Raw genomic sequence first — 246,982 nt, 5'->3', positions numbered from 1 at the left:
CAGTGTTTTCTGCCAAGTAGCGGACGCATTTTACTTAGTTGCTAAGTGGTGGGAGATGTTCCTGTCCTGAGCCTTTCTTTGGCTCTCCTAATCATAGCTCAGCTCTGAGTTGAATAAAGTTTTTTCCCGTATGACCAGGAAGTAGATCTCATTATATTGGGAAACAAAATGAAAAAACTTAGCAGCAAAAACCAAAATTAGCCCTTTATTTTTTAAAATTTTTATCGTTTTGAGATGGCATCTCGCTCTGTTGCCCAGGCTGGAGTGCAGTGGTGCAATCTTGGCTCACTGCAACCTCCGCCTCCCAGGTTCAAGTGATTCTCCTGCCTCAGTCTCCCGAGTAACTGGGACTACAGACATGTGCTACCACACCCAGCTAACTTTTTGTATTTTTAGTAGAGATGGGGTTTTGCCATGTTGGCTAGGCTGGTGTTGAACTCCTGACCTCAAGTGATCTGCCTGCCTCAGCCTCCCAAAGTGCTAGGATTACAGGCATGAGCCACCGCACCCAGCCAAAATTAGCCCTTTAATACAATACCTTTGGGCCTGTTCCACATCCACTGAGAAACAACTTCATATCTGCCATGTAATTGTCATGAAGCATAAAAAGTTAGTTTGCTTCCTGAGGTACTTAGGAGGTTTCATCTATTTCTTCTATAAGAAACATTTACATGCCAAGCACTGTTCTAAGCGCTTTACAGATACATCCCTTTGACACTTGGATGAATCCTTTGACTCTATCCCCCACCTTGAAAGAAGTCTGGCTAACGTTGGGTTGCTATTACAGCCATTTTCTCCCACCTCTTCACTGTCCACCCTAGTGAAGGAGACATCCCCCTCAACATAGGTAGTCCACCTGGAGCTTTGTCAGCTGCACTCTAGTCCTGGCCCTTACAACTAACTACCTGCAACCATGGCAAGTCAGTATGCCTGTGGGCTTTTATTTTTTATACTAAAATTTTGTTTTTGAGACAGGGTCTCATTCTGTCACCCAGGCTGGAGTGCAGTGGCACGATCTCAGCTCACTGCAGCCTTGACCTCATGGGCTCAAGTGATCCTCCCACTTAAGCCTCCCAAGGAGGTGGGACCACCATGGCCATACCACCATGCCCAGCTAATTTTTTGTGGTTTTTTTTTGTAGAGATGGGGTTTTGCCATGTCGTACAGGCTGGTCTCAAACTCCTGGAGTCAAGTTATCCTCCCCACTCAGCCTCCAGAATAGCTGGGACCACAGGCACATGCCACCACACCTGGCTAATTTTTGTTCTTGTTTTGTTTTATAGAGATGGGGATTCGCCATGTTGCCCAGGCTGGTCTATTACTTTTTTTTTTTTTTTTTTTTTTTGAGATGGAGTCTTGCTCTGTTGCCCAGGCTGGAGTGCAGTGGCGCGATCTCGGCTCACCGCAAGCTCCGCCTCCCGGGTTCACGCCATTCTCCTGCCTCAGCCTCTCCGAGTAGCTGGGACTACAGGCGCCTGCCACCACGCCCGGCTAATTTTTTGTATTTTTAGTAGAGATGGGGTTTCACCGTGGTCTCAATCTCCTGACCTCGTGATCCGCCCGCCTCAACTTCCCAAAGTGCTGGGATTACAAGCATGAGCCACCGCGCCTGGCCAGGCTGGTCTATTCCTGGGCTCAAGTGATCCTCCTGCATCAGCCTCCTAAAGTGCTGGGATTACAGCCATGAGCCACCATGCCCAACCCACCTATAGGCTTTAAAAGGGTAGTTGGCAATTCCCAGTGTAAAATTGCAAAGTGTCTGTAGTTCTGCAGTAATATCCCCAGGGACAATGAGGGGGCATTGGCTGGTGGAGGAGAGGAGCAGAGAATGAGGGCCAGGATGGGATGAGTGCTTATGGAAGACTCGTCTGGCAACAGTGCCTAGAAGAGGGAAAGGAGCCATTTCACCATCAGGACGCCAATTAGGAAGTTGTTGCAGTAAACACAGATCATGGGTGAAGAGGTTCTGGATTCAGAGATAGGAATAGATATTATAACACTGAGGAGAGAGGAGAGTGAAGAATGACTGCACAGTGTGGGACCTCAAGACTGGAAGAAAGAAGACTGATGAAGGTAGACCAGATAGCCAGTTTGGGGTAGGGGAGGGCTGATTCCATTTGGGCATGATACCTAGCTGCCGTGGGCCATCTATATGGAGATGTCATGGAGGTAATGGAGCTGGGGAGTTGGAGCAAGCACAATAGAGACAGGTGGCATTTATAAGTGACAACACAAGTGCCATGAGAGCAGGGACTTTACTCACTGATGTATCCCAAACACCAGAACAGGGTTGAGCACATAGTAGGTGCTCAGTAAATGTGTTGACTGAAGCATCAACATAAAGGTAATTGAAGCTTTTAAAATATGCATATTTGTTCACCAAGAGAATAGCGGCAAGCCTCAATTTCAGCAAGGGCCGCAGGAGAACTCAGGAGAAAGCCCTCAAGAGGCCCAGAATTCCAAGTGTGTGAGGGACGGGAGACGTATTGGCAGATTCAAATCCTGTAGCAGGCCAAAGAGAAGGAAATTTGAGGCAAGGACCTTGTCACAATAGTTGTTAGGCTGATGCTTTGTGGTGGTAACCAGGTTTCACGAGGTTACTGAGGGACTGGTTTAGAAGCTGAGGTCATTTACCAAGTGGCAAGGAAAAAAATGGGTGTTGAGATTGGGAGCTCAAAGGCTTTAGAGAAGGTCAGGGAAGCTGTGATGAATCCGCAGGAGATTAATAGAGTCACAAGCAGGACTCAAGGGGAAGCTAAACACTGAATTTGTGGTGGGGCTGAGGGAAGCCATGTCCAGGGCAGGGGCGTGGAAGGGCTTGCACTCCCTGGAGGACCCAAGAAATAAAAATGAGCTGGCCGGGCGCGGTGGCTCACGCCTGTAATCCCAGCACTTTGGGAGGCCGAGGCGGGCGGATCACGAGGTCAGGGGATCGAGACCATCCTGGCTAACACAGTGAAACCCCATCTCTACTAAAAATGCAAAAAAAATTGGCCGGGTGTGGTGGCAGGCACCTGTAGTCCCAGCTACTCGGGAGGCTGAGGCAGGAGAATGGTGTGAATCCGGGAGGCGGAGCTTGCAGTGAGCCAAGATCACGCCACTGCACGCCAGCCTGGGCGACAGAGCGAGACTCCATCTCAAAAAAAAAAAAAGAAATAGAAGTGACTGCCTGCTTGAGAGCACCTGAATTGCTACCATCAAATGCTACCATCAGATACAGATTTATACCTTGGGAATCAGCATGTATGAAACCTGCTTGTTGGCCCATTGATAGGAGCTGGGGATTAGAGGATATTTTATGGACTTTGCATTGGCCTGACGTTTATCTGTTCACCATCCTTCCACCCATTCCTTCCATCACCAGCAGTCATACTGAGCATGTACTTGGTGTCTGGCTGTGAGCTAAGTGCTGGGGGAGCATGCCTTCCTTCAAGGAGTGTGCAGTCAGTAGGCCACTCACCGTTTTACTGTGTCTCCCAGCAGTCCTGTGTGACCACGTCCTGGTCCAGCAGGATGGGGGAAAGCAGGGAGGCCATGCTTGGGCAGACTCCGTGGTCAGGAAAAAGCAAGTTTGTTGTTGTAGGGTCTGAACCCTGCTTATTTTGGTAAGCTTTCTTATCTTTTTAATATTCTGGGTTCAGTTCCCTTCTATTTCTCCCCAGGCTTTTGGCTACAGTCCTTTAAAAATTTATAGCCATCGTTGTTGAGCCAAAGCAAACAAAAGAATGGAATCGGAGGTTAAGGCTGTTTGGGTCATGTCCTCTGAGTGAGCTTCTCCAGGTCTGGGCTTCTTCCTGTCTCCAGGATGCTGTAGCCAGAGAGCAGATGAGGGGGTCTGGGGTACCGCACGGGGAATGGCAAGAGCAGAGAGAGGCTAGGACCAGGGCTGAAGGAGGGAGGCACAGGCTCTGGCAACCCAGGCCTTCCTGCCTACCCACTCTCCCCACGTTCTTTCTCTTGCCAGTTAAGGAAACAGGGCCTGCTTTGTGTATGGGATTGCTGGTGATCACAGCTGCATCTGGGGGTGTGGTGGTATACACGTGGAGTCCCAGCTGCTCAGGAAGCCGAGGCAGGAGGATTGCTTGAGCCCAGGAGTTTGAGGCTAGCCTGGGCAGCATAGCAAGACCCCATCTCAAAAAAGGAAAAAGCCCCCACACAGCTGCATCTGGGGCCTCAGGCTTTGCCCTGTTGGGGCCTGGGAACTGCCCCTCCAAGCACCCCTTGGAAGGTACTGACCAGGTACTGACGAGGTGTCCCTGGGACTTAAGCCAGGGACAGGGAGGCCCTGGGAACTGCCAGAGTTGGGGGAAGGGAGGTTGGAGAGTTAAGAGAGAAGAGTACTCCAAAGGAACACCCTGACTACAGTTCTCCACAGTGAGGGTCTCTGCCTGGCGGAGGGGAAAAGGGTCTTCCCGTCCTGACCCCAGTCCTGAGACTCCCTGCAAAGACTTCCGACTGCCTCTGCCGCTGCGGTGGCGCATGCCCCAGTGGGGGGCGCTGCTCCCCAGCCAGCCGGGCTCTAGGAAGCGGGAGGGCCAAATGCCTCCTTTAAGCCGGCCGCACCGGGGCCCTGACCGGGCGGGAGGGCTGCTGGAGGGTGGTGCTTATCACCCGGGCTTCCTCTTGACCCTGCCGGCTGGGCCCTGGGCCTTGGCCTTCGCCTCTTAAACGTGGTGCAGGACTCACCCTGGGCCACCCCCAGGTGGGCAGCCTTGGGAGAAGGGCAGGACCTGCCCATGTGCCCATGCTCCTCCGCCCAGTCACTGCAGCACGAAGCCTCTCAGGTCCGCACCCTGCATTCTGGCCGTTTGATCTCCAGTTTCTCCTTTGAATAGCCCTGCAGCTCTCAGCAGGGAAACCCGGCCTGCCTCTCTCTCCCTCCACTCTCCATTTCACCCCTTTCCTGGCTGTCCCTCTTCTCTGGTTCCTCTCTGACCCGAAAGCCCACCCCTCCCCTAGTTAATCAGCTGTGTAAAGAGCTGGGGCTGGGCTGAGGGATGGGCCCTCCCCCACCTGCATTGCTCTCCCCTGCCTTCCCCTCACCCCTCCCAGGCCCAGTCCCTTCCCCTCGACTCTCCCTCCTCCATCTATCATCAAGGAAGGGCACCCAGGGGAAAGGGACTTCTGGATAAGCGAGTGGAGAAGGGGGATAGGAGGATAATGGGGGAGTGCAGGCAGCTCTGCAGATAAGGATTTCCTGGGCTCCCGGGGATGGTGGCCCAGTGTGAAGGTGGGAGAATGCTCCAGAGACCTGTCTCCTCATCCTCCCGATGCCCGAAGGTGAGTGGAAAGGCATGATGGCATAGAGAAAGGGCTGGGGACGTCCAGGGGCCAGAACTCAGAACCGAGTGGAACCAGCTGCACGACCATGGGCAGGTGAGCCTGCTTCTCCGTCTGTCAGGTGCACAGGATACTGTCTGCACCACAGTGCCTTGCACAAAATAAGCTCAATGACTGCTGCTTCCTGTCCCTGCTGTCAGGGTGCCGGGCCACTCTCTTCTCCTGAAATCTCTCCCCTGCATCCTCGGTTCAACCCAAAAGCTAACTCTTATATACACCTTCTATATACCAGGCACATTCACACCCATGATATCATGTAATCACTATTTTATAATTGAGAAAGCTGAGACGCAGAGAGGTTAACTGTGACTAGAATAATAGTAAAGGCAGAGCAGAACCAGAGGGTCTGACCCCAGAGCCCCAGGACGGGAGTGCCAGCGGCAGCAGGCTGCTGGAGGAGCTGAGGAAAGGTTTGCTGAGAAACTCAACTAGGCAAGAGCTTCAAAGGGGCCTGGAGTGGGAATGAGAGCCTGGGCATGTGCTGGCTGACCCTGGGGAAGTCTTTTTCCCTCCCTGAGTCTCCTTCCCTCCCTGAGTCTCCTCCTTCTATGGGCAGAAGATGGACTGGATGCTTGGTGAGGCATTCACCTGCCCTGAGCATTCCCCTGCAAAGGGACCCGGCATCGCACAGATAGGACAGGCTGTGGCTTAAAGCATTTCATAGGGTGAAAATCAAGTCCTCCTCTTCCCCACCTTCCTTCCCTCTCCTCGATTTCCTCACTCTTCCCCACCCCCATCCTGTCACTTGGGGCCTATAATCAATGAGACGTAAAATGAGAAAGTATCAGGAACCAGCAAAGCATGGCGAGCAGCTGGGGCGGCCTTGCCGCCGGGCGTGATGGACTGCCAGCCCTTCGCTTCGCCAGCCTCCCACGCCCTGACGTGGGCAGTGGCGTCTCACCCAGCCTGGGCTAAGGCTCCCAGCTGGACATCAGGGAGGGGGCTACCTCTGATGAGTCCAAAAGCCTCACCTTTAAAAAGGAATGAAATCTATGGTCTTGACATGGAAAGATGAGTCTAGGCTGCATGGTTGAGTCATAAACACAGGTAACACGATCTCACCTATAAGATGACCCCATTTTTATTATTATGTAGAAATACTGACCCCATACTAGGATTAGCAGTTTTCTCGGAAAGTAAGATTACAGGGGCAACATTCACTTTCTACTTTATATACTTTTCCTTTGTTGTACCCTTAAAACAAGTATATATTGCTTTTATAATAAAAATAATCTGATAATAAAGATATTTCTATTATGAGGAAGGCTCACAGAAATATGCATGGGCTACTGAAAATGCTCAATGTCCTTGCTTTGGGCTGGGATTTTATCAACATGGTGGGAAGGCCTGAAGCACTAGATCTAAAATCAAAGCACAGAGTCTAATTTTTTTTTTTTTTTTTAAGACAGAGTCTCCCTCTGTCGCCCAGGGTGGAGTGCGGTGGCGCAATCTCAGCTCACTGCAACCTCTGCCTCCCGGGTTCAAGCGATTCTCCCTGCCTCAACCTCCCGAGTAGCCAGGATTACAGGTGCCCACCACCATGCCCAGCTAATTTTTTTTTTTTTTTGAGACAGAGTTTCACTCTTGTTGCCCAGGCTGGAGTGCAATGATGCAATCTCGGCTCACCGCAACCTCTGCCTCCTGGGTTCAAGCAATTCTTCTGCCTCAGCCTCCTGAGTAGCTGGGATTACAGGCATGCGCCACCACACCCAGCTAATTTTGTATTTTTAGTAGAGACGGGGTTTCTCCATGTTGGTCAGGCTGGTCTCGAACTCCTGACCTCAGGTGATCCACCCACCTCGGCCTCCTGAAGTGCTGGGATTACAGGCATGAACCACTGTGCCCGGCCAAATTTTTGTATTTTTTAGTAGAGACAGGGTTTGACCATGTTTGAGACACAGTCTCACTGTGTTGCCCAGACTGGAGTGCAGTGGCACAATCATGGCTCACTGCAGCCTTGACAACCTGGGCTCAAGTGATTCTCCCCACTTAGCCTCTCAAGTAACTGGGACTACAGGTACACACTACCATGCCCAGCTAATTTTTGTATTTCTTGTACAGACAGGGTTTCACCATGTTGCCCAGGCTGATCTTGAACTCCTGGGGTCAAGTGATCTGTCTGCCTCAGCCTCCCAAAGTGCTGGAATTACAGGCGTGAGCCATCTTGCTTAGCTGATTTTTCTTTCTTTCTTTTTTTTTTTTTTTTTTGATGGAGTCTCGCTCTGTCACTCATGCTGGAGTGCAGTTGCATGATCATAGTTCATTGCAGCCTCAACCTCCTGGGCTCAAGTGATCCTCCCACCTCAGCCTCCTGAGTAGCTGGAACCACAGACATACACCACCACATGTAGCTAATTTATTTTTATTTTTAATTTTTTTTGTAGAGACAGGGTGTCACTATGTTGACCAGGCTGGTCTTGAACTCCTGGCCTCAAGCGATCCTCCTGCCTCAGCCTCTCAAAGTGCTGGGATGACAGACATGAGCCACCAAACCCAGTGAGTTTGATTTTTTTTTTTTTTTTTTTTGAGACAAGGTCTTGCTCTGTTGCCCAGGCTGAAGTACAGTGGCATGATCATGGCTGACTGCCGCCTTGACCTCCTGGGCTCAGGCAATCCTCCTGCCTCAGCCTCCTGAATAGCTGGGACTACAGGTATGCACCACCACACCCAGCTAATTTTAAAATTATTTGTAGAGACAGGGGTTTCCCTAGGTTGCCCAGGCTGGTCTTGAACTCCTGGGCTCAAACAATCCTCCTGCCTCAGCCTCCAAAGGGCTGAGATTACAGGCACAGGCCACTATGTCCAGCTTGAGTTTGATTTTTTTTAAAGAGAAAATCAACAATCCCTTAATGAGCCTGATTTTAAGACTTAATGTGTCAAAATATGCAGTTCTTAAGACAAAGGGGGAATAGGTGTAAAAGAGGTCCTTGGTGTTCACAGCCTAAACCTGGACTCAGGGTTGGCTGCTATCAGGGTTGAGGGGTCCCTACCGCTGGACACCTTAGATGGCCTGAGAACCAAGCCCACATCAGTGCTATGGTCTAGCCATTTTCCCTCAAAGGGACCCAGCCTCCCTCCAGCCAGCCTGAGGCCCACTGGCATGCAGGGACCTCTGAGAACGACTGACTCCCAGGGATTCCTTGGCTCCTTACCTTCCAGCATTCTGCAACCAAGCCCAGGGCACATGGGACTGTCCCTGAGCCAAGGACCCAGGCATGCTGTGAGCCAGGGGAAGGGGAGTAAAGAGACTGGTGGCTTTTACCCTCCATCTGAGGGTGGAGGGGCTGGGAAGGGACAGGAGGTCTGTGGGAGGTCACTCCAGAGGCTGGGAAGGGACAGGAGGGATTCTGTTGTTCTCAAATGACCTATTTGATTTCCCCCTCCTGAGGAGTCAGCACACAGGCTGAAAGATGCAGTGAGACACAAGTTTATTGGTGGAGCTGCAGCGGAGTCCTCCCTCTTTCAGGGATAGCCAAGGGCACAGCACCAACAGAGGGATGGAGAGATAGACCCCCAAACAGACACATGGATGGAGCAGACTCATAGAAACCATAGCACAGCCACATAGGCACAGAGACACACAGGCCACAGCACCAAGAACACACACACACACACACACACACACACACACACAGAGAGACAAAACCACAGGGCTAAGACACACGGACAAAGTGCGGGCTTTGGGGCCCCTGCATAGACAGAGCGAGGGCCATGTGGGGAGGGGGCCCCTACTGACCTCCCCCAGGCATAGGCACACCAACAGCACATAGACAGGCAGATGCCCCCAGCCAGCCAGCCTGCCACACAGACAAATGGACTGCAGGGAAAGGATGTTCGTGGCTCCACATGAACCATGGGGAGATGGCACCACAGGCCTTCAACACACCCTGCCACACTGAGGCCTGGGAGTCCCCGCCCCTGAACTAGTCACATCTATTCCCCTGACTCCCACCCCACTCCCCGCCACACTTTGGTCTTGCCCACTGGGGCTGGGGCTGGGGCTGAGGCTGGGGAAACTGGCAGGTGGTAGGAGGGAGAGAGGAAGGGGTATGGACCTGGCTCGGTCCCGTCTCTGTGATCAGGGCAGCAGATGCTGAGAGTCCGGGGCTGAGCCTCGGCCTGGCAGTGGGGTGAGGGCAGGGCCATGGCTCAGGCTTGGGGGGGTTCCTGGCAGCGCAGGCACTGGGCCATCTCCGGCTGGTACTGCTCGACCTGCAGGGTGCAGCTGGAGAATCCAAACCGGGAGTAGAGCCGGGATGAGGCTTCAGCCAGGACGGCTTCAGGGTCAGCGGTGGAGTCTGTGGGAGAGTGATAAGAGGCGGCATCCATCCCGGGGGAGAAAGAACAGGCAGGGACTGAGATAAGGACAGGGAAAGGGGCTGCACAGCATTAAAGCCAGGCGTGAATGGGAGCCTGCTTTTCTTTCTGTATTGTATGAACAGCATAAAAGTGTCAAATCAAATGTTGGAGAGACTCACCCCAATCAACCGTGCTAACACACTAAACTCTTTCCAGTCTCCTATTCTCTCCTGTCATTAAGTGTCAACATACAGCTCAACGTTTCAGCAGCCATACCACCCGATTTCCCAGGACAATCCAGTTGTTAAATATCTGTCTCATTGTCCCTCTAGAGTTTCCATCAAATATCCCACAAATTATAATATTTTTGGCATACAAATTGCATGACTCTGATTGCTTCTTGCATCTGGAAGAAACTCAAAAATCCTTTGTCAGCTCATGACTCACCATATATATTTTTAATAGTTGAATCATAATGTAGATGCAATTTTATATTCAGCTTTTTTCTCAGCATTATACCATAAACATTTTTCCTAGTTGCTGTACAGTCTTCATAAGCATCATTTTTAACAGTTATGTGATACCTCAGGGTGGAGGTGCTGTAATTTAACTAACTGTGCCCCATCACTAGACCTGTAGGTACTAATGATCTTTTAAAGGGTTGTTGGTTCCCTGTGCTACTTCAAAGAGGGTGAAACTGCCCCCAGAACACTGCATCCAGTGGATGGAGACTCCTTGTCTCCAACATGCATGAGCGCACGTGCATGTGTGTGTGTGTATGTGTCTATGTGAGAGAGAGACACAGAGAAACAGAGACAGATCAAAAAAGACTGAAACAATTCCAGAAACTCAAGCTATGGTCCCATGTTTGGGGTGGGGTATGTTCCAGGTAGTAACTAGCTGGGGCCAGTGGGACTCACCGATGGCCAGGTGTGCAGAGGCAACATGGTAAGTGAGCGTAAGGGCCCACAGGTGCAGCTCATGGGTTGCCCGGACTCCTGGCACCGACAACAGCGTATCCCGCACAGGTTCGAACCCCACATTGCGGGGGGTACCTGCAACCAGCACCAGTCATGCCTTACTGCTAGGGCTACTCCTGCCCAGAAGCAGCACCCCCACCACTGGATTCCACCTCCCCTATCCTGTATCCACTCTCCTTTTGACCCCTACAATTCACCCTATGCCCAAATCCTTGTTCCAGCAACAGACCCCATGAGCCAAGCCTTCTTCCCGTACTATCTTCAAAGAAAAAAGTGATGGCCCACTGCGAGAGTAAAGTCAGAGAGGGCCACAGGGATGGGGAGCTGTGGTGCCCGACTCACCTTCCATGAGGATTCGAAGAACGTCTCGGAGGGTGGGAGCCGTGGATCCAAGGGCACAGATGGAGAAGAGGAAGGTGCTGATGGGGTCGGCTGCCTTGTATTGAGGCTGCAGAGAAAGAGACCCCTAAGCCCAACAACCAGGGACCTTTCAGAGGAAGATCTAGGGGTATCTTGAACAAACATGACCTGAGAGGCCCCTCAAAACCCTGAAGAGGGGACAGGGAACATGACTCATGTCTGGGAGAGTCCTGGGAGGTGGGAGGGAGGAGCTGGAGGGAGGGGGAAGGAAGCTTTGGGACCTGGGAAGGAGTGGGCTGGGATGCGGTTGTGGGGAGGAAGGCTGGGGCAGGTCTCCAATGATGGTACCTTGAAGTAGATGAGGATGGAGGCAGCCAGTACCCCAAAGCTCTGCAGGAGGTCCCCCAGCACGTGCACAAATGCCGCCCGGACGCTGGTGTTCCCCAGGGGCAGGGGCTCTTCAGGCCCCTCCTCCAGCGGTGCATACTCTGCTCCCCTAGACCCGTGGCTGTGGGGGGGCCCAGCCTGGTGCAGCACAAAGGCCATTCTGAGGGGGAAGCAGAGCACCTCAGCCTAGGGCCCTGCTCCTGGCCTCCTATGCCCCCATCTCCATGTCTCACCTCCCCAGTAGCCCTTTCCCAGCCCCTGGAAGAAAACAGCATTTTGCAAGAGAGATAAACAATGCAGCCTGGGGGAAAGAATACCAGACTTGGTGCCACACATGTGGATTCGGAAGCTGGCCCTGTTACTTAAATAGATATGTGACTTGGGCAAGTCACCTGTTGGGATTGACTGCATTAATGGTAAACTAGGGGTAATGCTACCTACCTCATGGGGTGGCTGTGAGGTTTAAATGCAATCATGTTGATGAAAGCCCTCATCAGAGTGGCTGGCCCATGGCAGGCCCTTGACAGAGATCTGCTGACTGAATTTTAGGTCTCTATCCCAGACCCTTCTCAGGCACACCCAGGGCAGCCCATGGAGAGCTGTGTGTGCATGTCTGTGTGTCTGGTGGGGAGAAGAGAGCCAGCTCTCCCATCCTGGAGGAAGACCCCTCGCCCTGGGCCCCACAAGGTGCCTGCTCCATACTGGGACGTACAACAGGTTGGCACAGACTGCGATGCTGGCGGTCAGCAGCATGGCACCCCCCTCGATGTGGTAGTCGCTGTGCAGCAGGCGGACGAAGGCCAGGTACAGGAGGATGCCAGTGACCATCCAGAGGGAGACCACAGAGGCCAAAGCCCCCAGAGTCTCTGCGGGTGGGGGGGAGACAAGCTGTCAGAGACCTGCTTGGGACCCTGACGGGTGCCCTCTGGCAAGATTGGAGAGTCACTGGGCCATGCAGGGGCCTTACCTGAACGGTGCCAGCCAAAGGTCATGGTGCGGGTGGCTGGACGGGTAGAGAGCCAGAGGGAGAAGAGGCTGCCCATCATGCTGCCCACATCCGCCAGCAAGTGGGCTGCATCGGTCATGATGGCCAGGCTGTGTGCCAGATACCCGCCTGCCAGGGTGAAATGATGGAGTCTGCTTCCATTTAGAAAATATCATGTAGTGTGTATAGGCATGGAAAATAAATTGGGGGATATACACCAAAAATGTGATTTGGGGTTTTCTCAGGTGATGGGACTACAGGTATAATTAACTACTGTTATGTTATTTTTTTCATTCATCTGTATTTTCTTTTCTACAATGATTTATTTTAATAACAAGAAAATAGGGTTTTTAAAAGAAGTCAGCCCTGACCTACTGGCCCCGGACCTCGGCTGGAATTCCCTTTGTTGCTCTGTCCCTTACCCCTCCTACTTCCTGAGTCCTGGGCACCCAGCTCCCCTATCCCAGCCATCCCCATCTCTGCATCTGCACCCAGGAACATTCCTGGGACTCTGGGTGGAGAGTGGCTTGGGCAGGTATTTGGAGGATGGGGTTTAAGGGCTGCTCCCCAACTTACCGACCACCTCCCCAGCCATGAAGACAAAGCACACGGCACAGGCAGCATATAGCTGCCTCCGTGCATGCAGCCTCTCAGGGGTGAGGCCCGGCGGCGGAAGGGGGTCCCTGTGGCAGTGGTGGAAGGGCATCTCCACAGGTTTGGACTCCTCAGGGAGGGGCTCTGAGGGCTCTGTGAAGAGACTGAGGCAAGCAACATGGTTCAACCTGGGCCTGGCCCACAGGCTGGCCTGCTCACTCCACGTCCTTAGTCCCCAGTGCTGGCCTCATCAGACCATCTCCTTCCCCAGGCCTGGTCGTATCTGGGAGCTGCATCGGCAGAGGGCCACATGAGAGACCGGGGCTAAATGAACAGGTCAGAGCCCAGCCTCCCTTTTCCTTCCATACACAGAGCCATAGAATTTCACAGCTGGAAAGCACCTTACAGACGGTCTAGTCTAACTTTTTTAAGAGATGGGGTTGGCCGGGAGCGGTGGCTCACACCTGTAATCCCAGCACTTTGGGAGGCCAAGGCAGGCAGATCACAAGGTCAGGAGATCGAGACCATCCTGGCCAACACGGTGAAACCCCATCTCTACTAAAAATGCAAAAATTAGCTGGGTGTGGTGGCACGTGCCTGTAATCCCAGCTACTTGGGAGGCTGAGGCAGGATAATCGCTTGAACCAGGGAGTTGGAGGTTGCAGTGAGCCAAGATCGTGCCACTGCACTCCAGCCTGGCAACAGAGTGAGAGACTGTCTCAAAAAAAAAAAAAAAGAGATGGGGTCTTGCTCTGTTGCCCAGGCTGGAGTGCAGTGGTGTGATCAGAGCTCACTGCACACTTGAGTTCCTGGCCTCAAGCAATCCTCCCACCTCAGCCCACTGAGTTGCTGGGATTATAGGTGTGAGCCACCGCACCCAGCTCTCGTCTAACATTTTATTAAATAAATTAGAGGCATGAGGCTCACAGAGTTGGGGGACACATGGAGGCCAACCCAGCTAGTTGCTAGAGCTGAGACTAGACCCCAACCAAATCAATTTCTTATGCTAGGCACCCCAAAATGAGCAGGATTCCTACTGATCTCTGAGAGCTTTTGGTGAACAGGGCAAGCATGTACCTACACAATGATATAGAGCGAAGGTGGCCACTGTCATTAGGGCAGTTAGAGTGCTATCAGGGTTCTGAGGATGGAGGGCCAGACTAATTATAACGAGGAAATCAGGGAAACAGCTGTAAGAGGTAACATGAGAAGGGCCTTGAAGAATGGGAAGGATTTTGATAAAGACAGGTGAATGCTATGCCAGGCACGCCAAGGCAGTATGAAGGGAAGGTGGAGTGAAGTGTGGAGTGGGAGTCAGCATGTGTTCCTGGCCTTGGTGTGCCCCCTTTCCAGGCCCACCTCCCAGAACCTCCACTCCTGGATCCTGCCCCCGCCCTCTCTAGACATGCAGCTGAAGTGTGGCCCTTTAAGAGACGAGCGGGACGTTGCGGCCAAAAAGTCTGATTCCTGGCACAGAGAACTGATGGCTAGATTGCAGAGCTGGGGTTGTCATGGGAGGAAGGGGTGCAGCCTGCTATGGCTGAGGATGGCAGTGGGAGGAGCATGTTAATTGGACTTCAGTCCGACTATAAGCACCCAGCAGAGCCCACCTTAACTGCATGGTACCATAAGTCTCCCTTGACAAATGAATGGGGCTTGGGACCTCACCTGGGGATGCCAGAGGCTGAGTGAGGTCAGGCTGAGTGCTAAGTCCATTCTGGTCCAATTCTCACCCCCACCACTACCCAACCTGAACCCAGCAAGGATAGAATTTTCCACAGAATTCAGGACCTAAATAGAAAATACAGTACTAGAAATACTCATGGAGGTGCGACAAGAATACCCACAAGTAAAAACGATGGCTCCAGATAGAAACGTGATCATAGCAGCAAAGTGGGGCGGGATGTCTGGGGCCTTCTGGCTAAAGACAATTCTGCCAAGTGGGTGAACTGAGTTTTGAGGGAGGTAGGGGGAACATTTGGTGCTTGTACAGAGAACTGAAATACTGGTAGATTAATTTCTTGAATTTCCAAAGCCCCATCCAAGACTTAGAATCTGGGCGTGTATGATTCTGGATGTGTTTCCAGAGGAGATGGCGTGGTGAAGGAGGCTGTGAAACCGATCCTCATTCATTCAATGAGGTGCACCAGGCAGAGCACACATAATGAAGCCTGGTCTGGTGGGAAAGACAGATTGTAACAAATGGCTTACTACATAAGGACAGGTTGATGCTAGGAGGGTTATGAACAAAGCACTTTGGGGTGCAGGGAAGAGAGCACTCCCTCACAGCGGGCTCGGAGAACTTCACAGAGAAAGGTATGTTTAAGGAGATGAGACCTAGTTGGAGAAGGGTGTTCCAGACATGTAGAATGACGAAGACGAGGTTTGTGGCTTGGAGTCTAAGCGTGAAGTGTCAGGGGAGGGCTGAGGAGGAAAGTGATGGGCTCAAAGGAACATAAAGGGAGATACACTGACTGCTTGAACAAATATCTCCTGAGCACTGAGATGACCTTGCTGATGGGAGGAAGAGAGGAGAGGAGAGGAAATGGAGGGGTCTAGAACAAACCAGGCCAGAGCTTCCCTGGAGGGGCAGGTAGGTTAGGAAACGCCTTTCAGAAAATGCTGCAGGATTCGGTGACTAATGGTCATATGAGTGAAGATGGACTGGAGTTGGAGATGCGAGTCTGAAGCGCAGAGGCTGGGTGGCTTTGGGGGCAGTGGGCAACATTCATTCCCTGGCCTTGTAAGGCACAGCACAGCCAGTCATCAAGGTGGCCACCCATCAACAGGCTGCTCCCTTTTGTTCTGCATAAATTGGGCACTAAGGAAGCCTGGCTGTTGGTGTGTGGGGGTGTGGGCATGTGGGGTGGCTACATGCTGTTTAGAGACGAGGAAAGGCTGTTTCCTCTCCCTGGCCCTCCGAAACCCCCAACAAACAACCGATATTGAGTGGGGAAGAGGGGTGACGTAGCAGGGGCTGAACCAAAGTCAAAAGGACACCTGAAGAGATGCCAGGCCTACGGCAGAGCCCCCACCGCGTCTCTGCAGGCCCCTGCAGGAAGGGGTCCAGCTCTCTTCTGCTCACCCCCTCCCCCAACCCAGCTTGAAGGCCCCCACCCAAAGAAAGAGCGAGAAGCACACAGAAGCACCACGTCAGAGACAAAGGGAAAGGGACTAGGAGAGAAACAGAAAGATTGAGAGAGGTGGGGGAAGAGAAAAAGCCAGAGACCCTGCCAAATTCCAGAGACAAACGGACGGTCAGCCGACAGACAAGATGGCCCACGGGGGCGGGCAGGAAGGCCGGACGGCCGCTCAGAGGGGCAGGTGGACGGTGGCGGCAGGCGCGGGGGCCGGCGGGGCGCGTTGGCGGTTCTCCTGCCACCCCCGGCCCGCTGTCCCGGCCGCTCCGCGCGCCTCATTTCACACCTCGCCGCCCCCGGCCCCGTCTGTGCGGAGCTGGGAATACCCCCGCTGCCCAGACCGCACCTGCTCCTTCCTCGCCGCCCCCTCGCTTCCCGGCGGCCGCCCGCCCCCCAGGGGCCCGCAAGACCCGCGCGGAGCCCAGCCCATCCTCGGGCCCCGGCGCCCACAGCTGGCCGCGGCTGGAGGGGGCGCGCGGAGGGGAGCCCCCGGGGCCTACAGAGGGAGCTCTGAAGCCTGGGCAGCGAGGCGCTCCCGCCCTGGGCCCGGGGCAATGCGGACCTTGGCGCACCGGGCGAGGGCTCCGGCCCGACGGAGCGGCAGCTGCTCCCAGGGAAGGCAGGCGCCGCGGGGGCGGCGGAGGGGTCCGGCGGCCTGGGACGCCGGCCGGAGGGGAGTGAGAGGCCGCTTCACCCGAGGAAATCAGGCGGCCGGGAGGAGGCGTAGCCGGCTGTGTAGGGCTGGGCGCTCCGTGTGGCCAGAGGGGATGAAGCGGGGTGCAGCGGAGCGAGGGACCCGCGGTGCGCCGGGGCGGCCGCCGGGGCCCGCACCGAGAGAGACAACGAAATGGACGGAGGGTAGTAGGGTGGCGCCCCCGGGCCGAGGGCCAGCCCAGGTCTGTCCTACCTCTTCAAACGCAGGCTGCCGCCGGCGCCACCGCGGTCCCGGGGGCTCACCAGGCGAGTGGTCTCCAAGCCCCCAGCGGCTGGAGAGGGCTCCATGTTCCCGGTGCCCCGACCGTCTAGGCCCCACCGAGGAAGGGAGAGGCCGGGCCGGCCCCGCGCCAAGTCCGAGCAGCCCGCCGACCCCCGGGGTCCCCGCAGGGCGGCGGGGCCACCAGAGTGGAGCGAACTGCAGCGACTGTGGCGCGCGGAGTCCGAACTGCAGATCCCGCTGCCGCCGGAGCCCCGCCCCGCGTGGGACGAGCTCCCCAAGCTCCGCCTCCAGGTTCCCCGGCCTCTCCCCACCCTTAAGCCCCGCCCCCACTGCCAAAGCCCCATTTCCCCGCGCCAGAGCCCGGGAGCGCCCCGCCACCCGAGTTCTGGAGAACTCATCTCCACAGCCCCGTCCCCCAGGCGAGCTAGCCCCACCTCTGCACACAGTCCCGCCCACCGGTTCCAAGCCTCGCTCCTGAAGCCCAAGGACCTCACGACCAACCTTCGCCCAACGACCACCACTCTGTGCATGCCTGCGCGGGGGTGTCGCCCACCACGCTGTCACCCTGTGGCCGCAACCCTCACGCGGAGGCAGAAACAGGAGCGGACCCATTACCTATCTCCAGAGAACCAGAAAGAACATGAGGTGAGCGGTGACACAGGGAGATTCCAGGGACTCCAGAAACCCCTTTAAGGAGAATCTGGGGTCGGAATTCACGAGCCCAGTCTGCTGCCAATCACTGTACCGCGAATGATCATTTATTTTTATACAGAAACATTGGGTGACAAGCTTCCTGCTCTCTTTCAACCCACTGTTATCCCTGCTTTTCAAATTAGTAAACTGAGACCCAGAGGAAGAAGAGTCCAAGGTCATGCAGGCTGTGAATAAAGGGCCCGGCCTGGACCCCCATCCTCTTTCCCTCCCCGGCTCTGGACGCCGCACTGGCAACTGGAGAGCGCTCACAGTTCTCTTACCGGCGGGGGGGCCAGTGGAGTCGAGCCGCCTATCTGGTGTCACGGCCACTGTTTATGGAGAGGGGCTGAGGGGCAGCGGGGCAGCGTGTCAGCTAGTGATTCCCATCCTCCACACCTGCAGCGCCCTCCTGGACATTACCGCATTCTGCCTCATTTGGGGGAAACTAAAACCCAGGGGAGGGAGCGACTTACAGCAAAGTCGGTGGCCGAGCCTCAAGTCGAAGCTTCAAATGCTCAATGTTCTCTCCCCTCGCACCTGCCGCCACTGTAGAATGGGAGGGGGTGGGAAGAGGATTGTGCACTCGAAGCTGTGACAGTCTGTGAAGAGGAGGGTCCGTAGGAGGAGGGGAGCGAGTGAGCAGGGATGGGGAAGCGTGGAGGGTGGGAATGGTTAGTGAGCCCAGGCAAGAAACTCATCAGCCGCATCCTTCAGAACACACTGGGCGTCCTGAACTTAGGCTTCTGGGGACAGACACCTACCCTCGATATTGTTATTCCAACGAGCCCAAGAGTGCACTTGCAAAAAAACAAAACAAAACAAAAACGGGAGCACGTGCCAGATACAGTGGTTGGAAGTGATGGGGTTAACCCGGGAGAGCTTCGCGGAGGAGGTGAGGCTTAAACGGATTAGGAAAGCTGGGCGGCGGGCTGGCTGTTCCGGCGGGGGAGAGTGTGGCTTGGCCCGTGCCAAGGTGTGCGGGCGGCGCGTGCGAAGGGACTGTCCTGCGCCGCGGCTGCAGAGCGGCACGGGAGAGCTACAGGGGCTGCGCGCGCCCTCCGCGCCGTCCCCGCCCCCGGCTGCGCCAGCCTCTCCTCCGCGCCAGCCCCCAGCCTCCCCAGTCCAAAGCCCATGAGGGGTGAGGGGGTAAGGGAGCGAGGGGGTCGTTCTCCCTCTAACCTCCCTTTAAGGCGCGGGACTTGACGGACCTCTGTTTCTCCTCGGGTCACAGGGAAGCAAATTGAGGCGGCGAGAGCAGGAAACCACCGGCCAAGGTCACCTTTTCGGGCTACTTATCAGAGCCAAAGTGGAACCCAAGTCCCTGCTTAGCTATGCCAGGGCTCTGGGTACGTCGGGCCCGGCGCCGTCGGTTTTCTAAGCGTCGCACCCATCCTAGGGCTCTCCCCAGTTCTGAGAACCCTGGAGCTGGGATGCGCAGCGGCCACCGCGCACTCCGCGGCTGGGATGCGGCAGCCTGGCCCGTAGTGACCCTGGCGGGTGAGCTCGAGAATGGGGAGAAACTGCGGGGTCCTATGCGAGGAAAGGGATTCTTGGCACGGCTCAGCCGATGACGACAACAGGGGACATAACAACAATGGCTTCCTCCGGGATTTCCCTTCCCGGGCAGCCCGCGCGGCCAGCAGCACCGAGTGCCAGGAGGGGGCGCAGACGCCCTCACGTGCCCTGCCCGCCCCTGCCGGGAGCCACCAGGCGGGGAAGGCAGAGGCGCCTCGCAGCGCGTGGCCAAACGTGCCGCCTCCAGAAACCGAGGGCGCCGGCGGTGGGAATACCAACCTTCACTTGAAAATTTATGTAAGGAAAGCTTGGCAGCGAAACAGGATGCTTCCACCTGTTCCTCAAAGAGCTATCAAACGGCCCTGTGAACATCTTTGCAAAGGGTCCTCGCGAATGCCAGGCCTCAAGTGCGATTCTCTGCACTGAGGTCAGGATTTAATCTGGGCTGGAGATTTCAGGCAAATTTTAAAATGTAAGCATGTGGACAAGAGTTAACACCTGACAAGTCCAAGCCAAGCTGAAGAGCATGGACAGAGGAGGCAACCTGGAGGTCCAACTTCTACTCCATGCTCCACTCAGATGTCACCTCCAGGAAGCCTTTCCTGACTTCGCCCAGACTGGGTATGTGTCCCTCCCTGCTTCTCTCAAGGTTCACACTGTGCTTATCTGATTCCAGCACTCACCTCATGGTGATGAAGTCCTTTGCTTGTCTGTCTCCCTGCTACAGGGCAAGCTCCCTGAAGGCAGGAATTGTTTCTTTCTCATCTGTGTCCCCAAACCCCACTAATGGCTGCCACACTGTCCTCAATTAAGCCATCCCAGAAAGGAGGAGCTAGTTGAGTGGAAGCAGGATGGAGGAGGTAGGATTTTAGCTGGTCATAGGGAGAATGAGGGAGGGCAACAGCTTAAATGTCACTGCCTCGGGGAGGCCTTCTCTGGCCCCCACACTAAGTTAATTCTCATGTCATACACTCTCATCGCACAATACTTTTTCTGTTTTGTTCTTTTTTTTTCTTTTTGGAAACAGGGTCTCACTCTGTTGCTCAGGCTGGAGTGCAGTGGTACAAACATGGCTCACCGCAGCCTCAACCTCCTGGACTCAAGTGATCCTCCTGCCTCAGCCTCCCAAAGTGCTGGGACTACAGGTGTGAGCCACCATGCTGGGTCAACACACTGTTTATTTCTTTCAGCACTGATCATACTGTAACTAAATTGTTACTTGGGAATTATTTGTTTCATCATTTGGCTTCCAGGCTACCATAATCTGGTTTTCCTCCTACTTCACTGGCTGTTTATTTTCAGTCCCCTTTGCTGGTTCCTCCCCACCTTCTCAATCTTTTCTTGCTGAATTAGCCTAGGCCTTGGTCACTCTCTTCTCTTTTCTTTCCACACTCACTCCCATGGAGCTATCATCCAGTTTCTGGTCTTTAAATACTATCCAATAACAGCAGAAAGTAATGATTGTTGAAGCTAGATTCTGGGTACATAGAGAGTCACTGTACCATTCTCTCTATTTTTGTGTGGGTTTGAATTTTTCTATTAAAAAGGATTAAAAATAGCCTGGCTGGTGGCTCACACCTATAATTCCAGCACTTTGGGAGGCCAAGGCAGGCAGATCACTTGAGGTCAGGAGTTTGAGACCATCCTGGCCAACATGGTGAAACCCCATCTCTACTAAAAAATACAAAAATTAGCTGGGTGTGGTGGCATGCACCTATAGTCCCACCTACTTGGGAGGCTGAGGCAGGAGAATCACTTGAATTCGGGAGGCAGAGGTTGCAGTGAGCTGAGATTATGCCACTACACTCCAGCCTGGATGACAGGTGAGACTCCATCTCATAAATAAATAAATAATAAATGGCATGTGTTTGGTGGTGATTCTCAGATCTCTCACTTGGACTCCAAACTCATATATCCACATGTCAGCTTGACATCCCTTCCTTATTGTCTGGTAGGCAGGCCTATCAAGCTCCATAAGTCTAAAACTGAGCCCCTGATTGTCACCCCATCCTGAACCTTCTCTTTCTGCAGTCTTCCCATGTCAGAATATGGTAACTCCATCCTCCCATCTGCTCAGGCCAGACATCCTAGGGTCATCCTCGACTCCTCTATTTTCACTCTACATCCAAGCTGTCAGCAAATCCTGATCCCGCCCTTGTCCAAACCACTATCATCTGTCTTCTTGATTACTGCAGTAGCCTCCTCCATGGTCTCCATGCTTCCATCCTTACTGCCTTACAGTCTATTCTCAACCAAGCAGTTAGGTAAACATAGATCAGATTTGTCACTCCCCATCACACTCAGAGTACCAGCCAGAGTCCTTCTAATGGCCTGCAAGGGGTCCTACGGAATTTAGCTCCTCTGATCTCATTTCACACTTCTCCCACCTCACTCCCCAGCCATCCTGGCCTTCTTGTGAGTCCTACAACACACCAGGTATGCTCCCACCCCAGGGCCTTCACATTTGCTTATATCACCAGCTGTAATGCACTCTGCCAGATGTGCTCATGACCTACCTCCTCACATGCTTCAGGTCTTGACTCAAATATCACCTGGCCAGGCCCTCTCTGCTTGTCCGTTTAAAAACGGCAACCTGACTGGATGCGGTGGCTCACGCCTGTAATCCCAGCACTTTGGGAGGCCGAGGTGGGTGGATCACCTGAGGTCAGGAGTTCGAGACCAGCCTGGCCAATATGGGGAAACCCCGTCTCTACTAAAAATACAAAAATAAGCCAGGCGTGGTGACATGTGCCTGTAATCCCAGCTACTCTGGAGGCTGAGGCAGGAGAATCACTCAAACCTGGAAGGCGGAGGTTGCAGTGAGCCGAGATCTTGCCACTGCACTCCAGCCTGGGCAACAAACAAGACTCCATCTCAAAAAAAAAAAAAAACCCAAAAAACAAAAAAACACTGAAACCTCTCCCTAGACATTCTCTATTTCTATTCCTTGTTTTATTTTTCTCCATAGCCATCATTACCATCTAACATACTGCATATTTTACTGATTTAGTTTACTGTCTGCCCCTCTCGCCAGAATGTAAGCTCCATGATGGCAGAAATTCTGTCTGTTCTACATGCTGCTATATCCCCAGAACAGGGATACTGTTCTGTACTGTACAGTACTGTACTGTACATAATAGTACCCAGTAAATATTTGTTGAAGGTCTTAATGAACTCTGTCTCCCATATTAGGCTCTAATCTATGAGGGAAGAAAAAGAGTTTGACCACTTATCATTGTATCCAAGGTACTAGGCATATATCAGTGCTTGGTTGATATTTGTTGAGTAAGTGAATTGATTAAGGAAAAGAACAGTTTATGGGGAGAAATGGTGTGACAGCAATGGTACAGAGGTGAAGAAAAACAGAAATATTTAGTGAGGAGACCCGTTTGATTGCTGTGAAAGGTTCACTTTAGGCCGGGCGCGGTGGCTCACGCCTATAATCCCAGCACTTTGGGAGGCTGAGGTGGGCGGATCACAAGGTCAGGAGATCGAGACCATCCTGGCTAACACAGTGAAACCCCGTCTCTACTAAAAACACAAAAAATTAGCCAAGCGTGGTGGCGGGCGCCTGTGGTCCCAGCTCCTCCGGAGGCTGAGGCAGGAGAATGGCGTGAACTTGTGCCACTGCACTCCAGCCTGGGTGACAGAGCGAGACTCTGTCTCAAAAAAAAAAAAAAAAGAAAGGTTCACTTTAGGACAATAGTAGACAATGAGTTTGAAGGGGTAAATTGGCATAAGGTCAGAGTTCACTGCCAGATTTCAAAGGTGGTTTTGCATCCTGTGTGATGCTGTGAGCAAAGTAGTAAGATGGAAGCATGCTTTAAGAACAGTGATCTGGGAGCAGTATCCAGGATGAGGCCAGCAACGGGGAGAAAAGTTAGGAGACTAGGACACCAGCCAGTGTGATATGGAAATCCTTTAACTGGGGTGCATCAAGGCTGTGGGAGCTGAGAAGAAGAGACAAATGAAAGAGAGATTTTGAAAAAAAATTATCAAGTTTTTTTTAACCTAAATTTGGGGAAAAGAATGAGTCTACAGTCTTACAAATAGTCGTAACATTAACAGAAATGGAGAAACAAACAAAAAAAATAGTCTGGGGGCAAATGATGAATTCAGATTTTAGCGTGTGTTTTTTTTTTTTCTTTTTCTTTTTCTTTCTTTCTTTTTTTTTTTTTTTTTGGAGACAGAGTCTTGCTCTGTTGCGAGGCTGGAGTGCAGTGGCACGATCTCGGCTCACTGCAACCTCAACCTCCCGGGTTCAAGTGATGCTCCTGCCTTAGCCTCCCGAGTAGCTGGGACTACAGGTATGTGCCACCACACGCAGCTAATTTTTTTTTGTATTTTTAGTAGAGACGGGGTTTCACTGTGTTAGCCAGGATGGTCTCGATCTCCTGACCTCGTGATCCGCCTGCCTCAGCCTTCCAAAGTGCTGGGCTTACAGGTGTGAGCCACCACACCTGGCCTTTCTTTTCTTTTTTTACAAACCCTGCATGTGGCATCCAATGGAGTGTGGTTTTGAGGCAATGGAACACTGGCATGTGGATGACACCAAAGCACAGTTGTGACAGCAGAAGCCATGGGTGTAGACTGACTCTCTAAAGAAGAGAAGAAAGAGCACAAGCAGAAGCTTAAGGACCAAACTGCAGAGAACATTCACAGTCAGAATTAGCCAGGCATGGTGGTGCACACCTGTAATCCCAGCTACTCAGGAGGCTGAGGCAGAAGAATTGCTTGAACCCAGGAGGCAGAGGTTGCAGTGAGCCGAGACCGTGCCACTCTACTCCAGCCTGGGTGACAGAGCAAGACTGTCTCAAAAACAAAAAATAAAAAAGAAGAAGAAGAAGAAAAGAAAATCCAGTCAGGACATAAGAGAAGGAAGAGGACCCAGTAAGGGAAACAGCAAATGTATCAGAGATGTAGGAAGAGAACCAGAGAAATGTGCAGAGCTCAATAAATGAGAAGATAGTTGGTGGGTTAAACAGAAAGAAGTGATTTAAGGGCCAAAGTCTCTTCCCAAAACATAACCTGATGTTTTTCACTCCATTTAGTCATTCTGCCTGAAATTTTATCTGTTATTCCTTTTGCATTAATGACAATTAATAACAATTAAGAGGGTGAGGTATTAACTATCTTTTCACTATAATCTAAATTACAGTGTTTTAATAAGATTGCTTTCTATCTACCCTGAGGGATGAGATCATTCTATGAAAGCAATAGTTTTTATTAGAAGTATTAAAACAGAGGAAATGAGAGTGGTAATTTTGGAGTTCTGGCTGCTTGGGAGGACTGGGGGCGGTGTTTTGGATAGCCAGAGGGCAGCATGACGGCACTGGGTAGGAGAACAAGAAAATGGGGCTCTAAGAGGCTGAGGAGAAGGATGTAGAAGCATGGAAAGACACCAGTAACAATTTGCAAATCTTAGGGAAGGGGAAGGACCCTGATTTTTCCTTTCTTCCCAGCGACAAAATGAAATGCAACCTCTCTCCTTATAAAATCAGGAGATAGGATAGAAATAGCTAGTATAAAAACAATAGTAATAATAATAAAGCATGTGCCTCGTGCTTTATTCAAATTTAATCCTCATAACAACCCGAAGAGACAGACACTATTATCTCCAGTTTACAGGTAAGACAGGTGCTGTTAGCCTAGTGTTGGGTCTGCAAAGTTTGGGGTTGCAGGTCAGAGAGGACAGGGACATGAAGCAGTCTCCTTTCTAGCTGAAAGCCTTCCACCTCCCATCCTGAGATGTCTGGCCTGGGAAGCAGAGGCAAACACAATTGGGTGGGTGGTGGTGGTTTTGGTCACATGTAGTACACATGCCTTCTGCTGGGGGAGGGGAAAGAGGAACATTACCTGACATCACCCATGAGAGGATGTGAATATCCCCCACAGCTTTGGTCTGTCTGTAGATTTGGATTTTAAAGTAGGAAGGAACAGTCACGGTGTAGATACTGAACTTGGAGTCAGAAAACTCAGGTCAGATCTCACTGGATAACCTTAAGCAGGTCAATCCGCCTTTCCGGGCTGCACTTTCTTCAATTATAAAATGAAGGCGTTGGATTCAAGTTAAATCTCTGAGGTCCCTTCCAGCTCAAAAACTGTACAATTTGAGAACCTGGTGGTTGAATGTGACAAATTGTGATCTCTCTCTCTCCCACTGCATATGTTCCAGAGCGTGGTATTTTGGGTATAAATATGCCAATGTCTGCTGTCTGTATGTGTGTGTATTCCAGCTATATGACTAAAACTTTAGTTGTTTGTGGGTAAACAAGGGATGCTTCTTCGTTTTCTCCATGAGAGACCAAATGGCTCTGAGTGGTAGTAAACAAAAAGATCACTGACTCAAGGTATGATGGGAGGGCAAATGATCCAAGAAATGGTTTTAGTCTGTAATCATTCTTTGGCAGTTATTTTTGGTTTTTTACTTTCATTCTTTTTAAAACCAAATCCAATTAAGTCTTGACATCAACCCTGTGAAATGGCACAGGTTTTTATAGAAGAGGAAAAATAGACTCAGAGATGAAATGATTTGTCTAAGATCACACAGCCTGTGAGGGCCAGAGCCAGAGCTAAGATCTAGGGCTTCTGACCCCTGGCTTGTGTGTTCTTCCTAGGACTGAGCTGGGTGTGAGAAGAGCCCAGGCATAGAACACTCAGTCAAAGAGGCTCTGGTTTCTAGGTAAAGGCAAAGAGGAGAGCCACTGGCCAAAGGAGGCCAGGCCGACTGGGCCGTGCTACTCCCACCTCTGCAGCTTCCTGGCTGAAGTGACATTCTATTCAGAGCAGAGCCTCGCAAGACTTACAGATAACGGCTATTTCAAGAGCTATGAACTGTGATTAGTTAGAATGTCAGAGGGCCATGATAAGAAGTGAAAACATTCTGCAGCCTCTGTCAAGATGCGAAAGGTGTTTACTAACTCTTCTCAGAACCGAATTTGCCTTCTTTCTCAGGGCTCACTTCTATGAAGCAGGGATGCAATCGCCTCTCGGGTTGTTGTGAGGATCCAAAGAGATAATTAGGTAGGAGTGTCTCGGAAAAGCCTCACACTTTTGCTTGTTCATTCAACCAACCAACATTTACTGAACACAGGAAGTGTGTTAGGAACTGGAGGGAATACTAAGGCAAATAAGAAACGGGGAGTTCAGGATCACGTTATTATCTCCCATCTCACCTTTCTGTATCATGGTTTCTTCTTGTCTAGGACCATATGAGGGAAGATGGGCCCTGTAGTCTTGTCCAATTCCCTAGCTAAGTGCTTCTGTCCCAGGGAATTCTGAGCCCAACCTCCAGGTTACATTGGATCAGCAGAGGGCCCTCAGCTATAGCTCATTCAAGAAATCATTCATTCACTCACGTGAGCCAGGCATGGCTCTAGGTGCTGGGGATACAATGGTCAACAAACAAACAAGGTCCTTGCCCTCGTGGAGCTGTCACCTGGGGAAGGCAGCTTTTTTTTTTTTTTTTTTTTTTTTTGAGACGGAGTCTCACTCTATTGCCTAGGCTGGAGTGTAATGGCACGATCTCGGCTCACTGCAACCTCCGCCACACCCAGCTAATTTTTTTATTTTTAGTAGAGACAGGATTTTACTATGTTGGCCAGACTGGTCTTGAACTCCTGACCTCGTGATCGACCCGCCTCGGCCTCCCAAAGTGCTGAGATTACAGGCATGAGCCACTGCGCCTGGCCAACAGCAGCTTTTAAATCAATATGCAAATAAACATATGTTCACCAGCTGGGCGTGGTGGCTCACGCCTGTAATCCCTGCACTTTTGGAGGCTGAGGCGGGCAGATCACTTGAGCTCAGGAGTTCAAGACCAGCCTGGGCAACATGATGAAACCCTGCCTCTACCAAAATTATGAAAATTAGCTGGGCATGCTGGTGCATGCCTTTAGTCCCAGCTACTTGGGAGGCTGAGGTGGGAGGATGGCTTGAGCCCAGGAAGTTGTGGCTGCTGAGCTGTGATTGTGTCACTGCACTCCAGACTAAGACCTTGTCTCAAAAAAAAAATATATATATATATATGTATATGGATAGATATAGATACATATACACTGTGTGTGTGTGTGTGTGTGTGTGTGTGTGTGTGTGTATTTGCAGGCTGTTATGAGGTGAGGAGAGAGGAGTAGAACCCAGTTTAGAAGGCCTCTCTGAGGAGGCCTGAAGCTGAGATCCCTGAAGGATGAGAGGTCAAGCCCTCCAGGCAGAGGGAACAACATGGTCAAAGACTCTTGAAATGGGAGGGAACACGATGTTTTCAAACAACTAACAGGAAAGAGGAAAGCGGTGGAGCAGAGCCCAGAGCAAGCAGGACAGTGGTTCCAGAAAAGATTGGAGAGGGAGGGGCAGGACCACGCTGGGTCTTACAGACTGAGGCAAGGAATTCGCTACAAGTGCACCTCTAATGCCTTCTGCTCTCTCTACCCAGTGCTGGGGAAGAAATGAGCTGGTTTGTTCTGCTAGTTCTGTCCTCCCATGATAGTCATGAAAGCTTGGGGGTTAAAGAAATCTGGCATGAGACAAACCACCATAAAAAAATTATCAGCTTCAGCTTCTTTTTAAGTGAGTGACCTCTAAACTCATCTGACCCAGAGACTATGGACCAGGTGGATAATGCAAAGGTCTTCATCCCCTCTCCCTGCACTGATCACAGGCCTACAGAAATAAATTCATTAATTCAGCAGTCATCATGTCTGCTACAGATGGACTCCTTAGTTCGTTTGCTTAGATGGTTCTTGAGGTGGAATACTGATTTACAAGTGCACCTCTAATGCCTTCTGCTCTCTCTACCCAGTGCTGGGGAAGAAATGAGCTGGTTTGTTCTGCTAGTTCTGTCCTCACACGAGTCATGAAAGCTTGGGGGTTAAAGAAATTTGGCATGAGACAAACCACCAAAAAACATTATCAGCTTCAGCGTCTTTTCAGGTGAGTGACCTTCGAGAGGGCTGGCGCAATGGGGGTTGGCGCAATGGCTTCAAGGAGGCTGGCACAATGGCTCACGCCTTCAAGGGGGCTGGCGCAATGGCTCACGCCTGTAATCCCAGCACTTTTGGAGGCTGAGGCGGGTAGATCACTGAGGTCAGGAGTTCAAAACCACCCTGGCCAACATGGTGAAACCCCGTCTCTACTAAAAATACAAAAAAAATTAGCCAGGCATGGTGGCAGGCACCTGTAATCTCAGCTACTTGGAAGGCTGAAGCAGGAGAATCACTTGAACCCGGAAGGCAGAGGTTCCAGTGAGCAGACATTGTGCCACTGCACTCCAGCCTGTGTGACAGAGTGAGACTCCACCTCAAAACACAACAAAACAAACAAACAAAAAAAACCTACAAGGTGAGGAAAATGTGCACAAATAACTGTAATAAAAGGAAGAGAGTGATAAAAGCTACAAAAAGGTTAACAGATAAGCATTTTCCAAGTAACAAAGCTTTTTCTACTACATGTTACAGGAGCCATTGAGTGCTCTTGTAAAGAAAACCAGCACTACAAAGTAGTAAATTATAAGTGATGCAAACACTACCTCCTATAGAAACTCGCAGGAAGGGAAGCCAGGTAGAGGCATGCTCCCATGCCAGCAGGTGGGGATACAAATCCTCCTTCTGCTACCTTTCCAGAAGAAAGTTAGCAATAGAGATCAAGAGCGTAAAAAAAAAAAAAAAAAAGAAAGAAAAGAAAAGAAAATCATTTCGACCCAATAATTCCACTTCTAAGAATGTATCCTTAGGAAAAAAAATTAGACATTTGTTCAAGGATTTCTGTTGAATTTTCCTTATAAGGTTATTATATTATCAAATAGAAACAACTGAAACAGCCAAGTTGGGTTACATTATGGGACATGCTCATGATGGCATCATATTTAAGTGACGTTTTTGAAGCACGGTAGTGACTTTTGGAAAAGGCTCAATACATCATTTTAATGAGACATGCAAACTCATCATTACGATATACTAGGAGAAATGCTTTGACAGACGAAGTGGGAACAACTGGGAGAGTGAATGATGGAGTGTCAGGAACAGGGGCATATGAGTTGGGTCTTCCAGGTTGTGGAGGTGTTTCCGGGTGGAAGAGAAGGAGGGACCAAGCGGAGAGCCCTAAGTCCTGAAGACAACTGGTAAGGTAACACACCTCTTAAGAAGGGCATGCAGCAGCCATACCTCTCATCCGCCACGGTCAGCAAACCCATTGTGTTTCCTGGAGTGAGTTGGGCCATCAAGATGGGTGGTGCCCTCCTGCTGGAGAAGAGGGGCTCGGTGGGAATCCCTGCCCCAAGGCCTGGCAGCAACGCTCCTCCGCTGCCCTGGGCCGCAGGCCTGCTAAGCCCTCCGCTCTCGCTTCCCTGCGCGCGAAATAAGTCCCAGGGCCAATGTGGCCTCCCCACCCAGTGCTTCCGGGGGCGCCAAAAAACGACCTGCCAGACCCTCAGCGTCGACGCTGCGCGCAAGCGCAGTCAACTGCTGGACCCGGCCGGTGTGAAGTTTCACACCCAAAAGGATGAAGGGCACCCACCTGGCTTAAGAGAACGACTCCCAGGTAAAGGGCCAGACCCAGGTGAGGAGTCGGCACAGGGCCAGAGGTGCCCTGCACACTCAGAGCTCTCCCTTTGAGCTCCTTGCCTTGCTCGGTTCTCCTGGGCCGCAGGCGTCTACCCTGCTCTCTGGGGTTCTGCTGCCTTTTCCTTGCCAGGTCTTTCCCACAGCAACGCCTTTTCTCTTCCTTCTCCAGCCTCTGAGTCCTCTTCCTCCTCTCCCCACTGTCCCACCTCTGAGGGACAGAAGTGGGGTGGTTTGAGAGCAGGAGACTGGAGGGAAGAAGCAAGTCCGGGCCTAGCTGCAAGCACTCCCCACCCCCGCCCCCGCCCCCGCCAGGCTCTAGGACACTTGACTTCTGTTAGGCCTCACACGGTTTGGTCTGAAGTGTTTCTCTCTTAATAGTTGTGGATCGGCGAGGCTCAATGGCTCACGCCTGTAATCTCAGGACTTTGGGAGGCCGAGGTGGATGGATCACCTGAGGTCAGGAGTTCAAGAACAGCCTGACCAACATGGTGAAACTCTGTCTCTACTAAAAACACAGAAAATTAGCCGGGCGTGGTGGCGTGCACCTGTAATCTCAGCTACTCGGGAGGCTGAGGCAGGAGAATGGCTTGCACCCAGGAGGTGGAGGTTGCAGTGAGCCGAGATCGCGCCATTACACTTCAGCCTGGGCAACAAGAGCAAAAAACTCCGTCAAAAAAAAAGAAGTTGTGGAGCTGTCTGATTCCTGATCCTGTCCGTTCAGGCTGGGGCCGCCCTGGTCTTTCAAACCCAGCAGTGAGCTTGGACAGACCCAGAGGTGTTTACTCCAGGTAATAGGAGCTCTAGACAAAATCAGGCTCTTTTCCTGGCTTAGACCTCTCCTTGCTTACAACACCTCTAGGATGTGGGATATCTAGAGGTCTGTGTAGCTGGAGGATGCTGGGAAATGTGAGGAGAAGATGTTTCCTCCTTAAAATTGGAATCTTTCTGATCACCTGAATTCTCCTGCTAGCCACAAATCCCACTCACTCTTATCTTATCCTTGTCCTTCTGTCATCGTTTACCTGCCTAATCCCTGAAGGTAGTGAGTTTCCTGTCACTGGAAGTGCACTTCTCGGTACCCTTACTTGTAGAAGTTCTCACAGATGCTGCTTCTCCTCTGGCTCAGATCATGTCTACTGTGAAGGAAGCAGCACACTGGCTGTCCAAAAGTGAGATGAGCGTCTATGCAGTGCTGGATCTTAAGAAGGGCGCCTCACCTGAAGACATCAAAAAATCCTACAGGTTCAGACCTCAGCCCTTTATTGATCCTTGGAATTTCCCCCTTAAACCTTTTTCTTTCTGTATCTCTTTTGCTATCTGACTCTTCTTCTTTTTTTTTTTTTGAGAGAAAGTCTCGTCCTGTCACAGCAGAGACAGAGACTATTGAGAATGCAGTGGCACGATCTTGGCTTACTGCAACCTCTGCCTCCCAGGTTCAAGCAATTCTCTCACCTCAGCCTCCTGAGAAGCTGGGACTACAGGCGTGCACCACCACGCCTGGCTAATTTTTGTATTTTTAGTAGAGACAGGGTTTCGCCATGTTGGCCAGGCTGGTCTCAAACTCCTGACCTCAGGTGATCTACCTGCCTCGGCCTCCCAAAGTGCTGGGATTACAGGTGTGAACCACTGTGCCTGGCCTACAACCCGTTTGTTTGTTTGTTTGTTTGTTTTGAGACAGTCTCGCTCTGTTGCCCAAGCTGTAGTGCAGTGGTGCAGTCTCAGCTCACTGCAACCTCCACCTTCCGGGTTCAAGTGATTCTCCTGCCTCAGCCTCCCGAGTAGCTGGGATTACAGGTGCCTGCCACTATGCCCAGCTAATCTTTTGTATTTTGGGTAGAGACAGGGTTTCACCATGTTGGCCAAGCTGGTCTCAAACTCCTGACCTCATGATCCGCCCACCTCGGCCTCCCAAAGCGCTGGGATTACAGGTGTGAGCCAGTGCTCCCAGCCCTATGACCCATTTTTAAGTTCCAACAAGCCCTCACTTTGGGGCCAAATGGCACCATCACCCTCTTCATTATAGTATGGGAAGGAGTTTAGACCTTGGATGCTTGCCTCCATCCTTTGTACCACATCTCATGCATTCCTTCTGCACTCTCTAGAGACTAATCCATGTCATTCATCGTAAGTCTCCTTCCCCAGCCATCCCGCATTGCTTCCCCACCCTCCTTTTGGGTATCGCCTGGGTAGGAAACTGGCCTTGCGGTATCATCCCGACAAGAATCCAGGGAATGCTCAAGCAGCAGAAATATTCAAAGAGATCAACGCAGCTCATGCCATACTGAGCGACTCTAAGAAGCGGAAAATTTACGACCAGCATGGCTCATTGGGAATATATCTGTATGATCACTTTGGTGAAGAAGGCGTCAGATACTATTTTATTCTGAATAGTTGTTGGTTCAAGGTACACAATTCTCCAGGTCCTTTAAGAATAAGGAAAGAAGGGTGACCTTCCTTTCCTTATGACAAATGCTTCTGTTGTCTCATTTTCTGGGTGCCAGGAGGATTGAGGGAGGGAAGCTTGAGCAGTCATATAGAAAACTGCTGGACTGAGGCCATTCTCGCCTACCTTTTAGACACTTGTCATCCTGTGTACTCTGCTCACTTGTTGCTGTTTCTGTTGTTGCTGCTATTTTTGCTGTGGAGCACTTAAACCACCACCTGAGCAGGATAGTGGGAGGAAATATCAGCAGAATGTCCAGAGTCAGCCTCCAAGGTCAGGTAAGAACTGCAAGCAGGGACTGTGAGGTAAGAAATGTCTGGATTGGGAATGAAAGAAATGATTGGGGTTGGGCACAATGGCTCATGCCTGTAATCCCAGCACTTTGGGAGGGTGAGGCGGATGGATCACTTGAGGTCAGGAGTTGGAGACAAGCCTGGCCAACATGGTAAAACCCTGTCTCTACTAAAAATACAAAAATTAGCTGGGCATGGTGGCACCCACCTCTAGTCCCAGCTACTTGGGAGGCTGAGGAGGCAGAAGAATCGCTTGAACCCGGAAGGCAGAGGTTGCAGTGAGCTGAGATCACGCCACTGCACTCCAGCCTGGGAGGCAGAGCAAGACTCCATCTCAAAAAAAAAAAAAAAAAGAAAAGAAAAGAAAAGAAAGAGGCTGGGCATGGTGGCTCAAACCTGTAATCCCAGCACTTTGGGAGGCCGAGGCGGGCGGATCATGAGGTCAGGAGTTTGAGACCAGCCTGACCAACATGGTGAAACCCTGTCTCTACTAAAAATACAAAAATTAGTCAGGTGTGGTGGCGGGCGCCTGTAACCCCAGCTACTTAGGAGGCTGAGGCAGGAGAATTGCTTGAACCCAGGAGACGGAAGTTGCCATGAGCCAAGATCATGCCACTGCACTCCAGCTTGGGCAACAGAGTGAGACTCCATCTCAAAAAAAAAAAAAAAAAAGAAAGAAAGAAATGATTAGGGGTGAGAAAGACCTGTGAAAATGGCAGGTTAATCCCTAAATATGACAATTTCAAGTCTTCAAGTCTGGCACTGGGACAAAGTGAAGAAAAAAAAAAAGATCAATATGTTTCTGTGCATCACACGACAAACTGACAGTTTGAAGGTAGTAGTGTCAGCTCCTGTTAAGCTAAGGAATGGGGTGGGAGAGTATGTCTAGAGAGGACAGTTAAGTGAAGACAGATTTGAGGATGCAATTTTTGTTGTTGTTGTTTTGTTGTTGGTGGTGGTGGTGGTGTTGAGATGTAGTCTCAGTCTGTCACCCAGGCTGGAGTGCAGTGGTGCGATCTCAGCTCATTGCAACCTCTGCCTCCCGGGTTCAAGCGATTCTACTGCCTCAGCCTCCTGAGTAGCTGGGATTACTAAAAAATTAGCTGGCTAATTTTTTATTTTTAGTAGAGTCAGGGTTTCGCCATGTTGGCCAGTCTGGTCTCCAACTCCTGACCTCAAGTGATCCACCTGCCTTGGCCTCCCAAAGTGTTGGGTTTATAGGCGTGAGCCACTGTGCCTGGCGGGATGCAATTTTTTCCATCTACTCAAAGGAAAGGGCCAGTTGCAGTGGCTTGTGCCTGTAATCCCAGCACTTTGGGGAGCCAAGGTGGGCAGATCACTTGAGCTCAGGAGTTTGAGACCAGCCTCAGCAACATCATGAAACCCAGTATCTACAAAAAAAAAAAAAAAAAAAAAAAAAAAAAAATACAGAAGTCAGCCGGTCATGGCAGTGCACACCTGTAGTCTCAGCTACAGGGGAGGCTGAGGTGGGAGGATTACTTGAGTCTGGGAGGTTGAGGTTACAGTGAGCTGTGATCATGCCACTGCACTCCAGCCTGGGTGACAGAGTGAGACCCTGTATCAAAAAAGAAGAAGAAGAAGAAGGAAAGGAGGAGGAGGGGGAGGGGAAGGGAAAAGGGAGGAGGAAGAAGAACATAGAAGAGGAGGAGGAGGAGGGGAAGAGGAAGAGGAAGAAAAGAAAAGGAAAGTCTGAGATCATTCCCACCCCAAATGAACTTTTATAAGCTGATTGAACTTGACACCAGCGCCACCTGGTGATGCTAATGAGTAACTGCAAGGTAATGGTTTTCTCATCAGTACACTACGAAAAGTTACTAAACGTTTGTATATGTAAACATATATATAATTCCATAATAGGAGCCAAACGTGACTTTAGAAGCGAGGAAAATAGCGAAGATGATTTTTAAGAGATGAGGAAGGATGAGGTATGTAAACGGAAAGTCAGCAGTAGTTATCAGATAAGAAAAGCATGTAAGCTAACGTCAGATGAGTCATTAGTAGAAGGTTTACATCCTTATAGTATGGACTATGTGTTTATATCCTTACATGTAGGGGTTTGCTTTAAGTTCTAGGTAATTATTCCTTCTGATTAATAAAGCGCCACCTTCTTCCGCCACTAGGTGCTGACCCAGTGAGGGTGCCTTCTGCTGCCCAGTCCCCTGGACACATTGAAGAGAGGAGCAAGTAGCCCTGTCCTGACATTGACCCTGATTTGACCCCTCTTCTTATAAGAATCTCAAGAATCTCTTCAGAAGCACTGATGACGTTGATCCCAGTAAGGACATCACCTCTACCCTTGGTACCACAACTCTGTATGGGGTTGCCCAGCTACTCTTCCTTTTAGTTGCAGTCCCAATTTTACTCCATCAGAAAGCAGCCCTCCCCTCCTTTCCCTTATGAGGTCTCAGGCAGTGGTGGCAGATTTTTCCTGAAGAGTCTTTTTCCTGTGTCTGCCTTGTTATTGGAACCAATGCCAGCTGGTAGGATCCCTGAGCCCCTTGGAATATCACCACCAAGAGCCTGATAACTGAGCAGGGTGGATCCTATCCCTGGAGCTGCTGCACCCGTTAATTCTCCCTTGTTGCAACTCTGTGTACCAAGAACCCCTAGCATCAGCCTCATTCCTAAGCCAATAACGCCTGTATGGAGTTGGTCTCACCTTCTGGTGCCCACGGCCATTGGCATTGCCAGCCTCATTCCATGCCACTATGAGTCAACTCAGGAAAACTGCGAGTGCATTTGAGGCTTAGGGGTAGTCATTCCATCTTTAGATTATCCTTGGACTTCAGCTACCACCACAGCATGCATTAGCCTTGGTCCTGTAGGTTAACTGAAGTTCAAACATCAGTGCCAGCTTGCCTCCATCCTTTTCACATATTATGCAGGCCAATTGACATATAATTTGTTCTTAAAAATAGGGGCATGAAATATGTGATCTGGAAAAGATTGTACTTTCTGGACTCTTTTCCCACTCTTGCCTCTTTGTGCTGCTGTTTCGTATCCTCCTCACACCGTGTATTTCCCACCCACTCAGGGTCACAGCCTACTAATTCCTCAAACTTCTCTCCCTGGACTAGGAGAAAGGCTAAAGAATGTCAGTAAATAAAAGAACTTTCATCCAATCGCAAGGCATATGTTATGCCCAAAAAAGACAAATTGTGTCTGGGGTAGAGAAAAAAGGCCTAAAGAAATTACTTCTTGGCCTTTTGGCTAAGATCAAGTGGAGAAAAAGACTTGTAGGAGAAAAAGAAGACCAGTGCTCACAAGTGGGGCAAGCCTGGCTTGGAGAGTAGGAGTCCTGGACAACTGTGGAGCTGGGTCAGAGGCTTCCCGGAGCCTTGTGATTATGACTTTGTCAGTGCTCTAAAATTTCCCTGGAGATTGATTCCCTGGGTGCCCAAAATAGGTCCCTGGCATTCAGGTCCTTTCTGCCCAGCTCACCTTCTCCCAATTTCCTAACAAATTTGAGTCCTTGGAGTGGCTCCAGGGATGTGTTCACGGACCAGAATCCCACATTTCCTCGGGGGCATGCTCATAGGTAGGTCCAGGCCTTGGCACAACAGTCATTTCTAGCCTCTTGAGCTTCTTTTCCTAGGGTGATATAAGAAAAGGCCAGGGAAGAACAAAAATGAGCCAGAGGTGTTGGACAAGAGGCTTGATGTAGTCTCTGGAGCTGCTGTTCTGAATCACACAGTCTTGAGGAGGAGGACCAGGGTCACTGGCTGAGCCTGTGGAGGAGGCAACCGCTACTGACTCTAAGTCTGGCAAGATCTTTCCTCCCACCCCGAGCTATGTATGGGTGCCTCTCACACAGGCAGATTTAGATTCTGTGTCACTGTCCTGGAAGAAGGGCCCAAGCCAGAACAGGGGTCCCGGGCTGAGAAGAGCCTTCAGAGTGAGAGGGCAGCACCTTTGCTGACCCACCTTTCACTGTAAGCAGTGGCACTCACCCCTGCCCTTGCTCAAGGGAGTCACCCATTCCTGAGTGAGTCAGGGTCACTCACTCCGTGACAGCTGTGGCTCGCCTTACATGAGCTAAATTGGGAATTGGAATGTCATGCAGATGCCCCTTGTCTCCCCACCCCCACAGTAAAATTAATCTGCTCTCTGGGGAGTAAGGGACAAACAGTGCTACCCACAGAGTGAACAAGAGAGAGTCATTTGGGAAACAAAAGGAGAATTTTACAGAGAGAGAGGGGTAGCTAAAACTACGTGAGCCTGGTGAGGGTGCAGAGCAGAAAGTAGAGACTGTCCGAAGACTGCTATCTGGGACGAGACAAGTTGTTAAAGGGACAGGAGAGAAAGCAGAGCTATTTCAAGAGTGAGCCACAGAAGGGAATCCAGAGGCCATCTAAGCGAGGAAGGGTCTACAGGCAGTGAGTGAAGGCCAGGAGCAGGGCCCAGGCCAGGCACGACCACCGAGGGGATGAACTTCACAGTGGGTTTCAAGCCGCTGCTAGGGGATGCACACAGCATGGACAACCTGGAGAAGCAGCTCATCTGCCCCATCTGCCTGGAGATGTTCTCCAAACCAGTGGTGATCCTGCCCTGCCAACACAACCTGTGCCGCAAGTGTGCCAACGACGTCTTCCAGGTGGGTGCCAGGGACGGGGCAGGGCCAGGTAAAGCAATGCAGACCTGTGGGGGACTGATCAGGTCAGAGCTGAGACCCCAGAAGGTGATGGATAGAGTGCTCTCTGAGGTGGGTGGTGGCTGTTGTGGCTGGAGAGCAGAAGGGCTGGGGTCCAAGCAAATCCCAGAGCAAGCATGAGTCAGCAGCTGCCCTGCAGGCTGGCAGGTACAGCCTGTGCATAGACGGCAGCTGGAGTGCTGGGATCTACCAAGGAAAGGAGACCCTGTGGAAACTGGGAGGGAGGGGATCCTACACCGGGCTTTATAAGAGCCTGTGCCAGACTCTGCATTCCAGTTTGGAGTTTCAGACTTTGAGAGCATTGTGGAAAATATGGAGAAAAGATTAATGAGATAATGAAACGTTAAAAAACAAACAAACAAAACCCGACCCTGTGAGAAAGCTCCATAATGGCAGTAAAACTATTTGTATTTAAGGAAAGTTCAAGGCATCCATTGTGGGTGACAGAGTTAGACATAGTGGGCAGGAGACTGGGAACTCTCCCCAACTTGAGTTCATACCTGTTACCCTCCAGATTGTTCAGTAAAGAGGCCTACTGGTTAAAAGCTATTGAGGTCACTTGACAAGCAGGGAGAAGGCAAAGAAATTTACTTCTCAGAAGTCTAGCCAGTTTTGTTTTATTTGTGGTCATGGGGCCAAGCAGAGCTAATCAAATTCACAGATACTATTATAGCCACTGGTTTAGAAATAAAAGCAGCATATACCAGAATGGATTATAAGTGGGCTTTTTTTTTTTTCCTGTGCTACTGGGGAGGTTCTAGTAGGCTATGAAATGGAACAGAGATCAGGGAGAGTGAGGGGCAAAGGCACACACACACACACACACACACACACACACACACACACACACGCACGGCCTTGCCGTTAAGTAAAAGCCCTGAATATGGCCAGGCGCAGTGGCTCACGCCTGTAATCCCAACACTTTGGGAAGCTGAGGCCAGCAGATCACGAGGTCAGGAGTTCAAGACCAGCCTGGCCAATATGGTAAAACCCCATCTCTACCAAAAATACAAAAATTAGCCGGGCGTGGTTGCAGGCACCTGTAGTCCCAGCTACTCAGGAGTCTGAGGCAGGAGAATCACTTGAACCCAGGAGGTGGAGGTTGCCTTGAGCCGAGATCATGCCACTGTACTCTGACCTGGGCGACAGCAAGACTCCATCTCAAAAAAACAAAAACAAAAACAAACCCTTAATAGACCAGAGCTGGCTGGTTTAGTATGTGTGTCAGTGACATGGAACATCCCAAACAGGTATTCTTCATCTGTGTCAGAAATGATGAGGAAATGTGTTAAACACAAGTGATTTTTAACCTAACCAAGAAAATACTTCCCTTTTAAGTTCCTTGGGGCAGCTTGTTTGGGAAAGGAATGGGCTGGCTAGGTCAGGCCATCCCACAATGTACCCTGTGACCCACACCTTGTGTGTCTGCTCTGTGCCACCTTCACTGAAGACCAGCACTCTGTGGTCTCTCCTGCCATCTTCCCATTGAGACCCATTCCCTCTCCTATTCTTTATGTGTCCAAACCTGCCATTATTCAGCTCCAGAGTATCTCAGAGCCAGTAGATTTTCCCTCTCGGGGGGCCTAGACCAAATGCTATGCCTCCTCGTCCTGGGCATGAAGTCCTACATGAGAGGCAATGCTTTGCCCACCATCTTGGTTTTTCCTTGGTCTAAGTAACTCTGAACATCCTTCAGGCTGAGATGCCTAGGAGGGAAATGGCGGAAAGATTTTGCCATCCTTTCTCATGAACTTACAGTGAAACATCCTCTCACTGGAACTTGAAATGTGTGAAAGCAAAGAGAAGTTTTGAAAGCTAAGGTGACATGTCCTGTAGAAAAGTGGTCAGAAGGTCCAAGTGCATTCCTGGGTCCCTCTGTCGTCTGGCAGAGGAATAGGCCCCATACATGGAGGCTAGAATGTGTTTAAGTGACCTGCTTATTTAAGTCAACTCTCTCTATCCAAGCACACTGTTTCAGTTCCAGAAAGCTCTAGAATACTGATCTGGGCTCAGAGAGACCTTGGAATGGCTTGGGGCAAACCCTGTACAGAATATTTGGAGATAACATGATACCCAGGGCTTTGGGGTGGCTCTGTGGATCTGGAGTGGTGTATCTTTTGAGGTGCAAAGCGCCCTTGGGCCCTCCAAGGAGGAAGAGTGAACAGCTCATCCCTTGCTGCTTATTTGGGAGGGCCTGGTGGGAGGCTGACCCAGTTCTTCAGCTGCACTTAGATCTGTGTATCTCAATATATCTCAGTAGATCTCCCTCTGAAAGATGAGCATATTTAGTTTTTTCGCACATTGCCTCCACATTTTGACAACTGTAGGCATAATCAGATTGTCTGTTTTCTAAGTATGGGGCAAGAATAGGACTTTTGGAAAGAATAGGACTTTTCCTCTATCTTCAAACCACTTAGGAAGAATACCCTTAGAGCATTGCCTAGAAAGTTAACGGTTATCAAAGTGATACCAGTGTATCATTTAGAATTTGTAACATGTAAACATACTGTTTTCAAGCAGTATAGGAGTTCATATCATGAAAAGCAAATCTGCTATTCACCTCAGACCCTCAGTTGTCTCACCAGATAGAAGTAACTATTACCAACTTTCTTGGGAATACTTCCAGCAAATTTCCACAAATCGGCACATTTGCACGTATATGTGTTCTCAGGCGAGACCCATCGCCCCCCACCTGCCTTTGTTCACTTACTCGCTGTGGGTGATTGTTCCATATCCACCATTCAGATTTATGTCTTCATTTTTAAATAGCTGTGTAGTTTTCATTGTTATGACTGGACCACAGTCTATTTAAATAATCTGTCCTCTAAAACATTTAGATGGTTTCCTGTGTTTTGTTGTCCTAAAAACTGCCGTGATGGACAACAAACAAGAGTTTTTGGGAATTGCGATTTTATAAGACCAAGTTAACTAGACAGCCAGGAAGCAAAATTTGAAAACAATTTATTTAAAAATACTGGCTACGTAAGGTGGCTCATGCCTGTAATCCCAACACTTTGGGAGGCTGAGACAGGAGGATCACTTGAGCCCAGGAATTTAAGACCAGCCTGGGCAACATAGTGAGACCTCATCTCTACAAAAAAGAAAATACTGTTAGTTGAACAGTATTAAGGGGTTGGGAGGAAATCATCCATAATCTTACCTCCCCAACACAGTTATTTTTATTTTTGCATATCATTTTTTTTTTTTTGAGATGGTGTCACATTATGTTACCCAGGCTGATCTTGAACTCCTGGGCTCAAGTTATCTTCCTGCCTCAGCCTCTGGAGTGCACACCACCAAGCCCAGCAATTTTTGCATATTACATTCAAGCCCATGTCCGCAAACATTTTCACATAGTGGCCATCTTAATGTAATTCTTTTTAGAGCTGTAACAACTCTTTCTCTCTGAATTGAAACAGAATGAAACACCAAGACACCACATTAACCCCCTCTAATTTCTTCCTCCTTCTTTCCCCACACTTGCACCCACTCAGCTACCAAGAACTTCCACTAAAGGAAAGCTGTTGGTGTGGGAATTTGACACAAACATCTTCCCATGTGTTTCTGTATTTGTAAATTCTATTCACTCCTAAACGGCTTTAAAGCAAGCCTTCAGTTTATTTTTATACCTGCCTCCACTTCACTGTGGGCACTTGTTTTTGAGCCTGCAACCTGTTGTAATTTAACAGACAACCAAAAGGCCTTGTAAGAAGGTTGTTCTGGAACAGCTTTTCTGGAGGAGGTCTGTCTACAGAGGGACTTGCAGAGGGGGGATTGTCAAGAAAGAAGCCTCCTTCTCTAACAAGGGGCAGTCTGAGAGAGATGACTTTTGTTTCGCGCCACCCAAATTCCATTTCTTTATCCTTTAGTTGTTAGGACCAGGTGTCATCAGGTACAGGCCTGCCAGAGAAGATCCTACCCAGCCTGCCTCCTCAACCACTTCTACCCATTCTGAAGGCACCAGGATTTCTTCAGTCCAACTTTGGGCAGGTCTCCCTGATGCAAAATTGGTTCACTAAAATTTTGTGAATTGCATTAAATTTGTAGCAGAGTTAGGGCTCTTACTTCTGTAGGGAAGATCTTGATTTAGTGAGAACGAAAACCTAGACTAAGGCTTAGCACTCCTGGATTCTCCTCTGACGGGTTTCTTTGTTAATTTGCCACACAATGCATATCAGGCTGTTTCACCACTTCAAGCCTGTTTACATAACTATAAATGAAAAGGGTGTTTTCTTTCTTTCTTTATTTTTGAGACAGGGTCTCATTCTATCACCCAGGTTAAGTGCAGTGGCGTGATGATGGCTCACTGCAGCCTCGACTTCCCAGGCTCTAGCCATCCCTCCTACCTCAGCCCCCTGAGTAGCTGGGACCACAGGTGTGCACCACTATGCCTGGCTAATTTTTTTGTAATTTTTTGTAGAGACAAGGGTCTCTCTATGTTGCCCACGTTGTTCTCCAACTCCTGGACTCAAAGGATCCTCCCACCTCAGCCTCCCAAAATGCCAGGATTACAGGCATGAGCCACTGTTCCTGACCGAAAAGGGTGTTTTAAACTGATTTTTTTTCCCCCAGAGACAGGGTCTCACTCTGTCACCCAGGCTGGAGTGCAGTGGCACGATCATAGTCCACTGTAACCTTGAACTCCTGGGCTCAAACAGTCCTCCTGCCTCAGCCTTTCGTGTAGCTAGGATTACAGGCATGTACCACCACACTCAGCTAATTAAAAAAAAATGTTTTTGTAGAGACAAAGTCTTACTATGTTGCCCAGGCTGGTCTCAAACTCCTGGCCTCAAGCGATCCTCTCAGTTCAGCCTCCAAAAGCTCTGGGGTTATAGGCGTGAGCCACTGCACCTGGCCTTAAACTGACCTTTAACATCTCTTGCAATTCTAACGATTTGGTTTCACAAAGTTGAAAAATATTTTTGTGGATTTCCATTTTTTGAGGGCTTTCCATTCTGTGACCAGTGTCCTAATTTGGCCCACTCTTCTGCTTATCACTCCTCCTTTCAAGCAGTAGGGCTTGGTTTACCAGCCCCTTGGGCCAAGCTCTTCCCTAGGTTCTACCGCCCATAGCTAGCCCTCTGTTTACAGTCCCTCTTATACCTGCAGCTCAGCTTTTACCAAAACCTGGATTCTTCTCAGGCGCTTCGGCTTTTCTCCAAATGTCTGGTCTTCTGCCCACCGTTTTCCCAAGGTTTTTCCAGCATATTCTGAGTGTCTGGCTCACAGAACTTGGATGGTCCATCATTCATCACTGGCCAGGCCTTCAGGTTGAGGGAAATAGCCTCCAAAAAGCCCCATTGCATCCAGAGCCTGTGTCCCAAATTAGCACCTCTCTGGATAGCCAGGGAAGAGGGAAAACATTCTGACATAAGTATGGATTTGCTAGACTAGCTGCATTTACAGAGCATCTTTCTAGATGGAACATTTCTATTAGATGCTATGGAACATTACAAAGGAAATAGAAGGCACCGTAAAGCCTAAAAGAGAGAGAGCTCATGGCATATATTCCACACAACAGCCTTGAACATAGCCTAGAATTAAATTCCATTTATTTGTTCCATTCCATCTTATCCTTCACAGTGGAGAAAGAACAGTCATTTCGTACCCTGTGGTTCTGTGTGGTCATTTATTTTTAAGGTCTAGATTAGGATTGTTAACAGTCCTCTGTGTTTGTGCAGTGCCTTATAATTTATAGAATACATTCACAAACATGATTCCATTTGAGTTAGATCGAATGGATGTTATCTCCGTTTTACAGAAGAGAACATAGGAAACAGGTCACAGTCACACAAACAAAGGGACAGACTAAGGACATAAATCTAGGTGTTCTGTTATGTTTCCTAGAGTGATGGAATTTCCTCTACACATCACATCATTGGCATGTGAAATTTTACTTTATGGGGCTGGCTTCCTTGCATAAATGTAAGATTTAAGGAAAGAACAAGACATTTATGTGTATAATAGAACCAATCAGTTATCTCTTAGTCTTGAAATGGAAAGATAAACAGAAGCAGAAGATAGGATTTTTCTAACTGGATATTAGTCAGCTGAAAGATCTTTAGCCTAATGTAGAGACTGTCAGCTATGAAGATGTATTAAGGAAGTTGTCATGTATCCCTTAGAGTATAAAATCGTTATTTGTGATGAGAAAATTGAGGGACTTAAAATCAGGGTAGGGAGTAATTTTTTGTGTGTGCTGTGGACCAATGTCAGTGTGTGAAACCTGTGGATCCTTTCTAATAACAATATTTCTAAATGCATGCAATATAATACATATGGTTATAAAGGAAACTGATGGCGTTAGAATACAGCATGTATTCTTAATGGGAGTGATATTGCTCTCAAGGGGAAAAAATTAATTCTTGGAAGGGGGCTCTTGTTGCCCAGGCTGGAGTGCAATGGCGTGATCTCAGCTCACCACAACCTCTGCCTCCCGGGTTCAAGCAATTCTCCTGCCTCAGCCTCCCAGGTCACTGGGATTACAGACACGTGCCACCACACCTGGCTAATTTTGTATTTTTAGTAGAGACAGGGTTTCTCCATGTTGGTCAGGCTGGTCTCAAAACTCCCGACCTCAGGTGATCTGCCCGCCTCGGCCTCCCAGAGTGCTGGGATTACAGGCATGAGCCACTGCACATGGCCAGATTTTACTCTTTTTATGTGTAAAGGATAGATAAGCATGCGGTACATAAACAGATACATCTATGATATTAATATTTAATGAGGGGAATGGGAGCTATTGGGGGAAATGTCTAAAAAGGATCCTGAGCAGTGGCACACACCTGCAGTCTGAGGTACTCAGGAGGCTGAAGCAGGAGGATCGCTTGAGCCTAGGAGTTTGAGGCCAGCCTGAGCAACATAGTGAGACACTATCTCTCTCTTTCTCTTTTTTTTTTTTTTTTTTTTTTGAGACAGAGTCTCACTTAGTAGCCCAGGCTGGAGTGCGGTGACTTGATTTCGGCTCACTGCAACCTCCACCTCCCAGGTTCAAGTGATTCTCATGCCTCAGCTTCCCGAGTAGCTGGGATTACAGGTGCAAGCTACCATGCCTGGCTAATTTTTGTATTTTTAGTAGAGACAGGGTCTCATCATGTTGGCCAGGCTGGTCTCAAACTCCTGACCTCAAGTGATCCACCCACCTCGGCCTTCCAAAGTTCTAGAATTACAGGTGTGAGCCACCGTGCTATCTTTTTAAGAGACACTATCTCTTAAAAAAATTTTTTTTTAATTAAAAAGTCTCCCAGAGGGGACAATAATGAAGAAAGCTTTGGAAACACTGGAATATAATCACCAAAATATTTAAAGCACATTTGATGGAGTAATACATGTGCTTCTTAACTAACACATTAAAGAATGAGGTCTAGCAGTGAGTCTGAACTGCTGTAATTTAGAAGTAGTGATAAGCAGCCGGGCCCAGTGGCTCATGTCTGTAATCCCAGCACTATGGGAGGGAGAGGCGGGCAGATCACAAGGTCAGGAGATGGAGACCATCCTGGCTAACACGATGAAACCCCGTCTCTACTAAAAATAAAAAAATTAGCCGGGCATGGTGGCGGGCGCCTAGCTGAGGCAAGAGAATCACTTGAACCCAGGAGGTAGAAGTTGCAGTGAGCCGAGATTGTGCCACTGCATCCTAGCCTGGGTGACAGAGCAAGACTCCGTCTAAAAATAAATAAATAAAGAAGTAATGATAAGCATACATTATTTTTTGAAGTTTTAGCAACAACTGTAATGCGATATGAAAACAGCTGTGATTTCCGTTGGTGACAAAGTCATGGGCTGCTAAAACTGCTGTGGTTTTGTGCTGCTTCCCCTATATTGTGCTCCATTAAATGCTTCTGTTAAAAACCAGAGATGTTACCTATAAGGGGCAACAATTTGACCCATATAGCCAGTATAGAAGACTTTCTCAAAGTAGCCACTCAACATTTGCAAAAGGTTTGGAACACAAGTCAGACAAATTTTGGTAGAGAAAGTCAGGAAATGGTTAGCAAATTTCATTCTTATTTCACCTTCCTGATTTTTGCCATAGCTGTGTACCACCTGTACTATAATTTAATAGTTCTATTTTAAAACACTGACTTTTAGGCTGGGTGCACTGGCTCACACCTATAATCCCAGAACTTTGGGAGGCCAAGGTAGGCAGATCACTTGAGTTCAGGAGTTTGAGAGCAGCCTGGCCAAAATGGTGAAACCCTGTCTCTACTAAAATATAAAGAAATTAGCTGGGCATGGTGGTGAACGCCTATAGTCCCAGCTACTCGGGAGGCTGAGGCTGGAGAATCACTTGAGCCCGGGAAGCAGATGTTGCAGTGAGCCGAGATCGTGCCACTGCATTCTAGCCTGGGCTACAGGAGTGAAACCCTGTCACAAAACAAAAACAAACAAACAAAAAATGACTTTTAAACTTTAAATATTTACTTTATCCTTATTCTATACAATGTAATCCATGAAAAATTGTCAGTTTTGTGGACTGTTTTTTTCCTAATATGCATTAGAATTAACACATAAAAAATCTTGAACATCCATCCCCATACCACCTCCAATCTTCATGCTTGTCATCAGTATTATACCATATTTTGGGAAACACAATGAGGGCCTCTAAGCAATATGAGCCAGAGGCCCTGGAAAGTCTGAAAGATAAATTTTACTATTTAATTACAAGTCAAATGTAGTCTTAATGCCAAAAAGCACATGTATGTAAATATTGGCCAGAAAGACTAGCAAAGGAAGTGGGGTTAGGATTTGGCTGGGGGCTAGCATTGCTGAAGCAATCAGAGAAGGGAAGGGCTGCCCTGGAGGTTAAGATGAAAGCCAGCCAGGCCCGACGGAGATATGGCAGGAGAAATTGGACTTGTGAATCAGGAGGGGACTCTGGGACTGGGGGATGAAAGCTACACGCAAAATACGGGACTGTGGTGTCAGCAGCAGGGAGCAGCACCAGCCCTGAGCAAGACGGTGGGAAAGCAGAGGTGCAGCCTCTCCCCACCGCCCTGCACCCTGAGCTCACACACTCCCGATTTCTCTCTCCCAAGACAGGAACTCTTCAAAGGACTTGGGTTGGACTGCCTGAGTACTGATGCCTCTTAGCCTTCTGGGCTCCAGAATAAATGCAATGACTAACCAACCAATGAGATGAGCTGCTAAAGAAATCGCTTTGGCAGGTGGGAGGGTGTTGAAGAGGTGGTGTTAGTGTGCCTCCCTCAGGTCAAGTCCTGAAGTCAGTTCTGGCTGTGGGGAGTTTGAAGGAAGACATTGGCCGAGATAGCCCAAGTCCTGATTACTTTTTTCTTTCTAAAAATTGTAAGCCTGGCATGGGGTCTCACCCCTGAAATTCCAGCACTTTGGGAGGCTGAGGTAGGAGGATCACTTGAGGCCAGGAGTTTGACATCAGTCTGGGCAACTAGCAAGACCCTATCTCTGCAGAAACTTTTTTTAAAAATTAGCTGGGCATGGTGGCACACCTGCAGTCCCAGCTACTTGGGAGGATGAGGTGAGAGGATCCCTCGATCCCAGGAAGTTGAGATGACAGAGAGAGAGATCTTGTCTCAAAAATTTTTTTTTAATTTTTGTAAAATGCACATAACATGAAATGTACCACCTTAACCTTTTAAATGTACAGTTCAATGGCATTACATACATTTACATTGTTGTGAAACTGTCACCACTATCCATCTCCAGAACTTTATCACCACCCCAAACTGAAACCCCACACCCCTTAAACAATACCTCCCTACTCCCCCTCCTTCCAGCAACTGGCAACCACCATCCATCCTATGCCAGGTACCTCATTTAAGAGGAATCATACAATATTTGTCCTTTTGTGTCTGGCTTATTTTGCTTAGCATAATGTCTTCAAGGTTTATCCATGTTACAGACTGCAGACCTGGTTACTTTTAGCTGATAATTTCTATTGCAATCTATGTGACTTTTATCAGCATCATCCATTCTTCTGTCAAATGTGGATTTTTTTTCTGTGTTGATATTTACTTGATTTCTTTCCTTAATTCTGCTAGCTCTCTTTTCTTCTCCAGTTTTGATCACTTATATCTCTTTGTTTTTGTTATTTCTTTTAAAATGGTATATCGAAATGGTATTGATTCTTGGAGTATCTGTCCCTTGTTTGTCAAGCTTTCTTTTTTCTTTTCTTTTTGTATTATCTGGTTTGCATCTTTTGTTGGATTCTGTCTGCTTATCACTCCCCTTTTATCAGGGTACTTTTATCTGGAGCTGAAGGTGAATTCCTGACTCAACCCACTGTGTTTATCTTGGCTTTCTTTCACTGTCCTCTTAAATATAAGCTGCCTGGTTGGATGTTGTCATTGGTTTTGCAATCTCTCTTTAGTTCTGTGCCTTCTTTGTGAATAGAGGGGTATGACCTGAATTAATAGGTAGTTGAGTGTCTCAATTTGGTTGTGTTGTCTTGGAGTATTTTTCACGCAGAATCCCGTGATTTATCTACCATAGAGGCCCACACAGGTCCATGGGAGGAGGTCTCCCCTGAGATTTGAGCTATTTCCTCTCCATTTCACAGACAAACAGGTCATTCTGGTTGAAAGCAGGGCCCTTATAGAGCTCCATGGCACACAGGGTTTTAATTTGATGAGTCATCTTTTGTTGATCTTTGCTTAAATAGCTTTAGTCCACAGTTGCATAGTTGATTTTCAGGCTGTAGTTTCTTTCCTCTGTGAAGGTTTGAGGTTTGTTCCTTTATTACCCTTTTACTTTTTTTACTTAAAAAACAAAAACAAAAAACGGCCAGGTGAGGTGGCTCACACCTGTAATCCCAGCACTTTGGGAGGCCGAGGCGGGTGGATCACCTGAGGTCAGGAGTTCAAGACCAGCCTGGCCAACATGGGGAAACCCCATCTCTACTAAAAATGCAAAAAATTAGCCGGGCATGGTGGCACGTGCCTGTACTCCCAGCTACTCAGGAGGCTGAGGCAGGAGAATCGCTTGAACCCGGGAGGTGGAGGTGGCAGTGAGCCAAGATCCTGCCACTGCACTCCAGCCCGACGACAGAGTGAGACTCTGTCTCAAAAACAACAACAACAATAACAACAACAACAACAACAGTAAAAGAAACTGCCTCTGCCTGAGACTCAGAGAAATGAATATTAGCTCTAAGGGTTTTTTTGTTTTTTGTTTGTTTGTTTGTTTTGTTTTTGAGACAGGTCTCACTCTGTCACCCATGCTGTAGTGCAGTGGCATGATCACAGCTCACTGCAGCCTTGACTTCCTGGGCTCAAGTGATCCTCCCACCTCAGCCTCCCAAATACCTGGGACTAAAGGCATAAGCCACCTTGCTTTTTCTTCTTTTTGTAGAGATGTGGTTTCACTGTACTGCCCAGGCTGGTCTTGAACTCCTGCACTCAAGCCATCCTGCTGCCTTGACCTCCCAAAGTGTTGGGATTACAGTCATGAGCCACCGTGCACAGCCTGGCCTAAGTTTTATTGTGTCTGACAGTGGAACACAATGATTATTAGGACAGGCTCTGGAGTCAGAGTGCCTAAGTTCCAGTACTGGCTTTGCCACCTATTAGCTCATGACCGTGTACAATTTATTTAATTTCACTGAGACACAATTTCCTCATCCTTGAAATGGGGCTAAGACTATTACCTACTTCAGGGCCAGGCATGGTGGCTCACACCTGTAATCCCAGCACTTTGGGAGGCTGAGGTGGGCGGATCACGAGGTCAGGAGATTGAGACCATCTGGCCAACATGGTGAAACCCTGTCTCTACTAAAATACAAAAAAATTAGCCGGACATAGTGGCAGGCGCCTGTAGTCCCAGCTGCTTGGGAGGCTGAGGCAGGGGAGTCGCTTGAACCCGGGAGATGGAGGTTGCAGTGAGCTGAGATTGCACCACTGCACTCCGGCCTGGGCGACAGAGCAAGACTCCATCTCAAAAAAAAAAAAAAAAAAAAAAAAAAAAAGAGTATTACCTACTTCAGGGTTGATATGAGGATTAAGTGAATTAATACAAATGAAAGACTTAGAGCAAATCCTGGCTCAGTAGATGTTAGCCATTATTATTCTATTTCTTGTAGACTAAGTTAGGAGTGATTGTTCACCTCCTCGACCATCTTTTTTTGTTTGTTTGTTTTTTGAGACAGAGTCCTGCTCTGTCGCCCAGGTTGGAGTGCAATGGTGCAATCTCGGCTCATTGCAACCTTGGCCTCCTGGGTTCGACTCCAGGGTTTGAGTGATTCTTGTGCCTCAGCCTCCCGAGTAGCTGGGATCCTCAACCATCTTTACAAGAAGTTCTTGAGGAATAAATACAACAATGTCTGGAAAACCCATGACACAATGCTTGACACATGATAAGCCCTCAAAACATATTTTTTTTGAGACGGAGTTTCACTCTTGTCTCCCAGGCTGGAGTGCAATGGTATGATCTTGGCTCACTGCAGCCTCCACCTCCTGGGTTCAAGCAATTCTCTTGCCTCAACCTCCCAAAGTATCTGGGATAACAGGCGCCTGCCACCGCACCCAGCTAATTTTTGTATTTTTAGTAGAGACGGGATTTCACCATGTTGGCCAGGCTGGTCTCGAACTCTTGACCTCATGATCCACCCACCTCAGCCTCCCAAAGTGCTGGGATTATGGGCATGAGCCAGCGCGCCTGGTCTCAAAACATTTGTTGAATGTTAAGTAATGAGTATCCCTGCCTTTGTGGCTCAGGAAGAGGAAGGGTGCAGTGAGGGATGGAGGTTGGGGAGAGCGGCTGCCCAAGAGTTTATCTTTGCTGTGGGATATAGGTCCCCCTTCCTCCCATTCAAATATCTCTATATGCTTGCCATCAGCAAATCAAAGATAAGAAAGACAGGAGACTGCAGCCTTACAGTTCTCCCAACACCTCTTTCCTCACTTGGGTTCTAAATATTGAAAAGTAATTGTATTAAGCAAACAAAAGGCAAGTGATTATACACTTTAACGCATTCCCTAAACTAAACTCAACAATATTCATACATTTCTAGCTACTGAGAAGGCAGATGTACAAACATGCCTTGAATTATCTCAAACTAATCTGCCCCAGGTTTATGATGGGCTTAAGGGTTAACACGATTCTCAAGAAATCCCAAGAAAGATGTGATATTTATGGCACACACCAGTTACTCTCCCCAAGATAAGCTGCTCACTTCACAGTGGGTCCACGTTTCCTGCCTTGCCTACAGCCCTTGCTACCAAAGGATCAAACAAGACCCTTGACTTGGCTGCACTCTGTGCACGATGGGGTGTTGCTGCACACACGCAAGGGGCCTTCCAAACTGTCTTCTGGTTTGTGTATGGTGTAAGGGTTTGGAGAATTTCATGCATCCCAGTTGTAGGAAGTGCATCTCACTGTGCTAGCTCATAGGTGACCACTGTCTCCATTACTCTCTAGGAATGCATAATCTTCCAGCCAGTTAGGATTAGGTTCTGTTCTAAGTGGCAGAAACCCCAGAATAACAGTGGCTTAAAGAGGGTAAAAATTTGCTTTATTCTCAAGTGAAAGTATGGGTGGACAGTGCAGGACTGCCTCATCAGAGACCTCCTTTCATCTCGTTACCATTCTCAACATGTGGCTGCCACTTCATGGCTCAAGACGGCTGCTTCAACTTGAGCCATCCCGTCTTCTTTCCAGCCAGCAGGCAGGAGAAAAGGGGAGGAGCAGGGCATGCCCCTCCCATGAAAGACGGTTTGTGCAATTTCCTACAAATTACACAAAACATTTGCATCTACATCCCAGAGCACAGCTAATTGGCCACACCCAGCTGGAAGGGAGGCTTAGATTCATGGGTTTTTTGGTTTGTTTTTTTGAGATGGAGTTTCCCTCTGTTGCCCAGGCTGGAGTGCAGTGGTACTATCTCAGCTCACTGCAGCCTCCGTCTCCTGGTTTCAAGCAATTCTCCTGCCTCAGCCTCCCAAGTGGCTGGGACTACAGGTGTGCGCCACCATGCCCAGCTAATTTTTTTATTTTTAGTAGAGATGAGTTCTTGCTATGTTGCCCAGGCTGGTCTCAAACTCCTGAGCTCAAGTGATCTGCCCACCTCGGCCTCCCAAAGTGCTGGGATTACAGGCATGAGCCACCACACCCAGCCCTTTATACCATGTGTCTTGTTAAAAGTCAGGGCACTTATTATTAAAGAAGAAAAGGTGGTGAACGTCAGGGTACAATAAGCAGTGTCTGCCAGTCTTTCATCTCTGCATCTCCCCACACATAGACTCTTTTCTCTGTAGACCAGCCTTCTCTGTTCAGTTTCTGACCCCTTACACTTTCCAGGGTGGCCGTGATGTCAGCTCTTAGCCCAATTCCACAGGTCTATTCAATTCCTAAGCAGCACATGGCATAGCCAGCTAAGCCCCTGAGTCTCAAGTCCAAATTCTTAGGAGAGAATATTTGATTGGTTCTGCTTGGATCAGGTGATCACCTCCTTAGCTCTGAATCAATCATCTGTGGCAGGGATCTCCCTTCTAGGATAGGATGGAGCAACTACTCTAGGCAAGAGATGTAAGCCGGAGGAAGTGATGGGTGTCTGTTAAGTCCTCCTTCTGAGCCTACCCCTATCACAACACCCATCCTGCTGGATGCAGTTGTCAGGTGCTTGTCCTTAGGACAGGATGCATTTTCTTTGTATCTTTAACTCAGAGTCCAGCAACTACCTGGCACACTATAAATGAATAATTTTATCCTCAGCTTTACAGAGGTTGAATACCTGCCTAAATTTATATACTTAAGAGGTTGGGCATGGTGGCTTACGCCTATAATCCCAGCAATTTGGGAGGCCGAGGTGGGAGGGTCACTTGAGGTCAGGAGTTTAAGACCAGCCTGGGCAACATAGTGATACTTCATCTCTACTAAAAATAAAAAAAATTATCTGGGCATGGTGGCACACACCTGTAGTCCCAGCTACTCAGAAGACTGAGATGGGAGGATTGCTTGAGCCCAGGAGGTCGAGGCTGCGGTGAGCTGTGATCCCACTACTGCACTCCAGCCTGGGCATCAGAGAAAGAACCTGTCTCAAAAAAAAAAAAAAAAAAAGGCCGGGGGAGGGCATCAGAGATAGCACAAGAACCCAGGACTCCTGACTTCCAGTTCCTGGAGTAATTTTCTAGAATTACCTGGCTAGTTACAGTTTGTGAACCCCATTGTTGAGCACTTGTGTCTGCTTGTACCCCTGCCCAGGACTGCAGAGAATCTCCTCCAGTTGTGGCCCAAGAGGGCCCCAGACTGGAAGACATTGGTCGCACCACTCAGAGTTCATTTCCTGCCTCAGCCTTATTGCCAAGGCCAGTGTTTCCCCACGGCTCCAAGCTGGACCCCTTTGGAGAGATCCCATCCTGACTATGCCTTGACCAAAGCTGAGCTCTGGATGCAGGGGCACTCTAGGAGGTGGGCTGAATAATGAGGCAAAGGTGGGAAGCAGGGTCTCCATGGCCGTCCACCGTGCGCTGCTCTCAGAGGTGGATCCAGCCACAGAGAAGAGCTGACATCTTCCCCTCCATCAAGTTCCTACTCCCTAGCCCCCAAGCCCTTTCCCCCTGCCTCCTCCGAGTCCCTTCATGCCTCCCTGTGCCTGTTCTCTCAAGCCATCTGTCCCTGCAGGCCTCGAATCCTCTATGGCAGTCCCGGGGCTCCACCACTGTGTCTTCAGGAGGCCGTTTCCGCTGCCCATCGTGCAGGCATGAGGTTGTCCTGGACAGACACGGTGTCTACGGCCTGCAGCGAAACCTGCTAGTGGAGAACATTATCGACATTTACAAGCAGGAGTCGTCCAGGTGAGCCACCAGAGTCTCTTGCCTCTCTAATGGCAGGGCTTGGGACACAGCCAAGGAACCCATCAGAGCCAAAAGGGAGAGATTGAAACGGTCAACCTGCCTGTTCTGTCTAGAGACCATAGGACTGGATCCAGAGAGGGACGTGCCTCAGGCCTCCCAGAGAGGGCAGTCTCTGATTCCCTAGCCAGTACTTCACTCCTACCCTCTCCTCCTGGGAGAGGCTGGCAGTCCACCAGCAAGATCCTCGCTAACCCTCCAAGACTTCCTGTCCTGTGGGACTTCCCTGCCCCCTGTAATACAGACTGTTCTCGGATCCAGGCCTCCTCTAACTCTTAGCTCCTTCTGTTCCCCAAATTCAGAGCTCTGTGGAAGTACTCACCAGTTCAGCCACAGCACTAGCTGCAGGGGCGGAGAAGGTGGTGGCAGTTGGTGGAGGCTGAAGAGAAGGTATTCCTAGGACCCTTCATGCTTAAGGTCCACCTCCCCCTGCCCACTCCTCTCTAGGCCGCTGCACTCCAAGGCTGAGCAGCACCTCATGTGCGAGGAGCATGAAGAAGAGAAGATCAATATTTACTGCCTGAGCTGTGAGGTGCCCACCTGCTCTCTCTGCAAGGTCTTCGGTGCCCACAAGGACTGTGAGGTGGCCCCACTGCCCACCATTTACAAACGCCAGAAGGTATCAAATGGGAGGGAGTAGATGTGTGAGAGATAGGGGCTTAGGACAGGGTCTCAGTGTCAGCCTCTTACTCCACTTATCTTTTGTTTACTTATTTCTTTATTTATTTAGAAACAGGATCTCACTCTGTTGCCCAGGCTGGAGTGCAGTGGCACAAACACAACTTACTGCAGCCTTGATCTCCCAAGCTCAAGTGATCCTCCCATCTTAGCCTCGCAGAACACTAAGATTATAGATGTGAGCCACCGCACTCAGCCCTATCTATCTATCTATCTATCTATCTATCTATCTATCTATCATATTTTGAGATGGAGTCTCGCTCTGTCACCCAGGCTGGAGTGCAGTGGTACAGTCTTGGCTCACAGCAACCTCAGCCTCCCGGGTTCAAGCCGTTCTTATGCCTCAGCCTTCCAAGTACCTGGGATTAGAGGCATGTGCCACCACACCCAGCTTTTTTGTTTTTTGGTTTTTTTTTGACTCCTGGCCTCATGTGATCCGTCCACCTTGGCCTCCCAGAGTGCTGGAATTACAGGTGTGAGCCACTGTGCCCAGCTCCATTTATTTATTTTTTAAGAGATGTGGGGATCTCTGTCGTGCAGGCTGGAATGCCCTGGTATGATTGTGATTCACTGCAGCAGCCTTGAACTCCTGGGCTCAAGTGATCCCTACCACCTCAATCTCCCAAGTAGCTGGAACTACAGGCATGTGCCACCATGACCAGCTAATTTTTAAATTTTATTTATTTATTTATTTATTTATTTATTTATTTATTTATTTTGAGATGGAGTTTTGCTCTTGTTGCCCAGGCTGGAGTGCAATGGCACGATCTCGGCTCACTGTAACCTCTGCCTCGCAGGTTCAAGCAATTCTCCTGCCTCAGCCTCCAGAGTAGCTGGGATTATAGGCGCCTACCACCATGTCCAGCTAATTTTTTGTATTTTTAGTAGAGACGGGGCTTCACCATGTTGGCCAGGCTGGTCTGGAACTCCTGACCTCAGGTGATCCACCCACCTTGGCCTCCCAAATGCTGGGATTACAGGCGTGAGCCCCTGTGCCCAAACCTAATTTGTTATTTTTACATAGAGACAGGGTCTCAGGCAGGGCACAGTGACTCACACTTGTAATCCTTTGGGAGGATACTATTAATAATAATATTTATTAGTAGTAGTAGTACTAATAATACTTTAGAAGATCGAGGCAGGGGGATTGTTTGAGTCCAGGAATTTGAGACCAGCCTGAGCTGTGTGACATAGTGAGACCCTTGTCTCTACAAAAAATTAGCTGGGCATGGTGGCATGCCTGTAGTCCCAGCTACTCGGGAGGCTGAGGTGGGAGGATCACTTGAGCCCGGGAGGTTGAGGCTGCAGTGAGCCATGATTGCACCACGGCACTCCAGCCTGGGTGATAGAGTGAGACCTTGTCTCAAAAACAAACATACAATATTAAAAAGAGACAAGATCTCACTGTGTTGCCCAGGCTTGTTTTGAATTCCTGGGCTCAAGCCATCCTCCTGCCTCTGTTAGAGGAAAGAGGTCTTGACACAGACCCCAAGACAGGGTTATTGGATCTCACGCAAGAAAGAATTCAGGGCTAGTCCATAGAGTAAAGTGAAAGCAAGTTTATTAGGAAAGTAAAGGAATAAGACAATTGCCACTCCATAGACAGAGCAGCCCCTAGGGCTGCTGGTTGCCCTCTTTTTTTTTTTTAGATGGAGTTTCGCTCTTGTCGCCCAGGCTGGAATGCAATGGCGCGATCTCAGCTCACTACAACCCCCGCCTCCCAGATTCAAGTGATTCTCCTGCCACAGCCTCCCAAGTATCTGGGATTACAGGCATCCGCCACCATGACTGGCTAATTTTTGTATTTTTAATAGAGACAGGGTTTCACCATGTTGGCCAGGCTGGTCTCAAACTCCTGAACTCAGGTGATCCACTCTCCTTGGCCTCCCAAAGTGCTGGGATTATAGGCGTGAGCTACCGGGTCCAGCCTGGTTGCCCATTTTTGTGGTTATTTCTTGATGATATGCTAAATAAGAGGTAGATTATTCATGCCTTCCCTTTTTAGAACATATACGGTCACTTGCTGACATTGCCATGGCATTAGTAAACTGTCATGGAGCTAATGGGAGTGTAGCAGTGAGGACCACCAGAGGTCACTCTCATTGGCGTCTTGGTTTTGGTGGGTTTTGGCCGGCTTCCTTACTGCAACCTGTTTTATCAGCAAGGTCTGTATGACCTGTATCTTGCGCCGACCTCCTATCTCATCCTGTGACTTAGAATGCCTTAACCATCTGGGAATGCAGCCCAGTAGGTCTCAGCCTCATTTTACCCAGCCCCTATTCAAGATGGAGTTGCTCTGGTTCAAACGCCCCTGACACCTCAGCCTCCCAAAGCGTTACTCCACTTAGTTTTAAAGTCAAGCAGGCCGGGCGGTGGCTCACACCTGTAATCATAGCACTTTAAGAGGCCGAGGCGGGCGGATCACCTGCAATCAGGAGTTCGAGACCAGCCTGACCAATATGATGAAACCCTGTCTCTACTAAAAATACAAAAATTAGCCAGGTGTGGTGGCATGTGCCTGTAATCCCAGCTACTTGGGAGGCTGAGACAGGAGAATCGCTTGAACCCGGGAGGCGGAGGTTGCAGTGAGCTGAGATTGCGCTATTGCATTCCAGCCTGGGCAACAAGAGCAAAACTCCATCCAAAAATAAATAAATAGGCCAGGCGCAGTGGCTCACGCCTGTAATCCCAGTACTTTGGGAGGCCAAAGTGGGTGGATCACGAGGTCAGGAGATCGGGACCATCCTGGCTAACACGGTGAAACCCCATTTCTACTAAAAATACAAAAAAATTAGCCGGGCGTGGTGGCAGGCGCCTGTAGTCCCAGCTACTCGGGAGGCTGAGGCAGAACTGTTTACCTGGGAGGCAGAGCTTGCAGTGAGCCGAGATCGCGCCGCTGCTCTCCAGCCTGGGCGACAGAGCGAGACTCCGTCTAAAAATAATAATAATAATAATACCTAAAATAAAATAAATAAATAAAAATAAAATCAAGCAGATTAAGCCAGGCGTGGTGGCTCATGCCTCTAATCCCAGCACTTTGGGAGGCCAAGGTGAATGGATCACTTAAGGTCAGGAGTTCCAAACCAGCCTGGCCAACATGGTGAAACCCTTTCTCTACTAAAAATACAAAATTAGCTGGGCATGGTGGCAGTCGCCTGTAATCCCAGCTACTCGGGAGGCTGAGGCAGGAGAATCACTTGAACTCCGGAGGCGGAGGTTACAGTGAGCTGAGATTGCGCCATTGCACTCCAGCCTGGGCAAAAAGAGTGAAACTCTGTCTCGAAAATAAAATAAAAGTCAAGCAGATTGGAGTCAAAGTCCTAGCTCTGTGCTTGACTCGGTATGTCACCTAGGTATGTTACTGGACCTTTGTGGCCCTCACTTTCCTCATGTGTAAAATTAGGGTGAAAATGCCTACTTGTGAAAGTAGCTATAAGGATAAAATTCGATAATGGATGAAAGCAGAGACTTCAGTATGGTGGGTGAGATACTTGCAGGGTCCTCTCTATCACACAACTAGATTCTGTGTAAAACAGAATTTTCAGATTATATTGCTTGGTACATAGAAACAAAGGAAATCAGTGGGGGTGGGGAGGGGCGAAGAGAAAAGGCGGAGCTGAAAGCAGAACCCTGAGTGGCAAGCACAGAAAAGGCAGCATTTCGCAGAGGACCAGTGCTGGCAATGTCACTGAGCTAGAGAGACCAGACTATTCCTCCAAACCCCTAAAAGGAGGGGTACCTGCAGCTAAGATTCCAGAGACCCGGCTGGGCGCAGTGGCTCACGCCTGTAATCTCAACACTTTGGGAGGCCGAGGCGGGCAGATCACTAGGTCAAGAGTTCGAGACCTGGCCAACATGGTGAAATCCCGTCTCTACTAAAGATACAAAAAATTAGCCGGGCGTGGTTGCAGGCCTTGTAATCCCAGCTACTCGGGAAGCTGAGGCAGGAGAATCGCTTGAACCCAGGAGGCGGAGGTTGCAGTGAGCTGAGATCACGTCATTGCACTCCAGCCTGGGCAACAGGGAGAGACTCCGTCTAAAAAAAAAAAAAAGTTTCCGGAGACCGTAGGTTAAACTAGGATCCTAGGAGCTAAAGCAGTAAATTGTGCCACCTGGCTTTCAACAGAGGCAAATGCAAATACTGCCTAGAGGAAAATATGCACAATTTAGGCCCGTAGGTATTCCCTAGATTAATTAATATCAATAAAATATTAGATCACAATCGAAGGTGCACAGAGAAACGTAATCCATGAGTGAAGTCAGCAGAAACAAAAAATACAGATTTAGGACCCCCCACAAAAGGAACTGAGATATTGGAATTATTAAATAATTGGAAGTCACTGTAAATCAAATGCTTTTTAAAAAAAGATGAAAAAATTTAAAAACCAAACAATAATAGAATATCAAAAACCAACCATGTAGCTGGGTGTGGTGGCTCACGCCAGTAATTCCGACACTTTGGGAGGCTGAGGTGGGAGGATCACTTGAGTCCAGGAGTTGGAGATCAACCTGGGGAAATGTTGAAACCCCGTCTACAAAAAAATATAAAAAATTAGCCTGACGTGGTGTCATGCGCCTGGAGTCCCAGCTACCTGGGAGGCTGAGGTGGGAGGATCACCTGAGTCTGGAAGGTCGAGGCTGCAGTGAACTAAGATCGAGCCACTGCACTCCAGCCTTGGCGACAGAGTGAGACCTTGTCTCAAATATATATAGATAGATAGATAGATAGATAGATAGATAGATAGATAGATAGATATAGATATACAGATATATATATATAGATATATAGATATAAAACATTCAACAGATGGCTGGGCATGGTGGCTGGAACCTGTAAACCCAGTGACTAGGGAGGCTGAGGCAGGAGGACAAGGCCTGGAGTTCGAGACCAGCCTGGGCGACAGAGCGAGACCTCCATCTCTAAAAAAAAATTTTTTTTTTTTTGAGATGGAGGTCTCGCTCTGTCGCCCAGGCTGGAGTGCAGTGTAGTGATCTCGGCTCACTGCAAGCTCCACCTCCTGGGTTCACACCATTGTCCTGCCTCAGCCTCCTGAGTAGCTGGAACTACAGGCGCCCACCACCACGCCTGGCTAATTTTTTGTATTTTTAGTAGAGACGGGGTTTCACCGTGTTAGCCAGGATGGTCTTGATCTCCTGACCTCGTGATCCGCCCGCTTCCGCCTCCCAAAGTACTGGGATTACAGGCGTGAGCCACCGCGCCCGGACTAAAACAATTTTTTTGTTTTAATTAGTTGGGAGTGGTGGCATGTGCCTGTAATCCCAGCTACTAGGGAGGCTGAAGCAGGAGGATCACCTGAGTGCAGGAGTTTGAGGATCCAGTGAACAATGATCATACCACTGCACTCCAGCCTGAGTGACAGAGTGAGACTGTCTCTTAAAAAAAAAAATCGGCCCCATGCAGTGGCTTATGTCTGTAATCCCAGCACTTTGGGAGGCCGAGGCAGGCGGATCACAAGGTCAAGACCATCCTGGCTAACACGGTGAAACCCCCATCTCTACTAAAAATACAAAAAATTAGCTGGGCGTGGTGGTGGGCGCCTGTAGTCCCAGCTACTCGGAGAATGGCATGAACCCGGGAGGCGGAGCTTGCAGTGAGCCGAGATCACGCCACTGCACTCCAGCCTGGGTGACAGAGCAAGACTCCGTCTCAAAAAAAATTAAAAAAAAAAATCAACGAATGAATTAAATGATAGATTTGTCTGAAAACAGAACTAGTGACCAGTATGAGAGGACTGAAAGAAAAACAGAATGTGCAGTTCTGGGAGATGATGAGAAGGCTGAGAGTGAGAAGGTCTAACAGGTCTAATCAGATTCCCAGAATGAGAGGATAAAGAGAATAGAGAAGAGGCAATATTATGCCAATGGATAATCTTGAAGACTTTCTCAGAATCGATGCAAGAAATGAATCTACAGATAAAGTATCTAGCCCAGTGTCTGGTATCTGGTGGATGGTTGGAGACTGTCTGTTCCTTCCCCACTTAGTGGTGGAGGGCTTCTCTCCACCTCCTTCCAGAATCACTAGAATGTGCTTCCGTACCTCTTGATGGTTCAAGCCTTCTAGATTGCTGTAGATGCCCTTATGGGGGGTGAGGTGGAAGGGCCAGCCCTCTCCTAGGCAACCCTGGCTGGGGTGAGGGGTGTAACTCTAGGCCAGGTCCCAGCTCTGAGTGCTGACCTGTGTGTGTATCAGAGTGAGCTCAGCGATGGCATCGCGATGCTGGTGGCAGGCAATGACCGCGTGCAAGCAGTGATCACGCAGATGGAGGAGGTGTGCCAGACTATTGAGGTGAGCCTGGGCTGGAGGGAGGGAGGAACAGCAACTGGCTAGCCTGCGGACCCCGGGCTCCCAAGAGAACTGCTCCTCTCTGACCTCTGGCCAAACTGGTCTGAAAGTTTCTGGGGTCCTGGGAGTGGTGGGAGGTGCTTTTGCCAAGCTGCTGGGTGTGCATTCCAGCTTTGCCGCAAAACTTTAATCCAGTTATTTAACTTCTCTGTGCTTTGGTTTTGTTTAACCTCATAAAACAGTGATGATGATAATGATACACCAGCTACCTCATGGGTTCTTTTTGAGAATTAAATGGAATAATGCAAATAAAAACCAGGGCTAGGGATATAGACAGCAATCAGTGAAGCTACTTTAAAGCATTGTGTTTTTATTATGGAAAAGATCTGGGCTGGATTCTGGCTCAGCCACTAACTCACAGTGTCACTACGGATGGGTCACTTTCTGTGTTGGTTCTCTGTGAGTACCCTGTGCTTTCCCAGCCACCGGGTCTCAGCCACGCCTTCCCTCATCCTTGCTCCCCATCTTTTAGGACAATAGCCGGAGGCAGAAGCAGTTGTTAAACCAGAGGTTTGAGAGCCTGTGCGCAGTGCTGGAGGAGCGCAAGGGTGAGCTGCTGCAGGCGCTGGCCCGGGAGCAAGAGGAGAAGCTGCAGCGCGTCCGCGGCCTCATCCGTCAGTATGGCGACCACCTGGAGGCCTCCTCTAAGCTGGTGGAGTCTGCCATCCAGTCCATGGAAGAGCCACAAATGGCGCTGTATCTCCAGGTGGGCCCTGGGGGGGGTGGCAGCGCTGCACAGTGGCTGGAGTCAGGGCCTTGGTACCTGGAGTCCCGGGTTCAAGTCTTGTCTCTTGCACCTGCTTGCCCCTACGACCTTGGGCAAGTCACCCCCTCTGAGTTTGTTTTCTGCTTAACGAATTGGGATGTGCCTTCCCACCTACCCCGCAGGACTGTGGTGAGATTCAGAAATGGGACTTTGCCCAGGTTGGCCCAGTGCTTACTCTCACCCTCCTTTTCTTCCCTGCAGCAGGCCAAGGAGCTGATCAATAAGTGAGTAGGCATAGCGGGAAGGGAAAGGAGGGGGCTGCACTGCTCCACTGGCTGGGGTGGGGCTTGAGAGTGCTGGGGCATTGCCAGCTGAGTCCGTGTGGCCACTGCAGGGTCGGGGCCATGTCGAAGGTGGAGCTGGCAGGGCGGCCGGAGCCAGGCTATGAGAGCATGGAGCAATTCACTGTAAGGGTGGAGCACGTGGCGGAAATGCTGCGGACCATCGACTTCCAGCCAGGTGAAGGAGGTGGCCGAGGGCCGCTGAGACGGGTTCGGACCCTCTGTGTGGGGGGTGCGGCGGGCACGATGGCCGGAAAGGCAGGGACTCCACCTCACCAGGCCTTCCTTGGGCTCAGGCGCTTCCGGGGAGGAAGAGGAGGTGGCCCCAGACGGAGAGGAGGGCAGCGCGGGGCCGGAGGAAGAGCGGCCGGATGGGCCTTAAGGTGAGAGCCGCCCGATGGGCCTTAAGGTGAGAGCGGCCTGAGGGGCTTGGGGTGGGGCCTGGCTGGTGGGCTCGCGTCCCCTCCCCCAGTGATTGCCCTCCCTGCGGGTAGCATGGAGCCCCCACTCCTCGGTGCAACCCAACCCCGGAGCCACAAAGGCGCGCCCCCTAGGGCGGAAAAGTACACTTTCCTCCTCACCCGCTGTTCCTCTGGGGTGCTGGGAGGGCAGGCAAGGCAGGCTGAGTAGAGGAGAAACCCACGTGGCGGGGGACGGAGTGAGCGGGGCTCGAGCTGCCTCGTGCCTTCGCAGCACCCGCCCACCGAGCCTTCTTTCCCGGGCACAGGCCTGCGCCGACCCGACCCTGCTCGAGAGCCCGCGCTAGAGTCGGGGAGGATCTGCGCAGAGACCGCGGCATCACCCAAATCGGCGCCGGCCCCAGGAGGATCTCAATAAAGAACTCAAGCGTCCCAGACCCGTATCTCCTTTCGCTGCCCAACCCCGCAGCCTCGGCTTCGGAGGCGACCCGCCCACCATCCTGCCCTTCCCAGAACCTGAGACCGTCTGGGGGGCGGAAGCCAAATGAACCCCTATTGGGCACCTCTGTGATGCCAGGAGCGAACTGGTGAGCCCAGCGCCCTGGGAAGAGGGCCGAGGGCGGGGCGGTGGTGCCGGGACCTCTGAGGTCCTGGGGATTTGGGGACCCCTGGGGTCCACATGCACCTGGCTGACCTGGCTGAAAGCTGCTGTCTCGGAGCCCCCCACAGCATTTTGTTCCCCTCCCGCTGGCCCGGGGGCCCCACCTTCCCACGGGTTCCCACGCTGCTGTGACTGCCCTGCCTCTACGACAAAAGCCAACGGGTCTTCAGTACTTTTATTAAAAAATAGTCACGCAGACAGTGCCCTGGTGGCTCTGCCCCGCATCCCAGCCCTGGGGTGGGGGAAAGGGGTCAACGTTTTCGCAGCTCCAAACCGGGCCATCACTTGCCCACCGAGTCGAATATGATGCGGTTCTGCTCGGCGCGCTCCCGTTGGCTCTGCGTCCGCGCCAGCTCCAGCAGGGTCCGCAGTAGGTGAAAGGTGAGGTCAATGGACAGAGAAGGGTTGTCCCGCCGCGGCCGCTCGCCTGCCGTCCCGAGTCCCAATCGGCCGGGCCCCGCGCGGCGCGGGAAGCGCTCCGCCAGCAGCAAGAGGAGTGTGCGGGCCCCGCCACCCTGGTTCCGTGCCCCGGGGCTCCAGCGCAGACTCGGGTCCTGGACCCCAGCCGCCTCGGGGCTCCTCTGGCTGCTCCCAGGGCACAGCTGTACCAGGAACAGCAGCGCGGCCAGCAGCGCTGCGCGTCCCGCCTGCCTCATGGTGCCGCCGGCCCTGGACACACAGGGGCAGCGCAGGGTGAGGTGCGCCTGGGACAGCTGCAGGCCGCCGCTCCCCTCCCCGCGCTCGCCCGGCGACCCCTCCGGCCGCCGCCCAATGCCCGCAGCCTGCCCTCCAGCCCCAGCCACTGCGCCAGTGCTGTTCCATCCCTTCCACCCAGCCTCCCTCCCCGGAGGAGCGTGGTGGCTGAGCTGAGCGGAGTCCTGGTGCTGGGGGAGGCTGGGCGGACGCTCTGAGCCACTCACAGGTTGTCGGCGAGCGTCTGTACGGTCCAAGATTGAGCTCCAGTCTCTGTCCCTCGGGGCAGGCTGAAGGCGCCTTGGGGAACACAGGGTCTGTCCCGGGGCTGTCGCCAGCCTTATATAGTGCCAGGACAGCTCCGACTGACGTCAGCGAAGAACATGCACTGATTGTAGAAGCAATGACAGCCACAGCTTCGAATCTGACGGCTGGCGGGCCCCCGGAGGGGCGCACCTCCCTACACCAGCCTTCGTGCCCCTGGGGCTAGCGCTGGAAGCAGCACTGGACGCAGGAAAGCGAGAAGCCGGCTGGGGCGTAAAGACTGCTCTGGGACCCACGGGAGTCCCTCGCCCCGCTTAGAACAGCCAGCAATGACTAGGGCCGTCCCCAGACCAGACTAGTCCGGGTCGCGTGTTCTGACACACGAAAGGGAGGCGGGACCGTGAGGCTGTCCATGGTGCTGACCCCGTCCTCTGCCTCTAGAAGTGGCCAGAAATGTGAGAACGCTGTGCCGCTGGAACCCACTGCCTCCCTGCAGCTATCAGTTCTGCAAATGCAGGCATCAGGAGTCCACCGCTGGCACTCAGCCAACACAGTGGGACCCACTGAGAGGCAGTCTGCCACAACCAAAGTCTCCCAGCATTCTTATCTTTTTCCAGCCCCAGGATCCAAATTGTAGGGCTGTCTGACAGGCACCATGTAACAGAGGGTCTCTAGCATCCGAGTGCTTTCAGACCACAAATGGCTGGTCCATCTGCTTTTGAGTTTGCCAAAGTAGTTTAGCAAAATTCAGTTTCTCTCCTGGGAATCATAGCAGCAGTGTAACTCTGCCCATGAGCAGCAAAGAAATATGGGTTCAAGTTTCTGCTAACTCCTGGTGTGGACAGGTCACCTCCCTTCTACCAACCTCAGGGTCCTCATTTGTAAGACTGGGCTTGGCCAGGCGCGGTGGCTCACGCCTGTAATCCCAACACTTTGGGAGGCCGAGGCAGGGGGATCACGAGGTCAGTAGTTTGAAACCAGCCTGGCCAATATGGCGAAACCCCATCTCTACTAAAAATACAAAAATTAGCCGGGCGTGGCGGTATGCGCCTGTGGTCCCAGCTACTCAGGAGGCTGAGGCAGGAGAACTGCTTAAACCCAGGAGGCGGAAGCTGCAGTGAGGCAAGATCGCGCCACTGCACTCCAGCCTGGGAGACAGAGCGAGACCCTGTCTCAAAAAAAAAAAAAAGATTGGGCTTGGTGGTCTCTTGGCTTCTTTCCAGCTCTAGAAATGACTCCCCAATAGTTTTCTGCTTAAAAACTTACTCATTACCACTGCAGATTCCGGATTACATATTTAATAACATATTTACTGAGGCACCATATAAAGGGTTCCGGGACTCTCTAAAGAGCTGGAGCTACAAGAAGCCTAGGCAGGGTTAGAGTAACAAATGTGTCTATGAAGAGTGGGGATGAGTGGCATTTGCTGGGATATGGGTGTAAAGTTGATAAGGTCATGAAGGTTCAACAGATATTTATGGAGTGCCTAGTATGTGGTGGGAATAAGACTATTATCAAGGGCTCTAAAGCAGTCAGTGTACATTTTAGAGTGAAGAGGGGCATTGCAGGGTGCTAGTCCTCTTAAGCTCTGACCGGCAACCCAACCCCGTGGAAACTGGTATGCCCACTTTGAGGAGGTTGTCTGACCGTTCCAGGGTCAAGCTGCATCACTGCAAGGTGGAAACAATGGAGTGAGGCAGGCTTAGAGCCGATGTGCCTTCCAGGACAGGTAGGAGTTCCAGATAACAGCAACACATTGGACAACGGCCAACCTAAGGAACAGGAATAACACGATGAAGAGGAGGAAGGCTAAGCAGTGAGCAAGGGCTGGAGATGGGAGCATGAAATGGCAAAGGAGGGATCATGACAAAGGATTGGCAGGTTTAGGTCTCTTTCCTTCAGCACCTTTTTTTTGAGATGGAGTCTCCTCTGTCGCCCAGGCTGGAGTGCAGTAGCACGATCTTGGCTCACTGCCTCCCGGGTTCAATCGATTCTCGTGCCTCAGCCTCCCAAGTAGCTGGGACTACAGGTGTGCTCCACCACACCTGGCTAATTTTTGTATTTTTAGGAGAGACAGGGTTTCACCATGTTGGCCAGGCTGGTCTCGAACTCCTGACCTCAAGTGAGCCACCCACCTCGGCCTCCCAAAGTGCTGGGATTACAGGTGTGAGCCACCACACCCAGCCCTTTCAGCACCCTATGAAGGGCCTGTGTGGCTTGCACTAAAGGACAACTGGCTCAAATTCTAGTGCCATCCCAGAGCTGTTTCCTGGCTGAGAGCCTCAAAGGCTAAATATTCAGCGGCTCTCTTGCCATGCATAGCTCTGTTAATCACAGAAAGGGCCCCTATCTGGGCCCCTTCTAAGTTCATTGATCTGTCTTGTACCAGCTGAGATTTCATCTTCCAAAATGTACGGACTACCATATAAAGTAGCATCTTTCTGTTTTAAATTAACCTTGCTCTGGTTTCAAAGAGTGTTGCAAAGGACCCTAATGTTTAGGATTTGGTTCATAAGTCTGTATTCCTTTTTTGTTTTTTCGGTTTTTTTTTGAGACGGAGGTCTCGCTCTGTTGCCCAGGCTGGAGTGCGGTGGCAAGATCTTGGCTCACTGCAACCTCCGCCTCCCAGGTTCAAGCGATTCTCCTCCCTCAGCCTCCCGAGTAGCTGGGACTACAGGCACCTGCCACCACACCCAGCTAATTTTTGTATTTTTAGTAGAGACAGGGTTTCAACATATTGGCCAGGCTGGTCTTGAATTCCTGACCTTGTGATCCACCTGCCTCAGCCTCCCAAAGTGTTGGGATTACAGGCGTGAGCCACTGTGTCCAGCCATTTTTTTTTTTTTTTTTTTTTTTTTTTTTTTTTGGAGACAGGGTCTCACTCTGTCAGCAGGCTGAAATGCAGTGGCACAATCTCAGTTCACAGCAACCTCCATCTCACAGGCTCAAGTGATCCTCCCACCTCAGCCTCCCGAGTAGCTGGGACTACGGGCACATGTTACCATGTGCCTGGCTAATTTTTTGTATTTTCTGTAGAGATGAGGTCTCACTATATTGCCCAGGCTGGTGTCAAACTCCTGGACTCAAGCAAACCTCTTGCCTCAGCCTCCCAAAGTGCTAGAATTACAGGTGTGAGCCACCGTGCCCAGCCAGTCTGTATTCGTTTTAGCTATGCTATTCACGTACATTTTGGCCCTGTTCCCTCTGTAGCGTTCCATATTTTCCCGTTCCCACGACCCTTCACCTTCAAGCATTTGAACCACACATCTTCAGTTCCACTATCTTTTTGGGTGCAGTTCAGCAACTGTCTTTATCGTGAGTGTCTGACCAGGCTCCTACTTGGCCTTCTGGTCTACCTCTCTGTCTAACCTAGGCTGCAGCACCCCAGCCACTGTCCCTCCAGATATGCCATCAAAGACGGAGCTCAGGTGGGATGGAGACAAGGGTGGTAGAAGCAGGATCCTCCCTAGGGAGATGAAGAAGGTCAGTGGGCAGACACTCTGGGACAGTTTGTGGAAATGGCAAGACATTCTGAATAACACGCTTGGGAATTTGAGGAACTCTGATCACGGCTCAGTGTTCCGTTTGGGGGTCTAAGGTAGCTCAAGGTTGAAATGAGAATCATTTTGTCTCCAACTGTTGGTAACGTGGGTCTTCCTTGATGGGTGGGGTAGGGGTGCAACATACCTGTAATGAAGGGGGACCAGGTAGAAGTTGGCTAACTGCACAGCAGGCCATAGCTGCAAGAGAGAATGTAAAGGTTGGATGGCTGCCCCACCACCTGACCCCAGACTCACTGTCTTGCCTGGCCCTACCCCAACTTCTGCACACAAGAAAAAGGTGAACAGTTGGGTGATGGCTTCCCTATTTATGGTGCCCATCCTGGGAATGAAAGAGTAATCCCAACGGAAGGGTTTCCCATGTCAGGAGGACCCCCCAATCCCAGGACAGTTCTAGACTTAAGGAAGCAGGAGAACAAGCAGTTGAGGTGTCAGCTCTTACATAGTAGTTGGTGATAAGGGCATCAGGATAATCCTGGGGAGACAGAGAAGGAACAAATTAACACTTGCGCCCCCAAGCAGCTCCCACTTCCCAGTGTGAATGTCACACACAGACTTGGGTTCAAAGAGCACATTCCTGCACCATAACCCTCAGCTCCTCTCCTCCATGGCCTGGGGCTCTACCTGCACTTACCCCCTTTTTTATCCCTGTAAAACCTGTCTTCTTCCCCTGGGCTGTCAGCCCGCCAGCCAGAGACATTCTCCACACCTGCCCAGCTCACCCGCTGTAGTTTGGCCCAGTTGTCCTGGGCTGGCAGTCCATTAAGTGCCCCTACCAGTGGGAGAAAGCAGCCTAGAAAACACGGGGCAAAGCCCCCCTAGGGAAGAGAAATTAAAGTCCTATGAGTGCTGAAATCCCCACCTACCCCCAACATAGCTCACCCTCCCCACTCCGTTCTCCTGCTCACCTGATCCAACAACATCTTCTTCAGTGCATCCACTTTGGTGGTGCCAGGGATGAACCGATCCAAAACCTTGTACCAGCCTCCTACCACAGGGCCCTGGAAGTAAACCCCAGATAGCAGCAGGCTGCAGTGAGGGAGCCCTAGGCCTCTACCTCACTAAGCTCCCTGCCCCAAGTATCAGAATAGGGGAAGTGGACACTAAGAAAAAAGAGGGCGGCAGGTTGGCTTAGGTGTGAGAGTCCAAGGGAAGCCAAAGGATGGCAAAGAACTAAGACCACTGTTGAGTCCACTGAAGCCCTGTTGAGGGGAGAACTTACCACAAAGCCACAGCCCAGGGACACCATGGTCAGAGTCCGGCCTCTCTGGTGTTCCTGCAGACCCCGCCTCTCCACCAGCTGCTGTGAGATAATGTCACCCAGGCCCATCAGGGACCCTATGCAGGGTACACAGGTGTTGTCAGGACATCTCCTGGGATGGGCTGCCATTCCAAGGAGGGAGGGACATCTGCTGACCTCCACTGAGGCTCTGGTACTCTGAACCCCAGGGCTTCATTCTGGAAACAAATGACTAGTCCCTTCCTGCTGCCTCAAAGCCCTCACCTCCCCAATGATGGTGACACCTCATGTGTATTCTGTCAGAAACTGGGATGAGCAGACCCAGGTCCAGGAACTTTGCATTGAGCAGTAAAGGGAAGTCAGAGTCAGAAAGTATAGAGAGAGGAAGGAGAATTTAAGGCCACAGGGCTGAGAACCACAGACTGTCAGAATCAAAAGGGGCTTTAAGATAATTTAATGCAAACCACTTATTTTAGAGGTATGGAAATGAAGTCCAGGGTCCCACATAACCAGTAAGTGCAGGGCCAATGCAACAACCAGGTGGCTGGATTCCTAGACACTGTTCTTTCCAGGACTCAGCACAATGAATAAATCATGTGTAGAATGGTAGGAAACCCTGTTTTCTCCCCCAAGCCCAATGCAAGACCCTGCCAACAGCTTTCACCTTGGTCTAGGGGATCTCTATTTGTAGAGAACAGCAAGAATAACTTTTTTTTTTAAAAGACTGAGTCTCACTCTGTTGTCCAGGCTAGAGTGCAGTGGCATGATCTTGGCTCACTGCAACCTCTGCCTCCCGATTCAAGCGATTCCCCTGCCTCAGCCTCTCAAGTAGCTGGGACTACAGGCACCCACCACCATGCCTGGCTATTTTTTGTATTTTTAGTAGAGATGGGGTTTTGCCATGTTAGCCAGGCTGATCTTGAACCCCTGACCTCAGGTGATCTGCTCACCTCGGCTTCTCAAAGTGCTGAGATTACAGGCATAAGCCACTGTGCCTGGCCAGAATAAATCTTTTTCTAAAACAAGAGTGCCGGCCTGGAATGGTGGCTCACACCTGTAATCCCGGCACTCTGGGAGGCTGAGGCAGGAGGATTGCTTGAGCCCAAGAGTTTGAGTCCAGCCTGGGCAATATAGCAAGACCCGACTTCTACAAAAAAAATTTTTAAACAATTAGTTGGGCACGGTGGCACGTGCCTGTAGTCCCAGCTACTCAGGAGGCTGAAGTGGGAGGACTGTTTGAGCCCAGGAGGTCCAGGCTGCAGTGATCACGCCATTACACTGCTGCCTGGGTGACAGAGCAAGACCCTATCTCAAAAAGAAAAAAAAGTAATAAAACAAGAGTGCTCAAATGGTCATAAGCAGGAAGATGACTGGTTGAGCTGATAAGAGTCCCCACAAAAAAGAGTCTTGGCCACCTCTTAGCACAATCAGCTAAACCAAGATTTCCCCCATTCACAACCTTAGATTGAGTTGGCAATGGATATAGTGGTCATTTCCCTTCCAGGACTCTGCACCTGCTTCCCTTGCCCCAACTGCACAGATACCCAGCTCCAAGCAGCCCTATTTAGACACCCACACCCAGAAACTATGACAGAAATCATCACTGTTTACAGAGCCCCCAGTCCATTATGGTGGTGTGATGGTTTCTAGCAAATACACACTTACCAGGCCACTTGGGAGTGACCGTGTGATTTCCAGCTCACCTGTCTATCTCACCGAGTAATGAGAGCCCCCCTCCAGACCCACAGTCACACTGTCCCTGTGCCCTCAATTAGCACTGGACAAACACATCCTTCTGCCCCATTCCTTGGCCCGGAACTGGCTCTGACGTCCATGCTGGCTGCACACTCACTGCTGCGCTCTTCCTCCACACCCTCTGCCCGGCCGGCCCTGCCCCTGAGCAGCCTAGTCAGTGGCAGCTGGGTATGGCTGAGAGCTGGGGTTGGGGATGGACACCCGTGGCTCACCTGGGCTACTGGCCATGGAGCAGCTCTGGGCACCCCCAGTCCTGCCTCGTCTCTCCCTGAAACTCCCAAAGTGGTGGGGGTCTTCCCAGAACACTGCGAGGCATGACCTCCCAGGGCCAAGGACAGAATCCTAGATACCTTTGTTATCCCATCCCCTCACCATACAGCTAAGCAAGCTACTGGTAGGTGCTCAGAAAATAAAGGGAAAACGTCAAATGTACTGTCCCAAACAGCAGGACGACTCTGAGAAAGGGTCTGAAGAATTCTTAAGTTGCCCAAAGGTCCAAGTCGGGTAGAAGGTGCGAGGACGTCGGGGGAACTGCAGGTTTGCTCCCACCCGCACCCGGTTCCCTATCCCTCCAGTCAGGGATGAGAGGGAGCTGCTGCAGCCCTGCAGAAAGGGAAGAGTGCTGCCAAGAAGGCCAGGGGATGGTGAGGCAGAAAAGGCAGTCCTTTCTCAAATGAAGGGACCAACAGTGTAATGGTCTACTTTGGTAAGGTGTTTACAAAAGACTCTTATACATTTAATCCTCACAAAAGATCTGGGAGGTAGGTGGTCACACCTCCATTCATCCATTCATTCATTCACTCATTTATTTTTGAGATGGAGTCTCATTCTGTCGCCCAGGCTGGAGTGCAGTGGTGCGATCTCCGCTCACTGCAACCTCTGCCTTCCGGGTTCAAGCGATTCTCCTGCCTCAGCCTCCTGAGTAGCTGGGATTGCAGGTGCCCACCACCACACCTGGCTGATTTTTGTATTTTTAGTAGAGATGGGGTTTCACCATGTTAGCCAGGCTGGTCTCAAACTCCTGACCCCAGGTGATCCACCTGCCTTGGCCGCCCAAAGTGTCGGGATTATAGGTGTGAGCCACGGCACCCAGCCTACACCCCCATTTAATGACGAGTCTTTGAGAGATGAGATGACTTGGTAAGGAGTGCAGTTGGAACTGAACCCAGGCCTTCTCTCAAGGAGGACCAAGGAGGCCAGGGTATTCCTGGCATGGGCTGAGATGGGCTCAGAGGTCGGCGGCACCAGGAGGCACCTGTGGCTGCTCCCCTGCTGGGTGTTCCTGCCCAAGTGAGGCCCCAAAGGGCCTGCATATCAAAGGACATTCCCTAGACTAATGCACTTCCTCTCTGTCTTTACTCCCCCAAATTCCATCATTCTGCTCCTTGTCACCTCGTGGGGATGGCAGACAGCAATATTCCTGGGAAAGAAACAGAGAAGTGTGTGTTTTCACTCTTCATGACTTGCCAACAGTCACACAACAAGCTAGAGGCAGAGCTGGAATGAAAAGCCAAGTCCCTGACTTCTAGCCCCATAGTTCTGGAAGCCTGCAGCCTTGGAGAAAGATGGATTCAAGTCCCCCAGACTGTGCCCATCAAGCCTGAGGGACTACCAAGTGACAGGGCAGCAGTAGGGGTGAGTAGGTGGTATGTAGATCTGCAGTCCCTGACGGTTCATTTCAGAAGAGCGGTGCCCAGGGATTCCTTTGCCCACAGATGATCAGGCCCCCTGTGCCTGCAGCAACTCCAAGGTGGTATAAGGCTTTGGAGCAAGCATAGAGCAAGCCTGCTTTTCCAGCCCAAGTGACCCTTTGGGCAGGAAGGACCCAGACATTCAGATTCCTCATCCCACATTTCCCAACCCAGAGCCCAAATAGACCCAAACCACCCCAGCCTCTGGGAGATCTCCTGGATATATTTGGTTGGTCTGGACTCTCCAGTGCTCTGGGCCCCCTCCCCTTGGACTTGTTTCTAGGGAGTTGGGACTGAAGGCCTGCAGACACATAATGGCCAGAGGCCTGATGGGGCAGGGCTAGGGGCTGCTGGGCAGTGATGCCCAATGACAGGCTGGGCGTGGAGCCCAGCGAGCAGATGCCGGCGCAGGTGTGACATCATGCCCCTGGGTAGGTGCCAGTTCTCATGCCGTCACTCCCGAACAGATCCAGCGGCCAGGGGGAAGGGAGCCTGCCTCTGAGCAGATCGATTTGGGACCACTTCCTGCCCACTAGTGGAAAAGCCCCAACTTCCACACCCTCTTCCCGGGCACGAGCGGGGTAAATTCCCTACTTCTCCTATTTTGTTCCTCTACTTACTTTTGTGGCTTTTGAGTTTCATGCGCAGAAGGCAGAGGGGCAAGAAGTGGCTTCTTGGAGTGAGGAGCAGGAAGCATGTCCTTCAGTCCAGGAGGCCTGGGTCGGCAGGTATAGCTACTGGCATGGGGCCAGCAGTGCTGCCTTCCTCCCCAGAAGTCTGCAAACATTAGTTAGCTGCCTAGGATAGGGGCTCAGTCTGGCACAGAGCCCAGAGGGAGTGGAAGCCCAGCAGCGGGAGGCGAGTGGATCCTCTGGGATTATTCTGAATGCTCTCCTATTTCTGACCTGAACCCATCCTACTGCTAGAAAATGAGACAAAACGGGTAGTTTTGCAGCTTGTTACGTATCTAAGCTCAGATCAGCTGGGGTTGCACTCAGTATCTGGAGGCTCCAGTAGTCTCAAGTGCAAGGCAGTATGGTGGGCAGTGCCCTAGGTTATAACGCCAGCTCAGCCACTGACTATCTGAGACCTCAGTGCATGACACTCCCACTCCTGCCTCAGTTTCCTTCTCTGCAGTCTCTTGGGCTGGACAGGATTGTCTGTAAGGCCTATGAGCTCTCATACCCTGGCTTAATTCAGACTCCAGGGAAACCAGTATTTGTAAGAGCTCAGCTGCTCCCACAGCAGGACCGAGTAGACTAAGATGGATGAAGCTCGGCCCTGGGCCCACTGGAGAGTGGAAGGGCCCTCAAAGAAGGAAGGGATAAGGCTGACTCACACTCCATAGAACATACAGCAAACCTTTCCCCAGGCTACCTTGTTCTGGACTCTGGCTTGGCCAAAACTGGTATACTAGACATTTCTTTTGAATCATTTCAAATGTTCTTGATTCACTATCTCTTACTCCAGCCATTACTGCAGTTCCACTGGATAGATTCTTGCTTCAGGCCTGTGCCACACCTGGGCCTTTGCTATTGATGGCTGCAGTGACTATGCATGTGCGAACTAGTAGCGGAGCGGAGTTATCCCATGAGGTCAATCTTTCTTTTCTTTTTTTTTTTTTTTTTGAGACAGAGTCTTGCTTTGTCACCCAGGCTGGAGTGCAGTGGCACAATCTCAGCTCACTGCAACCTCTGCCTCACAGGTTCAAGCAATTCTCCTGTCTCGGCCTCCCAAGTAGCTGGGACTATAGGCACCTGCCACCACACCCAGCTAATTTTTGTATTTTTAGCAGAGATGGGGTTTCACCTTGTTGGTCAGGCTGGTCTCGAACTCCTGACCTCAGGTTATCCACCCACCTCGGCCTCCCAAAGCGCAGGGATTACAGGCGTGAGCCACTGCGCCCGGCCTTTTTTTTTTCAGATGGAGTCTCGCTCTGTCGTCCAGGCTGGAGTGCAGTGGCAGGATCTTGGTTCATTGCAACCTCTACTTCCTGGGTTCAAGCAATTCTCCTGCCTCAGCCTCCTGAGTAGCTGGGATTACAGGCATGCGCCACCATGCCCGGCTAATTTTTGTATTTTTAGTAGAGACGGGACTTCACCATGTTGGCCAGGCTGGTCTCGAACTCCTTACCTCAAGTGATCTGCCCGCCTCGGCCTCCCAAAGTGCTGGTGAGCCACCATACCCAGCCTGGGGTAAGTGTTTGGAATCTTTGACCAATGTGGGATGGGAGTGGCAGATAAAGGTTTCTTCTTTTCTCTAGAAAATAGCTATTCATCCAGACAGTCCTAAAGAGTATTTCTTTTCTTTTCTTTTCTTTTTTTTTTGGAGATGGAGTCTCGCTCTGTCGCCCAGGCTGGAGTGCTGTAGCGCAATCTCAGCTCACTGCAACCTCCGCCTCCCAGGCTCAAGCAATTTTCCTGCCTCAGTCTCCCGAGTAGCTGGGATTACAGGCACCCGCCACCATGCCCAGCTAATTTTTGTATTTCTAGTGGAGACGGGGTTTCACCATGTTGGCCAGGCTGGTCTCAAACTTCCGACCTCAGGTGATCCGCCCACCTCAGCCTCCCAAAGTGCTGGGATTACAGGCATGAGCCACCACGCCCAGCCACTTTAAGGAGTATTTCAAAAAGTTTCTCAGTTCCAAGGGACTGAGCAACAGCTGCCCTTAGCAGTGGCTAATTCAATAATGCATCCTTAGAGTGGCTCTCCCTCTTTCCCTCCATGGGATCACTCCCTACTACCTAACAAGGTATCTGCACATAAGCTTCAGGCTCTGCTTTCCGGAACCCAAGGCTAAGATAGTGATCCATGTTCAAATTATGGCAAGTGGAACAAACCTAACCCAAACGCCACTATAAAAAGAATAAAGCTTGGGCAATATGGCAAAACCCCATCTCTACCAAAAAACAAAAGAAATTAGCTGGGCATGGTGGTGCAAGCCCGCGGTCCCAACCACTCGGGAGGCTAAGGCAGAGGATCCTCTGTTGCCCAGGCTGGAGTGCAGTGGCATAGTCACAGTTCAGGATGGGATCATGCCACTGCACTCCAGCCTGGGCAAAAGAGCAAGACCCCGTCTCAAATAATAATAATAATAATAATAATAAAAAAATAGTTTATTGTGCCTGTGTTGCCAACACTCATAGAAAGAACCAACCTGTTGAGTCTTTAAGTTCACTGAGCATTTAAAAACATTTCCAGGTGGGGCGTACTGGATCACACCTGTAATCCTAGTACTCTGGGAGGCTGAGGTGGGCGGATCACTTGAGGTCAGGAGTTCAAGACTAGCCTGGCCAACATGGAGAAAGCCCATCTCTACTAAAAATACAAAAAAGTAGCCTCGTGTGGTGCTGTGCACTTGTAGTCCCAGCTACTCAGGAGGCTGACGCATGAGAATTGCTTGAACCCAGGAGGCAGAGGTTGCAGTGAGCTGATATAGCACCACCACTCTCCAGCCTGGGTAACAGGGTGACACCTTATCTCAAAAAAAAAAAAAAAAAGAAAAAGAAAAAGAAAAAAAGGCTGAGCTCAGTGGCTCACGCCTGTAATCCCAGCACTTTAGGAGGCCGAGGCAGGTGAATCACGAGGTCAAGTGTCCAAGACCAGCCTGGCCAACATGGTGAAATCCCGTCTCTACTAAAAATAGAAAAAATTAGCTGGGCGTGGTGGCGCATGCCTATAATCCCAGCTGCTGAGGAGGCTGAGGCAGGAGAATCACTTGAACCCGGGAGGCGGAGGTTGCAGTGAGTCGAGATCACGCCACCACACTCCAGCCCGGGCAACAGTGCAAGACTCCATCTCGAAGAAAAAAAAAAAAGAAAAAAAAATGTCCAAAACCTTTTCACAGTGATACTCCTATACTGACCCTATGAGGTCATATAACTAAACTCAAGATTTTTTTTTGTTGATTTTTTTTTTTGAGATGGAGTTTCGCTCTTGTTGCCCAGGCTGGAGTGCAATGGCACAATCTTGGCTCACCGCAACCTCTGCCTCATGGGTTCAAGTGATTCTCCTGCCTCAGCCTCCCAAGTAGCTGGGATTACAGGCATGCGCCACCATACCCGGCTAATTTTGTATTTTTAGTAGAGACGGGGTTTCACCGTGTTAGCCAGGTTGGTCTCGATCTCCTGACCTCGTGATCTGCCCACCTCGGCGTCCCAAAGTGCTGGGATTACAGGTGTGAGCCACCGCGCCCAGTCCCTAAACTCAAGTTTTAAAAGAGGAAACTAAGTCTCAAAGAAGCTTACTGACTTGTCCTGATTAATGCACCTACTAGGTGCTATGGTTTTAAGATTCAAATCCTGGTCTTCTAAGTCTGAAATCTCTGTACTGTTTTCCAGTGTGATGAGCTATCCCATGGGACCTTAGGAACTACTGTGCTGGGGTCCAAAAATGGCTCAGTGAACTAAAGCCACTTCCACCTTTTATTTGTAGTTTGATCCAAATACAGTGAACAGCAGGAAAGGAAAAGTCTGGATGGTCTGAAAAAGTCTGGGAAAAGTGCTGGGAGGCTACATTTTGCTTCAGGGCTGAGCTGGGACGTCAGCATAGCCTCAGGAAGACTGAGGCTGTGGAGCTGAAGGGCTCCAGCACCAAGAGCCCAGAACTCCAGCCACATGTCGGCACCTAGACCTCCTTGGAGCTCTAGCTCCTGCCCTTGTCAGCTGCAGATGCCTCAGGTAGGGAAATATAAGGACTCTTTCCCTCCCTATTCTTGATGACCACAAGGGGGAATCTTCCATCTGGCAGTTATGGGCCCTGAGGGAATGTGAGCCTGGGCAAAGGGCCCAGCGTGTCAGTTCCCATCATAGCCACACTGTCCAGCATGAGTCACCACACACGTAGCCAGGTGAGTCATACAGGCTGACGGACGCTGAGGACAGGACAAGAGGTGGTTGGGTACCGGAGACTGGAGAGGGGCCCAGGGAAGGGCCAAAGAATCCATCTCCTGGCCATTCATGCAGTTAAGTTTCTGTGCCGATGTAGGGCTGTTCTGGTCACAGGATCCCTGTTCCACTCTGGCCTTCAGTAGCCCCCAATCCCTTCCAATAGTCCTCTTCTCAGAAGGCCAGTCATCACTAGAATCCTGTTCCCCTTCTCTAAACATGGGCAAGACCTCATCTTAATGTGATCACTCTTTGCACCCCAATGTTCTAAGGCCTTCTGACATTCCCCCTCTAAGACTTACTTATCTTCATGCCATCCTCTTACATTAGCTAACTTGCAAAATGAAGATGGTAACAAATGCAGGTAGGTCACTGCATTACCTCTGTGAGGTTAGTACTCAATCACTGCATTTGGAGTGACTGGTATCTGATCACTCCAAATGGATCAGGATGGAGTGATCAGATACCAATATACTAACTTTGGAGATACATATTTAGGCAGTAAATGATAACAAAAGCAAATGAATGATATAAACAAAACTCAGGAAATTTTGGGTGAATTACGGAGAGGCACTCAAGAGGTCTCAAAGCTGATTACTGACACAGGAGTGTTCAGTTTTAATGCCATTTAAACTGTACATACACATCTTAATCATTCTTTTGTATGTTTCACAATAAAAAATACCAAGAAAAACTGGGGTAAGAGTCTTGATTCAGCACTTATTAGGTGTGATCTAATGTGGACTCAAGTAACCCTCCTAGCTCACACACCTTTGTGGGGGCCCTATGCCATAACGTATATGAAAGTGCTTTGCATACGGTAAAATGTTTTCCAAGTTGAGGCCTCCTGGGGCAATGCCTTTATCCTTCAGGGCTGACTGTTCAGCTTTTTGAGGACTTTGAAATCCTAAAACCCTACTGCACAGCTTGGCCAACTACGCATACCCCTTAAAAACAGCCTTGGGGACCACCCTCCAAAACAGACTGGGGACAGTGTAGGATGAAAGACAGCCAACCCTTCAAGAGAGCTGAATAGAAACAGGAAGTGAGGGTGGTGCAGTGGGGCAAGCCTCTGGCTTCCAAATCAGTCTGCCCTGGTCCCACTCAAGTCCTAGAGGGACACTCACCAGCTGTCAGGACCTGTACTTTCCACGGGTGAGCAGCCAGGGCCCGCTGGTATGCCCGCCAGAGTGCCATGCTTCCTGTCAAGCCAAGAGGAGAGGGGGTCACCCCCACCGTCCCTCTCCACGACTAAGAAGCCGCCTGACATTCCCTTGTGCCCACTCCCTTCCCCTTCCCACTTCCAATGTGACTTAAAGGGGCAGAGGCCACATGAAGGATGCTTCCCAGACAGCTTCCTGTCGCAGGAGTCGCCTTAGACAATTGGGGAAGAGAGAAAGGCTGTGGGAAGCTATGGACTCCTGGTAGCAGCCACCAGCCACCCCAACCTCAGTCCTGAAGCCAGACCACCTGGAGGCCTCCGTTCCCGACGGAGACACTCATGAGGACAGCTTTGCTCTGGCTTCCACCCAGAGCTTGGGTGCCTCAAAAGATAGCTTGGTCCGCCTCCAGATTCAGACTTGGTTGGAACCAGTTTGTAACCTTCCTGAGTCCAGCTCCAAACCGAAAATAGGGCCCGTCACTGCCCGGATATAGGATGACCACACACCTTGTGGGCACTCACGGCTTGCGACGCTTTAAGCCAGAGACCGCAGACCACCCGCCACTCACCTGAGCTCCGAGCCTCCCTCCCACGTGACAGGCTGGCCTAGGAACTTCCGCCACAAGTCCCGCCCCTTCCTCCCAGCGCCCTTCGGATTACGCAGCCAGGACAGGAATGGGGGTGGACCGAGCCATGAATACCCGTGGAGAGCGGCCTAACTCGGCCACCCACTCTGTGAGAGACCCCTTTTCCAGCTGGACTGTGCCGGACCCTGGTGTGGGGCCCGCCAGCCATATTTCTCACCTAAGTTCGACCCTCTGCCTCCTCCTGCCCCTTCTCTCCGCGCGAGACCCGGGCCTCTCTCAATCCGGTAGTCTCATTGTTCAGCCCACCCTCCCCGCATAACTGGCCATAACTACGATCCTTGTCTCAGCAATCGTAGTTAGGGAACTATAAGTTATAGTTAAGTGCGTGTTTTGTCTCTAGGTTCTTCACTGGCCTCAACTGTGAGCTCATGAGTGGGTAAAACTGGGGTCGTTCATATTTGTCGTCCTCATAGCAACTATTTCAGTGCTTTGCCGCAAACAGCCACTTAAGAAATACTGCGTATGTATGATTCTTCCACAGAAAGCATTGGAATTAGAACCTCAGAAGACATTAGGTATTGGCTCCCAAACTAACGGGCTGTGCAGCCTTGGTCATGACTAGACTTGATGCTAAGGCTCTGCATCTGTAAAATGAGGGAGGTTACACTATTGGCTTTCCAAACTCGGCTCCTCAGTTCTAGGGATTTTTCAGATGTTTGTGTGTGGGGATGAGAGGGGCAGCATTACTACAGCTGCTTCTCCAACTTTTTTTTCCAAGTATATACTTCTCAAAAGACCCATTTTTAACGGGGCCCACAACTGCATGTTTGAAAACCAGTAAGCTAGGTGATTTCTTAATCCCCTTCCAGCTCTAACATTCTAAGAGTCTGTGAATATAGAGCAATATCCTTTCTAGAGCGTTGGAAATGTCTACAATATCCCTGGCAATGGACTTGTCAGGCTGGCAGGCTTTACTTATCTCCAGGGAGCCCACACGTCAGGAGGCACACTCTTTCAGGCTCTCCACCTGCCCAGCTCCACCCCCAATTTACTCAATTCCTTTATGATTAAGGCAGGGAGACTCCTGCCACAAATCCTGGAGAAACAGAGTAAGGAAGCAAGAGAAGTCAATGTCACAAACATTTAACTAAAATGCTATTTGCAAAACAGCATGCTAGAGGAGTGAAGTGACAAAAGTAAATGTAATAGGAGACCAAATGTGGTAGGCTGTAAAGTTATATTCTGAAGTTAGACTGAGTTCAAATCCCCAGCACCACCACTTACTAGTTATATGACCTTGACCTTTTACAGACAGCTTACCCTCTCCAACTTTTATCATTAAGTAAAATGGCAATACCTACCTCATACAAGTGACACATGCGAAGTGCCTAAAATGGATTAAGTGCTTAATGCTTGTTTATCCTTTTTCCTTCCTTCCCCCTTGGGAACACAAGGGAGGGAAACTATTTTTTACTGGAGAAAACTGGGAAGCTCTTTGGTGAAGGTGGAATTTGAGCTGGGACCTTGAAGGATGAATTGAACTCAGGTGAAGATGGTGGAAAAAGACACTCTGGCGAAGGGAGGAATATGAGAAGAGGAATAAAGGTAGAGAAGTGTATGAACAATGGATAGTATGAAGTGGGTATATTGGGAGGGAGGGTTAGAAAGAGAAAAGGCTTCTGGTAGAGAAAAAGAACAAGGTCAAGACTAGGGCTGAGACTCAGTTGCAGAAGCAGGGCTGCCAGCACCAATCTACAGCCTCAAGTGTGGATCCCCAGGTCTCATCTTTTCTACCACTGAAAATAGGAAGGGGGCTGCCCTGTAGAACTGAGTAAAGCTTCTCTTCGACAGAAGGCACTTGGGTAACAGCTCAAAAAACAAAACTGGCTCAATGTGAGCTGGATCCCAATAGGGTAGTGCAACACTTGGCTTCTTTGCACTGACATGGGTTATGGTCTCTGCTGTTGATAGACTTGGGTTTCCTCCAGGTCTATTTTCTCATCTGTACAGGATAGGGGCTGAACTCTTTTTGAGACGGAGTCTCGCTCCGTCACCCAGGCTGGAGTGCAGTGGCAGGATCTCGGCTCACTGCAACCTCTGCCTCCCAGGTTCAAATGATTCTTCTGCCTCAGCCTCCCGAGTAGCTGGGATTGCAGGTGTGTGCCATCACACCTGGCTAATTTTTTACATTTTTGGTAGAGACGGGGTTTCACCATACATTGGCCAGGCTGGTCTCGAACTTCTGACCTCAAGTAATCCGCCTGCCTTGGCCTCCCAAAGTGTTGGGATTACAGGCGTGAGCCACCACACCTGGCCAGGACTAAACTTCTTGATCGCTTCTTCTTAAAGGAGATTTTCTGATAGATGATAAAGTCCCTACGCTACATATTCGGCCAGTCTAGAATGCCAGAGGGTTTTGTTCCAGGTAGGCACTGATCTCATCTCCACTCTCTCCAGAAAGCAGCTGCCTGTTTTTTTCTATTTCCTGAGGTCATCCAACTATTTCCCTCCAAACCCCAGCCTATACTCCTAGGCATTTCAAGACCATGGTTTGCCTATTTCTCATCACTGGGGTGTGTCCTTGCTTAGGAGGCAGTATCATAGTCACTGTGAGTCTGCAGCATCCCACAAGAGGACTCTAACAAGATGAGATATAACAATACATTACAGTACTTGGGTTCTAAACACCTCCTATACATAGAAGTGAAGTAGGTAAACATTCTAATGAGTCAACAATGTGACAGTATCATGAAGGATCAAAAATCATGACGTGTAAAAGAATGGTTGAAGTAACTGAAGATATTTAATCTAGAGAAGATTTGGGAAACACATGATAGCTATGGTTAAATACTTAACAGGGCAATCACAGGGAAGATGACTAGATTTCCTAACATCCATGAGTGAAATTTATAGAAGTATACTCTCTGACTTGATATAAAGGAAGATTTTTAAAAACATGACTGTTCAGGAGTGTTCAAGTAGGGTCAGATGACCAGTGATTGGGAATACTTCGTAAGCAGGAGCAAGTAAGATCTGAGCCACTGTTCTATCGGTAGGGTGTCTGTGGTATTCCTTGGTCAAAGAAGTACTCTAAGCAACTTCAGTCTCACGAATTACTATCACCCTCGTGGGCATACATGATGGTTACCCTAAAGAGGAAGTTTCAGAAGGCAGTAATATTGGATCCTGGAATAGTCAGACAGGAGCCTTCATGCAGATACCCTTTTCAGTTCTCCATACACCCATTCACAAGTGGTCGCAAAAACACCCAGTACCTTTACTTGGCTTTACCCACTTAACAATATGCTCAATATGAGCAGTTTGACTCCCAAGCCTAGGTCAGGCCTGAGTGTTTCTCATGAGCCATAGTCTTAGGCTGAGGAGCCTTGAGAGTTGGTGGAGGGAGAGCCCCCCTGCCCGCAGGGGGCTGTGATCACAGAAGTCTGTAGAAAGAGTGGGATCTAAGGAGTCCTGGGGAGGCAGGCCTAAAGGTCCAGGCCTGGCATGATCACTGTCCAGGGAAGGCCCCCAGTTCCTATGGCTCTGTGCATAGGGGCCATTTGTTCTTGACCGACTTCACTCCAAGGATCTGGTGTGGGCCAAGGCTAGGGAGTGGGCAGAAGGCGATGGCTGGTTGGAGAGAAGCCAGGCCGTCTAGTGGGGGAGGATGGTTGGAACATAGCATTGAAGTGGGCTCGGCTTTCAAGCTGCATACGGTGGCCCAGTGGGGAGGCGAGTCCACGGACAAAATGGATTCGAACCAGCCCTGACTGCCCCCCAGATACCAGCCATCCATAGGAGTCCAGGTTTGGGCTGAAACGTACCTGTGAAGAGAACAGAAAACAAGAAAGAGATGCTCATGGGTGGTGCTTTAGGGTGACTCCTAGCTGTATGAACAAAAAAAAAATGAGCCACAATCTGAAAGGACAGGACCATGAGGGGTGACAGAGGTAAGAATGAAAAGCCAGTGAATGAGGTACGTCTGTCATGCTCTGGAGGAGGAGGAGGTTGTCATCTGTGTAACCTTTTCATCTACCATTTCATCAGCCCCAGGCCCAGAACTGGGGGGAAATGAGAGTGGAGGGTGGAGAGGATGAGAGACTACCTTATGAATAGCCTCCAGCTGCAGCCTGTCCAGGCAGAGTTGAGAATGCCCCTCTCCCTCCTGCATGCGCAGCATTGGTTCTCTACGGAGCAGATCATGGAATGAACCCTGGGGAAGGGAAATGGAATAGGAGAGAGAAAGTGAGACGCTCGTTTGTTTTTTTTAAGACGGAGTCTCGCTCTGTCACCCAGGCTGGAGTGCAGTGGCGCGATCTTGGCAGCTCACTACAACCTGTGCTTCCCAGGTTCAAGTGATTCTCCGCCTCAGCCTCCTGAGTAGCTGGGATTACAGGCGCCCGCCATCACGCCCGGCAGATTTTTTGTATTTTTAGTAGAGACAGGGTTTCACCATGTTGGTCAGGCTGGTCTTGAACTCCTGACCTCAGGTGATCCACCCGCCTCAGCCTCCCAAAGTGCTAGGATTACAGGTGTGAGCCACTACGCCTGGCCCCCTTTTTTTTTTTTTTTTTTTTTTTAGACGGAGTCTTGCTGCGTTGCCAGGCTGGAGTGCAGTGGTGTGACCTTGGCTCACTGCAATCTCCACCTCCTGGGTTCAAGTGATTCTCCTGCCTCAGCCTCCTGAATAGCTGGGACTACAGGCATGCGCCACCACGCCCAGCTAATTTTTGTATTTTTAGTAGAGACGGAGTTTCACCATGTTGGCCAGGATGGTCTCGATCTCTTGACCTTGTGATCTGCCCGCCTAATCCCCCCAAACTGCTGGGATTACAGGCATGAGCCACTGCACCTGGCCGAGGCTCCTTCGTTTTACATCTTTGTGCTGAACTCAGGCTTGCGTACTATACAAAGACTAAAGTTTTCTACCTTTTCTAATACCACACCCATTCTCCTGGCCTCAGCTTACCAAATCTGTGTCCTGAAAGAGCAAGTAGTGATGGTTGACAGTTTCAGTGTAAGTTCGAGCCTTGGGAGGGTTGGGGACCCCAGATGAAGCAGAAGAATGGTCTGGACCTTCAGGACTGTCCTGATACGGTATCAGATCTGCTTTATATATAGGCTGGAAAGGAGACCATGAAATTAGCTTCTATAATACTCAAGACAGAATAAAAGCAGAGGAAAGTGGTTTGGGCAGGAAAGGCTTAAAGATGGAAAAAAGTAGTATCTTTAAATATATGCTCAGATGCAGTACGGTAGGGAAGATTATATACCACTCTGTGCTAAGATTTTCTGGGATATCAGGGCCGGGAGACCTGACACTAGTTTGTACTCTACCAGAATTTGGGAGGGCATGTGGGTTAGGATCCAACAGCTGCTGTTAGATGTTCATATACGTACAAATCTTCGCTCTACAGGTCGCTTGACATTTATTGGATTCAGTGCCATATCTGGTAATATAGCAGCAATGAGCTCCCCGGATATATCTCCTGCAGCTATTGTCCCAAGCCAGTCGGATCCTGAAAGACTCTAATAGAAAGAGACAGATTTCATTCATTCATTCATATATTCATTCAGAGCTATGAACTGGTAACAGCTGCACAGTCTGAGAGACAGACACACAAACAAAAATGAGTTTACCATAACCGACAGCCCTGATGATAGAGTTACAACATCCCTATCTTCTCCTTCTACCCAAAACTACTGCCTCTTTCTGACTACTAATAGTGCATAAATGAGCCATTTTCCTTTGTAATGAAGACTGCAAAAGAAAGGGGGGCTCACCCAAACGGTGCCTTTTCGAGGAGCAGTGAAGTAGGCCTTGAAACCAAGGTAACCAGCGTCAATATAATGAATCCCACAGAGTCCATAACTGTTAAAAGAGAAATAAATTTAAACCTTCCTTTTCTTTAGATTCATTTCTTCTTCTTAACCTCTTCCAGAATTTAAACCACCTCAGTGAACCAACTCTCTACCCTCCTCTCCCCACAACAATCTGGCATGCTTTGCATTCCAACCCTTAGGGCCTGTCCCTAGAGGTCCTATCTCCATCTTGCCGTACGAGGCATAGCAGTTGTCCTGAGCCACAGTGACACCATTGTAGGGAAGCAGCCAGGCCAGTTCTGTACTCAAGAAGCGCTTGATAGAGTTTATGGGTTCGTAAGGTCGTCGAAGGTCCCAGAATTTGATTTTCCGGTCACTCCCCGCAGAGACAAGGAAATGGCTGTAAAAAGACGGGAGAAGGTCAAATCCAAACAAATCTGGAAGTCAGCCTGTCCCAGTCTTCACCTTCCCCCTCCACATACCTCCTATTCCATACCTGTTAGCTTTGCACCATTGAAGGGTACGCACAGCCTGGTCATGGGCTAGGAAACACTGGAAGGGGTAGAGCTTTAAGGAGCCATCAGAGAGCCGTATCCGCTGCAGGGGTGAGTTAGTGGGAAGGTTCCAGAAAACCACCATGCCTGAAATAAGGACAGAATGTGTGAACATTAAAAGCAGGTTCTCTCTTCCTTGCTCTAATTTCTTTCTCTGGGCTCCTAGGACCTTTGTCTTCTACCCTCAGATCCAAACCACTATGAAAGGATGTGGGGATCCTGATTAGCTATCCAACACTCCCTCCAGGGCTTAAAGACTCAACCTGATATTTTAACCCTAATTCTCATCAACAAAAAAGTAATAGCTTTGTCTGGAATCTACAGTTGAAAAATGATAGGGTGAACACACCTAGTGCAGAGAGTAGAATGCACCTCTCTCTACTCCCTATAAATAAAAGTCAAGGGACTTTTAAAAAGCATAGGTGGGGCACACGGTGGCTCATGCCTGTAATCTCAACACTGTGGGAGGGCCAATGCAGGTGGTGGATCACCTGAGGTCAGGAGTTTGAGACCAGCCTGATCAACATGGTGAAACCCCGTCTCTACTAAAAATACAAAAAATTGGCCAGATGTGGTGGTGGGTGTCTGTAATCCCAGCTACTCGGGAGGCTGAAGCAGCAGAATCGCTTGAACCCAGGAGGCGGAGCTTGCAGTGAGATTGTGCCACTGCACTCCAGCCTGAGTGACAAGAGCAGACTCCGTCTCAAAAAAAAAAAAAAGAGAAAGAAAAAAAAAAAGCATAAAAACTCTAGGAAGCCAGGCGCAGTGGCTCACACTTGTAATCTCAACACTTTGGGAGGCCAATGCGGGTGGATCACTTGAGGTCAGGGGTTCAAGACCAGCCTGGCCAACATGGTAAAACCCCCATCTCTACTAAAAATACAAAAAAAATTAGCCAGTGTGGTGGTGTACACCTGTAATCCCAGCTACTTGGGAGGGTGAGACATGAGAATCACTTGAACCCAGGAAGCAGAGGTTGCAGTAAGCCGAGATCACGCCAGTGCACTCCAGCCTGGGAGACAGAACGAGACTCCACCTCAAAAAAAAAGAAAAAAAAAAAAGAAAATGTTCGCTAACTCTGCCCCAAGACAAAGAGAACAGGCAAAAAGTCAAAAGCAACACAATGTTGCTAGGTGCAGTGGCTCATGCCTGTAATCCTAGCACTTTGGGAGGTAAAGGCAGGAAGAACACTTGCACCCAAGAGTTTGAGACCAGCCTGGGCAATATAGTGAGACCCCACCTCTAAAAAATAAAAAAAGGCCAGGCACGATGGCTCATGCCTGTAATCTCAGCACTTTAGGAGGCCAGGGTGGACATATCACCTGAGGTCCGGAGTTTGAGACCAGCCTGAACAATATGGTGAAATCTCATCTCTACTAAAAATACAAAAATTAGTTGGCCTTTGGTGGTATGCGCCTGTAATCCCTGCTACTCAGGAGGCTGAGGTGGGAGAACTGCTTGAACTCGGGAGATAGAGGTTGCAGTGAGCCGAGATCATGCCACTGCACTCCAGCCTGGACCCCACAGACCCTGTCTCAAAAAAAATAAAATAGCCTGGTGTGGTGGCGCATGCCTGTAGTCTCAGCTACTCAGAAGGCTGAGCCACTCAGGGAATGAATGCAGCACCTATGAACCTTTCTTGAAAAAGTTTGTTGACGATGAATTATAGCCATGCAATATAAATAATTCAGCAATTGGAGGGGAGACTAAGATAAATGGACTGGTAGAGGCACTCAATCAAGTTTAGGAATTAAGAAAGCAGAACAGCATCAAGAATCATGTACCTTGACAATGTAAGAATAATACCACCAAAAGAAAAAACATGGCGAAAGGGATGATAAAAAGACGTGTAAGAGTGCTAATTTCCTTATCTTCCTAGCAGAAAGTCTACTTATATCTAAAAACAACACTGTCATTTTGTTTTTGAAACGGAGTCTCACTCTGTTGCCAGGCTGGAGTGCAGTGGCACGATCTTGGCTCACTGTAACGTCTGCCTTCCAGTTCAAGCGATTCTCCTGCCTCAGCCTCCTGAGTAGCTGGGACTACAGGCACGCGCCATCCTGCCCAGCTAATTTTTGTATTTTTTAGTAGAGACAGGGTTTCACCATGTTGGCCAGGATGGTCTCGATCTCTTGACCTCGTGATCTGCCCGCCTCGGCCTTCCAAAGTGCTGGGATTACCGACATGAGCCACCACACTTGGCCAATAACACTGTCATTTAAAAATAACAATCTAGGCCAGGCATGGTAGCTCTCATTTGTAATCCCAGCACTTTAGGAGGCTGAGGCAGGCAGATCACTTTGAGCTCAGGAGGTGAAGACCAGCCTGGGCAACATGGCGAAACCCCGTCTCTACAAAAAATACAAAAATTAGCCAGGCATTGTGGCTCGTTCCTGTAGTCCCAACTACTCCAGAGGCTGAGGCTGGGGCATTGCTTGAGCCCAGGAAGTCCAGGACGCAATGAGCCAAGATCTTGCCACTGCACTCCAGCCTGGGTGACAGAGTGAGACCCTATCTGAAAATAAAACAAAACAAAACCTAATAACTCCAACTACTTAATATTATTTGTAATTTATTTATAGTCTTTTTAATTCTAAAAGTATCTTGGAGGAACTAGTGTCGCTTATAGTGAAGGAACATTCATCAGGAGCTTAGCCAATATTTCAGTCTGACTTTAGTGTCTTTTTCTTCTATAAAATTGATATAATTAAATTTAATACATTTTTAGAATACTTTACACAGTATGATCCCATTTTTACTCATTTATTTAGTTAGTTAGCTAGTTAGTTAAAGATGGGGTTTCACCATGTTGCCCAGTCTCCAACTCCTGGGCTGCGATCCTCCTGCCTCAGCCTCCCAAAGTGCTGGGATTACAGGTGTGAGCCACCATGCCTGGCTGATCCCATTTTTATAAAACTCTTTCCTCTATCTTTCTATTTTTATATATAAAGAACTGCATGAAATGATGTTCCTCACTTTTTAATTTTTTAAAAATTTTATTATTTTTAGTTTTTTTTTTGAGACGGAGTCTCGCTCTGTCCTCCAGGCTAGAGTACAGTGGCACCATCTCGGCTCACTGCAAGCTCCGCCTCCCGGGTTCACGCCATTCTCCTGACCCAGCCTCCCGGGTAGCTGGGACTACAGGAGCCCGCCACCACGCCCGGGGAATTTTTTGTATTTTTAGTAGAGATGGGGTTTCACCGTGTTAGCCAGGATGGTCTCGATATCCTGACCTCGTGATCTGCCTGCCTCGGCCTCCCAGAGTGCTGGGATTACAGGCGTGAGCCACCGTGCCCGGCCTAAAAATTTTATTATTGTTTTTTTTGAGATGGAGTCTCCCTCTGTTGCCAGGCTGGAGTGCAGTGGCATGATCTTGGCTCACTGCAACCTCCGTCTCCCAGGTTCAAGCGATTCTCCTGCCTCAGCCTCCCCAGTAGTTGGGACTACAGGTGCAATCTATGACACCCAGCTAATTTTTGTATTTTTAGTAGAGACAGGGTTTCACCATGTTGGCCAGGATGGTCTCCATCTCTTGACCTCATGATCCACCTGCCTCAGCCTCCCAAAGTGCTGGGATTACAGGTGTGAGCCACTGTACCCGGCAAAATTTTATTATTTTTAATGATGAGGTCTCACTAGGTTGCCCAGCTGGTCTTGAACTCCCAGTCTCAAGTGCTTCCCTCCCTTGGCCACCCAAAGTACTGGAATTATAGGCATGAGCCACCACACCTGGCCGGCATCTACTCTTTTTTTTTTTTTTTCCAGACAGGATCTCACTCTGTTGCCCAGGCTGGAGTGCAGGGGTGTGATCTTGGCTCACTGAAACCTCTGCTTCCTGGGTTCTCAGGCCTCAGCCTCCCAAGTAGCTAGGACTCCAGGCATGTGCCACCATCCTGAGCTAATTTTTTGTATTTTTTTGGTAGAGGTAGGGTTTCGCTGTGTTGGCCAGGCTGGTCTCGAACTCCTGACCTCAAGTGATCTGCCTGCCTCAGCCTCTCAATAGGCTGGGATTATAGGCGTGAGCTACCGCGCCTGGCCCAGCATCTATGTACTCTTAATTTTTTTCTGAGTAGAAATAGTCTAGTGACTTATTTCTATTTTTTTTTTACATTGCTTGAATATTTCTAACTATATGTCCAGTATTGAACCACCAAAGAAAGAACCAAAAAACAAGCATATATAAAAAATTTAAAGAGCAATAGTTCCTTATGTTTTATTTTGGTTTTTTTACCATTATAATATCCAGCAGCTAGGTGTTGGTGGGGCCTGGTAGGCATCCAGGCCAGGCTAAGGCACTGACCACACTCAGAGGGGTCTGTAGCTTGCATAGACCCCACCTGCAGAGTTGCCACACATTGTACCTGCAGGGAAAGAAGAGATGGGACTAGGGTTAGGGACACCTACACTGTTTGGAACGAAAGCTCAAATCAATGTTTAATCCAGCAGGATGAGGGTATTTTTCAGAAGTATAAGGAGACTCACTGTGGAATCAGCAAGGTGAGGCTCTAAGAAGATGGAGCCTCAGCTAAGGTAGCAGGTTCCTCACTCACCTTATATATGGCAGGCTTCACTGCATCTGTGAGGGAAAAAGAGCAGGAACTAACTCTATGGATCCCAAGGACTCAGCAGGTCTTACTCTGTCACCCAGGCCCGAGTGCAGTGGCATGATCATGGCTCACTGCAGCCTCCAACTCCTGGGCTCAAGCAATCCTCCTGCCTCAGCCTCCCAAAATGCTGGGATTATAAGTGTGAGCCACCATGCCTAGCCAGGCCTTGCCTTTTTTTTTTTTCCTTTAGACCTCCTCTGCGGACACAGGCCTTGCTCTTAAATCAGCAACCAATCCTTTGAATAATGACATTCCCTTATCCTTTATTGATAAAGTCCTTATCTTTTCATCACCAAATTTATGAACCTACCTCTATCTGCTCCCATCTTCTTTCCTTCTGTTACACCTGATAGTATCCTTCCTCCTATCAGAAGAGCAATCCCTTCACTCTACTCTCTTCTCATCCTCTAGCACCTTTTCCAGAACACTGCTCATTCTGTTATCCTCCTTCCTCCTGTGTCATCCACTTGTTCCCTCCCTAGTCTAGGTCACTCCCATATTGCCATGTGAACATGCCCTAATGTCTCCTATCCAAATAAAGGGACAAAACCTTCCTTTATTGACCACACTTAGGCAATCCACCACCCTCAATTACTGGTTCCCCTTCAGAGCGAATTTTTTTTTTTTTTTCAGACAGCATCTCACTAAGCCGCCCAGGCTACAGTGCAGTGGCACAATCTCAGTTCACTGCAGCCTCAACCTCCTGGGCATAAGTGATCCTCCCACCTCAGCCTCCCAAGTAGCTGGGACTACAGGCATGCACCACTATGTTCGGCTACTTTTAAAATTTTTTTCGCCGAGACGACATCTCATTATATTGCCCCAGCTGGTCTCAAACTCCTAGGCTCAAGCAATCCTCCCACCTAGGCCTCGCAAAGTACTGGAATTAAGGCATGGACCACCATGCCCAGCCCCACAGCCAAACTTCTTGAAAGAATGGTCTATATTTACTGTCTTTACTTTCTGACCTTCTATTACCTCCTCAACCCACTCCACCAGACCACCACATATGGGACTTCCCAGGGCTCCAGCCTGGGTGCCCTCTTCTTTAAATACTCAGTACTAATGAAAAATAAATTCAACATATAGGAGCTGCCTTTTCCTGACTCCTCCCTCCTTTTGCTCATCTTCAGCTCTCTATTCCATCCCTCTCTTCAGAACAAGAGATTGTGTTTGTGTGGTGGTGAGGGCAGGAGAGGCTAAGAACAGGATTGGGGGAACAAGAGTATAGCAGGGGAGATGGGCCCTATCTATCAGCCCAAGCCCTCAGCAGCTCTTTACACAGCCAGTTACCTGTGGCAGCAAGAGGGGGAAAGTCTTGAGAGCACGAAGAGGGAAGAAGGGGGAGATAAAAGGAAATGTGCTGAAAGAGTACAGCTGTAAGACTGCAAAAGAGAGAGGGCTCGAGAACAAACTTGAGTCACAATGCAGGGTGTGTGTGTGGCTGAGTAAGGCTTTGTGCTAAGAGAGACTGGCCCAGAGGAGTTTCCAGGGAGACAGACAGGCCCTGCTATGCTGTGACCACCACTACAGCAGCCCCATTCTCCTTGCTGTGCTACTCACCTGGGGGTTGCTGAGCCAGCAGGGCCTCCGGATGGGGTAGACTGAATAGCAGTACTTTCCCGTCTGAGCAGGCCAGAGCCAAGAGACCCAACCGGGGCAGGAGAGGAGCCTAAAGGGTAAAAGGTATGCTGAGGCTTGCTGCCTTCAGTTGACTCACAGAAAACCTTTGAGGTTCTAGTCCCTGAAATACTGTATGAAGTTGCTGGAAAAACTCCATCCACTACACTCCAATCTTCGTTCCTTCAACTCTAAGAATTCCCAGGGCCTCTTTGTCCTGGCTTTGAGTCCTAGGGCCATCCCACAGTTGACTGGGAAGTACCTTCCGAGGGGTGCCTGGAAGTTCCCATGCTCCACTGGGGCAGAACTTGAGGTCCCAGATGCAGCCGTTGTCACAAGCAATCCCATAGACAAAGTGGGCCCTGTTGCCAGGACTGGAGAGAGAGAGCATGTGGGGATGGTGGGTAGGAAGAAGGGACGTAGGGCTGCCAGAGGTAAGCTCCCCTTGTCTCAGCCCAATCCAAGCCCTTCCCCCTATCCTGTCCAGACCCCATCCTGCTGTCCTCAACCACCCTCCCATGGCAGTGTCCAACCCCACCTCACCAGCTTTCTTGCTGCAAGGTCCCAAGGCCCCAGAGCTGGAGCAGCCCAGGACCCGAATGAAGCTGGCTCAGTGGGTGTGTCTCATTCATGTCAGGGCTGGAGAAAAGAGCCACATATTGCGAGGCTCCTGCCCCCTCTGGCACTGGGCACCAGTCCAGAGCCCAGAGCGGTCCCCCCGTGAAGAAGGACACATCCCAGCGCTCTGGATGTGCTGTGATCGAGCTAAATCTAGAGAAAAATCAAAGATGGGATGAAGAAAGGAATTAATGAAAGGTAATGAGGACTGAATGGGAGCTCCACCCAGAGCCAGTATGAACTGGCTCAAGCAAGAGCCTGAATATCAAAAACAGTTTACAAGTGAGAACAGTCCTTGGCTTCCACTTGTATCTTCCTCCTTTCCTTCCCAAAGTCTGTCTTATATTATTATTATTTGAGATGGGGTCTGTCACCCAGGATGGAGTGCAGTGGCATGATCGACGGTTCACTGCAGCCGTGACCTCCCAGGCTCAAGTGGTTATCCCACCTCAGCCTCTGGAGTAGCTGGGACTACAGGCATATGCCACCATACCCCACTAATTTTTAAATTCTTTGTAGAGATAGGGGTCTTGCTATGTTTCCTAGGCTGGTCTTGAACTCGTGGGCTCAAGTAATCCTCCCTTTTTGGCCTCCCAAAGTGCTGAGATTACAGGCGTGAGCCACCACACCCGGCCTCCAAAGTCTGTCTAACTCCAGCTCATCTTCAGGGCTGTTCATTCTGGAATACTATAGTATTCTCCCTAAGGCTAGTCTGCCCAGGTCTATCTGAGTAGATGTAACCTTGTGAACTGCTTTGGCCCCTAAATCTCTCTAGCTTCCCTCAGCCTGCCAGTAATGAACACTACAAATCAGAGAGGACTGACCAGCTCTAGTCAGCACTCTTATTCTTGGGACCAACTGAACCAGCATCAGGGGAAGGACAGGACTTATCTGTCATCCCTTTCAACATTCATTTTTCTTGTTTCTGGCTCCTAGAATCAGAAAAAAGTGCGGATGTGCAATCTTCACCTGTTTATTCGGTAGAGGGTGCCATCTTCAGGTAGCCCTTCACGTTGTACAGAAAACAATGGAGACTTCTCCTCCTGGGGCAGGTAGGGAGCGGCCTCACTGGGGGAAGACAAAGGGAACAGTCTAAATTTGGAAGTGTTTCACCCATCTCAGGGTTCCCATTATAGAGCCTCTGTCACCCTTTCGTCTCCAGTGGTGTCACCCTTCCTAAGCTACAGAGATGTTGCTTCAACTTACAGCTCAGATAACAAGTGCCACTTCCAGGCTAAAGGAATCCATTCAGCAAACTCCCAGTATGAATGTTTCTGCTCTCGGCTGGAGAAACAGAAGAAGCATTAATGAAGGAGAGGGATTCTACAGCAGCACAGTCCAATAAAACTTTCTGTGGAGATGGAAATGATCCATTATCTGTGCTCCCCAATATGCCAGTTGCTAGCTGCAATTAGCTACCGAGCACCTAAAATGTGGCTAGCGCAGCTGAGAAACAGAGCCTTTCATTTTATTTCACTTTAATTAAAGAGTTCTAGAGCTCTTGCCTCTAGAGCAGTGCTTTTTAGTAATGAATATCATCACGGTATTCCACCCATGAGTGCTTCTCTTTCCCACGGCCCCATTTCAATACCGCCCTTGCACTCCTCTACCACCCCTTTATTAACCCCAGCCCCCTGTCCCCAAGTCTCACAAGTCCTTGGTGAGGTGGAGGCACTTCCAAACAGGAGCCATGATATGATTTGGTAAGCCATTGGGAGCCATTCCCCGGCAGTGTGGCTTCTGTTTCTGAGGATCAAATTGAAGAAAATATAAGGGAGCAAATTCTACAGGTTGGACAAAGTCCCAGAGACAGCTCTTTCCCAGTTTTTATCTTCTTTGGCAATACTTCCCCCTCCAATCACTGCCCTATCAGCATCTTAAAAGATTTGTGTTTCAACCACTATAATGACTTCTTCACCTTCTGCTCTACTCCTCCATCGAAAATGCAAAATCTGTTACCTATTTTCTGTTCAGCTTCCTCAACATCTCCATGGTATTTGATTCACAGGATTCCCTTATGCCTCTTTGAAACTCCCGTCCTATGGAATAGTCTCCCTTACTCCTCTCCCCTCTCTTAATATTCCTTCACAGGTTCTCCCTTCTTGACAGGTCTCCTCGATGATGGTATTCCCCAGAGTTCCTGTCGTCTTCTCGGCCCTCTACACAGGCACGCACACACGCGTGCGCGCGCACGCACACACACACGCTCCTGGTAATCTCATGTCCCATGGCTTTGACTACTGTCTTTTTGTTTTTTTGTTGTTTTTGAGATAGGGTCTCACTCTGTTGCCCAGGCTGGAGTGCAGTGGCGCAATCTTGGCTCACTGCAGCCCCAGCTTCTACCTCCTGGGCTCAAGCAATCCTCTCACCTCTGCCTCCTGAGTAGCTGGGACTACAGGCACACCCCACTACACCTGGCTAATTTTTTTGTATTTTTTTGTAGAGACAAGGTTTCGCCATGGCCCAGACTGGTTTTGAACTCCTGGGCTCAAGCGATCCTTCCCCCTCGGCCTCCCAAAGTGCTGGGATTACAGGTGTGAGCCACCACACCTAGCCTTCTTTAAAATTTAGAGACAGGGTCTTGCTGTGTTGCCCATGCCAGACTTGAACTCCTGGGCTCAAGCAATCCTCTTGCGTCAGCCTCCTGAGTAGCTTGAAGTACAAATACATACCACCAAACCCAGCTTGACTACCATCTTTATGCCTGATTATCAAGTTTACATTTCCGTAATGTAAACCTGACTCAGTCTCAACTTCTCTACAAGTTCTAGACAGTGTTGTGGCAAGCCATATTAGAGCACGAGGCAAATGGAAAAAAACAGTAATCAGTTGAAAAAATCAGTAAAGCCGGGCATGGTGGCTCATGCCTGTAATCCCAGCACTTTGGGAGGCCGAGGCGGGCGGATCACGAGGTCAGGAGTTCGAGACCAGCCTAACCAACATGGTGAAACCCCATCTCTACTAAAAATACAAAAATTAGCCGGGTGTGGTGGTGTGCACCCGTAATCTCAGCTACTTGGGAGGCTGAGGCGGGAGCATTGCTTGAACCCAGGAGGGGTGGAGGTTGTGGTGAGCTGAGATCGTGCCATTGCACTCCAGCCTGGGCAATAAGAGCGAAACTCTGTCTCAAAAAAAAAAAAAAAGAAAAAAAAATCAGTAAAGATCCTGTCTTTATTTAAAATTTTGATATTTTGTTCATCATGGAACGAAATATCCATGATTTGTTGCACTGATTTTTTTAAATGTTGCATCAAAATAGCATTTATCTCAATTACTGAGGGTTTCTGTTATCCCTTAGATGTTGCACGTGAGGCAAGTAAGGCACTGGTCTCATATATGCAACTGGTGACCAGACATCTCCAGCAGAATGACCCATGGCCCATGGGCACCTCAAACTCAACATGTCAGAAAGTGAATTCTGTCAAGTGTGGTGGCTCACATCTGTAATCCCAGCACTTTGGGAGACCAAGGCGGGCAGATCACTTGAGGTCAAGAATTCAAGACCAGCCTGGCCAACATGGCGAAACCCCATCTCTACTAAAAATACAAAAGTTAGCTGAGCGTGGTGGGGCGTGCCTTTAATCCCAGCTACTTGGGAAGCCGAGGCAGGAGAATCACTTGAACCCAGGAGGCAGAGGTTGCAGTGAGATGAGATCACTCCACTGCACTCCAGCCTGGGTGACAGAGCAAGACTCTGTTTCAAAAAAAAAAAAAAAAAAGGGAAAAAAGAAAGTGAATTCAACTTCTCCCCTCCCCACCTTTGCCCCTCCCACATCCCTCACCCTTTTCGTGTTCCCAGGTTCAGTGCATGATGCCACCATTTAAGCTGGAAACTGCTATTCAACTTCCTCCCTCCCTTCAATTCCCAAATACTGTTAATTCTCTTACATATTCCATTCTGTGAGAGAACACAGAAACAAAAGAATTACAAAAATAAAAATAAAAAATTACCTTACATATCTCTTCTTTTTTTAAAGACAGAGTCTGGCTGGAGTGCAATAACGCGATCTCAGCTCACTGCAACCTCTGCCTCCTGGGTTCAAGTGATTCTCCTGCCTCAGCCTCCCGAGTAGCTGGGACTACAGGTGTATGCCACCACACCCAGCTAATTATTTTTGTATTTCTAGTAGACACAGGGTTTCACTATGTTGGCCAAGCTGGTCTCAAACTCCTGGCCTCAAGTGATCCACCTGCCTTGGCTTCCCAAAGTGCTGGGATTACAGGTGTGAGCTACCGCACCTGGCCTCTTACATATCTCTTGAATCTGCCCCCTCCCTGCTCTTCTGTTCCTTCACTGCTTGATTTAGGACCTCACTATCTCTTACCTGGATAACTGAAACTGTCTTTTTTTTTTTGAGACAGTTTCACACTGTCAGCCAGGCTGGAATGCAATGGTGCAATCTCAGCTCACTGCAACCTCCGCCTACTGGGTTCAAGCGAGTCTCCTGCCTCAGCCTCCTGAGTAGCTGGGATTACAGGCATGCGCCACCACACCCAGCTAATTTTTTTTTTCTTTTTTTTTAGTAGAGACGGTGTTTCACTATGTTGGCCAGGCTGGTCTCGAACTCTTGACCTTGTGATCCACCCACCTTGGCCTCCCAAAGTGCTGGGATTACAGGCGTGAGCCACCGCGTCTGGCAAAACTGTCTTCTGTCAACTATAGTTTGACCTATTTTCCCAACTGATGTTATTTTTCTACTTAAAAATGTTTGTTGTACAGTTTCTGTACAACTGAATTGTGTGTTTTGTTTTGTTTTGTTTTTGAGATGGAGTCTCACTGTCTCACCCAGGCTGGAGTGCAGTGGCATGATCTCAGCTCACTGCAACCTCTCCCTGCCTGGTTTAAGTGATTCTCCTGTCTCAGCCTCCCAAGTAGCTGGGACTACAGGTGCGTGCCACCATGCCTGGCTAATTTTTGTATTTTTAGTAGAGACGGGGTTTCACTATATTGGTCAGTCTGGTCTCAAACTCCTGACCTTGGGTGATCCACCTGCCTTGGCCTCCCAAAGTGCTGGGATTACAGGCATAAGCCACCATGCCCGGACTCAATTGTGTATTTTTAAATGGTTAAAATGGCAAATTTTATGTTACATACATTTTACCACCAAAAAAAACCATAAACAAAAACAGCCTTTGTTGGTTCCTATAGGTCTATGTCCTTTCATATTCTCCAGTTTAATCTCGCCTACAACTTTACTCCAGGCTCTATGCTCCAGCCATAATCAATTTATGGGAAAACCATCCTCTCTGGCAAACTTCTACTTATCCTTCAAGAAGCAATTCAACTATCATTCCTCTGTGAAGCCTAGGCAGTTAATTACCCTTCCTTTATATGCCTAAATCACTCCTGGGGTAGTGCTGATTGCACTGTGAACTTGTGAGGCAGGATACACTGTCTTATTTACGTTTGTTGTGTTTCCTAACAGAGAACAGATACTCAATATATGAATGAATAATCTTGTTTACCATACCCCTTCTTCTGCACTCTCCCTAATATGCCAAATGTTTTGGAAATGGACCCTTTTTTCTTTAACCTGTTTTGTCTATTATAGTTACCAAGTCAAAGCTGTCCTTCCTTTCTCAGTACCTTGCTGGTCCCCTAAAATCCTACTATGTCCCCATTCACTTTCTTGTCCATTGAGGTTACCCCTGAAGTAGATCCTCGCGGGGTGCTTCGGGGCACTACAGGCTCAGGTTCAGATGAGCTCTCACTTGGGCCCTCACTTTCTTCCACATCTTCAGCCTCAACCTGGAGAAAAAAGTCTTCATCCCGTGGAGCACCATCCACCTCTTCTCCACCTGGACAGGCTGCTGGCTGCCGGATCTTCTTCGGTTTGGTGGGGCTGCTCACCTTGGGGCCCTCAGGACAGGACACAGGGGCAGGCAGGGCTGTTGAGAGCTCTTCAGCCAGTTCCTGAAGATACAGAAGTGCCCTGTGGGAACGGACAGAGTCAGAGCCATTCTCACATATGACTGAGAACCCATGTTTCCAGACATGGTTGATTTTTATCTCAATGGAGCCTCCCAATAACCCCATGATTAACCAATTAACTCTATTAATTTCCCCTTCCCCCTTGGAAGATGAAAAACCAGAAATCTAAGTTATGTGACTTGGTCGAGATGACTGAGATTAACAAATGTGGAATCTGAACCCAGGTCTTCTCACTCCAAGTTCAATACATTTTTCATCCTACCACAGTCAAAGAACACAGAGGGCAAGAGAAAGAATGGAACAGCATATATATACTGACATATACTGGACAGTAAAACAATAAAGAGCTGGGTAAAGTTTGTGAAAAATGGCATAGGACATAAAGTACAGACAATAATTCTTAGATAAACCAAGTTAGCAATACATACCATTAATAGTGCTGCGGTAAGAGCCTAAAGGACTGCTCAAGTCCCTAGAATCCAGACACCACCCCTGCTTACCTAATACCTCATCAGTCTTCTCTCTCCAACATCTGCCCCACCCTGATCCCTTCACCCAACCCCCCTCCACCAAGCTATGCCCCACAATCCTTACACTTGGGCAGCCCTTCGGCGGGGTCGTTCCCCAGAAGGGGTCTCAAAGTCCTCAGGGGGCCTCTTTGGAGATTGAGATTCTGGCCGATCTAGGTCTTTTGACAACTTCAGCAGCAGCAGCTCTGCCTTGGACTTTCGACCTCGTTTCTTAGGCATGGGGGTGGACAGAGGGTTGGATTGATCTAAGAGACCAGGAACCAGTGGGGCTGATGGAGGATTAGGCTGTTGGGGCCTTTTGGGGCCTTTTCGTGTCCTACCACCTCTCTTCCGGCCAGGCTTTGAGGCCCTAGGCTTTGAGACCTTTGACATCTCTGAAGAAAGATCTGTAGAGAAGAATATGGGTCTGTGAGATGGGACCAGAACTCAAACCTCTATGGAAAAGATTACACTGTACCCAGGTTTGTAAGATCCTATGAGCTCAATCTGCTCTTTCATCTTAAGCTTGGCATGGGGAATAAAAAAGATAAGAGGACAAGGTACATACCTGGCTGTTCCAGTCTGGAGAGGCTTTCCTGCTCTGGAGGGAGCCTCCTCTGATCAGGAGAATCCTCAAATCCAGGCAAAGGGGTAGGTAATGACATCTCTACGGAAGCCTCTGCACTGGTCATTTCTGAAGAGGTCTTGACATCAAGCTGATTTAGCACCTCTTGTCCAGGAGAGTCTACCACAGTCATGTTCCCCACGGGGCCGGCCTCCCCCAGGGCAACATAGCCGACCCCGCAGGTATCCATCAGCACCCCCCAAAATGGCTGCCCCTGCATACAGAGACACACAAATGAGTAGAGGACAAAAACTATTTGTACTAGCTCAGATTTTTATTTCCCCATCTTTTCTCCCTCATTCTCACACTCCTAACCAAGTTCCCTGATTATTCACTTATTCAACAATATTTACTAAGCACCTTCTATATGTCAGGACTGTTCTGGAAACTGGTAATATGAGCCAGGTGCGGTGGCTCACACCTGTTATCCCAGCACTTAGGGAGGCTGAGGCAGGAAGGCAGCTTGAGCTTAGGAGTTTGAGGCTAGCCTGGGCAACACAGCAAGACCCCTTCTCTAGCAAAATAAAATAAAATTAAAAATTAAAAACAAAAAAGGAAACTGGTGATATGACAATAAACAAGACAGACAAGGTCCCTGCCCTCATGGAACTTACATTTTGGTGAAGCAGACAATAAACAAGTAAACAAATAAAGCTTCCATTTTTTTTTTTTTTTTTAAAGATGGAGTTTCACTCTCGTTGCCCAGGCTGGAGTGTAATGGGGCGATCTCAGCTCACTACAACCTCCACCTCCTGGGTTCAAGCAATTCTCCTGCCTCAGCCTCCTGAGTAGCTGGGATCAAGGTGCGCACCACCACGCCCAGCTAATTTTTGTATTTTTAATAGAGATGAGGTTTCACCATGTGGGCCAGGCTGGTCTCAAACTCCTGACTTCAGGTGATCCACCCGCCTCAACCTCCCAAAGTGCTGGGATTACAGATAATGAGTCACTGCGCCTGGCCATAAAGCTTCTATTTATTAAATGCTAACTATGTGCCAAGCACTATACTAAGTGCTATACATACATTATCTAATTTAAAGCTCATATATTTTCTTGTAAGGATGAAGCAGTGAATGCACAATTATTTAACCTCTGTCTCTGAAACCCAATGAAATAAAACACACACACACACAGACATACACACACTCCAAAAAAGAAGAGAGAGAAAAATTTGTCTATCATGAATCTAGGAAAGGGACACCAACTTCCTCAAAATATACTACAAAAAAGAGCTGCCAGATACTACAAAATTTAGACCAAAGTGAAGAGGCATACTTAATGTTAACATCTCTTTCTGTAAAGATTAGTCAAGGAATAAGTTTATTTAAGAATAAGTAAAAGGCCAGGCAGGATGGCTCATGCCTGTAATTCCAACACTTTGAGAGGCCAAGGAAGAAGGACTGCTTGAGGCCAGGAGTTCAAGACCAGTCTGGGCAACATAGGGAGACCTCATCTCTACAAAAAATTTTAAAAGTTAGCCGGGCATGGTGGTGCGCACCTGTAGTCCCAGCTACTTGGAAGGCTGAGACAGGAGGATTGCTTGAGCCTAGGAGTTCGAGGTTACAGTGAGCTATGATGGTGTTACCATACTCCAGCCTGGGTATGGTATTTTAAATAAAAGCATTTAAAAATAATTTTCTGGCCAGGCACGATAGCTCATGCCTGTAATTCCAGCACTTTGAGAGGACAAGGCGGAAGGATGGCTTGAGTCCAGGAATTCAAGACCATCCTGGGCAACAGAGTGAGACTCCTTTGCTACAAAAAAACATGGTGGTGCACACCTGTAGTCTCAGCTACTTGGGAGGCTGAAGACTAGGGAGGCTCCTTGAGCCCAGGAGGTCGAGGCTGCAGTGAGCTGTAATCACACCACTGCACTCCAGCCTGGGCAACAAAGCAACACCCTGTCTCAAGTAAATAAATAAATTATTTTTAAAAAAGAATGAGTTGGCCAGGCACGGTGGCTCACACCTGTAATCCCAGCACTTTGAAAGGCTGAGGCAGGCGTATTGCCTGAGGTCAGGAGTTCGAGACCAGCCTGGCCAACATGGTGAAACCCCATCTCCACTAAAAATACAAAAATTAGCTGGGCATGGTGGCAGGCGCCTGTAATCCCAGCTACTCAGGAAGCTGAGGCAAGAGAATCAATTGAACCTGTGGGGTGGAGGTTGCAGCGAGCCGAGATCATGCCACCGTACTCCAGCCTGGGTGACAGAGTGAGACTCTGTCTTTAAAAAAAAGAATGAGTCAAAGAGTTCTCTGGTGCCCTGCTATCAATATTTCACCTGGATGGGGGTGGTGGGTAGACTATGGGACAATTAAGGAACATCCTATTACGTTAAGAAAGCTTTTCCTTTTTTTTTTTTTTTGAGATGGAGTTTCACTCTCGTTGCCCAGGCTGGAGTGCAGTGGCGTGATGTCGGCTCACTGCAACCTCTGCCTCCCAGGTTCAAGCAATTCTCCTGCCTTGGCCTTCCGAGTAGCTGGGACAACAGGTGCCCGCCATCACACCCAGCTAAATTTTTGTATTTTTAGTAGAGATGGGGTTTCACCATGTTGACCAGGCTGGTCTTGGACTCCTGACCTCAGGTGATCTGCCCACCTTGGCCTCCCAAAGTGCTAGGATTACAGACTTGAGCCACCGTGCCCCGCCACTTTTTTTTTTTTTTTTTTTTGAGACAGGCTCTTGTTCTATCACCCAGACTGGAGTGGTGCAGTGGTGTGATCACAGCTCACTGCAGCCTTGTCCTCCAGAGCTCAAGCAATCCTTCTGCCTCAGCCTCCCAAGTAGCTAGGACTATAGGCATGTATCACCATGCCTGGCTAATTTTTAAATTTTTTGTAGAGATGAGGTCTCACTACGTTGCCCAGGATGGTCTTGAATTCCTGGGCTCAAGCAATCTTTCCACCTCGGTCTCCCAAAATGTTGGGATTATAGGTGTTAGCCACCGTGCCCATTCTGATACCTTTTTTTTTTTTTTTTTGAGACAGAGTCTCATTCTGTAACCCAGGCTGGAGTGCAATGGTGCAATCACAGCTCACTGCAGCCTGGACCTCCCAGGCTCAAGTGATCCTCCCACCTCAGCCGCCTGAGTAGTTGGGACTACAGGCATGCACCACCATGCCTGACTAATTTTTGTATTTTTTGTAGAGACTAAGTTTCACCATGTTGCCCAGGCTGGAGTGCAGTGGCGTGATTACATACTCAAACTCCTGGACTCAAGCAATTCTCTCAACTTCGTCTCCCAAAATGCTGGGATTACAGGCATAAACCAATATGCCTTGCCTTTTTTAATTTTTAAAAATTAAAAAAAAATTTTTTTTTTCTGAGTCAGGATCTCGCTCTGTCACCCAGACTAGAATGTGGTGGTGTGATCACAGCTCACTGCAGCCACTAACTCCTGGGTTCAAACGATCCTCCCTCCCCAGCTTCCCAAATAGCCAAGACTTCAAATGTGCACCAATACGCCGAGATACGTTTTTAATTTTTTTGTGCAGATTGGGTCTTGCTATTTTGCCCAGGCTTGTCTTGAATTCCTAACCTCAAGAGATCCTCCCACCTTGGCCTCCCAAAGTGCTGGGATTACAGGTGTAAGCCACCATGTCTGGCCAAGAAACCTTTCCACATTGAAGAATTGACTAAATTGTCATGAGTCTTCATTTTCTTCAAACCCAAAAAAATTAGTTGTATAACCATGGGCCAAAGTAAACTAAGATAAATGACTGACCACCAAACCCGAAACCTAAGCAACACAGAACTCTCCAAGGGTCCAGTTTTTGGCCAGAATAACCTGCCTGTCTGTGACAAAGGGGCAGACATAGTTCAAATCCCAGGATGGGACCCCGCCCCCCACAGATCTATATATACGCCTTAAGAATAAACAATTCATCAGTCTCAGTGGAAAAGTGTGCTTATACAAATCCCATAAGAAATATAAAATAAAAGCTTCCAACTGTCTCACTTGAAGAAGCTACAGTCTAACCAGATTATAAACTATAGCAATGGCCAACCCTCTGAGGCAGGTGCTGAGGATACAAGAAAACACATGTGCTAAAGATACATTATAACACTGCCAAGGTAAATAAAGGTCAGTGAAAATCCATCTATATTATTCCTGTGATAAATAAGAAGCCCTGACAGAACTACCCCATTCAAAATTAGTCACAAGCCAAAAGGACCTATGCATATACCGAAAGAAAAGGATAGAAAGATGAAGAGTACCCTTTTGAAGAAGTGATTCAGAAAACAGAAGGAAATTTCCAACAAAAAATTCCTGCACTTTCAAAAACATCAAATGGATTGTGAAATCCAAGAGCTAGGGTTTGAACATCCCCTCCAAAACTCATGTTGAAATTTAATTCCCATTTGTAACAGTATTAAGAGGTGTGACCTTTAAGAGATGATTAGGCCACAAGGGCTCCACCCTGACCAGTCAGATCAGTGTCATTATAAAAGGGTGAGTTTAGGGCAGGACCCAATGGCTCATGCCTGTAATCCCTGCACTTAGGGAGGCAGAGGTGGGAGGATCCCTTGAGTCCAGGAGTTTGAGACCAGCCTGGGCAACATGGCAAAACCCTGTCTCTACAGAAAAATACCAAAACAGGGCCAGGTGCAGTGGCTCACGCCTGTAATCCCAGCACTTTAGGAGGCCGGGACGGGCCAATCACGAGGTCAAGAGTTTGAGACCACCTGGCCAACATGGTGAAACCCTGTCTCTACTAAGAATACAAACATTAGCTGGGTGTGGTGCCGCGTGCCTTAATCCCAGCTACTTGGGAGGCTGACGCAGGAGAACTGCTTGAACCCGGAAGGCAGAGGTTGCAGTGAGCCAAGATAGTGCCATTGCACTCCAGCCTGGGCGACAGAGCAGGACTCCGTCTGAGGAAAAAAAAAACAAAAAAAAAACTAGCTGGGCATGGTGGGCAGCAGGGACCTGTAGTCCCAGCTACTCAGGAATTGGAAGTGAGAAGATCACTTGAGCCTGGGAGGTGGAGGCTGCAGTGAGCAGAGATCACGTTCCTGCACTCCAGCCTGGAGTTGAGACTCTGTCTCAAAAAACAAAAAACAAACAAAAAAACCAAAAACATGTATCATAACAATAAACACATATCATTTAAACTCATCCATTAAAAGAAAGAATAGGACCAGGTACAGGCTCATGCGTGTATTCCCAGTATGTTGGGAGGCCGAAGCAAGCAGATTGCTTGAGGCCAGGAATTTGAGACCAGCCTGGCCAACATAGCGAAACCCCATCTCTACTAAAAATACAAAAATTAGCTGGGCATGGTGGCACAAGCCTGTGATCCCAGCTACTCAGGAGACTGAGGCACGAGAATCACTTGAGCCTGGGAGGTGAAGCCGAGATCACACCACTGCATCCCAGCCTGGGCAGACAGAGTAAGATGCTATCTCAAAAGAAAAAATAATAAAGATTTGGTTTGATTTTAATTTTGTATTTATTTATTTATTTTTGAAATGGAGTCTTGCTCTTGTCACCCAGGCTGGAGTGCAGTGGCCTGATCTCAGCTCACTGCAACCTCTGCCTCCCAGGTTCAAGTGATTCTCCTGCCTTAGCCTCCCCAGTAGCTAGGATTACAGGCGGCCGCCACCACACCCAGCTAATTTTTGTATTTTTAGTAGAGATGGGGTTTCACCATGTTGGCCAGGCTGGTCTCAAACTCCTGACCTCAAGTGATCTGCCTGCCTTGGCCTCCCAAAGTGCTGGGATTACAGGTGTGAGCCACTGTGCCCAGCCTGATTTGATTTTTTTTTTTTTTTTTTTGAGACAGAGTCTTGCTCTGTTGCCCAGGCTGCAGTGCAGTGGCGCAATTTTGGCTCACTGCAAGCTCCGCCTCCCGGGTTCATGCCATTCTCCTGCCTCAGCCTCCCGAGTAGCTGGGACTACAGGCGCCCGCCATCATGCCCGGCTAATTTTTTGTATTTTTAGTAGAGACGGGGTTTCACCGTGTTAGCCAGGATGGTCTCGATCTCCTGACCTCGTGATCCGCCCGCCGCGGCCTCCCAAAGTGCTGGGATTACAGGCGTGAGCCACTGCGCCCAGCCCTGATTTGATTTTAAAAGACAAATAACTATATGCTTTTCAAGAGATGCCTAAAACAAAATAACTCAAAAAGCTGAAAATAAAAAGATCAACTAAAATGTACAGGGCAAAATCTAAGCAAAAACAAAGGAGGAGTTTTGATGACAATAGTAAAGTCGAATTTAGGGGGAAAACATTAAATAGGAATAAAGGGAGTACTATTTTTTTTTTTTGAGACGGAGCCTCTCTCTGTTGCCCAGGCTGGAATGCAGTGGCGTGATCTCGGCTCACTGCAACCTCTGCCTCCTGGGTTCAAGCAACTCTCCTGCCTCAGCCTCCCGAGTAGCTGGGATTACAGGCATGTGCCACCATGCCTAGCTAACTTTTGTATTTTTTAGTAGAGACGGGGTCTGGCTGTGTTGGCCAGGCTGGCCTTGAACTCCTGACCTCAAATGATCCCCCTGCCTCAGTTTCCCAAAGTGCTGGGATTACAGGCATAAGCCACTGTGCCCAGCCCAAAAGGGAGTAGTTTATAATGAATAAAACTTCAAATCATATAAAAGATATAAATGTCAGGAACATTTAAACATCAAATAACAGCATCAAAAGATACAAAGCAAAATGTTCATGACACAGAACAATAACTTCTTTTAATCAATGACAAAGTAGATAAGAACAATGAAGATATAAATAAAATAAATATTCCCCCCATATTGGCTCAGTTGCATAGAACAGAATCCTCTCCAATCAGTTCAAGCAGAAAGGAATTCACTACACGGTATTAAACAATTCATATCAGAGGTTCACAAAGTGTGGCCCCAGAAACAGCAGCATCAGTATCACCTGCAAATTTGTTAAAATGCAAATTCCTAGTTCTACCCCAGACCTACCGAATCAGCAATTCTGGATGGGGCCAGCACCTTGTGTTTTAACAAGCTCTTCAGGGGATTCTGACGCACACTCAAGCTGAAAAACACTTGCATAAATAAATGATCACGATGAGGGTTGAGGGAAAAACAGTTGGTAGGAACAAGTGCTTATCAAACTGGGAAGGTGCTCTTATTTACAGCTGCTGGCTCAAGAATCATGTGCTGGGCTGGGCGCAGTGGCTCATGCCTGTAATCTCAACACTTTGGGAGGCCAAGGTGGGAGGATCGCTTGAGGCCAGGAGTTCAAGATCAGCCTGGGCAACACAGCAAGACTTTGTCTCTGCAAAAAATTTTTTTTGAAAATTAGCTGAGGCTGGGTGCGGTGGCTCATGCCTGTAATCCCAGCACTCTGGGAGGCTGAGGCAGGTGGATCACCTAAGGTCAGGAGTTCCCGACCAGCCTGGCCAAAAGCGGTGAAACCCCGTCTCTACTAAAAAATACAAAAATTAGCCAGGCTTGGTGGAATATGCCTGTAATCCCAGCTACTCGGGAGGCTGAGGCAGGAGAATCGCTTGAACACAGGAGGCAGAGTTTGCAGTGAGCCGAGACTGCACCACTGCACTCTAGTCTGGGCGACACAGCAAGACTCCATCTCAAAAAAAAAAAAAAATTAGCTGAGTGTAGTGGCATGCAACTGCAGTCTTAGCTACTTGGGAGACTGAGGTGGGAGGATCACTTATGCCCAGGAGTTGAAGACTGCAGTGAGCTATGATTGTGGCACTGCATTCCATCCTCACAGAGCAAGACCCTGTATCTAAAAATAAAAAATAGCAGGCCGGGCATGGTGGCTCACGCCTGTAATCCTAGCACTCTGGGAGGCTGAAGAGGGCGGATCACCTAAGGTCAGGAGTTTGAGACCAGCTTGGCTAACATGGTGAAACCTCGTCTCTACTAAAAACACAAAAATTAGCTGGGCGTGGTGCCACGTGCACTTGTAGTCCCAGCTACTCAGGAGGCTGAGGCAGGAGAATCACTGGAACCTGGAAGGCGGAGGCTGCAGTGAGCTGAGATCGCGCCACTGCACTCCAGCCTGGGTGACAGAGTGAGACTCCATCTCAAAAATATAAAATAAAATAATAACAAAACATATGCTATGATGGGAAACCACCTGCTGAATCAACAAGCCCCTACCACAGCCAATGGCTCCATAAACAAGTTGTGTCTGCAGTAATCAGAAAGTGACCTAACTAAATAGGAGAGCCGCTTCTCTAGCTCCTGATCCAGAACCTCATCACTGCCAAAATCTGCACCAGCAAATACATGCCTCCTAGTCTGCTTTCTCATCTCTAAAATCAGATTCAAATTTAAGTTCTCCAGGAGCATATTTGATTTGTAAAACCTAAATCATATTCAGAATCTTGGATGCAAAAAAATTCCAGACAATGAAATTTCTCACTTTCCAGGCTCTCAAGTGGAAGTTGCTCATTCACTCACATCCCACCTACCTCAGGGTTCAAAGTGGGATCAGTCTCTTCAATTCCTCTGCAATGCCACTTGCAGACCAACAGTCCCACACGCCCATCTTGTAAAAATCTTGTTCCTTTGATGCTTAGAACATTCAGCTAAACTGCAGCTACTCACTTTGCTGTCATTCTCTGAACCTTGTCATCACCCAAACCTCTTAACCTCCAAAATCACTAAGACATCTAACTATCTGATCTCCCATCATTACAGCTAGACTGCTTACCCACTATCACTTTTATTCTCCAGCTGTATCAAGCCACTATCCCTTGATCTCTCCAATTTCTCTGTATGTCAGCCACATCCTATCTAGTTTAGATTCCTTCATTTCAATCAGATTCTCGCTGATATTCATCTTCTTGTTCCACATGCTTAGCAAAACTCAAGCCCTGTTAAGTTCAACCATCCAACTCTTCTATGTGTGAATCTAAGTTGCTGAGCACTGGCAATCCCACTTTCTCTCTAGTCAGCCCCTACATGCTCTCCCCCTACACATTCTCTGATCCCGATTCTCTGCAGATGATTTTGCTTTTGATTTCCGAAACAAAACCAAAGCCGTTAGGTGGGAGATACTTCAACTTTTTGCCAAGTAAGCTAATACTCCCTGCCTCTGACACCTTCATTCACTCTCTAACACCAAACCTTTCACTTGTGTTCTAGCCCCATTCCCCCATCTCCTAATGGAACTGGAATTATTGTTTATCCATTTCTTTTCTATTGGCTCCTTCCAAACAGCATTTAAATATGTTTATAATTCTCATCTTCACACATAACTATCCTTCACCCCATATTCCTCCTCCCACTAATATTCTCCTCCTCCTACAGTCAAACTTTTAAGACATAAATAAAAGTATATAGATATAAAAAAGTTTAAGATATAAATAAGTTCCTTGATTATTTTAATTTCCCTGCATCATCCTAAGAAGCATATTGTCCCCCAACTCATCAGTGAAGTTAAAATCATCAATAATCACTGTATTATTAATCCAATGGACATTTCTCAGCCTCATTCAAGTTGACCTCTCAGCAGCTCCAACACTACTTTCTTGAAACATTCACTTTTCTTGAGAAGCAATTCAATGAGCAGTAAAATTCCAGAGTTTTACAAAATTCCCTCAATTTTTTACAGTTGTCTCATTCACACCTATTTGGCAGCTTTTTTGTTTGCAAACTCACCTCTTTTGTCTTTCTAAAGCATTCAATTTAGTTTTAGTTTGCTTCCTTTACTTTTTTAGAATTGTTTTCACAAAACTTTTACTTCATATAAAATACTATAAAGATAGCAACAAAAGGCCAGGCGCTGTGGCTCATGCCTGTAATCTCAGCACTTTGGGAGACTGAGGTGAGCAGATCATGAGGTCAGGAGATCGAGACCATCCTGGCCAACATGGTGAAACCTCGTTTCTACTAAAAATACAAAAATTAGCTGGGTGTGGCGGCACACCCCTGTAATCCCAGCTACTCAGGAGGCTGAGGCAGGAGAATTGCTTGCAGGAGGTTGCAGTGAGCCAAGATTGCACCACTGCACTCCAGCCTGGCGACAGAGCTAGACTCCGTCTCAAAAAAAAAAAAAAAAAAAAAAAAAAAGGAGCAAACAACCATCTATGGTTCAACTTAGTTTTTTAGTTTTTTGTTTTTGTTTTTTTGAGACAGAGTCACGCTCTGTCTCCCAGGCTGGAGCGCAGGGGCATGCTCTCTGCTCACCGCTGCCTCCGCCTCTGGGGTTCAAGTGATTCTTCTGCCTCAGCCTCCTGAGTAGCTGGGATTACAGGCATGTGCCACCATGCCCAGCTAAGTTTTGTACTTTTAGTAGAGATGGGATTTCACCATGTTGGCCAGGCTGGTCTCAAACTCCCAACCTCAGGCCTCAGGTGATCCACCCACCTCGGCCTCCCAATCAACTTAGTTTTAATAGAAACAATAACTCTTTCATATTAAATTTTATTTCCCCTGTCACCCAGGCTGGAGTGCAGTAGTGCGATGATCACGGGTCACTGCACCTTGACCTCCTGGGCCCAAGTGCTCCTCCCCATCTCAGCCTCTCAGGTCACTGGGACCACATGCACACACCAGCAGGCCTAGCTAATTTTTATTTTTTTTGTAGAGACAGGGTCTCAACTATCTTACTCAGACTGGTCTCAAATTCCTGGGCTCAAGTGATCCTCTAGCTTCAACTTCCAAAGTGCTAGGATTACAGGTTTGAGTCACCACACCCAGCCTATAACGTATGTATAAAGACAAAGCAAAACACTAAAAAAAAAAAAAAAAAAGGGTGGGAGCCTGGACAACATAACAAAATCCTGTCTCAACAACAACAAAAAAAATGTTTAATTAGCTGGGTGTGGTGGCAAATACCTGTAGCTCTAGCTATTCGAGAGGCTGAGGCAGGAGGATCGCCTGAGCCCAGGAGTTCAAGGTTACAGTGAGCTGTGATCATGCCACTCGACTCCAGCCTGGGTGACAGAGCAAGATCTTGTCTCAAAAAAAGTGGGAACCAATACAATGACTCTTGGCAAGCATTCAACTCAACTAGTGGAAGCAGACTGACCAGGTCTACAGGAGAAAAACCTTCAAGCTTCAAGCATTTAGAGAGGAAATAGAGTATGTCAGTTAACATAAGGAGCTAAATGGAAATCAGTTAAGAGAGCTTCTATACAAGTCTTAAGGATTTTCTAGGCCAAGTGCTGTGACTCACGCCTGTAATCCCAGCACTTTGGGAGGCCAAGGCAGATGGATCACTTGAGGTCAGGAGACTAGCCTGGCCAACATGGTGAAACCCCATCTCTACTAAAAATATAAAAATTAGCCTGGCGTGGTGGCAGGCGCCTGTAATCCCATCTACTCGGGAGGCTGAGACAGGAGAATCACTTGAACCCAAGAGGGAGAGGGAGAGGTTGCAGTGAGCCGATATCACGCCACTGCACTCCAGCCTGAGTGACAGAGGAAGATTCCGGTTTTTTTTAAAGGATTTTCTACATCAGTATACATATATTTATCTCATTCTTCCTAATTGCTGCATGGCATTCCATAGAATTAGTTATTTAGACAATCTTCATTTAATGAACAATTGAGTTAAAATACTATTTCAAAAAATACTGCAATAAATATTCTAGTACAAATCTCTTCATTAATTCATCAATAAATTATTTTTCTCGAATAATCATCTGAACATGGAATTACTGTACACTGAAGAACATGCACATTTCAAAATTTGATACTACCAAACGGCTCACCAAAATTAAAACTATTTATGTATATTAGTACCCATTTTATCATACCGTTACTGATCTTTTTAATTTTCGCCAATCTGATAGGTGAAAGAATTCTTCCCCACTCTATTTATTTGCACTGATAATAATTGGTGTCAGCAACTTCTTTCTATATATTGGACATCCATATGTCTTTTATGAATTGCCTGTACATATAATTTGCCTGGCCGGGCACGGTGGCTCACGCCTGTAATCCCAGCACTTTAGGAGGCCGAGGTGGGCGGATAACGAGGTCACAAGTTCGAGACCAGCCTGACCAACATGGTAAAACCCCGTCTCTACTAAAAATACAAAAGTAGCCGGGCGTGGTGGCACGCGCCTGTAATTCCAGCTACTCAGGAGGCTGAGGCAAGAGAATCGCTTGAACCCGGGAGGCGGAGGTTGCAGTGAGCCGAGATCACGCCACTGCACTCCAGCCTGGGCAACAAGAACAAAACTCCGTCTCAAAAAAAAAAAAAAAAAAACACTCCTCATGGAAGGCAGCAGCAGGATGTGATGGTACAAATTCTGGATACACAGTAAAGGAATAGATGATCAGTAAATTCGTACTGAGTTTCTAAAACCTTCCATTGCACCCCAATCTGTCTGGTTCCCATGCTGCTCCAGGATGCCAGCCTGACCTCCCCAGCCAAGAAAAAATAATGACACAACACTGCACCTTAAGTATGAAATTACTTTGAATACACTGCTTGGCTTAATATATTGTTTCCTAAAGTGTTCCTAGGGTGCAACTGGCGGTATGCAAGATGATTTTAATGGTACGAAAACGAACATTTTAATGACTAGTGCTTTTATTTCAACTTACATAAACAATTATAAGTAGCCCATGAAACCCACGGTTTCATTTATATTGCTTAGGTCGAGACTAATGCATTTAAACTTTTTAAGTAAGTCAATTTAAAGAGAACTATTCAGAAAACAATAGTACAATTGATAAGAGATTGCAAAAATAGTGATGGCACGGGATTGACTTAAAATTGTATATGCCTCTGGAACAAAGAGGTTTGTCCATACCCTATACATCCCTCCAACAAAGTGAGTTGCCTCCGACGGAGTTGAAGTCGCCACCTCTGACTTTCCCAACAGGCAGCCAACTTGCCACGGGACAAAAGGACTAGACAGGGAAACACAACTGGCCCTTGGTTACGCCAATGGCGTTGCAGCGCGCGGGGCACAACCCTCGGGGTTAAAGAGCCTCCTCGAGGAAGAGGCTGGGACACAGCTGAAAGAGATTGACCCACAACCACTCTAGGGGCCATCACCCGCCCTTCTTCAGTCCTGGGCGTGAAGGCAGATTTCTCCCCTAGCCTGTGCGGGAGAGGAGCCCTGGTTTTTCTAACAAGGACTACTGTAGGTTCGCCGAGTTCGAGGGACGCTATGTATGCAGCGCCTAGGCCCGCACACAGGCTTCCGCGTTACCGACACCGCGTGGGGGAGGAGGGCAAGACCCGAGGCTTGCAGAGATGGGGGGTGCACGGTGGCCACAGTAGGGAAGGTGCGGAGCATGATGGTGCTCTGTAGGAGCGCAGACGCTGAAAGGCGCGCTGCTGTGGCTGGGAGAAGAGCGGAGCCAGGAGTTTGTTCCCAATATCTTAGTGCTATGGCAAAAGAAGGGGGAGGAGTAATTGTGGGGCCCCCCACACACCCGCTGCGGCGATACACTCACCCTCGCCAAAGTCCTTCCGGAAGTCTAAGTTCGAAGATGGCGCCGCCTGTCTGGTCGCGGTCTTATGACGAAATCTTGTTAGCTGCTCTTCACTGACGCCCCCACCCCAGTGCACAAGGTAAACACGTGTGCTTGGTCCGGAGTCGGTGCCGGGCTAGTTTTCTCTTAGACTCTGTATTCCATAATGCAGCGCGGCCAGAGTCACCGAGCCCTCCGGAGCCAGCCGAGTTTCCAGGGCGTCTTCAGCGGCGCCAGGGACGCTGCAGGGCCTCATGGGAGTTGCAGTGTCAAAAAGGGGAGATCGACGCCTGCGCGGCCAACGGGATCCCACGCGGCCTCGACGGGAGCCGGGAGTAGGCGGACTCCCAGGCCGGGCTCGCGCTCTGGATCCCTGAATCCGGCCTTTCCGGCCGGACTGCCGCGCCTGTGGCCGGAAGAGCCAGCTAGACCTGAGAGTCTGTACCTGCAACCCTGGCGGCGTCCGAGCCCAAGACGGAGTCTGGGAGACAAAGAAGTCCTCGCCGCCGGCCGCTGGAGGATTCTGCCAGTAGCGAAGTCAGGGATGGGCCCGAGAGAGCTTGGAAAGAGGACAAGGAAGGGAAGGAGTAGGAGTAGAAAAGCATGGCTTTGGCTGGGTATGGTAGCTCCTGTCTGTAATCCCAGCACTTTGGGAGGCCAAGGCGGGGGAGGATCACTTGAGCCCAGGAATTCGATACCAGCCTGGGCAACATAGTGAGACCCGGTTTTTATTTTTATTTTTATTTTTTCCTGAGATGGAGTCTTGCTCTGTCCCCAGGCTGGAGTGCAGTGGCGCGATCTCGGCTCACTGCAAACTCCGCCTCCCGGGTTCAAGCAATTGTCCTGCCTCAGCCTCTCGAGTAGCTGAGATTACAGGCGCCCGCCACCAAGCCCGGATAATTTTTGTCTTTTTAGTAGAGAAGGGGTTTCACTATGTTGGCCAGGCTAGTCTCGAACTCCTGACCTTGTGATACGCCTGCCTCAGCCTCCCAAAGTGCTGGGATTACAGGCGTGAGCGCCCGGCGAGATCCCGTCTCTATTAAAAAAAAAAAAAAAAAAAAAAAAAAAGGCCGGGCGCGGTGGCTCACGCCTGTAATCCTAACACTTTGGAAGGCCGAGGCGGGCGGATCACTTGAGGTCAGGAGTTCGAGACCAGCCTGGCCAACTTGGTGCAACCCCGTCTCTACTACAAATACAAAATTAGCCGGGCATGGTCGCGGTCCTGTAGTCAGGAGGCTGAAGCTGGAGAATCGCTTGAACCTGGGAGGTGGAGGTTGCAGTGAGCCCAGATCACGCCATTGCACCCTGGCCTGGGTGACAGGGCGAAACTTTATCTCAAAAAAGAAAAGAAAAAAGGACAGTGTGGCCTGAGTAGGGCAGGCTGTACTATAAGAGTGAGCCCTGGCCTTGGTCCTTGACCTTGGTCAGAGGGTTTGCCCCATTCCCTCAAAGGGAGGTGAGATTTGGTGGAGAAGGAACGAGTGCAACAGGTTTCTGTCTTTTCCTGAGGCATGTAAAGCCATATAAATGTCACAGGTCTCTTTTGCTGTTACCAAGATATGAAAAAGAAAAAAATAAATGTCACAAGTCTCCCCATATCTGGAGGAGGAAGAGTGCAGGATGTATAAATATGGAGAACAAAGAGGTGGAGTAAACAAACCTTTCTCTGCCCAGGTAATCTCCCTCATTAAATTCCCTTGGTTGGACAAAATATATAAGAAAACTATCGGAGGAGATAGCTAAGACCTAAAAGAGGGAGGACGAGGACACCCAGTCCCAAGAGTCTTCCTCTCTCTTTGTCTTAGCTAGCAATGCTTGTGTGATGGGTAGCTCTCAGTTTCAAGTATTTACTTCTGTAATGAACAAATCTGTCTTTTCATTCCTGCTGCTTCAGATTAGGCTATCTTTGACTTAAACTATTGCAAAATTCTTTTTTTTTTTTTTTCTTTTTTGAGTCGGAGCCTTGCTTTGTCTCCCAGGCTGGAGCGCAGTGGCACGATCTCGGCTCACTGCAACCTCTGCCTCCTGGGTTCAAGCAATTCTCCTGCCTCAGCCTCCCAAGTAGCTGGGATTACAGGCATGTGCCACCCCACCCAGCTAATTTTTGTAGTTTTGGTAGAGATTGTGTTTCACCATGTTGGCCAGGCTAGTCTCGATCTCAAGTGATCTGCCCGCCTCAGCCTCCCAAAGTGGGATTACAGGTGTGAGCCACCACGCCCGGCTGCCAATCTCTTTTTCTTTTTTTTTTTTTTTTGAGACGGAGTCTTGCTCTGTCACCCAGGCTGGAGTGCAGTGGCAAGATCTTGGCTCACTGCAAGCCCTGCCTCCCAGGTTCACGCCATTCTCCTCCCTCAGCCTCCCGAGTAGCTGGGACTACAGGCGCCAGCCACCACGCCCGGCTAATTTTTTGTATTTTTAGTAGAGACGGGGTTTCACCGTGTTAGCCAGGATGGTCTGAATCTCCTGACCTCGTGACCCACCCGCCTCGGCCTCCCAAAGTGCTGGGATTACAGACTTGAGCCACCACGCCTGGCCGCCAATCTCTTTTTAAAATAAATGATTCTATTCTGGAATAAAGCATTCATATGGCTCAAAATACAAAAGATACCAAGGGTGTTTGTAAGGTGAAGACTCCCTTCCACCTCTGTCTCCAGCCACCCAGGCAATTAATAAATTTCTTGTTTTCAGTCCAAGAAATTTTATGTATTTATACTCAAATGTAAATACAGTTGTCTCTCAGTATCCATTTGTTGAGATTTTCTCCTGGACTGGCAGATACCAGTATCTGTGGATGCTCAAGTCCTTTATATAAAATGGCATAGTATGGCCGGGCACCGCGGCTCACGCCTATAATTCCAGCACTTTGGGAGGCCGAGGCGGGTGGATCACTTGAGGTCAGGAATTCGAGACCAGCCTGGCCAACATGGCAAAACCCTGTCTCCACTAAAAATACAAAAATTAGCTGGGCATTGTGGCGCATGCCTGTAATCCCAGCTACTCGGGAGGCTGAGACAGGAGAATCGCTTGAACCTGGGAGGCGGAGGTTGCCGTGAGCTCCGATCGCGACATTGCACTCCAGCCTGGGGGACGAGAGCAAAACTCTGTCTCAAAAAAAAAAACAACGAAAACAACCAGGCATAGTATTTGCATATTGTTGAACTCATGTCTAGATTTCTTTCTTTCTTTTTTTTTTTTTTTTTTTTTGAGACAGAGTTTTGCTCTCGTCTCCCAGGCTGGAGTGCAATGGCGCAATCTGAGCTCACTGCAACCTCTGCCTCCCAGGTTCAAGCGATTCTCCTGCCTCAGCCTCCCGAGTAGCTGGGATTACAGTCATGTGCCACCACGCCCAGCTAATTTTTGTGTTTTTAGTAGAGATGGGTTTTTGCCGTGTTGGCCAGGCTGGTCTTGAACTCCTGACCTCAGGTGATCCACCCGCCTCAGCCTCCCAAGTTCAAGCGATTCTCCCGCCTCAGCCTCCTGAAGCTGGGATTACAGGCATGCGCCACCATGCCCGGCTAATTTTGTATTTTTAGTAGAGATGGGTTTTTGCCATGTTGGCCAGGCTGGTCTCGAACTTATCTCAGGTGATCCACCTGCCTCGGCCTCTGGAAGTGTTAGGATTACAGGCGTAAGCCACCCCCACCAGCCATAGATTTCTTATAATACCTAATACAATGTAAATGCTATGTAAATAGCATTGTATTGTTTAGAGAATAATGAGGAAAAAGTCTGTACATGTTCAGTAAAAATGAAATTTTTTTCCTTAATATTTTCAATTTGTGGTTGGTTAAATCCAGATGCGGAACCCAACAGATTCACAGGGGCAAATGTATGTATATATCTTTCCCTCTTTTTAATTCAAACAGCAACTACATACACTGTCCTCTACTTTCTTTTAACTAAGTGTACCTTGGAGATTGTTCCATTTATTTTACTTTTCTTTTTTTTTAACAAGATGGGGTCTTGCTCTATCACCCACGCTGGAGTGCAGTGGAGTACAACTCACTGCAGCCTCCACTTCCTGGGCTCAAACAATCTCCCTGCCTCAGCCTCCACCTCCTGGGCTCAAACAATCTCCCTGCCTCAGCCTCCCAAGTAGCTGAGACTACAGGTGTGAGCCACCACACTTGGCTAATTTTTTAACTTTTTTTTTGAGACAGAGTCTTGCTCTGTCGCCGTGGCTGGAGTGCAGTGGCACGATCTTGACTCACTGCAACCTCCGCCTCCTGTTCAAGCGATTCTCCTGCCTCAGCCTCCTGAGTACCTGGGATTACAGACATACACCACCACGTCCAGCTGATTTTTGTATTTTTAATAGAGATGGGTTTTGCCATATTGGTCAGGCTGGTCTCGAACTCCTGACCCTGTCATCCGTCCACCTTGACCTCCCAAAGTGCTGGAATTACAGGCATGAGCCACCGCGCCCGGCCTAATTTTTAAATTTTTTCTAGAGATGGGGTCTTGTTATGTTGACCAGGCTGGTCTTGAACACCTGACCTGAAGTGATCCTCTTGCCTCAGCCTCCCATAGTGCTGCGATCACAGGTGTAAGTCACTGAGTTTGGCCATTATTCCATTTCTGTACACAAAAACCTTTCTCATTCTGTGCTATAACTAGTTAGCATTTAATTGGGTGGATGTGGTATAACTAGTGCCTTGTTGATATTGATGCATATTTACATGGTTTTGCTGTTATAAACAATGGTCCCTTGCTATTATAAACCACACTGCTATAAGTAACCTTGCATCTAAATTACTTCAAATGTGTAATTATATGGGTAGGATAATTTCTAGAAGTGGAATTGTGAACCAAAGTTTTAGGTGCATTTGTAATTTTGATTTATAACCAATCTTTTCACTGATCTACTTCTCTGCCTCTAATTTCTACTAGGTGTTTGTTTGTTTGTTTGTTTTGAGACAGGGTCTTGCTCTGTCACCCAGGCTGGAGGACAGTGGTGCAATCACGGCTCACTGCAGCCTCAACCTGCCACCTCAGCCTCCTGAATAGTTGGGGTGTGCGGCAGGTGTATACCACCACATCCAGGTTTTTTTGTTGTTGTTGTTTAATAGAGATGAGGTCTTGCTATATTGCCCAGGCAGGTCTCACACTACTGAGCGCAAGCGATCCTCCTGCCTATGCCTCCCAAAGTGCTGGGATTACAGGTGTGAGTTGCCATGCCTGGCCCGGTTATCTTTCTAAAGCATAAAGCAACCCTTTTGATCCTCTGCTTAATTTTGATGATTAAGTAGTATGTTCAAAATATAGAAATCCATGTATTCATAATGATCTTTTAAAAAAAGTAAAAGCCAAAATATCAGCTACTCATCCTACACCATTGAAAGTAGTGACCAATTCCTGAAAATTGGCAAAAAAAAAAAAAAAAAAAAAGGGAAGAGTAAGGCATTTATCTTGTCTTTCCAGTATGAACTCTAGTTCAAAATAACTGATGAGAGGAAGGTTTTGTTTGTTTTTTGAGACTGAGTCTCACTCTGTTGCCCAGGCTGGAGTGCAGTGGTGCGATCTTGGCTCACTGCAACCTCTGCCTCCCAGGTTCAAGCAATTCTTGTGCCTCAGCCTCCTGAGTAGCTGGGATTACAGGCGCCCGCCACCACTCCCGGCTAATTTTTGTATTTTTTTAGTAGAGACGGGGTTTCACCATGTTGGCGAGGCTGGTCTTGAACTCCTGACCTCAGGTGATCCGCACACCTAAGCCTCCCAACGTGCTGGGATTACGGGTGTGAGCCATTGCCCAGCCCGGGATTTTTTTTTTTTTATATAGATTAACAGCTAGTAATTGTGCAAAGAATGATAGAAAAAAATCACTATTTTGCATGTCCCAATGAAATAATTCAGGCAACAATCACCAGTGGATGAAATCCCTAAAGAGCTTTTAGGAAGCTTTAAAATGCCTGGACCCACTCATCACTGAACATGAAACCACCAGTCATTGTTTGCCTCCTGATGTGAGGCAATATAAAGCACACAGAACCACTTATTAAACATTCTTGCCCAAAAAATTGAATAGGAATACAGGACTTAGGGGCCAGGCGTGGTGGCTCACACCTGTAATCCCAGCACTTTGGGAGGCCAAGGAGGGCGGATAATCTGAGGTCAGGAGTTCAAGACCAGCCTGGCCAATGTGGTGAAACCCTGTCTCTACTAAAAATACAAAAGAAAATTAGCTGGATGTGGTGACGCACACCTGTAGTCCCAGTACTCGGGAGGCTAAGGCAGGAGAATCACTTGAACCTGGGAGGCAGAGGTTGCAGTGAGCTGAAATCGTGCCATTGCACTCCAGCCTGGGCAACAGAGCAAGACTCCGTCTCAAATAAAAAAAAAAAGAAATACAGGACATAGGGAATGAGTGAAATGACAACATAAGAAAGCAAACAGTCAAATCTAGAATGCAGAACATTTCATATGACAATCAACATGGCTTCTATAAGCCAATGTCAATGTAAAAAGGGGAGAGGAGACTGCTCTTTTTTTTTTTTTTTTTTTTGAGACAGTCTCACTCTGTCGCCCAGGCTGGAGTGCAGTGGCAAGATCTCAGCTCACTGCAAGGTCCACCTCCCGGGTTCACGCCATTCTCCTGCCTCAGCCTCCCGAGTAGCTGGGACTACAGGCGCCCGCCACCATGCCTGGCTAATTTTTTGTATTTTTAGTAGAGATGGGGTTCCACTGTGTTAGCCAGGATGGTCTCCATCTCCTGACCTCGTGAACTGCCCGCCTCGGCCTCCCAAAGTGCTGGGATTACAGGCGTGAGCCACCGCGCCCGGCTGAGGAGACTGCTTTTTAAGAAATGTAACCAAATGTAATGTGTGGATTTGTTTGGATCTTGAGTCAAACTAAGTCATTTTTCAGCCAAGGAAATTTGATTATGGATTGAATACTAAGAAAGTATGATTTAATAAGTGATATTATGGTAAATTTCCATATTTCTTAAGAGACATTGAAGTTAAAGGAGTGAAATGATAATAATGCTTGGATTTGATTTAAAGTAACTTCATCAAGGAAAAACAAGAAGGCTGAGTGCTGTGGCTCACGCCTGTAATCCCAACACCTTGGGACGCTGAGGCGGGCGGATCACCTGAGGTCGGGAGTTCAAGACCAGCCTGACCAACATGGAGAAACCCCCATCTCTACTAAAAATACAAAATTAGCTGGGTATGGTGGCACATGCCCATAATCCCAGCTACTCGAGAGGCTGAGGCAGGGGAATCGCTTGAATCCAGGAGGCGGAGGTTGCAGTGAGCCAAGATTGCACCATTGCACTCCAGCCTGGGCAACAAGAGCGAAACTCTGTCTCAAAAAAAAAAAAAGAAAAAAGAAAAACAACAAAAAGAGAAAGTAAATGTGGCAAATTTGATAACTGTTGCATCTGGTCATGGAGATTCTTTGTATAGTTCTACTTTTACGCTGCTTAAAAATTTTTGATAAAACCAACATGGCATATGTATACCTATGTAACAAACCTGCACATTGCGCACATGTACTGTAGAACTTAAAGTATAAAAAAAAAATTTGATAAAATGGTTGGGTGCAGTGGCTCACGCCTGTAATCCCAGCACTTTGGGAGGCCAAGGCAGGTGGATTGCTTGAGGTCAAGAGTTCAAGACCAGCCTGACCCACATGGTGAAACCCCGTCTCTACTAAAAATACAAAAATTAGCTAAGTGTGGTGGCAGGCACCTGTGATCCCAGCTACTTGGGAGGCTGAGGCAGGAGAATTGCTTGAACCCAGAAGGCGGAGGTTGCAGTGAGCCGAGATAGTGCCATTGCACTCCAGCCTGGGAGACGAGTGACTCTGTCTCGAAAAAAAAAAAAAATTCAATAACACACATATATACCCAATAGATAACTCTTCATTTTAAGCTAACCAGTGGCTGGACTCACAGTCTGGCCCCAACTTACCTTTGCAGTTTGATCACTCAACAATAAGGCTCAGTTCTAGCCTCACTATACTATGTGACACTTTTACATTGGCCACTCACTTTAAGGCCTATTCTTTGTGTTCAAGCTGTTTCTTCTTTTTTTTTCTTCCCTAACTGGGCAATTACTTATCTTTCAAGGACTAGGTTAGATGTGACTTGTAAGTTTTCACCAATCTTTTGTTCATACTACTACTGGGTTACCTCATACTGTAGATACTATCTTCTTATGCCATGGTAAGCGTTCCTTAAGGGAATATAGCACAAAAGTTAAGGGCACAGTTTCTAGATCCAGACTGCCTGAGGTCACATCCTGGTTTAGCTACTGACTAGCTGTGTTACCTAGGGCAAGTAACTTCATCTCTCTGTCTGCCTTGGGTAAGTAACTTAACCTTTCTGTGTCTGAGCTGTGTTGCCTTGGGCAAGCAACTTAACCTTTCTATCCTTCCATTATCTCATCTGTAAAATTGCATTTACTTCATAGAGTTGTATTATTATTTTTTAGAGATGGAGCCTCGCTTTGTTGCCCAGGCTGGAGTGCAATGGTGCCATCTCGGCTCACTGCAATCTCCATCTCCTGGGTTCAAGCGATTCTTCTGCCTCAGCCTCTGGAGTAGCTGGGATTACAGGCATGCGCCACCACGCCCAGCTAATTTTTGTATTTAGTGTAGAGACGGTTTCATCATGTTGGCCAGGCTGGTCTTGAACTCTTGACCTGAGGTGATCTGCCTGCCTCGGCCTCCCAAATGAGCCACTGCGCCCAGCCTTCATAGAGTTGTATTAATCTTCCTAAATGGGTAGGAAAGGGTTCAGAAGTTTCTGACACACAGTTAAATATTCAACAAATGCTAATTTATAAGGTTAGGACTCTTTTTTTGAGACAGGGTCTCTGTCACCCAGGCTGGAGTGCAGTGGCACAATCATGGCTTACTGCAGCCTCTACCTCCTGGACTCAAGAAATCCTCTGGCTTCAGCCTCCTGAGTAGCTGGGACAACAGATGAGTACAACCATGCCCAGCTAATTTTTATTTTTTGTAGAGACCGGATTGCCATGTTGCCCAGGCTGGTCTCAAACCTCTGGGCTCAAACAATCCTCCTGCCTTAGCCTCCCAAAATGCTGAGATTACAGGAATGAGTCACTGCACTCAGCCCAGGACTATTTGTTTTCATATTCCTCCTCACACCCAGTTTAGTGTCTGGCATGTAGATGCTCAGTGAATGATTGATTTGGGTAGTTTTGGTTCTTTATACGGGTCTTCAGGTTAGTCCCAATGTACTGGCATGGAGCTAGTTACTTGAGCAGGTCTTCACAAAGGTCTGAGTAGCAGGTGATAAAAGGGGTTGTGAAGTCTGGACTCCTAACTTAAGTGGTGGAGATGCTAAAAGAGAAACAAAGGCAGCAGAGTTGCTGAGGGTAGGGAGTATGGCATTTATTAACCCTGTGTTTCCCCCCTCACTGGTCACTGCTCTTGACTCGTAGAACAACAGGTACAGAACTGCAAGGGATCATCCCCAGCTCCGTGATCACCAGATCCACAAGCTCTGGGGGAGTCACATCATAGACTAGATTCAACAACCGTAGGGATGCGTGGTTCTGCCAGTTAGCCAGTGCAACATGTTCTCCCCGCTTACATTGCAGATCATCAGGGTCATCTGCAATGGAAGGCGTACCCATTATGTTCTTTCAGAAAAGAAGTTCTAGTTTATCCGCCCCTCTCCCTCCCTCTCAAGTCTTCACAGGTAGCTGGAGGCTTCTCTTTTGCCTCCTTACCTAGCTCATTAGAGACAAAGGCATCAGTCTGCACACGCTCACAGAACTTGTATGTTTCACAGCAAACCAGCACTGGTACATTATGGGCTCGAGCCACCAGGGCTAACTGTGCTGTCCCTACCCGTGACATCACAGACCCGTTGGCCAAGAGTGCATGAGCTCCCAATAGCACCTTGGAAACCTGTTTGTTTCACAGGAGAAGGGGAAGAAAAAAATGTCATTGTTGTATCAATGCAGAATAAGGTCCCCTACTTACAGGACAGCAACATTAAGACAAGTATAAATCTCAACACCTGTGAAAAGAAGGGAAAGAAACAAAAACAGACAACAAGTAATAAATCTTTTTTTTTTTTTTTTTTTTGAGATGAAGTTTTGCTCTCGTTGCCCAGGCTGGAGTGCAATGGCGCGATCTTGGCTCACCACAACCTCTGCCTCCTGGGTTCAAGTGATTCTCCTGCCTCAGCCTCCCGAGTAGCTGGGATTACAGGCATGCACCACCACTCCCAGCTGATTTGTTGTATTTTTATATTTTTAGTAGAGACGGGGTTTCTCCACGTTGGTCAGGCTGGTCTCGAACTCCCAACCTCAGGTGATCTGCCCGCCTCAGCCACCCAAAGTGCCAGGATAACAGGCGTGAGCCACTGAGTCCGGCAATTAATAAATCCTTTTTTTTTTTTTTTTTTTTTGAGATGGAGTCTTGCTCTGTCGCCCAGGCTGGAGTGCAGTGACATGATCTCGGCTCACTGCAAGCTCTGCCTCCTGGGTTCACGCCATTCTCCTGCCTCAGCCTCCAGATTAGCTGGGACTACAGGCGCCCGCCACCACGCCCGGCTAATTTTTTGTATTTTTAGTAGAGACGGGGTTTCACTGTGTTAGCCAGGATGATTGTGAACTCCTAACCTCGTGAACTGCCCGCCTCGGCCTCCCAAAGTGCTGGAATTACAGGCTTGAGCCACTGTGCCCGGCCTAATAAATCTTAATGATGGCTTTTCTTCTGTGAAAACACCTGACCACTGACCCACCAAATCTCCCACAGGAAAACTAAACTTTGAAGTTACTTTTGTCTTGTTCCCTCTTCCTGGTTGCTAGTTTAATGTAATGTTTTTGCAATAGCTAGACTGCTGTAATATACTGTCAGTGTTTTTCCAATTAAATAGAAACAGGGCTATATAATTATTTTTTTTGACACAGGGTTTCATTCTGTCGCCCAGGCTGGAGTGCAGTGGTGCAATGACAGCTCACTGTAGCCTCAACCTCCTGGGCTCAAGCAGTCCTCTCACCTCAGCCTCCTAAGTAGCTGGAACTACATGCGCATGCCACCATGCCCGGGTGTGTGTGTGTGTGTGTGTGTGTGTTCAAGCAGTCCTCTCACCTCAGCCTCCTAAGTAGCTGTGTGTGTGTGTGTGTGTGTCTCTCACCTCAGCCTCCTAAGTAGCTGGAACTACATGCGCATGCCACCATGCCCGGGGTGGGGGTGGGGTGGGGGGTGTGTGTGTGTGTGTGTGTACAGGGTCTCATTATGTTGAGCAGGCTGGTCTTGAACTCCTGGGCTCAAGTGATCCTCCTGCCTTAGTGCTGAGATTGCAGGCATTGAGCCATGGCACCAAGCCAGGGCTATATAATTCTAATATTTTTAAATAATTGTGGCTGGGCACAGTGGCTCATGCCTATGATCCCAGTACTTTGGGAGGCCGAGACAGGGGGAACTGCTTGAGCCCAGGAGTTCCAGCCTGGGCAACGTAGCGATATCCCATCTCTACAAGAAAAATAAAAAACTAGCTGGGCATGGTGGCACACACCAGTAGTCCCAGCTACTCAGAGGCGGAGGTGGGAAGATCACCTGAGCCCAGGAGGTCAAGACTGCAGTGAGCTGTGATCACGTCGCTGCACTCCATCCTTATCTCAAAACAAAAACAAAACTGTAACTTTGGGAAGGTGAGATTATGTCTATACTACTACATCTTTTCACCGCCAACTTTGGAGTCCTTTTCCTCTGTACTTACCTCTGGGAGCACATAGGAGGCTGCAGGAATCAGCAGGTAGGAGGCTGGGACACCAGCATGGACTAGAGAACGTAGTGTGTGCCTTCCTTCCAGCCATGGCCGGCTGTCCACCACTACCACCCGAAACCGCCGGCCCTCTGTCCAAGCCTCCTGAAGAATTCGTGATACCAGAGATGAACTAGAGTGAATGAAGAGGAGGATTCAGTTATAAATGTCAGTAACTGATGACTAACTTATTCCCAAAGGCAAGTGGGTAGTCCCTTCTTCAGATCATTCCAACTCCCAATCTGCTCAGTCACAGGGTCTGGACCATACCATCCATATACCAGGATCACATCTCCATTACTGATCTTCTGGTAAGCAAAGCGTGAAATTGCCTGAGCTGCAAGCACAATCTTCTCTTGCACATACCGATCAATGGCTGCTCGAAGTTCTGACTTGGCCTAAATGGAGTAAAATCCTTAGTGAACAAGAAATGGACACTTTTATCCCTCTGATGATCATGCCAGGTGCTTGAATATGTGTATGATGACAAGCCTATAGAGGGCTCAGAGATGGCACAAGTCAGAATGGCCAAACCATTCCTTAACCCTTGACTAGGGCAAAAAAAGGCTTATGTTGGCCTTCCCGGGAGTTTTTAACATGTTTCTTAATTTTACCCACAGGTGCATGCCTTCCTTATTTCTCATACTCATCACCTCCTCTTCCCGCTTGGAACTGCCCACACTGGTGATTTCCTTGTTAAGGAACTTGATGGCGTTGTGCATGCTCGCTGACAGGGGACGGCACTGAGTCAGGAAGCTATAATACAACAGCAATACCTTATATCTGCGCAACTCTTCACAACTTACAAAACCTTCACATTTAAAAAAAAAAGTCTTTAAAAAGAAAATAGAACACAAAATGAAAAGAGAGATAGAAAAGCAGGAAAAAGAGTACAAGACAAAGATTGGGCGAGCTGGGAGTGGACTTATAGTGTTGTCCCTACCTCATGTAGGGTTTTAGTTTATTCACTAGATCCCTGGAGAGTTCTTCATTAGGCGGTGTTGTGTAATCCTGAATCACCTATAGGGTACACAAGGTGATGTGCAAAATGCCCCTTAATAAAGATCTCTGAACGGGGGCTGGGGGTAAGCTTCACTGAGGAAAATGTTCTGAGGGTAGGAGTATTCCCTCTGTCCCCCAGAGATGACTTTGGGTGACAGAAGCTGGGGTAGTATTGGGGGAGGTGGGGTTGGATCATAAGAGAGAACAGGATGGGACATACCTGCTGCAAGGCACGAAGCAGGGCAATACACCGGGCATTGGAGCCACTGACCAGGCCCTGGGAGTACTGCAGGCCGAGTCGCACCATGGCTGGGTGGATCACAGAGGATGGGATGCTGATGGGATGGCGGTGTCACATACTTTGAAAGGGAGCTTGAGCATCTACTGCCCACCTGCCCCTGATGAAAAGGAACTCCCTTCACTAGCAGATTTCCCCACTTCCTCTACAGTTCTGCCTTGGGTTCATACTTTTTCCTACAGAGTCCATCTCAGATTACTAGACACTTTCAATACTGACTTACTAAAACTCCTCAGACTCAAAAGTTATGACAATTTCATAGGATCCTACCTCATAAACTGGGTCAGAGAGTTTTGTCTGCTGTACTGGGGTAGGTGAGAGAAGAGACTGACTTTGGATCCATAATCCTTTCGTGTAGGAACCTTGACAAAACAAGGGAACAGGACCAATGGCCCAGAGTTTAAAAAGGATGGGATAAAGCTGGAAAGGAAGTGAACAGTAAGACTACTCTGACCCAAGCACCTATCCTTCTCACTTTGCACCCAGCACCTTTCCTCCCTCCAGTCCATTTCCCTAGGCTCTTTCTAGCCAGGCACCAAACCCACTTCCTACCTGTTGACGCTCTGGTTTTTTAACAAGCCTTCTCAGAAGTAGGTCATCAACCTGAGGATACTCAGGGAGACGCTTCACTCCTGAAAGATAATCATCATGTTTTCAGGACACTGTAGGTCTTGAAATGTGTAATTTGCTCTTAGGGTATAAGGGGCATCAAGAAAAACAGGATGAGGTGGAGAAAACGGGAGAATAGGGTAGAAAAGGAAATAGGGATAGGATAATGGGGTTGCAGGAACAACTCAGAACTCTGGGTCCCAAGAATGAGAGGGGAGAGCTGTTTTACTATTGGGCAGCCTGAGCTGGCGTTATAATTAGGAGTAAGGGAGGTCTTAAAATGAAGGGAAGATACCTGAGGGGGTTTCTCCAGCTGTGCTGGGGCTGGCCTTAGGAGGTGGTCCTCCTTGTTCCCCTTTTCTTGACTGTTTCAGGGCCCGCTCAGCCTCCTGCTTGGCTCGACGCTCAGCCCGAAGTTCGGCCTTACTCCGACCAGCTGGAACTTTCTCCCCAGGAGTGCCCAACTGAATGCCCGATTCTGGCAGTTCTCTGGTTGGGCCTACTAAAAGCATTAAAAAAAAAAAAAAAAAGCCCAAGCTGCAGGCAGGTGATATCCGTGCCCCAGCTAAAACTAGCTTCTCTCCTTGTAAACCTCTTTGCTTTACACACTTGCTCAAATCAACTTTGTCCTGTCTCTCCCTTCTCTCTCCCACCACATCCCTCTACCAGCTCCACACCCCAGCCCTTTAAAAGAGACCCCTCACTCACCTTGACATTGGGCTGCACATACAGCAGAGCCAGTTTCTGGTTCTGCCCCCTTTTCTTCCTTCCGTTTCTTCTTCTGCTGTTTCTTTTCCTTCCGAAGCTGCAGCTTTTCTTCTTTGGTCATTTCCCTCCCCACTGCCTGAGACACAGACATAGGATACTGCTCTTCCCCAACAATTCCAAAGGGGAACAAATACTATTGGATGCTTACAAGATTTCCACATGGTTAAATCCCTAGTTCTTCCTAACTTCCACAAGCTACCTGTTACAAGCTTACATCCACAGAGGCTGACGTTTCTCCTCCAGGGACAGAATCATATATCGCTAGGGTTGCAAGACCTCTGTAAAATCTCCTGGCTTTACTGAGAAATAAACCGACACGGGATGGGAGCTGGGGCGGAATAAAGCTGGCACAGCCTCCTGCGTAGCGCTTGGCAGGCGGCTTGGGAGGGAAGCCTCACTTACCCCAGGCCCAGGGGGAAGCTCCGCCTTCATCCCGGATCCCGAGTCTGCATCAGAAAACAGGGCACAAAGTGAGCCAGAGAGACTCCGGGAGGGTTTGGGGGCACTAGTACTCGGCGCAGCCGGCTGCTGGGTTGGCATGACCACGGATCCGCCGGCAGGCGCGAGGCGAGCCAGGGATCCGCGTGGGGACGCACTGCGCGGCGGATCAAAGGAATGGAGGGGTCACCGACCCTCCTCACAGCAACCAGCCGGTGCGCGGCGCGGGACTGCGCTCGAGACTGTGTAGACCGGAGCCCAGCGTGGCGCTGGAACGGAGCGGCGGGGCCCAAAGGCGCTCAGGGCCCGGCACTAGCTGTCCGGAGCTCGTCGGCCCCGCGTACCGGTAGGCAGGCCCGGCTCTTCACTCACCCTCGCGAACAGCCACGGCCACAGCAGCCATCGCCCTCAGTCCTAGGCTCCGCCCGCCGTGGTCACGGAGCCGCCCCGCTGCCTCGCTCTGCGGCTGCAGGGTCCACAGCGCCACCTGGGCTGGAGGCTGAGACGCAGAAGCGAAGCGCGCAGCCCCAATCGGACTACAATTTCCGATGGGCCCCAGGGCCCCGCCCCGCACTACGGGTTGCAATGAGGGCCAACTCCACTTTGGGCTCCCTTTCCGGACAGGTGGCTCTTGCCCTTTAGACTACAGTTCCCAGCATGCCCAGGCGATTGCGTCCCAAAACCGACGTCCCACGGCCTTCCCACATCGGATCGCAGGGCTCCCAAAATGGCGAGTGAGGCTGCGGGGACTCGCTGAGCAGCGGAGGGGGAGCGTGCAGAGCCGCTGCGGCCCTCACAGTCCGGAGCCCGGCCGTGCCGTGCCGTAGGGAACATGCACTTTTCCATTCCCGAAACCGAGTCCCGCAGCGGGGACAGCGGCGGCTCCGCCTACGTGGTGAGGAGCGGCCGGAGCCGAGCCGGGCCGGGCAGGGGCGGGGATAACGGGCCCGAGCCGTCTCGGAGCGGCCTCTGAGGCCTGACCGCCACCCTTCGGGCCTGGTCCTGGGCCGCCGACTCCCGACGGCCTCTCTGGGAGCTTATCTCATGTGTGTGATTCGTGGCAGTGGTTGCCCGAGCTCCTGTAGGCCCTTAGGCCGGGTCGCTTCCCCGAGCTAGGCCGCAGCTGCCCTGGTGGGCGTCACTGGCCTCTTGGGCAGTGAGACTGCAACACAAGCGTCCGAATTTCCCCCGGACTGGCTCTTCAGCTTTGGGACTTGGCCCTGGCGAAAACAAGCGAACTAACCCTCGGGAGATTAGCGCGTTACTCCGGCGAGTTGCCAGGCAACTTCCGGCCAGGGTTCTCAGGGGGGTTGCGCAGACCGCAACCCTAAAATGCTTGACTACTTTTGTGTCCTCAGGCCTATAACATTCACGTGAATGGAGTCCTGCACTGTCGGGTGCGCTACAGCCAGCTCCTGGGGCTGCACGAGCAGGTGGGACTAGCACCCCTGCCTTGAGACAGCTTCAAGCCCTTCCCTACACGTGGACATCAGTGTCTCCCTTTACCCGCTCTTCTTGTTCCCGTAGGCTGTAGTTCCCCTTTAATCACTGCCACAGGGTAGGGCCCTGGTTTATCTTGTCTGACATTTCCGGGAACTCCCTAAGAAGCTTAATGTCCGCGCAACAAGTGCTCCTTCCTGTTCTTATATTCTGGTTTTCTGTCCAGTCTTACTGCTCTAGTAGCCTTTACCCTTGCATGGACAAACCAACCCCTCCCCCCACTACCTCCACCCAGGCTGTCAAAGCACATTCCTTCTGTCATCTGAGCGGCAACTTGAAATTCTTTTCCCTGTTTATACAAACGATTCACCGATTTCCTTTTGTGTTCTTCGGCTCATTTCAGTGTGTTTAGCTGTGCCAATTATCGTTATGTATCTGTGATGCAATGTTTCTCCTCCTTCCTTACCAGATCATAAACTCTATCTAACTCAGTAGAGCTCCACTGATAATTAGTTGTGCAACCCTGAACAAGTTACCTGATATCTTTTTTTGGGACGGAGTTTCTCTCTTGTTGCCCAGGCTGGAGTGCAGTGGCACGATCTCGGCTCACTGCAACCTCTGCCTCCTGGGTTCAAGCGATTCTCCTTCCTCAGCCTCCTGAGTAGCTGGGATTACAGGCAGCTGCCTCCACACCCGGCTAATTTTTGTATTTTTAGTAGAGAGGGGTTTCACTATGTTGGCCAGGCTGGTCTCAAACTCCTGACCTCAGGTGATCCACCCACCTTGGCCTCCCAAAATGCTGAGATTACAGGCATGAGCCACGGTACCTGGCCATTACCTGATTTCTTTGGGCCTCAGTTTCTACAACTGAAAGATGGATTCTTTGATCTGCAAAGTCCCTTTAAGTCCTAAGATATTTTGTGAACAGACTTAGCTATTAACTGTGCACTTTATAAAGCCCTTTCCTTCCTTTAAGGGTTCAGTGAACAGTCTTGCTAGGTGGTCAAGGGGCTCCCTGTAGGTCCTGGCCCAGTACAAATCCTCCCCGTACTGTGGAGGGGCTGACTTGTACACAGTAAAATAGAGAACAACTTATATCTAGGACAGCTCCCTTGAGGTGCTACTGCTGTCAAAGGAATTGTTTCTCAGATGACCAGGGTAGACAGGGGAACAGGGACTGAGGGAAGGGAGGGGCACCCAAGAGAACATTATGAGCATATGTAGATTGCCTCATCTCATTTTCTGTGTTTATGTGAAGGGTTGTATCTCTTTCTCTAAATAGCTTCGGAAGGAGTATGGGGCCAATGTGCTTCCTGCATTCCCCCCAAAGAAGCTTTTCTCTCTGACTCCTGCTGAGGTAGAACAGAGGAGAGAGCAGTTAGAGAAGTACATGCAAGCTGGTGAGTGGTTGCAGGAAACTAGGTTGACTATATTGAGGACTATGGGGAGAGACTTAAAAACAGCTGGTTCTGTGGAAGGGCCTGATTTAATTTCTAGATCTAGGAAGGCTCTTGTTTGATCTGTTGTGCAGTTAGCAAAGTAAATAGTCTACGAGGATGTGTAACTCTGTGTACTAGCAAAACAATTTGGGCACTAACATCTATGAGAAATACTAGTATAACACTAGTCTTAATATCAGTGGAGAGAACTTAATTTGTATCTGATGTGCTTTAGATTAACATCATTGTTATTTCCCTAGTTCTATAGACTGGACTCACCTAGATGGCAGCCAAGGGTGGGGCAGGTGAAGAATTTATGCAAACAGTGAGTGAGGTGAGGCCAGCTGGGGGATGTGGCAGGCCACCATCAGCCCAGGAAATGGGGTCGGGGGAACCTACTGAGAGGAGGACTGGGGAGCCAAGAGTGAGTGCTAAGTTCCTGTAATAATGTTCTTTTGTCCTCGTAGTTCGGCAAGACCCATTGCTTGGGAGCAGCGAGACCTTCAACAGTTTCCTGCGTCGGGCACAACAGGTAGGGCTTTGGGTGGGACCAAGATTTAAGGAAAGGACCTTGCTGGAAGGTCATGTCTTTTATTTTTTTGAGACAGAGTCTTGCTCTTTTGCACAGGCTGGAGTGCAGTGGTGCAATCTCAGCTCACTGCAACCTCCACCTTCCGGATTCAAGTGATTCTCCTGCCTCAGCCTCCCAAGTAGCTAGAATTACAGGCGCCTGCCACCATGTCCGGCTAATTTTTGTATTTTTAGTGGAGACGGGGTTTTGCCGTGTTGGCCTGGCTGGTCTCGAACTCCAGACCTCAGGTGATCCACCCGCCTTGGCCTCCCAAAGTGCTGGGATTACGGGTGTGAGCCACCACACCCAGCCAGGCCATGTCATCTTAATAACAGAGGAGTCATCTTTTTTAATGGAATGGAACTTCTATTCCTATGAAATCAAAGAAATCACAGCCTATATTTAAGCAGCTGAGAATAAAGACACACAAGGGACCTAGAAATAGAGTTGGGCATAGGTCAAGGCAAGGGACAAGGTAGTGCCTCCCATCCCCATGTGTGCTCACAACAGGAGACACAGCAGGTCCCCACAGAGGAAGTGTCCTTGGAAGTGCTGCTCAGCAACGGGCAGAAAGTTCTGGTCAACGTGCTAACTTCAGATCAGACTGAGGATGTCCTGGAGGTGAGGCGCTTGTTCAGCACTGCCCCTTCTTCCCCTGCATCCCGGGGTCCTGGGCTTGGAGAATGATTGGAACCAGCCAGTATGATGAGCTGTACTTCTATCCCTATCCCCAGGCTGTAGCTGCAAAGCTGGATCTTCCAGATGACTTGATTGGATACTTCAGTCTATTCTTAGTTCGAGAAAAAGAGGATGGAGCCTTTTCTTGTGAGTTTCTCTGGACTTGACTGCTTCCTTGTACTTCAGTAGAGTTTGCAACCCCCCTAACTCCCCACCCCCACCCCCAGAATGAACATTGCCTCAGGGCACTTCTTTCTTGATTTCCCTTCCTTTAAATCTCACTATATTTTCCTTTTTTTTTTTTTTAACCCATAGTTGTACGGAAGTTGCAGGAGTTTGAGCTGCCTTATGTGTCTGTCACCAGCCTTCGGAGTAAAGAGTATAAGATTGTGCTAAGGAAGAGGTCAGGGCTGGGCCTGGAAGGGGAGGGGTGGGAGGTGCTGTGCTGGATTGGATTATTGGGCCACATATTGAGACAGAATAATCTGGACAAGGGGGTGTAGTGCTGGGTGTTTCTGCCAGGCCTCCCAAGCTTCCTCCCACTATACCATTAGCCCCTGATAGTTCCATATTGCTCCTGTTTTGCCCATTTTCCATTCTACCTCTTGCCTTAACCCAGCTTAGCCCCATTACCCCTTTCCACCTCACAGTTATTGGGACTCTGCCTATGATGACGATGTCATGGAGAACCGGGTTGGCCTGAACCTGCTTTATGCTCAGGTGAGCTTGGAGCTGCCTCAGAACCCTTCCCCTGAAGAAAATAACTGGTGACTCACTCTCCCAAGAAAACTGCTGTCGTGTCTTTGTTCCCAATTTGTGGGGAAGTTCCTAGAATACTATTAGTGCTGCTGGCACAATATCTACTCTCCCTACTTTTATTAAGCTGACAAGATCAAGGACTTACTGCAAAGAGGTCACTCAAGTGTGGGGCTAGGGGTCAGGCTGGACAGAGGTAATGGTAGACGCTTTCCTTGGATTGCTGACTGGGACCTCCTACTGCCTGCCCCTTGTCTCTACTATAGACGGTATCAGATATTGAGCGTGGGTGGATCTTGGTCACCAAGGAACAGCACCGGCAACTCAAATCTCTGCAAGAGAAAGTCTCCAAGAAGGAGGTGAGCCCTGCCTCCTCTCTGTCTTCCTCTAAGGGCTTGCTTTTTCTTGTGTTTTTTTTTTTTTTTTTAAGACACAGAGTCTCGCTCTGTTGCCCAGGTTGGAGTGCAGTGGCGCGATCTTGGCTCACTGCAAGCCCTGCCTCCCAGGTTCATGCCATTCTCCCGCCTCAGCCTCCCGAGTAGCTGGGACTACAGGCACCCGCCATGACGCCCGGCTAATTTTTTGTATTTTTGGGAGAGACAGGGTTTCACTGTGTTAGCCAGGATGGTCTTGAGCTCCTGACCTTGTGATCTGCCTGCCTCTGCCTCCTAAAGTGCTGGGATTATAGGCATGAGCCACTGCGCCCGACCGGGGTTGCTTTTTCTGAGCTGCCCCATTCTCCCTCCTAATCTACCCCCATGTGATGACCATTTTTCAGTTCCTGAGACTGGCCCAGACGTTGCGGCACTATGGCTACCTGCGCTTTGATGCCTGTGTGGCTGACTTCCCAGAAAAGGACTGTCCTGTGGTGGTGAGCGCGGGCAACAGTGAGCTCAGCCTGCAGCTCCGCCTGCCTGGCCAGCAACTCCGAGAAGGCTCCTTCCGGGTCACCCGCATGCGATGCTGGCGGGTCACCTCCTCTGTGAGTCGGGTTAGGAGGGGAAGGCCTGGGTTGGGGGCCCGGCAAGCCTTGAGCTTAGGTATGGGCTGCAGCGGGTCCGGGAGCCAGACAGGTTGGTCAGAGTGAACTCAACCGAATTCCCTTTCCTCTCCCAGGTACCATTGCCCAGTGGAAGCACGAGCAGCCCAGGCCGGGGCCGGGGTGAGGTGCGCCTGGAACTGGCTTTTGAATACCTCATGAGCAAGGACCGGCTACAGTGGGTCACCATCACTAGCCCCCAGGTGTGAACCTACCCTCAGCCCTCCTCTGGAGCACCTTAAAGCGTAGAGTTTCCAGTACTCAATATGGGAGGCATTAGTGGTGCTGGGCTCAGAGTGACCACTCTCGTCAAGCTGGACACTCTTCTTGCCCTCAGGCTATCATGATGAGCATCTGCTTGCAGTCCATGGTTGATGAACTGATGGTGAAGAAATCTGGCGGCAGTATCAGGAAGGTAGGCAGCAAGTGTGGACTGAGCAGTGAGCAGGTGTGCTCCCCTTGCCTTTTGTCCTAGATGTGAGGCTTGTCTTGAGAGAGAGGGGAAGTGATCCTGCCCTCACCAGCACCTTGTATCTGTCCCCAGATGCTGCGCCGGCGGGTGGGGGGCACTCTGAGACGCTCAGACAGCCAGCAAGCAGTGAAGTCCCCACCACTGCTTGTAAGTATTACCTCCTGGTCAGAACCCTGGCTCTCAGCCCTGCCTCACCTCTCCTAGTGAGTTTCTGACACCTCTGCCTCTTCTTCCCCAGGAGTCACCTGATGCCACCCGGGAGTCTATGGTCAAACTCTCAGTGAGTTCCAGGGTTGGTGAGGTTGCTGTTTGTTGGGGGATCTTGCACGCCCAAGATCTCTGACCCCACCCTGCCTTTGTTACAGAGTAAGCTGAGTGCCGTGAGCTTGCGGGGAATTGGCAGTCCCAGCACAGATGCCAGTGCCAGTGATGTCCACGGCAATTTCGCCTTCGAGGGCATTGGAGATGAGGATCTGTAATCTCCACTGCTTGGATGTCTGCCCTCTACCCCAGAGGAATTTACAGAAACTTGCCCTGTGCCTGTGTCCCCCATGCTAGGGGCGGAGGGGTCTCTTCCTTCTTCCTTCCTACCTTCCCCTTTTCTCTTGGCCAGGGGCCTCGTAACCTACCTTTCCTTGTCCCCTGGGCTGGCTGCACAGAGGATTGCCCCTTCTCTTTTCAGAGCTGGCCCTCGATGCCAAATTAGCATTTAGTATTTTGCACAAAGTCTAAGGGACCATGGCTGCCTGCCTTGGGGAGGAACCATAGCTCCCTCTGGGCCGCTTCTGGCTTCTTGGAGCCATGGGCCAAAGGCCAAGGGGATGGGCAGACGTCTGTGTTTGGTCTGGCCCAGTTCCCCATCATTAAACTCAGCCTGACTGCTGCCTACCTCTGGTTCCCTCTCACTGCCCCTGCTTCCCCCATCACAGCATGGACTACTATGCTAAGGGTAAGGCCAAATTGCCTGCCATTGCCAATTCAGCATAGACATGGCTTTGTTAGTGTTTCCTTTATTATAAAGCACTGAAATAAGTTAAATAAACAGGTGGGAGGCTGGGCAGTCCCCCAGCCGGTTTGTCCACAGCCCCTGGGGGCAGTGGAGGTGAATACAGGGCCCTTCTCACTGAGCTCGTGAAGTGCCTCAGTCAAGGCAAGGCCCCCTGGTCCATATGGGCCCCCCCGCCCATGGGGTTGGGCTGGTCCTTATAGTGCCTACGTTAGTCTGTGTGGAGCCCCTGGCCAGCGGGGGAGAAAAAGGTGGCTTCTGGTCCGTCTGTATAAAACATGGGGAAGAAGGACCTAGTTCAGGATGAGTCTGTATGGACAGCCCGGCTGCCAGCAGTCCCCAGGGCTGGTGGGCCCCGAGAGCTCAAAACAGAGGGTGGGCTATGAGGTGGGGCCCAGCCCTCAGAGGCAGAGAGACCAGGCCCTCCTGCCCCACCGTGGCCATGCACCTTCTGGTGGCGCTTGTAGTTGTCCCAGTGGCCCGTGGTATAGGCGCAGGTGGCACAGCGGAAGGGCTTCTCGCCTGTGTGCCGCAGCATGTGACGTTTGAGGTTCATGCTCTGGTTGCAGCTGTAGTTGCAAAGGCTACACCGAAAAGGTTTGTCACCAGAGTGGATGCGACCATGACGCTTGAGGTTGGCCAGATTGCCACAGGCATAAGGGCAGAGGGGGCACTTGTAGGGCTTCTCTCCTGTATGGACGCGCTGGTGCCGTTTCAGGTTATCCAGATGAGCAGAGGCATAAGGACAGCGGGCGCAGCGGAAGGGCTTCTCACCACTGTGTGTCTTCATGTGCCGGGCCAGGTGGTTGGGATAGTGAGTGGCAAAGGGGCAGAGGCTACAGGCAAAGCCTTTGTCACTGGGGCCCTGGGGCCCCCCACTGGCACCCCCTCCAGCCTCTCCTCGCATGCAGCGCCCACACATGGCAGATCCCAGCCGACTACCCTCACCCTCCTCCAGCTCTTGTCCACAGCCCCGGCAGGTCCAAGGGAATAGCAGCTCTGGCAGTGGTTCTGATCCAGTCCCGCAGAGGCCCTCCCCTTCACCCCGCAGCTGCCCACAGTCTGGCAGGAAACTGGCACCACCTGGTGGCACATGGAGGCTCAAATCTGGAAGGAGCAGAGCATCTGTGGGGACAAAGACCTGGGCTATGAATCCAATCCAAGCATTCCTAGGGCCAGCCACCCATGTCCCAAGATCTTTGGTCCCTGGTGTGTCTTACCTTCAGGTCGCCGGGGCACCGCCCCCTCCTGCTCTGTGGGACTGGGAGGCCGGGCTGGTCGTGGAGCACAGCAGCGGAAGCCACAGGTCGGGCAGGGAGGAGTGGGGGGCCCTGCGTGGGTACGCTGATGCCGCCTCAGGTTGCCCAGGCTGCTGCAGGCAAAGGGGCAGTGGGGACAGCGGTAGGGCTTCTCGCCAGTGTGGGTGCGGGTATGTCGTGTCAGGTTGACGAGCTGGGCTGAGGCGTAGGGGCAGCGGCCACAGCGGAACGGCTTCTCTCCGCTGTGTGTCTGCATGTGCCGCTTCAGGTGGCTCGAGTAGTGGGACACGAAGGTGCAGAGGCGGCATGAGTACAGTAGCCGTGGGGGCAGCAGGGGCCCCCCACCCGGCCCTCCTGCCCCACAACACGGCCCCTCACCTGTCGGCCCCCCACACAGCTGGCAGGCTGGGCCTGGCCTCTCACCCCTGGCCTCCCCTGGACCCCTGGCTGGCTCCTCAACTTCACTCTCCGCACTTAGCGCCCGGCCGCCCCCAGACTCATCGTCGCTCAGCCCATAGGGAAGCCCAGGCCTGGCCCCCAGAGAGTCTCCTGGTGAAATAGACATAAAAAGAGACATCAGCATAGGGTAGGATCAGGCTCCAAACTCTCCCCTTTTCACTTATGGTCTCCCCACTTGCTTGGCTCCACCCTTAGCTTTGATGATCCCTTTAGTTCCCTCCTAGGAATCAAGGTCTCCCCTGCAGTAATTCCAGAAAATTCAACATGAATTGTCTACCTCTTACACTGGACTAATCTAGTGATGGTAGAATTGACCTGTATCTAGTTTCACTCAATGGTCAAGGATCAAGGGCTCACAGTGGATCACAGACTGAAATGAATCCATAATGAAATTAATTCTTGAGACAAGAAAGTAAAAATACGAAAGGGAGAGAGCCCCCAAGACCTTTTTCTAAGCTCTATTGCTAAGGCCCCTTTTAGTAAGGAGCTGATATAAGATAAAACCTATCTCTGAGGCAAAATTTGGAGGGAAGTGGAGACAATGGAAGTAATGCATGTAATACCACTTGCCTGCCTAAAGAACAGATTGATATTTACATGGATCCCCTCAATGACTTTCAAAAAACATCTTGCATAAGTGGATGGGTAGTGCAGCAAATTAGGGTAGGGTGATGCTAAGATCACAGGGAAGAGGGACATGGAAGGATAAAGACAGAAACTAAAACCTCTCAATACAAAAGGAGCTTACGCTGCAGGTGAAAGGGAGTTAGATTAGACCTAAATACTGGGTTGAATGATTCACAGAGAGTTTGCTTCCCTGAACCTCTCTTAAAAGTAAATACACATAAGGAATGGGCTAGGGAGAGGGACAGGGCATTTACTTTTAATCAGTTGCTCCATGTGATTCACCCACCCTCCTATTCCTATCACCTTTGACCAGGCCTCAGAACTTCACCTCAACAAAGTGATGGAAGTGATTGGACCATTAAACAAATGAAGTCATCTAGCTCAAATGTAAACTAAACCAGCCCTCGGTTGTGGCAGGAAATGGTGTTCTGTTCACCTAACCTGCCTCCTGAAGGGCTGGGGTCTCCAGCGGCCGCTAATCCTTAACCAAGACCCGAAAACCCACCTTCCGAGTCTCTCTCGAAGCCCATGAGCTGGTCACTGTTGCCGTCGCCTTCCTCCTCTTCCTCTTCCTCCTCAAACTCCAGATCCTGGCCTAGTAGCAAATCACTCTCCAATACCAGGGCCCCGGGTCCTTCGTCGAGGGAGTCTTCAGTATCCACTGAAGAGGGGAGGGGGCTTGTGGATTCTCCCTCAGGGACCAGCCCTCGTGGACCACACTTCCCGTACTCGCTGACCCACTCTGATTCCCTTAGTGCCTCGGTGGGAAGCTAGGAGTCTGGATCGCCCACTTCATCCCTCAGGAGTCTCCCTCCACCCTGACCTGAGCCCACTCCACTGACCCCACCCCCGCTCCTCTCCCCTCAAGGCCCCTGACCCCTGACCTTTGACCCCCTCGCATTTCACGGGCTGCGGGTGGCTTTGCTTCCTTCGGGGCATCGTGACCGGCTCCAGCCCGACGCGCCTCCGGCCTGCGGCCGCCCGACCCCGCCCCTCCTATCTCGGCCCGCCCGTCTGCCCTTCCTCTCAGGGCCCGCGGGCCGCCCCCATGCAGCGGCGCGGGCCCTGGGCAGCCCCCGGCCCTGGCCCCGGCGCCCAGCTCAGGCCGCTCCCGCCGCCGCCGCCGCTTCCATTCATGGAGCCCCCTACCCCCCTACGGAGACCAGCTGGTACCTCCGTACTCGCTTCCGCTTCCGCCGCCGCAGAGACGCACGGGACGCGTAGTCCGTGGGAAGCGGCCGCGGCGGGAGCCTCAATGGCGTGACCGGGAAGTGATTTTGACGAGGCGGGGAGCAAGCCAATCAGTGGCCGGGGGGAGCCGGCCAGGGAGCAGCGCAGGAGGCGTCCTGCCCGACTCCAGGCTTCAGGCTTCAGGCCAGCCAGACCGGTTCCGACCTGTCCCTGGGGGAACTAGATCATTTCTGGCTGCAGGAGGGGGCGAGGGGCAGCCGCGACGCCCGCCAGGCCGGCCTGCCAGCAGCTCGCTCTGGGCTCCCCTATACACGCGCAGGGCACACACGAGCACACGCACACACTCACATGGGGGCTCGCCAGATGCTACAGATGGGGCCAAGTCGGGGGCCACGGCAGCAGAAAAAAAACGACACGATGCGTACGATTAGGTTTTGGCCTTTAGTCTGAAAAAGTGTTGATTGAAAGTGTACAACAGAGAGCGGGTGCAAGCGGCCGAGGGCCATGGAGCCGCCAATAAAAAAGAATGTCCTTAAATAAAGTGTTCACAGAGTAAAAACCAGAACCGCCAGTCCTTCCCTCCAACACAACAGAGCACAGGCACAGAACCGGTGATGAGCCCGAGGAGCAGAGGCGGCTGGGGAGGACAGCAGAGGCTCCCGGCTGCAGTGTGGAGGGAGAGCCCTCTTTGGAATGGGCGGAGTGAAGCCACCCAGCTCCCCCTGCACACCTCATACCCACTGCTAAGGCTAAAGGAAAAAGACAAAACTCAGTCTCAGGTCCGGAGGGCTCAGAAAACAGTCTAGGTGGGCAGGGGTCTGGATGACTGCTAGTCCCGCTTGGCCTTCTTCTTCTTGTCGCTGTTGCCATTTTCTTCAGCCCCCTCAGTAGAGAGCACCTCCTCTAGTTTTCGCTTGCCACTCTCTGGCTGGAGCTCTGCTGTGTTTCGGGGCTTGAAGCAAATGATGATGCAGGTCATGTTGTCACACCCTGTACCATCCCCAGAAGTGTCTGGTGCCAGGCACTGATCCAGCAGCTAAGAAAGGGATGGGGGTAGCTCAGCCACAGGGTTTGAACACCTTGCCAGGAATCTACAGTCCCAAAAGAGGGCTGGCTTGCTGAGTCAGGGTGGTAGGAGAGGAATGGGCAAGAGGTATCACAAAACGGCCCACCTGCTAGTCCATAAGGCATAAGGCTAAGTCAGGGAAATGACAGAAGGTGGAACTTTGGAGTCGGGGTTTAGCGTCTGTCAGCAATTAATGATAATGCTCCCAGATTGCCGACTTAGCTCAGATGAAAAGAGTGAACCCTGGCTGTGCAGACCAGACACCCTCTCTTCTCCACCCTGGTACTCACCTCTTCCACAATGGATGACAATAACCGAAGCTCCCCATTTTCATCACGCTGGCTGATCTTTGATTGAATGAAATCTACAACTTCCTGGCTGCTCATCACATTCCTGGGGTCGAGAACAACAGTCAGAATCTTCCAGTCTCACTAAGGCAGAGTAGAGGAGTATGGACAGAGGTGGTGGCCCAGGCCAGTGTAAATAACTACAGAAATTCTCAGCTCTGCCTTAGTCTGGGTGCTCTTCACCCACCAAGAGGTCTAGATCTGCCTAGGCTCTAATCCTAGAGGTGCCCTGAGCCCTATAAGAGAAGACATGCTGCAGAAAGGGGAGTTTAGGGCATTCTGCCAGTGCTCACCAGATGCCATCACAGGCAATGACCATGAATTCATGGTCGTCAGTGAGAGTCAGCACCTTGATGTCAGGAAGGGCTGAAATCATCTGTTCCTCAGGTGGCAGGTTCTTGTTTCTCTTATAGAAGTGGTCCCCTGGAGTAAAGGAATGGTTGATGAGCAGTTTGGATACTTCCCACAGACTTGTGTTTGTGGCAGGTCAAACCTTGCCATTCATTTCCCTTCTTTACTAAGTTCCATAATCTAGTGGAATGGGGAACTGAGTCCTAAGTCCTAGTTTTTCTAGTTTCAACCCTGCCACCAGACTGCTGAACCTTAAGAAAGTCACTCACTGGTCTTTTTATTTTAAATCTTTTTTTTTTTTTTTTTTTTTTGAGACGGAGTTTCGCTCTTGTAGCCCAGGCTGGAGTGTAATGGCACGATCTCGGCTCACTACAACCTCCGCCTCCCGGATTCAAGCGCTTCTCCTGCCTCAGCCTCCTGAGTAGCTGGGATTACAGGCTTGCGCAACCATGCCCAGCTAATTTTTGTATTTTTTTTTTTTTTTAGTAGAGATGGGGTTTCACCATGTTGGCCAGGCTGGCCTCGAACTCCTGACCTCAGGCGATCCACCCGCCTCAGCCTCCCAAAGTGCTGGGATTACAGGCGTGAGCCTCCACGCCCGGCACTCACAGGTCTTTTTCATCATTCAAATGTTACATAAGATGGGTATAATGATACCTCTACCCATCTTAGTTATTTCACAGGAATATAAGAACAGAGGTAGTAGATATTAAAGTGCTTTGAAAGGCACAAGCACTAGGAAGATTAAAGTTTGCTACTAGGTAGTCTGGGACAGAGAGAAAGACCCTAGAAGTCTTTCCCAGTTTCTTGGCCCTTACCAATGGCTCTGGAGAGGTTGAGGCCCCCGTTGACTCGCCCATCCATGGTGACCTTGCCACCAGCATTCTTGATGCGTGCTAGTTCTACTTCATCCTCTGGTTTGTGATCATAGGACATGTCTAAAGCTTTGCCAGCCTCAGATACCACACAGCGAGAGTCTCCTGCGTTGGCTACAATCAACTGCTTCCCTCGTATCAGGGCCACCACCGCTGTTGTACCACTGTCAGAGCCAGGCTTAAGAGGAAGAAAAGGAGCATCATGGGGGCTTCTGAACATGCGTTCCTCACTGATGTGCTCCTGATCGTTCACCTATGCTTGCTTTCACTGGGACCCCCAAAAGAGCTTTAACAAACAGGAGAAGCACACATTTCATCTTTCTAGAGACGGCAGCACACTCCCTCTCCCTTGTTTTTAGATAATTCAACCCCAAAGGCTCATTCCCCTTGCAGAATAAATCCCCATGACTATTACTTCCATCCTAAAGTATCAGGGGGATCCCCTGTCTCAAAATCAAAATTAGGGGACTCACACCTGCCTTGTGGCTTTTCAAGACTCATTGCTCCCCTTCCCCACACACCTCCTCTTTGCCTTCCATCCCTGGCACCATCATCTCTTCTTCTTCTTCTTCATCGTCCTCTTCAGCCTCCTCGGTGTCATCCTCATCTTCCTCATTCTCTGCCTCCTCACTGCTGTAGCCATCCTCTTCCTCGCTGCATTCCTGCCAGGGGGAGGATCCCAGACTGCTGAGACTGGGATGATCCCCTCCCTCCCCACAGCTCATACTCAGAATCAAGAGGTCCTGACTGAACACAGGTCCTCAAAACACTGAAAGATACAAGTATATGGTCATGAAAATTGGGGGGATGGAAAGGGCTAGCATGAGTACAACTGACATCCTGAACTGGGCTTAGCAGTCACTAGCAAAAAGCCCAGGACAAGGCAAGGGCTGCCAGCCAAAAGTATCTTTCAGGCACTGTGGCCAGAAAATAAATTTTCCAGAGAAGAAAACAGTCAACTAGCCAAGGTAACAACTGTCTCCTTGTTCTCTCTCTAGGAGACAGACTCTGAAAAGCCAGAACTAGATCTCCTTGTTATAGTATCAACAAAGGAAGAGGTAAGAAGGCAAATGGTACCTGTGATGATGGAGCTCAATGAATTCAAGACTAAAGCTTAGAATACAGTGGGTCTTGGGGGATGATGTCAAAATAGGAGAAGGAAAGAGAGTTGAAAACTACAGACGGCAACCAAACAGGACCTCTCTGCAACTTCAGCATCTGCCTGCCCTCACGGGCCCTTACCTCACTGTCTTCCTCTTCTTCCTCCGCCTCATCTGACTCATCCTCACTGTCCTCAAAGAACTTGGACTTAGCAACTCGAGGCAGCTTGTCAGAGGCTGAAGAGCAGGAAGGCCCAGCCTCACCAGTGGGAATGCCAGGCTCACCAACTTGGCCTGCCTCAGTCCCACGTTCCGAGTTGGAGGAAAAGCCTGTGTAGGCCTTGGCTGTGGGGCCATTTTCTTGTGAAGGAGTTTCCCTAGTTGAGTCCTCAGGTCCTGCCTCCCCATTGAGGCCCTGGGACCCTGGTTCCTCGCCTGTCCCACCTCCAGATTTGCTGTGGGGAGGGCCCTTGTGACAGTTCTGCCCGTAGCGTGTCAGCAGCTCTTCAATAGTCATGGTAGCCTCTTCATGCAGCAGTGCAGCCTCCTCATTGTCCACTGCAGGGAAGAGGCTAAATCAGAGCCCCCATGCCAGACTCCTCATGGGATCCGTCCCTCTCACTACCTCAACAGCCCTTGCAGCCTCTAACTTCCCCACAACCTCCCACTCCCAAGGTTCCTCTCGCTCAAGTCTCAGAAGAACATGCCCTAGCTCCTCCTCCTCCACAGACTTCTTTTGGTTTTTGTGTTTCATCGCCTTCTTAATCAAAACAACACTAGTTACTACACTTTCCCTCTGACGTCTCATTTGTTATTGTTAAGTTGTAAAAACCCTATTCTGGCTGAGGATCCAGGAAGCGCACAATGCTACTGTGAATTAGGATTTAGGCTTAATGACTGGCTATTGGGGCTAATAACTGCTCCAGTCTTGAGGGGAAAAAAAAGCACATAAATACCAGCAGGAACCAGGAAGACCCCATCACAATGACAAAAGATAATGTACATACAATGCTTACAGCTCAGATGCCACTCAACGAAGATAATTCTCTCCCTCCTTTTCATAACCACATACAATGCAGGAGAACATCATAGGTTTCTTTAACATAAGGACTCCCCAGGTCCCTAGAAAGCCATCCTATCTTAGAATTGATAAGTAATATTAAAGAATATTTCTTAAAATGCTGATTTCCCCTCAAACAAGGGATGCCACACTCACCATCATCTTCATCAGCTACTTTTTCTTTTTCATCTTCATCCTCAGTGGGTCGCCCTGCAATCTGTGCCAGCTCTTTAATGACTTCTTCAGTGGTCAATTTGGCATCAATAGCCAAGAAGGCATCTTCTAAAGCCTGAATATAAGCAAAATAGTCTAAGACTAGTACAAAATGAACTCCCTATATACAATCCTGAGCACAAGGATGGAATACAAATTAAGAGTGTGAGCCACCACACTAAGAGACACTCACAGATAAAAACAGTTCAGAGGCCTAGGAATAACAAGGCCAGTCTAAAAGGCGGCCAATAAGCTCGTTTTAGGAACAGAATTCTTCAAGAGTAAATAAGCAGCAGCAGCTAGAGGACAAAAAGAAAGGAAAAGCCCAAGGGCTAGAGAACAAGGGAAAAGCCTACACAAGTGAGGAATGGGCGGTGTAAGCAGACAGACCTTCTGTAGCTTGCCTTCCTTGTAGGCCTTCTGATCTTTGATGATATCAGGAAGATATTTGGCACAGTACAAGGCAACTTCCTCCCCTAGAAGGAAAGAAAGGAAAGTCACCTGGAGCACTGCTCCCCACACATAGAAAGTGATACAATATTTATATGCCATACTGGAGTGAACCCCAAGGGTTAGCACCCCTGAACCCTATTTGAAGGACACTGTTTGGGGAAGTTCTGATCCAAAAAAATGGATTTCACCATCAATTCTCTCGGGTATAAATATCTCGTCTTTTCTCACCTGTATACTTAGTTCTCCAGTGAAAAAAAGATAAAGAATCAGCTCAACTGGGTACACTTTTTTTTATTTTTAAGACAAGAGTCTTGCTCTGTTGCCCAGGCTGGAGTGCAGTGGCATGGTCTTGGCTCACTGCAACCTCCACCTCCCAGGTTCAAGCGATTCTCCTGCCTCAGCCTTCCGAGCAGCTGGGACCACAGGCGCCCGCTACTACGCCCAGCTCATTTTTGTATTTTTAGTAGAGATGGGGTTTCACCATATTGGTCAGGCTGGTCTCGAACTCCTGACCTCGTGATCCACTGTGCCGGGATTACAGGTGTGACCTACTGCGTGCCCGGCCTAAAAATTTTAAAAAATAAAAATAAAAAAAGATAGAGGCTCTTTGGATTAAAACAAGTCCTGGTGAGATTATAAACCAATACAGTACCTACTGGGAAAAAAGAATGACAGAATACAGAAAAACAGCACCAGGCAGGAAATGATAATGAGGGCCAGACCCTGGAAAGTAAATGAACAAGGGACCTGTTCTTGCCTTGGAACGTCTGGAATTGGGGTCCTAGAATGTTACCAATATGATCTGTTAAAGTTACCTCCATGTCCATCGTAGACAGAAAACATGGCTGTCTCACTGTCCAGCTCAGGAATACAGTTGTGAGCATCCTAGGAAAAGAAGAGCATAATCGGCATGTCTCAAGGTCAAAGAATATTCCTCAGGTCATAGGGATCAATGTCACCCCTTACTAACCTTTCCCTGGCTGGCCTATATGGCCTAGAAATAAGAAAGGAAGAAGGAATGATAAAATAAATACAGAGGAAGAAAAGAGGAGGGAGGCAAAGGAGGAAAGGGGAAGGAGAAAAGGAAGAATCAGGTTACTACCTCTATAATAACCTCAACCTAGGAGATATCTCAGTCCAGATGGCAGAATATTTGGCTACTGGAAATAAACCTGACCCTTTTGGATCTGTGGAAGCTACGGGAAAACCAGAATAAAGGATTTTTTCTTCTTCTTCTTTTTTTTTTTTTGAGACAGAGTCTCGCCCTGTCACCCAAGCTGGAGTGCAGTGGCGCGATCTTGGCTCACTGCAATCTCCACCTCCTGGGTTCAAGCGATTCTCCTGCCTCTGCCTGCTGAATAGCTGAGATTACAGGCATGTGCCACCAGGCCTGGCTAACTTTTGTATTTTTAGTAGAGATGGGGTTTCACCATATTGGTCAGGCTGGTCTCGAACTCCTGACCTTGTGATCTGCCTGCCTCGGCCTCCCAAAGTGTTGGCCAGGCTGTACACAGCTTTATTTATTTATTAATTACTATTTTTTGAGACGGAGTCTCGCTCTGTCGCCCAGCCTGGAGGGCAGTGGTGCGATCTCTGCTCACTGCAAGCTTCGCCTCCCAGGTTCACACCATTCTCCTGCCTCAGCCTCCCAAGTAGCTGGGACTACAGGCACCCACCACCACACCCGGCTAATTTTTTGTATTTTTAGTAGAGACGGGGTTTCACCTTGTTAGCCAGGATGGTCTCGATCTCCTGATCTTGTGATCCACCCGCCTCGGTCTCCCAAAGTGCTGGGATTACATAAGTGAGCCACCGTGCCCGGCCTACAGCATTATTTATAATAAAAAACAGTTGAGGCCAGGCGTGGTGGCTCACGCCTGTAATCCCAGCACTTTGGGAGGCTGAGGCCGGCAGATCACGAAGTCAAGAGATCAATACCATCCTGGCCAACATGGTGAAACCCCGACTCTACTAAAAATACAAAAATTAGCCAGGCGTGGTGGTATGCACCTGTAGTCCCAGCTACTCGGAAGGGTGAGGCAGGAGAATCACTTGAACCCGGGAGGTGGAAGTTGCAGTGAGCCAAGATCACACCACTGCGCTCCAGCCTGGGTGACAGAGTCAGACTCCGTCTCTAAATAAATAAATAAATAAAATAAAAAACAGTTGTAACCATCTAAATTTCCAGGAATAGATTACAAACGGTACGTAACTCCAGTGGAAATGTAGCTGTTAAAAGCAAATATATGTTAATTTGGAAATGAGTTCACAATATCTTAAGTGGTTAAAAGCAAAAAGTTAAAAAAGTATCTACATGTGAGGACGGCCGCAGTGGCTCACTCCTGTAATCCCAGCACTTTGGGAGGCCCAGGCAGGCGGATCATGAGGTCAGGAGATCGAGACCATCCTGGCTAACATGGTGAAACCCCGTCTCTACTAAAAATACAAAAAATTAGCTGGAGGTGGTGGTGGGCGCCTGTAGTCCCAGCTACTTGGGAGGCTGAGGCAGGAGAATGGCGTGAACCCAGGAGGCAGAGCCTGCAATGAGCCGAGATTGCGCCACTGCACTCCAGCCTGGGCGACAGAGCAAGACTCCGTCTCAAAAAAAAAAAAAATTATCTACATGTATATGTGAGTCTGGAAGATCACATAGCAAACAACCACAGAGGGTGAGATTTGGGTAATAATTTCTACTTTTCGACATTCATTTTTAAATTTTTGTACAATAAACCACATTGTTCCATTCTGAATAAGGACAACACACCTAAGAACTGGCCTCAAGTTGCCATTCTACCATATACTGCATGATCTCTGGTCAGCTACCTTATGGTGTGCCTCAATTTTATCCTCTGTGATGTGGAATTACAATATCCACCACATCCACATCATCACAGAACTGTTGTAATGATGCAAAACACATAAAAGCCCTTTGTAAACTGGAATTTGCTACATAAAAAAAAATATATATATATACACACACACATACACATATATGTATATTCTGCTCTGAAATTTAGCACCCATTTCACATTTTTTTGTTCTTTTTCTCAAAGAGGACCACCCACAATAAAGATTCATCTTACACCTTGAGGTCTCAGTCCCGAGAACTATCGCACAATTACCCTCTCCTTCACTTCTTGGTGAGGCTTGGGATCTATATTATGATTTGGAACTGCTTCACCTTCCCTAAACACTTTAATTTGCCCCCTTTACATGTCTGCTCATAACCTTTACCCACACCTTTGCTTCTCTCTATCCCTTACTGAGACAGAGCCAAGTATTTCAACATGGTCTCTTAGCAATCTAGAAAAACTCACCCAACCTTGTATAACCCCCCCCAACTGATTTATGCCTGAATCAAAACTACTAAGTTTGCTAGTCATAAAATGTTATGAGATTGGCTGGGTGCGATGGCTCACACCTGTAATCCCAGCGCTCTGGGAAGGTAGGCAGGAGGACTGATTGAGATCAGGAGTTGGAGACCAGCCTAGGCAACATAGCAAGACCCCGCCTCTACAAAAAAATTTTAAAGTTAGCCAGGCATAGCAGCATGCACCTGCAGTCAGTCCTAACTACTCGGAACACTGAGGCAAGAGGACCACCTGAGCCCAGGAGGTGGAGGCTGCAGAAAGCTATGATGCACCACTGCACTCCAGCCTGGGTGACAGAGGGAGACCCCATCTCTAAAAGAAAACAAAGTTATAGGATCACATTGACTGTGGTAATTACTTCATTTCAGCATCTTGTTTTCTTTTTTTTTTTGAGATGGTCTCCCAGGCTGGAGTGCAGTGGCACGATCTAGGCTCACCATATCCTCCACTTCCCAGGTTCAAGCAATTCTCCTGCCTCAGTCTCCCGAGTGGCTGAAATTACAGTGGGCACCTGCCACCACGCCCAGCCAATTTTTGTATTTTCAGTAGAGACGGGGTTTCACCATGTTGCCCAGGCTCTTCTCAAACTCCTGAGCTCAAGTGATCTGCCCACCTCGGCCTCCCAAAACGCTGGGATTACAGGCGTGAGCCATCGAACCCGGCCAAACACAGAAATTATCCTCTCTTCCTAGATTAACATTTTTTCTTAAACTCCTGATCTCAAATCCTTCTCCTTCAAGATCTTACTTCACAGAGAATGTAATAACCTTAACAGCAATCCAAATAGCCGTTTTGGCAATGGCTCATGCATGTAATCTCAACATTTTGGGAGGTCAAGGCAGGAGGACTGCTTGAGGTCAGGAGTTCAAGAGCAGCCTGGGCAACATAGTGAGACCTCAACAACAACAACAACATCCCCAAACAGCCATTCTGCAGACTTCATTTCCCCTAGCCATTATGTCAAACAGTACAAACCATGTCAGTTTTCTTTTTTTAATTTTTCAATGTTTATTTTAGAATCAGAGAGTACATGTGTAAGTTTGTTAGAAAGGTATACTGTGTGATGCTGAGGTTTGGGGTATGACTGAACCCGTTTCCCAGGTGGTGGGTATAGTATCAAATAGGTAGTTTTTCAGCTGTTCCTCTGCCACACAACCCCCACCCCCACCCTGCTGCGCCACCACCTCTAGTAGACCCCAGTGTCTATTGTTGCCATCTTTACATCCATGTGTACTTGATGTTCAGCTCCCACTCTCACTGTGTGAGAACACGCAGTATTTGGTTTTCTGTTTCTGTGTTAGTTCGCTTAGGATAATGCCCTCCAGCTACATTCATGTTGTTGCAAAGACATTATTTCATTATTTTTAATGGGTGCATAGTATTCCATGATGGCTATGTACCATATTTTCTTTTCTTTTCTAGTCCACCACTGATGGGCACATGAGTTGATTCAATGTTTTTGCGATTGTGAATGGTGCCACAATGAACATACAGGTACATATGTTCTTTTGGCAGAATGATTTATTTTCCTTTGGCCGTATATCCAGCCATCAGATTGCTGGGTCTAATGGTAGTTCCACTCTTAGTTCTCTGAGAAATCTCCAAACTGACTGTGCCTACGCTAAATTAATTTACACCTTCACCAACAGTGTACAAGTGTCTGCTTTCCTCTGCAGCCTCACCAACGTTTCTCATTTTTTGACATTTTAACAAAAGCTGTTCTGACTGGTGTGAGATGGTATCTCTTTGTGGTTCTAATTTGCATTTGTCTGATGATTAGAAATGGACATTTTTCATGTTTGTGGGCCACATGTACATCTTTTGAGAAGTATCTGTTCATGTCCTTTGCCCACTTTTTAAGGGGGTTATTTGCTTTTTGCTTGTTAGGTTCCTTATAGATTTTGGATATTAGACCTTTGTTGGATGTATACTTTGTGAATATTTTCTCCCATTCTATAGGTTGTTTACCCCCTTGATAGTTTCTCTTGCTGCATGTCACTTTTCTTGAAAGATCTCTTGGATTCTGTGTAGTTCTATATCTCTGACTGCCTGTTTCTACAGGATGTTCTTTTTTTCTTTTTTTTTTTTTTTTGAGACAGAGTCTAGCTCTGTTGCCAGGCTGGAGTGCAGTGGCGCGATCTCGGCTCATCACAACCTCTGCCTCTCGGGTTCAAGCAATTCTCCTGCCTCAGCCTCCTGAGTAGCTGGGATAACAGCCACGCGCCGCCACGCCCAGCTAATTTTTGTATTTTTAGTAGAGACGGGGTTTCACCATGTTGGCCAGGATGGTCTCGATCTCCTGGACCTCGTGATCTGCCCACCTCGGCCTCCCAAAGTGCTGGGATTACGGGTGTGAGCCACTGCACCCGGCCAGGATGTTCTTTCTCTCTATACCTCAAACTTAACACATGTAATCAGGAAATCAGCAGTCTGCAAAAAAAAAAAAAAAAAAAAAATCAAGAGCTTCCCCTACAGGTCTTATTTCTGTAAATGGAATCTTAACTCTCCCAGACAACACTTAATACCAGAGTCATGCTTAACTTCCTGGCTGTCTTCCACCATTCATCACTGAGTCCTGCATGCAGTCCTTCATCATGTTGTTGTTCCTGGATTACTTTGTTTTGTTGGTTTTTTTTTGGGGTTTTTTTTTGTTTTGTTTTTTTGAGAGAGAGAATGTCTCCCTGTCACCCAGGCTGGAGTACAGTGGCGTGATCTCAGCTTACTACAACCTCCGCAGCCCAGGTTCAAGTGATTCTCATGCCTCAGCCTCCCAAGTAGCTGGGATTACAGGTGTGTGCCACCATGCCTGGCTAGTTTTTATATTTTTAGTAGACACGGGGTTTCACCATGTTGCCCAGGCTGGTCTCAAACTCCCGACCTCAGGTAATCCTCCCGCCTCAGCCTCCCAAAGTGCTGAGATTTAGGCATGAGCCACTATGCCAGCCCACAGTACATTTTTTTTTTTTGGGGGGGGGAGGGTACCAAATTTATTTATTTGAAGGAATGGTACAAATCAAAGAACTTAAGTGGGTGTCTTGGAACAACTTACAGAAAGGGTAAAGGAAACCCCAACATACATGCGCTGCCTTGGTGACAAGGTAAGTCACCCTATGGCTATGGGGAAATTAGCCTGAGGCTTAGCTTTCATTATCACTGTCTCCCAGGGTGTGCTTGTCAAAGAGGTATTCTGCCAAGCCAGATTCGGGTGCTCCCATCTCGTGCAAGTTGGTCACGTGGTCACCCAATTCTTTGATAGCTTTCACTTGTTCATTCAGGTAATGTGTCTCAATGAAGTCACACAAATGGGGGTCATTTTTGTCAGTGGCCAGTTTGTGCAGTTCCAGTAGTGACTGATTCACATTTTTTTCCAAATGTAATGCAAAATGCACAATTTTTTCCAAATGTAATCCATCGCATTCAGCCCGCTCTCCCATCGCATTCTCCCCGCACAGTCTGGTTTCTTGATATCCTGAAGGAAGATTCGGCCACCTCGTTGGTTCTGCAGCTTCATCAATTTCTCAGCATGTTCCCTCTCCTCATGAGATTGGTGAAGAAAGTATGTGGCAAAGTTCTTCAAAGCCACATCATCGCTGTCAAAGTAGTAAGACACGCACAGGTAAACGGAGGAGGCGTAGAGCTCCAGGTTGATCTGGCGGTTGATGGCGGCCTCTTGAGTCTTGGTGGTAGTTCTGGTGCACCTGCGAGGTAGACGCGGTCGTCATGGCGGCGACTAAGGAGAGGCGGCGGCAGCGGCAGTGGTGGCTACGCGGCGCTGGAGCTGCGGCGGGGGCCTTGGGGGCAGTCCGAGGGCATGGTGAAGAGGTGACGGAGGGCTGGCTATGGGCGGCCGGCCGGGGTGCAGGACGAGCGCCGGGTTCCGTCCAAGCACTGTTGAAGCAGGAAACCCCGACCACTCTCGGCAAAGAACGTCTCAACTTTTAATTATCATATTTTTTTCTGAGAAAGAGTCTCACTCTGTCGCCAGGCTGGAGTGCAGTGGCGCAATCTTGGCTCCCCGCAACCTCCATCTCCCGGGTTCAAGCAATTCTCCTGCCTCAGCCTCCCGAGTAGCTGGGAGTACAGGTGCGTGCCACCACACCCAGCTAATTTTTTATTTTTATTTTTATTTATTTATTTTTTTAGAGACAGAGTCTCACTCTGTCGTCCAGGCTGGAGTGAAGCGGCGCAATCTCGGCTCACTTCAATCTCCGCCTTCCGGGTTCACGCCATTCTCCTGTCTCAAAACTCCTGAGTACCTGGGACTACAGGTGCCTGCCAAGACGCCCGGCTGATTTTTGTATTTTTAGTAGAGACAGGGTTTCACCGTGTTAGCCAGGATGGTCTCAATCTCCTGACCTCGTGATCCACCTGCCTCGGCCTCCCAAAGTGCTGGGATTACAGGCATGAGCCACCGCGCCCGGCCTAATTTTTTATTTTTAGCAGAGATGGGGTTTCACCATATTGGTCAGGCTGGTCTCCAACTCCTGACCTCAGGTGATCCGCCTGCCTCGGCCTCCCAAAGTGCTGGGATTACAGGTGTGAGCCACCGCACCCACCAACAGTAAACTTTAGTAATAAAAATTAGTAAACTTTTCCTTTCTGGAGTAGTAATTTAAAAAAAAAATCACTATTTCATCTTACCATATGCTTTCATCTTCAGGAAACACACTATAATGGCTTTAAGCTGTTTCTTAGTTCATAAGTGATAGCTCAGAAGCATCTGAATTATTTTCCCTGAATTTCACTACCTGGCCTAGTGCCTACATAGGCTAAATCATTTCTGATCATTCACATGCTCAAGATCTTCTTGTGGCTGTAATCCTACCACTTTGGGAGGCCGAGGCAGGCGGATCTCTAGGTCAAGAGATTGAGACCATCCTGGCCAACATGGTGAAACCCCATCTCTACTAAAAATACAAAAAAATTAGCCAGGCGTGGTGGCACGCGCCTGTAGTCCCAGCTACTTGGGAGGCTAAGGCAGAAGAATCACTTGAACCCGGGAGGCGGACCAGGAGGCGGAGGTTGCAGTGAGCCGAGATCGTGCCACTGCACTCCCGCCTGGTGACAGAGTGAGACTCTGTCTTAAAAAAAAAAAAAAAAAAAAGATATTCTTGCAACTGGAATGATATTTCATTTTCCAGGAGTTTGACACAATTTAGGAGGTTTTTCCTGCACACAATGGCCACCCATTTCCAATTAAACATTCATAAAAACACCACAACCACCCACCTCACTACCTCATACCCATTAGAATAGGAACTATTAAAAATAATAATAATAAAAATAAAACCAGGCACAGTGGCTCACGCCTGTAATCCCAACACTTTGGGAGGCCAAGGCGGGTGGATCACTTGGGGTCAGGAGTTTGAGATCAGCCTGACCAACATGGTGAAACCCCGTTTCTACTAAAAATACAAAAAATTAGCTGGGCGTGGTGGCGCATGCCTGTAATCCCAGCTACTTGGGAGGCTGAGACAGGAGAATCACTTGAATCTGGGAGGCAGAGGTTACAATGAGCCAAGAACCGTGCCATTGCACTCCTGCCTGGGTGACAGAGTGAGACTCTGTCTCAAAAAAAAAAGAAAGAAAGAAAGAAAGAAAAACTTAATTCTAGCACCTTGGGAGGCTGAGGGGGGGCAGATCACTTGAGGTCAGGAGTTCGGGACCAGCCTGGCCAACATGGCAAAACCCCATGTCTACTAAAAATACAAAAATAACTGGGTGTGGTGGTACACCTGTAATCCCAGCTTCTCAGGAGGCTGGGGCATGAGAATCACTTGAACCTGGGAGGCAGAGGTTGCAGTGAGCTGAGATCATGCCGCTGCACTCCAGCCTGGGCAAGAGAGTGAGACTCTGTCTCAAAAACACAAAACAAAACAAACAAACAAAACTGGTTGGGCATGTTGGCTCATGTCTCTAATCTCATTATTTTGGGAGGCTGAGGTGGGAGGATCACTTGTGCTCAGGAGTTCAAGACCAGCCTGGGTAACACTGTGAGACTCTGTCTCTACGAAAAAATTTTTAAAATTAGCCACGAGTGGTGGTGCACACCTGCAGTCCCACCTATGTGGAGGCTGAGGTGGCAGGACTGCTTGAGCCCAGAGGTTGAGGCTGCAGTGAGCTATCACATTGCACCACTGCACTCCAGCATGAGCAAGAATAAGACCGTCTCAAAAAAAAAAAAAAAAAAGAAAAAGGAAAAAAGAAACCATTAAAAAAAAAAAACAGATAATAACAACTGCTAGCAAGGATGTGGAGAAACTGAAATTCTTGTGAACTGTTGGTGGAAATGTAAATGATACAGGTGTTGTGAAAAACAACATGGAGGCTGGGCACAGTGGCTCACGCCTGTAATCCCAGCACTTTGGGAGGCCAAGGCAGGCGGATAATTTGAGGTCAGGAGTTCGAGACCAGCCTGGCCAACATGGTGAAACCCCGTCTCTACCTAAAAATACAAAAATTAGCCGGGTGTTGTGGCGAGCACCTGTAATCCCAGCTACTTGGGAGGCCAAGGCAGGAGAATCACTTGAACCTGGGAGGTGGAGGTTGCAGTGAGCCGAGATGGCGCCACTGCACTCCAGCCTGGGCGACAGAGCAGGACTCCGTCTCAAAAAATTTTTTTTTAAATTAGGCAGTCACTAAAAGACAAATACCATATGATTCCACTTACAGTATGAAGTATCTAAACTAATCAAATTCATAGAGACTGAAAATAGAATGCTGTTTGCCATGAGCTGGGGGAAAGAGAATGGGGACTTATTTAATGGGTATGGAGTTTCAGTTCTGTATGATGAAGAGTTCTGGAAACTGGGTACACAACAATGTGAATGTATTAAATACTACTCAACTGTACATTAAAAAAAATTTTAAGGCCAGGCGTGGTGGCTCATGCCTGTAATCCCAGCACTTTGGGAGGCCGAGGCGGGCGGATCACTTGAGGTGAGGAGTTAGAGACCAGCCTGGTCAACATGGAGAAACCCCGTCTCTACTAAAAATACAAAAATTAACTGGGCATGGTGGCGCATGCCTGTAATCCCAGCTACTCAGGAGGCTGAGGCAGGAGAATCTCTTGAGCCCAGGTGGCAGAGGTTGCAGTGAGCCAAGACTGCAACCATTGCACTCCAGCATAGGTGACAGAGCAAGACTCTGTCTCCAACAAAAAAAAAAAAAAAAAAAGAAAAGAAATGACTAAGATGGTAATTTTTATGTTATGAAAACTTTGTTTCCCTTGAAACAGAGTTTTGCTCTTGTTGCCCAGGCTGGAGTACAATGGCACGATCTAGGCTCACTGCAACCTCTGCCTCCCTGGTTCAAGTGATTCTCCCTCCTCAGCCTTCCAAGTAGCTGAGATTACACGCATGCACCACCATGCCCAGCTAATTTTGTATTTTTAGTAGAGATGGGGTTTCTCCACGTTGGTCAGGCTGGTCTCAAACTCCCGACCTCAGGTGATTCACCCGTCTTGGCCTCCCAAAGTGCTGGGATTACAGGCGTGAGCCACCACGCCCAGCCACAATGAAAATTTTTAAAGAAAAAAAAGCCAAAAACTTCCCACAAAGAAGAGCCCAGGCTCAGATGCCTTTATTTGTGAATTCTACCAAACATTTACAGAAAAATTAATACCAATGATTCACAAACTCTCCCATCACATAGAAAAGAAGGCAACACTTCCCAATTCATTCTATGAGGCCAGCATTACCCTGATTCTAAAACCAGACAAAGACATCACAAGAAACTACAGACCAATATCTCTTATGAATATAGACACAAAAATCCTCAACAAAATAGTAGCAAACTAAATCCAGCACCATATAAAAGGATAATACACATTGATCAAATAAGACTTATACACCAAAAAAATGCAAGGTTGGTTTAACATTCAAAAAAATCACTTAATGCAATATAGCGTATCGGTAGACTAAAGAACAAAACCCTATGATCATCTCAATAGGTATTATAAAGGCACTTGACAAAATTCAGTGCTCATTAATGATAAAAAGACTCAATGCCAGTCTGGGCAACATAGTAAGACCCTGTCTCTATAAAAAATTTTAAAAAATTAGCCCAGTATGGTGGTGCATGCATGTAATCCCAGCTACTAAGAAGGCTGAGGCAGGCGGATCTCTTGAACCTAGGAGTTCAAGGCTGCAGTGAGCTATGATTGAGCCACTGTGCTACAGCCTGAGGGACAGAGCAAGACTGTCTCTAAAAAAGTAATATAAAATAGACTCAACAACCTAGGAATAAAAGGGAACTTCCTAAACCTGATAGAGTACATCTATGAAAAACTCAGTCAGCCGGGCACGGTGGCTCATGCCTGTAATACTCCCCCAGTTGATCTACAGATTCTGCATAACCCCTATAGAAACCCAGGTGCCTTTTGTGCAGAAATTGACAAATTAATCCTAAAATTTAGATGAAAAATAAATTTTAAAAACATTTCAAAACGTACTAAAAAGCTACAGTAACCAAGATAGTGTATTACTGGCATAGGGACATGTAGACCAATGAAATGGACTTGAGAGTTCAGAAATAAAACCCTCACATTTACGGTCAATTTATCTCTGACAATGATGCCAAGATAATTCAATGGGGGAAAAGAACAGTGGTTTAAACAAATAGTGCTGGGACAACTTGATATCCACACACAAAAGAATGAAGTTGGATCACTCCCTCATACCATTCACAAAAATTCACTCAAAATGGATCACAGAAACAGCTAAAACTATAAAACTCTTAGAAGAAGACCTAAGAGAAAATTCTCGTGACTTTGGGTTAGGCAAAGCTTCTTAACAAAAACAAACAAACAAAATAGACAAATTGGACTTTATCAAAAGTAAAAACTTTTGTTTCAAAAGACACCGTCAAGAAAGCAAAAAGAGGCTGAGTGTGGTGGCTCACGTCTGTAATCCTAGCACTCTGGGAGGCCCAGGCGGACGGATCACGAGGTCAAGAGATCGAGACTATCCTGGCCAACATGGTGAAACCCCGTCTCTACTAAAAATACAAAAATTAGCTGCGCATGGTGGCATGTGCCTATAGTCCTAGCTACTCGGGAGGCTGAGGCAGGAGAATGGCTTGAACCCGGGAGGCAGAGGTTGCAGTGAGCCGAGATCATGCCACTGCACTCCAGCCTGGCAACAGAGCAAGACTCCGTCTCAAAAAAAAAAAAAAAAAAGAAAGCAAGCAAGCAAAAACAAACAGGGTGTAGTGGCTCATGACTGTAATCCCAGCACTTTGGGAGGCTGAGGCGGGCAGATCACCTGAGGTCAGTAGTTCAAGACCAGCCTGGCCAACATGGTGAAACCCGGTCTCTACTAAAAATAAAAAATTAGCTGGGAGTGGTGGCACACACCTGGGTCCCAGCTACTCAGGAGGCTGAAGCAGGATAGCTTGAACCCAGGAGGCAGAGGTTGCAGTGAACCAAGATCGCGCCACTCCATTCCAGCCTGGGTGGTCAGAGCAAGACTGTCCCCCGACCAAAACAACAACAATAAAAACAAAACAAAAAAAGAAAGCAAAAGTCCACAAAAATTGGAGAAAATATTTGCAAATCATATATCTAACAAACTTGTATCCAAAACATATAAAGAACTCTTACACATCAAAAGACAAAAAGACAATCCAATTAAAAATGGACAAAGGCTTTGAACAGACATTTCTCCAAAGAAGATACACAAATGTCCAATAAGCACATAAAAGATGTTCAAACATAAGGCCTGGCATGGTGGCTCTAGCCTGTAATCCAGCACTTTGGGAGGCCCAGGGAGGCGGATCCTTTGAGGTCAGGAGTTCGACACCAGCCTGAACAACATGGTAATGCCCTGTCTCTACTAGAAATACAAAAAATTAGCTGGGTGTGGTGGCATGTGCCTGTAATCCCAGCTGCTAGGGAGGCTGAGGCAGGAGAATCGCTTGAACCTGGACAGAGTGAGATTCTGTCTCAAACAAAAAGTTCAAACATCATTAGCCATTTAGCCATCAGAGAAATACAAATCAAAACTACAATGAGATACCATCTCACACCCACCATTAGTTATTATAAAAAAGGTGGATAAGTGTAGTGAAGATGTGAAGGAACTGGCATCCTCATATATTGCTGGCAGGAATGTAAGACGGTACAGCCACTTTGGAAAACAGTTTAGCAGTTTCTCAAAATGTTAAACACGTAGTTACCATATGACCCAGCACTTCCACTCTTTGGTATATAACCAAGAGATATGAGGACATATTTCCACACAAAAATTTGTACATAGTATCACTATTTATAATAGCAAAAAAAAAAAAAAAAGTGGAAATCCAAAATGTCTATCAACTAATGAATGGATAAACAAAATGTGACAAATCCATACCATGGAATATTATTCAACCATAAAAAAGAACGAAACACTGATTGATTGATTCATGACACAACATTGATGACCCTTAAAAATATTATACTTGGCTGGGCGTGGTGGTTCATGCCTGTAATCCCAGCACTTTGGGAGGCCGAGGCAGGCGGATTGCCTGAGCTCAGGAGTTCGAGACCGCCCTGGGCAACACAGCAAAATCTCGTCCCTACTAAAATACACACAAAAAATTTAGCCGGGTGTGATGGTGGGTACCTGTAGTCCCAGCTACTCGGGAGGCTGAGGCAGGAGAATTGCTTTAACCCAGAAGGTGGAGGTTGCAGTGAGCTGAGATCGCATCACTGCACTCCAGCCTGGGCGACAGAGGGAGACCCTGTCCCCAAAAATAAAAAATTAAAATTAAAAGTAAAAAATTATGCTTAGGCACAACTATGATACATCAACTGAAAAATATCAGGCTGGGTGTGGTGACTCATGCCTGTAATTCCAGCACTGTGGGAGGCTGAGGTGAAAAGATTCCTTGAGGCCAGGGGTTCAAGACCAGCCTGGACAACACAGTAAGACCCTGTCTCCATGAAAATAAATGAATAAACAACAATAATTAAAACTGACCTCCTGAAGATAAGAAAAAGAGTTAACTAGGAGATAAGAGAAAATTCAAGAATTGTTAAGTCATTAATTTGAGATGGAGTTCTGGGTCTTTTGCTTCCCTTCCATCAACTAAGTGAGGAAGGTTCCAACAGAAACAAATGGGAGTGCCTAAAAGAAAACTAGCATCTCTTTCCTGGTTACACAGGCAACAGACTTGGTGATCTGCCTGAGCTCTGTCTATCTGAACAGAAGGAGAGAATTTTAAAAAGTGCCCACTGGAGCCTGAACCATCCTGCTGGTATCCATCCAAAGGAGTCCAGCAGTATGAGGTCAAGGATACACAGCAGGTGGTAAAAGCCACAGAAAAGTCTAAAAACCAAAAGTGGAGATCAAGTCCCTCTGGGCCAGGCCTGGCTATTGCTGCAAACACAGAGATGGTGAGTGATAACTGGATATGAGACTGGAGTTTTAAAGAGAATTCTGATTCTATTAAGCTCTGTAAAATAAAACCTGCAAGGCACTGATCTAGAAAGAAGCAAAAGAACCCTGGGTCAGCAAAATACTTATTCTTAAATCTACTACAACAATGTATGTGTGATTTTTTTAAAAAGAAACTTACAGGCAAAGCTGAGGGGTAGAGGGAATACTTGGGGTGGAGAGTAATTTACTCTTCCAGGGGCCAACAGGCTTTAAAGTCAATTTCAAAAATACACATGCTTAGTAAAAGCATCCAGATATAAAAGGTAGTGTATTTAGAATTCCATTTATAAAATGTTCAGAATAGGCAAATTCATAGAGGTCATGTAAATTAGTGGATGCCAGGGGTTAGTGGACGGAAGATAGGGAGTGACTGGTAAAGAGTACAGGGTTTCTTTTTGGGGTTCTAAAACTGATTGTGGTGACAGCTGTACAACTCTGTTTGAATACACTACAAAACAGGCAGGCACGGTGGCTCATGCCTGTAATCCCAGCACTTTGGGAGGCTGAGGCAGGCAGATCACTTGAGGCCAGGAGTTCGAGACCAGCCTGGGCAACATGGTGAAACCCTGTTTCTACTGAAAATATAAAAATTAGCTGGGTGTGGTGGCGTGAGCCTGTAGTTCCAGCTACTCAGGATGCTGAGGCAAGAGAATTCGCTTGAACCTGGGAGGTGGAGGTTGCAGTGAGCTGAGGCTGCGTCACTGCACTCCAGCCTGGGTAACAGAGCAAGACCCTGTCTCGAAAAAAGAAAAAAAGAAGAAAAAAAAGAAAATATACTAAAAGCCACTGAATTATACCCTTAAAATGAATGAATTATACCCTTAAACCCACTGAATTATACTCTTAAAGTGAGTTCATATACTGTATGGTATATGAACCATATATGGTATGAACCATACAGTATATGAACTCTATCTCAATAAAGCTGATTAAAAAGGAACCTGTAAGAAATAAATAAAATAAAAAGGAACCTGTATACACATTTTCAAATACTAAATATGATTAAAAGGTGTTGTTTTTCTGCTAGCATTGGGTCAAAAAGGAAAAAAAAGTTGATATACTTCATCTCTGAACTAGATCTAGAAAGAAACAAAAACTACACTGAAATCATACTCTGTCTACAAAATGTCATTAAACATCTTAAGTTCAGTTCTAAAGATTTGTGTTTCCAGATAATACAATGTCAAGAACTACTGATCAGACCTGTATAAATTTCTATGTTCAAATTCAAGCCCTTACCTCTCAAAATTCAATTCTAAGACTAATAACCCAATAGAAGATTAGAGGTAGGGAAACAGTAGTAACAACTGCTAAGGAATCAGACAATAGAACCTTGTGTAAAATATCCTCGAAATCTTGAGGAATACGTTCTGATTGTATTTTCCAGTTGCTTGAGAACTTATAAGGGAATGGTATAAAATATAAAATAATTTCTAGACCAGGCATGGTGGCTCACACCTGTAATCCCAGCACTTTGGGAGGCCGATGTGGGTGGATCACGAGGTCAGGAATCGAGACCATCCTGGCTAACATGGTGAAACCCCGCCTCTACTAAAAACACACACAAAAAATTAGCCGGGCGTGGTGGCGGGCGCCTGTAGTCCAGCTACGCGGGAGGCTGAGGCGGGAGAATGGCATGAACCCGGGAGGCGGAGCTTGCAGTAGCTGAGATCGCGCCACTGCACTCCAGCCTGGGTGACAGTGTGAGACTCCATCTCAATAAATCAATAAATAAATAAATAAATAAAATAAACATAAATAAAATTCCTCAGCCTGGGCAACATTGCAAGGCCCTATCTCTACAAAAAAAAACTTTAAAAAAAAAAATTAGCCAGTCATGGTGGCATGTGCCTATATTAGGCTGAGGCTGGAAGACCCCTTGAGCCCAGAAGGCTATGCAGTGAGCTATGATCGAGCCACTGTAAAGGCAGATAAGTGTAGTGAGGATGTGAAGGAACCGGCACAAGAAATCCCATACTCCTTACCACTCAAGCATGGGCAAGAGTGAGATCCTGTCTCAAAATAAACACATAAATAATTTTAAAAATAAAAAGGCCGAGCACGGTGGCTCATGCCTGTAATTCCTGCACTTTGGGAGGCTGAGGCGGGCAGATCACTTGAGGCCAGAAGTTCAAGACCAGACTGGCCAGCATGGGAAAACCCCTTCTCTACTAAAAATACAAAAAAGTTAGCTGGGCATGGTGGCGAGTGCCTGTAATCCCAGCTACTTGGGAGGCTGGGGTAGGCAAATTGCTAGAACCCAGGAGGCGGAAGCTGCAGTGAGCCGAGATGGCACCATTGCACTCCAGCCTGGGCAACAAGAGCAAAACTCCAACTTAAAAAAATAAAAAGAAAATAGTTTCTCCATGCTCATGGGCATACATGTGATATAATTCTATACTAGCTTTGAACTGTGAATGGGTACTGCATGCTAATCAAATGCAAATAATGCGTTTTTATAAAAGTTGCTAACCACATTCTAGACAAAGAAATTCTGGCCAGGTGCAGTAGCTCATGCCTGTAATCCCAGCACTTTGGGAGGCGGAGGCGGGCGGATCACCTGAGGTCAGGAGTTCAAGACCTGCCTGACCAACACAGAGAAACCCCATCTCTACTAAAAATACAAAAAATAAGCCAAGTGTCGTGGCACATGCCTGTAATCCCAGCTACTCAGGAGGCTGAGGCCGGAAAATCACTTAAACAAAAAGGCCAGTGAGCCGAGATCACACCACTGCACTCCAGCCTGGGTGACAGAGACTCCGTCTAAAAAAAAAAAAAAGAGAGAGAGAGAGAAATTCTGACCTGGTTTAGTAAGTAAAAAGCGCTTTAAGCTATTGGCTATTGATATGAGATGCTAATCTGAAGATAAGAAAATAAATGTTTTTCAACCTTCAATGCCCTAAGGTAGAACCCCATAGCATACTTGTGATATTTCTTTTTATATTTTTTCCATTAATTTAATGACTGAAACTAATATGCAGGTATTTAAGAATTTTCTGCTCAATACTATCTTTATAGTCAATTCTAGATGACCCCTTGACCACTAATAAGACAGCTTCTACACAGCAATAAATAGCCAGCCTCCTCAAAATTATACTATAGATATTGACACTGCCTTTAATAAAAGGAAAATATGATTTATAGTACAAAAAATTCCTGGCCGGGCACGGTAGCTCACATCTGTAATCCCAGCACTTTGGGAGGCCGAGGCAGGTGGATCACAACGTCAGGAGTCTTGAGACCAGCCTGGCCAACATAGTGAAATCCCGTCTCCACTAAAAATACAAAAAAAATTAGCTGGCCTGGTGGCAGACTCCTATAATCCCAGCTATTTGGAAGGCTGAGGCAGGAGAATCACTTGAACCCAGGAGGCGGAGGTTTCAGTGAGCCAAGATCAAGCCACTACACTCCAGCCCGGGTGACAATGCGAGACTCCGTTTCAAAAAAAAAAAAATTCCTAACTCTCCATAGAAAGCAGTTTTGTCACTTCCAGAGAACCTCACAACCAAATATTAAATGTACTCTTGTCCCCTTAAGACTACATCAACTGATGGGCCAGGCATGGTGGCTCACGCCTGTAATGCCAGCACTTTGGGAGGCCGAGGCGGGCGGATTAAGAGGTCAGGAGTTGGAGACCAGCCCGGCCAACATAGTGAAACCCTGTCTCTATTAAAAATACAAAAAATTAGCCGGGCATGGTGGCAGGCGCCTGTAATCCCAGCTACTCGGGAAGCTGAGGCAGGAGAATCGCTTGAACTCAGGAGGCAGAGGTTGCAGTGAGCCAAGATCATGCCATTATACTCCAGCCTGGGCAACAGTGCAAGACTCCGTCTCGGAAAAAAAAAAAAAAGACTACATCAACTGAATCTATTTTCAAATTTGACTTCTTATTTAGCCAACAAAAACTCAAGGGCCTTACCTTATATATTTCTCAGGCACCCCTCCACAACCTCTTTTTTTTTTTTTTTTTTAAGATGGAGTCTCACCCTGTCGCCCAGGCTGGAGTGCAGTGGTGCAATCTCGGCTCACTGCAACCTCCGCCTCCCAGGTTCAAGCGATTCTCCTGCTTCAGCCTCTGGAGTAGCTGGGACTACAGGCGTGCGCCACCATGTCCAGCTAATTCTTGTATTTTAGAAGAGACAGGGTTTCACCATATTGGCCAGAATGATCTCGGTCTCTTGATCTCGTGATCCGCCCACCTCGGCCTCCCAAAGTGCTGGGATTACAGGCATGAGCCACCGTGCCCAGTGCCTACCTCTTAATCCCAAAGTACATACCTCATCCACTTTTTTCATGGAGAAAGGAGGAGGGAGAACATCAACTGTGGTGTTTTTTTTTGTTTGTTTTTTTGAGACGGAGTCTGTCACCCTGGCTAGAGTGCAGCGGTGAGATCTCGGCTCACTGGCCTTCCTATTCAAGCAATTCTCTGGCCTCTGGCTAATTTTTGTATTTTCAGTAGAGACGGGGTTTCACCATGTTGACTAGGCTGGTCTCGAACTGCCCTCAGGTGATCTGCCCCCCTCGGCCTCCCAAACTGCTGGGATTACAGGCGTAAGCTGACACCACTGGCCTGTGGTATTTTGATTACCTTTTCTCAAAACACCCTGGTTGCTGGGCATGGTGGCTCACAGCATTTTGGGAGGCGGAGGCGGGCCGATCACCTGAGGTCAGAAGTTCGAGACCAGCCTGACCAACATGGAGAGACCCCATCTCTACTAAAAATACAAAATCAGCCAGGCGTGGTGGCACATGCCTGTAATCCCAGCTACTCAGGAGGCTGAGGCAGGAGAATCGCTTGAACCCGGGAGGCGGAGGTTGCAGTGAGCCGAGATCATGCCATTGTACTCCAGCCTGGGCAACAAGATAGAAACTCCGTCTCAAAAACAAAACAAAACAAAACAAACAACAACAACACCCTGGTCACACAGGAAGAGAAGCTTGAAACAGGCAGAAAGTAAAAATGCCAGCTATTGATGATTGCCATTTTTGTCTCAAGAGTCCTCTCTATGGCTAAATCTATCTATCAGTCAGCATGTCAACAACCTTTAGTGGTATGATAACCTTACCTCAAATGAAGCATTAGGACCAAGGAAATAGGGTAAATAAACTTTATTAATTTTTGGATTAAGCCCTAAAGCTTCACAGGAATGGGAGTACTTTATATTTTCTGGAAAGATAAGATTCAGGGAAGAGGCTAGAACTCATAGTTACTTTCTTGCAATAGCAAAGAAACTATGCTACACTTTGAAGAGAAAAAAAAGCCAGAAGGAACACTATCAGTGAAGCAGAATAGGATCCCAAACAATACTCTTCAAGAGGATTTGATTAGGCATATTTAACTATTGATTAGGCATATTTATTCAAACAAGGGCAACTTCAGAAACAGCACATTAGCAAGATTTTAATACCCTAAGCAGTTATCTCTCAGGAGGAAGATTAGGATGTAAGGAATAGTCTAGTAAGATCTCTACACACTAAACCGTCCCTGACAAAAAAATCATTTTCTAATTGAGGAGAAACCAAAAATAAAGGGAAATGCCCTACAGAGAAGCAGCAAATAGTATGGAATCACTGGGCAAACCAACGTGAAACACTGAGTAGCCAAGCAACTCAATCCGTAAGTAAAAGTAGAAAGAAGGGTACCAAAGAAATGAAAAAGCAACAGCAGAGAAGTGAAAAATATTAAATGAGAAACCTGGAAGAAACGTTTTACTGCGAGATGGAATATTCACCTCAAATCTCACAACGTTAACAGAAAATGCCATGGAAATGGAACTTCTTGACTACCTACTTTACAAAAAGACTTTCCTATGAAACTATATCCAAATTTATTTATTTATTCTTTTTTTTTTTTTTTTTTGAGACAGTGTCTCACTCTGTCGCCCAGGCTGGAGTACAGTGGCACCATCTTGGCTCACTGCAACCTCCGCCTCTGGGATTCAAGCGATTCTCCTGCCTCAGCCTTCCAAGTAGCTATGATTATAGGCACGCACCACCACATTCAGCTAATTTTTTGTATTTTAATAAAGACGGGGTTTCTTCATGTTGTCCAGGCTGGTCTCGAACTCCTAAGCTCAGGCAATCCGCCCGCCGCAGCCTCCCAAAGTGTTAGGATTACAGGCGTGAGCCACCACGCCTGGCCTATTCATTTATTTTTTGAGACAGCGTCTCGCACTGTCGCCCAGATTGGAGTGCAGAGGGGCAATCTTGGCTCAATGAAGGAGGCTCTGCCTCTCAGGCTCAAAGTGATTTTCTATCTCAGCCTCCCAAGTAACTGGGACTACAGGTGGGTGCCACCATGCCCAGCTAATTTTTTTGTATTTTTTGTAGAGACAGGGTTTTTGCCATGTTGCCCAGGCTGGTCTCGAACTCCTGAGCTCAGGTGATCTGCCTGCCTCAGCCTCCCAAAATGCTGGGATTACAGACGTGAGCCACTGCGCCCAGCCTAGATATTTCTAATAGACAATTACATCTACCAAATAGTTATACTGTGTATGGTGGTGAAATATGAATGCTATGCTTCAGTTTGACACAGATGATTAACAATGTCTAGTGTCTTCAACGATCTGATCCTACAAATTCTTTCCACCAAAACAGTGTCCTAACCTTTCTGGGCCTCAATTTCTTAGCTATAAAATGTGGGAGCCGCAGGGTGTGGTGGTTCATGCCTGTAATCCTAGCACTTTGGGAGATCGAGGCAGGCAGATCACCTAAGTCAGGAGTTCAACACCAGCCTGACCCACAGGAAGAAACCCTGTCTCTACTAAAAATACAAAATAAGCCAGGCGTGGTGGCACATGCCTGTAATCCCAACTACTGGGGAGGCTGAGGCAGGAGAATTGCTCGAACCTGGGAGCCGGAGGTTGCGGTGAGCCGAGATCGCGCCATTGCATTCCAGCCTGGGCAACAAGAGCGAAATTCTGTCTCAAAAAAAAAAAAAAAAAAAAAAAAAAAAAAAAAAAGGAGCCAAAGCAGATGAGATGAACTATAGGATCCACTCCAATCTTGAAATTTTATACCTAATTATAAAATTGTTATTAAGGTCAGTTATGAATATAAAATTTGAATCGGAAAACAAAACATTTAAGTTCATACTGTCATTCCAGAGCTAACCACAGGGAGGAGCGAGGGATCTGAAACAATTCCCAAGGGAGACAGTATTTCGCTGTTACCTGAAGCCCACCCGGTAGGTGGAGAAACACAATACCAGACCCTTTTGCCTAGACTTCAGAATGCTCTTCACAAAGACACGGTTAACCCGTCTTCCTCCCTTTCATCCCTACCGCAGTTTTCCCTCTTCTCTTTTGTAGTTTCACATCAAGTTTTACCTAATACTACTACTTTCCCCCCAATATTTTTCCTTTCCCCTTTTGTCCAGAGTAAAATTTTCTAGAAAAGCCCTTTGTAGGTAGGTTGTAATGAAAAAAATTGATGAAATGACTTACAATCAAAGAAACTATAAACTACAATTACAGGCAAATGAGAATTACTGATTAAGTTTTAGAGAAATCCTAAGAGAGAAAGAAAACGAAGCATAATAAAAAGGAAAATCTAGGGACTGACATAATTCAAGTTTTCCGAAGTTAGTAAAAGGCCCTGAAAAGAGTGCAAATGAGTGACAACTCCTGGAGGTCGGGTCCAGCCTCTGAAATTAACATGCAAGAGCCCAAGGCCAGGCAACCAAAATGTGAAACAGACTCTGCCCGGGGTTCCTTTCACTGTCAAACTCCTAGCCAAAAGAGGCTTCCCACATCACATATTTTAAATATTAAAATTTAAAAAGTTATTCATATCTATTCACCTCTCCCTTGAAAAACAAATGAATAAATAGCCCCTATTTGCGTCTTTACTCCCACACTAAACCTCACACCGTTGATGAGCCTGGAGGGCTAGGTTGGCACGAGAGGATGGCGCCAAAGCTCGGGGAGAGGGCGGTCAGTGGGCGGAAGGTGCCTCTTCCCACATGGCCGAGCCCTCGCCGCCACTGGCCACCGGCACACGGTCCCCAAGCATCGGGAGCTCCCTCTCGGCCCTGACCCCGCGGTCTCTGTCGCCCCGCAAACGGCCGCTGCGGCCGCAGGCTCCCAATTGGGACCCTTCCCAGGGGAGGACCCCATCCCCCGCTCCCTTTCTCCGTCAGATTCCCGCCCCGCAGCGGCCAGCCTATTGGCCCCTGCCTCCTCACCTCCATGGAGACGCGCCAGCCTTGCATGGCGGAGAAGCCGTAGGGCAGCGGCAGGCGCGGGGCGCCGACCCCGTCCCCGGAGCACTTCACCGTGTTGGGCTGGGAGAGGTAGGCACCCATGGCGGCGGCTGGCCGGCGGCCTCAGGTGCAGGAAAGCTGGGCGCGACCCGTGCCGGAGCCGAAGCCCCGGGGGTGCGCGCGGCAGGAGCAGGCCCCGCGGCGCGACCGACGCAAGGTGCCGGTGAAAGGCGCGAGGCCGGCCAGGAGGCGGTAACGGGACGGGAGCTGTGAGGGAGCGGAAGCGGAAACGGCGCCGCTCCAGACCCCGCCCGGCCGGCGCGGCGGGGCCAGGCGCTGCGGGCAGTCATTTCCTTAGCAACTCGCCCCGCCCGCAGGGACAACGGCCCGCCCAACGGCCGCTCCCGCGAGACTAGCGCGACCACGCCCACCAACGGCCGCCGTCCTACTCCGCTGCCTCGCGCAGGTGGCAGGTCGCCTCTGGCAGCACCTCTTCCTTCGTTCCCAGTCCCCAGCCTCTTGGCGTTTTGTCTGACGCCTCTTTTGTGTCGGACTCGACGCTTTCAGCCCGTCCTCCAGTGTTTTCATCCCCCTCTCCCCAACATTGCACTCTCAGACTCCGCAAACCCCGCCCGATTTGGTTCAATTAAAGTTGACCAGTATTTGTTCCGAGCTTAGGAAGTACTTGGCCAGGCCCTGCGAGGCATATATGAGAAGAATGTGAGTCTTTTCTGAAAGCGAAGACCTCGATCTGTGATATAATTCGAGTTAATACAATGTAGAAATGTTTGGTACAGCCTATTCTGGGTGGGAAAAGCTCAAGGATGGGAGGAGGAGCTGTTTCTTGGAGGATTGAAAGGATGTAGGCTCTCAGAGAGGATGCCTCTGGATTGCATTATGCCACAGGAAAAGGGAATAATGTTATAAGGGTTGGAGGAGTGAGGGAAGAATGTGAACTGCATTTGGGGAGGATTTCTGAGGAAGCTGGCTGGACTCGGAGAATGATTGTAAGTGGTAATATTAACTAGCTAGCTTGATAAAAAGAAGCGCCAAGATGAGTGACTTGGACTTCATTGTCGTCCTGGTGTAACCTTTGGCATCGTTTGTCTAGTCTTTGTATGCAGTGTACATTGGAGGGAGAGAGTCTGGGGCACTGTTGTGTTGTTGTTTTTTGTTTGTTTTTGAGACAGAGTCTCGCTCTGTCGCCCAGGCTACAAGCTCCGCCTCCCGGGTTCACGCCATTCTCCTGCCTCAGCCTCCCGAGTAGCTGGGACTACAGGCGCCCGCCACCACGCCTGGCTAATTTTTTGTATTTTTAGTAGAGACGAGGTTTCACCGTGTTAGCCAGGATGGTCTCCATATCCTGACCTCGTGATCCTCCCGCCTCGGCCTCCCAAAGTGTTGGGATTACAGGCGTGAGCCACCGCACCCCGCCTACTATTGTTTTTTTTTTAAGACAGAGTTTCGCTCTTGTTGCCCAGGCTGCAGTGCAGTGGCGCTATCTTGGCTCACTGCAACCTCCGCCTCCCGGGTTCAAGCGATTCTCCTGCCTCAGCCTCCCGAGTAGCTAGGATTCCACGCCTGGCTAATTTTTGTATTTTTAGTAGAGACGGGGTTTCACCATGTTGGCCAGGCTGGTCTCGAACTCCTGACCTCGTGATCTACCCGCCTCAGCCTCCCAAAGTGCTGGGATTACAGGCGTGAGCCACCGCGCCTGGCCTGGGGCACTGCTACTAGTTAGAGAGCTCTTACTCTAAGCAGGAGATGAGAAGAGCTGGGAGTAAGGTGGTACCACGCAGGGTGGCAATGGGAATCCAGATGAAAGGACAAATTAGACAATAACAAATAAGACAGATTTGGTAATAAATTGCATTCAAGGGATGGAGAGAAAAGGAGAAATTCTCCAAACTGTGACAAAATTGATTCTTTTCGGCCGGGCACAGTGGCTCACACTTGTAATCCCAGCACTTTGGGAGGCCAAGGGGGGTGGTGGATCACTTGAGGCCAGAAGTTCGAGACCAGCCTGGCCAACATGTGAAACCCGTCTCTACTAAAAATACAAAAATTAGCCAGGCGTAGTGGTGCGCTCCTGTAATCCCAGCTACTTGGGAGGCTAAGGCAGGAGAATAGCTTGAACCCCAGAGGCGGAGGTTGCAGTGAACCAAGATGGCGCCACTGCACTCCACCCTGGGTGACAGAGCAACTCCGTCTCAAAAAAAAAAAAAGATTCTTTAAAAAGATAAAACTAATCATGGCTTCTTCATGCTCTTCAGATAGTCCAAATTCCTTATAGTTTACAAGACCCTTCATGCTAATCATCCAGATTCACGTATGCCTCTCTTTAACTCTCCATTTCTCCTACAACTCTGCTTCAGCAATGTGTTTGGGTGCATCTAAAGCCATGCTTTCTCTTACACTTTTACCCATGGAGCACACCTCTCCACACCCCTCTTGACCATCACTTTCTCCAGGAAATCTCTACTATCACTATACTAGTTTGGGTCCACACTTGTTTGTCTTTCCTGATAGAATATAAGCCTTTATGAAGGCAGAAGTTCCATTAAACTTACCATTGTGTTTTCCAGCATCCCTTGCAAAGTTGTATGTGCTGAATAATATTTAAATATTTGTTGAATGAATGAATAACACCAAGATTTTGACTCTGCATAACAAAATGTGGTGGAGCCATTAACAGAAAAAGGTGCAGTTTGAGGGGATGCTAGTTTTGGGGGGAAAACAGTGGTTCAGTTTAGGGTGACAACTAATATAAAAACATTGAAAATATTAGATTGGAGTTAAGCCATGAGAGTGGAAAAGATGTTAATTAGGCTTGCAGGTTGCCAGGAACCTAGATGAGATCTCTGACCAAAGCAGCGTAGAGGGAGCCTATAAAATTACTCAGCCTTGGTTGCAGTGAGCTGAGATGGTGTCACTGCACTCCAGCCTGGGCGACAGAGTGAGACCCTGTCTCAAAAAACAAACAAATGAACAAAACAGCAACAACAAAAATTACTCAGCCTCTTCTTTCTTCTCCTTCTGCTCCTCCTCTTCCTCCTTCTTCTAAGAAATGAGGTCTTGCTATGTTGCTGAGGCTGGTCTTGAACTTCTGGGCTCAAGCAATCCTTCCACTTTAGCCTCCCAAATAGCCAGGACCACAGACATGTGCCACTATGCCCGCCTTCTTTTTTTTCTTTCTTTCTTTCTTTTTTTTCTTTTTGGCCTTTGTTTTTTCCTAAGAATGGAATGTGACATTGTTTAAAGAGCATGAATTTTGCCACGTATTACCTATGAGATCTTTCACAAGTTACTTATTCCCTCTCAGGCTAAGTTCATCTGCAAGACAGACATACAGCATCTACTCTTCAAGACTGCTTTAAGGATAAGAGGAATTGAATGTAAAGTGCTGAGTTATCCATAAATGTTGTATATTATTCAACAAAAGACTGCTGTTTAAGTGTCCATACATACACGCTAAATATGGAATGGAAGCCACATTTAATTGTGTTCACAAAAAATAGGAGGTGGCCTGAAAATAAATGGGAAAAAAACAGACAAGAAAAAAAGTGGAAAAGAAAATATAACTCGAGGCTGGGCACAGTGGCTCACGCCCGTAATCCCAGCACTTTGGGAGGCTGAGGCAGGCGGATCACTTAAGGTCAATAGTCCGAGACCAGCCTGGCCAACATGGTGAAACCCTCTCTCTACTAAAAATACTATATAAACACACACACGCACACACACAATATGACTCAAGGAAAAAGTAACGCACTGGGAGAGCAATGATGTTACAGAGAGGGGAGATAGATACTAAGGGGGATCATGGAAAGAGGTGAAAAAGGAGAAAGAGTATGAAGATTATCCCCTCACCATCCTATTCCCCTCAAAGTCACTACAGTATATTTCCAATGACGTAAAGGTTTCATGCTTTGACTAGAAGGGAGAAAGAAAAAAATTTTTAAAAAAAGGCCGGGCGCAGTGGCTCATGCCTGTAATCCCAGCACTTTGGGAGGCCGAGGCGGGTGGATCACGAGGTCAGGAGATCGAGACCATCCTGGCTAACATGGTGAAGCCCTGTCTCTACTAAAAAATACAAAAAATTAGCCGGGCGTGATGGTGGGCGCCTGTAGTCCCAGCTATTCGGGAGGCTGAGGCAGGAGAATGGCATGAACCCAGGAGGCGGAGCTTGCAGTGAGCCGAGATCGCGCCACTGCACTCCAGCCTGGGCGACAGAGCAAGACTCTGTCTAAAAAAAAAACAAAAACAAAAAAAACACCCAAAACGCAATACTGTATTCATAGATCGATTGATAATGCTGAGTCTGTCTTTAAAGTATGAGCTGCAAAAATCTGGCTAATCAGACATGGTAATAGAGCCAGCTCCTGAACATGTACTTGAGGTGTTAGTCCACATGAAAAAAGGGTTTTTATGGCAGGCATGGTGGCTCACACATGTAATCCCAGCACTTTGAGAGACTGAGGTGGGTGGATCACCTGAGGTCAAGAGTTCAAGACCAGCTTGACCAGTATGGTGAAACCCCGTCTGGCCGGGCACGGTGGTTCACGCCTGTAATCCCGGCACTTTGGGAGGCTGAGGCGGGCAGATCACGAGGTCAGGAGTTCGAGATCAGCCTGACCAACGTGGTGAAACCCCGTCTCTACTAAAAATACAAAAATCAGCTGGGCGCGGTGACACACACCTGTAATCCCAACTACTTGGGAGGTTGGGGCAGGAGAATCGCTTCAACCCAGGAGGCAGAGGTTGCAGTGAGCTGAGATCGTGCCATGGCACTCCAGCCTGGGCAATAGAGCGAGACTTTGTCTCAGAAAAAAAAAAAGAAACCCTGTCTCTACTAGAACTACAAAATTAGCAGGGTATGGTGGCAACATGCCTGTAATTCCAGCTACTTGGGAGGCTGAGGCAGGAGAATCACTTGAACCTGGGAGGCAGAAGTTGCAGTGAGCCGAGATTGCGCCACTGCACCCCAGTCTGGGTGACAGTGCAAAACTCCGTCTCAAAAAAAAAAAAAAAGAAATTATGAACCCTGAGGCATGTAATTATAGATCTCTGGGAATGTTGCCAGCCTGGGAGACATTGCCTTAAAGGTTAAATGTGGATGGGCGTGGTGGCTCACACTTGTAACCCCAGCACTTTGGAAGGCTGAGGCGGCCGGATCATCCGAGGTCAGGAGTTCGACACCAGCCTGGGCAATATGGTGAAACTCTGCCTCTACTAAAAATACAAAAATTAGGTGGGCGTGGAGGCAGTCGCCTGTAATCCCAGCTACTTGGGAGGCTGAGGCAGGAGAATCGCTTGAACCTGGGAGGCGGAGGTTGCAGTGAGCTGAGATCGCGCCATTACACTCCAGCCTGGGCCACAGAGCAAGACTCCATCTCAAAAAAAATATATATATATATATATATAAAATGCTCTAACTTTAGAGTATAATGTGACATCAGTTCAATTGTAAATTTGAATGTGAACTGAAGATCACTCAAAAAAGTGTTAATCTAGATCATCCAAAATATGCCAATATGCTTGTATTTATATTGCATATTATAAATTTATGTTGTCTTCCTATGTTATCCAGGCTGGCCTCAAACTCCTGGGCTCAAGCAATCCTCCCACCTCAGCCTCCTGAGTAGGTGCATGCTGCTGTGCCTGGATCTCATTGTTTTTGACCCTTTCTTCATATACATGTGATTCATATACATCAATATTATACTATTCATGAAATGATACCTTTAAAAGCTAAGCAGTTTTGATACCGTATTCCTTCTTGGTTGTGATTAAAGGTGAAAGATTGATCCAGAGAGGAAAAAAATAATCTCAGGGACAAGATTTAGGGCTAAGAAAGAAGGAATTCAAATATTTTGAAGGTACTAAAAACGAAGAGGGAGAGTCTATTTCTGGGATTCTGGGCTAGTTCTTACTCCCCTTTATACTCATTAATTTATATATATTTTTTCTGTAGATGATAATATTTTGACTTTTTTTTTTTTTTGAGACAAAGTCTCACTCTGTCACCCAGGCTGGAGTGCAGTGGCGCGATCTCGGCTCACTGCAACCTCCGCCTCCCAGGTTCAAGTGATTCTCCTACCTCAGCCTCCCAAGTAGCTGTGACTACAGGTGTGTGCCACCACACCCATCTTTTTTTTTTGTAATTTTAGTGGAGGCAGGTTTTCATTGTGTTAGCCAGGATGGTCTGGATCTTCTGATCCTCGTGATCCGCCCACCTCGGCCTCCCAAAGTGTTGGGATTACAGGCGTGAGCCACGGTGCCGGGCCATATTTTGACATCTTTTCTTTTTTTTTTGAGTTGGAGTCTCGCTCTGTCGCTGAGGCTGGAGTGCAGTGGCACGATCTTGGCTCACTGCAACCTCCTCCTCTGGGTTCAACCAATTCTCCCTGCCTCAGCCTCCTGAGAAGCTGGAATTACAGGCGCCCGCCAACACGCCCGGCTAATTTTTGTATTTTTTAGTAGAGACTTGGTTTCACCATGTTGGCCAGGCTGGTCTTGAACTCCTGACCTCAGGTGATCCGCCTGCTTCGGCCTCCCAAAGAGCTGGGATTACAGGTGTAAGCCACTGCATCCGGCCCATATTTTGACATCTTATAAAATCCTTTCTGGCTGGGAGAGACTGCCCTTCCAATGCTAACCAATTAGAGATAGCAAAGGACTTTTTTTTTTTTTTTGAGATGGAGTCTTGCTCTGTCACACAGGCTGGAATGCAGTGGTGCCATCTTGGCTCGCTGCAACCTCCGCCTCCTGGGTTCAAGCAATTCTCATGCTTCGGCCTCCTGAGTAGCTGAGACTACAGGCACAGGCCACCACACCCGGCTAATTTTTGTATTTTTAGTAGAGACTGGAGTTTCACCATATTGTCCAGGCTGGTCTCAAACTCCTGACCTCAAGTGATCCACCTGCCTAGGCCTCCCAAAGTGCTGGGATTATAGGTGTGAGCCACCACACCCAGCCAAAACATTCCTTTGATACATAAACTGACCAGTCCAGCGCTATACCTCCCCTATCTGGCCTGTACATCACAAGAAGCAATATTCTTTTGCCTTAATCATCGCAGGCAATTAGGGACCATCCCTAAAGTTTACAGCCTGCAGGAGTTATTCAAACTAGCCAACCCTAAACTCTTTGCCCTGCCTTGCCTTACCCTTAGAAACCCCAACAAAAGTTCTGGCCTAGGCCAGGCGCAGTGGCTCACGCCTGTAATCCCAGCACTTTGGGAGGCCTAGGCGGGCGGATCACGAGGTCAGGAGTTCGAGACCAGCCTGGCCAACATGGCGAAACCCTGTCTCTACTAAAAATACAAAAAATTAGCCGGGCATGGTGGCGCACACTTGTAATCCCAGCTACTCAGGAGGCTGAGGCGGGAGAATTGCTTAAACCTGAGAGGCGGAGGTTGCAGTGAGCCAAGATCGTGCCACTGCACTCCAGCCTGGGTGACAGAGCGAGACTCTGCCTCAAAAAAAAAAAAGTTCTGGCCTAGGTTGGGCGCAGTGGCTCATCTTTGTAATCCCAACACTGTGGGAGGCCGAAGCACATGGATCACCTGAGGTCAGGAGTTTGAGAACAGCCTGACAAACATGGTGAAACCCTGTCTCTACTAAATACAGAAAAATAAGCCAGGTGTGGGGGCACATGCCTGTAATCCCAATTACTTAGGGGTCTGAGGCAGGAGAATCGCTTGAACCTGGGAGGCGGAGGTTGCAGTGAGCTGAGATTGTGTCATTGCACTCCATCTTGGGCAACAAAAGTGAGACAGAGAAAAAGTTCTGGTCTATACTTTCTCCTTGTTACTGTCTTCTGCTACCTGACCCAAACTTGGCATTTCCCCTGTGACCTTGTGTGGCATATAATGGCCCTCTTTCTAAAACCTGTGAGTGTAATAAATTTTGTTTTATTGTGCCTCTCCCGTGTCTCCTCTTGGCTGCACCTGACTGACCGTCCCCTAAAGGAACGCAGAACAAGTGCCCAATAAATGAAACTATTTTTTTAAGTCAAAAAAGTGTTATGTTTTACAGTTGTACTTTTCTATTTCTAGAAGGCAAGACATAAATTAATCTTGAAGCAATCTGCCTATACTCATGGAAATCACTAGAATGGGCCCTTTAGACACATATAAAAGAAATACCTATCTCTATCCTAAAGAAAGTCACAAAAGGACCATTAACCAAAATTCAGGTCTTTCAGACTGGTATGCTGGGGTTTATCTTTTTATTAATAATATAAATTGTGGGTTGGGTATGGTGGCTCACGCCCATAATCTTAACACTTTGGGAGGCTGAGGCGGGCGGATTGCCTCAGCTTAGGAGCTTGAGACCAGCCTGGGCAACATGGCGAAAACCATCTCTACTAAAAATACAAAAAAATTAGCTGGGCATGGTGGCGAGCGCCTGTAATGCCAGCTACTCCGGAGGCCAAGGCAGGAGAATCTCTTGAAACTGGGAGGCAGAGGTTGCAGTTAGCCGAGATCGTGCCACTACACTCCAGCCTGTGTGACAGAGCGAGACTGTCGCAAAAAATAAAATAAAATCAATTGTGACTGGGCTTGGTGGCTTATGCTTGTAATCCCAGCACTGTGGGAGGCTGAGGTAGAAGGATTGCTTGAGCCTGAGAGGTTGAGGCTGCAGTGAGGTGTGGTTGCACCAGTGCACTCCAACCTGGGTGACAGAGCAAGACCCTGTCTCAAAATAATAATAATAATAATTGTGTCTTTAGCAGGATTGTGTCCTTCCAGTGGGGGGTGGGGGGGCAGGGAGAGATCATATTTTCTTTTAAATAAGGATATAGAGTGAACTGTCTCTTAAAATCCTTATTTGTTCGGCCGGGTGCGGTGGCTCACGCCTGTAATCCTAGCACTTTGGAAGGCTGAGGCAGGCAGATCATGAGGTCAGGAGATCAATACCACCCTGGCTAACACAGAGAAACTCTGTCTCTACTAAAAATACAAAAATTAGCCAGGCGTGGCGGCGTGTGCCTGTAGTCCCAGCTGCTGGGGAGGCTGAGGCAGGAGAATGGCGTGAACCCGGGAGGCGGAGCTTGCAGTGAGCCAAGATTGCACCACTGCCCTCCAGCCTGGGAGACAGAGCCAGATTCCATTTCAAAAAAAAAAAAAAAAAAAATCCTTATTTGTTCTTAGGAGATCCATGTACGGGTTTTTTTTTTTTTAAATTTATTTATTTTTTGAGATGGAGTCTCACTGTGTTGCCCAGGCTGGAGTGCAATGGCGCAATCTTGGCTCACTGCAACCGCTGCCTCCCAGATTCAAGTGATTCTCCTGTCTCAGCCTCCCAAGTAGCTGGGACTATAGGCGCATGCCACCACGCCCAGATAATTTTTGTATTTTTACTAGAGACGGGGTTTTACCGTGTTGCCCAGGCTGGTCTCGAACTCCTGAGCTCAGGCATTCGCCTGCCTGGGCCTCCCAAAGTGTTAGGATTACAGGAGTGAGCCACTGTGCCTGGCCTCCCCATCTTTTAACTATATATGTATATCCCGAGTTTTTGTGCTGCCTTCTGTGTGAATTAACTTATTCTTTTGTTAGTCATACCAAACTTAGAGTTCTTTTTATTATTTTGTTTCTCTTAATACCAAACAAATCAGGCAAGGAATTTCTTTACTTGTTTTTGGCGAGATCTTTGTCACTCTCTCTCCAAACCTGCTCCAACAATTAACAAGTATCAGTGATCTGATTATCTCTCTAGTTTTCTCATTTATTTTCTGAAGAATGTTCTCCTTTTCATCCCTGAGAGGTCTGAGAAAAAAAAAGAAAAAAAGAAGAATTTCTCTCTGGAAAGTCTCCTCTCTTCCCTCCAAGACGTAATACATTTTATTTGTTTGTTTGTTTGTTTGTTTGTTTATTTGAGACAGAGTCTCACTCTGTCGCCCAGGCTGGAGGGCAGTGGCACGATCTTGGCTCACTGCAACCTCCGCCTCCCGGGTTCAAGTGATTCTACTGCCTCAGCCTCCTGAGTAGCTGAGATTACAGGCGCGTGCCATCACGCCTGGCTAATATTTGTATTTTTAGTAGAGATGGGGTTTCTCCATGTTGGCCAGGCTGGTCTCGAACTTCTGACCTCAAGTGATTCGCCCGCCTCGGCCTCCCAAAGCACTGGGATTACAGGCGTGAGCCACCGCGCCTAGACAATAAATTTTATTTTTTAAAAAAGATTAAATTTCAAACTGCAAAACTGGAGGTAAGGCAAAAGAAAGGAAACCCACACCCAGGTTCGAAATTTTCAACTATTACTGCTAAAAAGTGAGACATCTTCACAAAACTTGGAGTGGAAAACCATAGGTTTTATGGTCCAAGTTCCTGACTTCCAATACTGGAGAGTCTTCACTGGACTTTTCTTCACTTCCTTAACTGCTTGTTGAATTCCTATTTATCATTTAGAACGCAGCTCAGACAGATCAACTTTGTTCTTTGGGAAACCGTATGTATTAGTTTCCTATGACTGTTGTAACGCATTACCATAAACTTGGTGATATAAAGTGCCACACGTTTATTATTTTACAATTCCAGAGGACAGATATCTGAAATTAGTTTCGCTGGTATAAAGTTAAGGTGTTGGCAGCACTAGTGCCTTCTGGGGGATCTAGGGGAGAATCTGTTTCCTTGCCTTTTCTTTTTTTGAGACGGAGTCTCACTCTGTTGCCCAGACTGAGTGCAGTGGCGTGCGATCTTGGCTCACTGCAACCTCTGCCTCCCAGATTCAAGCGATTCTCCTGCCTCAGCTGCCCAAGTAGCTGGGATTACAGGTGCCCACCCAGCTAAGTTTCGTATTTTTAGTAGAGACGGGGTTTCACCATATTGGTCAGACTGGTTTTGAACTCCTGACCTCAGGTGATCCACCCACCTCGGCCTCCCAAAGTGCTAGGACTACAGGCATGAGCCACCGCATCCAGCTCCTTGCCTTTTCTAGCTTCTAGAGGCTGCCTGTATTCGTTGCCATCACTCCACCCTGCTTCTGTGGTCATATTTCCTTTTCTGTATTCATACCCTCCCTCTGCCTTCCTCTTACATGGATACTTGTGATCACATTTAGAGCCAACCGTGATAATCCAGGGTAATCTCCTGGATTATCAAAAATTTTAATTTAAGTCCCAGTGCAGTGGCTCATGCCTGTAATTTTGTAAAAATACAAAAATTAGCCGGGCATGCTGGCGGGTGCCCGTAATCCCAGCTACTCGGGAGGCTGAGGCAGAAGAATTGCTTGAACCTGGGAGGAGGAGGTTGCAGTGAGCCAAGATCGTGCCACTGCACTCCAGCCTGGGTGACAGAACAAGACTCCATCTCAACAACAACAACAAAACAACAACAACAACAACACGGCCAGGCGAGGTGGCTAACACCTGTAATCCCAGCACTTTGGGAGGCCGACAGGGGTGGATCCCTTGAGGCCAGAAGTTCGAGGCCAGCCTGGCCAACATGGCGAAACCCAGTCTCTACTGAAAATACAAAAATTAGCTGGGCATTGTGGCACGCACCTGTAGTCGAAGCTACTCAGGAGGCTGAGGCACAAGAATAGCTTGAACTGGGAGGCAGAGGTTGCAGTGAGCCGAGATTGGGCCACTGCACTTCAGCCTGGGCAACAGGGCGAGACTGTCTCAAAAACAAACAAAAAAAAGGGCAAAATAAATAATACATGAATTTGATTTGAACATAATTGAACACAATTGTGGAAATCAAATAATCTCAGCTGAATTAATATTTAATTGGGCTATGTTTGTCTTTTTATTTCTCAGTGGCCCTATTTATGTATTTGTTTATCTTAGAAGTTGACTCAGTTCCTTATGATAGGACTTACAGGTATACAGCCAAATAATGTTCCCATTTAATAACTTTTAAAATGAAGCTCAGAGGCCTAAGGTATGAGGCAATGCCCCAAGGCATCATTCCAAGACAAGGATAAGGTGTGAGCTAGGGTTATGGTTACTATCCTTCAGCCTAATGACAGGCTATCTGTATCAGAATCACCTGGAAAAATTCTTAGACATGCAGAAACTCAAGTCTCCCTGACCCCAAGATTCATATTCAGCTGATCCAGGGAGGGTCCTGGAGATGTGTGTTTTAAAACACCTCAGCTAATTCACAATTATCAAGAAATCTAGGCTTCTCTTATTTAGTTTGAAATCATACAGAAATGTAAATGCAATTTTTATTTGGCCTTCAGTTTGAAAAAAGGCTCTTTTGGAAGAAAGGATCCACACCACATCCCTAGAGAAATGATTAGATTGAAGGCATGGCTTGCAAGCCTCACATTGAGAAAAAAAAAAAAAAAACTTAGAGCAGAAACCCAATAGGTTTTCCAATTGCCCTGATCTGTGGGAACTAAGACCTTGAAAGATTCTAGACAGTTTTATTGGAGTATGGGTGCGGCAACTCAAACCTATAATCCTAGCACTTTTGGGAGGCTGAGGTGGAAGGATTGCCTGAGCCCAGGAGTTTGAGGCTGGAATGAGCTATGATCACACCACTGCACTTCGGCCTGGGCAACAGAGCAAGACCCTGTCTCTAAAGAAAAAAACAAACAAACCTCACTCATTGTGAATTTAATGACTTTCAGTAAATTTACAGAGTTCTGCAACTGGCATGTCACAATGCAAGTTATAGTCCACATGGGAAATTAGGTTAGCAGGTCACCAGGGAAGCTCAGACTTAGAACAAATAGAAATGAGTAGTCTCAAAAATAGACAAGTGAGATTGCATCAAACAACAACAACAATGGAAACTATCGACAGAGCGAAGAGACAGACTATGGAATGGGAGAATATATTTGCAAACTATGCATCTGATAAGGGGCTAATGTTAATATCCAAAATATATAAGAAACTCAAACAACTCAATAGCAAGAAAAACAGGCTGGGCACGGTGGCTCATGCCTGTAATCCCAGCACTTTGAGAGACCAAGGTGGGTGGATCACCTGAGGTCAGGAGTTCCAGACCAGCCTGGCCAACATGGTGAAACTCTGTCTCTACTAAAAATACAAAAAATATGGCTGGGCGCAGTGGCTCAGGCCTGTAATCACAGCACTTTGGGAGGCTGAGGTGGGAGCATCACCTGAGGTTGGGAGTTTGAGACCAGCCTGACCAACATGGAGAAACCCTGTCTCTACTAAAAATACAAAAATTAGCCTGGTGTGACCGGGCGCAGTGGCTCACGCCTGTAATCCCAGCACTTTGGGAGGCCAAGGCGGGCGGGTCACCTGAGGTCAGGAGTTTGAGATCAGCCTGACCAACAAGGTGAAAACCTGTCTCTACAAAAAATACAAAATTACCCAGGCGTGGTGGCAGGTGCCTGGGCCTCCCAGCCACTTGGGAGGCTGAGGCAGCAGAACTACTTGAACCCGGTAGGCGGAGGTTGCAGTGAGCCAAGACTGCACCATTGCACTCTGGCCTGGGCAACAAGGGTGAAACTCTGTCTCAAAAAAAAAAAAAAAAAAAAAAAAGGCGGGGGGGCAAAGTACCTGAATAGACATTTCTCAAAAGAAGATATACAAATGGCTAACGGGTATATGAAAAAAGTACTCTAATAATCAGGGAAATGCAAATCAAAATCACAGTAAGATATCACCTCACACCTGTTAGAATGGCTGTTATAAAAAAAGACAAAAGATAACAAGTATTGGTGAGGATGTGGGGAAAAGAGAAAAGAGAACCCTTCTCGTACACTATTGGTGGGAATGTAAATTGGTACTACCATTAGGGACAACAGTATGGAGAATCCTCAAAAATAAATAAATAAAAAATTTAAAAGGCTAAGAACATCTTAAATTTGAATAGATATTGCCAAGTTGCTTTTCAAAAATATACCACCCAGAGTATGTTAGGGTTCCTCTTCCCCTGCATCCTTACCAACACTGAGTAATACCAATCTTTATTTATTTATTTATTTATTTTGAGACAGACTCTTGCTCTGTCGCCCAGGCTGGAGGGCAATGGTGCGATCTCAGCTCACTGCAACCTCCGCCTCCCAGGTTCACTGGGTTTAAGTGATTCTCCTGCCTCAGCCTCCCGAGTAGCTGGTACTACAGGTGTGTGCCACCACACCCAGCTAATTTTTGTATTTTTAGTAGAGACAGGGTTTCACTGTGTTAGCCAGGATGGCCTCAATCTCCTGACCTCGTGATCTGCCTGCCTCAGCCTCCCAAAGTGCTAGGATTACAGTCATGAGTCACCATGCCTGGCCCAAGTAACATCAATCTTTTTAATTTTGATGATACATTAATTAAAAAAAGATATCCTGTTTTAATTTGCACTTATTTAATTATAAGTGAAGCTAAACATCTTTTCCTATGTTTATTGCCCAGTTGTATTTCCTCTTCAATTTCTTGCCTATTCAAGTTTTTTTGTTTATTTCTTTACTGAGTTGATCATTTTTTTTCTTTCTGGCTTGTAAGGGCTCTTTGTACACCAGAAAAATTCTATTGTCTTCCCAATCTCCTACAATGTTAATTTCATCCTCTCACTACTGGAATTTTACTCTCAATTTATTATAAGTTTCTACTGCAAAGCTCTTTTTTATTCTTAATTCTCCATGATCACTTCAGCATTCGGGATTACTGAACAGCTCTTTCTTAAAATTTTCTACTCACTTCCTTTTCATAATACTGATTTATTTCATTTCTCTCTGTTTCTTAAATTAAGAAAAATTATCTTAATTTTTCTCCTCTATCTTTACTTTCTATTCCTCTTCCTATTAATGTACCCAAAGTTATATCCATTGTTCTCTCTATACCAGAGTTTCTTGCTCTGTTACAGAGGCTGGAGTGTAGTGGCACAATCACGGCTCACCACAACCTTGACCTCCTAGGCTAAAGCGATCCTCCTGCCTCAACCTACTAAGTAGCTGGAACTATAGGGGCATGCCACCATGCCTGGCTAATTACAAAAAAAAAAATTCTTTTTTTTTTTTTTGAGACGGTCTCACTCTGTCGCCCAGGCTGGAGTGCAGTGGCGCGATCTCAGCTCACTGCAACCTCCACCTCCAGGGTTGACGCCATTCTCCTGCCTCAGCCTCCCGAGTAGCTGGGACTACAGGTGCCTGCCACCACGCCCAGCTAATTTTTTTGGTTTTAGTAGAGACAGGTTTTCACTGTATTAGCCAGGATGGTCTCGATCTCCTGATCTCGTGATCTGTCCGCCTCGGCCTCCCAAAGAGCTGGGATTACAGGCGTGAGCCACCGCACCCGGCCAAAAAAATTCTTTTATAGAGACAGGGTCGCACTATGTTGCCCGGGCTGGTCTCAAACTCCTGGGTTCAAGTGATCATTCCACCCTGGCCTCCCAAAGTACTGGGATTACAGGCATGAACCACCGTGGCCAGGTGCCTGTTTTTAAAATTTTTTTTGAGACAGTCTCGCTCTGTCACCCAGGCTGGAGTGCAGTGGCCCAATCTCGGCTCACTGCAAGCTCCACCTCCTGGGTTCACGCCATTCTCCTGCCTCAGCCTCCCGAGTAGCTGGGATTACAGGTGTGCGCCACCATGCCCCATCTCTACTAAAAATACAGCCAGGGATGGTGGCACATGCCTGTAATCCCAGCTACTCAGGAGGCTGAGGTAGTAGAGTCGCCTGAACCTGGGAGGCAGAGGTTGCAATGAGCCAAGATTGTGCCACTGAACTCTAGCCTGGGTAACAGAGTGAGACTCCATCTCACAAAAAAAAAAAAAAAAAGATATATGTAGCTAAATGCTCATTGCTGCTTTATTTATAATAATAAATGATGAATGTTATCCCAATGTCCACAGGTAGTTACTAATTAAATGCTGGCATATTTGGACAGTGGAATATTCTGCTGGTTAAAAATTAACCAGTAAAGGGTCGGGCACGGTGGTTCACGCCTGTAATCCTAGCACTTTGGTAGGCCAAGGCAGGCGGATTGCCCGAGTTCAGAAGTTCAAGACCAGCCTCGGCAACATGGTAAAACTCTCTCTCTACTAAAAATATAAAAATTAGTCGGGCATGGTGGCACATGCCTGTAGTCCCAGCTACTTGGGAGGCTGAGGCACAAGAATCGCTTGAACCTGGGAGGTGGAGGTGGCAGTTAGCCGAGACTGAGTCACCGCACTCCAGCCTGGGTGACGGAGTGAGACTCTTGTCTTAAAAAAAAAAAAAAGGCTGGGTGCAGTGGCTCACACCTGTAATCCCAGCACTTTGGGAGGCCGAGGCAGGCGGATCACGAGGTCAGGAGTTCAAGACCAGCCTGGCCGACATGGTGAAACCCCATCTCTACTAAAAATACAAAAATTAGCTGGGCATGGTGGCGCGTGCCTGTAATCCCAGCTACTAGGGAGGCTGAGGCAGGAGAATCGCTTGAACCCAGGAGGCGGAGGTTGCAGTGAGCCACGACTGCGCCACTGCGCTCCAGCCTGGCGACAGAGCAAGACTCCATCTCAAAAACAAAACAAAACAAAACAAAAAGACAACAACAAAAAAAAACTCAAGTAAAGTAAAAAATTAAAGTAGTGGTTAAAAAATTAAAGTAGGGCCATGTGCACTGCCATAGAAAAAAGTGAAAAAGGTTATGTAGTATAAACTTGTTTTCATTTAAAATTATATACACATATGTGAATATATACTTAGAAAAATAAAAATAAAAGGTCAGGCGCGGTGGCTCATGTCTGTAATCCCAGCACTTTGGGAGGCCAAGGTGGGCAGATCACGAGGTCAGAAGATCGAGACCATCCTGGCTAACACGGTGAAACCTCGTCTCTACTAAATATACAAAAAATTAGCCAGGCATGGTGGCACACGCCTGTAGTCCCAGCTATTCGGGAGGCTGAGGCCAGGAGAATCTCTTGAACTTGGGAGGTGGAGGTTGCAGTGAGCCAAGATCGTGCCACTGCACTCCAGCCTGGGCAACGGAGCGAGACTACACCTCAAAAAAAAAAAAAAAAAATACACCAAAGTCTTAATTATTGGGGGAAGTAGGATTATAAGAGATTTCACTTTCTACAGAAATTGTTAATATTCATATTACTGTTGTCAGCATTGTTGTCATAAAGCAATTAAAAATGCCTAACACATAGAAGCTACTATATAAATATTACATTATACTAAAATAGTTTTGGGAATATTTTTGCGTTGTTTTTTGGCAATGAGCATGAATTATTTTTATAAGCAGGAAAAAATAAATACATGAGGTGGTGAAAATGCAGGTAGTATTTGATCATTTTAAATGTAATGAAGGGTTAAAAATGAGAGCTAGAGGATGCCAAAGGGTCCTCTATGCATACTTGAAAGGACCTAGTTGAAAGGGGAAGGTTGATAATGATAAGGCCCCAGGCAGAAGAGAATGGGAAACTCTAATGATAACATGAACTGATATTTAATGAATGTTTACCCTGGGCCAGGTGTTCCAATTGCTTTTGAGCCCTCAGGAAGGAAAGGTTAATCTTTTCCTTTAAGATTAGAACCAAGAAATTATTTTATTTATTTATTTATTTATTTTTTAGGTGGAGTCTTGCTCTTGTCGCCCAGGCTGGAGTACAGTGGCCTGATCTCAGCTCACAGCAACCTCTGCCTCCGGGGTTCAAGTGATTCTCCTGCCTCAGCCTCCTGAGTAGCTGGGATTACAGGTGCCCACAAGCACGCCTGACTAATTTTTGTATTTTTAGTAGAGACGAGGTTTCACCATGCTGGCCAGGCTGGTTTTGAACTCCTGACCTCAAATGATCCGCCCGCCTCAGTCTCCCAAAGTGCTGGGATTACAGGCATGAGCCATCGCTCCCAGCCCAGAGCAAAGATTCTTAACCTCAGTTTCCTGAAATTATATCCTAAATTTGTTGGGTAAGTGCATTTTTTAAAGTACAAGAGAAGGCCCATAAGTTACATCAGATTTTAAAAAGGGTGTTTGAGCCCCCCTCTTCCAAAGATAGAAGAATCAAGGAAGAAAGGGTAAAACATACATATATATATATATATATATTTTTTTTTTTTTTTTTTTTTTTTTTTTTTGAGACGGATTCTCACACTCTGTTGCCCAGGCTGGAGCGTAGTGGTGCAGTCTTGGCCTACTGCAACCTCTGCCTCCTGGGCTCAAGTGATCTTCCCACCTCAGCCTCCCAAGCAGCTTGAGAGAACAGACATGTGCTACCTCGCCCGGCTAATTTTTGTATTTTTAGTAGAGACGCAGTTTTACTACATTGAGCAGGCTGGTCTCGAACTCCTGACCTCAAGTGATCCGCCCACCTCGGCCTCCCAAAGTGCTGGGCGTGAGCCACCGCGCCCGGCCGAAAGATTGGTTTTAAAAACGAGTATTTTGAGATGATGAGAAAACGAGAGGGTTTCTGCCATTTGTCCTTTCTCCCAGTGAAACAGGATTAGAGATTCTCTTTAAGGACAGTAAAATTTGGTGATTGTGACATTTCCAAGTTCTGTTGATTGATTCATCATCTTCCCTCCATCATACACGTCTAAGGGCAGAGTGAACTTCCATCCTGAAGGGTCCGCGCTTAGTTTTCGCAGATTAATAGCTCACCAAGAATTTATCATCTTTTCTTTCCACTAACTCGAAACCAATCTAAATTCTTTCCAAACATCTTCTCAACGTAGTCTCCTTTGATGAAATTTACTGTTTCGGATTCTAGACTTGGCTCTTACCAACTTAACTTTCGGTTAATAGCTTAATACCTCTGATTCAGGTTTTTGCATTTGTCAACTACCATTGAATGATAATTTCAATGAGTTCGTTCTTACGAGGATCAAATGAAATAACATCTGTGAAAACCTCTTACAAAGTTTAAGCAAATAGTGCTAAGCAATCACCAAGCGTTAACTACTAATTTTCAGTGTTAGGTAATTTTTAAAAGCTTTCCGGAGAATTGGCGTGCTGCACACCAGTCTCGTTCCAAAATAATGCAGGCGGGGGCTGGGGTGGGGGCGCTCCTCTCGGACTGAGGCTATGTCTTTCGCTCCTTTTGTCTTTTCCAGGCATTAGAACTGTCATGGCGCCTTCAAGAAGAGGTAGGAGGCCCTCTCTGCGTCCAGCAGAACCATCTGGGGCACCTGGACCGGGCGGTGGGGTGGACAGAGAGACGAGCCCCAGCTGGGACCGAAAACATCGACCCCTCCGAGAGGTCTCGGCCGGACAGGCGCAAGGGGAGGAGAGCGGGTGGAAGCCTACCCCAGCGAACGCCCGAGGGCCGGGCCCCGCCCACCCAGAACGTCACCCAATGGAAACCTGCCGGCGGTGCGGCACCGCCCATCGTTGGTCCGGGCGCCGCGAGGGCGGGGCCCGCAGTTCGGTTGCGCTGCGGAGCGCAGCTGTGAGGGAGTCGCTGTGATCCGGGGCCCCGGAACCCGAGCTGGAGCTGAAGCGCAGGCTGCGGGGCGCGGAGTCGGGAGGTTAGCGCCCAGGGAAAAGAGGGCCCGGGAGGGAGGGGTTCGCGAGAGGACTGAAGGATCGGCCTCCGAGGCCCGGGACGGTGGGACCCGCCAGGCGGGTGCTGAAGGCGGCCCTGCTCACTCAGTAGCCCAGGCCCGATCGGGCCCTGCCTGCTGGAGCCGAGGGGCCGCTTCGGCCCCGCAGTCGCTGCTTAGCCCTCCCTGGGGTCTCTGGCTTGGCGGCGGCGCCCCGGCATTCTGCGGGCGCGGGTCGGGAGGCCCTGGCGTTCGCTTGGAACTCCGGCTGCGAGAGGCGGGGCCCGGCGGGTGGGGGCGGGGGCGGGGGCGGCGGCGGCGGTCGCGGCCCGGCGGCCTGCGGAAGCTCGGCGGCCTGGCCTGGCCTGCTCGCGGGGCGGTGCGCAGACTGCGCGGGGGCGTGGCCTGCGCCCCTGACTGCGCTGTCAGTCCGGCCTTTGATGAGGTGGCCGCCGCTGGCTCCCTGGGCCCCAGCCTGGTTCCCGCGCGGGCCGCGGCTGCCTTCCAGACGCAGGGCATGCGACCTGTTGGAGTGTGAAATTCTAGGGGCCGGGTTCCTCCCCAGAGCGGTTTTATTTCCGACTGGACTGTGCTGCGGGTCTCAGAGGCCCTCTGGTCCGTTCAGGGTGAGGACAGCTGAGAGGCCTGGGCCCGTGAGCTCTTGCAGAGGAGTTGACACGCAGAGGGGCTGCTGTCCAATAAACGAAAGTCTCGGGGAAAAACTTTGCAGGGCGATCTGCATTACTCCAAAGTGAACACACTGCATGTCTCAGGGTGGCTGGAGGCGGCGAGGAGAATCCCCTTATGGGAGTATATGAGATTTTCCATGTGTTATCTCTTTAAAACCTCTCAGCGGCTCCGAGGCAAAACTCCCAGTGTCGCAGAGGTTTCTTCATCAATAGGAGTAGTGCTGGAGAATCTTGGGCACTGCCCTCATTTTGCCTGCGAAGGAAAAATTAGGAAGGGATAAAAAGTCACAAAAATTAGGAAGGTGGGGGGGATAAGCAAATTCCAAGGGCATCTATCTCTGATGAAGGGTTGGTGTCTCCTGTGGTGCCCTACTGTGGATTAGTTATTTGTGTCCTCGGTCCAGAAGTTTCTCTGGAGCCCATTGGCTACAGCTTTCCTGTATTAGAATTCTACTGTTATTTCCTACTGTAGTCTGGCTGGGAATTTTATTTAGTTGTTCAGATTCTAGATGCATTCAGTGAATGCAGCTGCTCAAGGAAGTAACTAATAGTGTCTTACCATTTTCTTAGCTACTTTTCAGAAGAAGGAACATGATCTCTAACAGAAGTTTTCTGGTAGATTACTAAAACAGGCAGATAGTAGCTTTCCTGGCTGGCTGAGTTAAATCCCTCTCCAGCGATCCTCCCACTTCAGCCTCCTAAGTAGCTGGGATTACAGGCATGAGCCAGCGCGCCTGGCAAATCTCTCTAGAATAAGTCAGGATCTAGAAAATAACATAGGGAAAGAATATCTTGCCAGATTTCCTCTGTACTGCCTATTGCTCTTTGGTATTTACTAGACTGTCTTCTAATAAAAATCTCCTGAGTTGAGTTAAACGTAGTGTAGATTGGGGGCAGAGATGGGCACAAATGGGCATTAGAGAGTTCTAAAAATAAATGTGGGCTTTTCAAAAGATTGGTGTGTTGACTGGAGACTTCTGAACTTAGAGGAGCACATTTAGTTTCCAGGGTATCAGTTTCTTTTTCTTTTCTTTTTCTTTTTTTTTTTTTTTTTGAGTCATAGTCTCACTCTGTCACCCAGGCTGGAGTGCAGTGGCGCCATCTGGGCTCACTGCAACCTCCGCCTCCTGAGTTCAAGTGATTCTCGTGCTTCAGCCTCTTGAATAAGCTGGGATTATAGACGTGCGCCACCACACCCTGCTAATTTTTGTATATTTTTGTATTTTTTTGTTGCCCAGGCTGGTCTCGAACTCTTGAGCTCAAGCAATCTGCCTGCCACCATCTCCCAAAGTGCTGGGATTACAGGCGTGGGCCAGCTTGCCTGGCCCAGGGTATCTCTTTCATACTGTAGAGAACTCTCTTGAGCCGAGCACACACAGGTTCCAACTCCTTCACAGTCTTTATTCTTAGAGATATGAAATAACATTAAGTGGTTGTCTTGTGAATTTTTGTACAAGTTAATGGCATTTAGCTCTCAATAATTCTTTTTCTTCAAGTACCCATGACCCTGAAAAAAATGTTATGCTGTATAATACTTTTTCCTATAAAAGTTGTACTTTGAGTTATTTATACTTGTAAGAAATAACCTAGGCTGGGTGTGGTGGCTCACGCCTGTAATCCCAGCACTTTGGGAGGCTGAGGCGGGCGGATCATGAGGTCAGGAGATTGAAACCATCCTGGCTAACACGGTGAAACCCCATCTCTACTAAAAATACAAAAAATTAGCTGGGTGTGGTGGCACGTGCCCGTAGTCCCAGCTACTCGGGAGGCTGAGGCAGGAGAATCACTTGAACCTGGGAGGCGGAGGTTGCAGTGAGCCGAGATTGCGCCACTGCACTCCAGCCTGGGTGACAGAGTGAGACTCCATCCCCTCTGCCAAAAAATAAATAACCTATATCAGATCTAGTCCCCCAGAGAATGGAAACTTCAGAGCCTTTGAGCAATGTGAATGAAATGAAAGCTGGAAGCTTAAAGTCTTAGCTCTGGCTTGAATTTGTGGCTGCTTGAATGTGGGCATTTATTTTGTTTGTTATTTTATCTCAAGGACTTAGCCCAGTGCTTGGCCCACAATAAATGCTTAATAAAACATCTGTTAAATGAGTGAATGAAAAAAAATGTTGTTAACCAATACCCATTTGTCACACTCACATCACAGGAAAGGTGAGGTCATCAGGGATGAAGTCACTAACAACTGCCAGTCATCTGCCCCAAGGGTAGCCTCACCATGGACTAGTGGGCTTGTTCTGTGTAGAGAAGGGATGGATAGTGAATGCCAAGTTTAGTTCTAGCTGGATAAATTAGCCAAGGGTTTCAGCTGGATAAGTTGGCTGAGGGTGCTACAGGTCTAGCCTTAAGGCTGTCTCACTGAAACATTTTGGAGTCTGGAGTCATCTGTTCTGAATAGCGCCCACATAGTTTATATTTTTTTATTTTTTGAGACGGAGTCTCACTCTGTTGCCCAAGCTGGAGTGCAGTGGCACGATCTCAGCTCACTGCAACCTCTGCCTCCCGGGTTCAAGTGATTCTCCTGCCTCAGCCTCCTGAGTAGCTGGGACTACAGGTGCGTGCCACCACACCCAGCTAATTTTTTTATTTTTAGTAGAGACAGGGTTTTGCCATGTTGGTCAGGCTGGTCTCGAACTCCTGACCTCAGGTAATCCACCTACCTCGGCTTCCCAAAGTGTTGGGATTAAAGGCGTGAGCCACTGTGCCCGTCCACACATAGCTTAATTCTTGAGCACAGTAAAAATAGGGTATACTTGGGGATTCAAAGGGAAGCCTATTGGATGAGTATTTGCCAAGAAGGAATGGAGCACCTGATTTTGCTGTTGATTTGAACCTTACTGTAAGTGGGATTAGACTGCCATAAATCTTGTGTTTGTCATTCCTGGGAGGGTCATCTTCAACTAAGATAGCTCCCCTTTTCTAGACTAGAGTTAGGAGAATAGTTAATGTTTCAGTATTTAGGACTGATTCTGATTTTGGATTTAAAGGAAACAAAGGTGGTGTGTGTTTTCTATTTTTAATTTTTAAAAGTTTTGTGTAGAGACTGGGGTCTTTTTATGTTGTCCAGGCTGGTCTCAAATGCCTGGCCTGTTTTATTTTCTTTTGAATTTGCAGATAAGTATTAGGATTATTAAATCTTTTTTTTTTGTTTGTTTGTTTTTTGTTGAGACAGGGTCTCCCTCTGTTGCCTAGCCAATGGCATGATCATAGCTCACTGCAGCCTCAAACTCCTGGGCAATCAAGAGATTCTCCCATCAGCCTCTCGGGTAGCTGGGACTATAGCTGTGTACCACCTTGCCCTGCTAATTTTTAAATTTTTTTGTAAAGATGGGGTCTCACTTTGTTGCCCAGGCTGGTCTCAAACACCTGGCCTCAAATGAACCTCTTGCCTCGGCTTCTCAAAGTGCTGGGATTACAGAGGTGAGCCACTGTGCTCAGCTGGATTACTAAATTTTTTTTTGAGATGGGGTCTTGCTCTGTCACCCAGGCTGGAGTGCAGTGGCGTGATCTCAGCTCACTGCAACCTCCACCTCCCTGGTTCAAAAAAATTCTCCTGCCTCAGTCTCCTAAGTAGCTAGGACTACAGGCACGCGTCACCACACCCAGCTAATTTTGTATTTTTAGTAGAGATGGGGTTTCACCATGTTGATCAGGCTGGTCTTGAACTCCTGACCTCAGGTGATCTGCCCACCTCAGCCTCCCAAAGTGCTGGGATTACAGGCATGAGCCACCGCGTCCAGCCTGGATTACTAAATCTTTACAGATGTATCCTGACTTTCTCTGCCTTCTCCCTCTGTATTTGCCCCAACCAGTGCAGGCCTGAGTGTTCCTTCCAGCATGTCGGAGGGGGAGTCCCAGACAGTACTTAGCAGTGGCTCAGACCCAAAGGTAGAATCCTCATCTTCAGCTCCTGGCCTGACATCAGTGTCACCTCCTGTGACCTCCACAACCTCAGCTGCTTCCCCAGAGGAAGAAGAAGAAAGTGAAGATGAGTCTGAGATTTTGGAAGAGTCGCCCTGTGGGCGCTGGCAGAAGAGGCGAGAAGAGGTAAGGTTATGGTACAGTCACTCTTGGGTGAGTGAATTCTGGAAAGGTGAGAACTGGAAGAGCAAAGTCTTAAAAGAGGCCAACCAAACTTCAATAGGTTGGGGGCTAGGAGGAGATGATCATATGGAGTGTTAAAATGGAGGATTTGTGAGATAAGTTTAATCCTCTTTCATATGAATTTCTTCTCAGGTGAATCAACGGAATGTACCAGGTATTGACAGTGCATACCTGGCCATGGATACAGAGGAAGGTGTAGAGGTTGTGTGGAATGAGGTACAGTTCTCTGAGCGCAAGAACTACAAGCTGCAGGAGGTAGGTGATGCTGAAAAGGTGAAGCCTGGGGAATGTTGGAACACTGATGTTAGAGAGGAATTGGTGTTGGGAAGCTGCCCGTGAGGAGAGTATGTTGGGGTTAGATCGTTTCTGGGGAGGGATAGGGAATGGCTTCTCAGGATTATTACAGTGATTTGTGAACTCTGTTATTCCACTGTCTCCCTTGCTTTCAGGAAAAGGTTCGTGCTGTGTTTGATAATCTGATTCAATTGGAGCATCTTAACATTGTTAAGTTTCACAAATATTGGGCTGACATTAAAGAGAACAAGGCCAGGGTAAGAATTTTTTCCCCATATTTCCTGAACTTATTGCAAAGAGACTAGCTACATTTATTATTGTTCCTTTTACACTCAGAGATTAAAACAAGGTAGTTTTGAAACAGAACTGGAATCAGCTGCAATGGCGATAAGAGTAGGGCTTCAGTTGTCACCTATGCCTTTTGTGTGGCTATAGATTGGGCAGAAAATGAGTGAACTTTTGCTTCCTTCTTCCCATAACTTTTATTGCTTGTTTTCATTGCCCTATTTAGTCTAAGTAAGTAAAGCTAAGAACAAAAGGAGAGAAATTTTAACAAACCTTCAAATTTAAAATATGTTAACAAGGGAAGGGATCATTTCTACTATAAGGCCTTTTAGTAAGTGCTTTGCCTCCCCAGGTCATTTTTATCACAGAATACATGTCATCTGGGAGTCTGAAGCAATTTCTGAAGAAGACCAAAAAGAACCACAAGACCATGAATGAAAAGGTATAGAAGGAGAGCAGACAAAGTTTGAGGCTGGTTTTTGGGGGTGGTTTTAAAAAGGACTATGTTAATAATGAAGCTGATCAGGAAGGGACGGAAGGAGCTAGTGGGAGAGAGTTAAGAGAGGGAATTACTGCTGACCCTTGGATCCAACTTTGTTCCAGGCATGGAAGCGTTGGTGCACACAAATCCTCTCTGCCCTAAGGTAAGTAGTACCTGCTTAGTTTCTTACCCATATTTCCTGATGTAGTTACTCCAAACAGATTTCAGGGCACTACTCTTCTGTTCTATTCTGCCTCTCCCCACTTTCTTTGAATCATATACTGTCAAGATTAGGCCCCCTACGGGTCTTTTAAAGGGTGCGTCCTAATGCCCTAACCACGACACTTATCTCCTACCTCTTTCTCCTAGTGCTTATCCAGCTATTTAAATCATCAGGCATAATGGAGATTCAGAGTGTGGGGATTATCTTTATGGTGACCAGCAGGAGACCTGGCCCTTGCTCCTCTTAACCCTTGGGTTCCCCCTGCCCTTAATTTCCCAGTGGCCCCTCTAACAGCCCAGTGCCCCCACAGCTACCTGCACTCCTGTGACCCCCCCATCATCCATGGGAACCTGACCTGTGACACCATCTTCATCCAGCACAACGGACTCATCAAGATTGGCTCTGGTGAGGGGAGGGAGAGGTTCTGGGCAGGGGAGCCTCGGGAATTTGGGAACCATGGGGGTAAGATGAAAGGAATGGGGGATAACAAGCAAAATTCTGAGGTGTGGGCTGGTGAGAAGAGAAAGGACCTTGCTAGGAGTAATTAATAGGAGAGGCCAGTTAATTAGTGGAGAGGGGGTAGGATATATAATCTTACACCTTTTTGAAGGGAAAATTGGGGTTAATACAGAGATACTGATAGGAGGCTGGGAAAGGGCAAGAGATGGGTTTGAGGTTTGATTTGAGCCCTGGGGCCAGACCCTGCCAGAGGAGGTTCCAGGCTGTGCCTGCTGTGAGTGCTTTCGTTTGCTGTGTATCGTATGCAGTGTACAACATTTCTGTGTGCTGTGTCTGTGTGGTATTTGTGTGTCCATTTGTCTGGGGCTTGGCTGCTCCATCGCTCACAACTTTTCTCTGTTTTCCTCCCTCCCGCTTACGGGCTGCTCTGTTCCCAACAGTCTTTCATAGGATTTTTGCTAATGGTGAGAGCTCCCTCTGCCCCACTTAGGGCTCTGTTTGTGCTCCCTCTGCTCCCTTGGCGGCTGCCCAGTGCATGCAGTCGTGGGAGCAAACCCTCTTCCCCTATCTTCCCTGCCTAATTATGCCTGCTTAGTTTCTGCCCTGCCAGCCCTCCGCCTGCTTGCCCCTTCATAACCTGCTTGTTTCCTGTGGATTCTGCCTGGCTGGCCACTTACCTCCTGGATTCATGTTCTCCCTCATCATCAGGCTAGTTCCCAGATCATACTGTGCTCCCAGATTCTCTGTGACTTGTAGTCATTGTTTATGATCTGAGTGAGTCCAAATTGGGCCTGGTCCTGGTTCCTCGTTCAGCTCTGTGGCAGACAGTGTTGAGGAATAAGGGGGTAGAACAGGAGTCTAAAATGTTTTGGTGGATTAAAAGTGGAACAGATTCAAGGGTATTAGCTCAATTCTGAGCTGTTTTGAGTTTCACTCAGCAAAGGTGGGTAAGAAGGAGGCTACCTCCTGAGCTGTATGTTAATACTTCTTATCCTTATTTATCCAAGTTCCTGAGGTCTCCAATTGTCCCAGATTAGGAAGGGCTGCCTGTGTTTTTATGTTATTTGCAGGGTGGATGAAAAAACTAAAACCAAATATTTTCATGTGAGCAGGGATTAGAGGTACCTGGGATTTAGGGAAGGTGAATGCAGTACAAGTGAAAATTTTTCCTTAAACTTCATTGCTTCTAGACCAGCCTGAAGCCCCTGTGTATCTGTTAATTTAGTCTGGTGCTTTTGTTGCTCCTGATTTAGGGACATTAGATGAGAAGCAGTAGGCCTAAGAAAGGGGAGGTAGGTGGCATCCATGTGTGGTCTGTAGTTCAGGACAGGAAAGGGAATACGTTTGTGCCTGTTGAGGGTCATCAGAAAGGAGACTTCAGGAGAGAATTTGGCTTTTGGGGCCTCTCTCTGGAGTGAGACTATTCTTCATTGATGATGGTCAGATTGTGGGTGTCTCCCCTACTCCCAGTGGCTCCTGACACTATCAACAATCATGTGAAGACTTGTCGAGAAGAGCAGAAGAATCTACACTTCTTTGCACCAGAGTATGGAGGTGAGCCTTCCTGCTTTCTCTGCCCTGTCCTCATCCCCCTGCTTTTGCACCTTATAACTTGAGGTACAGAGGCAATATAACTGAAACTTCTAGGCCTTCTCTACCAGCATACAAAATATTTTTCTTTTCTTTTTTTTTTTTCCTAAGGCATTCCTGCCAACCCTAGCCCCCAATCCTCTGATTAACCAAAGCCTTCTCTGTTTTCCCTAGAAGTCACTAATGTGACAACAGCAGTGGACATCTACTCCTTTGGCATGTGTGCACTGGAGGTGAGGGGACTGGAGGGGAGGGGGGAAAGGGGTCAAATGAGAAAATGGAATTGGGAATGGAGGGAAGACAAGTAAGGCGCTGGCTTGGAGGGAGTGATTGTGGGAGCACTGAAGTTCTTAGGTGTCTACTTTTTTTTTAATTCTTCCTCACTGAAGATGGCAGTGCTGGAGATTCAGGGCAATGGAGAGTCCTCATATGTGCCACAGGAAGCCATCAGCAGTGCCATCCAGCTTCTAGAAGACCCATTACAGAGGGTAAGGATCTTCAGGATCACTCCCTCCTCAACTGACCTTCAAATGTCTTCTGGTTTTTCTTCCTTTGTACCCACTGGGTATATGCTCCTAAGAGCTAGGGAACATAACAGAAAGGACACGAAAAATCTATAAACATTTTCTTAGGAGGTGCCTACCATGTTTTTGCATAGAAACACACAGGTAAGGGGGTTAAGATGGATGATGCTGGGGTTACAAGTTGTGTGTTGGAAGCCGGGCATGGTGGCTCACGCCTGTAATCCCAGCACTTTGGGAGGCCGAGGCGGGCGGATCACGAGGTCAGGGGATCGAGACCATCCTGGCTAACATGGTGAAACCCTGTCTCTACTAAAAATACAAAAAAAATTAGCCAGGCGTGGTGGCGGGAGCCTGTAGTCCCAGCTACTCAGGAGGCTGAGGCAGGAGAATGGCATGAACCCGGGAGGCAAAGCTTGCAGTGAGCTGAGATCGCGCCACTGCACTCCAGCCTGGGCGACAGAGAGAGACTCCGTCTCAGAAAAAAAGAAAAAAAAAAAGTTGTGTGTTGGCTGGGCGCAGTGGCTCACACCTGTAATCCCAGTACTTTGAGAGGCTGAGGCGGGTGGATCACTTGAGGTCAGGAGTTTGAGACCAGCCTGGCCAACATGGTGAAACCCTGTCTCTACTAAAAATACAAAAATTAGCTGGGCATGGTGGTGTGTGCCTGTAGTCTCACCTACTCGGGAGGCTGAGGCAAGCTTGAACCCGGGAGGCGGAGATTGCAGTGAGCTGAGATTGGGCCACTGCACTCCAGCCTGGGCAAGAGAGTGAGACTGTCTCAAAAAAAAAAAAAAAAGTATGTTAATTTGAATGTGTCTACATGGAGGTAAATTAATTTGATGGTTACTTCAGGCAATTGCTGTATACTCTCAGACAGCCATTTTTATATTTTTAAGCACATCAGTCAATTTAAACCAGTTGTTTGGGATTTTATATTTATACAGTTTTAGTTAGGGACGGTGGCCTGAAATAATGAGCTAAGATTTAAAAGACATAAGGTTATGAATCAGTTGATAGACTATAGTAAGCAGAGCCTGGACAGGAAGGTCCAAACAAGAACAGTTTGTAACTCATTAGATAAGTATAGTAGGGAACAGGAGAGAAAAGAAGACTAGTGGGAAGTCAGGAGGATAGTGTGGAGTAAGTTTCTACTTCAACATTGAGGTGGAGTATTCAAGTGAAAGATTAGGTATGTGACCTTGTTAGCCTTCAAGGTTAAAAGCAGGAAAGCAGGTTAATTGTCATGGGACATGCAGGAGGTAGAAAAGGAGGCGGTGGTGGAACATGGTGGCTCATACTTTTAATCCCAGCACTTTTGGAGGCTGAGGTGGGAGGATCACTTGAGCTCAGGAGTTTGAGACTAGCCTGGGCAACGTGGTAAAACCCTATCTCTATGAAAAATAAAAATAAAAATTATCTGGGTATGGTGGCACATGCCTGTGGTCCCAGCTACTCTGGAAGCTGAAGTGGGAGGATTGCTTGAGCCCAGGAGGTTGAGGCAGCAGTGAGCTGTGATTGTGCCACTGTACTCCAGCCTGATTGGCACAGCAAGACCCTGTCTCAGAAAAAAGAAAGGAAGAAAATAAGGCAGAATCGTTAGAGGAATCCTGGGAAATTCAGTGAATTCAGTGATTGTGGGCAAAGGAAATTGTGATACTAGGCTTGTGAAATAAAAAAATGGTGAATATTGATCACATTGGGTAAGTTTGGGAAGAGAGAAGCTAAATTTGGCAAGATTTAGAAAAGAAGATAGGCAGTGAGTTGACTAATAAAGCAGAGAGGTAGAAACTAAGGAAAAAGAAAGTGTGGGGCCGGGCGCGGTGTCTCACGCCTGTAATACCGGCACTTTGGGAGGCCGAGGCGGGTGGATCACGAGGTCAGGAGATCAAGACCATCCTGGCTAACATGGTGAAACCGTCTCTACTGAAAATACAAAAAATTAGCCGGGCATGGTGGTGGGCACCTGTAGTCCCAGCTACTCGGGAGGCTGAGGCAGGAGAATGGCGTGAACCCGGTAGGCGGAGGCTGCAGTGAGCTGAGATTGCGCCACTGCACTCCAGCCTGGGCGACAGAGCGAGACTCCGTCTCAAAAAAAAAAATTGTGAACATTAAAAAAGAAAGCTTGTGGTTGGAGAGCAGAAAAATAATTAAAATCAGAAAGGCAGTGGATGGTATCTTTCATATAATATCTTACAGTTTTTGAAGCCCTTTCAGGTGCATTTGTCAATATATTGTTTTCTCAGCAAGTGCTGAGCACCTACTATGTACAAAGCCTTGTGCTAAGTAGAATGAGAGCTATAAAGATGAACACACCGGGGGCTTGCCAGATGCCTGCTCCAGTTCCTTGTTTCCTTTTCTAGGAGTTCATTCAAAAGTGCCTGCAGTCTGAGCCTGCTCGCAGACCAACAGCCAGAGAACTTCTGTTCCACCCAGCATTGTTTGAAGTGCCCTCGCTCAAACTCCTTGCGGCCCACTGCATTGTGGGACACCAACGTGAGTCGTCTTGGCCCTATGGGGAATAGTCTTCCAATCTGGAGCCCTGTAACTATCACTGGCATGCTTGTTTTCCTCTTCTATTTCCAAAGGGATTCTTTTTTTTTTTTAAGACAGTCTCACTCTGTCTCTCAGGCTGGAGTGCAATGGCTTGATCTCAGCTCATTGCAACCTCCAGCTCCCAGGCTCAAGCGATTCTTGTGCCTTAGCCTCCCGAAGAGCTGGGATTACAGGCATGTGCCACCATGCCTGGGTAATTTTTGTACTTTTAGTAGAGATGGGGTTTCGCCATGTTGGCCAGGCTGGTCTTGAACTGGCGTCAAGTGATGTGTCCGCCTCGGCTTCCCAAAGTGCTGGGATTACAGGCATGAGCCACTGTGCCAGGCCTCCAAAGGGATTCTTTACCCCTTTGCCTGCATGCCTTCTATGACATTTAATCTGACTATCCCTTCATAATATCCCACTCCATCATGCCCTCCAGACATGATCCCAGAGAACGCTCTGGAGGAGATCACCAAAAACATGGATACTAGTGCTGTACTGGCTGAAATCCCTGCAGGACCAGGAAGAGAACCAGTTCAGACTTTGTGAGTAACTGAGAGGGTCTGAAAGGGGCAGATTGGTCACTACCACTCTTGAGGCTCTGTAAACTGTCCATTCTCTGGGAATGCTTGAATTTGCTATTTTGCTTGTTTCTTTCCTTCCATCTCCTTTCTCTTTTCTCGTCCAGGTACTCTCAGTCACCAGCTCTGGAATTAGATAAATTCCTTGAAGATGTCAGGTGAGAGCAGAGTGAGAAGCAGGCTTTCTTGAGGAAGCAGGCAGGGTTGGGTATCCTAAGGCGTTCACAGAGCCCATGTGACCTGTCTTCATCTCCCTCCAGGAATGGGATCTATCCTCTGACAGCCTTTGGGCTGCCTCGGCCCCAGCAGCCACAGCAGGAGGAGGTGACATCACCTGTCGTGCCCCCCTCTGTCAAGACTCCAACACCTGAACCAGCTGAGGTGGAGACTCGCAAGGTGGGGGCTGTGTGGGTGTGGATTGTCTCCATGGTTGTGGTGGAAGGGAGAGAGGACATCTCAAATAAGGCTCTATCCTTTAGAGAAAATGCTCCCTAGCAGCCGTGCCCTATGGGCTCGAAAGACGTCTAGGTATTGGGTTTTTTATGGACAGGTCTCTAGAGTGACCCTCTCTTCCCTCCCTAGGTGGTGCTGATGCAGTGCAACATTGAGTCGGTGGAGGAGGGAGTCAAACACCACGTAAGGCTCAGGGCTAGGGTTGCGCAGGGCTAGTAGCCAGAGGGTAGGGAAGAAAAGTCTCATTTTCTGACTGTCCTATTCTCCAGCTGACGCTTCTGCTGAAGTTGGAGGACAAACTGAACCGGCACCTGAGCTGTGACCTGATGCCAAGTGAGTGTCTCCTTTCCCTCAGAGGATGGAGAGTCTATGAGCCTTATCTTTTAGGGACATATTCAGGGGTGGGGGAGGTGACAAGGCAGTAACACATTGACTCACATAGAATGACTATCTTAGACCCTAAAGCAGTGGGTGGATCTGACTGACAGTTTAGCCCTAGTGGGGCTGTCTGAAGGGCCCCAGGTCCCTCAGTCCCGTACTGTACTCACCTCCTTCTGTTTCTTTGTCAGATGAGAATATCCCCGAGTTGGCGGCTGAGCTGGTGCAGCTGGGCTTCATTAGTGAGGTGAGGTTTCTGCCTTCATCTGCCCTGGCTGCCCCCATGCCTTCTCTTCTCTCAGCCCCCATCTTACTGAGCTCTTCTCCCCCAGGCTGACCAGAGCCGGTTGACTTCTCTGCTAGAAGAGACCTTGAACAAGTTCAATTTTGCCAGGAACAGTACCCTCAACTCAGCCGCTGTCACCGTCTCCTCTTAGAGCTCACTCGGGCCAGGCCCTGATCTGCGCTGTGGCTGTCCCTGGACGTGCTGCAGCCCTCCTGTCCCTTCCCCCCAGTCAGTATTACCCTGTGAAGCCCCTTCCCTCCTTTATTATTCAGGAGGGCTGGGGGGGCTCCCTGGTTCTGAGCATCATCCTTCCCCTCCCCTCTCTTCCTCCCCTCTGCACTTTGTTTACTTGTTTTGCACAGACGTGGGCCTGGGCCTTCTCAGCAGCCGCCTTCTAGTTGGGGGCTAGTCGCTGATCTGCCGGCTCCCGCCCAGCCTGTGTGGAAAGGAGGCCCACGGGCACTAGGGGAGCCGAATTCTACAATCCCGCTGGGGCGGCCGGGGCGGGAGAGAAAGGTGGTGCTGCAGTGGTGGCCCTGGGGGGCCATTCGATTCGCCTCAGTTGCTGCTGTAATAAAAGTCTACTTTTTGCTAAAAGCGTCGTGTGTTCGCGCCTTTCCCGCCAGGGGGAGCGGGCCCGGGGCGGAGGCGGGGCCCAGGTGGGAGGGGGACCCGGGACGGAGGCGGGGCCCAGGTTGGGGCGGGGCCGGGCCCAGGTACAGCGGCCCTGCGGCTGGCGCGGCGGACGGGATGAGGCGCTGCAGTCTCTGCGCTTTCGGTAACTTCCGGGCCCTGGCGTCTAGTCTCCTTACCCTGGGGCTACCCTTGCCCCGTCCTACTGCCCGCGGTTAACCCGCCGCGAGCCGCCTCTCCCCTCCCCCCTCCCCCCCCGACTCAACCCTGCCCTCCCCCGTGCTTTGCAGACGCCGCCCGGGGGCCCAGGCGGCTGATGCGTGTGGGCCTCGCGCTGATCTTGGTGGGCCACGTGAACCTGCTGCTGGGGGCCGTGCTGCATGGCACCGTCCTGCGGCACGTGGCCAATCCCCGCGGTGCTGTCACGCCGGAGTACACCGTGGCCAATGTCATCTCCGTCGGCTCGGGGCTGCTGGTGAGCGCGGCAGGCGACCCGGGCGGGGGCCGGGCTCCCGGAGAGCCCAGCAGGCCAAAGGCTTTGTGTCTTCCACAGAGCGTTTCCGTGGGACTTGTGGCCCTCCTGGCGTCCAGGAACCTTCTTCGCCCTCCACTGGTGAGAGGGACTTCCTGGAGCTTTTAACGAGTAGGCTTGAGTCAGGGAAATGGGGGCTGACTGAGCTTGGTCTTTCAATAGATTGGAGGAACCTCAAATAGAGAAACTGGGTGTCTAGTCACTGGGAGAGTTAGCCAGGCCCAGGCTGCTCACCCTGATCTCCTGTCCCTGCCAGCACTGGGTCCTGCTGGCACTAGCTCTGGTGAACCTGCTCTTGTCCGCTGCCTGCTCCCTGGGCCTCCTTCTTGCTGTGTCACTCACTGTGGCCAACGGTGGCCGCCGCCTTATTGCTGACTGTCACCCAGGACTGCTGGATCCTCTGGTACCACTGGATGAGGGGCCGGGACATACTGACTGCCCCTTTGACCCCACAAAAATCTATGTGAGCACATTCTCTTCCTTCTTGTGGTCTACAAAGCCTTGGTCCTGCCCTTTTAATTTCCCCTATTTGCTGCACTTGCCCTACTCCCTCCTACTCCCCATCCTTCTTGCTTTTCAGGATACAGCCTTGGCTCTCTGGATCCCTTCTTTGCTCATGTCTGCAGGGGAGGCTGCTCTATCTGGTTACTGCTGTGTGGCTGCACTTACTCTACGTGGAGTTGGGCCCTGCAGGAAGGACGGACTTCAGGGGCAGGTAAGGAAGGCGAACAGGAAGGGTTCATTCCACAGAGATTGGCTGTGTTGCAAAGATGCTGACCGGCCGGGTGCGGAGGCTCACACCTGTAATCCCAGCACTTTGGGAGGCTGAGGCAGGCGGATCACTTGAGGTCAGGAGTTTGAGACCAGCCTGGACAACATGGTGAAACCTCGTCTCTACTAAAAATACAAAAAATTAGGTGGGGTGGTGGGCGCCTGTAATCCCAGCTACTTGGAAGGCTGAGGCAGGAGAATCGCTTGAACCCGGAAGGCGGAGGTTGCAGTGAACCGAGATCGCGCCACTGCACTCCAGCCTGGGCAACAGAGCGAGGCTCCGTCACAAAAAACAAAACAAAAAAATGATGCTGACCTATCATTCAGGGCGAGGGTGTCTAACTCTATCTTCTTCTGCAGCTAGAGGAAATGACAGAGCTTGAATCTCCTAAATGTAAAAGGCAGGAAAATGAGCAGCTACTGGATCAAAATCAAGAAATCCGGGCATCACAGAGAAGTTGGGTTTAGGAAGGTAATGGGCCTTGAAGGTGGTGGCCCGGGTAAGAGTGGGGACAAGGAAGTGCTCTTAGAACTGGGTCTAGGTCTTGCGATGCTGCTTTCCCCTCTGACCTGGGTTGGTTCTCCCCTCTGTCCAGCAGGTGCTGTTCCGAGACTCAGTCCTAAAGGGGTTTTTTTCCCACTAAGCAAGGGGCCCTGACCTCGGGATGAGATAACAAATTGTAATAAAGTAACTTCTCTTTTCTTCTACTTGATTATGATTCCTTTTGGGGAAAAGGCACTGTGTGGTGTTGGGAATGACTTTGATCAAAGAATACAGTGGTCTCAATTATTTATAAAACTTTAATGAGGGAGAGGCCCTAACTCTTCCTCAGCTCTACTGACTACTGAAAGGAAAAGCTGGTGCTGGGGAGCCCTCCACACCACTGACTGATGAATTTCAGCACGTCCTGGCACACTGGGCTGTGGGAGGTCTGTGAGCAAATGGAAGAACATGAGAAGAACTTGTTAATGCTGGAAATACAAAATCAGCTCCATCGCAGGCTTCAGGGTCTGCATCTGCCTTCCTGTAATCCCACCCATCTTTCTAGTGTGTATGTGGGTTTTTTGTTTGTTTGTTTTGAGACAAAGTCTTGCTTTGTCGCCCAGGCTGGAGTGCAGTGGCACAATCTCAGCTCACTGCAACCTCTGCCTGTCGGGTTTAAGCGATTCTCCTGCCTCAGCCTCCTGAGTAGCTGGGACTACAGGTGCACGCCATCAGACCCGGCTAACTTTTGTATTTTTAGTAGAGACGAGGTTTTAACCATGTCGGCCAGGCTGGTCTCAAACTCCTGACCTCAGGTGATCTGCCCACCTTGGCCTCCCAAAGTGCTGGGATTAAAGGTATGAGCCACTGCACCCAGACTTGTTTTTTTTTCTTTTTTTAGTGCTGCCCTCTCTGCCTTCATTCTTCAAGTCCTCCTCTCTAACCTTGATGGCCATAAGGAATTTATTCCAGTTGTCCTTGTTAGCAGCCTTCCCTGGCCGCTTAAATTCAATTTTGTTCCTCAGAATGGGGTATCCTGTGGAGGAAGAAAAAATGATGAACTGGGGTTTGAGAGAGACTGAGGAGGGAAAAATGAGGAGCAGCCTGGGGGGTAGAAAGCACAGTCCTGTCTTTTGTACCCTTTACTGAATCCTAGTAAAATTAAGTTTATTGATCCTGCTGCTTTCCACCCACCACAGGATCTGGGGTGCTGTAGGCTTCTATACCTGTAATAAGGCAGGGCAGGGCTCGAACCCCAGTGCTCGCTGCCACTAGGGAGGCCTCGTAGGCGCCACGCTCATCCCGAGGCAGAACCTGCTCCAGCCGCTGGTCCATGGAGACTGTAAGCACCCAGTCTCGAACCTCTTCTCTCTCAGCCTCCTGGAAAGGACAAGAGGGAGTGGTAGCTTCACACAGGGCAGGGCAGGGCAAGTTGGGGTGGATGGGTGAGGAGGGGGTTTGCTAAGCCCTCATCCTGTATACCAGCTTTTAGCCACGAATCCTCCTTGGATTGGGGGATGCAGTCACAGCCTTTTCTTTCTACTTTGCTTCTACTTTCACTGAAAAAACAGTGAGGGCTGAGGTCCTTCCAAAGATGGCAGCACAAAGATATTCTCCCTCCTCAAGGCACTCACACTGGTGAGGCCTTCCGGTTTTCCAACCCTGTGCCCTTACCGGTACATGCTGCTTAGCTGGGAGTGGCACCTCAAAGGGAATGTCTGTATCCTGAAAATCAGAGTGGTCAAGGCCATCTAGAGTCCCTTCCTCGATTGCCTGCAGTAGAGTGGGCAACCATGAACTAGGCACAGCTCGCGACCGGCAAAAACCTCCACCCTCGGGGCACAGCTTCCCTACTCACATCGGTCAGGTCCAAAAAGCGATTGAGGAAGATGAATGCCATGTTATCCCAGCCAACTGCCTGCAGCAGAGAAGAGTTGCAAATGGGAGTGAACAAGCTGGGTTTGAATGCTACTTCTCTGGGATCCAGATGCAAATGGGAGTGAGCAAGCTGGGCTTGAATGCTATTTCTCTGGGATCCAGGGAGAAAAATCCAGGAAGACATAGGAGGACTACATCCTCCGTAACATCAGCCCTACACTCAGCTTTCCTCTACCAGAGCAGAAGGGATATTCTATTTTCCAACCTTTAACTTCCTCCTATCTGCCCCACCCTTCCTTGTCCCAGCTCACCTTGGCAGCAATGCCTGCTTCATAGAAGGCTTTGTCTACAGGTAGTAGCTGGGTGTGACGCAAGAGTGAAACAGAAAGCCTGGCAGCCACGGTTTCCTGGGATTAAAGTCAAAGCATTACGAATATGGCACTATAGTGACTGAGCTACCAGACCAATGATCCTGTAAGGCAGCCACAGAACTAAAAAACAACAATTATTATTAAACTGCTCTGGATCTCAAGCTGTTCTGGGTCTTGGTTTTTTTTTTTCTTTTTTTTTTTTTCTCTGAACAAGACACCTGGGCCTAGGTTCAATTCTTTCGCCCAGGCTGGAGTGCAGTGGTGCCATCTCAGCTCACTGCAACCTCTGCCTCCCGGATTCAAGCAATTCTCGTGCCTCAGCCTCCTGAGTAGCTAGGACTATAAGCGCACATTACCATGCCTGGCTAATTTTTATGTTTTTAGTAGAGATGGGGTTTCACCATGTTGGCCAGGCTGGTCTCGAACTCCTGGCCTCAAGTGATCCACCCGCCTTGGCCTCCCAAAGTGCTGGGATTACAGGGGTGAGCCACCACACCCACCCACCTAGATTGTTTCTAAGGTTCTTTCCACTTCTAGAATTCTATCATCCAAGTACATGAAATAAATATACAGTGAACAGTCAAAAATAAGCCCAGAATATGTGTACATTATAAGAGGTGAATAAAGAAATCATGGGATTTGGATGTTTAAACATAATGAGGCTGAGGCTGTGTAGGCACAGAGCCCTAAAAAGGTCGGAAGAAGAAAACCTCAGCAAGGGCTAAAGATTTGTTTAGACAGAAGAGAAGCTGAAAGACAGGTGGGGAGATTCAAGAGCCCAGGCTGAAGAATCCAGAACGTGAATCAATTCAGCTTTATACATTTGCAGATGGGCCCTTCTGACTGAGTGTTCCTCCGCCCCCCTACATCTCACCAGCTGTTTGACACTCTGGGCTGCAGAGCGCGTGGCATAGTAATGAGCGATCAGCAGCATCGTCTTGAACTCCTCATGGACTGGAGAGTTTGCCTCACTGGACTTCACCAGGTTTTCACACTAGAGGAGGGAGACAGCACAGCCTGGCTCAGGGGTCAGAGGAGTGCCAGGGCCATAGAGTGGTCTCTGATAGCCACCTGGCAGAGGAAGGTAAAATACATCTGAGAATAAAGGTTTATGTGCATCAAAGAAGAGATGAGGACAAGGACAGACGGAGCAGCCCTTTCGCTTCCTCACCAGGTTGAAGAGGACATCTCGAAGATCAGCCCAGCTATGATAGGCCTCGGCACAGTTGGTTCCAGGAGAGCTCACCATGTCAGTGAAGATCCTTTTGTAGATATTGAAGTTCTAGAGGTAGAGGGAAGAAGGGGATCTGAGAAGCGCATAGCTAGAAGAGAAAGTCAGTGGAAGTGGGGCCAAAGGGAGGAGAAACAGGCTTTGTGTGTAGAAATGGGTATGTGTGTGTGTGCAAGGGCTGGGGGACAGTGGCAGATTTTTATATTTATTTATTTTTATTTTTTAAATTTTATTTATTTATTTATTTTTGAGACAGAGTCTTGCTCTGTTGCCCAAGGCTGGAGTGCAGTAGCGTGATCTCGGCTCACTGCAAGCTCTGCCTCCCAGGTTCACGCCATTCTCCTGCCTCAGCCTCCTGAGTAGCTGGTACTATAGGCGCCTGCCACCACGCCCGGTTAACTTTTTATATTTTTAGTAGAGACGGGGTTTCACCGTGTTAGCCACAATGGTCTCGATCTCCTGACCTCGTAATCCGCCTGCCTCGGCCTCCCAAAGTGTTGGGATTACAGGCGTGAGCCACCGCGCCCGGCCAACAGTGGCAGATTATTAAGTGCTGATTATTTTTAATGAAGTAAATTATTTTTAAGTGCTGATTATTTTTGATAAAGAGAAAAGAGGAAGAAATAACTTCCTTAGCTGGTGCTGTGTGAGTGTGGGCAACTGTACAAATGTAAATGCAGAGTCACAACATTGTGACTCAGATCAGGGAGCAGTGTTCATTCTCTGGAGGAAGTCAATAAAGGCCCTAGAGGTGTATGCAGGATTCATCTCTGAAAGACAGGTGCCTGTGTATTTGCTAACAGCATGGGGAGCTCCACGGGTGTTTCTTCAAACAGAAGTTGGAAGTTTCTGCAAACCTCCCCATGCTCTTAGCAAATACACAGCCTCCAGAGAGGCTGTACATTTCTGGAGATGCGTGGGGGGCTCTGGGCATGACGTTCTCTAAGGATAGAATCCTCTGAGAAGATAGTTCCTGAGAAGATAGGTGGTTCTAGAGGAGAAAGAGCTTTCTTGTGGAAACATTCAACCCAAGGAGAAGGCTGGTACCTGTGGGTTAGCAGGGGCTCCGTGCTGTACATACAGGGCCAATGCCTGGGCAGAGCTACCCTCCCGGATCAAGTGAGTTGCATACAAAGCCACGTACTTGTGCAGAATCTTGTAGTTCTGTACAGGGGTGGAGGAAAAGCATGAGTGAGGCTGGGATCGGCAAGACCAAGCAGTGAGGTGACTTGAGGCCATGTTTTTGTTGAGGGGAAAAAGGGTGTATGCAAACCTCTGACCCCAGTTTCAGACTGAGCTTCTCTGATGCCCATTAGAAATCTTTGGGCTTTGGGTTTTTGTGGAGGTAGGAGAGATGCATCTTTGAGGCAGGTGGGGAATCAAGGGAAAATGTAAAGAAAAACTGGGAATGGGAAGAGAGCAGTACCTGCTTGGTAGCTGTTTCAATGCACTTGTCCCACTGGCCCTGCTCCACATACAGGTCCAAAGCAGCTATCACATCCACACCCACCAGCTGGGTCAATGGAAGACAGAGTTACAAGAGAAAAGAGATGACATGAGGGAAAGAAGAGGGAGAGAATCTTGTGAGTCTCTCCCTGCATTCTGCCTCCTGCTAACTCTCCAAGTCTCACCGAGTCCACTTTGCCCTGATTCTTGAGGAACTCTTTATAATGCTGGTCCACATAGTCTTCATACCTGTGAAGATGTTCAGAGAGCTCCATCTTCATGTTCCAGAATACCAACCCTCCCGGTAAGACTTTCTCCCAGTCTTTACAAAAGGAAGTAAAAGAGAATTTCGCAGTAAGAAGGGGTTACAAGCTTACCTGGGATCTAACTCCTTAGCTACACGCTTCGCCTTGTTCCACTCCTCACCCTCGATGAAAGCATCGATTGCTTCCTTGACAAGGTCCAGATTCAGATAGAGCTCTGCAGCCTGCACAGTGGGAAATCAGCGTGGAGACTTTCTCCTCACTCCCAGTCTTCCCACTGTGAGCTCTCCCATCTGTTTCCCCAGGACTGCAAGCCATGCCCACCAGGAGGCCCACCTCACACACCTTCCTGGGTGTAGATGTCACCCTTGCACCCATCTCTGTGAAATCTATTTCTGTTCCATCTCAGCATCCTACTTACTGCACTGTGCTTTCCAATTCCAATCAGCTGGGGTCCTACAGCCAGAACGACTTCCATATTACGTTGGGGAGGCAGAAACTTGATGGAGAGTTCAGCTGCCTGAGTGGTTGAACAGAAGATGGAAATGGGTAGGAGAGACAAATACCGCTGAGTCCTCAGCCTCATCCATTTCATACATTTTTCTCCTCCAGATGCCAACTTTTTCTCTTACTCTCCCCTTCAACCTTGCACCCTCCTGGGCAAAACCTGGCTCATGGTCCAATAGATCCTTTGATTAGCCATCAGTGGACCTATGTTTCCTCTCAGTTCATTAACTCTTTCAGATACTTCCTGCGCTGCCTGAGATCACTGCATTTGAACCTTCCGCCTTTGACAAAATCATTTTCAAGGTCTTTGTCATAAGTAAAATCTTCGTAGCAGAGTACAGAGAAAGGACTCCTAAAATGAGGAGTCCAGGGCATTCTGTAACTATTTGTGTTGGGCTTTTATGAACTTGTTTCTTCATTCACACACACTGGATTTTGAAGATTTAGTATAAAAAAAGAATGGAAAATATCTAAATAATGTGTGTGAGTACATGTTGAAATGGTAGTATTTTATTTAATTTTTTTAAGACAGAGTCTTGCTATGTCGCCCAGGCTGGAGTGCAGTGGCACAATATCAGCTCACTGCAACCTCTCCCTCCCAGGTTCAAGCAATTCTCTTGTCTTGGCCTCCTGAGTAGCTGGGATTACAGGCACCCACCACCATGCCCAGCTAATTTTTGTATTTTTAGTAGAGATGGGGTTTCACCATGTTGGCCAGGCTGGTTTCAAACTCCTGATCCTCAAGTGATCTGCCCACCGTGGCCTCCCAAAGTTCTGGGATTACAGGCATGAACCACTGCGCCCAGATGAAATGGTGGTATTTTAGATATACTGTGTTAAATAAAATGTATTACAATTATTTTTACCTTTTTTTTTTTTTTTTTTTTTTACTCTTTTTAAATGTGGCTACTAGAAAATTTAAATGACATGTATGGCTTACATTTGTGGCCTGCATTATATTTCTAGTGCCAGTGCTGGTATGGATGGTCTTGATGATAACCTTTCAACACTTAAAACTCAGAAATTCTACAAACCCAAGTGTTCAATGAGATCACTCTTGTTTCCATTATGATGCTGACATCCTTACCAGATTTCAATTTCCACACAATCCAATTTCACTGTAGTTTATGCTAATCCCCTCTGGTCTTTCCCTCACCTGTTCTTGCCTCCCTTTCTTACTGCCAAGCCCTTCAAAGCTTAATCTGCCCTGTCTGCATCAGGAAGCCATTTTCTGACTAATCTGAAAAAGGTACAGTCATGCCATGCTCCCAAGTTACATATATCAGATGCTTATTCAATACTGCTGATTAAAATCTGCTAGAACCTCAAAACCAATCATCAGCCCCTCTCTTTCTACTTCTCTCCCTCTGACTTCTAGGGGTTATTGAGTTTTAAGACCTCAAAAGGCCAGGCACGGTGGCTCACGCCTGTAATCCCAGCACTTTGGGAGGCCAAGGCTTGTGGATCATGAGGTCAGGAGATGGAGACCATCCTGGCTAACACGGTGAAACCCCGTCTCTACTAAAAAAATACAAAAAAATTAGCCGGGCATGATGGTGGGCGCCTGTAGTCCCAGCTACTCAGGAGGCTGTGGCAGGAGAATGGCCTAAACCCAGGAGGCGGAGCTTGCAGTGAGCCGAGATTGCACCACTGCACTCCAGCCTGGGCGACAGAGCAAGACTCCGTCTCAAAAAACAAACAAACAAAATAAACAAACAAACAAAAAAACCTCAACACCTAAGGGAAATTTTGCAGGGGCATCACCATATGAATATGTCATTTAGAGGGCCAATCTCACCCCCCTCATGACCCCCACTCACATTTCACTGTATCTAAGGTGCGTCATTTAAACTATACCTGCATCCCAATTTTAAATATATTAAAATATAATTATATATATATGTGTGTGTGTGTATATATATATATATATATATATATATATATATATGTTATTGTTAACTTTATGTATCAATTTGGGCTACAGGGTATCCGGGTATTTGGTCAAACATTATTCTGGGTGTTTCTATAAGTGTTTTTGGATGAGGTTAACATTTAAATTGGTAGACTGAGTAAAGCAAATTGCCCTCTCTACTGTGGATAGACCTCATCCAATCATTTCAAGGCATGAACAGAACATAAAGCCTGGCTCCTTCCCAAGTTAGAGAGAATTCTTCCTGTTTGACTGCCTTTAAACTGGGACACTGGCTTTTTCCTGCCTTCAGATTTGAACGGAAACATCAGCTCTTCTTGGGTCTCAAGCTTGCTGGCCTTCAAACAAGAACTACACCATCAGTTCTCCTGGGTTTTCAGTTTGCCAGCTCACCTGCAGATCTTGGGCCTTGTCTATCTCCATAACTGCATGAGCCAATTCCTTTTAATAAATCTCTTTATATACATGTACACACATATACCTACAGTCATGCATTGTCTAATGATCAGTATGTTCTGAGAAATGTGTCCTTAGGGGATTTCATCGTTATGTAAGCATCATAGCACAAACCTAGATGGTATAGTCTACTATACACCTAGGTAGAGGTTGCGTAGAGCTTATTGCTCCTAGGCCACAAACCTGTACAGCACATTTCTGTACTGACTACTATAGGCAACCATAACACAATGGTAAGTATTTGTGTATTGAAACCTATTTAAGGCCAGGCGTGGGATCACCTCAAGTGATCCACCCACCTCAGCTTCCCAAAGTGCTAGAATTATAGGCGTGAGCCACCATGCCCACCCATGTGGTCTACTGTTGACCAAAACGTTGTTATATGGCATATGACTGTATATATCCTGTTGGTTTCTCCAATACAGTATGTCTTATTATTTGTGACACATACTGGCCTGGCTTAATTTGCTGGAGGCTTCTTTTCAGGAAATGTTGGGTGGGGGAGGTGGAGCCCATGCTTTTTTCATGATCCCTGTCTGGCCAGTTCCTGTGCCTGGAGTTGCCCTTCCAGCTCCTGTCCAAGTCTTCCCTCCTTCTTCACAGAGCCTTCCTGACCCCTCTAGCCCACAGAGATCTCACTGTTCTCTGAACTCTACTTTAAATCATGCACTTTAGTCTTTACTCAGATATGATAGTAATTGAGCCATTTATTGGTCTAATTCCCCTAACTTTTGGCTGTCAGGGCTCTGTCTTATATCCACTTTTACAGCCTTCAGAGGTTCTGGCTCTATCATCCAGCAGGCACTCCATAGATTCCTGCTACCTGATTGAAAAGAAAAAGACACAAGAGGAAAGAGCTGAAGATGTGAGAAGCAGAGCCAAGTGTGAATAGAGGCCTAGGGAGAAGGAGGGCCAGAAAGGGCCTGCTGCCCTCACCTTCATCCAGCACTTCTCCGCCAGGCCGCTGTTTCCAGAGTCTCGCACTTTGAGGTAGCAGTCCACGGCACGGCTGTACTCTCCAGCCTGCTCCCAGTGTCGAGCTTGTTCCACAAATCCCTCCACACCCCTGTGGAGATGAGAGCGCTGGGACTTGGCATGGTAGGGGGGCAGCGTGCTCTATCCTGTGTATGCCTCATGACCCTCCCAGCCCTGCCAATGCTGCCTGGACCTCTGGCCTCATACCTGGCCCCCTTCTTAGTAGCTTCCCGCTCATATTCTTCCTGCAGAGCCTCCAGCTGGCTGGGCACATAGTCCTTGCAGATGCGCAGAGCGTCACTCCATAATCCAGCCTCCTGCTCAGATTTCCAGGTATCAAGAGGGCAGAGGCAGGCCTGACAGCTTCCCACTGCCACACAGGTACTCTGGCCCACAGACTCCTGGATCCTTGGACCTCTCTTCTCCTCCTCTTTCCTGTCTTCCCCACTCCCCAATACTAACCTCCCTGATCTTTCTTCATACCAGGGGTCAGTGTGGCTCTCTGTGGGCTCTTACAAACTCTCCCCCTCCCCTCATGGCCCTGCATCCAGTGCCCCACCTTATAATAATTGAGGGCCAGGCCTGGTCTCTGGGCCCGGAGCAGCAGCCCTTCTGCTTTCTGAAAGTCCTTCTCCTCCAAGGCCCCCCGGGCCTGTCCCACAAGCACCTCGGCGACACTGTCAGGGTCGTGAGCCTCAGCCACACGCTGAGCTGCCTCCCAATCCTGGTTATGGACAAACCTGCCTCCAGGTGGGGACAGAGGAGAGACTGAGTACAGGACTGAGGCCCCAATAGTGGGAGACAAACAGCCATGTCACTGAGGGGTGTAACACTGATTTGTTCTAGGTTTGAATGAAGGTCAAGATAATCATGAAAGATCCTGGGACGGTGACTGGGGAAACAGTATTAAGGAATGTATGGGGTAACTCACATGAGGACTGCCTCCTTGGGTTTACCAGCTCTGATGAATTCAGCTTCAGCCTCTTCGAATTTACCCTACAGGGAGAGAAAGGCAGCCGTGCATGATGAGAAGGAGACTGGCATCACAGGCAGGCATGAGACTGGGGGTCTGCACACCCAGTAGCAGTGCACTAGGGGATGGAATAAGAGGGCTCTGCGGTCGGGGTCCAAATCACACCCATACCTCATCCTCCAGGAACATAGCATATTTGAGATGAACCTCGGGGGTTTTGTGCTTGAGGGCCAGCCGAGAGAGTTCAAACGCAAATTCAAAGGAGCTGAAACAGAAAGTGCAGATAAAGTTTTCTTACTTCATGCTTCCCTTCATAAAAGGAACAAGACAAAACAGAGAAAGGACAGAGTTGAGGGGAGAAAAAGTGACAGATTTAAGGATAACAGATATGAAGTGACAGAAAAGCGTGGAGAGATAAAAAGGAAGACAGGCAGGCAGCCCTGTGAAGACCACGTCACTGTCAGCGTGGATCAAGAGACGTCTGGAAAAGCCTATGCCTTCCCTGAGGCCAGCTGCTCCTGAGGAATTAGTTTGGGCCTGCGAAGGGGGAGGGAGGAGTGAGCCTTGCAGCCCTACACTGACAGGGCTAGGAGGGCTCCTGGTGCTCTCCATCTCTTCCTGAGCCCCAGCTACATTAGCAGAAACAGAGTCTCTCCAAAAAATGAGCAAGACCACCCTTAGCATCGGACTCCACGATTGGCACTGATAACAGTAGCTTGAGAACACTTTGCTCTTTTGGCTATCTTTCTGCACCGCCGCAATAGTGCGCATGAATGTCCTGGCTGATGTGCTCAAGAGCATCAACAATGCCGGAAAGAGAGGCAAATGGCAGGTCCTTATTAGGCTGTGCTCCAAAGTCATCATCTGGTTTCTAATTGTGATGCTGAAGTATGGTAAATTGGCGATTTTGAAATAATTGATGATCACAGCTAGGAAAACTGCTGTGAACCTCACAGGCAGGCTAAACAAGTGTAGAATGATCAGCCCCAGATTTGATGTGCAAATCAGAGATCTAGAAAAATGGCAGAATAGGCCGGGTGCGGTGGCTCACGCCTGTAATCCCAGCACTTTGGGAGGCCGAGGCAGGTGGATCACAAGGTCAGGAGATCGAGACCAGCCTGGCTAACAGGGTGAAACCCTGTCTCTACTAAAAAAGTACAAAAAAATTAGCCGGGCGTGGTGGCGGGCACCTGTAGTCCCAGCTACTCGGGAGGCTGAGGCAGGAGAATGGCTTGAACCTGGGAGGCGGAGCTTGCAGTGAGCCAAGGTTGCACCACTGCACTCCAGCCTGGGCAACAGAGGGAGACTCTGTCTCAGAAAAAAAACAAAAAAGAAAAATGGCAGAATAATCTGCTCCCATCCTGCCAGTTTGGTTTTATTGTACTGACAACCTCAGTTGGCATCATGGACCATGAAGAAGCAAGACAGCAACACATAGGAGGGAAAATCCTGGGATTCTTTTTCTAGAGATGTAATACATATTTACAAATAAAATGCTTCACGGACTCTGGTGCTTCCAAAAAAAAAGAAAAGTTCGGCCAGGCGCAGTGGCTCACGCCTGTAATCTCAGCACTTTGGGAGGCCAAGGTGGGCAGATCACGAGGTCAAGAGATCAAGACCATCCTGGCCAACATGGTGAAACCCCATCCCTACTAAAAATACAAAAATTAGATGGGCGTGGTGGTGCATGCCTGTAGTCCCAGCTACTCGGGAGGCTGAGGCAGGAGAATCATTTGAACCAGGAGGTGGAGGTTGCAGTGAGCTGATATCGTGCCACTGCACTCCAGCCTGGCGACGGAGTGAGACTCTGTCTCAAAAAAAAAAAAGTTCACTCTGCATTTGACAGAATCACACTTCCATTACCGAGGAGTAAGTTATTGGTTTAGTGCAGTCTGCAGTCCTAGCTTTACAATCTGTTTCCTCTCCACCCTTCTTAGAACAGCCAAAGGTTAAACACTGTTCTGAGCCCCTAGGGAATAGAAGCAGTTAATTTATTCATGCTACTCTATCATGTCCTTCCAAGGATCTTTCTTTCAGTTATACATCAATTTTCTTTCTCTAGATAGTGGCTCTGGCTGGGATGGGGCCCGTGGAGAGAAAGCTTGGGGCCTCACCAATTGTCTGCAGCGTGGTCAACAGCAGCTTCCAGGAGTCCCAGCTTATTAAGCAGTCTAACTGCAGCCTCTCCTCCCAGGCTCTTTGCCCACAGATAGGCCACGTGTTTGTGGGCATTAGCCCCTCCTTGAGTTCTGGCTACCTGTAAAGCAAAGTCACTCAATAATCCTGCAATACAGAGCTTCTCCCTTCTCATCTCTGACCTCGGCTTTGACAAGGATCCAGTAACTGTTCTAAATTGAACAGGAAGAGGCTGGGTGTGGTGGCTCATACCTATAATCCCAGCATTTTGGGAGGCCGAGGCAAGAGGATAACTTGAGGTCAGGAGTTCGAGACCAGCCTGGCCAACATAGTGAAACCCCATCTCTACTAAAAATACAAAAATTAGCTGGGCACGGTGGTGAGTGCCTGTAATCCCAGCTACTCGGGAGGCTGAGGCAGAAAAATTGCTTGAACCCGGGAGGTGGAGGTTGCAGTGAGCCAAGACTGTGCCACTGCACTTCAGCCTGGGTGACAGAGCGAAACTCCATCTCAAAAAATAAAATAAAATAAAAAGTTAACAGGAAGAGGGCTAAATTTCAGGGTTTCTTAACTTAGGTTAAAGTACTTAGGGTCCAAGGATAGGCTTCACCTGGTCCACAGACTCTTAAAATTATAAGTGAAGTTTTCTGTATACAGATGTGGACATGGTTCTGGCAAGAGAGACTCTGATCTTCACTACATTTTCAAAGATGCTCTGACCAATTGTGAATTAGTCACTTAAAGTGGGAAAGAAGGGCTGGGCAAGGTGGCTCATAGCTGTAATCCCAACACTTTGGGAGGCCAAGGCAGGTGGATCGCTTGAGCCCAGGAGTTCAAGACCAGCTTGGGCAACATGGTGAAAACTTGTCTCTACAAAAAAATTAAAAAATTAGCCAGCTGTGGTGGTGCGCACCTATAGTCCCAGCTACTCAGGAGGTTGAGGTGGGAGGATCGAGTGCTTAAGCCCAGGAGGTCAAGGCTGCAGTGAGCCATAATTGCACCACTGCACTCCAGCCTGGGTGACAGAGTGAGACCCTTTCTGAAAAAAAGGAAAAACGTGGGAAAGAAGGATGGATGTATCCCTCAGCGTGGCCTGAACTCCTTACCCTGTAGGCCTCTTCCCAAAGCCCACTGGCCCGGTACATGTTCACTGTTGCCTTCCATTCCTGGGCCTCGAGGTAGTGGTACTCAGCCTCCTGTAGTCGGCCTTCAGCCTCCAGCTCCTGCAGGAAGGTGAGTCAGGATGGAGAGATGGGGAGATGGAGCCTGGTTGGGGAAGAGATAGAGAGAGCCAGGAGAAGGGCTCACCTTGCCCAGATGTAGGTGTGTATCACTGAGGAGATCTGGATGGTGCTTCCCTACCAGGCGGATCATGTCATCATACAACTTGTGCTTTTTGTACATGGTGATGGCAAGATCAGGCTCTTGTACTGTCACATATAGCCTGGGGAAGGGAGATATATCTGGGGCCTCCTAGACCCGATCCCTGCTATCACTGCCTTCTGGGCAGAGGGTACACATCCTCAGGCCCCATTCCTCCTCCCAGCCTTGAAATCTCATCTCCCTCTACACCTCCTCTGGGGCCACGGCTCACCTTTCAGCCTCACGGTACTTGCCCTGCTTCTCCATTTCCTGGGCCTGAGTGATGTACAGCACTGACACATCTTCTGGTCTCATGCATTTCATCGCCAGCTGTGGAGGCACAGAGGCAAGGCAGCCTCAGATCCAATTCCCCAGGGAAGCAGGGCTTCAAGGAAACCTGCTTGTTCAGAAACTCTGAACTCTCCCAACAATCACAGGAGTTTGGGTATTGCCACTCTACTAGTGAGGTTGGGGAATTCCAAGTCCATAAGAAGCAGAGGAAGAACTATATTCTGCTAAGGTGGGAGGGTCTGCGATGCCTTGGCTGGGGCATACACTCCCATTACCACGGTAACCACTGGACTCTGAAGTGTAGGCGCAAGAACAAAGTCATCAATGTGACCAGAGGCATTAGGAGTGGTAGTTCAGATTCCCCAGCTCCCAAGCCCATCTGCTCCTTCAGAATGATAGATAGGTCTGGAAACAAGGGCCTCTCTTCATCCCTTCCTTTCCCTATGGCTAGGGATCAAAGTGGCTCAGACTGTTTTTTGGTACTCTTTGTCAGCTTTCAGGGAGCCAAGCGAAGAGGAGAAACAGGTATCAAGGAATGAGGCCACACTGCCACTAAGGCAGAGTTCTCTTATCATGAACTCCACCCATCCCTACCTTGTGGGCTTGTTCCCAACGACCAGCCTGGGTGTACATGTCTATGGCATCTTTTGTCCGATCTCCCTTAGTATAGAGCTCCTCAGCAATCTGTAGTTGATGGGAGGTAGATACAAAAGGTCAGAGCAACAGACTTAAAGCAGCTTGAATGAGGAAAGAACAAACCTTGGCTGGGATGGTGGAGAGCCTGCGATACAACCTTGTAATAATAGAGAAGAAAAGATGAGTATGGGTGTCTCATACATTCTACCATTTAAAAAGAAAGACCAGCCCCAAACAGTACAAGGACAATACAGTGGAATCCAAAAGGGCCTCACATTTCTGCAATGCAAAGCAATTTTATATCATAACTATGTTAGCATTATTCATGAAGAATCACTCACGCTGGCTGGAACACAGCTAGAGACTCACTTTATATATCTGGGGTGAAGGGCGATATCTGTGTCACACTGGAATGAAAATGGGAAAGTAAACTGTTCTCTTCCCCTTCAAGGTGATGATGCTGTTTGGAGCCCAGAAAGAAGGATCTGGTGAACTTGCCTCCACTTCCTGCTTTGGGTTCTCTCATTGTTATCCTCTACTGCATTGCCTCGTGCTGCGGAAAGGGACTCTTCCTCACCTCATACTCCTGCAGGGATGCATAGTGTTGGGCCACGAGAGGATAGTATTTGGATGCAGTGTTCCGGTCCTGTAGATCTAATATATAAATTGCCTTCTTCCACTGGCGGGCACCCAGGGCAGCCTCAATTGCCTTAATGGAGCACCTGGCAAAGTTGGGAAAGATATAAATATGTAGGATGAAAGATGAAGATGAATGGAGGTAAAAGGACCCTTTAAGCACACTTCAACCTACATTTTGAGATCTCTTCTTTAAGGCCTTGGTGTCCGTACTTGCTCCACTGCCCCTCACTTCACACCTAAATCTCCTTTACATTCCCATACTCCCATACCTGGCTTCAATGTAGTGATTAATGGCTGCATCAAGCTGCTTCTGCTGCACCAGGTGGTCCCCCCATGCCTCCTCTAGTTTCACCACCTCCACTGGGAAGGCCAATCGAGCCAGCTCTACCGCTGCCAGGGAGAGAAAAGATGCTCAGCCCAGATTTCCAGGGATGGGCCTCAGGAAAAAGGTAGGACAGGGAGATGAAGCATGGAGAATAGGTAAGAAGGGGAGGAATGGAGGACTGGAGCCAGGCATCCTGAACACACGCACCAAGAGGTGCCAGGGAACCAGATGGGCAAGAGTCCACAACAGTAAAGGATGGCTTATAGGTGGCTAGTACCTTTCATGAATGCGTTGCCTTTACGGTAGCACTCCAGGGCCTTCTGTGGATTGTGAATCTTCTCAAAGAGATCACCTGCCTGTTAACACATACCACATTACTATGATACCCCTACAACACAAAGAACTAAGTATTAGCTCCGAAAACAAGGGAACACCAGCAGTCAGGAAGCGCTCTGCACCCCAAGACTCCCCTGGGTAAGGGAAGGGTCCTGAGCTCTGGAGATAAGGGCTAGGAAAAGGAAGCCAGCATACCCTTTCGTAGAGTTCCCCCTTGATAAGGGCTGCAGTGATGTGTTCTACCAGCTCTGTGTTGGCTAGCAGTTCCTCTCGGGTCAGCACCAGCCGAGCAGCTTTGGCAGGGAGCCCAGCTTTGAGGTAGAGGCTGATGGCTGCTAGCCCATCCCCTTGGCTCTCCTGTAGTTCACCTGCTCGCTCCTCTTGCTGTGTGTCCATCAGCCACTGGTAGTAACTACGACGTAGCTTCTCCAGGGCTGGGTGCCCCTGGACATGCACAGAGGACAACTAGGAGTCACATCCCCCTTCCTACCCTTCTGCCTCCCATGCTTCTCCAATCCCTCTATAACAAGGGGAATCCTCCTGGGTCAGCAGTATCCTAACTCCTCACCACATCAAGTCCAAGCCCCAACCCTGTTCTGGTTTCTATGGCCTCCTTGACAAAAGGAGGTTTTTGAAATTGGCAGAACCAAATTCTGAACAACTGTGGAGAAGATAAAACAGGTACCTTGGCTTCAGCCACAGCGATACACTCATCCCAACGGTGTAGCTCCTGGTACATGCCCATGGCCTCCTCCACAGCATTCTAGGGGAAACAGGCAGAGCAGAGAGGGACACCAGAAAGATATGAGGATCAGAAAGCAGCAAGCTCTCCTCAGCCTGGCTAAGATGCCAGCCCATGAGGACCAAAAGCCTTTTAACTACTATGCCAACAGAAATACTGGGAAACTAAAAGAAGCTTAAGCTTCAGGGCTCCTTATTTGCACACACCCTTTCCAAGGCAACTGTTCTTTTTCTTGAGATGGAGTCTCACTCTGTTGCCGAGGCTGAAGTGCAGTCGTGTGATCTCGGGCTCACTGCAACCTCTGCTTCCTTGGCTCAAGCGATTCTCCCACCTCAGCCTCCCGAGTAGCTGGGATTACAGGCGTGTGCCACCACTCCTGGCTAATTTTTTGTATTTTTAGTAGAGATGGGGTTTCACCATGTGGCCAGGCTGGTCTTGAACTCCTGACCTCATGTGATCCACCTGCCTCAGCCTCCCAGCGTGCTGGGATTACTGGTGTGAGCCACGACGCCTGGCCTAAGGCAACTGTTCTTAAAGAGAGCTCCTCAAATTGTATAAGCTTCCGGCCCACAAAACCTGGATCTACCCCTATGCACAAGAATTGCAAAGACAGGCTCTGGACTGGAGGGGAGGTAGTAGACTGCTTATGACAGAAAGTAGTAATCAAAGGCCAAAGAAGGAAGTTTGTCTAGAAAAGTAAGGACTAACACAAGAGGAGGAAATTAAGAAAAGGGTGAAATTAACTATATAAACCCCTTTGAAAGTTTTCCCCAAACCTTTGGAAGCCTAGTTCACCAGCACGCTTTCCTCCCTTGAGTTTGTACCCCCTTTTCTCTCTTTTTCCCTCATATCCCCTCTTCCATCCTGTCCCTCTTTTCCTATTACCTGTTCCAAAAAGATCATTTCAGCCAGTTTGTAGTTCTTTTCCAGCATGGCTAGACGTGCTCGGACCTGATAAAAGTCTGTTCCTTCTCCGCCCTGTGGGGGAAAAAGGAGGTTCTGATTTTTCTGTAGGTGCTGCCATTCTGTCTGTGAGGGCTGAAATTGGAAGGCCAGAAGGATGTAGAAAACAAAAGACTTGGGAAGGTAAAACACTTCATGGAGCTTAAAGGTTTGAGGTTTAGCAAAAGCAATTCTGAAACGGTCTGACTTGAGGGTAAAGGTGGGGTGGGCAGGGTAAAGGAAACTAGGGATGGCTGGAAAGCTAGGAATCATGGGGCTGAATACTAAGAGAAATCAGCTTGGGAGACAGACAGAATGAATCAGGAGCATAATACTTGCATATTCCCGGGATACTTGATCTGCAATCTCATTGGTCTCATGCAGGAATCGAGCTTTTGCTACTTGGCCCAAAGCAGAAAAGCACCTATGGCATGGAAGCAATAACATTAATAGTAATATTATTATAGAATCATCATTAATTCATTGGTTCAGCAAATACAAATTGATGTACATCTATGATGTGCCAGACAATGTCTTGTCACTGGAGACATATAGAGACTAAGGAAGATGAGGGCCTTGCTCTCAGAGAACTTCCATTCTGGTGGAGACAAATAATTAGTAAAATTGGAGATAATAAAAAATAAAATAAAGTAATGTAATATTACAGATCAAGCTTGTTCAACCCATGGCCCAAGATGGCTTTGAATGTGGCCCAACACAAATTCATAAACTTTCTTAAAACATTATGAGATTTTTTTGTGATTCTTTTCTCTTTTTTTTTTTTTTTAAGCTCATCAGCTATCATTAGTGTTAGTATATTTTATGTGTGGCCCAAGATAATTCTTCTTCCGACGTGGCTCAGGGAAGCCAAAGATTGGATACCCCTGTTATAGATAGTGACTGAAGGGGCCACTTAAGTTGGTAGTTGGAGGTCTCTCTGATGAACTGACATTTGAGCTGAGACCTGAATACAAGAAAAAGCCAGTCATGGCAGGATGGGGAAAAGTTATTCCTGGAGAGCGAACAGCTAGCGTTAAGGCTCTATAGCAGGTATGAGCTTGGCACACTCACAGAGCCAAAAGGATGCCAGTGTGGTTGGAGACTAATGGGCAAGCAGGAAGCTGGCATGAGAAGGAAGCAGAGGCCAAAAAACTTCAGGGCTAAGGCCACACAAGGAGTTTGGGTTTTATACTAAGTAAAACAGTAAGCTAATGGAAGGTTCCAGTCATGAAAATGACACAATCTATGTTTAAAAAAATGACCTCAGCTGCTCTGGGATGAATAGATGGTAGGGGTACAAGAAATAGTATCAGTGCGACTAATTAAGAGGCTGTGCAATATTGCAGGTGGGAGATGGCAGTGGTCTGCACAAGGATGGAGACATCAGGATGTGTTTTGAAGACAGAGTCCTTAGGACTTGCTGATAATCTACATGTGGGAAGTCTGGAGAAAATGGGATCAAGGATGATTCCTAGCCAAAATGGCAGCAGGTGACATTTATCGAGCACTTTGCACAGATTCTCTCATCACTCCTTCATCACCAATATCCTTACCATCTTCTTTATCATCATATGAGGCAAATACTATTATTAACCCTATTCTACACAGAGAAAATCAAGAAGCCAAGGTTTGTGAAGGTCAAATAACCTCTCTATGGTTATATAAGTTGGTAATTGGAACCAACATTTGAACTCAAGGAGTCTGGAGTCCCAAGTTTGTCCTGTGAACTGCACTCCTATACCAAACCTGGATTATACACATATGCATAGATTGAAGGGTATGAATAGTAAAAAAATGCTAAAGGGAACCTAGTTACAAGAAGGGGCAGTAAAAATAATAAAAGACATACTCTTGTTTTTTCACTTTTTTTTTTTTTTTTGAGATACGATCTCGCTCATCAGCCAGGCTGGAGTGCAGTTGCATGATCTCAGCTCACTGCAACCTTTGCCTCCCGGGTTCAAGTGATTCCTGTGCCTCAGCCTCCTGAATAGCTGGGACCACAGGTGCGCACCACCATGCCCGGCTAATTTTTGTATTTTTAGTAGAGCTGGGGTTTTGCCATGTTGTCCAGGCTGCTCTCAAACTCCTGGCTTCAAGTGATCTGCCCACCTCGCCCTCCCAAAGTGCTAGGATTACAGGCATGAGCCGCCGTGCCCAGCCAAGACATATATATATATATTTTTTGAGACAGAGTCTTGCTCTGTCACCCAGGCTGGAGTACAGTGGTGCAATCTCAGCTCACTGCAACCTCTAACTCCTGGGTTCAAGCAATTCTCCTGCCTCAGCCTCCTCAGTAGCTGGGATTACAGGCGCCCGCCACTACGCCTGGCTAATTTTTGTATTTTTAGTAGAGACGGGGTTTCACCATGTTGGCCAGGCTGGTCTTGAACTCCTGACCTTGTGATCTGCCCACCTCAGCCTCCCAAAGTGCTGGGATTACAGGCATCAGCCACCATGCCTGGTCAAGGCATACTCTTATAATCTAGGATGGGAGAGTGTTTGGAATATTGTACTGCAGAAGGGCTCTATGCTATTTGCTGGCAGTGGGAAGGGAGGGAGTACCTTAACACCGGATTGGAGTAGCCCACAGGGAAAATACTCGTGTGATTATCCCTCCTAGCTGCGTGGCACCTCTGTTCTACATGTCTACCTCACCTCTCCGCAATGTGTAGTTGCCTTGCCTCTAGTGCCAGTTTACTCAAGGTTTTCCACATTGCCTCTGTTTCTGGGGTCATTTCCAGAGTCTCTAAGAAGGCTGTTGCCCTGGAAAGGGAAGGAAGCAAAGCATAATGAATGAGGAATGGGTTAGGAAGATACAGCAGAAGACTGGTGATGGGGCAAGGGGAGGGGGAAGGGCCATCTTTGTCTCATCTCCTCCCAGGATCACTGGATCCTTATTAGTGCTGGCCAGTTTTACACCCCACCCCAGGTCCTCCCCTCTCAGAACCAGACTCTCCCACCACCTCACTGGTTATTGGCCAGCCTCTCACCGGATGTAGTTGCCATCATCAATGGCTGTTCCAAACTCGATGAGGCCCTCATCCAATGTGTAGGCAACAGTAGTCACACCTTCCATCACCATCACCTCGGTCTTTCCCCCGCCCCGCTCCAGACCTATAACATCACCCTGTAAAAGTTTATCCCCCCACCCACCCCAATTTCAGGTTAGTTTCCACTGAATCAATTATAGAAAAGACCCACCCTCATCCGACCCAGTCAGTGGTCAAGAGAGTCACAGCGGCCCTGATTTTCCTAACATTTTAGTTTCTCTCAAGCATAAAAAAATACTTCATTTATAGCAATATCCTTGGGTTAAAGCATACTCCTATGACAGCACCAACTCTTGGAGGTATAAAGTGTGGCATTCACTTCTGCTTCCAGCAGTACCATAAGAGTAAGATATTCTTAAGGGATCTCTCATTAAAATATGACTTGAACCTGGAACATACTTTTTAATGCATTGCTTGGGCTTACTTGAAGAAATCACTAAGAATATTCCCTACCCATATCCTACCCTTCTCTCTCAGAAAAAGACAGACTGAAAGAAAAAGGTCAATAAGCTAAATCCTGAGGAAGAAAAAAAAGAAAGTGAGCAAATGAGAAAAGTACAGTTGTCCCGAAAGCAAATGCAGTGTCATGAGAATAAACCTCAGGCCCTCCAGCAGGATGGGGAGTCTGAATTTGAAAATCCTTAATTAAACCTAGGATCCACTCTTTAGTAAAGGGAACAAAAGAAATGGTTACAGATCATTAATATGCCTGATTCCTGCAGAAGCAAGACCGAATCATCACTGGAGGAGAACATATCCATTTTAAGCCCTCAGGATTCCAAAAAAATACATTCAAAGCAACATGAGCTCACAATAAAAAGGAAAAAAATACAAGGAAACCAACCACTATGAAAAAGTAAACAATAACTACAAACAACAGTTTTAGACCTTCAAGAATTTCAGATATTAAAAATAACAGTTAAAGGCCGGGCTCGGTGGCTCATACCTGTAATCCCAGCACTTTTCGAGACCAAGGTGGGAGGAGCACTTGAGCTCAGGAGTTCAAGACCAGCCTGGGCAACATAGCGAGACCTCATCTCTACTGAAAAAAAAAAAAAAATTATCTGGGTGTGGTTGCATGTGCCTGTAGTCCCAGCTACTCAGGAGGCTGAGGTGAGAGATCACTTGAGCCCAGGAGTTTGCTCATGCAGTGAGCCATGATCATGCCACTTCACAGCCTGGGTGACAAAGTGAGACCCTGTTTTTTTGTTTCATTTTGTTTTTGTTTTGTTTTTAAGCCCAGTTATGGAATATAAAATAATTATTTATGAAGCACCTAAATACCTTAAAAGATGAAATGAAAAATTAAGCAAGGAATAAGAAATTATCAATATGGCCAGGCAGACTGGAGAAATAATCAAATAAAACTTAAAGAAAAATTTAATATTTGAAGTAAAAAACTCAATGTACAGTTTAAATAGCAGATTAGACAATGATAAAAAGCAAATTAATGAATCGAAACAGATCTAAAGAAATTATCCAGAGGCCAGATGCAGTGGCTCATGCCTGTAATCCCAGCACTTTGGGAGGCTCAGGCAGGAGGACTGCTTGAGCCCAGGAGTTTGAGACCAGCCTGGGAAACACAGTGAGAACTTGTCTTTACAGAAAATTGAAAAAAAAAAAAAAAAAAGCAGGGCATGGTGGCATACGCCTGTAGTGGCATACGCCTGTAGTCCCAGCTACTCAGGAGGCTGAGATAGGAGTATAGCTTGAGCCCAGGAGGTCGAGGCTGCAGTGAGCCAAGATCACGCCACTGCACTCCAGCATGGGGCAACAGAATGAGACCCTGTCTCCAAAAAAAAAAAAAAAAAAAAAAAGGAAATTATCCGGAATGAAGCATGGAGCAGGAAGAAAGAAACTATGAAAGAGAAATTAAAAATGTAAAACAAGAAATCTAACATTTGCCTAACTAGAGTTCTGAAGAGACTAGAGAATGGCTGAGGAGAAGAACGTTCAAAGAGATAATAACTAAGAAACTTCCAAGAGTGATGAAAATATGTGTATTCATAAACACAGGAAACACAATCTATACTAAGCAGGATAAATTTTAAAAATTTATGGCTGGGTGCAGTGGCTCATGCCTGTAATCCCAGCACTATGGGAGGCTGAGGCTGGCGGATCACAAGGTCAGGAGATTGAGACCACCCTGGCCAACACGGTGAAACTCCATCTCTACTAAAAATACAAAAAATTAGCTGGGTGTGGTGGCATGCGCCTGCAGTTCCAGCTACTTAGGAGGCTGAGGCAGGAGAATTGCTTAAACCCGGGAGGAAGAGGTTGCAGTAAACCAAGATTGTGCCACTGCACTCCAGCCTGGATGACAGAGCAAGACTCTGTCTCAAAAAAAAAAAAAAAATTATATCTAGACACATTGTAGTGAAACTTCAAAACACCTAAGAAAAAGAGAAGATTTGTTTGTTTGTTTGTTTCTGAGACAGAGTCTTACTCTGTCGTTCAGGCTGGAGTGCAGTGGTACAACCTCGGCTCATTGCAACATTTGCCTCCCAGGTTCAAGCAATTCTCATGCCTCAGCCTCTCGAGAAGGTAGGATTACAGGAGCACGCCACCATGCCCAGGTAATTTTTGTTCTTTTTAGTAGAGATGCGGTTTCGCCATGTTGGCCAGGCTGGTCTTGAACTTCTGGCCTCAAGTGATCCGCCTGTCTCAGCCTCCCAAAGTGCTGGAATTATATGTGTGAGCCACTGTGCCCGGTCCTAAAAAAGAAGACTTTAAAAGAAACCAAAGAGAGGCCAGGCACGATGGCTAACGCCTGTAATCCCAGCACTTTGGGATGCTGAGGCGGGCAGATCACGAGGTCAGGAGATCAAGACCATCCTGGCTAACACGGTGAAACCCCATCTCTATTAAAAATACAAAAAATTAGCCGGGCGTGGTGGCAGGCGCCTGTAGTCCTAGCTACTCGGGAGGCTGAGGCAGGAGAATGGCATGAACCCAGGAGGCGGAAGTTGCAGTGAGCTGAGATCACGCCACTGCACTCCAGCCTGGGCAACAGAGCGACACTCCGTCTCAAAAAAAAAAAAAAAGAAAAAAAAAAAGAGAAACCAAAGAGAAAAGACAGATCACCTGTACAGAAATGGCTGATGATAAATTTTTCCGAACAACAATGGAAGTCAATCAATGAAACAACATTTACAAATTAAGAAAAATTAACTGTCAATCTAGAACTGGGTACTGAGTCCAAGCATCTTTTCAGAACAAAGGCTAGATAAAAACATGTTCAGATAATGAAAAACTGAAAATTTATCATCTTTCACTAAAGAAATTTCTAAATAAGGCTGGGCGCAGTGGCTCATGTCTGTAATCCCAGCACTTTGGGAGCCTGACGGAGGCGGATCACTTGAGGTCAAGAGTTCGAGACTAGCCTGGCCAACATGGTGAAACCCGTCTCTACTAAAAATACAAAAATTAGCCAGGCATGGTGGCACATGCCTGTAATCCCAGCTTCTCAGGAGGCTGAGGTGGGAGAATCACTTGAACCTGGGAGGTGGAGGTTGCAATGAGCCAAGATCGTGCCACTGTACTCCAGCCTGGGCAACAGAGTGAGACCCTGTCTCAAAAAACAAAAAACAGAAACAAAAAACTTCTAAATAATATTCTTCAGGAAGAAGAAAAGTCATTCCAGAGGGAAGATTAGCATTGCAAGAAAAGGTAAACAAAGGAACTGGTACCTTGATGGTAAATCTAAATGAATCCTGTCTTATAAAATAATCAGGCAGGGCGTGGTGGCTCATGCCTGTAATCCCAGCACTTTGGGAGGCCAAGGCGGGTGGATCACCTAAGGTCAGGAATTCGAGATCAGCCTGGCCAACATGGCGAAACCTCATCTCTACTAAAAATACAAAAATTAGCTGGGCATGGTGACAGGTACCTGTAATCCCAGCTACTTGGGATGCTGAGGCAGGAGACTCTCTTGAATCCAGGAGACGGAGGTTGCAGTGAGCCGAGATGACGCCACTGCACTCCAGCCTGGGTGACAGAGAGACTCTGTCTCAAATAAAATAAAATAATCATGCCTAACTTTGGAGACAAAATAAGATTAGAACTAAAATACTGGACAACAATGACAAAGGGGAGAAGATGAAAGTTAAAGTCTTGTATTGTTTGCAGGGGAGTGGTTAGATGCTGATTAACTTTAGACTTTGTTCATTTAACTACATGTTAAACTTTCAAGGTAACCTCTACAGAAACAGGACATATAACTTCAAACCCGAAATGTGGAGAAAATAAAAGGTGTTTAAAGAAATTAAACACAAAATTAGCTGGACATGGTGGCATGCACCTGTAGTCCTAGCTGTACAGGAGGCTGAGGCAGGAGGATTGGCTGAGCCCAGGAGGCTGAGGCCGCAATGAGCTATGACTGTATCACTGCACTCCAGCCTGGGAGATAGTGTGAGACCCTGTCTCAGAAAGAAGAGAGAGAAAGAGAGAGAGAAAAAAAAAGAGAGGAAGAAAGAGTAAAAGAGAGAAGGAGAGAAAGAGAAAGAAAAAGAAAGAAAGAAAGAACTAAACAAATAAATTTTAGACCCTAATCAGTTTAAAATGAGGTAAAAAGGAGATTTTAAAAAGGTATGGAAAAGGACAAAAAGAAAGCATCAAGCGCTCTACCCATACACACACACTCCTAGCCTAGCACAGGAGCCTGCCTCTCGTTTTCTCTGGCTCCTCCCAGATTTTGGAAGACTACTGGGTATGTATGATGTTGTGGTAGGACAGGAGAGAAGAGCTGATCTGTAATTTGAGAAAAAAAGGCACTTTGAATGGCTTATAACGGAGAATCAGCACAGAAGGAGATGACATTAGAACTGCCTCTCCTATCAGGGATCTTCCAGCCTACAGGGATCTCCATATTATGACCTGGTGACTTCCCGGGGCCACTGTAATGAACCCATACTCCAAGGGTCTAATATAATGTCAGGAATCTGAAAAAGGATGGTTCTGGGGGCTGGTCCATAAGTCTAAGCTTTATTTGCCAATTCTATCACAGAGATTAAGGGTGGTGGACACAGAAAACCAAGTAGCCTTCAGAGTCTCCTCATGGCTCTAATTAATCAGCTCAATACCACATCTGAGGGCCCCTAGTGTCCAACATACCCTAATAGTGAACATGGTGACTCTCTCAGGTGCCTCAATGTTGTACCATACACACAGACTGTTTCGGTTCTGAGCTACCAGCACATCACTTCCTGGGACCCACTGCACATAGGAGCAGAAGTTGAGGATCATTGTCTTAGAGCAGCTTTCAATATCATACAGATGCAACTGAAAAAAGAAAAGGCAGGTAACACAATTAGAAAGGGATGTGGGGTTGTCTCCTGCTTTTGACCATTTTCCTAATGGTGAGATGTGGTGAGCTAACCCACCACTCAGGTTCATGCTGCATTTCAAAGCTTACTGACCTGCTTTCTGCTGAGCTGGTATATCCTAACTCTGGTCAAGTAAGAGATGACCCATAGAACAAAGATCTACATCCCAGGAATTTTAAGTTAGGTGAAGGTCAGACTTTCCTTCTTGAAATAACTCTGGGCCAGAGTTACCAGCTTGGATTACAAATGGCAGGCCACTAGAAAAATTAAATTATCCAGAAATTTGTGATGTGGCTTTCACTGAAATGAAAAGTCATCAGGTTGTCTCTTTGATCTGAGGTTGAAGACTCTGGTGCTACCATATTGGGATGAGAATCAATGAGGGACGAAGAGGCTGTCCTCCAGCCAGTTCATGCTATCAGATAAGCGTGGCTGAAAAGCACTGGACAGCAGGTCTAGGTGAAGGTCAGCTAGGCATGAGGAGGAGGAATGCAGGGTTAAGGAAGTTTCCTGAGGGCACAGACTGTGAATAGTAAGAGACACCAACTTCCAAACTCCCTTCTTGACTTTGTTGCCATAATACAATCACCTCTGAGGTCATACAGGATTGCTGGGCGCATGGCTCAACACCTGTAATCCCAGCACTTTGAGAGGCAGAGGCGGGCAGATCACCTGAGGCCAGGAGGTCAGGAGTTCGAGACCAGCCTGGCCAACATGGTGAAAACCCATCTCTACTAAAAATACAAAAATTATCTAGGTGTGGTGGCACGTGCCTGTAGTCCCAGCTACTGGGGAGGCTGAGGCAGGAGAATCACTTGAACCCGGGAGGCAGAAGTTGCAGTGAGCCCAGATTGTACCACTGCACTCCAGCCTGGGTGACAGAGTGAGACACTGTCTCCAAAAAAAAAAAAAAAAAGAGGTAATAAAGGATGGGTTTTGCTATCAGTTTTGGTATCAGCTACAGAGAATGTTGATTCTTCTGTGCCTTCTGCCATGTTGATGACACAGCAAAGACAATGTGCTCCATCCTGCCTCCCTCAGTCCCTGGTGGCAGCTTGTCTCACACCCTCTGTGGGCCAGCCAATGCCTAAGGCCTTAGTAGCTCTTCTCACACGAAGTTTCCGGTCTCTGAAGAGGAGCTTGTGTCCAGTCTCATTAAGTTCCAGCCAATCCACACGGCTCTCATGACTGACGGTGCCAATGTTGTAGCCACCAATCAGATCCACTATAGAATAAAGGAGACAGGGTTAAGAAGAGAGATTCCACACATGTACATAGTATGGCCAACACATATAATTTTGCTAGGATGCCTAGGAAGCTAGGTCTCTTTTAGAATTGTAGAGGTTTTGTTTAACTATGTTGTTAACTCAAAAGGTCCAGACCCACAGAAATGTCATCACTCTCTGGGGCTTATGGAGTTACCTCAGAGCAGACTAGAACTATTGAGCAAGTGGCTTCTCCTACTCACAGAATCCCCTCGAAGGCAGCACTGAGCACATTAAAGATAAGCCTGATACAATACAGCAGTGAGACAAGGCTGATGAATCAATGACCTTGATGGTCACATGCTCTAAGAAGTCACCCGTATATTTGAATGCCTACTGTGTAAGAGCACTGCAAGGGTGGATGGTGGGGAAGGCAACAGACAAACCTCTGACTAAAGTTAGGCTGGTCACTGCAGAGGATGAATATTTTAGTTTGGTTTGAATCTTCTAGACATTATCAGAAACTATCACATTTAGAGCAGACCAATTAGGGTTGGCTGGGATGGTTTCAGGGGGTCTCTTGATCAAAGCCTATTTATAAGTTTTAGTGATATCCATTATTAATGAACAATGGGCCTCACTTTGTTATATATGCTTAAGCTAAAGACCAAATGTCCACTGGTGTCCATAATTGTGAAGACCAATTTAAAAAACAATCTTCCTTTAATTAAAAAGTAAAATCGGCAGGGCATGGTGGCTCATGCCTGTAATCTCAGCACTTTGGGAAGCCGAGGTGGGCAGATCACCTGAGGTCAGGAGTTGGAGACCAGCCTGGCCAACATGGTGAAACCCTGTCTCTACTAAAAATACAAAAAAAATTAGCCGGGTGTGGTGGCTGGCACCTGTAGTCCCAGCTACTCGGGAGGCTGAGGCGGGAGAATGGCGTGAACCCGGGAGGCAGAGCTTGCAGTGAGCTGAGATCGCGCCACTTCACTCCAGCCTGGATGACAGAGCAAGACTCTGTCTCAAAAAAAAAAAAAAAAAAAAAGGAAAATGATACAGCCGTATTTTTTTTTTTTCTCCCGCCTCAGCCTCCTGAGTAGCTGGGACTACAGGCGCCAGCCACCACGCTCGGCTAATTTTTTGTATTTTTAGTAGAGACAGGGTTTCACCATGTTAGCCAGGATGGTCTCAATCTCCTGACCTCGTGATCCGCCTGTCTCAGCCTCCCAAAGTGCTGGGATTACAGGCGTGAGCCACTGCGCCTGGCCGATAAAGCCACATTTTAATGCCCCAATTATAAGTAGAATCAGAGTTCTAGAGTGGCGACGGCCCTAACTCCTCAGAACCCTGAAATTATACACAAAATTATGTGTGTACAGTATATATTTTTCTCTGAGAAGGTCTACGATTTTAGATACTCCAAAGGGTTGATAGCCCAAAAAAGTTAAGAGAAGAACTTTTTTTTTTTTTTTTTTTTTTTTTTCCCCGAGACAGAGTTTCACTCTTCTCACCCAGGCTGGAGTGCAGTGGCACGATCTCGGCTCACTGTAACCTCCACCTCCCGGATTCAGGCGATTCTCCTGCCTCAGCCTCCCGAGTAGCTGGGATTATAGGCACCCGCCACCATGCCCGGCTAATTTTTGTATTTTTAGTAGAGATGGGGTTTCACCACGTTGGTCAGGCTGGTCTCGAACTCCTGACCTCAGGTGATCCGCCCGCCTCGGCCTCTCAAAGTATTGGGATTACAGGCATGAGCCACCGTACCCGGCCTTGAACTCTGTCATTTTACATACATTGAAAATGAGACCCACAGAGTGAAATTGCTTGTCCAAGTTCTCACAACTCATTTTTGCTGCTCGAATATTAGGCCTCTTGGTCTACATTATTGTTTCCATTATAGATACCTACATTTCTGAGTGCAGAAACCTAATGTGAAATATAATATTCATGAAATGTGCAACTATTTTAAGAATGGACTCATGTATATGGAAACTTGATTTGTGACAGAGATTGCATTACAAATTAGTGGGTGAAGAATGGACTTTCAACAAATGGTTAAACATATGGAAAAAAATAAAATTAGATCGCTACCCACGTTATACATAAAAACAAATTCCAGGTGAAAAGCAAAATTTAAAAATGTTAAAATATAGGAGGGAATAGGAAAGGATTTCTTAAATTAGACTTAAAGCATCATAAACTATTTTCTTTTTCTTTTCTTTTTTTTTTTTGGAGACGGAGTTTCACTCTTGTCACCCAGGTTAGAGTGCAGTGGCACAATCTCAGCTCACTGCAACCTCCACCTCCCCGGTTCAAGTGATTCTCCTGCCTCAGCCTCCCGAGTAGCTGGGATTACAGGTGCCCTCCACCATGCCCGGCTAATTTTTGTATTTTTGGTAGAGACGGGGTTTCACCATGTTGGCCAGGCTGGTCTTGAACTCCTGACCTCAGGTGATCCGCCTACCTTGGCCTACCAAAGCGCTGGGATTACAGGCATAAGTCACTGTGCCCGGCCTCAAACTGGTTTTTTTTTAAGTGAAAAAAAAAGGACTATTTTAAAGTGAAATGTCTGAACAGTAAAAGACTCCCAAAAGGAGAGAAAAGACAAGCCACAGGCTGAGGCAAAAATATCTGCAATGCAAATAACCACCAAAGTCTATATAAGCATATGCAAAGAACTCCTTCAAATCAATGAGGAAGAGACACTCTGATTTTAAAAATGGGTAAGAGTTAGGAACTAGCAATTCACAGAAGAAGAAATATAAATGGTCAATAATTATTATATATGAAATTAATATGAGATCTAATTTTATATATATCACGTTTAAGCCAAATTATGAAGTCAGGCAATTTCAAGTATTACAGAAGATGTCAGACAATAGAAACTCTAACTGCTGGTGGGAATAGAAATTGGTATAACTTTTTTAGAGAACAATTTGGAAATACTTAGTGAAGTTGAAGACACAGCTCCTCTATGATTTAGCAGTTCCATTCTAGGCATGGAACTAACTGAATCACTGTAATAGTGAAAAATCAGCAACTTAAATGCCCATCAATAAGAGGGAGGATATAAAATGATTCAATGTAAATATAACAAAATGTCAGGATTTGACAGAACTGGGTATGGATAAACAAGTGATAATATCTTCTTTTAAAAAATTGGTTTAAAGTGGAAAGCTTCATAAATTTGTGTGTCATCCTTGCACGGGGCCATGCTAATCTTCTCTTTATCATTCCAATTTTAATATATGTACTGCCAAAGCAAGAAAAATATCATTATTTATAGCTAACATTTATTATTATGTACCAGGGATAAGTGTATTTCATATAAAGTACTATTTTTATCCCTATTTTGTAGAAGAGGAAATTGAGATATAGAAAGATGAAGTAACTTCCTGAGATCACATAGGTAGAGAATTGAGATGGTTTGACTCTAGAGTCCCATTCTTTTTTTTTTAAATTTAATTAATTTCTTTTTTCATAGAGACAGGGTCTCACCATGTTGCCTAGGCTGGTCTCAAACTCCTGAGCTCAAGCAATCCGCCCGCCTCAGCCTCCCAAAGTGGTGGGATTACAGGTGTGAGCCACTGTGCCTGGCCCAGAGCCCCATTTTTAACAGCTACATTGTATAGGTAATGCTATTCTCTATACTACTTTTTATGCTTGAAACATTTCACGATAAAAATATGAACATATAAGATTTATAAATCTTATATGTTAATATTTGTGAAATGCAAATAAAATTTCTGTCATTATTAGTTACTAATGATAAACTATACAAAAAATAAGACCTCTTCCAGTTCTAACAGTCTATGATTCTATGAAGTCTAAACAGGAAAATTCATAAATTTAATGGGCCTTCTCTACTACTCACAATTTGCCAACCCTAAGATATATGTCTAAAGAACGTGAATAATTATATGGACCTCTGGGTTTTGTTTTTGTTTTTGTTTTAAGAGATGGGGTCTTACTCCATCATCTAGGCTGGAGTGCAGTGGCACAAACATAGCTCACTGCAGCCTTGGACTACTGGGCTCAAATCATCCTGCCTTGCCCTTTCAAAGTGCTGGGATTACAAGCATGAGTAACTGTGCCTGGACTGAACCTTTGTTTTTACATCTAGATATCCAGGTACAGATGCACACATATTGACTTAAACATTTCATATATATCCACTGTACATGTGGAGTTACTATTTACCTGGTGCATCTCAGATTCCTGCATTCCCCACTGAACGCAATCCTGTGGTATGGAAGTGTGATATAAACATCTATTTTGTTATTAAAATTATGAGAGAGTCTTACTCACCTATAGCAATAGTCTTAATATCAATAAGATAAGCCAATTTCTTATTATCTTCTGTTCCTCGCTGACACCTCTCATTAATACGAACACTGAAACATGAAGGGTGAGGTAAGGCAAAATGGGCTGAGGTAGTTGGGATGTTTATTAAAGGCTCTGAAGTACCATATGGGATGAAGCTTTTATTTATTTATTTATTTATTTTGAGACAGGGTCTCACTCTGGTTGCCAAAGCTGAAGTGCAGTGGTGTGATCACAGCTTACTACAGCTTTGACTTCCCAGGCTCCGGGTGATTCTCCCACCTCACCTTCCTGAGTAACTGGGACTACAGGGGTGTGCCACCATGCCTGGATAATTTTTTGTATTTTTAGTGGAGAGGGGGTTTCACCATGTTGCCCCGGCTGGTCTTGAACTCCTGGACTCAAGTAATCTGCTTGCCTCCTCCTCCCAAAGTGCTGGGATTATAGGCATGAGCCACCACACCTGGCTGAAGCTTTTGGATTAACTGGAGGACACAGAATTTAGGAGTCCAAAAGGAATTATTCTGGGTTTCAGGGATTCAGAGAATCTTGTGAGGTTACCTGATGAGGTGGGGGTTCATGAATTCAGTGCGTACAGAACCCAGGGTGTCATTATTCCCATATTCCACCAGGGTTAGCTCTCCGGCATTGAAGATCATGCATACCTGGGAAAAATGGAGTTGTTATACGGTGGAAAGGCTACATGAAGAAAGACAGTAGTGGGAGGTGTACTGTCAGTTCAAGGTGACTACCACTTTTCTCCTTGTTCTCTTACCCTGCCAATTTCATCCTCCCTGTTTCTTTATCTGCTGTTTCCCTATCCCTTGCAACTTGCCATCTTTATGACACAGAAGCTAGAAGGAGGCTTATCAAGATGGTGATGGTGAATCAAGCTCTACTCACATTCTCATTTTCAAAGAAATACTTCTCATTGCCACCAGATCCTTGCCAGGCTATCTGTAACGGGAGAAGACTTAAGAAGCAATGTGGATAAATACCCAAGATAATGCCGAAAGAATGAAGAATGACAGGTTGGGAAGTGGAAAGATATATTTACGTAGGCTTTGGCACTACACAAAAGAGGTGCTGTATCAGAATCTGCTCTGGTCCCTGAGAGAAACCAGAGAGATTTTCTGAGAGATGGCATAAAAACAGTCCAAATATGGTGATTCATACTCTGGGATTATAAAACTCCTGGGTCTCCTTCCCTGAAACCAGGTCCCCTACACCAGAATGTTAGAACTTCTCATGGAGAGCTTACCCCTAGGGATTTTGGGTCCCCACAAATATTAAGCCAAGATGCCCCATTCCCCACCCTACCCTCAATTTTGGTTCCTACCTCACTAAGCCGATTAGTGTTCAGGTCCCCCAGCAGCAGTGTTTCTGATGTGTGAGCCACCAAGTAACGTTCCTTTCCTAGGATTTTCACCTCTTCCACCTCATAGCCATAGTGTGACTTGAGCACCACTCGGGTTCCTGATGACAGGTTCTTCACAATCACCTTGGTAAAGGACAAGTCTGAGCCCCTTAGGCTTCCCCAGCCCAAAAGAAGGGTGAACAACCATGCCCTTTGCCCACCTCCATAGCACTAAACAAAGCTAATACCTTGTTTCTTCCCTGGGTCTAGGATATTGTTGATAGTAATGATATCTTATGTTTATATGGGGCTTTACTATTTATGAAATGCTTTCCTATATTATCTCTTTTGACACTCATAATTTATATAATTCTGAAAGTTCCACTGGGTAAAACCAATCACTCTATGTTCTCATGGTCTTTGTACAAACCTTATATATCATTGATCATAGTGTATGTATTGATCAGTTGATTGACTGACTTGACAGGGTCTCAGTATGTTGCTTAGACTGGCCTTGAACTCCTGGGTTCAAGCAATCCTCCTGTCTTGGCCTTCTGAGTAGCTGAGACTACAGGCATGTGCCACTGCATCTGGCTAATATTATTTTTTGATATGTCTGTGTCCTCTGTTATAATGATCTCTTTGATCAAGGGACAATGTCTTACAGATAATTATCTGTGTATTCCCAATGCCTAACACTGCTGACACATAGTAGAGAATGAATAAATGTTTCTGGAAAGAACAAAAGAATGAAGAAACCAATGTATAATAAATGGAAGGACAGAGGTAGAAAAAAGAGAAAAGTGGGCCCAGGAACTGAGAAATTTTTAGCTTGCAACATCATACACAGTGAGCTCAGAGGCCTTAAAACAACAGAGTTCACATTTATAATCCTATTTATCCAACTGCCCAATTGCCAGTGTGTAGCCAGTAAAGTTTTAAGTCAGGAAGGCTTAAGTGGCAATCTCTGCACACCTTATGCCTGGTGCTTAAAACTTTTCTTTTTTTTTGAGACAGAGTCTTGCTCTGTCACCCAGGATGGAGTGCAGTGGTGCAATCTCGGCTCACTGCAAGCTCCGCCTCCTGGGTTCATGCCATTTTCCTGCCTCAGCCTCCCAAGTAGCTGGGACTACAGGCACCCGCCACCACGCCCGGCTAATTTTTTTGTATTTTTAGTAGAGACGGGGTTTCACCATATTAGCCAGGATGGTCTCAATCTCCTGACCTTGTGATCCGCCCGCCTCGGCCTCCCAAAGTGCTGGGATTACAGGCATGAGCCACTGTGTCCAGCCAAAACTTTTCTTATAATAAGCTGCAAGAACTACAGCAGGAAAGTTACCACGGTGTTGCCCTGACATATTCTGTTGCCCAGAACAGCTCTTCCAGAGGGATGAAGATTAAATTTGAACTATGGCTGTGGCCAGAAGGCAGGGAAATGTTATAAGGAGGAATGAGCCACGCAAGGTCTCAGTGCAGTAGGCTACCATCCTGCTTACCTGGCTAGGTCCCACATACGTCAACTCAAACTTGTTCTTGTAAATACTCCTTCGGAGGCAGCAGTCAAACTGTTCCACCCCACCACATAGTGTGCCCTAGAAGGGAAAGTGACAGCATAAAAGGTCACACACATAGTACACTGGCATGGGGAGAGTATCTAGAGACATCCTCAAAACCTAAGCTCTAGAGTCTAGAGAAGAGTTGGCAGTGAAAGAGCTGGCAGTTTTTGGAATTACCAAAAGGAAAGAGGCTACAATCATTGGACTCAAGGGCACAACATATTAATGGGATAAAAGGGAAAAACTAGCCCTGCCTACACACAATTTTTTGTCCCTTTTGTGACCTAGGGTAAAGTATGAATTTCTCTTTCCTGCCTTTAATGCCAGAATTTTAGGTCAGGGTCAAAAGGAAAGAGGAGATTCTGTAGTGTCAGGGAACAGTGCTTTAGGATAAGGCAGGATTTTTTTCTAGTTTGGTGAAAGTCACCAATCCAGAAAGGGATTACTAGTAACACACCACACAGAGCCGTGAGCCATCCCGCTTCCAGGCCAAGGCAGTGATGGTGTATAAATTGGTAATCTCCTTGGGCTTTGCCTCTTCCCAGATGCTTCTTTGAGGGATCCAGTTGAACACCCGAAGCCTGAAATAAAGTATGTGGCTTTTAGAAGAGATTGAGGTTGTGCTAAAGAGTGCAAATGGGCTGATAACCAAAGGAAATTAGTCTTGCTATATCAGAAAAGAAAGGAAATAAAAAGAACAGACAAGCTAGGCAGTCTAGCAGAAGAGGATATAAAGGTACACAGGAAATAAGCTGGGAAAATCAAGGCAAAACTAAAACAGAATAAGAGTGAGGGGAGCAGAGAAAACAAAAAGACCAGGGCAGGTGAGAAAAATAAGCTACTAGGAGCAAAAAAATATGGAACAAGGAGATAAATGGTAGGAGTCAGTGAAGAAAGAAGAGAATACGAGGAGACATAAGATTGAAGGGGATAGAAAGACAGGACTGATAAAGCTGGGGTTAAACACATGCCAGAGAAATGATGAGACCTGGAACATGGCGTTTATCTGCTGTTCCATCATTCATTCATTCATTCGCCAAACATCTGAGCATATCTTAGATATATATAGCATATAGATGCTAATCTAGGCACTGAAAAGATGAATAATAAGCCCCCTTCTCAAGGACTCTGATTTAGCCATCTATCTGGCTAAACAACAGTAGTTTGCAAACAACAAACTGTAATATAATGTGAGAAACTCTAAGCGGTCTCAAAGGGGGCAATGGAAACAGAAAATAGAGATGAATTCTGCTGTGGAAGTGCAGGGAGAGGCACAGAGACAAAACAAGAGCCCAGGACATTTTGGAACTGCCAGCACACCAATGGATAGCGGGAGCAGGAAGAGGAAAGTGCATGAATTACATACATACATTTGATTCTGCTCCAGTCTCGCACTCTGGCTCAGAATAATTTGGCTAAAGCAGAGAGTGTTCGCAGGGAAAGTAGGCAGTAGATAAAACCGGAAAGGGGACTTACCTGTCATAACTTCCTAGCACAACAGACTGGCCCCCAGGACTTGATACAGCTGTGGTGAACTCCCGCTCCTGAGGGTCACGGCTATAATCAAAAGTTTGTAGCACGTGGCCTTCTTTTCCATAGGCTACAATTTTCCGATCACAGCCTGCAGCCACGATGCTATTGGTTGCCCATGCCAAGGCATAGGGTGGACACGGGTGGTTAACCAACTTCCCCTAAGACAGAAGTAGAGGGTTTCAATCACTCTTCGAAGACTCCACCCGAGAAATTCCTCACTCTCAACACCTGGTACATTCACTCTGACCATCATACCCTGCAGAAATCTCTTCCAACATTTCCCTATCCCAACACATCCTAATCCTGAACTCTTCACAAATTGTCACACACACACACACACACACACACAGCCCTATACACATAGGGGTTGACCTTGTGCTCTAGAAAAACCTCAAAATGCTTGTATATTGGAATTTTCTTTTTTCTTTTTTTTTTTTTTGAGACAGAGTCTCACTCTGTCACCCAGGCTGGAGTGCAGTGGCACGATCTCATCGCTGCAACCTCCGCCTCCCCAGGTTCAAGCGATTCTCCTGTCTCAGCCTCCTGAGTAGCTGGGATTACAGGTGTGTGCCACCATACCAGGCTAATTTTTCTGTTTTTAGTAGAGATGGGGTTTCACCATGTTGGTCAGGCTGGTCTCGAACTCCTGACCTTGTGATCAGCCCGTCTCAGCCTCCCAAAGTGCTGGGATCACAGGCGTGAGCCACCACGCCCAGCATGTATTGGAAATTTTTAATATGCACCTGGTAAAGCTCCTCAGAAAAGGAGATGTGCTACACATTAACCAACACCGTCTGGGCCCACAAAGAGCATAGGGCTTCTTTTTTTAAGGAGGGTCAAATTTCAGTATTATATGAGTAATTCTTTTTTTTTTTTTTTTAGATGGAGTCTCACTCTGTCGCCGGGGCTGGAGTGCAGTGGCGCGTTCTCACCTCACTGCAACCTCCCCTCCCGGGTTCAAGCAATTCTCCTGCCTCAGCCTTCCGAGTAGCTGGGATTCCGGGCACATTCCACCATGCCCGGCTAATTTTTATATTTTTAGTAGAGACGGGGTTTCACCATGTTGGCCAGGCTGGTCCTGAACTCCTGACCTCAGGTCATCCACCCGCCTTGACCTCCCAAAGTGCTGGGATTACAGGAGTGAGCCACTGTGCCCGGTCTATACAAGTAATTCTTTTTTTTTTTTTGAGATGGCATTTCACTCTTGTTGCCCAGTCTGGAGTTCAATGGCATGCGATCTTGGCTCACTGCAACCTCTGCCTCCCAGGTTCAAGCGATTCTCCTGCCTCAGCCTCCCAGAAAGCTGGGATTACAGGCATGTGCCACCACGCCCAGCTAATTTTTTCGTATTTAGTAGAGACGGGTTTCACGTCAGGCTGGTCTCCAACTCCTGACCTCAGGTGATCCACCCGCCTCGGCCTCCCAAAGTGCTGGGATTACAGGCACGGCCCACAAGTAATTCTTAATGTAAATGATTCAAACAACACACAGTTATATAGAGTAAAACGTGAAAGTTTCCTTTGAATCCCCCATCTTTTTCCTTTCCCCTTTCCAGAGTAAACTGTTAACTCTTTTTTCTATGAATCTACATACATAAATATATCTATTTTACATAAATGGGAATAATTTTCACTTTTCATTACTCTAAGAGTTTTTATTTCCCTTTGTCTCAAGGTCCCTTTCACCTGATTCATCCCTTCTTATAAGCAGTAAGCTCCAGGCTCCTAAACACAAATCCTCTCAGTGGCCACATCCAACTTTTTCTCTGTCCCTGAGTTCTCCTCTAGCTTCCTCTCTTAGTATCTCAATCCAAATGCCTTAGAAGTCCAACCTCCTCTAGGAGGGCTCCTGGAATTTCCTTATCCCCTATTCCATAGCATCTTTTTTTTTTTTTTTTTTTTTTTGAGACACGGTCTTGTTCTGTCACCCAGGCTGTAGTGCAGTGGTGCTATTTCAGCTCACTGCAGGCTCAACCTCCTGGGCTCAAGTGATCCTTCCACTTCGGCTTCCTGAGTAGCTGGGACTACAGGCCCATGCCACCATGCCCGACTAATTTTTGTATTTATTTTTTGTTTTTTTGGTAGAGACAGGGTTTCACTGTGTTGCCCATGCTGGTCTCAAACTCCTGGACTCAAGCGATCCAAGCCTCCCACAACATTCTTTATTCATACCTGTGACTCTCCAGAGCCTTCATCATCAAAGAAATACCTAACGATGGTACCATCTGCATGACCAGAGAGAATTCCTTTCCCAGAGCAACTAAAAAAGGAGAAAGGAGAGAAATACAGGAAGAGACTATTTTATCTCACCAAGAAAGCCCCTTTCTCTGTCAAACACAACCTTGTCTGTGCTTCCTGCTACCAGTTCTCCTGCCTTTCATACTATGGTCTTGCAGTCCAGACTTCCCCACAGCATTTTCCTAACACTTCCAGACTCTAGTGATACTACTCCTCTTTACTCACTTTGTTGTCAGGGACACCACGTAAGACTCTGTCCCATAGATGGTAGATGATTTATTAGTTTTGGTGTTTGCTAAACGAACCTGAAAATGGAAAAATTGATACAAGTATGGTTAGGCTATTTTGTATTTAACTAGGCCCTAAGAAAAAAAGGAAAAACTGTCCCACAAAACTGGTCCCTATGCATTCTCCCCAGTACGCAACTTGATCCTAAGAAAGAGGATGAACCATATTCCTCTCTCCAGAACCATTATCCCTACCACCCCCTCTCTTGTGTTTCCCTTCCCTCTTTTACCTTCCCTTCAGCCAGTCCAAAGACAATGATGTATTCTGCCGGCCATTGCAGACAAGTGACAGCACTCTGCGTGAAAGGAAATAATGAAAAGGATAACCCCATCTGTGTGGGCCAGCACTTTTATAACAACTTCAACACCCCACCACACACCACCACCTCAATCTCCTATAGGGAAGGACACAGCAGGGCTCTAAGGAAGACAGCAGATGACCATGAACAGCCATGAAGCACCATCCTTGCAGTAGGAAAAGTCACATTCAGATGTTAGAAATGCAACTCCTGGCTGTATTTATAAGTAGATATACTGATATATGTTTGTTCATCCTAAGGTTCCAGGGACTGGTCTGAACTTTACCGTCTGGATGAACTTGTTGCAGATGACTTTCTTGTCACCCCTGCCAAACAAAAGAAAGGGAAACATATTAAAAACCACTTCCAGGCCGGGCGTGGTGGCTCATGCCTGTAATCCCAGCACTTTGGGAGGCCGAGGTGGGAGGATCATGAGGTCAGGAGATCGAGACCATCCTGGCTAACACGGTGAAACCCCGTCTCTACTAAAAATACAAAAAATTAGCCAGGCGTGGTGATGGGCGCCTGTAGTCCCAGCTACTCGGGAGGCTGAGGCAGGAGAATTGTGTGAACCCGGGAGGAGGAGCTTGCAGTGAGCCGCAATCACGCCACTGCACTCCAGCCTGGGTGACAGAGTGAGACTCTATCTCAAAATAAATAAATAAATAAATAAATAAATAAATAAATAAATACCACTTCCATAAACAAATTGCCAAAAATGATGCTGAGGGAAGAGAAGAAAGAGCAGATTTCTTCCCTGGCCCAGTAGTGTTTCTGACTACTCTGTAGGAGCCCTGAAAGGAGGCATATGAGGGAGCCTAAGCAGCTTCAGAACAATAACAAAGATGTGACATCACTCTGGGCTTCCAGGATCTCACAGGGCCTCCTGTTGACCTTGGACTGTTTCCTCTAGGGATGGGATTGAAGAACACGTGGGACAGGTGAAGGCAGAAAAGCAAAAACAGACTCCAGAAAGTCTCTGCCTTCAATGGCCAAGCTTGGCTTCTCATCCCCTGTATTTCCCCTCCCCAGTGAGGCATTTCTCTTGCCTTCCCCTTCTTTCCTGGGCCATCCCATCTCCCAATCTCTATCCTCACCAATCTTCTCCAATCTTGTAGACATAGATGATGTTGTCAGTCTGTCCTATGGCAATTTTAGTGGAATCAGGAGAAAAAGCCATGCCCTTCACCATATAGCTCTTCCTGCCATACTAAGAGTTTAAAAAAAAAAAAAGAAAGAAAAAGAAGTAATGAGTACACATGAAAGAGAAAAGAGAAAAAAAGGCATATGTGTGCTCCTAAGGGAGCTTGAGGATTTATACTGAGAAAAAGGTGGGGTATGCCATTTCCTATGCCGATGGCTAGAAGGCAGACTACGTCTTTCAGGTTGTAAGACCCCATCAATAGGTTAAATAAGGTACACATGAATACACTGTTTACCTTCATGTCAGCTGGTTTGGTGGAGAATTTATCTCTCCGTTCTCCATGTTCATCATACAGCAAGACCACTCGGTCCACTGTGCAGACAGCAAATTTGGCATTGTTCTGGGACCAAGCCATGCAGGTCACCTTTGCAGCTCCATCCTGTAGAGGCAAAGGGGTAAAAAGAAACCCATGTGCTGGTCTAGAATGCCAAAAGCATTTCTAGCTTCATTAATTCTAGTGTAATACTGGTCAATTTTCTTCCTGTCACGGTTCTATCCTCAAAACAAAGAGATGCCTGTGGCCCATGCTGGTCTCCAAGGCCTTCAGATCCTGGACTGTGAGAACAATAGGCTTCTAGAGACTCATATGCAAATGCACTAAGAGGCAAGGTGCTAAGTCAACTGTATCAATGAATCCCTGCAATGGCCTCCTCGTTTCCAGGTCTGCTACTGAAATAAATTCAATTAGTCTGGTAAGTTTTGGTCATTAGCCATTCATTCAATTAATATTTTTTGAGCACCTTATTGATCAAGGCACTTGGCCAGGGGCTGAGAGAGAGACAAAAAGCAAACCATAGATCCTGCCTCCACATCTAATAAGATGGTGCAAAATAGAAAAGTCCTATTAAAGTATGTATAAAGTACTGCAATAGTTTGGAGAAGCCTGAGAGAATTTTATGCTTCAATTATCAAAATTAAGCTTTGAAGAATGAATGCAGTTGAGTAGGAAGTTATCTGAGATGGGAGGAATGGCAATGAGCAAAGGCAAATTCCGGACAAGAAACAGTAATTTAGTTTATTTGAAACTATTATACCTTATAAATAGTAGAATAGACGGGGTAAGGCAGGAAAAACAGGCCAGCTCAGGAAGTCTTTGAAGCCAGGCAAAGGAGTTTGGGCTTATTTGAAAGGAAAGGGAGAGACAGTGAGAGTTCAGGATGGGGGAGTACGAGTTGAGACTCAGGACGAATAATCCCACTTTCTTTTCTTCTTAACTACCCACTTCAGAGAAACCCAAGTTAGAAGTTATCTCCAGGTGAATTATTCTGACCAGATCTGACCCTTCCAACACTAGCTCTGGTCCTAAGGGACTAGCTCTGCTACTAAGGGTTTCCTTCCTTGAAAACAAAACATTTTATTCTGCTTTTCTTCTGCCCCAATTGTTTAATTATTTGGACACTAGAGTTCTGGCTTAAAACATTGACACTTTACACTCCAAACTCACCTATCTCCAAAGTCAGAAGTAAAAAGTCTCTTTTCCTGCAAATCCTCAAACCAGAAAATAGCCACACCACCATCACTATGATCCTCTAACTCTTCATTATATTAGGTTAGAAGGCCTGAGGGCTCCTCATCAATCTTTGCTGATCCTCCTGCTTTATCGCTTTGCCCAATTCTGGGCATTCAGCCCTACCTGCATCATGACATCATCTTATTTTGAGAGACTGAAGGAGGATTTCATTTCCAATTTTTCCATTAGGGCGGCGAAATTTTTAAAGTACAGATTCAATGGACAGCTTGCTGAGCAATGAGCACAAATCTCTGTCTTTTTATTTTTTTCTCCAACTGAGGAGAGAGCACAACTATCTTTGTTCTAATTTCCTTCTTTTTTTTTTTTTTGACGGAGTCTCACTCTGTCCCCCAGACTGGAGTGCAGTGTCACAATCTCAGTTCACTGCAACCTCTGTTTCTTGGCTCAAGCGATTCTCCTGCCTCAGCCTCCCAAGTAGCTGAGGCTATAGGCGTGTGCTACCGTGCCTGGCTAATTTTTTTATATTTTTGGTAGAGACATGGTTTCACCGTATTGCCCAGGCTGGTCTTGAACTCCTGACCTCAAGTGATCCACTCACCTTGGCCTCCTGAAGTGCTGGGATTACAGGCGTGAGCCACCATGCCCGGCCTGTGTTCTCATTTCCTCCTATTGTCCAAATGCCACACCCTCTGTGAAGCCTTCCTGATTTCCATAATCAATTAATTCTCCTTTCTCTACAATATGTACCTCACTAGATTGTTTTATTAAGTGAGGTAGGGAATAAAATAATAAGAGCTTGCCTTTAACAAGTACTTACCATAGAATAGGCATTTTGATAAGTGCTTGACAAGCATAATCTCATTTTACCTCATAACACTGAGGTAGATGCTATTATTATCCCCCTTTTACAGATAGATGAATGGAAGCCCAAAAAGATTAAGTAATTTGCCCAAGTTCACATACACAGTTTGTAAGTGGTAGGACCATGATTTATTTATTTAATTAATTTATTTTTTGAGGCAGAGTCTCGATCTGTCACCCAGGCTGGAGTGCAGTGGTGCGATCTTGACTCACTGCAACTCTGCCTCCTGAGTTCAAGCAATTCTCCTGCCTCAGCCTCCCGAGTAGCTGGGATTACAGGCATGCGCCACCACATCTAGCTAATTTTTGTATTTTTAGTAGTTTCGCCACGTTGGCCAGGATGGTCTCGAACCCCTGACCTCGGGTGATCTGCCTGCCTCGGCCTCCCAAAGAGCTTGGTTTATAGGCATGAACCACTGCGCCTGGCCTAGAACCATGATTAAATCCATGTATGTGCAAATCCATAAACCATAATCCCAATTTCTTTATTAAGGTACCCCAGTACATATTACACACTCAGTTATGGAACATCTTATTTATTTTTAAGACACAGCCTCACTCTGTCACCCAGGCTGGAGTGCAGTGGTGTGATCACGTCTCACTGCAGCCTCGACCTCCTGGGCTCAGGAGATCCTCCCACTTCAGTGACCCCAGCAGCTGGGCCTACAGGTGCTTGCCACCACACGAGGCTATTTAAAAACAATTTTTTTTTTTTGGGACAAAGTCTCACTCTTGTCCCCCAGGCTGGAGTGCAGTGGCACGATCTCGGCTCACTGCAACCTCCATCTCCCGGGTTCAAGCGATTCTCCTTCCTCAGCCTCCTGAGTAGCTGGGATTACAGGCGGCTGCTGCCACGCCTGGCTAATTTTTGCATTTTTAGTAGAGATGGGGTTTCACCATGTTGGCCAGGCTGGACTTGAACTCTTGACCTCAGGTGATCCGCCCGCCTCGGCCTCCCAAAGTACAGGGATTACAGGTGTGAGCCACCGCACCTGGTCAAAATTTTTTTGTAGAGGTCTTGGAATCTTGGGCTCAAGTGATCCTCCCACCTTGGCCTCCCAAATTGCTGGGATTACAGGTGTGAGCCACTGGGCCTGGCCAGACATCTTATTCTTATTAGCTTTGTATTATTCTGTCCTTTGAATTTTGAATGTCCTTTCCTCTTGTCTATCAATTTTTCACACTGCTTTTCAGTTTACAATGCTCTTTTGTGTATATTACTCTATATAACTCTTCCCCAAGTCCCCTAAAGTTGCTATTAGTACTCATGTTTTTACAAATGAAGAAGTTGGTGAGTGCTCCGAGACACTGTATAATAAAGGCTAAAGTTAGAGATATCAGATCATTTGTTTAAAGTACTGGTGGCCAGTCTGGGCAACATGGGGAAACCTCGTCTCTACAAAAAACAAAAACAAAAAACAAACAAACAAACAAACAAACAAAAAATTACCCGGGCGTGCTAGCGCACGTCTGTAATCCCAGCTACTTGGGAGGCTATGGCAGGAAAATCCCTTGAACCCGGGAGGCGGAGGTTGCAGTGAGATCGAGCCACTGCACTCCAGCCTGGGCAACAGAGCAAGACTCTGTCTCAAATAGTTAAATAAAGTAGTGGTGGACCTGAAATAAGGACAAGGTAAGAAATTTTAAAAAGAAAATAAGAAAGTAGTGGTGGAGCTAGGACTTAAATTCTGGTGTGCTAACTCCAAAGCCCACCCTTTCTTCACCATGTTTCAGGGCTCCTCCCCTAGTGCCCAGCCTCTCCTGAATCAGAATACACGGTTCGGTCTTTGCACTCCCCCTTCAGGGCTTGCACCTAAGGCGCTTATTTAATTATGGGCACATGCATACTCGCTGCTTACATGTGCACCTCACCCTCTAATACGAGCCTCCTGAAGGGAGGGACATAAGTCGGGTGGTTTGGGATTCCTACGAACCCCAGCATGGGGCCTGTACACAACTGATGTGAATGAAATGTAAGGAAAGCTACAAGTCCTTAGCCCTGCATCTCGCCTCCTGGACGCTGTATCGACAGGCCAAGATCCAGATCATCGCTATATCCCTTACAGCCTTCTGCACACAGTAGGAGGTCAACATCATTAAACTTCAGTTCCCCCACTTTTCTTGGAACATAAAGCATAAGGGGGAGGGACTGGCACGCAAACTCCTCACCTGAGGGCTCAGCAGGGTCCTCAGGTGCTTCAAGTGCATGACGCACACCTGTCTTTCAGATGCTCCTAGACAGCGACAACTCCCGTGGTTACCTGGACAACCCGCCACGCAGCCGCAGCGACAGGCACTGACGCTTATGCGACCGGAGCGCAACACGCGTCGCAAGGTCACACGTAACTTTGCGGCGAAGCAAACAGAACGTGCGCAAGCGCGGTGAGATCTAGGGCGGGCCCTTGAGAGGGCTTCATGAATGTTCTCCTTGACCAATCCCGTCGCCGCATGCAAACTCAAGACCAAGCCCCGCCCACAAGCCTTCAGCCAGCCCCAGGTCCTACGTCATAGCGGTCCGTCTCGCTCTTCGATGTACCTGACTTTCTGAGTGCACTCTCTTAATCCTCACAACTCTGGAGGGAAGCAGGGCGGTTTCCATGATAGGCCTTCTGCAGTTGACGGAATTGTACCCAAATAAGTTACATGATTTGCACGGGATCGCAAGGCTAATAACGATAGCTAACGATGAATACTCAGTATGTGTCTGCCAGGTACTGTGTAAAGTATTGTACGTGCATTTATGTCATTTAATCCCCAAACCACCTTTTGAAGGGGATAGCGTTATTATTAGTCTCATTTTACATAACAGGAGACTCAGGGCACTTGCTCAAACTAACACAGCCAGCGAAGGACTTGGAACTGGAGTTCAACCCAGAGTTAGTAGCTTTAAACAGCTTTTATGTTCCTTCTCAACTCCTAGCTCGCTCTCTCCATGCCACGATACTATAACCTGTCACACTCCCATCCCAATAAATGACATTTATTCTCAGAATCTGAAAGATGAGTGTTTTGGAACTAGCTGCCAAAGAAACGTAAGGTACCCTACTTCCTAATTGGGTAATGGTGGGTTAAAGACTGCTGTTTACATTGGAATGTTTTTACGGTTCAGTTTGTTGTTGTTGTTGTTTTGAGACAGTTTCATTCTTGTTGCCCAGGCTGGACTGCAATGGCGCGATCTTGGCTCACTGCAACCTCTGCCTCCCGGGTTCAAGAGATTCACCTGCCTCAGCCTCCCAAGTAGCTGGGATTACAGGCATGCGCCACCACGCCCGACCAATTTTGTATTTTTAGTAGAGACAGGGTTTCTCCATGTTGGTCAGGCTGGTCTCAAACTCCCGCCCTCAGGTGATTTGCCCACCTTGGCCTCCCAAAATGCTGGGATTACAGGTGTGAGCCACCGTTCTCGGCCTGTGGTTCAGTTTTGAGGGCAGACCTGACTTGGCTCACCCGATAGGTTGTCTTGTGATACCTGGGGTTAGAGATTGGTTAAGTAGAAAAGAGACTGACTTGTTGATCTTTGGAGTCCCGTTCAGAATTTTTGGCCTATCTTCTACCATACCAGAGAGATTGAAATGCAGAAAGGAGTTATTCATAAGCCTGCTCTGAAATGATCCAAAGTTGGGAAGATCTGTAACTCTCCAGGAAGTGTAACATATGCTCTCCAGACAGACTGTGGGTCCAGAAGCCTTCCCCCACAGTGGTTTGCAAGTGTCAACAGGTGTTTGTCTCATGGCCACCAACCACCCCTTAGAAAATAGGAAAGAGCAGAGGACAGCCCCTATTTTCACAGGAAACAAGTAGGCCTCAGAGCTCAAATGAGAATTATTTTGACAGGGGAGTCCCAACCCCTCAGTTTTATTTTCAGAATCCTCCTCTGGATATGGTGGCAGAGCATGAATATAAACTCATTTATGAATTACAGTTATTACTGACTTTGACTGACTAAACAGAGACAGAGATGAAAGGGAATGCAAAAGAGGGAAGAACAGACACAGGAACACATAGGACAGGAGCATGTGGCACCAAGGAATCCATGAGTGTAGATGTCCTTTCATTAGTCCCCAAGACACTGCTTAGTCCTTTTCTGACCATTAGCCCAGGGTTGATGGAGGAGTCAGAAGAGTAAGTGGTGAGGAGCTGTGCTGTCAATGCAAGCAGTGAAGATAAAAAGGCTACTACCCTCTCATATGA

The 246,982-nt window shown here is 48.0% G+C and overlaps 13 protein-coding genes, 1 long non-coding RNA gene, 1 other non-coding gene and 1 pseudogene across 65 annotated transcripts; 6 read left to right on the top strand and 10 right to left on the bottom strand.

Moving 5' to 3' along the window:
• Nucleotides 1-8,751: 8,751 nt before the first annotated feature.
• Nucleotides 8,752-29,588, bottom strand: SLC30A3 (solute carrier family 30 member 3). Of its 2 annotated transcripts, XM_001155544.8 has the most exons (9): nucleotides 29,388-29,588; nucleotides 18,189-18,261; nucleotides 12,928-13,109; nucleotides 12,334-12,480; nucleotides 12,079-12,232; nucleotides 11,328-11,526; nucleotides 10,962-11,067; nucleotides 10,560-10,694; nucleotides 8,752-9,638 (listed from the first exon to the last, which is right to left on the bottom strand). In XM_001155544.8, the coding sequence occupies exons 1-9, from the start codon at nucleotides 29,392-29,394 to the stop codon at nucleotides 9,490-9,492; spliced, it is 1,152 nt and encodes a 383-aa protein (XP_001155544.1). In that variant the 5' UTR covers nucleotides 29,395-29,588; the 3' UTR covers nucleotides 8,752-9,489. The 2 variants fall into 2 exon arrangements, with proteins under 2 accessions (XP_001155544.1, XP_525721.5); XM_525721.9 differs by lacking the exons at nucleotides 18,189-18,261; nucleotides 29,388-29,588 and adding an exon at nucleotides 16,993-17,279.
• On the top strand, nucleotides 29,286-35,665 carry DNAJC5G (DnaJ heat shock protein family (Hsp40) member C5 gamma). Of its 15 annotated transcripts, none has more exons than XM_063788854.1 (7): nucleotides 29,575-29,763; nucleotides 30,304-30,574; nucleotides 30,913-31,028; nucleotides 31,929-32,190; nucleotides 32,363-32,507; nucleotides 34,401-34,468; nucleotides 34,664-35,665. In XM_063788854.1, the coding sequence occupies exons 3-6, from the start codon at nucleotides 30,916-30,918 to the stop codon at nucleotides 34,448-34,450; spliced, it is 570 nt and encodes a 189-aa protein (XP_063644924.1). In that variant the 5' UTR covers nucleotides 29,575-29,763; nucleotides 30,304-30,574; nucleotides 30,913-30,915; the 3' UTR covers nucleotides 34,451-34,468; nucleotides 34,664-35,665.
• On the top strand, nucleotides 34,664-61,958 carry TRIM54 (tripartite motif containing 54). 4 transcript variants are annotated; one of them, XM_063790017.1, is made up of 10 exons: nucleotides 34,664-34,818; nucleotides 35,621-37,137; nucleotides 52,789-52,961; nucleotides 53,466-53,637; nucleotides 59,908-60,003; nucleotides 60,533-60,766; nucleotides 61,028-61,050; nucleotides 61,161-61,285; nucleotides 61,404-61,490; nucleotides 61,835-61,958. In XM_063790017.1, the coding sequence occupies exons 2-9, from the start codon at nucleotides 36,970-36,972 to the stop codon at nucleotides 61,487-61,489; spliced, it is 1,077 nt and encodes a 358-aa protein (XP_063646087.1). In that variant the 5' UTR covers nucleotides 34,664-34,818; nucleotides 35,621-36,969; the 3' UTR covers nucleotide 61,490; nucleotides 61,835-61,958. The 4 variants fall into 4 exon arrangements, with proteins under 4 accessions (XP_063646087.1, XP_054534279.1, XP_016803733.1 ...); XM_054678304.2 differs by lacking the exon at nucleotides 34,664-34,818 and adding an exon at nucleotides 53,749-53,874 and having other exon boundaries at nucleotides 35,666-37,137; XM_016948244.3 differs by lacking the exon at nucleotides 34,664-34,818 and having other exon boundaries at nucleotides 35,666-37,137; nucleotides 61,031-61,050.
• A 389-nt stretch (nucleotides 61,959-62,347) lies between these two features.
• Nucleotides 62,348-62,843, bottom strand: UCN (urocortin). The gene has a single exon (XM_001156027.5). It carries the CDS (start codon nucleotides 62,841-62,843, stop codon nucleotides 62,469-62,471), a length of 375 nt encoding a protein of 124 aa, XP_001156027.2. The 3' UTR covers nucleotides 62,348-62,468.
• A 1,583-nt stretch (nucleotides 62,844-64,426) lies between these two features.
• Nucleotides 64,427-78,068, bottom strand: MPV17 (mitochondrial inner membrane protein MPV17). Of its 5 annotated transcripts, none has more exons than XR_010149597.1 (8): nucleotides 78,008-78,064; nucleotides 77,404-77,478; nucleotides 67,927-68,042; nucleotides 67,613-67,705; nucleotides 67,339-67,522; nucleotides 67,147-67,179; nucleotides 66,832-66,884; nucleotides 64,427-64,916 (listed from the first exon to the last, which is right to left on the bottom strand). XR_010149597.1 is itself a non-coding variant. In XM_009442190.4 (8 exons), the coding sequence occupies exons 2-8, from the start codon at nucleotides 77,471-77,473 to the stop codon at nucleotides 64,847-64,849; spliced, it is 531 nt and encodes a 176-aa protein (XP_009440465.2). In that variant the 5' UTR covers nucleotides 77,474-77,478; nucleotides 78,008-78,068; the 3' UTR covers nucleotides 64,427-64,846. The 5 variants fall into 5 exon arrangements, 4 of the variants coding, with proteins under 4 accessions (XP_009440465.2, XP_063646092.1, XP_063646090.1 ...); XM_009442190.4 differs by having other exon boundaries at nucleotides 67,427-67,522; nucleotides 78,008-78,068; XM_063790022.1 differs by having other exon boundaries at nucleotides 67,427-67,522; nucleotides 67,927-68,162; nucleotides 78,008-78,056.
• A 2,741-nt stretch (nucleotides 78,069-80,809) lies between these two features.
• Nucleotides 80,810-112,705, bottom strand: GTF3C2 (general transcription factor IIIC subunit 2). Of its 6 annotated transcripts, none has more exons than XM_016948248.3 (20): nucleotides 111,677-111,976; nucleotides 105,242-105,317; nucleotides 98,257-98,527; nucleotides 97,774-98,095; nucleotides 96,895-97,180; nucleotides 92,899-92,993; nucleotides 92,454-92,531; nucleotides 92,217-92,315; nucleotides 91,173-91,400; nucleotides 90,892-91,003; nucleotides 90,573-90,681; nucleotides 88,953-88,978; nucleotides 88,634-88,763; nucleotides 84,345-84,489; nucleotides 84,087-84,248; nucleotides 83,810-83,897; nucleotides 83,426-83,554; nucleotides 82,995-83,147; nucleotides 82,131-82,238; nucleotides 80,810-81,849 (listed from the first exon to the last, which is right to left on the bottom strand). In XM_016948248.3, exons 3-20 carry the CDS (start codon nucleotides 98,501-98,503, stop codon nucleotides 81,631-81,633), a joined length of 2,736 nt encoding a protein of 911 aa, XP_016803737.1. In that variant the 5' UTR covers nucleotides 98,504-98,527; nucleotides 105,242-105,317; nucleotides 111,677-111,976; the 3' UTR covers nucleotides 80,810-81,630. The 6 variants fall into 6 exon arrangements, with proteins under 6 accessions (XP_016803737.1, XP_016803738.1, XP_063646082.1 ...); XM_016948249.4 differs by having other exon boundaries at nucleotides 105,242-105,327; nucleotides 111,677-111,946; XM_063790012.1 differs by having other exon boundaries at nucleotides 105,242-105,327; nucleotides 111,025-111,702.
• LOC104004917 (uncharacterized) lies at nucleotides 90,608-92,613 on the top strand. 2 transcript variants are annotated; one of them, XR_001715666.3, is made up of 4 exons: nucleotides 90,608-90,695; nucleotides 91,267-91,445; nucleotides 92,184-92,299; nucleotides 92,410-92,613. It is a non-coding gene; the product is annotated as an uncharacterized LOC104004917 (long non-coding RNA). The 2 variants fall into 2 exon arrangements; XR_678019.4 differs by having other exon boundaries at nucleotides 90,609-90,695; nucleotides 91,191-91,445.
• An 8,324-nt stretch (nucleotides 112,706-121,029) lies between the features above and the next one.
• Nucleotides 121,030-127,207, bottom strand: EIF2B4 (eukaryotic translation initiation factor 2B subunit delta). 8 transcript variants are annotated; one of them, XM_009442090.4, is made up of 13 exons: nucleotides 126,931-127,207; nucleotides 126,523-126,566; nucleotides 126,061-126,196; nucleotides 125,648-125,854; nucleotides 125,296-125,375; nucleotides 125,014-125,105; nucleotides 124,666-124,780; nucleotides 124,387-124,463; nucleotides 124,097-124,199; nucleotides 123,714-123,841; nucleotides 123,399-123,576; nucleotides 121,396-121,576; nucleotides 121,030-121,277 (listed from the first exon to the last, which is right to left on the bottom strand). In XM_009442090.4, exons 1-13 carry the CDS (start codon nucleotides 126,959-126,961, stop codon nucleotides 121,078-121,080), a joined length of 1,572 nt encoding a protein of 523 aa, XP_009440365.1. In that variant the 5' UTR covers nucleotides 126,962-127,207; the 3' UTR covers nucleotides 121,030-121,077. The 8 variants fall into 8 exon arrangements, with proteins under 8 accessions (XP_009440365.1, XP_016798580.1, XP_009440366.1 ...); XM_016943091.3 differs by having other exon boundaries at nucleotides 124,666-124,754; XM_009442091.3 differs by having other exon boundaries at nucleotides 125,648-125,851.
• Nucleotides 127,208-127,263: 56 nt separating this feature from the next.
• On the top strand, nucleotides 127,264-133,841 carry SNX17 (sorting nexin 17). The gene is made up of 15 exons (XM_515357.8): nucleotides 127,264-127,453; nucleotides 127,917-127,991; nucleotides 129,281-129,398; nucleotides 129,905-129,969; nucleotides 130,519-130,629; nucleotides 130,743-130,833; nucleotides 131,002-131,089; nucleotides 131,337-131,406; nucleotides 131,709-131,801; nucleotides 132,221-132,424; nucleotides 132,559-132,684; nucleotides 132,819-132,896; nucleotides 133,026-133,100; nucleotides 133,192-133,233; nucleotides 133,319-133,841. The coding sequence occupies exons 1-15, from the start codon at nucleotides 127,391-127,393 to the stop codon at nucleotides 133,430-133,432; spliced, it is 1,413 nt and encodes a 470-aa protein (XP_515357.3). The 5' UTR covers nucleotides 127,264-127,390; the 3' UTR covers nucleotides 133,433-133,841.
• A 106-nt stretch (nucleotides 133,842-133,947) lies between these two features.
• On the bottom strand, nucleotides 133,948-137,565 carry ZNF513 (zinc finger protein 513). 2 transcript variants are annotated; one of them, XM_016943104.2, is made up of 4 exons: nucleotides 137,478-137,565; nucleotides 136,810-136,965; nucleotides 135,180-135,767; nucleotides 133,948-135,084 (listed from the first exon to the last, which is right to left on the bottom strand). In XM_016943104.2, the coding sequence occupies exons 2-4, from the start codon at nucleotides 136,832-136,834 to the stop codon at nucleotides 134,258-134,260; spliced, it is 1,440 nt and encodes a 479-aa protein (XP_016798593.1). In that variant the 5' UTR covers nucleotides 136,835-136,965; nucleotides 137,478-137,565; the 3' UTR covers nucleotides 133,948-134,257.
• Nucleotides 137,566-137,922: 357 nt separating this feature from the next.
• Nucleotides 137,923-166,094, bottom strand: PPM1G (protein phosphatase, Mg2+/Mn2+ dependent 1G). The gene is given in 10 exon segments (NM_001246455.1): nucleotides 137,923-138,531; nucleotides 138,852-138,954; nucleotides 139,202-139,331; nucleotides 140,078-140,312; nucleotides 140,656-140,796; nucleotides 141,377-141,792; nucleotides 142,451-142,583; nucleotides 142,898-142,983; nucleotides 143,776-143,845; nucleotides 165,937-166,094. Coding segments are annotated over 10 exon segments (1,641 nt in total). The 5' UTR covers nucleotides 166,057-166,094; the 3' UTR covers nucleotides 137,923-138,324.
• On the bottom strand, nucleotides 149,402-150,115 carry LOC469704 (ferritin heavy chain-like; annotated as a pseudogene).
• Nucleotides 166,095-166,198: 104 nt separating the features above from the next.
• On the top strand, nucleotides 166,199-198,819 carry NRBP1 (nuclear receptor binding protein 1). Of its 6 annotated transcripts, XM_063788783.1 has the most exons (20): nucleotides 184,381-184,770; nucleotides 184,906-185,319; nucleotides 189,842-190,076; nucleotides 190,266-190,388; nucleotides 190,583-190,684; nucleotides 191,065-191,154; nucleotides 191,316-191,356; nucleotides 191,727-191,821; nucleotides 192,316-192,339; nucleotides 193,346-193,429; nucleotides 193,640-193,698; nucleotides 193,855-193,953; nucleotides 196,350-196,482; nucleotides 196,964-197,069; nucleotides 197,213-197,263; nucleotides 197,366-197,501; nucleotides 197,688-197,741; nucleotides 197,828-197,891; nucleotides 198,128-198,183; nucleotides 198,269-198,819. In XM_063788783.1, exons 3-20 carry the CDS (start codon nucleotides 189,867-189,869, stop codon nucleotides 198,371-198,373), a joined length of 1,632 nt encoding a protein of 543 aa, XP_063644853.1. In that variant the 5' UTR covers nucleotides 184,381-184,770; nucleotides 184,906-185,319; nucleotides 189,842-189,866; the 3' UTR covers nucleotides 198,374-198,819.
• KRTCAP3 (keratinocyte associated protein 3) lies at nucleotides 198,819-200,866 on the top strand. 7 transcript variants are annotated; one of them, XM_054678305.2, is made up of 7 exons: nucleotides 198,904-199,000; nucleotides 199,146-199,330; nucleotides 199,409-199,468; nucleotides 199,644-199,850; nucleotides 199,968-200,102; nucleotides 200,519-200,630; nucleotides 200,758-200,866. In XM_054678305.2, exons 1-6 carry the CDS (start codon nucleotides 198,973-198,975, stop codon nucleotides 200,624-200,626), a joined length of 723 nt encoding a protein of 240 aa, XP_054534280.1. In that variant the 5' UTR covers nucleotides 198,904-198,972; the 3' UTR covers nucleotides 200,627-200,630; nucleotides 200,758-200,866. The 7 variants fall into 7 exon arrangements, with proteins under 7 accessions (XP_016803744.1, XP_054534280.1, XP_063646088.1 ...); XM_063790018.1 differs by having other exon boundaries at nucleotides 200,755-200,866; XM_001157754.8 differs by having other exon boundaries at nucleotides 200,519-200,866.
• Nucleotides 200,867-200,941: 75 nt separating this feature from the next.
• On the bottom strand, nucleotides 200,942-245,244 carry IFT172 (intraflagellar transport 172). Of its 4 annotated transcripts, XR_010149591.1 has the most exons (49): nucleotides 244,961-245,243; nucleotides 240,695-240,838; nucleotides 240,353-240,465; nucleotides 239,542-239,581; nucleotides 239,187-239,252; nucleotides 238,895-238,974; nucleotides 238,604-238,691; nucleotides 236,376-236,590; nucleotides 235,357-235,480; nucleotides 234,840-234,935; nucleotides 233,326-233,487; nucleotides 232,890-232,943; nucleotides 232,548-232,651; nucleotides 231,972-232,057; nucleotides 227,568-227,680; nucleotides 226,244-226,411; nucleotides 221,072-221,208; nucleotides 220,737-220,844; nucleotides 218,421-218,505; nucleotides 218,025-218,117; nucleotides 217,083-217,160; nucleotides 216,593-216,841; nucleotides 216,339-216,417; nucleotides 216,006-216,126; nucleotides 215,675-215,819; nucleotides 215,056-215,145; nucleotides 214,403-214,500; nucleotides 214,117-214,252; nucleotides 213,915-214,031; nucleotides 212,787-212,929; nucleotides 210,844-210,937; nucleotides 210,631-210,695; nucleotides 210,259-210,439; nucleotides 209,907-210,016; nucleotides 209,661-209,790; nucleotides 206,253-206,351; nucleotides 205,946-206,055; nucleotides 205,754-205,817; nucleotides 205,549-205,635; nucleotides 205,170-205,286; nucleotides 204,063-204,173; nucleotides 203,766-203,885; nucleotides 202,832-202,927; nucleotides 202,501-202,560; nucleotides 202,317-202,415; nucleotides 202,125-202,201; nucleotides 201,869-202,022; nucleotides 201,587-201,678; nucleotides 200,942-201,090 (listed from the first exon to the last, which is right to left on the bottom strand). XR_010149591.1 is itself a non-coding variant. In XM_003308933.6 (48 exons), exons 1-48 carry the CDS (start codon nucleotides 244,997-244,999, stop codon nucleotides 201,001-201,003), a joined length of 5,250 nt encoding a protein of 1,749 aa, XP_003308981.2. In that variant the 5' UTR covers nucleotides 245,000-245,244; the 3' UTR covers nucleotides 200,942-201,000. The 4 variants fall into 4 exon arrangements, 3 of the variants coding, with proteins under 3 accessions (XP_003308981.2, XP_063646080.1, XP_016803741.1); XM_003308933.6 differs by lacking the exon at nucleotides 202,125-202,201 and having other exon boundaries at nucleotides 244,961-245,244; XM_063790010.1 differs by lacking the exons at nucleotides 202,125-202,201; nucleotides 244,961-245,243 and adding an exon at nucleotides 241,494-241,551.
• LOC112208209 (U6 spliceosomal RNA) lies at nucleotides 230,827-230,928 on the bottom strand. The gene has a single exon (XR_002942634.1). It is a non-coding gene; the product is annotated as a U6 spliceosomal RNA (small nuclear RNA).
• Nucleotides 245,245-246,982: the final 1,738 nt, after the last annotated feature.

The sequence above is a fragment of the Pan troglodytes genome, chromosome 12 (assembly GCF_028858775.2).
Source record: "Pan troglodytes isolate AG18354 chromosome 12, NHGRI_mPanTro3-v2.0_pri, whole genome shotgun sequence".
In the NCBI taxonomy this organism is placed as follows: Eukaryota; Metazoa; Chordata; class Mammalia; order Primates; family Hominidae; genus Pan; species Pan troglodytes.
This window is presented reverse-complemented; position numbering and strand designations above follow the sequence as displayed.

Bases quoted from the DNA above. Each gene is read 5' to 3' on its own strand.
- SLC30A3 (XM_525721.9), bottom strand. From the start codon at position 17,087: ATGGAGCCCTCTCCAGCCGCTGGGGGCTTGGAGACCACTCGCCTGGTG. The intron at 10,695-10,961 runs GTGAGTCGGGCA...TGCTGGTTGCAG, and splicing joins TCTTCGAATCCTCATGGAAG to GTACCCCCCGCAATGTGGGG. The intron at 9,639-10,559 runs GTGAGTCCCACT...ACTCTCCCACAG, and splicing joins CTCTGCACACCTGGCCATCG to ACTCCACCGCTGACCCTGAA.
- DNAJC5G (XM_054677407.2), top strand. From the start codon at position 30,916: ATGTCTACTGTGAAGGAAGCAGCACACTGGCTGTCCAAAAGTGAGATG. The intron at 32,191-32,362 runs GTACACAATTCT...CCTACCTTTTAG, and splicing joins TGAATAGTTGTTGGTTCAAG to ACACTTGTCATCCTGTGTAC. The intron at 32,508-34,663 runs GTAAGAACTGCA...TTCCGCCACTAG, and splicing joins GAGTCAGCCTCCAAGGTCAG to GTGCTGACCCAGTGAGGGTG.
- TRIM54 (XM_054678304.2), top strand. From the start codon at position 36,970: ATGAACTTCACAGTGGGTTTCAAGCCGCTGCTAGGGGATGCACACAGC. The intron at 53,638-53,748 runs GTATCAAATGGG...TTATTTATTTAG, and splicing joins CCATTTACAAACGCCAGAAG to AAACAGGATCTCACTCTGTT. The intron at 60,767-61,027 runs GTGGGCCCTGGG...TCTTCCCTGCAG, and splicing joins AAATGGCGCTGTATCTCCAG to CAGGCCAAGGAGCTGATCAA.
- UCN (XM_001156027.5), bottom strand. From the start codon at position 62,843: ATGAGGCAGGCGGGACGCGCAGCGCTGCTGGCCGCGCTGCTGTTCCTG.
- MPV17 (XM_009442190.4), bottom strand. From the start codon at position 77,473: ATGGCACTCTGGCGGGCATACCAGCGGGCCCTGGCTGCTCACCCGTGG. The intron at 67,523-67,612 runs GTGAGCAGGAGA...TCTCTTCCCTAG, and splicing joins AGAAGATGTTGTTGGATCAG to GGGGGCTTTGCCCCGTGTTT. The intron at 67,180-67,426 runs GTGAGCTGGGCA...CTGTCTCCCCAG, and splicing joins ACTGGGCCAAACTACAGCGG to GATTATCCTGATGCCCTTAT.
- GTF3C2 (XM_054678302.2), bottom strand. From the start codon at position 111,269: ATGGCCCCTAGAGTGGTTGTGGGTCAATCTCTTTCAGCTGTGTCCCAG. The intron at 84,490-88,633 runs GTAAAAAAACCA...TCCTTATTTCAG, and splicing joins AGCTGCTGGATATTATAATG to GCATGGTGGTTTTCTGGAAC. The intron at 83,898-84,086 runs GTACGGCAAGAT...CTCTTTTAACAG, and splicing joins CAGGACAACTGCTATGCCTC to TTATGGACTCTGTGGGATTC.
- EIF2B4 (XM_016943046.4), bottom strand. From the start codon at position 126,660: ATGCCAACCCAGCAGCCGGCTGCGCCGAGTACTAGTGCCCCCAAACCC. The intron at 126,197-126,522 runs GTAAGTGAGGCT...TCTGTGTCTCAG, and splicing joins AGCTTCCCCCTGGGCCTGGG to GCAGTGGGGAGGGAAATGAC. The intron at 121,577-123,398 runs GTAAGTACAGAG...TGAAACAAACAG, and splicing joins CCTCCTATGTGCTCCCAGAG to GTTTCCAAGGTGCTATTGGG.
- SNX17 (XM_515357.8), top strand. From the start codon at position 127,391: ATGCACTTTTCCATTCCCGAAACCGAGTCCCGCAGCGGGGACAGCGGC. The intron at 131,407-131,708 runs GTGAGCTTGGAG...TCTCTACTATAG, and splicing joins TGAACCTGCTTTATGCTCAG to ACGGTATCAGATATTGAGCG. The intron at 132,425-132,558 runs GTGAGTCGGGTT...TTCCTCTCCCAG, and splicing joins GCTGGCGGGTCACCTCCTCT to GTACCATTGCCCAGTGGAAG.
- ZNF513 (XM_016943104.2), bottom strand. From the start codon at position 136,834: ATGGGCTTCGAGAGAGACTCGGAAG. The intron at 135,768-136,809 runs GTGGGTTTTCGG...CTATTTCACCAG, and splicing joins CTTCGAGAGAGACTCGGAAG to GAGACTCTCTGGGGGCCAGG. The intron at 135,085-135,179 runs GTAAGACACACC...TTGTCCCCACAG, and splicing joins GGTGCCCCGGCGACCTGAAG to ATGCTCTGCTCCTTCCAGAT.
- NRBP1 (XM_063788783.1), top strand. From the start codon at position 189,867: ATGTCGGAGGGGGAGTCCCAGACAGTACTTAGCAGTGGCTCAGACCCA. The intron at 191,155-191,315 runs GTATAGAAGGAG...ACTTTGTTCCAG, and splicing joins ACAAGACCATGAATGAAAAG to GCATGGAAGCGTTGGTGCAC. The intron at 197,070-197,212 runs GTGAGTAACTGA...TTTCTCGTCCAG, and splicing joins AGAGAACCAGTTCAGACTTT to GTACTCTCAGTCACCAGCTC.
- KRTCAP3 (XM_016948255.4), top strand. From the start codon at position 198,973: ATGAGGCGCTGCAGTCTCTGCGCTTTCG. The intron at 199,469-199,643 runs GTGAGAGGGACT...TGTCCCTGCCAG, and splicing joins ACCTTCTTCGCCCTCCACTG to CACTGGGTCCTGCTGGCACT. The intron at 199,851-199,967 runs GTGAGCACATTC...CTTGCTTTTCAG, and splicing joins TTGACCCCACAAAAATCTAT to GATACAGCCTTGGCTCTCTG.
- IFT172 (XM_003308933.6), bottom strand. From the start codon at position 244,999: ATGCACTTGAAGCACCTGAGGACCCTGCTGAGCCCTCAG. The intron at 205,818-205,945 runs GTAAGCTTGTAA...ACATCTTCACAG, and splicing joins GCTAAGGAGTTAGATCCCAG to GTATGAAGACTATGTGGACC. The intron at 202,928-203,765 runs GTGAGATGTAGG...CTTTAATCCCAG, and splicing joins CCCAGAGTGTCAAACAGCTG to GAAACCGTGGCTGCCAGGCT.